General features: G+C 54.1%; 13 protein-coding genes and 1 long non-coding RNA gene across 35 annotated transcripts; 5 read left to right on the forward strand and 9 right to left on the reverse strand.

The window, feature by feature from the left end:
• The first annotated feature begins 26,654 nt into the window (after nucleotides 1-26,654).
• WNT4 (Wnt family member 4) lies at nucleotides 26,655-42,496 on the forward strand. Its single transcript, XM_087755773.1, has 5 exons — nucleotides 26,655-26,852; nucleotides 38,006-38,241; nucleotides 40,440-40,571; nucleotides 40,927-41,069; nucleotides 41,294-42,496. Exons 1-5 carry the CDS (start codon nucleotides 26,776-26,778, stop codon nucleotides 41,759-41,761), a joined length of 1,056 nt encoding a protein of 351 aa, XP_087611899.1. The 5' UTR covers nucleotides 26,655-26,775; the 3' UTR covers nucleotides 41,762-42,496.
• A 29,520-nt stretch (nucleotides 42,497-72,016) lies between these two features.
• Nucleotides 72,017-100,655, reverse strand: CDC42 (cell division cycle 42). Of its 3 annotated transcripts, none has more exons than XM_087755785.1 (6): nucleotides 100,530-100,655; nucleotides 86,831-86,972; nucleotides 81,948-82,020; nucleotides 79,691-79,800; nucleotides 79,388-79,585; nucleotides 72,017-73,504 (listed from the first exon to the last, which is right to left on the reverse strand). In XM_087755785.1, the coding sequence occupies exons 2-6, from the start codon at nucleotides 86,933-86,935 to the stop codon at nucleotides 73,415-73,417; spliced, it is 576 nt and encodes a 191-aa protein (XP_087611911.1). In that variant the 5' UTR covers nucleotides 86,936-86,972; nucleotides 100,530-100,655; the 3' UTR covers nucleotides 72,017-73,414. The 3 variants fall into 3 exon arrangements, with proteins under 3 accessions (XP_087611911.1, XP_087611912.1, XP_087611913.1); XM_087755786.1 differs by lacking the exon at nucleotides 100,530-100,655 and adding an exon at nucleotides 99,707-99,728; XM_087755787.1 differs by lacking the exon at nucleotides 72,017-73,504 and adding an exon at nucleotides 73,525-75,011.
• A 4,603-nt stretch (nucleotides 100,656-105,258) lies between these two features.
• On the reverse strand, nucleotides 105,259-108,855 carry CUNH1orf50 (chromosome unknown C1orf50 homolog). The gene is made up of 4 exons (XM_087755788.1): nucleotides 108,685-108,855; nucleotides 107,568-107,654; nucleotides 106,312-106,443; nucleotides 105,259-105,611 (listed from the first exon to the last, which is right to left on the reverse strand). Exons 1-4 carry the CDS (start codon nucleotides 108,820-108,822, stop codon nucleotides 105,429-105,431), a joined length of 540 nt encoding a protein of 179 aa, XP_087611914.1. The 5' UTR covers nucleotides 108,823-108,855; the 3' UTR covers nucleotides 105,259-105,428.
• A 156-nt stretch (nucleotides 108,856-109,011) lies between these two features.
• Nucleotides 109,012-116,916, forward strand: P3H1 (prolyl 3-hydroxylase 1). The gene is made up of 15 exons (XM_087755739.1): nucleotides 109,012-109,511; nucleotides 109,944-110,096; nucleotides 110,301-110,490; nucleotides 110,971-111,102; nucleotides 112,656-112,795; nucleotides 113,532-113,621; nucleotides 113,736-113,788; nucleotides 114,157-114,278; nucleotides 114,444-114,571; nucleotides 114,669-114,764; nucleotides 114,896-115,046; nucleotides 115,549-115,666; nucleotides 115,852-115,927; nucleotides 116,093-116,233; nucleotides 116,313-116,916. Exons 1-15 carry the CDS (start codon nucleotides 109,047-109,049, stop codon nucleotides 116,436-116,438), a joined length of 2,181 nt encoding a protein of 726 aa, XP_087611865.1. The 5' UTR covers nucleotides 109,012-109,046; the 3' UTR covers nucleotides 116,439-116,916.
• Nucleotides 116,917-119,185: 2,269 nt separating this feature from the next.
• CLDN19 (claudin 19) lies at nucleotides 119,186-123,504 on the forward strand. 2 transcript variants are annotated; one of them, XM_087755784.1, is made up of 5 exons: nucleotides 119,186-119,411; nucleotides 120,725-120,889; nucleotides 121,029-121,116; nucleotides 121,578-121,724; nucleotides 122,487-123,504. In XM_087755784.1, exons 1-5 carry the CDS (start codon nucleotides 119,189-119,191, stop codon nucleotides 122,515-122,517), a joined length of 654 nt encoding a protein of 217 aa, XP_087611910.1. In that variant the 5' UTR covers nucleotides 119,186-119,188; the 3' UTR covers nucleotides 122,518-123,504. The 2 variants fall into 2 exon arrangements, with proteins under 2 accessions (XP_087611910.1, XP_087611909.1); XM_087755783.1 differs by having other exon boundaries at nucleotides 123,114-123,504.
• A 123-nt stretch (nucleotides 123,505-123,627) lies between these two features.
• Nucleotides 123,628-127,944, reverse strand: LOC148055994 (uncharacterized). The gene is made up of 3 exons (XR_015704401.1): nucleotides 127,257-127,944; nucleotides 124,689-126,734; nucleotides 123,628-124,526 (listed from the first exon to the last, which is right to left on the reverse strand). It is a non-coding gene; the product is annotated as an uncharacterized LOC148055994 (long non-coding RNA).
• LOC104011256 (claudin-16) lies at nucleotides 127,945-131,994 on the forward strand. The gene is made up of 5 exons (XM_087755793.1): nucleotides 127,945-128,069; nucleotides 128,396-128,498; nucleotides 129,509-129,673; nucleotides 129,826-130,017; nucleotides 130,591-131,994. Exons 1-5 carry the CDS (start codon nucleotides 127,956-127,958, stop codon nucleotides 130,680-130,682), a joined length of 666 nt encoding a protein of 221 aa, XP_087611919.1. The 5' UTR covers nucleotides 127,945-127,955; the 3' UTR covers nucleotides 130,683-131,994.
• Nucleotides 131,995-132,756: 762 nt separating this feature from the next.
• On the reverse strand, nucleotides 132,757-142,958 carry YBX1 (Y-box binding protein 1). Of its 3 annotated transcripts, none has more exons than XM_087755765.1 (8): nucleotides 142,641-142,958; nucleotides 142,209-142,272; nucleotides 138,659-138,692; nucleotides 136,315-136,404; nucleotides 135,789-136,091; nucleotides 135,245-135,327; nucleotides 134,870-135,147; nucleotides 132,757-133,131 (listed from the first exon to the last, which is right to left on the reverse strand). In XM_087755765.1, the coding sequence occupies exons 1-7, from the start codon at nucleotides 142,795-142,797 to the stop codon at nucleotides 134,901-134,903; spliced, it is 978 nt and encodes a 325-aa protein (XP_087611891.1). In that variant the 5' UTR covers nucleotides 142,798-142,958; the 3' UTR covers nucleotides 132,757-133,131; nucleotides 134,870-134,900. The 3 variants fall into 3 exon arrangements, with proteins under 3 accessions (XP_087611891.1, XP_087611890.1, XP_087611892.1); XM_087755764.1 differs by having other exon boundaries at nucleotides 132,757-133,136; nucleotides 142,641-142,957; XM_087755766.1 differs by having other exon boundaries at nucleotides 132,757-133,136; nucleotides 134,870-135,135; nucleotides 142,641-142,955.
• A 4,218-nt stretch (nucleotides 142,959-147,176) lies between these two features.
• On the reverse strand, nucleotides 147,177-158,001 carry PPIH (peptidylprolyl isomerase H). 2 transcript variants are annotated; one of them, XM_087755789.1, is made up of 10 exons: nucleotides 157,847-157,999; nucleotides 157,160-157,224; nucleotides 156,517-156,540; nucleotides 155,958-156,002; nucleotides 155,484-155,526; nucleotides 152,809-152,901; nucleotides 151,202-151,289; nucleotides 150,380-150,420; nucleotides 149,005-149,093; nucleotides 147,177-147,366 (listed from the first exon to the last, which is right to left on the reverse strand). In XM_087755789.1, the coding sequence occupies exons 1-9, from the start codon at nucleotides 157,910-157,912 to the stop codon at nucleotides 149,025-149,027; spliced, it is 534 nt and encodes a 177-aa protein (XP_087611915.1). In that variant the 5' UTR covers nucleotides 157,913-157,999; the 3' UTR covers nucleotides 147,177-147,366; nucleotides 149,005-149,024. The 2 variants fall into 2 exon arrangements, with proteins under 2 accessions (XP_087611915.1, XP_087611916.1); XM_087755790.1 differs by lacking the exon at nucleotides 156,517-156,540 and having other exon boundaries at nucleotides 157,847-158,001.
• Nucleotides 158,002-163,500: 5,499 nt separating this feature from the next.
• Nucleotides 163,501-168,244, reverse strand: LOC148055995 (uncharacterized). The gene is made up of 11 exons (XM_087755545.1): nucleotides 167,830-168,244; nucleotides 167,457-167,518; nucleotides 166,746-166,902; nucleotides 166,229-166,485; nucleotides 166,042-166,127; nucleotides 165,439-165,497; nucleotides 164,949-165,066; nucleotides 164,613-164,748; nucleotides 164,217-164,434; nucleotides 163,895-164,020; nucleotides 163,501-163,537 (listed from the first exon to the last, which is right to left on the reverse strand). The coding sequence occupies exons 1-11, from the start codon at nucleotides 168,236-168,238 to the stop codon at nucleotides 163,501-163,503; spliced, it is 1,665 nt and encodes a 554-aa protein (XP_087611671.1). The 5' UTR covers nucleotides 168,239-168,244.
• Nucleotides 168,245-169,787: 1,543 nt separating this feature from the next.
• On the reverse strand, nucleotides 169,788-209,977 carry CCDC30 (coiled-coil domain containing 30). 9 transcript variants are annotated; one of them, XM_087755704.1, is made up of 26 exons: nucleotides 209,845-209,977; nucleotides 207,450-207,617; nucleotides 207,094-207,362; nucleotides 206,876-206,996; nucleotides 201,619-201,809; nucleotides 197,798-197,884; nucleotides 195,708-195,861; nucleotides 193,929-193,991; nucleotides 192,823-192,938; nucleotides 190,096-190,203; nucleotides 189,550-189,650; nucleotides 188,485-188,677; nucleotides 183,864-183,962; nucleotides 183,047-183,187; nucleotides 180,143-180,300; nucleotides 178,878-179,124; nucleotides 177,054-177,227; nucleotides 176,519-176,728; nucleotides 175,700-175,857; nucleotides 175,018-175,156; nucleotides 174,312-174,433; nucleotides 173,127-173,268; nucleotides 172,417-172,553; nucleotides 172,003-172,117; nucleotides 171,046-171,113; nucleotides 169,788-170,338 (listed from the first exon to the last, which is right to left on the reverse strand). In XM_087755704.1, exons 5-26 carry the CDS (start codon nucleotides 201,781-201,783, stop codon nucleotides 170,125-170,127), a joined length of 3,111 nt encoding a protein of 1,036 aa, XP_087611830.1. In that variant the 5' UTR covers nucleotides 201,784-201,809; nucleotides 206,876-206,996; nucleotides 207,094-207,362; nucleotides 207,450-207,617; nucleotides 209,845-209,977; the 3' UTR covers nucleotides 169,788-170,124. The 9 variants fall into 9 exon arrangements, with proteins under 9 accessions (XP_087611830.1, XP_087611831.1, XP_087611828.1 ...); XM_087755705.1 differs by having other exon boundaries at nucleotides 206,830-206,996; XM_087755702.1 differs by lacking the exon at nucleotides 207,094-207,362.
• Nucleotides 209,912-213,506, reverse strand: PPCS (phosphopantothenoylcysteine synthetase). 3 transcript variants are annotated; one of them, XR_015704381.1, is made up of 4 exons: nucleotides 213,009-213,506; nucleotides 211,875-211,978; nucleotides 210,344-210,739; nucleotides 209,912-210,041 (listed from the first exon to the last, which is right to left on the reverse strand). XR_015704381.1 is itself a non-coding variant. In XM_087755775.1 (3 exons), exons 1-3 carry the CDS (start codon nucleotides 213,487-213,489, stop codon nucleotides 210,416-210,418), a joined length of 909 nt encoding a protein of 302 aa, XP_087611901.1. In that variant the 5' UTR covers nucleotides 213,490-213,506; the 3' UTR covers nucleotides 210,083-210,415. The 3 variants fall into 3 exon arrangements, 1 of the variants encoding a protein (XP_087611901.1); XR_015704380.1 differs by having other exon boundaries at nucleotides 209,919-210,067; XM_087755775.1 differs by lacking the exon at nucleotides 209,912-210,041 and having other exon boundaries at nucleotides 210,083-210,739.
• Nucleotides 213,507-213,523: 17 nt separating this feature from the next.
• Nucleotides 213,524-228,196, forward strand: ZMYND12 (zinc finger MYND-type containing 12). 5 transcript variants are annotated; one of them, XR_015704377.1, is made up of 9 exons: nucleotides 213,524-213,655; nucleotides 215,332-215,473; nucleotides 220,001-220,172; nucleotides 221,157-221,326; nucleotides 223,224-223,346; nucleotides 224,902-225,022; nucleotides 225,989-226,134; nucleotides 227,264-227,561; nucleotides 227,968-228,196. XR_015704377.1 is itself a non-coding variant. In XM_009463473.2 (8 exons), the coding sequence occupies exons 1-8, from the start codon at nucleotides 213,576-213,578 to the stop codon at nucleotides 227,429-227,431; spliced, it is 1,122 nt and encodes a 373-aa protein (XP_009461748.2). In that variant the 5' UTR covers nucleotides 213,524-213,575; the 3' UTR covers nucleotides 227,432-227,565. The 5 variants fall into 5 exon arrangements, 2 of the variants coding, with proteins under 2 accessions (XP_009461748.2, XP_087611894.1); XM_009463473.2 differs by lacking the exon at nucleotides 227,968-228,196 and having other exon boundaries at nucleotides 227,264-227,565; XR_015704379.1 differs by lacking the exons at nucleotides 227,264-227,561; nucleotides 227,968-228,196 and having other exon boundaries at nucleotides 224,902-225,835; nucleotides 225,989-226,125.
• Nucleotides 228,197-230,160: 1,964 nt separating this feature from the next.
• SLC2A1 (solute carrier family 2 member 1) lies at nucleotides 230,161-241,810 on the reverse strand. Of its 2 annotated transcripts, XM_087755753.1 has the most exons (11): nucleotides 241,693-241,810; nucleotides 236,919-237,011; nucleotides 233,529-233,689; nucleotides 233,101-233,341; nucleotides 232,566-232,728; nucleotides 232,298-232,485; nucleotides 232,072-232,176; nucleotides 231,873-231,974; nucleotides 231,421-231,624; nucleotides 231,000-231,191; nucleotides 230,161-230,512 (listed from the first exon to the last, which is right to left on the reverse strand). In XM_087755753.1, the coding sequence occupies exons 1-11, from the start codon at nucleotides 241,708-241,710 to the stop codon at nucleotides 230,495-230,497; spliced, it is 1,485 nt and encodes a 494-aa protein (XP_087611879.1). In that variant the 5' UTR covers nucleotides 241,711-241,810; the 3' UTR covers nucleotides 230,161-230,494. The 2 variants fall into 2 exon arrangements, with proteins under 2 accessions (XP_087611879.1, XP_087611880.1); XM_087755754.1 differs by having other exon boundaries at nucleotides 230,161-231,191.
• Between the last annotated feature and the right edge of the window lie 8,618 nt (nucleotides 241,811-250,428).

Raw genomic sequence — 250,428 nt, forward strand, 5'->3', positions numbered from 1 at the left:
GCCCTCAGCTCCACCCGAAAGGGAAAAAAAGCCAAAGCAATTTGTTAATGTGACCAGCACCACTCCTGCCCCGGGCAGGAGGGGTCCTCTCCTGGCACAGGCTGTTCTGTACCCAGCACCCTCCTGAAGCCAGCGCAGTCCCTGGCACCCATGGGTGCTTTGGGACCAGCCCCTGCCCCTCATAGAGGTGAGCCCACAAGCAGGGACATGGCAGAGGTGCCCCAGTCATCCTGACCCCTTCCTTGGGGCCGGCCACCATCCCACCAGCACAGCACAGCAGGTCTGGAGACCCACAACTTCACGTGGCCCTGACCCAGGCCTGTAAACCCTCTATCTTGATCCCACGGGTACACCAACGCCAGGTCTTGGTGTCAGAAATTTCCAAAAATCTAATTTCATCTTAAAAAAAATTTTAAAATAGTGTCGCTTGCCATTGTGCAGTAACAACCCGAGTCTCCTCCTGGCTTGTGCCTGATCCGAGGGTCCTTATGCCAGAATAAGGGAGAGGATCCCAGCGCTGGGGAAAGCTCTCCTGCATGAAGCAAGCAGGGATGCCGAGTCCTGGCATTACATGGAGACTCAGCACAGCCAGCATGAACACGGATCATCTGCCCAGGTGCTGCCATCCTTCCCCTCTGCATTAACCCTTGACATCCCCGCCAACGTATTTCAGTTCCCATTAGGGCTTTTCCCACTTGCCCCGAGAGTGAAATGAACCAAAACTTGCCCCTTCGTCATGGCTCTGAGGAGAATTTAATTCCAAGGTTCAAAGCTTCCTCATCCCTTCCCAGATAAAAGGGTGATCAGCAAAAGGGGATGAGCTGGTTAATAAAAGCCAAAGAAGAAAGCAGGACAGAAGGGCTGCGCCTATAGAGCACAACCCAGCAGGAGAGAAGTAGCTTTTCTCCGCACAAGCCTTTCCCCAGTTAATAATTACAAGCAAGGCCCGCCAGTTCCAACCCGCTGCTCTGCAAGAAAAGGCAATTAATTTAAGACTAATAGGATTTTAAAATCAAAACAATCCCAAGCGGGTTTGTATGGTGGGCTGTGAATGCGCCGGAGAGCCAGCCAGCAGCAGGCGGGATGGAGGCTGGATTTGGCAGAGCGGCTGGAGGAATTAAGGGTGAGGAGATGAAATCTCGTCTCCTGCAGCCGCTGGGCTGGTGATGGCAGCTCCTCATTCACCGGGCAGCTCAGCGGGGGGCTCTCCTCAATGGGAGGACAGCGAGGAGGCGTTTCATTGAGCTCACACCAGTGGCAGCAGCTGGACACAAAGAGGAGCCGCTAGCCCATGCCGAGCCCAGACCACCTCTGGTGCTGGGGCCAAAGGACCCCACAGCCCATCCCCGCCAGAGACAGCCCTGTGTTGGCCCAGGAACCACAACCATCCCCTGAGAGAAGCTCTCTTCTGAGGTGTAAGCATGCCCCAGCCACCCTCCTTCTGTCCTGGCATGGAGACCTGGGGTCCTGGGAAGGTCAAGGTGGGCCTGGGGCTCACCTACAGCTCAGCCTGCAATGGCAGAGATGCTCTCAGCCCCTGCAGGCACCTCATGGCTGGGTTTCCACCTCCCATCCCAGATGGGCTGGTAGAAAATTTCCTCCCAGTCCCTGGAGGTCTCTCCAGCAGCACCCAGCCAGGCTGAGCTCAGAAAAAGGGAGCAATGCCAGCCCATGTCCTAGGAGAGGGCTGGGAGGGCAGGGGCAGGGGACTCATCTGTCATGGGAGTTGCATGGTGATGGCGGGGAAGGGACGGGCACAGGGGCCCTGCCCTCATCCCCTCCTTGGCAGCCAGAGCTCTGCCGACTCACCAGCATCTGCTGGGAGATGCTGGAGCAGGAATCCATGTGGAGCCACCCAGCACCAGAAATGTATGCAGAAACAAGAGAACAAGGGAAATAATAAAGTGCTCTGCTATGGGCTGTGCTGACAGGGATCTGCAGCCTTGCTGACCAGAGCTGTGAATGGGGCTTGAGCCCACAGTTCCTCCCTCTTTGCACTGCAACCCTGCAAGGTCTGGGATTTACCATTGCTGCAAAGAAAGGCTCCTCTAAGACTGACTCAAACAGCCTCTCCTGAAGTATTTTAGCATGAAGGCGTCTCTTCATTTCACTCCAGAGCACGTGGAGATGTGGGCTCAGACTCACAAGGGGGCTTAGATGTCACAACACACCCAAATACCCTTGTGAATTTGGGTTTTGGCAGCTGGTGTCACCGGAGCAATTCCCTGCTGTGTCTGCAGGGACCCCAGGGACACAGGGATAATCCCATGCATCTTCGGTGCCATCAGCCATCATGGGAGCATCTGCCTCTCACAGTGCATGTTCAAGGCAGGAAAAGGGAGGTTACATTTAGGAACACACAGCTCTTCCATGGGTGCGTGAAGAACATTTTATGAAGGTCCCCATGCAAGTCAAAGGGATTGGTGTTAAGCCCTCCCAAGATCCCAGGGAGTTCAGCCTGGTAAATAAGGACTGTTGGTGTCTGCGCAGTGCCCTGCACCAACCCCAGTCCCTCTGGGCTACGGAGAACCACTCGCATTGAACCGCAGCAACCCTGTCCCCCACCAGGTCCCCGAGGAAGCGCTGTCCAGACTAGGGGCTGAGGTCATGTCTCGCACACCGTATCCATCTCCAAGGCAAGACAGATGGAAAAGATGGCCCTCGGCCAGGCATGGGAAACGTTCAAGAGGGTAATGAAGAAGAGCTTCCCAACACCAGACTGTTCCTCCAACAAACTTTCCGCACCCAGAGGCACCAAGCCTGTTCCTAACCTGGGTCACGCAGTGCATTCCTCCTGGCCTTATTTTGAGAGATCATTTTTACCAAATTTCCCACTTTCTTTAGCAAAACAAACCCCAAACACAAACCTGAGGGACAACTCCAGCCTCAGCTATGAGAGTTGGCAGACTTGTGAAGCACTCAACACTGAGTCTTTCATTGTGGGAAACACGGAGCAACCTACATGCAATGGGTGGAGTTTCACCAGGCAAACAGGAGGAACTTATGGACCTGGCCACAAGCTGGGGGAAAGCTCCCATGAAATGTCTTTGTCACTAGCCACAGGAAGGACATGGCCTATGGTGCTGCCCTCATGGGCCAAGGATCTGCATGAAGCAGGGAGGTGGTCCCACATAGACATCCACGTCCCACAAGAATGAGACGAAAAGCCAGGGAGGTTCATCCAGTTGCTACCATCAAAGGAGTTCCAGCTGGACACACTTAGCAGGGAGATATAGGGATAAAGAAGAGCGAGACCCCAAACACACAAGACTGATTATGGAGGGAGGAAGATGAAGGTGGGCTGATACTTTGCCCTACTGCAAAACGTTACTTGTCCTTGCAAAGCTGATAAAGGAAGCTGTCAAAAAAGTAGGACAGCAGATGAAGAGACACAGTGGAGGGGGAAATGGAGGGAGATGCCAGAGGCCTGAGGAAACAGTCATTGCCAAGGCTCCCCAAAATCTTGCTGCATCCTCTCATCTGAAAGCACCAGTGGGAGGAGGAAAATCCAGTGGCTTGCAAGATGGCCAAGAAGTCCAAGAAAAAGTGGCCACATGGTTCTAGCACAGAGAAGAAGGAAAAGAAAATCTGTCTTTGCTGCAGGTTTTGGTGAGGAGGGCGTAGAGCACCATTCTACTAATCCGACATCAATAGCCAGACAAGCAACCTCTGGTTTGGTTGGATGTCGATGGGACAACAACCAGCTGCTTCTCCTCCACAAGAGGAGTGAAGCTTTGTCCCGGCTGGACATCATGGTGAGAGAGACAGCGCCCAAAGTCAAGGGTCCTGCTCTGCTCAAAGCACAGTGTGCAGAGGGTAGGGATCCCATACAAGTCTGGGACTAGATGTGAAGGAAGCCTGGGGAAAACACAGATGCAACGTTTCTTGGAGCAGGAGGAGGACCTCACATCCCTGGTGCAGAGACAGGCCAAAGTGTTATTAGAAAGCATCACCCAGCAGAGAACAGCCGCCCTGTGGAGCAGGAGTGCTTTCTAGCTATGGCTTATGCCACGGTAGGGAAAACTAAAAGCTAGCAAGAAAGGCAGAAAGAAAACACACGGTTGTTCTAAGAGCAAAAGCAGCAAGAGGCTCATGGCTGGTGGAGGAGAAGCCTGTCGGGACATGACGCAGAGCTCTGCCGCTGACATGGGGTCAACCCAGCTGAGAAGAAGCCCATTCTCCTGGGTCAATAACGTCGATTGGGTTTGGGATGCTCAGAGGACCAGTGACAAATGCTGGCCACCAGCCATTCAAATAAACAGTAGGCAGCCAGTTGGCCAGTGGCCACTCAAATAACCAGCCCCAAGCTAAAAAAATACAGTAAGCTAGTAAATTTAGTAACCTAAAGAGAAACATTCCTCTACCAACCAGCATGCAAATAAGCCAGAAGGGGATATAGAGCTGACACAGTCCCCTGTTCGGCTTTTGATATTCGATGGCCCTTATCCAACTGGCTGCCAGTTGGTTATTTGCATTGGAACAGGAAACAAATTTTTCTCCTATTTATACTGCTTACCTCAGGAATAAACTAATTACTGTTATAAAATCCCATTCCCACAGTGTCCAGCACACATCTGTAACCCCTGGAAGGGACAAATACGCAGAACTTGCCAGCTGGACTGTCCCATCAAAAACGGCCAAATCCCAACTTGCCTTTCGCTGGCTCTCCCCACTGGATGATGAAGCAAAGCCGTCGCTGCAAATACCCCACTGCATCAGCTGTTTACCTTGCTTGTAAACAGATCGCTGCTACAAAAAGCTGTTCCAAAACTGCCCAGTGCACGGCAAGAAGCCTGGGGATGGGGAAGAGGAGCAGGGAGCAATCTGCTGGTGTTTCGGTTCCTGCGGCCAAGGACAGGGCCAGCTGGTTGCTCCAAGTGTCCAAGCTGTGGAGCGGCTGGGATGAAGATGGTCCGGCCATGCCGAGGCCCAGACATGCCACTAGATGGAGTTCGACAGCGAGACAGCGCTGCGTCCCTGTCCAGCTGCAGAGATGGTCTCCAGTGAAGATGGTCTCTGGCTGCACTGGGAGAAGGGGATTTCCGAGGTCCAGCACTGGCAAAGGACTCCAAGCCCCACTACGGTGGAAACCATCCCATGCAAGTGTCATGCCATGTGCTCTTGGCAGAGACCCTGTGGTGCCCGATGCCTTTCCTAGTGTGGAAATCCCACCCAGTACCTTCCCACCAGCTCAAACACAAGAGGAAGCTCCAACACCAACCACTGCCCCATGTGCATGAAGGGACCCAACAGCCATGGCCGTGCCCAGAAGCCCTAGTCAGGATGGGCCGAGCAATGCCCAGCAGTGCAGCAAGAGACCAGGCTTCCAAGGACACTGTGGTCTGGCCAACTCTCAGCACACATTTTGCAGGATTTGCTGTTTCCTTCAAGACCCAGCTGCTGGAGTCAGGGGATTAGTAAAGAAACGCTGCATTCTTCCTCTTTATCCCCATCTGTAAAGCTTTCTTGTAGCATGCCGCTTGCAGATGGCACCTAAGGAGCATGCAGAGTGTATGCTTTGCTTTCATCTCATTTTTAAAGCAAGACTTGTGACTTGCCAGGTCCAGACCCATGAACACTTTGCAAGCGCGTGCTTTCCTCACTGCAAACTCCCTGCTGCCTTTGGCTCCCTCCCAACAGGGACTCTGCTCTGCCTGGCAGAGGGAAGATGCTCTGTGGTTCCCCCGTGCCAGACCCCAGCTCACCTGAGCCAGCAGAGCCCCGATCTTCATGAGGTGCCATGCCGTGGCATCCCCTCTGCAGGGCCCTTGTGGGCTCCACATGGCTCTCTGGATTTGGAGGCAGGGAAGAAGTGATGGGTGATACCCAGTCCCCTGGCTGAGCTGCCTGCAGGTTCAGGCAGATGTGGCCACGTACACCAGACACAGGTTGAAGAGTCACTCCGCAGGGCTGGGAACTGGCGTAACAAAGTGCAAGTGGCAGGGAGGCAGTCTCACAAGGGATCCTTAGCTTACCTGGGGTGCACCTCATCTGGCATTCTTCATGCAAGCTTGTGAAACCAGGCTACAGGAACAGACTAGCAGAGACGAGGTGAGAAGATGAGGAGGAAGGTGGACTGGGGGACAAGGAACACAGCGCTAGCTCGATACTGCATCCAGAGGCTTGTCTGCTGGGATGTGGATGGAGCAACAAAGATAGTCCTGCTCTGGGCTCGCCTGGTTACTGACAGCTGGCGATTTCCTCACCTTTGGCATTTAAGTACTTCGGCATTCTTCGCCTGTGTGTGAGTTTGTCCGCAAGTGTGACCAGGCAGAAGCGTGCATGCATCTTTAAATACAGCAACATGGATGGGGGCAAGCATTAACCGAAATGTGCACGGCTGGAAATGACACAATGGTACATTTTTCTGTGAGGGCACAGTAGTCCCTTCACACGTTTAGAAACAGCTTTCTATTCATATGTTATGGAGATGCTAGGAGGAGCCACATCGGGAGAGATCACACCGTCATGCTGAGGAGCCTTTTCACATCAGAGTGAACACTTGCTGAAAGCATTCGACTTCTCTTTCCACTTCCAGGTGTGGGTGTGTGGGCTGTTTTCCATCCTCCCTCTCCCCTGGAGTGTTTGTCTGTCTGCTGTCTGCACATCCCACTCCCAAGTACATCTACCCTCCTGCTCCCATTGCCCAGAGCACCAGCAGAGGGAGAATCAGTGAAGCTCATCCAGTTTGGATGAAATACCAGTTATGACCCACACCAGTGAGCCTGGTCTGGATAAACCCCCAGCCCTCTAGGACTCTGTCATAACAGTCCACAGTCAGCCCAGGAAGGTGGCCTGGCACTGGTCCTTGCTGTGGACATCAGATCCAGGAGAAGGCTTGGGCAATGTATTTCTGAAGGTTCATTCCTGCATGTTGAGGCTTCACCTCAGGGGGTTCAGGACCCATGGAGGGTCCTGGAGAGCAGCTCTAAGTGTTAGGGGCCCGGGTGACAATAGAAGATGTTACATGGGTAAAGCTTATCACCCAGTCCTTGCTTGAGGTCCCATGAAGGTTGTTGCCTGCCAGAGCCCAGCCTCTACCCAGGGAGAGGCTCTAAAAGCAAGGTGCTGGAGGGGCTTGGAGTAAGTCCCCCACATTTCTCATCTGCATTTGGACTGGCCAGCTCCCAGGGAGAAACCAATATCTTCAACATCACTGGGGCTTGTGACAAGGGCTAGATGTGTCCCTAGCACCGGCCCAAGCCATCCCTGCATGGGACAGCTCAGGCAAAGAGCATCTCTGCTGGAGCAGAATCATTAACCCAGGAAAATAGCCATAGGACATTCAGAGGGCCATGCAGCCTTGCTGGCTGCCATCATCGGGCCACAATGCCTGTTTAGTCGCCAGGCATCCAGACGGATGTATTGAAATGAGCTATAAAGAGACCTAGGCAGAGAAATCCAGCCCAAACAGCTTGCTAAGCTGACAGGCAGGCCCCGGCAGAAAGCAAGGCTGACATGAGCTGAAGAGACTGTCCTGGTCTTCCTTGGAGCTGTTGGCATTGCAAGAAGCTGGGAAAAGAGAGCAGAGCTCAGGGCTGCGGAGCAGGACCACTCCTTGGCAATGGGAGAGAGAGCAAGCAACAGCAGCAGGAGGGGTGGGGTATTGGAGCAAGAGCAACCTGTGCTGGGCAAGGGAGGCAGGAGAGCAGGGACACATGGGATGGAGCCGGCTGAAGGTGGCCTGCAGGAAAAGATGGAGATTTGTCATCGCAGGTGAAAGCAGAGGGAGTGGGATAGGTGCATGCCTGGTCCCGCAGGAGGCAAGCGGTGGGTGAACATGGAGTCAGGATGGGTGATGGATCGGTGAGCTTCCTGGGTCCATTTCCCAGTGATGTGTTTTCCTGTCATCCCTCCTATCTCATGTCCACCATAATGTGCTTTCCTGTCATGAGCAGGGCTGAATGAGAAAGGTCCTTCCCATGACCCAGGGCATGGCTGAAAGGTCTCTGTCACGCAGAGCAGCCGTGCACCAGGTCAGAAGGGTCCCTGAGCTCTGACAGCAGCTTGGAAACTTTGTGCTGCAAGATTTGAGCTATTTCTGAGCTGGCAAGCCCAACCCAGCAGAATGCCAAATCCCCCTCCCCACCTGCAAATCCCAAATCCAGACACCTTCCCTGGGACCTGAGCAGAGACAGCCCCACGGCCTGGAGTCCACCCAAGACGGAGAAAGAACCTCTGAGGTTGGGGGGAAGCCAGTGGTGACCCCGGGGATGGTTCCACTGGGCTCCCTGTGCAGCACCACAGCCAGCTTCTTCATGCAACGTCTCTCCACAGTGACGGTCTCCTGAGAGGGCCCTGAGCATCTCCCAGGATAACTCAGGAGAGTCAGATGGACTCAGACTCAGAGCTCAAGGCCCTCTACAGTAGATGGTGTCTCAGACAATCCTAAACAAAGAGATAGAAAGCTGGAAAACTGAGAAGGGAATTTGCATTTAGAACACATCCCTTGTCAGGAGGGCCATGGAGGAGGTGTGCAAGAGCCTTTCCTCTCTCCTGCAGGAGGGACACCACGCTGAAGAGAAAGCAAAGCCTACAGATGTGGCAAAAGGCCTTTTTGGAAGGATGCTCCTGCGGGGAGCTGGCAGAGGTAGAAGACCCAAGTGGCTCACAGCAAGAGGGACGTGAAAAGGGGAATTGGTGTGACCAGGCCAGAAAGTGTTCAGAGGGACAGCTCAGTCCTGGGGACATCTGACAGCTCTGTGGAGTCAGCCCTGAACAAAGCAGAGTGGTTGGTGGAAAAGGGCACATTTCTCCTCTGCTTTGGCCATGGCAACATGCGTGGTGAACGGGGCTGGGAGTCCACACAAGGCCATCTAGAGCCTCATGATCACCTTGGACTTGCCATAGCTCACCAAAGACCCCGGACCTCCTGCTCTTTGTAGAGCACCTCTCTGCCCCTACTCTTGTGTCCCACAGCCATCACTGTGGTCTTGGAGATGGTGGTGTGTGACCTGATACCTCCCCACTCATGATCTCAGCCTCATGTCATACCTTCCCCATCCGCATGCTGGTGCAAGGCTGCTGCCACACAAGCGTGTGATCTTCACTTCAGGCTCAGCCTGCACCAGCAGCACCATCACCAGTCCCCCATTTCCAGCTCCTGTCATTTGCTTTATTGGCCAAGTGTCCGACGCCTCCTCACACATATCTGGAGGCAAGTCACCACCATGTGGAGCAGGCAGAGCCCAGGACAGAGAGGCACTCAGAGCGGATTAGATTTGAGATTGGGTTAATTGCGCCTTTCCATCATTTGTTTGGCTTGGGATAGGTCCAAAACATATGAATGAAATCCCCCCATGCACACTACGCTGCTGACAAGCGGATATTGCATCTGGTTTGAATATGGCAAGTGGCTGCAGAGGCAGAGACAGTGTGGAGCTGCTTGAAATACAACACACGCCTCCTCACGCTCCCGGCCCCCCTTGACCATGTGCCCTGCAGTTACGTTATGCTGCAAGACCCCACCCTGCATCCCCAAACATTTGCCACCACCTCCGCACGCCATCATCTCAGGCCCCCGTCACCCTGGCCCACGCCGCTGCCGGGTGGTTCATACCCCTGGCCAAAAGGCAGGAGCAGAAGATGGAGGAGGAGGAAGACAACCCCTCGGCCCAGCACTGGGTGATGTCTGTAGGGTGGGCTGTGATGGCCAGGATGGCTGTGGATGACACAGATGAAATTGAGACATTCCCTGGCATTGGGAGAGGGTGGGAGGGGAGATGCAAAGGGAAAAGAAAGTAGGGTGGATGCCAAAGGCTTATTTCTCTAACCCTCCCCAGAGCGCCCCGTCAGCCCATGAGCAGCGGTGTGTGATCACTGTGGGGGCTGCAGCATGTGGGACATGAAAGGACTGGCGGCCGAGCTGTCCCCAGGGTGCTGAGGCTGGCTCAGGAGGAGGTGGAGCTGATGCCAGGAGAATTTCAGTGCAGGAGAGTAACCTTTGGTCTAACATCACTGGCTACAGGGTGCAAGGGGAAGGGGGCAGCCTCTGAGGCAGTGGCACCCACAGCGCCGGAGAGCACAGGATGCCCTTGTTCCCCCTGTATTCACACCCTGATCTGCAGCTAGCGCAGGTCAGGGACTTTGCAGGGGCTCCAGTGAAGCAAGAGAGATCCACCAGGGCTTTGCAACGTTGCATGAAGATGTGCGAGCCTGCAAGAGCTGCTTGCATAGAGCCCCTTGGATCATGCTGCCATGCAGCTGCTGGAGGTGCAGGGAAGGATGCTCCGTGAAGGGGCACCCCGACAGAGGGAAGCACATGCTAGAGAAGATACAGGCTGGGAAAACACTTTTCCCAGGGTGAACGTACCCAGGAAATAAAAAGGGGTCTGGTGTTGAGGCACAACATTGGGATTTGGCAAAATAGGTTTTACTCACAGACAACACAAAAGTTCATGAATAAACTGAAAGCAAGCCCAAACCGCAGTCCCCTCCCTGCAGTGCTTCCGCTTCTTGCTTTTCAGGAGGAAGATGGGAAAACATTGGCCTACATGGAGGTGCACCTCATACCTTCTCATTTCAGTCTGTCTCACACAGGGAAACGTGCCCCCGAGGTGCGGCGGTCACTTTGTTGGTCACTGCCGCAGCACCGTGCCCAGAGGACAAGGGTAGAAGCAGGGTCCAGGCATGGAGATGATGGATGTGCACTGGTTTCCCGCCTGGGCATTGCTGCTGGCACATGCCCCCTGGTCCATCCCTGCCCCAAAGCTTAGCTGCCTCCTCTCACCTCCCCTCACCATGAGCAGCTGCAGAAGTGGGAGATGGGGCAGCCAGGAGCTTTTCACCGTGGTTGCATGTGGTCCCTGGCCACTGCCTGGAGGGCAAAGGGATTCCCCTGCTGCCACCAGCGCCCAGTCGTAGGTTCGCTCCAGCTCCCGCCGTGGCACAGAGGAATGCTGATATCCATGCCGGGAAAGCCACGTAGGACCAGCCCTTCCTCCTCCTTGCAGGACAGCTGAGCCCTGATTTGCACAGGTGTTGAGCACCCTCCGTCCCCAGCAGCCCTCAGGGCTGTCACGATCACTCAGCACCTCCCAGGATCTGGCCTTTTTTCCCCTGTTCTTTTATGAAGACATTATTTTACGGCTTGTTAATTTGTACTTTTTCGAGCTTTTAACAGGGAGCAGGGGCCAAGTCCCCAGGCAGCCCATTGGCCGTGAGAAATCCCATTTGGTATCATATAAATTATTGCAGATATTACTAATATTGCGTCTATTGTGTAAATACTGACTAAATGTTTGAAAAACACAAATAAATACGAGCTGAGCTGATGGCTGGAGCAGCTGCCTATGAGCCATTCTGGGCCCCCGGGGGAAAGAATCCACATTTTAAACTAATGTGTAAATATGTAACCTGCCTCCATCCCCCGCCAGATCGGCGTGAGCAGTCCTTGGAAGCAGCCCAGTCCCTCAGCTGCACAGCTATGATTTAAGAACAGCTATAAATACATCTCATCCGCCGGGCAACTGCGCAAACAAGGGCTCACCTGGCAGTAAGGGGTCACCAAAAAGTCTCCCACCTGAGACCACTGCGCGTGGAGAGGCACGTGTTGGTGGGAAGTGCTCAGGGCTGCCCAGTCCTCAAAGCCTCCCTTGGGCCCAGCCTAGCAGACCTCAGTGCTGCATGTTGCAGCCAGGTATGATCTGATGGACCACTGTCAACTGATGGGCCACCAGGAGCGATGATACTGCCTCCAAGCCAAGCAAGCTTCCCTTGTTGGGGCTCCTCGCTTGTAAGCTCTTTTCCCCATTCCCCATTGTTGCAAAAAAGTCACAGAGTCCTCTAGTATCCCGGTCCCTCAGCGCCATCCAAAGCTCCTGAGCAACATGCCCCTTGCCAGAGGGCAGAAGGACCAGCCAAGGATCGTGTCCCTGCATCCCACTGCCTCCCAGCCTCAGATGCTGGAAGTTTCCAGCCCCTCCTTGCAAGTCCCCAGTTCCTCCCCATCACTCAGGGCTGGCTCTGAATGGCATGAGGAACCCCCTTAATCTCTTCCCCACCCAAACCAGGGGTACTGCAAATTGTCCTCTTGGCACAGCAGATGGAGTGGTGAACCACAGGCTGCAGACAAGGGAGAGGAGACAGCCTGTATCCCTGGGCTTTGCCTTTGTTGGATGTGGAATGATGCTGGGTTTTTTCCCAGCCTTTTATTTTGTGACCTTCCCAATCTTTTCAATTAAGTTTAACCCATGGCCACTACGCAGTTGGGTACAAACACTTCTGGGTTTGCCCAGAGCCGCAGAGCTCCTGCAGAGGGTGAGAACTGCTGGGTTGGCTACAAGCAACGCCGTGGGGTGGATTTGCTCCTCAGCTGATGGACAACAGCACAGCAAAGGTGGTGCCAGGCTGTGTAATGGGTCCTATCACCCAGGACTGCAGAGGGAGGTGCCAGCAGCCGCAGGGCCCCCAGCACCCTGCCAGCAGGCGGGTAGTGCAGGCAGGGAGGGAGAGGAGAAGCCAGGCCAGGAAGATGTGAGTCAGGGCAATAAGGTCATTGCAGTGGAAGCCGCTCAAGACACTTCTGGGCGGATGTCTGTCCCCTGGGGCAAAACATGGGATTTAATGCCATTTCTCTTGAGAAAGGTGAAGATCATGGTATGGGTTCCCGTTTCCAAAGCTGCAGGTATTTTTCAGGCATGGGGTGCCAGCTCTGATCTTGGCTCCAGATGACAAAGACTAAACCCACATGATCTCCATGGGACCAAATGCTGCAGGGAAACTTTCCCCAACTTGTTCTGCCTCCTACCACCTCTCTGGGACAGCCAGAGAGATGTTTCCCCACTGATTTTCTTAGCTTCTCCCACGTCCTGGGGATCAGGCCAGTGCAGCATCTGCTTGTGAGCTTGGACCCTCCCAGGGACCACCATGGCCACAGACTCCTCCAAAACCCAGTCTGGCGCCTCCAAGCCAATGCAGCTGGTGTAGGTGCCCAGGTGCCCAGGCTTGGCTCAAAAGGAGCAAATCCCTCTCCCAGAACTACCCTTTTGGCTCTTACATGCCACATCTCTGAGCCCTTGTATAGGTCCAAGCATGGGTCCTTGGCCAAATGCACCGAAGGGAGCCAAGCAGGGTGAGGGCCCAGGGGCAGGACAGTGCAGGACTGGGTTATGCATCAGGGCTCAGCTCTTCCCCTGTAACTACAGATTAAAATAATAAACTCAGAGAGATCCAGTGTTTGGCAGGGCCTATGAAGAACCGATGTTTGACTGGCCCTCAGCTCACAGGCACACCCAAATAAATAGCATTGTTTATAAGGACTGAAAATTAAAAATTAAGGGCTGTGATTTTCAAAGCTCCCTGAGGAGCCCTGACATTGAACTCCCATAAAAATTAATGGCAAGAAATCCCGTCCCTACATTTCTCTGGAGTGATAAAAAGAGCTATTCATTGTGCAATCAATTGCAGAAATTCATAATAATTTTTACTAAAGAAATCCACTGCTATGGAGCGTTTCAGTTAGCAATAAATCTAATAAATAAAGTACCTACCATTTGAGTAGAAGAAATTACTGTAAGATTCAGCAAATCAGCTAACAGAATGCAAAGTAATTCCACTTCTTATTATCTGCTGGGAATTGCAAGCCACCAATTGAAATTCATTTACTCTAGTTTGAATTTTAAGTCATTTTTGCCTTCAGATGAAAAGCAAAACTTCTGTGGCTGATTGGAAAGCATTTGAGGAAAATGTGGGGGGTCGTGTGGTTTTTGACAAAATCATGAGCTGTCAATCAAACCGCATTGACCGCTGCTTCTTGTAACAGCCTCAGTTTTGTCCAGAGAAAAACATAACCAGGAGAGATTTTGATGCGGAGACTTTGGCCTTCCCTAGACATTTCTGCTGAGTTTCTGCATATTTGCATGCACCTGTGGGTACCGGGATCCTCTGCCATCCCCCCTCACTTGCGGAGAATTGTTCAATTTGGTATCAGGCACCCTCGTCACCCTTTTGTGTGGTCTGCTCAGGATGAGATAGATGGTGCACGGGACTAGATACGCCACATGAAATGCCACCGCTGGAGACATGCTGTGGAGTCAGTTGATCCAAACAAACACACACAAACACACACGTGCAAGTCCCATGTCCATCCAGACCACCCGTGTCCATACTGCAGGCGTACAATGGGAGGTCACCAAAGCCACACGTGCCCCACTGACACTCACAAGCAACCGGGAGGGACACTCCTCCTCATCCCATCCTTGGAGATCACCCGTGCTAAACAAGCATGTGAAATGCACCCAGAGCATCAAACGCCATGGTTGGACCCTACATCCCTTTCTGAACACCATGGTCCTCTCTCCACAGCATGTCTAGAGCTGGGCATTGCATTCTGGCTCTGCTCGGGAGATGGACCCTGCAGCCACGCAAACAGCTACCTCACTTCCAGATGAAGAGAAGATCAGCAGCATCATTCATGCCCAGGTACAATCCTTTTTTGGGTAATTTGATGCACAAAACTTTAGCTTTCAAAGTTGGGTGAAGAATTAAGCATTGATCCCATAATAATTTAGTAGGAATCATGTCCCATCCTTCTTTAGATTCCTCTGAAACCCTGCCCTACCTTCAGGTCTTTACATAGGTGTACATCCAAGCTCAAATTAGCTGTACCATCAGAAGTCACTACAGATGAGAGTCCCCAAGAAAAGGTCCATAAGGAAAGCGAAGCAGGAGGCTGCAGGTCACAATACCAGGCGCACACACAGCATGGTTATCCCAAATTAGTTACCTCTTTTTAAAGATATGCCACAGTAAAGGGAAAGATAAAGAGGAAAACTCTTGAAACTCTTCCTCTCATTTGAGTCATTTTTGGGTCTTCCCCACAGGTCACATCCCACCGTGCCATATGCCCGCTCCACACACTAAGCAGACACAATACAGGGTATCCCAGATTTGCAGACCTGGAAAATGCCAGCCAACCTCCGGAGTCATACCAATGACGAGCGGGAAGAGTGAAGAGCGAAGTCCGCCCCATCCCACACCACAGCCATTGGCTTCACCATCAACCAAAGGGACAGAGACTTTCACATGCACGTTGCCTTCCTGTGGCTGGGTATGAGCTGGCTGTAAACACCATGGGCAATCAAGGTCCAGAAGGTCTGAGACGGCAATGGCTCATGCTGGCCACCTGGTCACTGGGCCACCGAGTCTGCCCCACAGGTCCACGCTCGTGGCTGGTGGCCACGTCCCATTACACGTGGCTGTGTCCCCCTCTAGTGGCGTGTCCCAGCCAGCACGCTTCTGGCCACTGCGGTGAGCTGGACACGCTCACCCTTGGCGTGGTCACCACGAATTCACACCTCCATGACTCCTCAGTGGTCCTGTGCTGGGTGGAAGCATGGTCAGACCTGCGATGCACAAAGAGGACCTCCAAGAAAATGGCGAGCGCCAGCCTCCATCGGCCATGGCAGGACAAGGTTTTCCTGTAGGGAAAGGCTGGTCCATCAAGGCGAGCAGGACATTCCCAATCCACCAAACCTCTCCAGCAGCTGGACTAGGAAGGGCTAGAGGATGGCTTGGCCAAGCAGGACAATGTTACAGCCAGTCACAGGTAGCAGAGTTTGTAACAGCTCCCCTGCCTCATATGAAGGGGTTTGGGTTTTTTTTGAGAGGGCTGGCAGGATTAAGTGGAATTCACTTCTGGCAGCTGCTGCCTGCAGATGAAGAGATGAGTTACAGCCATCCAGGCTGCAAAGTTAGCAAGACACCTCCTTGCTACAACTAGGATGTAGCACTCTGCATCACTGTTAACTTGGACTTCCTTAGCAGTTCTGGTTTCGTGTTCCCCCATCCATAGTATCACCACAGGGCAGGATCAAAACTTGGTTCCTTGCTGCATTTATGGCTGAAGATTGTGTTTAATCCTGAAAAACACAGCAGGTCAGGCTCCCTGTTAGCTGCGTGTGCACCATGGGATGTAGCTGTTCTTGCTTTCCTAAACATTTAGTGTTTGTTTTGCTGGCTGATTCTCTTAAGCAACCGTAATTGTTTCACAGCTTCGTGTTTCCATATATCCTGGTGGAGTAAGCAGTGTAAACTGTCCTGGTTTGCTCAAGAGAGCAGAACCGTGTTGAATCAGCACGGCATTTCCTTCGGTGGGAGGACAGACCCCCTCTTGAGTTTGAAGCGGTGCTAAAGCAGGTGACCATAAGAGCTCTAAGAGACGATGGGACACCACGGGAACCTGCTGAGCACGCTGGGATTGGGCCAGGTCCTTAAAAGTGCATCTCACCAAAGTGTGTTTCAGTTTCTTTCTAAATTGGGTCCCCAAACAAGGCGCCCTTGTACACTTAGCAGCAGAATGTCCGCTGACAAGGATGCTGTGAGTGCTGCAGGCTCTGCTAGCGTTCACTGTGAGGCTCTTGCCATCATCTCCTGCACCTCTGGAGAGGAACTGCTTGCAAATCAGCACTCTCAATATTTTCTAATTTTCTTGAAAACTAGAAATTTCCCCAAACAAGAGAAATCAGTAATCAGAAAAATGAAGAAATGACAAAAAAAAAATGCACTTTGGGGAGGAAAAAATAAAAATGGAAACTTTTGAGTATTTTTCTGCTCATTTCAGCAGGCCTGAGTCCATGCACACTGGCCACTCTGTACTGCTCATCTCAGCTTGGTAGAAAGCCAGAGAGATGGTTAAACACCTTCCCTTTGGCTCTCCCTCGATACCAGATGTGCACCAAGGTATTTCCTGAATCATGCAACATTTTTGGGCTGTATGAAGTCTGTCACTTTGTACAGTGTTTCTAGGATGGAAGATGACCCATACATCAATGTCAGCGTTTACAACTGGGAGTCCTTTGAGACCCTTGAGTCACCCACGACTGCACTTATGAATTCTGGCATCTGTGACAGCAGCTCTGTGGGCCTGGGTAGCCTGACTTGCTGCTGTAATTTCCCCTTCAGAGACATCCAGGGAAAATGCCTCAAATCAGCAAGCGGGTCACAAATTTCATTTTTGAGTCCTTTGCACATGGGCTGCCAGGGATGAATTCATTTCACCCACTCACCCAAAAAAAAGTCCAGTCTTGAGAGCTTACATGGGCTTCTCTACAGCTTTGCCAAGCATTGCCCCAGGCTCTGCAAGAACAATCCGCTGGGGAGAGATGGGGTGGATGCCTGCTGGAGCGGCCAGCATTTCTCTATAGATTAAGAAGGGACCCTGGCTGATTATCTTACAGTTGACACCCGTTTTATGGGTGGTTACACTTAAGGAAGATGTGTTGAACCCTTTGTGGTGGACTGCCATGTGTGAGCTCCCCACAGTGTGCTGGGTGTCTGGCCTTTGTGGGATGGTACATCTGCAAAGGACCTGTCTAAGGACCTCAAAGGGGTCCAGCAGGCCAACGATGCCCTCCAGGCTCTCTGATGTTTCACTGTAGTGTGTTACACATCTCAGCATGGCATCCCCACACGAAACCTCAGCATCCCCAAGGCCTTCCTTCCCCCCATAGGTTCTGCTATTTCTCCCTCCCCAGGGGAGGAATAGGGGCCTGTGAGGGGAAGGAACCCGCCAGGGTCCAAGTCAGAGAACACTGAAGAAACCCTTGGGAGGAGGAACATGGCCAGCCTCTCAGCTTCAGTCTCCAGGTTATTTACTGCCTAGAGGGCCTTGACCTAGGACATTTCCCTTGATGCTGAGCATCTGCCTCAGAAAATATCTGTGTTAGGAAGCTCATATACCTATAACATCCCTCTTCCCTGAGGCACCGCTTACCCAGACACCCAGGGGTGGTGGGAAGCCCTGCATCCTCTGTCTGCACTGCTGGGTTTCTGTGCTGTGCCCTTCTGCTCCTGGCATCTCTTCCTCATCAGCTGTGACTCAATAGCCCCTCTGTTGGTGTGTTCCTGGTAGGTAGCCCCAGACCACTGCTCTTCTGTGTCTTCATCGCTAACGTCACCCCGGTAGGACTCCTGCATCTCAGCACTCAGTGGTCCACCCCGTGGCTGGACACTCTTGTGATGCTGGTAGCCCACAGTGCTCTTCGTGTGTTCAGGCCACAAAGACCAAGTGCTACCCCTTTGATGGGAGAGGATATCGGGTCTAGCAGCCCTAGAAACAGTTCTCAGCTCCTCCTCATCCCCCGCCAGCCATCCCTTCACTGGCCTTTGCCCAGAAGCCCCCCAGGAGTTACTCTGGAGGTGCTGCTCCCCTCATCAGGGAGACAAGACGTTGCTCCACTATCCATCACCACCAGGTTACTGAGTACAAGAAACACAGGTACATGGACAACACAATCTATCATTTTTAATCTCCTCTCCACTTGCTATTTAACCTTGTCCAAGGAGTCCTGGCTCCTTCCACCCGTCCATGGCTTGTCCCCCAAACATGTGGAGTTTCCCCTCTCTTTCCTCCAGCCGTTTCATTCTTTGCCACTAACCTGAGTGAGACTGTGACCATGCGCCTTTCCGATCCCATCTCCTCCCCAAATTTCCTGTGTCTGAGCCCCTCTGCATTTCCCCCCTTTCCCTGGCTCTGCAGTATTTACGACTTATCTCTTTGTTCTGCTCTGGAGAAATCCCAGTGCTGCAGACTCGGCTGGCCGGGCTCCCTAGGCTGCAGCCACCACATCGTCCCCAGGAGCTTTCCCATGAACAGGGGACAGGCGATGGATGCAGCACTGCCAGTGCGGGCCTGATTTCCCATCCCCTGACCCATGCAACATTTCCCTCACTTCAGGCTGAATTCATAGATCAAAATAGATATACATATGCATATTCATAGGTCAAACATGCAAGCACCCACAGCCATTGCTCACCTCACCAGTCCCATTCTTGGTGATTTCTGTTAAGAGGTTTTCCGGAGCACATCTGCCCCGTGACTCAGGAACCCCTCTAAATTCAATATGCGAAACAATTCACGTCTAACTGATTGACTGTCTCCCCTGTATCTCTTGGATCTGCACTTTTGAACCTCTGATCTGCAAATCCCTACTTATGCGGGGTCCACAGAAAGTAACTCATCAACCTGGAGTCTGTTATCAGTACAGTTAAGTTGCTTTAGAAGGGCTGCATTGCCACAGGAAAATTTTTCGGGCTCAGCAAACCGAAGCAGGTTGAAAACCACTGACCAGAGGTTTTGGGATGCTGGGGAATGTCTAAGACGATTCAGAGGCTCTGCACTTCTAGAGATGAAATTTTAATAAGAAACCATTGACTTTAGTTGGGATGAACACTGCTATATTGACAGGAGAAGGAAGTACCGACCAAGAAAAAAAAAATGAAGTCAATATTTGCCAGGTGGGATAATTAATCCTGATTTATGATCAATGCAAAACGCAGTGACTGCGTTGCTTTATACAGGCCATCAGGTAAACCAAGCCACTGTGTTTCCTTTATTTCAATTAGCTGCAAGTAATTTGCTGAGATATTCAGGGTAATGTGTAACCGAGATGTTCTGAGGGCTGTTCCCAGCCTACGGCTAAATAACCTGACACCTCTAAGTGATGTGGAACATTTTTAGCCTTTGCTGGAGGCGAAACCGAAAGTTAGACAGTGTGACCCTAATTCTTCCCCAGATTGCTGGGATGGTTTCTGCTGGGTCCCTGCCCCACAGCCGCGCAGCCTGGGTGGGAGCCAGGGGTAAGGCGGCTGGCCGAACATGCCGGGGGAGGTTGGGTGCAAGTGGGGGTCCTGTGCTACCGCTCCTCCCAGTCTTCACAACCAACCCAGGCAAAAGGCAGCTCATGTCGGCATGGAAAATTTGCCCCGTTGTCTCTGACCACAAAGTGACTTTTAGCAGACGGCAGATCAGCGGTCGCCTTCCTCCATGCGTGTTAGGCGGCTTTTTTGTCTGTTCTTCTGTACACCTCCGTAGAGCCATAAAACTCTGCCTTTCTTCCCTGCCACAGATGTTTCAAGCTCCACTGATTAGGTTTGCATTGTATGTAGCTAGCTATTAAAGCCAAGCATTTACGGTCCTTCCAGTTTTGCAGGATAATTTCAGAAGCAACAGCCCCAAAGAAGTCCTTTGCTGTAGTTGAATAACCTGATTTGCACAAATATTTTAGCAAAAATCTGGACTACTCTGATTTCTACGTGGCTTCCCTCCCTTCCTAAGAGTAATTGCGCCAAATCCTCCAAGACACAGGATAAACACAGTGGTTTCACTTTATTATAACAAAGTATAGATTTTTCACTGCTGCATCACCAGGTCTGTCGCTCGCCTGCGTCTCCAAAAGGTTTTGTTTTCATCATCTTACCACCATATTTACGTAGAAATGCGCTGGACAGCTGAGGGGATTTTACTGTCTCTTACATTTCCTGTTCTGTTGTTTAATTGGTCATTTCTGAAAAGAACATGACTTAAAATAAGAAGTTTCCTGCTACAAGAGAAAATTAAAGAGCCCCAGACAGCCCAACACTGCTGTGCGAGCTTCATTCCTGATGTGTTTCAGGAGAAACAAGGATTTGGATAGGGAATCGGATTCAATTATCGATTGCATTTTGGCAAAGCAGCGGACTCAAAGTTGGTCTGAGTGCAGAAACCTGTCCCTTGGTTATCTATCTCCCAAAGCCCAGCCCTGCATCTTCCTCCCAACCAGGAGACTGCGCTATCCATGCACCTTCCTCAGCCACCAGCATGAAGAAGCTGCAAAGCCACAGCCAATACCTTGCTCCATGTGCACCTGAGAGGCCCCATTAAGCAAAGGACCAGCTCTCCAGGAGATGCTGCTCATACCTCAGGTTCCTGTTTCCTCCACTCTGGGGATGCAGATTGTACATTAAGGCAATAGAAGAGATGGTTCAGCACAACCATTGGGACCTCCTGGAGATGGATGTGGAGGGGAAATGCTGTCCTCATTTAAAACATTCCCCACTCAGGGAAGGGGAAGACAGGTTGATGTCCTCCAAACATAGCCATGCTCTGCCGTAAGGCCGGTGTCTTGTCCTTTGTCTGATAGCCAAAGACAGAAAAAATGCTGTTCCTTACTGATAGGCCACATGGCCTTCAAAGGGCTTGGCCAAGGCAGCTCTGCAGCCTCTTTGCCGAAGAAAAGAGGGGGAATTCATGCATGGAGAAGGCAGACACCGTGGGCAAGATGCGGCAGGGGACTTTGGTCCTGGACTTCTCCACCGGCACAGACAAGCTCACTTGTCTCTTTCTGCCCTTGTCCCAGGAAGAAGCTTGGAGGCTCCTTCCAGGCTCTAGTGCGCAATTTTTCTTGCTGCCTGAGATTGAGCGGATTTTCTCCAGCAGCACTTTATTCACCATCAGTAGGCCCAATATCCCAATCAGCATCTCTCTTTTCCTTTATTTTCTTCTGTTCCTTCCCACCTCTGGGTTTGTAAAAGGCTGTGGCTGCATGATGAAGCAAAACAGGCCAGGGAATGGTCGCACAGAGGGTTAAATGGTATGGACCTGCTAGGGACCTTATAGCTAAGCCTAAAACAAAGCTGCCTCGTCTGCCCCATTCCTTGGGACAAGACCTCCCTTGAACTTTGCCTAGCCACTGCCTGGTGGGGTGCAAGTTGGCTGGGCCAAAGCCACACCAGCAAGAGCTTTAACAGGTTGGGTTGTGCCAGGAGAGAGCTGGAGCAAGACACGTCCCCACAACCTCCTTTAAAAACAGTCACACGTGGGAAGAGACATGCGGACATCACTTAAGGTGAGCACCTTGGCATTGATAACACCACCTGGTGTGGGAGTAGGTCTTATCTGCAACATGCTGAATGTGAAGACAACTCCACTGCAAGTCACCCATGGTCAGAAGCGTTCATCCCTGCTCAGTCCTTTCCTGGCCATCACCAGCCGGGAAGACCCTTTGCAACCCTGGTGGCCACCATCCCTCCTCCCACCCTGCTCAGCTGAGCGTGGCTCCCCCCCAGCTCCCGCGACGGGGGATGAAGTCTCCTGAATGCCTGGAGGTATAATTAAGCACTGAAGAGGAGTCAATCACGGTGTTATGCATCCGACCAGCCGGCAATCTTGTTTTCTGCCTGGGCAGGGTGAGCAGGGCAAAGGTTGCAGTAGCTGGCTGTCACTCCGTCACTGGCTCGCTGCACGTGCACCGCCGTTTATGACCACTTGTCCGGCACCTAGATCAAGATTTGTTTCAGCAGCGCTACGATCTGTTTGGTTTGGACGGCACCCGGGTGAGCGGTGAAGTCAGTTGTGGTATTTTAAACCCCGGAGCCTGGAATCGTGATACAATCTCCTTTGAAGATAGCACAAGCCAGGAGACAATTCATTCACAGTCCTGTACAACAGGATATATTTGGCTGGTCAAAAACTTGGCTCTTTCTGCAATGGTATGGTTTGAAAGCATTCACCATATTCAGAGATGCTCTTCAGCCGGAGCACCCACAAATTCACCATAGACACTCACTTTTCCCAGAGAAACTTTCCTGGTGTGTTCAGAGGCAACATCCAAAAGCAAAGACCTTAAATCCCAAGCCACTCCGCCTTTTTTTCGGTGCCGTGTTTGACAATAAACTCAGAGGAGTGAATTTTTCCAGCCTCGGCGCCGGATTTCAGGTGACGGCACGGCAGATTTGTTAGGCCTGAACGTCTGCGCCTGCGGTTTCTGAAGACTCGCACAAATAAATGCACATCCCCACGCAGGCATGCTGAAGTGCTCTGCAGTCCACACGGAGCTAAAGGCTTCCTGTGGCAGCTGAAAAAGGACCGTCTTGATTTTCTAGTGACCGTCACGTTGTGTTTAGTCGACCAGGTGAGCACGGGTTACAGCAACCACGCGCTTTCTGTTTATAATGCACTGGACACAGTTCTTTTGTCAGAGCAATTTTCATCTTTGCAAAGCTGCTTCTGTTTGTGAACTGCACTCCTGTACAGCACCTTCTCTGAGCAGTCATCAGCGCCGCTCTGAAATGTTTGGATAGTTTGAAATAAATTTCATCAGAAAAACCACAGGTTTCTATAAAGGAGTACAATTGTCCTGTGTTTTCTGGTACGGAGGCTCTCAGAACAGCTTCTCCTTTCTCCAGGACAGGATTAATACATGTACTGTTGCTAAGTGTCCGATATTTATGTTCCATTAAGTTCAAAACAGAATTTATTTCTATTCAGCATCAACCCCCGCAGCCTCAGATTCACCCCTGAGTTCTGCCTCCCTCTTTCTCGCAGCTCTTCTCCCCATCGCATGGCTGAGACCACCACCCAGATTGCAGACTACCCCACTTTCAATCCCATTTGGTAAGCCCTAGGGGCATCAGAAAGTCGAAAACCTGTAAAATATCTCCCACAACCTCTGTGACTAATAGCACTGGTCAGATCCAGGAATTGAGCAAGAGTGCTACCTGCCTGCACTTATTCTTCGGTGTAGTTGGATTTACATTGCTTAAATCCGGAGTCTGGCTACACCTTTGCACAGGCCTTTGCAAGCTCTGTGCTTTCATGCGGGTCTCAAAGTTGGAAACTCCCTTTCTGCTCCCACTGCTGGGACCTTTTCCTCGCCTGTCATATGGCGATGGTAATTTCTCTGCAGCTTTTGAATAGAGAAGCACCTGGGCAAGCCTACGAAACACTCCTCAGGTGCATTTTATTCCTCTTCCTGTCCGCTGAAATATTTACACATCAAAGGGAGCCTTCTTATCTAATGGGGTTTTGATGTTCATTAAAGCAACGCATGGGCAGTAATAAAAAGCGATGCCTTGCAGCGCTGGGGTCGTCGGCAGGATCTGAGCTCCAAGCCACACCGGGGGTGACAAGGGCTCTTCGCCCCCGGCTGCTGTCCTGAGAGGGTGGCAAAGGGGGGGCTCCGCTGTGCAGGATGCTCTGCGCCAACGCACAAGGCCGGGAGACCTGGTACCTCCTTAAATGCTCTCCTGGATCTGGGCCTTCCTCTCTTCCAAACCAGCTGTGCTTTGAAGTCTTTACAGCAACCTGGCATCTTCTGAATAAGAGGCCAGCTTGCAGAAAGCACCTAGTCTGCAGGTAACGACAGAGCAGTGTTTCATGGGCATCTTTGAAAAGGCCAAGGCACCCCCCTCTCCTGGTGAGTGCCCATTTCCATATTCCATCCGTTCACACTCATCGTCTCCTCCACCGCAGAGGCTGTAAAATAAACACCCCTCCTGCCCTGCCACGCTGTTATCTCCGCAGACAGCTCACGCTGCACTTCCCTTCGGGGTGACTCACTCCAGATGTGTCTGCATCTGCCTTCCCTCCGGCGTGGGGCTCGCACCCATCACCCTGTGGACACCCTGGTCCCAACGCAACCCGTGGATGTGATCCCACGCTCTGACTGCTGCAAACGGCCTAGCGTTCATGCCCTCTGCATATACCTCCCTTCCTGCTGGGTAGGTTGGGACGTTCCCCTCTGCTCTACCTGCTGTGCTGGAGACGGTGGCTTGAATGTGCTGCAGAGGCAGGTGGACATGCTCTGCAACTCCTCGCCCAGGCCAGGAGAGGCGTCAAGGCGGGCACGTTGCAGGCAGAAGGTGGGAAGTGAAAGGGAGGAGGGAGCAGACCCGGGGGAGCACCTCCAGGGGCGCTGGGGACAAGCAGCTGGCAACCTCTGCTGCTGCTAGCAGGATGAGGAGCAGAGCGACTGGGGATGTGCCTTCCCGAACACCTCCTTGGCCCACCTAACCTCCCCTTAACACAGGGCCAGCGAAACGAGCCTGCAGGCAGGGGCTGGGAGGGGGCACCATCGGGCGGAGGAGCATCTCACATCACCCGGAGCACACGGGGCGCGTAGGGAGGGCCCTGGGAAACCACACTGTGGCATCTCACAGAGGTCTTCCAGCTCACGTCAGGCACTCGCCGCACCATCCTGCCATCACAGCAACCCCGACACAGCGACCCCGACGCGAGCAGCGCCGCCAGCCCGGGCACCAGGAGCACCTCGGCCAGGGATGCTCCTCGGGCTGCAGGTGTCCGCACCGGCCAGGGTGCGCCCACGACCCATGCAGAAATCTGGGAGCATGCCCACCTCTCTGGCTTCTGTTGAACTCCGGTGTTTCTCCTTGGGGGGGGGGAATAACACATCTGAGGCCCAAAAATATGATCTGCCCATGGACCCACGTGGCTCTGGCCAGCCAGCCGCGGCCCTCTAACCTCTCATTCCCCTTAGCCTTTCAATTAGCTCTTGCCTTCCTGACGACTTCACTCAACACCCAGAGCGATTAGAAGCCAGAGGAAGGCCACGGCTTTGTCTCGAACGATGAGCCAGATTAATCAGCTCCAGTTGCACTGAATTACCCAGTCGGGGCTCACAGCAACAACCTCCGATTCACCGGCAAAGCAGCCAGCATCCCGCTTTCAGCCGGGATAATCAGCAAGGACGTGAAAGCCAGATGAATGACTAGGTGAGGGTGGGCTGCCGCCTGTCAGGAGCTGGAATATAAGTCAAAGCACTTTGAAATTAAATCCTCGCTTTGACAGGGAACTAATGCAGAGATTTTAAAGTAGGTGTAATACACTTAGACAGGCATGTGCGCAGCCCAGCGCAAGTTGCCATGCTTTGAATGAGTGGGTCCCGGCTACACTGAGAGCAGGAAAATGGAGTTGAAAAGACAAAGAGAATTTTGAATAGCTCCAAACCAGCTTGGCAAGATTTTAGAGATGGCAGCAAGAGGTTTTAGTAATGGACCTAACTAATAACATTGTCAGGAGGAGATTTGGTGCACGGTTGTTGGCCACCTGGGATCTTGGATTTCGTACCGAGCAGCCATCTCGCGTCGCTCCTGGCTTTAAATTAAGCCATTTGTGCCCACGTGGACCACTGGGGATAGATGGAGGCATGGTGGACGGGGGAGGAGACGGGGATCATCTCTTGGCCTCCAGGGTGGGCAAGCCGTGCTGCCAATAGCTCCTGGGATTCCAAGAGCTGACCTCTCTAGACAACTTCAGAGGTGGGTTTAAGCCTCGATACTTGGTCAAGCATCACCCTGCACATGCACAGCCCGGAGCCCATCACCAGGTCACCGTGGCTGGCTGCTCTCCACGGGGGCAGACCAAGAGCATTTGCAACCTCGTCCCTGCTGCCGGCTCTGGCCGCTATGCCCTCCTGATAGAACCCCCCCAGACCCCTCTCCTTGTTTGTGAATTATCAAATGCCAAAAGTCGGCCTTTACGGTGAAGCCTCAGAAACTGGGATTTGGGAAATCCCTCCCGATCCAGCGGGTGGTGGTTAACCGGGAACGCAGGCTCGGCGATGCCCGGGCTGCTCCCAGCAATACGGAGACCCGAGGCAGCGCCAGGCCCCATCCCGAGGGCTCTGCTCTTCCACAGCCACGCTTTTATTTTTAGGGAATTTTTTTAGGGAAATTACCCTAAAAGCATCAAATGCGAGAGGAAAAAACCCTCCTCGCCTCCTCCCGATGCTGCCTCCCGGGGGAGCGCACCCCGCCGCGCCCCGACCCCGCCGCACCCACCGCACCCACCCGGGGGGTCCCGGCGGCCGCGGCGGGGCGGAGGGGGGGCCCGCGGCGGGGCAGGGGGCTCCGCCAGAGCCCCCGGTGCCCTCCCCGCCGCCGTCCCGCCTCCGGGGGTGTCCCCGGCGGCGGGTCCCGCCCAGGTAGCGGCGGAGCTGGGGCGGCCCCCGGGGCTGCCCCCGCCCCCGGCCCGCCCCCGGCCCGCCGCTCCATCCCGGGATGGGCCGGCCGAGCTGACAGTCGGGCTCGGCGGCCGCCGCGGGCGCATCCACCGGGCAGCGCCCGCCGCCGCCGCCGCCGCCGCCTCCTGCCCGGCGCCCACCTGCGGCGGCGGCCGCGGCTGCCCCGGGCGGGCGCGGGGGGAGCTGCCGCTGGCTCCGGCTCCGGCTCCGGCTCCGGCTCCGGCTCCGCTCGCTCTCCCCCTGCCTGCCCTCCAGGATGAGCCCGGAGTATTTCCTGCGCTCCTTGCTGCTCATCATCCTCGCCACCTTCTCGGCCAACGCCAGCAACTGGCTGTGAGTAGCCGCGGGGCGAGGGGACCGGGGGCGACCGGGGAGGGGCCGCCGCCGCCGCCACTTGTTGATACCCGCCGGGGCGGCGGAGCAGGTGCCGCCGGGGGCGGCGACGTTGGGGCGCGACCCCCCGCAACGATGCTGCTCGGTAGCCGGCGGGGCATCGGGCTTCGGTCCCCATCGCGCCGGGCACCCGCTGGCCCTGCTGACCCCCAGACCGGTGGCGGCGGGGGTCGCAGCCTGCCTCCCCGGGCAGGTGGGCTGCGGGGGATGCCGACCCTCCCCGGCCGCTCGGGCGTCTCATCGAGGCGGTTTGGACCAGGGCTGGTTATCGAGCCCCCGTCCCCTTTTTGTCCTTAAGTTACGAACCTGGGCCACGCCGGCGGAGGACGGAGGTCAGGGCATGGGGTCAGAGCAGGGCCCGGGGCTTGGCGAGGTGCCGCGTGAGGGCCAGCGGTCCAGGGAAGGATTTGGCAGGGCTGGGGCGGCCGAGCGTGCCAGCCCCGGGGATTTGCGGCGGGCAGGGCTGCCCGCGCTGTGGACCCCCGTTCCCGGTGGGCAGATAGGTGGCGGGGGGCTGCTGCACGCCGCAGAGGAGCCCGGTGACACTGGGAACCCACTGAACAAACACTGAAATAATGTGTAAGGTAAACAGGGGCGGAAATCGTTCTGGAAAATTCCTGCGTGTTTGCCGAGGCGGTGGGACTGTCTTCTGGGGAGACCCCTCCCGGGGCAGAGGGAATGGAGCACGACAGCACTTTCCCACCTAACTTTGAACGAAGGCGCCAGTTCCTCCCCATTAATCTTCTCTGGTGGGAGATGGCGCTTCCCCTGCTCCCAGTGTCGCCGGCTGCCATGAGCTAATTAGCTCCCGGTGCACGCACCCAGCAGACCCACTCTCAGGCTGGGAACGCGAGCCACCTCCATCTCACCTCCCCGGCTCGCCACCGGCAAGGGCAGGTACGCTGTGGCCGGGTGCGGAGTCCCCGGGGCTGCCGGCATGAAAGATCCCGAGTGGCTTGTGCCTCTCCTGACACCTGTGCCCAGGTGGGCACGGTCCCACAAGCACATCCCCTGCGCGAGGCGTCCTCTCCGCGTCCGGATATGGCTCCCGTCTCTCCTGCCTTTAGATTTGGCTTGCTGGAGGCTGTGGGACGTGGGTGGGTTTTGGAGGATGCTCCCTACGCCCCGGGAAAGCGCCAGGTCAGCGGCATTCTCCAAGTGTCCTGCCCGTGGGAAAAGGTGCTCGCCCGTCGGTAGCTGCTGGGGATGCGTTAGCACTTAGTCCTCCTCCCCTCCTCCTTTGCCAGATGGAGCGACTTGCGTACCACGCGTCTCCGGCAAGCGGTGGGTGGATCATAGCAGCTATCAAGGTGGTCTTTTAAGCTGCCACGCTTCTGGTGAAGGTATATTGGGAACTGTGGGAGTGTTTTTCCTGCAGGGAGAAAGTCCTGCTGAGGAAGCCCTGGGGGATGATGTCAGGTCCCTGGAGAGGAGCAGCCTCGGCTGCCCCGGCACAGGCACGGGGAAGCACCTGGCAAAGGGGGAGTTCATGAGCGAGGTCGACAAGCCGCCCGGTGCGGATGCGCAGAGGTGGGACCCCGCACGCAGCCGGGATCGTATTTGGGAAGCCGAGGTGGAGGGGGGTTCGCTGCAACGGCCGGGGAGGGCTGCGTGCAGCCCTCCGTGCTGGCGAAGCAAGGGGTGGGCGCCGGGGCTCGGCCGCGGGAGAGCGGAGGGCTCGTTCCTGCCAACCGGGGAGGAAAAGCAGATGCATTTCAGTGCGTTTGAAAGGAAGGGGAGCAGGTTTTTTTGATGTTGCAAATGTATCGTGATAAAAGGATCGTCCCCCGCTCGGTGCTTTTTATTCTTTGCCTTTAGGATTAAGACAATTCCCATTGTTTATCTTCTCACATCAGAAACAAAGGCTGCCAGAGGCAATAAACAGAGTTAGAAGGATCCCAGGAGTTATCAGATATTCAAGGAATGAGTGTGCCTCGTACGTCTTCGCGAAGCCTCACGCGTGTGGGCTCCGGCGTGCTCTGCGTTATCGCGGAGCTGCCCGGGCGCTGCCAGCCCGCGCCCAGCACACCGGGGCCAGATCCAGCCTCGCCGGGCGCATACTTCTGCGCATAGGTGTGTGCGCTGGGTGGCAGCGCGCGGTGAAGTTTGCTTTTCCAGAAACCTGCTGGATTAGTGATTAAGCTCAGTTGTGACTTCTTTTTTTTTTTTTTTTCCCCCTAAAGCTTCTTTCGACCTGTCCAGACTCGCATTCCCCCAGCGCTTCGGAGAGACGCCGCTTGCAACACTTGAGCTGAAGGTTTTCTGTAAGCCTGGCTTTGTGGGGAAGGGCTCGTTTTGGCCATGCAAATGGTGTCCTCCGAGCCACCCCATCCCATAGAAAAGGGAGACGGTGTAGGTATCTCAGAGGGATCGCTCTGCTACAGCGACCGTTGAGCTGGAAGGGACTTTGCCAAATCTTTTCATTAAACAGACCAAGGTACTTTCTCTCTGGTTAGGAAGCAAACCTCAGGTGTGTTTTCTCAGTGTCTGAGTTTTGGGAGTCGCTGCTTGGCTTGCTGCCTATCCAGAAAACCTCTGTTCTCCAAAACTGAAGAGATGCTCTGTTCTTCCTTCTCGTGAAAGCCTCAAGTTTGCTCTTCCTCCTGCCTTTGGAGGCTCAGAGAGTTTTAAAGCTCTTCCTCCTGCCTCTTCAGGCACAGAACTGTAAAATTAAATAAAGGGCTGTAGCTAGTGCCTTTTAGATCTAGCTGGTTGTGCGCGGGAGGAGTCCAGGGACACCCTTTATACAGGGGAAACAGCCGAGTTACTTTCCAAAGCAACTCACATTTCACAGACTCGATTCAGCTCTTCAACCTGGCCATGCAGCAACGTGGTTGGATTTGGAAGCGTGTTCTCTCAATGGTCCAAAACCATCCCAGTGCTGGGAGTGTTTTGTAGAGGGTTTCAGCCAAACGAGCACCTCTCTGAAGCCAGCATGGGAGTGCAGGGCTCCGGTTTCAGTGGGAGGTAAGGGGCGAGCAGTCATTATTTATTTATTCATTTATTTATCTGTTTTGGAGGGAGGGAAGTCCACCTGAAGAGGTGAACTAGAAAATGTGCGAAGTGGCGCGTGGATGTGAGCATCCCCTAACTGCACGTGGCGTTGGGGCGGCTGGGATCTGTGGCTGTGTGGGTGGTTTGAATGATGAGAGTCAATTCCCATGCCCGGAAAGCATCGGATACAACAGGGCAGGGGTCCTTTATGGGTGAGACCCCTGGTTATCAGGCTATCTGGGAATCAGCCTCTCTCCATTTTCTTGCAGCCAAAACTGGCTTTGGAGGAGGCTCTCCGTGCGGACGCTGAATAGCCGGAGATGCGGTTATGCCATTGCAGAGCAGGGTGTGCCACCAGCAGCTCTGTCTACCCCCTATTTACAGGGGTTTAAAACTTCCGTCTGGGCTTGAGTCTTGGCTTAAAGGGCCAGGAGCACAGATGGGCTTTTAAACCCTTTAAAAAAAAAATGAATTTGAGCACTCAGGGAAAGCTTGAAGACCTTGCAAGTGTCCGAACAAGCCTGGCTAAGCAGCTGCCCTCTAATAGTAACCACTTTAAAGGGCTGGAGAGGGAGGGATAAAAGGAGTTTGGGTTTCTCTGGCCCCCTTTCATCTGAACATCACAAAGTGCTTTACAAATGCAGGGCCTGATTCTCCATGCTCACCCCTGCCAGCTTTGCAGTGGGGATGTTGCAAGAGCAGCCTGAACGCTCATTTTGTGCCAGTTTGGGTCATTGTGCAATGTAGAGGATTTGGGAAGAAGCATGCCTGGGTCCTACACTTGCATCCCTCTGGTTTCAAACCAGACTTGGTTTTTTTTTTTAAGGTGAATCTCCCCAGCTGTGGTAGGGGGGAGAGGCCACTTCGCTTTGAGCCTGGCTTGGTTGAATTTTGTACGAGATTCTTTGCATTGTCAGTGCGACCCTCCCATTTTTCCACCTGGTGAGGAACCGGTCCAGCATTTTCCCAGCAGATGCCATGCCGCCACGGCGCTGATTCAGCAGATGCAGCTAGCTCCGGGGCAGAGCTGCGCCCGCCGAGCCCCGCTCCCCTCCCTGCGCTCTTGTTTTTGGGTGCGAGGATGGCATCGAGAAGGTTCCCCGGTCACGTCTGGTCTGGCAGGCGGGATGGCGGATTGCACCGATTGGGTTGGATGGAGAACTTCCTTGCTTTGAGGGCCACTGCGGGGGTGGGTGAGTCGCTCTCCACTTTTGGGGTACCCAGAGCATCTTTGCATTGCTCTGGGAACCTGCCGGGTCTGTGAGGTTGGTGCGTGCAACCAGTGGCACCCATTCCCCAAGGGTGTGGGGAGGGAGAGCGAAACCAGCAGCCTCCAATGGAAATATTTTTTAATTTCTATTCATTCATTTATTTATAAGTCTTGCCGCTTTTGACAAAACCAGCTTATTTTAGCTCAGCAATGAAAACAGACTGGCTTTAAGGGTTGCATCCTGCAGAGGCAAGAGACCTCCGCCAATTTTGGCGCTGGACTTCCAACCAGCTTGGCTTGTCTCCGAGCTCTGGTCCTGCCTGGCGGGAAGGTTCAGGGCGGCGTGTGCCAGGGTGTAGGAGGGATCCGTGCTCTCGGGCTCCTCGGCGGTGATGGGCATTTTTGTCTTTTCCAAAGGATGCCTTAAATAAAGCTACTCCCCAGTCTTTAGTAGCAGGGCCTTATTCGAGGGAGGATGGACATGAGTGAGATAAAACCACCCTGCACCCCAGGTTGTGCAGAATTGGGTCAGCTCCAAATACCAGCAATAGCAAGAAGCAGATTTCTTTTTTGCAATGGTTTGCTCTGACTCCATGAGTCAGAACTGGACTTTTGCATTGAAGCAAAAAAATGTTTATGTTACTCTGCTGAGAGCTACTGTCCTCTCAATTAATTCATCCTTGCAGATGGAGAGAAATGAATTACAGCCATTTATTTGGGATTTCTTAAAATGATGAAATTGCTGAGCAATCCTGGAAGTTAACAGTTTCCAGGAGGTTCTTCCGTGTTTCCTTACAAGTGCAACGACGCTGGCTCTTACAATATTTGGTGATTTTTTTTCTTAAAGCTTGAAAGCCTTGCGAACCCACAAAAATCTCAGTCATCTAAGGCTGCTCGAATGACAAGCTCTGCTCTGGATACAAAGTGCAGGTAACCTTTGCTTGGCTCCAGCCCCAGGGTCTCTCCCCCCACGCCTGTGGGTGACCCCCGACAGCGTCCTCCAGGCGCTGCTGCCATGCAGCTGGGAAGGTGGCCTGCAGGATCTGGCTGGCTCAGCAGAACCGAAGCCAGTATTGTGCTTTCATGAAATTACTTGGGGGGAAAAAAATTAATTGAGTATCTTGGCCGATGGAGAGCAGCCTGGGGTCTCTCGCAAGTGGGGCGAGATCAAACTAATCCTGCAGAAGTCTCCTCTCACCACCTATTTGTAAATTCTGATCGAAACAAAAAGCTCATCAGATTCTCTCCAACCAGGTCTAGCCTGAAGCACTGCATGAGGGGAATTCCCGCAGAGCTCAGCCCGGTGGCCTGCACTTGCTTCCTCTTGCAACAAGGCATTGCTGGTGTGCTCAAGCCCAGGCGTAGCTTCTATTAACTTGCAAAGGAAGATGCAGTAAAAGATATTTCCTACACATCCAAAGCAGATTTCCAAAGTGGTTGCTGCTCTCAGGGTCTTCCCAGCTTCCACCCCGGTCTTCCCAGCTTCCACCCCGGTCTTCCCAGCTTCCACCCTGGTCTTCCCCATCACAAAGTGGAGATGTTGCCCCGGGATGCTCAGAAAGCCAAGCAGCGCTGGCTTGGGACCAGCAGCCGGGCCATCACACTGTCCCCAGAGACTTGTGATGGGGGAAGCAGGCCACCAGCAATGTTTGGTGCATGGGTAGATGGGTGTTTGCTAGGTGCAGATGGTGTTAGGTGCAGGGTCCAAGATGTGGGAGGACAGGATTTGAGCTGTAGGGTCACGTTTGAGCTCAGGCTCCTACAGCTGCACACTCAGGTCTGTAGGCAGGTAGTGGTGAGCATGGCAATGCCTCCTCCTGGGAGACCGTTTTGGCAATTGGAGGTGGAGATTAGGGTGTGAAAAGCATGGTTTCAGCCAAGAGATGAAATGTGCAGGAACTGTGGCAGGAAGGACTGAGCCAGAGAGCTGCTCTTCTTCCAGGGAAGAAACCAGACAGCCTCTCAGATGATGACTTTGTAAATCATGGTCTACACTTAGAAGGGATGGAAAGGTGGGATATCTAATCCCAGGAGGGGATGCCTGGTATCTGGGAGGGACATGTCCTGCTGCAGAGCCATCAGCTGGATGAGGGCAGTCCTGCAGGTTGCAGGTCTCCAGCAGATCCTGACAGGACCATGCCCAAGTTGGCAGACCTGCTGAACCATGCCAAGGCTGTGGGTGGTACCTACAAGCCTGGCCCTGTTGGCACAGGCTCCTTGCGGTGCCTGGTCAGTACCCTTCTCTGCATGCATCTGTCTGTCTATCTTTATGCACTTTTGGTTTTTCCGTCCCAAACAAGCCTTTTCTTCTTCCTCAGAAGAAACCTGTCTGCACAAGGCAGTCTCAACCCCAAGTACACCCCTGAGTCACTGGCTGACCATACGTCCAGCCACAAGAGGCACAGAGATGCGCTGCTGATCCGGGCTGACTTTGTTCCTCCACGAGCAGGGAGGGCGTTGGCAGAGGGTGACCCTCAGAGAGGAGCAGAGCTGGAGCATCTTTGCAATTTAAGACCTGAGCAAGCCTTTTGTGGCCTTGCCCAGGCAGGTATCCCAGGCAGGTTGAGTGTTTGCTGAACAGGGTGAAGCTTCTGAGCTCATCTGACTTCTCAGCATCTCTAAGTGACCTATCAGTGATGCCACTGGCCTGGGTCTGACTGTTACCATCTTCAGGAAAATATTCCCAAAATGAGACAATATGAAGAGTTCTCACACTTGAAACTCATTTGTTTAAATAAAAGAAACACCAGAGATTTCTGCTTTCTCCAAGACATCTGCTACATCTTCCCTGACCCGCCTCTGTTGAGAATTTGTCAATGACTCAAATTTCCACACCTTCCCACAGCAGGGAATCCCCTCCCCTCTCCTTCTGGCTGTATCTGCCAACCGCTGTGGCTCTTCCAATGTCGGCTTGTCATTCCACCGATTAGTCTTCCTCCTGAAATTATTATCGTCATTTTTATTTACGTAGGGCTTTCCCCCCTGCCCCACCTTTTCAAAGCTCCCTGGATTTGAGGTTTCCTTATTTGCCATCTTGCAGGGTGGATCAACTGCAGCTGCTTACATTATGGGGCTTCAATCTTGATCTATATATTGTGGATGGAAAAAAAGGAAGGGCCTTCCATCATTTTTGTGTTAAATCGATGACTTTTATTAAAAGGGAGTGACTCATCTGCATTTAAAGGCAGGAGAAAAGAAACATAAATGCCATGATGAAGCAAGAAGACAAAACTTGAACAAATGGCTTGGGCAGCAGCTCACCCCTTGAAACATTATTTATTTGCCCAGTCTTGAAAAAGGAAGAAAATACGCCATTATTGGGGTTTTTTTCCACAAGCAGGGCTGTTTGGAGGCTGCACGTGAGACTGAAGTCATAACCTAGAGCTCTGCACAGCTCTGCACAGCATTCGAGATGTGAACCAGGATGGAGATCTGCACCGAGACCTTGCAGAGGGCAGGAACTGTTGAGTTTGTGCCTGTCTCGCTGTGTGTGCAGGTAGACAAAGGCTTTGTCTGTGGTTTCTACCACCTCAGTCCAGGAAAATGAAGTTTGGAGCAAGTTCCTCCTTAAGGACCAGGCGAAGTGCTAGAGCCAGGTTTCCATGGTGACCGTGGGATGCTGCGGGTGGGTTTGGTGCCTTGCTTGTGCTCCACAGCCCTGAGAAACACTCTGTGAGTCGCGGGGTAGAAGTATCTTTGAGGTCTGGTGAAGGCAGAGCACGTTTCCCAGCTCTTATCTCGCCCTTCACCTGCCCCAGAGAGGGGAAAAGAGGCGAGATGTTCCTGTCCAGCGCCCCTGAACATGGTGGGGAGAGATGCCATGTGAAAGCCTCAAAGCTGAGGTCCTTCAGCAAAGGTCCTTCCCTACATCCTTGACTCAACCTCCGGATCCCTCCGGGACCAAGGAACAGGATGGGAGCCTCCCCCCACCAAGAAACGCACCTTGTTTGGAAAGGGGTGGGACGCATGGGATGTAGGAAACTGGTAGCAAGCTGGGAGTTTGATGGGGCCGTGGCATTTTAGGCCCAGTTGCCTCCATCCCCAAGGAGAGGCAGACACGCATGGGCTGAGGAGGGATGATGGCATACAGAGGATCTGTCACGGGGGAGAGAGGCCAGAGCACCATTCTGGATAACTTCATCTTATTTGCCTGCCTTGCAAAACAAATTACCAGACCTGTTCTTGGAGAGCTGTACCTATCTTTGAAGCATCCTTGGCCTTCGTTTTATCATCCCAAACAGCATTAAATGCTTGTTGGGGAGGCATCTTATCAGGCACATCTACTTGGAAAGGCTTGAAAGGCTCTTGTCACGCTTGTCTTGTGCGTGCTTTGAATTTATAGCTCCCCATTGCCTGGAGAAACCCACCAAGCTGGGAAATATATTAGAAAAGGAGATGATGCCCCCATCCTGAGCAGAGCTGATATTAATGTGGCTGTTACACCTGCGGCACAGCTCTCTCCTGCCAAGGTGCCTGCAGTCGGACGGGGCACTGACTCATCGGCAGGACCGGCCGTGCTGCTTTGCCGGAGCTGGTTCTCTGCTATGATAAATGCTGCTTAAGTTGCAGCAGGGGGGGAAAAACCAAATCAGCACAAGGGCTTAGTACTGGAGGCAGAATCTGGTTTTCTTGGCTTCCAGGCTCAAAGCTGATCAACCAACCCACGGTGTCTTGGGATGAATCCCACCACTCTGCCCCGTGTCAGCTTCCCCATGCCCACACTGAAGCCATGGCTGGACCTGTGAGGGGACAGAGCTGTCACAGTCACTCCGGGCTTGCTCGGCATCAAACATCCTCAAAGCTCCGGAGGATGGTTTGCTGCCTTCATCCTGGCTCAGACGAGAGCAGCAAGATGCTGGAACAGCAATTGTCACATTCCATGTCCAGGACCACAGCACGGGAACAAGGATGCTCGTTGCATGGTGTGGGGGCCAGCAGAAACGTGACAGCCCTGGGCTTGGCCACGGTGGCGTTTCCAAGCCAGCAGTGGGCATCAGGGAGCCACGCGGCCAGTCCTCTGCAAACAGGGCTGTGCCCTTGGAGGAGCAGAAGGCTTTGGGCAAAGATGCTTAGCTGGTATAAAGGCTAGAAAAGAACTTGGCTCTGAAAGCACGGCAGCCTGCCACTTCCCGCTGTCCGAGAGGCATTGCATCAAGTGATCTCCACGCACAAGGAAAGCTGAATGCTTTTGACGGCTCGCCATGCAGACTCCCCACGGACGCTGCAAGCCAAGTGGGCTTTCTCACCGTCTCCCACGGCCCCCCAGTTGTGAGCGTGAAACCAAGCTGGTGAATAATTCTGCTGATGCACAGAAGAGAAAATCCTGTTCTCTCCTCCTGGGGCAAACTGGCAGGGCTAATGGGAGGAAGAGGCTGTGACAACTTGATTTTGTGGCTGAAGTCAGCATATCTGCCTCCTGGGACACATGGGAACAGGCAGGGAGCAGGAGCCACTTTTGCACAGTCACTTCTCGGAGGCGAGCAGGGCTTCAAAGGAAAAATTCTTAGCAGGATGTCGCAACTTGGGAGGAGGAGGAAAAAAACAAGCAAACAAAAAAACCCACAAGCTCTGTAGGGCTGGGAAATGCAGAGTCAAGGAATGAGGCTTCCAAAAAGCCTCTGCTCGGTACTCGCATCTCTCGGTGCAGACGAGGTAGCAACGTGAGCTGACGCTGGCGATTCCTGAGGATGTTAAAGCTCGGTGCGGTCAGCGGGTGCAAGCGTGAGTTTTGCCTGTCCAGTGCAGGGATCTCCCTTCTCCACAGCAGGATGGGGCTCCACCCGTGGCAGCGTCACTTAAAGTGGGTGCCGGCAGCCACGGGAAGGAGGGAGGCTCAGGTAGGCGCGTGCCAGCACAGGTACAGACAGAAGAACTGGAATTACACAGCAGCCTGACCGAGCTGTGCGGGTCTGTTAAAACCCCTCTGGGATGCAGAGGCTGGGGCAGGAGGATGGACCTGGGAGATGGGCAAGCACGCACGTGTGCAGGGCGCGGTGGGTTGGGTTACTGGGATGTGCAGGATGGACCACCGTGCTCACGTGCTCAGTGGGGAGATGCCAAGAGCTTGCGGGGTGCTTGCCCCAAAAGGGTAAGATTCTTCTTCCTCCTAATGCTGTCACTTGAGAGCAGCTCTGTAACTCCTTCTGCTGAGGATGGGACGGTGGAAAGCAGAGCACATGGTCATCTCCACGCAGGGCCAGTCTTTTCCAGGTCAGCAAAGACCTCGTGGCCATGTTCACGAGCTGGGCTGGTGGAGGAGATGCCCAGCATGTGCCGGCTCCTGACTCTGTCCTCCCCACTTCAAGCCCTGCTCAAATCCCAAGTGGTGGGAAACCTGGCAGCTCCCAGAGCCCATCCTTGCCTGCTGGGGGCCGGGGGAGCTAAAAGCAGGCTCCAGGAGGGAAGTGGTTTGGAGGGTGATGTTTGTCCGTGATGAGCACACAGCCACGCTGCGGGAGCAGTGTGGCAGCTGGAGCTGGCAGCCGAGCGCCTGTCCTGCTTGTTTTGGCTGACTTCAGAGACCTCTGGCTTTTCCTAGTAGCACTTGGATGTGCCGGTACTCAGGAGACCTGACCGGGCACATTCAGACAACGCCGAAAATATCTTCCTTGCAGGCAATAGAGGCAAAGGGGAGCCAGCAGCTGGGCTCCCCAAGAGACAGGGGACCAGGCTGCAGAGGGATGGTTGTTTTGCTTGGGCTTGCTCTCTGCCAGCCAAAAACGCATCCTGTGGATTTAAGGTGACCCCAGATGGGCACCAGCTCTCAGCTACGGAGGGGAGGAGAGGCTAGGTCTCCTCGCTTTCTGCGGTGCACGGTGTCCCAGCTGAACGTGGATTCATGCTCCCCCAACCCTTGCCTCCTAACCAGTTGTGCTGGCTGTCACGGCAGGTACCTGGCGAAGCTGTCTTCAGTGGGAAGCATCTCCGAGGAGGAGACCTGCGAGAAGCTGAAGGGCTTGATCCAGCGCCAGGTGCAGATGTGCAAGAGGAACCTGGAGGTGATGGACTCGGTGCGGCGTGGAGCCCAGCTGGCCATCGAGGAGTGCCAGTACCAGTTCCGCAACCGCCGCTGGAACTGCTCCACGCTGGACACCCTGCCCGTCTTTGGCAAGGTGGTAACGCAAGGTGAGCCGAGAGGACATGTGCCTGGGGTGCTGCTGCGTGGGGAATGGCTACAGCAGCAGTCTGGTGGGCTGCAGGCAGGTTTTGCTTGCTTGCCCCTGAGCCAGCGGCTGGGGAGCATAGGGAACAGCCCAGCGTTGGATCTTGGGGAGGACAGGTCTTCCCTGGGCATTTCAGCAGGGCTCTTTTGACTGTATTAGGGGCAGCAAATCCAGACCCTTGCAGTTGCTGGGTGCTTCCTCTCCCAAACGTTTTTCACACCCAGCAGGTGCCCATCACATGGAGGCACCAGGCCAGGGCCTCCGGAGAGCCTGGACGTTTTACAAGGACATGCTAAGTTCGAGCAGGGATCTAAAGTCACCCTGCGGTCCAATCTCTGCCCCGCCAAGCTCGGGAGCTTCGCTCCGCAAAGCCGTGGCTGCAGCGGGATGCTGGATTCAGTCGGTCTCTTCTCCGGGCAGCCCTGAAGCGGTGACCACTGCCAGGCTGGCGCGCCGCTCACCAGCGGAGCCGTCTGCGGGTGAGACCTTGGGAGGACAGCCCTCTGCCGCCCGATGCGAGTAAAACACACGGTGGCTGGACCCTCTGAGGACAGCATCATCGCCCGCCGCCATCACCCAGCTGCCAGCCTTCAGCGGGGATTTATGGCCAGGGCAGCCCCCAGCCCCTCCGATCCCAGCGGTGCGCAGGCATCTCGGAGGCACGGGGGTGTGATCAAACCAAGCAAGGACCCAGAGCATCGGGGTGAGGAGGCGGAGGGGGAAGCCCCTCTGCAACTCCTGGAGACCACCGAAGCGGCCCTTGCCTCCCCTCGGGTGCCTCTGCCACCTCTGATGCACCGTCTCGCTTCCCATCCCAGGACCCATAGACCAAAGCCTCCCCCCCCCCAGCTCCTTGTTTGACTTTCCTCCCCTCAACGCAGGGGTGAAGATCTCTTCTTGTGAAGGTTCAGGGACTGGAAATACCAGAAATACCAGAAACTAAAAGTCGTCTCTTTTTAGGCAGCCACAGCACAAACCGACCAACACGATCCTACTATTAACCTCGATTAACTTGGAGGCGGTTCAGTCCCCGCACTGGCTGGGTCCTCCCCAGCCACTGCCGCCCGGGCCAGATTACAGCTGGGCCACCAAAGTCTGGGCTGCGACCACCAAAGTAGCTGCCCTCCGTCCGACCGGCGAGCTGGGGCGATGTCTGCTTGCAAGCCATGCCCCCCTCTACCCCTAGCATGGGACTACCCCAAATGCCAACCCTACTTGCTCGGAAACGAGGGGCTGTGTCCTCAACCAGCCTCGGAGGATGGTGGGGATTTGGGTGTTGCAAGGGCTGATCCCTGGCCACGCTGCCCTGTGTGTTTATGCCCAGGGCTGTCCCGTGACTTCCCAAACAAGCTCTTCCTAACTGTGGGACGCCGCAACGGTAGACGCAAGAGCTGGGAAGGGGCTGCACCCTGGGGGCCAGCGTCATTTTCCAAGGCACTTTGGGAGCAGAGTGGAGCGTTGCAGGGTAGTTTGGGAGGTGCTGGGAGCTACAGGACCCTGGGTGAGAGGATGGCAAGGATCTGCAGCTGCAGGAGATGTTCCTGGATGTGGAAAGCAGCCAGCTATTTTGGATGCAGGAGGGATTTCATGGCAGAGGTGTCCTGCAAGCACCAGGCAAGACAGTCTCTTCATATAAGCTCTGGAGGGCTCTCCCCACGTTGGCAATACAGCCTTTGCATCGCCCTCATTGCCAAGTTATAATTTGCCCATCGCATTCATGTTTTTAACCTTGTGGGGCAGTTCCCAGCTCCCTCGCTATTGCAAGACAGGGCTCTCACTGCAAACGACAGAGCTGCAAACAATCTCCCAGCGTCGAGGCGTCTCTGCTGAGACTGGCGCGGGCTTGGCACTAAGCAGGCAGCGTGCCTGGGAGTAGGGGGGATGAGTGTCCTGCCTGGGGTACCCCACCTTGGGAGGAAGAGACGGAGCAAAGGCCTTGACTTGATAGCTCGGCATAGCGTATTTTGTCGAGAACCAGTTTTCAGACCAGCTTTTCAAGGGGGTTTATGTGCAACACCAGTGTTAGGAGGGAAGAGGAGCAGAGACACAGTAACCACCCACCAAGGGTCTTTGGCCACCTGGCTGCATGCCTTCCAGAAAGCCCTCTCGCATGTCTCAGACTTGCTGCCACATTTCCCACCATCATTTGTGCTGTTGCAGGGACGCGGGAGGCAGCATTCGTCTATGCCATCTCTTCGGCAGGGGTGGCCTTCGCAGTGACCCGAGCCTGCAGCAGCGGCGAGCTGGACAAGTGTGGATGTGACCGCACGGTGCAGGGCGGCAGCCCACAGGGTGAGCATGCAGGGCCGGGGGCAATCGAGCGGGGATGCAAAAAGGCCAAGCATGGAAATGCACACTCCCTGGAGCCATCCAGAAAGGAGGTAAAAGAAAAAGCCTCCTGTTAGTCTACGTGAGTCCCTCAAAAAGGCATCTGGGAGCATCACCCATGGGACAGAGAAAGCATCTTGTCCATGTCCCCCCCCCAGGTCCACACTCCCCAGCTTCCCCAGTCCCCTTAGGCAGCCCAGCCCAGTGGGTAGTGAGACAGAAGAGGGGGCAGGTCAGCTGTATTTTAGCAAGAGTGGGGCTGGAGAGGACGAGCAAGGCAGGCTGGCTGTATCTGTCTCATCCGTGCTCTCTGCCTTAGGCTTCCAGTGGTCGGGCTGCTCCGATAACATCGCCTACGGCGTGGCCTTCTCGCAGTCCTTCGTCGACGTCCGTGAGAGGAGCAAAGGGGCTTCTTCCAACAGAGCGTTAATGAACCTCCACAACAACGAGGCAGGGAGGAAGGTAATGGTGAGGGGGAAACCCCGGCAGCCAGTGCGGCTCTGCAGCATCCCAGCTGGGGTCTGCAGCCGCTGCTGGAACCTGTTTGGCTTCATTTAATCCCATCAGCTCACGTGCATCAGCATCGCTTTCTGCACAACCCTTCCAGACCCCGCATGTCGCACCCTTCTTGCTGTGTCCATCCCGAGCTGACTGTCCCGTCTCGTTTCTTGTGTCCGTTCCTCCAGGCGATCCTGAACAACATGCGGGTGGAGTGCAAGTGTCACGGCGTCTCAGGCTCGTGTGAGTTCAAGACGTGCTGGAAAGCCATGCCCCCCTTCCGCAAAGTGGGCAACGTCCTGAAGGAGAAATTCGACGGTGCCACGGAGGTCGAGCAGAGCGAGATCGGGTCCACCAAAGTGCTGGTGCCCAAAAACTCCCAGTTCAAGCCGCACACGGATGAGGACCTTGTCTACCTGGACTCCAGCCCCGACTTCTGTGACCACGACCTCAAGAACGGGGTGCTGGGCACCAGCGGCCGGCAGTGCAACAAGACCTCCAAGGCTATCGATGGCTGCGAGCTGATGTGCTGCGGCCGCGGCTTTCATACGGACGAAGTGGAGGTTGTGGAAAGGTGCAGCTGCAAATTCCACTGGTGCTGCTCCGTCAAGTGCAAACCCTGCCATCGGGTGGTGGAAATCCATACGTGCCGGTGATGCACGGAGGGGAGCACCCATCCGTCCCCCTCTCTAACTGACCCTGCTTCTCCCTTGCCCCACGGCCAGGACTGGGGAAGTGACCCAGACGCTGCAGGGAGAGCACAGCTCTTTACAGAGACAGAGCCCCAGAAGAAAACAGATTTTAAAGAAAAAAAAATATTTAAAGTTTCAAAAAATTGATCATTGTTGGCTTTTTTTTATTTTGTTTTGTTTGCTTGCTTTATTTATTGCCGAAGCCAGAGCCCCTGGTGTCCTGTGCCAGCAGGGACGTGTCTGCTCTCGGCGGCTGGCTGGGGACCTGCGTGATGCCTGCTCTCATCGGATGAGCTCCTGCTGACTCTGGAGCATTGCAAACGGGAGGTGTTTAAGCCGAGGCTAGCATTAGGCACTCGGTATCTTCTCTCACAGTTATTTTTATTTGTTTAAGGCATGCGCTGAGCATCCCAGAGCACTGCTTGGCTTGGCTGAGCCTCGGGAGGGGATGGAGCGCAGCCAGCGCATGCAGCCCGGTGCACGACGGTGACGGGGTGGCACTGTCCCTGGGAGTTAAGCTCAACGCGGGGACAGCCCAGCCAGGGTGATCAGTAATGAGGGGGACGTGGGACACTGCTGCATCCCCTTGTTGTGGGATGCTCGATGGCCTCCTGGGCGTTGGATGGATTTTGGAGCAGCTCCAGTGGCCACTCTGATTTACAGAAGCTCCTCAGCAGCTGCCCAGGGCTGTTGGAGGACGCAATGTTCCCCCCACGCTCCCCTTCCCCTTGCAAGGCCCCTTCCCCCCTCGTTTCTCCAGCACCTTCTTTAACTGGAGACTGTGAAGAGGGTCCAGAGAGGCCATGGTACCCGCAATCCAGTGACTCTTAATGGAGCTGGGAGCTGATGGGAAGAAATCCCAGGGGATTTCTTTTCCTCTGTCCCATAACTGCCCCCACCTTGCTCACCAGCATCCCACAACCAGGCCTCCTCTTCTTCCTCCACATGCCTGCTCTCCACACCCAGTGAGGGCCCTGGGGACAGCCCCCATCTCCTGGGCTGCTGAGAAAAGCAAAAGGATAAAGTGGAGCAATTGCTGGGGGTGGGGAAAGATGCTGCTGGGGGGAAAGGCACTGCTCGTGCTCTGCCGCTACCCTCGGGCAGCAGGAGAGGAGGGCTGAGCCGGAGGGATGCTGCCATGTGTGCCCCGACCACCGGGATTTAGTGCAGCAGGGCCCCAGCTGCCCTGTCTTGCTCCCCGCGGGCTGGCCTGGAGCGATGCCATGAGGATAACGCGCTGTCCTACCCGCTCCGGCTTCCCTTCTGCCTGGGATCGGGTTAGTGCAGAGTCCTTGCTGCCGGGCTGCAGGACGAAATATTTGGAGAACTAATAAGCAGAGGGGCACTGCGAGGGGAGGTGGAAAGCGAACTGGTTCCTCTCTCCCTCACCCACTTGTCTGCGAGTCGAGAGGCAAAAAGAGAGTGGAGAAAAACCTCGAAATGGCACCTCGAGCCAACAGGAACATCTGCCCACAGTGCAGCGAGGAGCTGGCATGGGGTGGCATCGCCGAGCCCTCCGGTGCAAGCTGGGAGCTCTCTGCATGGTCCAGAAAAGCCCGGAGCTGAGACCATCACCCTCTGGGCTGGGGGGCGTCTTCGCAAACCTGCAGTCTTGTTTTTCTTCATTGCTTCATCTTCAGAGGGGAAAGGTTGGGGGAACGCGCAGACATACATTAAATCCCGTCTGTGCTGTGGCAGTGATGGGCTGGGGGAGAGTCTGTGGTCGCTGGAAAGCCTCCAGACACCATCCGGCTGGACGGCTGCTGACAACTGACTCGAAGCAGCGCAGGGCGAGGGAGCTTTGCATCGCGGCATCCCCCCGATACCCCCCGGCTGCCTCCCCCCTGCCTGCCCGGCCCCAGCTCCAAAAATCCTTCAGCAAAGGGTGCCAGGCGGCGGCGGGGCTGACACCAGGGGAGACCCCGAGGTGGAGCCACCATGGGTGGATCCACTTCAATGCAAACCAGAGATCTCCTCACCAGAGCAGTGCAGAGCAGGGATTGCCCCTCTCAACGGCTCGGTTGGCCAAGGGTGCAGTATTAAACCCTCAGGGGAGGAACAAAGCGTTGCCCCCCCAGCTCCATCTCTTTCACTGCAAGTTCTCAAGTACCTTGGAGGCTGTTCCTCCTCTTCCCAGCTCATGCAGAGAGGCCACAGACCTCAGGCCACTGGCCAAGGTTTCTGCTCGTTGTCCATCTAGGATGAAGGCCAAAGCTGAACAAGACAATCCAGATCAGTGTGGAGATAATCTCTGCACAAGGGATTTTTTCAAGCTGCGATGAAAGCTGAGCCCTGTAAATGTCACCCGGAGATACCCCAGCTCCGCAGCGCTCTGGCTCTTCTCACAACTGTAAATTTCAGCACCAGAGCGGGGAGGAAATGCCTTTTTTTCATATTTACTTTCTCTATTAAATAAGGATTTTGTGCTGAATGAGCCACGGGCTTTTCTTCTCCTAGCAATCAGGCTCCACTGGGCTGTGTAAAACCAGGACGTGCTGCAAACACCTGACAGTTGTTGGTCTCCTCCAGAGAGTCCTTGACCAGGAAGAGAGGTGCCCAGGTGAGGCCTCTTGACAGTGTAAAGGGGACACCAAGGACGTCCTTGTCCCTCCTCCTGCCTCCCCTCGGGAGATGCTGGTGTTTGGACCACAGGCTGCATCCCTGCTTTCCCATCGGTGGGAGGAGAGCTTGCTCACTAATCTTCTGCCTTAACCACTTGACACACCGCTGGCTTAAGAGGCCACTTATCTTAGATTTCAGTAAGTCTGCGACTTCCTCCTGTCGAGAGGGTGGTGATATTCATCTGCTAAAACAGTGCTCTCCTGCCTGCAGCCAAGGGGCCACAGCTGCTACGTGTGCTGCTGGAAACATCTCACCATGGTCTCGAGGTGCGTTTGAGCCGGGAGTGGGCAAGAACTGCCCGTAGATGCGGAGTCAGGGACCCGCCGCCTCTTGCCTTCATCCCTGTGCTGCAGGGTGCTGGATTTGGAGGGACTGCGGTGCCAGGCGCCCGGCACGCTCCAAGCTGCCCCCGGCCAGTGCATTTCACTTGTCCCTTGTCCTTCCACAAGCCGGGCGCACTCAGCTGCATCCTCTTCATGCCGTTCCCTATGGTCCAGAGCTGCCCGCTTCAGCACGGGCTGGTGCTGGGTCCGGCTGCACTGACACTCTGCCTTATCTCCTTTCTTTAGCTGTAGCTCTCCGGTTTTGTGCTCTCCAAGCTCACCTTTCCCCAGGGTTCATGGTAAAACCAAGGGCTTCTCTCACTTTGGCCTCCACGGGTTGCAGGGGTTGAGGGCTATTCTTTTAAGTTTAACTGTTGTTGCAGAAATAGGATGGTAGGATGGGAGCAAATGAGCCCCGAGCCTCCCAGAAACCCTTCCTTCACACGGCTTCTCTGGTGGATCCCACCCCACAACCTCCCAGCTCCATCCCTTCCCCTCCCCACTCCCGCTTCGGCCCCAGGTGAGGGACTGCCTCCATTCCCCCACACCACCTCCCAGCACGGCGGTGAAACGAAGACATGCATCACCCCTGTGCTGAAACAAGGTGCAAGGAGATGCCAGCTTCTCTGTGACCATGGATGGAGCAAGACATTCATGTCCTCCTCCTCCACCCGCTCAGCCCGTCCCTTACATCCCCCACGCATCTGAGGACATCCCGCTAAGCCCCTCCCCACCACCGCACCCCTCCACACGCTCGCCCCCGTGCCAGCCCCACAGGCTCAGCACTCGGCCCTCCTCCTCGGCCCTCTCGACACCCTCTCCCTGGTGAGCTCATCCCTCCTCCGAGGACTCGCAGGCCAACGTCTCCACCCAGCCTCTCCCGCTCGTAAACCTTCCTGGATGTCCCACTGCCAACTCGAGATCATCGTGGCAGAAACAGGACATCCCCTCCAAGTCCTCCCCACCCTGCTCCAGCGGATGGGTAACTCCATGATTTCTTCCCATTCTCCAAACTCCCAACTTCACCACCATCTTCTGCTCCTTCTTTTTTCTTCACCTTTTCTCCTGGAAAACCCACCCCATGTGTCACATACCTTCAGCCTCAGCTACTCCATGCTCTGGGCTTCACGTTTGCCAACTCTCCGCCCTCCGGTCTGAGCACGACACGGACATGGGCAGAGCTGGTATTTCTCTCCAGCTGTTTTGGCCACATCACCCTCGTGCCCTTTATTGGCCACAAACACTTTCATCACTCCCAACTATCTCATCCTCCCTCCCCGGGCATGCTCAGCCTCACCCGCCGCTCTCCTCGCAAAGCAATTATATCACCATGGATGACATTAATAACGTTCACACAGAGCACGAATTAGCACTCGCATCCTTTCCCCCCCTTACACCGTCAGCGAACGTAATAGCAGATCCTACTGCATATTCCTGCAGCAACAACCACAGTAATTTTCCTGTATCTATCTCCTGCCCTCCCTTTATCCACACGAATTTACCAGCTGGCTGTAGGGAAGGCGAGTGATGGAGACAGCAGGAAACAAGAGCCTGGGACTGGTGAGTAAGGATGCTTTAAGGATGGGATGGTGCCTCTCTGCATGGGCAGATGGCAGAAGTGGATGAGTCCTCCTTATAGCTGCCACGCCATGGGAATTGGAGATGATGGGCCTCACCTCGGTCTGGCATAAGAGCACCCATGCTGGGATGACCACTGCTCCCACCTACCTTGCTGAAGATGTCCGTGGTGTCTCGGCCGCCTGGGCACTGCCTCCATCAGCCCCAAAGCTGCGGCAGAAGGCCACGCTGAAGGACGCCCGGCAGAGCAGAGCCTTTGACAGCAGCGTGATCCCGTGACAGTGGGAGGGCGCCCAGCCAGCGCTCCTCAGAGAGGCCTCCCGACCCTGACTGCCAAAATCCCGCTTTAAGTACAGGAAAATAAATTGTGCAACCTGCCTTAGACCAGATCGTAACACCCCGTGCGGGTGGAGGGGGAGGAAGGGGCAGGAGCCAGGCTGAGGATCAGGCCCCACATCACAGCATTTAGGCTGGACCATGCTACCATCTGGTGCCTGAGCAGCACCTGCACCAGGCGCTCCCCTCCTCGTCTCTCACAGGTACGCCCGGGATGTTTCTGCAGCCACAGAGCCCCTCCTCAGGGTCCCAGAGATGTGGCCACACACAAGCCCCATCCCTGTGCCTGTGCTCGGACCTCAGGAGCCACAAGCTCCCCTAGGCTTGGCCTCCTGGCCTGGCGAGACATCCCTCCCCCCATCCCAGATCGGACCATTAATATCTCCTCGAGCGCAGGAGCAAGGCCTGTTGGTTGGGGGACTGCAAAGAGTCTCCGTACCACCGCAGATCCCCAACCTGCCCTGGGCAGTGCCTCAACGCCAGACGCTTGGTCCAAAGCAGCTAAATCATACATCAGGGGTCCTCTCCTTCCAGACCTCCAAAAGCACAAATTGCGAGCCTTAATTAGAATCAGCAGTGCCAAAAAGAAACCCACCCAAAAGCCCTGAGCGGCTGTTGAGCCCACTTGCTCCTCCGGCTCTGGTCTAGGACGGTTGTTACACCATCGCAGCTTTGCTCCTGTAACTGCGGCCAGGCGAAGCGGAGGCTAGACAGCACGGAAACGTCCCTGTGAGCTCCTCCACACCACACGTGAGAGCTATTAGAGCCAGGCATAGTAAGAAGAGGCTGGAAAATGCAACGTCCTGTTTCTTCAGATATCCCAGCCTCCCTGAGCTGGGTGGTAGCCAAACTCCGTCGATGAGAAGGTCTCACCACTGCCTCCAGCCCTTTCCAAAAGAAGACTGTGAAGAAGGCAACTCCCAGTTAGATAAACTCCCTTCACAAGTGACTACTGGTGTACAGACCAAGAACCAAAACCATGATGGCTGGTCACCTCTCTCACCTACCTTATCATCCCCAGGTGCCCAGAAGATGGTCTCATGCACTCTTTGCCAGAACAGGACCACTGCTTACCAAGCAGGAGCTCAGCAGAACTGTGACTTCTTCCCCACACCATAACCCAAGAAGCCACCAGCTTCTCCAGGTCCCATCTTTTGGCCTGCAAGATGATTTCAACTACATGTACGTACAAGCATTGCCTTGCTGGTCCAGAAACGAGATGCATGATCCGTTCCCACCAAATGTCAAGGAACTGTCAGAAGAATTGCCAAGGCCAGGAAAGGATGTAGGCCACCAAAAGTGCTACTGCATCTTCTCTCTTATCTACAGTTTCCACCAAAGAAACCCAGGAGACTCAGCACCTGACAACGCATGCAATTTACAGCCTCAAAACCTCAACTTTTCTGATGGAGAGCAAGTTGGTGTGTGGAGGTCTATCAGCGAATGGCTCTTGAACCCAAGAATTAGAAATTTAAAAGGGAGTTTTCAGGCTGCTTCTGAAAAAGACAGTTCAGGCACCCTGTTGTACTGCAAAAAGCTGCTTGCTGAGTTACTGCCCAGGAAGGAAATTGTGCAGAAAATTCAGTGTGGCAGGATTATAGATATCTTCAAACTTGAAACTTGGCTATAAAACAAGATGTCCAAGAAAGACCACAGAAATATAAAACATGTTCAGAGCAGTGCCGGGGGTCAAGGCACTGTGGTTTATATGCAGCTCAGTTGGAAGAGTGAAAAAATCTGGATTTGTGGAAAAAAAGGAACATCAATATCCATGTTGCCACAGAATTACCAGGGAGAACAGACCTTGCACAGACAAGCTATCTGAGGCCAACCACAGGGCGACTGTCAGCTTGCAGCCACTTCCAAGGACACCATGAAGACGTTCTGGAGTCTCTCCCTGCAGCAGGATATTCAACTTATTTTGCATGGTAACAACACTCTCCAGGCTCACAGGGGGCTGTACGAAATGCATCTCAGAAGGCTTCATGGTGCAGCTTTGTACTCTAGATCAAAGTCCTCTCTCTGGAAAGTCAGAGGCAGGTGAACTCGAGCACTTCATCTTTTGCTTCATTAGCAATGAGCCATGCTTCCTTCCACCTGGTTTGCTTTGTTTTGGAGCAGAAGGCAGGCGTGTTCCAAGTCCATCAGCAGACCTTGCTAGATCTCCAGTAATAAAGACAACTGGGTACCAGCATGGAAGAGGAGGTCTTGCACCTCCAGGGCTGCCTCTCGCATTCATGGAAGCCGGCGTGATGGTGCTGCGTCTTTGCTGTTTCATCAAAGCCAAGCAAAGAAAGACACCAGGTCTGGACAGAAAACAGGAGGAACAAGTAACCGCTGGGGCAAAAGAAGGAGGAAAACATACAACCCATGGCACCGCAGGAAGACGCATACTCTCCAGGGGACTGGGACCACAAGGGGAAGAGTGGGACAGACAGGACTCCCAGGATGCTATTAAGAAAAATGAACTTTGAGATGAACATGGGGAAAGGCAGAACAGCCGAAGCGAAACAGCAGCAGTGGAAGCCCTGCAGATAGCTCATTTGGGACTTGGCCTGGTGTAAGTGCTCTGCTTTCCGTGGCCAGCTGGAAAATCTGCAGCCGTTTCATTTCCACCAAGAAACCCGGAACATCTGGGAGGGCCTCAGAACTGAATTAGATGCAAAATAAATCAGTCCTTTGTGTCTTTTTTTCTCAATAAAGTCACTTTGCCATCTCAGTTTTCCACGTGCTGCAGCTAGGAAAAGTCAGGCTGATGAAGAAGCCCGCTGGGATGATGGTACACCTCGGAGTCCTTGCTCTGGGCTGCCTGCAGATTCGGGAAGCCAATGCATCAATTACACGCCGCTGTAGGGCTTTTTCCTTTTACCTTCTCTTGGTCAGAGAAGGTGGGCAGATATTTTTGTACCTGCAAACTACATGGAGGTTTGAACACAATCCTGGTCTCCTTGGTGAGTGTCAAAGGCACAGAAGCCCTGAGAAGAGAGGACAGTCAGCAATGGGAGGGGATTTCCCAATACCATGGCCGTGAGAGAGCTGCCAACATAAAGGCTTTAGCAGGTGAAGATGCTGCGGGTGACAACGTACCATCTAGAGGAGCAGAGGTCAGGACAAAGACGTGGCTGAGGAGGCAAATGGAGATTTTGGAGCTGAGGAGCCTGTCCAGGCAGGAGGCTCAGGGCAGAGGCAGTGGTGGAGGTGCTGCGACTTCCCCAAGGCCTCTCTGAGTTTCACAGCCAGCATGAGCTGGAAACCTCCCAGAGCCAGGCAAACAGCCCAGGAGAAGCTGAGCTCCGGGCTAGTAAGGATGGTGCCTGGAGAGGAGATGAAGCCGAGGTCGTAACAGGGGTTGGACCAGATGATCTTTGAAGGTCCCCTCCAACCCAAACCACTCTGTGAGTCTATGTGAGCCTGCAAAAGCCAGTTGTGTGGGCAGTGGGACAAATTTACCTGAAATCTTCCTGCATGGCTCTGCCACAGTTTTAAGAGGAGCTCTTTGGAGGTGCCCAAGCTTTCTTGGCAGAGCAGTTTCCCAGCTGCATCCCCTGCCTCTTCCCATGGTGCCAAGACCCACCTGCCCATGTGCTTCCCCATGAAGAAGACCCCCCAACGCTACGGAGGCAAGAGCAGAAGTAGACGCTTGGTTGGGTAGGTGGAGAGCTGCTGCTTCGTCGCTGCTGTAGAAAGCGCTCAGCCCATTGGAGATCTGGGGGGAATGCAATTCTGCTGCGGTGCTGAGCACCCGCAGCCCAGCACACCGGAGGAAGAAGGGAAGGATCCCAGCACTCGGTCGGGGATGCCGCTGGGCGTTTCGCAGGTCATCTGAGCCCAGCGGCCATTTCCAGGGATGTTCTCGGGCACAGTAACAGGCTCTGCCCACGTTTTTCCAGCCAAACCCAGCTCAGGAGGGGCTGTTCTGCACCCTGGTGTAGCAGAGGCCCTGAGCTTAATTCTGAAAGTACACTAAAAATCCCCTCTAATAAGCAAATTCACAATGGTCTTAATAATGCCAATCCCTTTTTTTCCTTTGGAGCAACCAATGGGGAAGCCACCTCAAGCTGTTTTTTCCCCATCCTATTTCTGTCTCCATCTCCCATTTCCTTCTATCCAATATTACCTTCCAAATTCCAGCTCTGATCCTTGGATAATTCAAACATATTGCATTGCTTTACAAACTGTGTTATTTTATCCCTTTCACCTGCCACTTTTGTTTTAGATAAACACTCATAACTCCCAACATATCACTTTAACTCTTTGACCGTCACTGGAAATTGAACCAGCCGGGACTTTCACAGGGGAAATTCCTTCCTCTCCTTTTCTTCTCTGTTTTGTGCATTAAAGCCAAGAAAAATGTCACCTGCCTTAGCACTGTCTTCAGATCATTTTACTTAAGCTCTACCTAATAATTTCACCAACTTCTGGGGTTATTGTATCTGTCCAGGCTGGACTCTTGGTGTAAAGCTGTCTTAATCACAGCTCCCTGTCGAGGGCTACTTATTTCCCGCCCCAACCATCACCTCCCAGGATGTGAAGACCCAGATTTAGATACAGGCATGCCCCCAGCAAAGCAGGGAGCTGACACATCTCACACCCATTTTCCATCCCAATGCAATGGGCACGGACGGCACCATGAGCAGGAGCTGAGCAAAATGCTCCCAAATGAGGAGCTCATGCTCCTTCCATATCACTGCCAGCACTCAAAGTCCAGCCCCGCCTCGTCCTTGCTGTTGGATCTAAGCTCAGAGTTGCTCCAGCATCACCTCTGGCACATCAGCAGCGTCCTGGCGAGCCAAAAACGAGCCGTGGTGGAGCTGGGGAACAACAAAAACATGGGGCAAAGGGAAAAAGCTGCAAGCTAGAAATCCTCTTTTCCCCTACAAAGAAAACTCAGGAGCACTTCACTCATCATTCTCACACCCCTCACCCAGGTTCAGCTCCTTGGGCCTGCCCTCCTCAGGACCCAGATCCACCTCCTGTAATCATGGGATCAGCTAAATCACCGTCCTTCAAAACGTCTGATCCCCTCAGTCTTCCCAACCTTAACCGCCTTAAAATCTGTTGTCCTTCCCCAAACTTTGTCCGTCAGGACACTGGACCAAAGAGGGTTTTGGTTGGAGTTTGCCAAGGCGGGGGTTTGGCAGGGAAGTCACCCACCTTGCCCGGAGTCCCTGCACAGGTCAGAGCCGACAGCAGCCGCTCAGCTGTGCTAAAAGGAGACCAGCATTGAACATCTCCCTCTTCACCCTGCACCAGCTGGACCCACACTGAGTCCTGCTGAAAATCCGACCCTGGCCAAGTGCTCCTCACTGCTGGGCCACCATGGCTGGCAGCCTGGTCCTCTGTCTCCCATGCGCCTCACCACCACCATGTCCTCGGTTTGGGTGTCATCCCAGTCCAGATGGGCTATGGGAACATGTCGCACATGGGGCACGTGAGGTGGTAATGGACAGAAGCTACTTGGAGCACAACTTTCTTGCTCCCACGTGAAAGCATCTCCTGGCATTCACCAGTGGATGCAGCACTTACTGTCACCTTCCTCCAGGGCCACCTTCACCATCCTTCAGACATCATTTGGGAGGAAAAGAGCCAAAACATGAGGGTCTTGGGGGGTCCCACACTGATGCAGACTGACCTCCTGGCCTCAGCGCTCCACCGCGGAGCCAGCACCCCCTTCCCACCAGCACCACTCCAAATCAGAACTCGGGAGCCACCAGTGGGACCAGATGGACTAAAGCTCTGACATGAGGGATAGCTGGGACACCTCACAGTTCAGGAGTGAACCCACAACCCTCTGAAAACTGCTGCTGGCTCCCTCACCAAAAGTCTCAAAAGGCTGCCGGGAGGTGCCTGGGTTAACAGGGCTGCTCCACAGAGACCCACCAGCTCAGCCAGGGGTCACAGCCGATCTGTGTCGCAACGTCTCTCTGAGTCATCCGCTTCCTCCCCTCACCGAAAATGGCCTCAAAGTTTGCACAGATGGTGCTTAATCCCCGTTTGGACAATGGGCGTTTGGGCTTTTAAAGGACAATTACTAAATGAAAGCGGGGGAGGGAGGGGAGGCAGCCAGGGGTGGGCGAGGGCACAGGCAGGACTGCAGGATGGAGGCCAGCAGCACAGCGAGGGATGCAGGCACGGGATGGGCACCCTGGGGTAGCCCACAGAGGCTCAAAGAAACAGTCAATGCTACATCTCAGAGGGATGAGGACCAGGGGACCACGTCCACACCAGAGACCTTAGCCTGCCTGGGGCTTTCTGTCCTTGACCTGGCCTAGAGCCCTCTCCCTGCACATCACCCTGGGGGTGCCATGGGTCAACAGCATGGTGATGGCTGCATGAAAGATGGTTGTGGGGTTGGTAGCCTCTTCCCAAGGCCAGGAGAGCATCTGCCAGCTCCTCCTCCTGCCCTGGATCCCACCCACCTCTGGGAAAGGACATCCCCTCCCACCACAGATGGACGGCTGATGCTGTGGTGAATTTGGCCTCCTCAAAGGGTAGCAATGCTGAATGATGCTGTGTCCGTCTTGCAAAGGGAAACGCTCAGCACCCTACGACGTGCAGCCAGGGCTCTGGTGCTGGCATGGCTGGAGGTCCCAGAGATGCTCTGTACAACATCCAGGGTGGTGCTTTCAAGGTCTCTCTTCTCCTGCCTGCGCTCAGCTGGACTCACACTGAGGTGGGGGAACCGGACCCCTCTGCACCACCGCTCCAGTCCCAGAGCTACGGCAGGACCAGGTACAGCGAAGGTTTAGGGATGGAGGGGGTCAGCCCATGCTTGCTTGCTCTGTACAACTGCCTGAAAGGAGGTTGTGGTGAGGTGGGGGTTGGTCTCTTCTCCCCAGTAACAAGCGATGGGACGAGAGGGAATGGCCTCAAGCTGCGCCAGGGGAGGTTTAGGTTGGATATTAGGAAAAACTTCTTCACTGAGAGGGTGGTCAAGCATTGGAACAGGTTGCCCAGGGCAGTGGTTGAGTCTCCATCCCTGGAGGTATTTAAAGAACGGATAGATACAGTGCTCGAGGACATGGTATAGATGGACTTGGCAGTGCTGGATTAACGGTTGGACTCGATGATCTTAAGGGTCTTTTCCAACCTTAACGATTCTATGATTCTATGATTCTAAGGGGGAAGCCCTTCTGCAGGGCAAAATCCTCCTTTCCGACCGCTCGTCCTTCTCAGCCACCAGTTCCACCAGTCGGAGCACTGGGGGATTTACAAACAAGCGTGAGAGCAAAGCTGGGCTGAGACAGGGCAGAGAGCCAGCAGGGCTCAGCACAGGGATTCAGGGCAGGGAAAGCCTCTTCCCTGCCAATTCCCCCCTCTCCGGCCCAGGAGAGATGACGTGGGGCAGGGAAAGGGGTTGCTCTTTCTCCACCAAAAGCAGAGCATCGCATCTCAGCCCCGGGGCTCCTGAGCGACTGGGTCACGGCTGAAAAACCTCTGCTCCCTGTGGGTTAAGTGGGGCTGATACAGCCAGGAGAAGGGAGATATCAAGGTCTCGAGAGCCCCGAGCGAAGTGGTACGGGGCCAGCTTTCCTCCCCGGCTGCACCCGCTGTCCCCATCACACGTCCACGTCCGTTTGACAGAGCTCCGCACTTCAGAAGCAATTAGCAGCCAAGTTGAACTAATTCCCCGCGTGGCAGGTCCAACACAAACAGCGCACGCTGGCCCGCGCCCCACACCTCCGCGCGCATTCACCTCTGTTTCGGAGGGCCAGGCTCTCTCTGCCAAGAGCAACACAAATAACCCGCTGCTTCTCCAGGTTAAGAGGCAGCCCTGGAGGGCTGGAGCTTGGTGGCCAGGGCCGTGCACGCTGCCGCCGGCTCCACAGCAGGCAGAAAAGCAGCCTCTGTTAACAGCTCGGGTCAGGACGGAGGCAGGCAACAAGGATTCGTGTATGCAGTGCTTGTCCCGGGGGGCCGGAGAGGCGTGAGGTCTGGGGGCGGGTGGCGAGGGAGTCCCGAGCCGGGGAGCGGGGGGCTTTCAGGGGCTGTCGGGGTGGAGGGGAGAAGGTACTTGCAAACAGCACCTGCGGGGTGTTTGTCAGCCCCGCAGAGGCTCCAGCAGCTGAAATAACAACTTGGGGAAGGCAGGGGGAAATAGTGCTGGGCCCCCTCACCCCAGCGCCGGTCCCTGCTGCTCGGCTCGGGCATTGCTTGGGATGCAGGCCGATGGGTCACCACGGGGATCGCCCGATCCCTTCTGCAGCCAGGGATGTTCCTGGGCTCGGTGACAGCCCCTGGCAGGGTTTTGGGACTCACCCAAGGGCTCCTGCTCCCGTTTGAACCTCACGATGCTGCAGCACAAGCAGGGTTGCCAGGCTTTTCTGAGGCGCGTCGTGATTTTGGGCGCAACAGGTTTGCAGAGTTAAAACCTCTCCAAGGAGAGAATGCAGAACACATCTTGTGACAACGAAAGGACCCAGGCTGCTCTCCAGGAGACAAACCCACGGACGGCTGAAGAGGGGAGGGGAGATGGCAGCAAATCCTCCCCCCTTGGCACGCCAGCTCTGCTTGGAGCCCTTTGGCACAGGGCACCACGCTGCCGCTGCCAGGCCAGGATGCCACCCACGCAACCCCGAGCAGGTCAGGGCTGCCCGCCTTGTGCAAGCACGCCGAGACAGCCCCAGGGCAGCAGCTGAGCACCCACCGGAGCCAGCACACAAGGAGACGTGTTGGGAGTGGTGCGGGAGAGCAGCCAGTGGGGTTACGGCAGCGCTGAGCACCACGTCTCGCCTGGGATCAGTGTGTACTGGGGATCCCAGGTGGCATCAGAGAGGCCGCGACCCCCGTGTGCCAGCTCCTCCTCAATGCTCACTGCTCCTGTGCCTGGGGACGTATTTCTCCCACCCATCATCCATGCCAGGACACGGCTGGGATCATGCTGGGAGCACCCACTAGAGGAGAGGAGAGGAGAGCTGCATCGCCAAGCATCAGCCCCAAATCCGCATCTCCCATGTGTGGCCAGGGACAAACCCCTGCCTCCGCAGGGTCCCTTCAGGTACCCTCGGACAGGCAGGGGCTTGGTTGCCCGTCCTGCCCGTACTCCCCCAGCCAGCTCCGTGACCCAGCAGAGGGGCAACCACGTCCCCCCTGCAGAAGTCGGGCTCACGCAGCCTGTCTAGACAGAGGGACCGACATCCCCAAGAGTCACAGTGTGCACACGAGATGCTCGGTCCTCTGCTGTGAGCAGAGGTCTGTCCAGCCCCTGTTGCAACGCAAGGCCGGAGATCCACCCCAGCAGAGCGATGCCTGGCTCGGGACACGTTCCCACACGCGCTGCAAAATCACAGTCGCTGCCCCAAGCAGGCGATGGAGAGGTCCCGGGGTCAAGCTATTAAGCCTCCTATCTGTTTAAACCCTTAAGCTGTCCTGTGATCTTGGCCAGGCAGTCCCGCGCTGGAGCCCATGGTGGGGAGGGAGAGGGGTGTTCAGCGAATGACGCCTCGTGCAAGCGCCCCAAGGAGCCAAGGATTGGGGGCTGCCAGGACTGGGGGGGAGTGGCAGGAGGCGGAGGCCTTGGGGGGCTGCCAGCGGGCTGGGAAGGCCCCGCGGCACAAAGCAGCCCCTTTTCCACCTCTGCCCAGCCCTTGGGCTCCTTTCCACCATGCCTGCGTGCGCCCAGCAGCTTCCAGCCCCCTGAATGCATCCGCAAAGCCACAGGACAGGAAAACGCGAGGGGGCCAGGGCAGAGGCTGGGGGATGGATGCACGTTTTGGGCTCGGTGGGAGAGCCAGCCAGCCGTACCTGGCAGGGCCAGGCTGTTCGTGGGCACTTGCCCCAGGCAGCAGGGCTTGGCCCGCTGCTCAGTGTCTCCTCAGTGTGCTCCACTGCTCCGGCGTACCCAGTGGCTGGGATCTGGCTGCTGCCACGTCCCCAGGGTCTCATCCTCAGCAGGGTGGGCAGGAGGAGGAAAGAAGCCATAAAATGTGATGCATGCCCTGAGACAGGCTATACGGATGCCACGCCAGTGCCGGCTCATTTCGGGAATGTTGTGGAGGAAGGAAAACTCCTAGGACATCTACCCACCAGATCTCCACTCTACCCACGCAAGGTCTTCAGGGACAAGTAAAGAGCCAGGGCGACAGAGGGACAAACCTCCAAAAGCCAGGAATGAACAGAGCCTGCCCAGTGAGCTCCAGGCCAGCCGGGTCTGACCCAGCCTGCTCTGCCACCGGCGGTGCCGCCAGCCAGACTTCTCCCCCAGCATCGCCAAACCTGCAGATAGGATGCACAAAGGGTATTGCCACCCACTGATGTCCCTTGAAACCAGGGGCCTGCTGCAACTGCTGCCTGGGCTCGGGGAAGCTGGGATAAACCAATGCTTCCATTTTGCCTTGGCTCCCCAGCTGCCAGCACCCCCCCAGAACCGAGGAGACCTTCCCAGCCAGCCCTTCCGAGATGCCAATACACAGGCATCCAGCCCCCACACAGCCAGGTCTCAGCCTCTGGTGTTGGCTGTGCTGTGGGCCTCTGGTCCTTCAAGCTCTGACAGCACCCGGAGTGACCAAAATGATCCATTCTGTTGCTGCAGCGACATCACGACAGATGTAAGTGCTCGTTCTGCCCGTGTCTGTGCCTTCCAACCAGCCTTCAGGAGGGAAGCAGGCAAGGAGCCAGAGCTGGCAAGCTAAGCCAGCAGGTTCAGGGGTTTTTTGGATGGGACAGTGTCAAGAGACTGACAGACCCAGCTGCATACCGGAGCCCTGGTTCCCTGAGCTGCTCCCAGGAATGAAAATAGTGACGCAGACCTTCCTAAACCAGCACCCCGGTCCCGAGACGTTCCCATGGGCCATCAGAGCCAGCAGAGGCTCCTCCAGTGTGGTTTGCTTTCACGTTCCCCCCTTACTCATCCTCATTCTCCAAGACTCCAGGTCCCAGCATCGGTCTTTGGATACAGACATCACCCAAGGAAAGCTGCAGGATTGCTTGGGTGCCCAGGAAGGAGTCTTGGTCCCCCCAGCTTTCTTGGGGTGCCTTGGGGGTAAGCCTTGGGAGAGAAGGGGTTGGCGATGAGCACACAGCACGTGGGGCCTGCCCTACAACTCCAGCCCCGACAGGACCCGCGGGGCGCACCGTGCTCCCTCCAGCCTGACATTTCCTAACTCTACCCAAGACAGTAATAAAACGCATCTGGCACAGATGGGGAATAATACGGCTGTAGCTCTCTGGCTTCGTTATCTGCACGTGATTAGATCTCCCTCCTTGAAGGCAAGAGGCAGGCCAGGAAGGGACTGGAACCCTGGCTTGGCTCACGACGCCTGCGCAGAGCAAGCCTGGAGCAAGTGCCGGGCTCCAGGGTTGGGCTGTGCCTCCTGCCAGGCAAGGCGAGGTGGGAGCCGGGCTCACCTGCACCTCCAACCAGCAATAGCTGCCCTGAGCACCGCCGCGTTGGCAAGGCAGCTCCACAAGCAGACGTGCAAGTCCTTCTGAAGATGGAAAGCTGGGGAAGGGCACCGCGCATCACCTCCGGCCACAGCAACGGCACCGCCGGGTGACTCAAAGTGACTTCAGAGACTGCCGTCACCTTGGGGCTCCCCAGGGCAGAGATGGATGTGCTCCATCCCCCTTCCCATCCCACCACTCCGAGGCAGTGCCCTGAGGCTCTGCGCTTTGGGAAGAGTGGCCAAAACCTGAGCTAACCCCCCCAGCACCCTGCCCCCATGGCAGGGATGTCCATCACCAGGTCCCCTGCTCCTTTGCAGGCTGACCCCCGCAGGGGACACGAGCAGCAGGTGAGTGAGCAACACTCATTTTGCAGTGCACTGTGCTAATTTTTAAACACCGCGAGAGCAAACTGAACCTTTTTCAGAGCTGGAGCCTACCACGTAAACTCAGTTATCTTTAGCAACCAAACCCGCAATCTCCCCCGAGAATGACATCAGGTCTGTTAGACCAGGACTATTGTTCTCAAACCCAAATTGCCATCGGTCGCAGGAGGGGCAAGGGGGCAGAGATGTGAGATGGTTGATTGTCTGGGTGGGTTTGTTAAAACCAGTTTGACAGATTAACCCACGCTGGAGCCAGGCTAGAGCCAAGCCCAAATGAAACTAGAAGGGAGCAGAGTAAGGGGCAGACGCTTAAAGCGAGCAAGGAATCAAAACCCAGGCGCTCTTCCTCCACGGAGGCGAAGGCAGCGGGGCAGGGCCCCTGCGCAGGGCTCCGAGGAGGGACCAGGGCGAAAAGCAGATGCCCGCAGCACCACGCTGAGGCTTTCCTGCATTCACAGCCAAGTTCAGCACTGAAGGGCAACGCAAGCTCTGCGTGCGCTCCACGCGTGCCCCACCAGCACTGTGGACACATCACCCGGCCCAGGCCCTTCCCCATTCCGCCCAGGGTTAGGAGTGCATCTGAACGCCCACCTGGGTCAGAGCAGGCAGCCCCAGGGCGAATCATCCCCCATCACGACTCCAGACAGGGCTCGGGAGCAGGACAGGCTTGATCAGGGCACGGGGTCAAAGCTCACATTTCCAAAAGCCCCCTCCAGCAACACAGTCCCATCTTCAAAAGCGATACTGCTTTCTAGGCAGGGCGGCTGAGCTCCGGCCAGACACCACAGCCAGATTTTTCAAAGATATTTCAGCCCCTCAAGATACAGATTTACAGTCTGGAGGGGTTTTGGGGGCACCTCAGTACCTGCATCCATCAAGCTCCTGAATGACTCGGGCATCTCCCGCTCTGCCTCAGAGGCAGCCACGGCCCCAGGTTCCCCGGGAAGCATTTGGAGCTGGTAGCAGCTCTTCCACGTCGCAGGAGACATGTCAGCCCAGCAGATTCAAGCTTCCTCGCCCTCGGGAGACAGAAGATGCTCCCACTGTTTCACTGAACCTCAAAAGTCCCAGCTCGCCAACCTGAGCGGCATCTTCCCTTCACTCAAGAACGTGGAAAGGTCCAGAAGCCAAAGCTGGGGAGAGGCATCAGCCCGGCAGCAGCGCCCTCACTGGGACAGGTTTGTCCCATCCACCTGAGCAATTTCTTTCACCAAAGAGACCAAACCACCCCAGGTTCACCAGGGCCGAGACACTGCTGAGAGCAGCACGGAAGGACATCTACGGAGAGGGACGGGGCGTCTGGGCAGCGTCGCAGCCGGTACAGGCTTCTACCAACCCCAGATCGGGGAACCCGAGAGAGGCTCAGCGCTTTCTGCCCGCTCTCCTGTCCCCATGCAGAAACCACCCCCTGGGGATGCAGCCTCAGGGCAAACAGGCGCTCGGGATGAGCTCGCTCCGGAGCCAGGGAGACGCAGGGAAACCCAGGCTGCTCAGCACAGCCCATCAGTGGAAACGCTAAACCCCCTCGCCTCTCTCCTCTTCCTCCTGAGCCTCTCCAAACCAGGGCCGGGTTCATCCGGAGGAAGCCAAAACCAACAGAGCCGAGGCTGCTCTCTGCAGTCCGGCAGCAGTCGGAGCCCAGCTGGACGCTGCTAATTCAGCCGCGCTCTGTTGATGGCGGAGCCCCGGCGCAGTTGTAAACAGCTCAGCAGTTTGTACACTCTCCAGTATTGATGTTATACAAAGGAGCTGGAAATGTAAATGATTGCGCTAGGCCTACAGCCGGTGGCTGCTGGTGCAGACGGCCTCCGGCAAAAGAAAAAAAAAAAGAAAGAAAGAAGAAAAAAATCTCTCCAGCCCACTCCTTGGCACTGCAAACAGGGCCTGACTCCGGCCAGGAGCGGAGGAGCAAAGCTTTTACGTGTTTGCCATCTAGTGGGCTTGGGAAAGCCTGCAGAGAGGTGCTGCCCTGCAGCACGAAGCCTCGCCAGGATGCGGGACGGGAACGAAAATCTCTGCCATTTGGCCAAGACAGGGCGGTTTGGTCACCGGTCAGCCCACTGCTGCTCCGCGATGGGGTCGAGGCGGGGGGGTGAGCCAGGACCTCGCAAAGCGTCCTGCTGATGAGACCCCAGCTCAGGAGGGAACACGTCATGGGACAGGACAGCATCCATCAGGGGCGAGGGGTCCATACCTGTGTGGGAAGAGCCTGAAAATCCACCCCGGAGAGCCAAGGTGGCCACATCTCAGGAAAGCAAGGATGCCGCCCGCATTACATCTGCTTCGCCTGTTCGCAAAAGAAGCTAAATACTTTTTTTAGGAATAATATTTTCATTTTTAAAATCAGCGGTTTCAAGGGAAAGGGGCTTAACATTTCCACCGTGCTCCCGGCCAACTCGGCTGCCAGCTCAATTCAAAACCATTCGGGCTGTATGGACCCACACAGGCCTGCTGCCCCACAGCTCACTGGAGCGTCTTTAGGATGGCAAAGAAAAGGGGACATAAAAAGAAAGAAAAACACATGATACTATGTAATGGCACTAACAAGTAAACTGTGTTAATTTTCACCCGAATAATAATTCCTAAGGAGGAAAAACAAAGTTTGTTCAGCTGTAGTTAAGGTTGAGCAAACATAACACTAATCACTTTTGCTTCGCCTCTTGGAAAAGGCTCTACGAGAGCGTCACATGTAAGAAAAAAAGGCAGCAGTACCAACTCTCAGCCCCTGGGAAAGCTCTGAAGAGCTGGAGCTGCTTCACCCCTGCTGAGAGAGGGGTTTAAAAGCCTCCCTGTAAGCTGGGGCAAGCTCGGGAGGCTGCGGCACCACCGGCCCAGCTTCGGCAGCACGTTTCCACCCTCCGAAAGGCTTCACCGATAGGTAACCCCGCGGGAATCGGCTGCTGGCACGCTGAGGACGAGAGGGAACGGCCTCAAGCTGCGCCAGGGCAGGTTTGGGTTGGGTATTGGGAAAAACTTCTTCCCCCAAAGGGCTGTCAGGCCCTGGCCCAGGCTGCCCAGGGCAGGGGCTGAGTCCCCATCCCTGGAGGGATTTAAAAGCCGGGGAGATGTGGTGCTTAGGGACATGGTTTAGTGGTGGCCTTGGCAGTGCTGGGTTAACAGTTGGACTCGATGACCTTAAGGGTCTTTTCCAACCTAAACGCTTCTATGATTCTATGAAAAGGGCTTGAGCAGATGGGATCTGCTGCCCGGCAGCGGCTCCTGACGCTACTTGCCGGCATCTCTCCATGCTGCTCCACAAACAGGACCCCGTCTGAGGAAGGGGGCCCGAGGAAGAGGCAGCTCAAAAGGACAGAAGGCAAAATGGGGACAGGGGGAAGACGAGAGAAGGAAGCCGCGGAGGGAGGGATAGATGGAAAGGGAGCAATTGCAGAGGCTATGAGACAGGTGGAGGGGGTTAGAGTTACAACAGAGAAGAGGAAGAGGGTCAGGGGATCCTGGGAAGACACGTGGGGAACCAAGACGTGGGAGAAGGCTGCCAGTGGGAGAAGGAGGCAGAGGGCAGTCAGCAGGAGCTTTCCCCTCCTCTCCTCCCGCCTCCCAGGGACAGCCCGGCGCACCGCAGGGCTCACTTGGGATTAACTGGAGCAGTGACAGCCCCTTTGGAAACACCAGGCTGGTCCTAAACTGCTCCTTTCAGGTCACCAAAGCAGCCCAGCAAGGAGCAGGCGATGAGCATCCTCAGAGGAGAAGAGGGAACCTCGTCCACCCCTACAAGCCCACGACTGACGCGGACAAAACACCCCTGTGGTTCATCCCCGCAGGATCCACCCGCATCAGAGGCCCGGCTCGCACGCCCTCCCCAGCCCCCGCTGCACCGAGTCCCCTCCGGCTTCGCTCTGGCGAGGGTGCCGCAGCCACCCCGCATGCGACAGGAGCGCGAGCGAGCAGGAACCCGGACAACCTGCATCCCAATGCTGGATTTGATCCCAGGGAAAGCTGCCGTGACTAGAGGCAGGGGACAGCACCATGGCTGAGGGACACCACGGCGCGGTGAGCTGCACGGGCCGTGACAACCCACGTGCCAAGCAGCAGGGAGAAATTCCAGTTTATTTCTTGCAGCCGACTCCTTGCACCCCCCATCTTGCACCCCCCATCTTGCACCCCCCATCTTGCACCCCCACTGCACGTAGGTGACAAATTACCATCTTTGTTATTCGAGCACATACCAAATCGGGGTGATCAGTATTTGTCGAATAAGGGAAGAAAAATATATTGCGCAAAACATTTCAAGGTTTATTTTAACAGGGCTTTAAACATCCGTCAGTGCCAGGTTCATAAGCACCTCTCGGGATGGTTGGCCCCAGTTTGCTGTAAGAGACTTATTTTTCTTTTTTTTTTTTTCCTTCCTTTTTCTTTAATTCAAAGGAAATAAAAAAGCCCGCTGCCTCCAGGGGCAGCAGTAAGGATGCCTATCCCATCAGGACAAACACGGTGCCAGGCAGTGCCTCACACACCGCTCGTGCTCCCCTTGCCTCCCCGCGAGCCCGACGCAGGCAGCGAAGGCTAAATCCCTGCCTGCACCTGGAAGGCAACGCTTTTCAATCCCCAAGCAACAGCAGGGCTGGCCATGCCTCCCCTGCAGCAGCAGGCAGGGCTCCCAAGAGGCGCCGGTTCGCACCGCAGAGCGGAGACCCGCACCAGCCTTGGCGGCTGCTGGTCTCCCGCCAGTGTCAGGGGCACTCACAGCACTCACGGAGCTTGGGTACCGACGGCAGATCCAGCGCGGGAGCCAGATTTATCCGCCCGAGGTAAACGCGCAGCTGGCCATCCTCAGAAGAGGTTGGTGGGCTCATTTTTTGCCCCCAAATCCAAAAGACCACCGCAAGTGCTCCCCAGTCCTGTAAAAACTGTGCCTACATCAAGCAATACCTGCCTGGTTTACCCCCCGAGCCCCGCTCCTGATGCGGAACACGAGTGAAGAAATGCAGCGTCATGGAAAAGGCTTTTTCTTGTGCTTCAGAGCCAGATCTTTGGGTGCTCGAAAGCTGCGATTGCTGCTACACGCTCTGGTGAGTTGGACTGAACGAAGGCAATGCAATACAGGACAAGCTTCAGAGCTACCCACGGGCAAATCCTGACAGCGAGCAAAGGCCGCGACGCCCCATCAGTTACACCCACGGTATCTCCGATTTACTCGACAGGAGCCACCGAGGGTCCAGTCCCACTTACACAGCGATGCCCCGTGCCTAGAGAGCTGAGCAGACCCCATCCTCCGCCAGGATCCGACCCAGGGCCAGGACAAATTCCTATTGAATCAATGCTCATTAGCTCACCCTGCACTGGCACAGGAGGCTCCAACTCCGCAGCAGGGCTGAGCGCCTCCCGGGATCTGCCACGACCCCCTCCCGCGTTGCCAAGTATTCCCAGCTGTCGGTGGCGACCTCGGCAGCCGCCTGCGCATCCCAACATTGCCACCACTCGGGATGAAGCCAGGGATGTTGCGCTCCAGGGCGGGCCAGCCGACGCCTCTCAAAACCAAATTTTGGATAAAAACAGAGAGCAGCGACCCCGCGACCGTGTCGCAGCCCCCCCTCCTGCCTGCCGGCCCTTCTGCCTCTTCCCACTTCTGCTTTTTGGAAAGCGGAGTGGCTTTTCCTCTGCAGCCGCGCTGCTCGGGCACGGCCACATCTCCCCATCAGCACAGGAGCGCACCGGAGGCCCAGCCCTCGCGTCTCCTCGCAGGAAACAAGCAACAGCCTCTTGGCTGCCGGGACGATGTCTCAGCAGTTTCTAAAAGCGGTGCCCGAGTCAGACGCTCCCCAGGAGAAAGGAAGAAGCCAGAGCATGTTTACAGGGCAAGCCTTTCCCATGCTGTTAGCTCCTACGGATATTCAAGCATCCCCTCTACACCCAGCAGAGCCCTGCACCTCCGCTGCACACATACAGCCCGCACAGGGCACGAAGGAAGGAGCTGACCGCGCCGGCAGGCCAGGGATCAGAGGGCTGGAAGGCTCCTCGAGGGCCAAAGGAGTCACTTACCTCGCTTGGAATCGGTTCTCAGCTCGTGCATGAAGGTGCTCATTGCGAGCTTCCAACCGCCACCTGATGCTTCTGGTTTTGCCCGCGTTAAAACTCTGTGCCCCCGGTTGCATTTAAAAGGAATTGCTTCCCACCCTACGCTGACCCTTGGATGTAAGGAAGGTACGCGGCCCAGAATGGGGACAGGCAGGTGAAAGACAGCAAACGACTCCGAAACCATCAAGGAGAGCACGCTGCCGAGAGCTCTGGGAAGCACGCTGCACTGCGCTGGCATCCCAGGTTCCCCTTGGGTACCAAATTATGAAAGGTGGGAGGGAGGAGATTTGGGAAACGTGCCCCAAACCAGGACTGGCGGCAGAGCGGGAGGGCAGGACTTTGTGAAGGCTCCCACCTGATGGGAAGGGGAAGAGAAACTCCTTCAAACCAGCAGAGCATCACGAAGGAGGGGGCAAGACACCTACCTGCTTCACTGCCGCCACAGCTCTTGGCAAGAGAAGCTCCCCACCGATCTGATGCACCCAAAGCATTCAGGAAAGGTCAAGAGCAGCGAGTTTCTCCTGGGTAAGCTCCCTCTAGCTGTAACCGTGTCATTGGGAGCACAGGGAGGTCACATCTACACGAGGAACAGCACCCTGGACTCTAGAGCCCATGCTAAATTCAAGGAAGACATATGCGGCACTCTGCTTACTGCCCATCTGTCTTTCCAGGGCTGTATGTCAGATAAAGTAACCGTTCCCCTCTGCGTGAACGTCAGAAATCCTCTCCCCTCCCCGCGCAATCACAGGTATGCTTTGGCGAGCATCATCACCCCAGAGTAAGAAGCGCTGATGTCCTCCCACACGTTGAGCGTTGGCAGGTCGTCGGTGTCCCGGACTTGTGCAGAAACCACTTTTATTCAGGAAAGAGAAGAGCTGGACTTTTCAGCAGCAACACTGGCAGAGATGTCAGCACGGTACCTGCAGATGTCCTACGTTTTTGTACAGCTCACCCGCTGTAACTGCTACCGGGGAAACATCAGCCCGTCGGACAACAGGCAGACAGATCTGGGGTCAGCCTGGCAGGAATAAGCCACACAAACCTGCACAGTGTTCATCCAGCTCCGACCAGTGACTGTACAGGCGGGACCAGTACACTCCTTGCACTGTGGGGTTTAGGCTTTTTGCTCGCACGCTTACCACTACCAACGAAGCTGGTGAAGGGTCTGGAGCACAAGGCTTATGAGGAGCGGCTGAGGGAGCTGGGGTTGTTTAGTTTGGAGAAAAGGAGGCTGAGAGGAGACCTTATTGCTCTCTACAGCTACCTGAAAGGAGGTTGTAGCGAGGTGGGGGTCGGTCTCTTCTCCCAAGTAACGAGTGATAGGACGAGAGGGAATGGCCTCAAGCTGCGCCAGGGCAGGTTTAGGTTGGATATTGGGAAAAACTTCTTCACCGAGAGGGTGGTCAAGCATTGGAACAGGTTGCCCAGGGCAGTGGTTGAGTCTCCATCCCTGGAGGTATTTAAAGAACGGATAGACGTGGTGCTCGAGGACATGGTATAGATGGACTTGGCAGTGCTGGGTTAACGGTTGGACTCGATGATCTTAAGGGTCTTTTCCAACCTTGACGATTCTATGATTCTATGATCTTTCACACGGGCACTTCCCTGGCCTGAGAGGTGCAGTGAGCAGAGGCACAGGAGTGAGCAGAGGCACACGCACTCCCTGTACGTGCAGGCAGTAACACCCGGCTGCGCTACACAACCCTCAGCAGGGTCCCGATTTCTTCAAAACCAAGGAAAAGCCGGAAATTCAAAACTAACAGAAGTATTTTCACACATACATAAAGTCTAGAAGTCAGGATCTTAGTAAATCTCTAGTTCAATTTTATGTTTATGTAGTTTATCCCAGCACAAACACTGATGGCAAGGGATTCAAGGTGATAGTAAACCTGTGCTTCGAAGCGCGAGCCCATGAAGAAGCTGCTGTAAGGCCTGTAGCCGGTGTTTTCCTGCTCCAGTACTCCACCACCTCACCCTGAAACATCCAGTCACCTCCCGTGCAGGTACCAAGCTGTGTGACCCTTACAGCTGATTCGTTTAGTCCCTCATCAGGCTTTCTTAGCAGCACACACACCGCCGGCACCGCTGCAGGCCATCCAGGAGGCCCCGAGGGCTGCTGGAGTCGAGCCCACCGCGTCCCACCCTGCCGGCTCCTGCTCCGAGCGCTGCTCGGCTCCAGAAGCTCCGGGGTGTGGTGCGGAGAGTGCTCAGTCCAATTCGCTGCAGAGGCTCTTACGAGTGGCTGACGTCAATAACGCAGGCTGATTTTTCATCTCAGTCCTTCTGTCCGAAACCACCAGAGGGCAGCTTGAAACATAACCATTTACGGGCTTGGCCACGTTAAATATTCCATTTCTGAGCAGCAAAACCTGCTTGCCCGGCTACCGCCCCACAATAACTAAAAAGACACCCCACCACACACTCCCTGCCCTTTAGATGGGCTTCAGGCGTGGCGAGATGAGTGCTAGTGGCTCAGGGAAGCCCTCTTCCCTCCTGCAAAGCAGTCCCAGAGGCCTCCCAGCACACACCGCAGCAGGTCTGCGTCCATTTGGTCCCTAGCAGCGATGCTTACCTTGACAATTCAGGCCCAAGAGCTCCTTGGGGTAAGGAAAAGACTTTGCTCATTTCCAGGGAGCACTGGATCAGGGGTGATCGGATGAATACACTGCCTTTGTAACGCTCGGCCTCCAACAAAGCTGAGAAGCAGGCAGAGGGCAGCAGCACGAGGCTGGGTCTAAAAAAATACAGAACCTATACCCGAGAGAGTCCTCAAAATCAGACAGGAGCCCTGCGGCGGCATCAGGAGTTTCGTTCCCCTGCCCTTCATCCAGGCTCCTCTGTCTGAGCTAAAGCCAATTTCTTTTTTACCCCAGCTTTTTATCCTGGTCCAAAGCCCATGACAGACGATCTCCTTATCTCACCTCACCATAGTGAGCAGGAGTTGGTCAGTTGATGCCAGCTTGCAAGGGAGGAGGGGAGGAGGTCCTGGACTTGCCAGCGTGCTTATGACGGGCAGCAGGATCTCCAGTTAAGATAACCTTGCTGCTGAGCCCAAGCCCGTGCCCTGCTGCCAGCTTCTTGCGCAACCTTGGACAAGTCATTTAGGGCAGGAGTTCACAGGAGAGCTCCAGCCAAGGACACTCCCTGCTCCTGGTTTCTTCTTTCCCAGGCTGGGTTTCAGGAACTGATTCAGCTCATGAAGGGGACAGATCATCACCGGGACTGAGATAACAAAACCAGCAGAAAGACATTGCCAGGAGCAGGGGCTGCTCCTTTAGCCAGCTACAACTAATTTATTCTTACTTTAACCACTTCAGGATTCTTCTTCACCATTTTTGAAGCAGCGCTTTCCTCTTTCATGCTTGATCTTCTCGATTTGTTTTACTACTCACGAGCAGGAAGGTCTCCGGGCACCCAAACGGTGACTTGCAGTCCTCAGACAGGAGACCAGGGGTTGAAGACCAACAACAGCGAGGAGTTATTTCCCAGAGGGAGCAGAGTACGTGCAGCCAGGGAAAGCAAAGCGGCGCGGCTCCCCAGCAGAGGACCCCAGAAGCACCCCACGTACAATAGCTGCACGGTGAGAGAGGGTGGTTCGTGTAAGTTAAGGCAACGGGAAGGCTGGGTCAGAGGTGCTGCTGACACAACAGCTCTCGCAAATCCCACTCCAAGTCTGTTTTTAAACGGAGGCAGCTGCTACCAGCTGCATAAGGAGACCTAGATGGTGGCCAAGTAACAGAGGACATTGCTGCCTCTTGGGAACACGCCAAAATCATCAGTCTGTTTTTAGCTGCGTCTACAGCAGCAAACGGCAGAGGCGGCAGGAGCAGATCTGCCAAGTGAAACCGTACCCAGCAGCAACACTGCGCGCTTTTCAGGGGCCCTGCGAACGAACTCTAGCCGGGTCCCGAAGACCCAAACTCCATTAGCTGCTGGAGGACAACATCCATTTAAATTTCACCTAGTACCAATCCAACTAGCACACTCCAAAAACACTCCGGGATGTTAAATAGAGCACACGGAGCACAGACAACTCGGAGATTTGCACATCGATCTGGCCTAACACGCTGAAGTAGCTGCACCTCGTCCAATCTCCCTTCTGGGAGCCCCTTAAGAAAGGGCGGGCGGGCAGACACAACCCAAGAAGAGGGAGTAAGCAATGAAGAGGACCATCCCAGGTCAGATGAGATAGCAGGCTGCTTGGAAAGCCTTGCAGGCAACGGGCAGCGTCTTCCCAGCGGTGTACCCCAGTTTGGGCAATGCCATGAAACAAACTGCTGAGGAGCCTGGGTGACTCAGCGGTGCTGGTAAAGATGCAGTTGCTCCAAAAACCTCTTCCCTGAGAGGTCTTATCAAATGTGCTCATCTTCCCTTACACGATACCCTACCCGTGTTTTAATAAGGGCCACACCTAGTTAAGTATAATGCACAGCGCTGACAGCAAGAACTAGCACACTACTGGGAAGGAGAGGGAGAAGAGGGGTAAAGAATATGGCTGAACTGGCTCCTGGGAAGGCTGCAGAGCTCAGCCTGCCTCGCTGATAAAAGCCATCTCCCAAAGGCTTAGGAAAAGACAACCCCAGCTGCGTGGGCTCTTCAGCAGCACCATTTCTTCCAAGGCATAACAGTTTCCCATTGCCCACCAGGGAAACAGGCAAGGGAGAGCAAGAAAAAGCTCACGTCTCCAACGCGTTCCTGATGGCACAGCACAGGGAAGCTTGGAGCGGGGAAAAATACAGCCACTAGCTTAACACAACCTTAGCAGCAGTCTGAGTTACAGCAGCCACGCAGAGACCATGCCTGCACCAGGAGCAGCAGGGTTAGTTAGATCAGCTTATACGCAGTGGGCAATTCCCACGTATTAACTAAATCAGCAAGGGAGGGAGGGAGCGTAAGGGTGTGCTTAAAGTTACCTGCTGCTCGGGAAAGCAACTGCTGCCCTGGAGCACCCTTCCCACCAGTAATCAACCCTGGAGTCCAACCTCTGGTTTTGGACTTCTCATCCAGGTATGTCCCTTACAAGAGAGGCGGGACTTTTCTCCACACTAACTACTTGCCTATTTAGCTGATAATCCTCAATTTCCATATTCCAACTCTGTTGACAACAGCACAGTGGAAAAACAAACTGATTCATGCTCTTTGTCACCACGGCATACAGCTGTTTACCCGCTACGGCTGAACTGGTCAGACTGTGTGCACGCTCCCACCTCCTCCCTAAGCCTCTGTATCAGATCTGGTTCTCCTACCTCCTCCCTCGCAGTCATTTTGGCATCAGCTCGACCACGAAAAACAGGCAGTAGAGTCCACCAGTTCAGCAGGAAAGTATCCTGCAAGATGGTGCATTTCCGCGCAGTTACTGAATGTACTCGTCTCCCCGCACAGCTTAATGGAGCTCATGTGAAGGGTGGTGCGGGAACAGGCAGCCGAGGCAGGGAAAGGGGACAATCGCTGCTTCAGAGACAACAAGCGGCTGCTAAAGATACCCAGAGCCACTTGTTCGGAGTAGCCAACAGAAGCAAGAGCTCCGCTCACTCGTTTTAAGCAAAACTGATTGAGTATTAGGAACTAGAGGTTCACATGAGAGCCAACCAAAAACCAGAAATCACTAACGTAGTCCTCGTGCAGGGTCAGTGGCTGTTTAATAGAAGAGTTACACGCATAACCGAAAGATTTCATTAAGAAATCGCTGTGCGTCCCAGCTATTAAAACAAGAAGCTGCTCTCCGGTTTCCATGCAAGCACTGGAGCAATTTGAATACGATTCTAAGGTGCCTGCCCATCAGAGGTTTTTGGCCCTTTACAAGAGCCACCATTAACACATGCCGGTTAAGCAGCCAGCCCAGACCTCACGTACCATTTGCGCCAGCGAGCTGCTTAGGCGTACCTCAAGAATCCTCGCAGGTGAGAAGGAAGACAGCACCGAGCTGCGGGTACATCTTCAGATAAGCGAGTCCTCTCTTGTAAAAGCAGGAACGTGAGGCAATCCCAGCTCATACCACACGCTAGCTTGCCACACGAGTATCAAGGGAAGTGCCGAGTATTCCCACCTCCCTCCAAGACCTTTGCTCTCAAACCTGCTAGCTGGAAACGGCACTCCCAGAAGGGGAAGGAAGCGGTGGTTTTGCCTGCTTTTGCCCATTTTGCACGCCTTCCCGGAGGAAGGGAGACAGTCACCAAGGTGCTCTTATGCCCACAGAACCTGCCAACACAGAGCACATCTCACACCCCCGGCCTGAGAGGGACCTCACTACTGAGCTCCAGAGAAGAAGGGCACGGTGTTCAACAGCCCGCAAGCTGAGCTGTTTGAGCTTGTTTTACCAGCTCCAGCATCTCGTCCTCTCTCTGGAGCGGGACAGCCGCGTACTAGCAGAGTCGGGGAGCTATCAGCCAGACTTCTGCAAAGCTCATGCAAGGCTGAGAGGAAGGAAGCAGCACCGCTCCTTGAAAAGGATGTTTTTCCATTATCCAGTGCCTCCAGAATTCCCTCCAGAGACAAGTTTAACCTCGTGGCACCAATTTAACAGAACGGACTTTATTGCTTAGCCAAACGGACCTGCGTGAAAGGACTGCCACAGGTCACTGCCAGAAAACGTATACAGAGGGACCAGATAGCTATAGGCAACCCCCACGTAAGGATGCATCCAGAACAGCAAAAGCTTGACAGGGTAACTACTTAAAGCAGAAGTCCTAAAGAGTTCTCCCTCCACTTCAGAGAGAGTCTCCTGCCTGATTTCACGCAGGCAATCCCTGGGGCACCAGTCAGTCTGCCGTAAGGACACGGAGCAGCCACCAATGCTCACCAAGCATCACAAGTACCAGCGGTGCTTCCACCTGGGAGCCAGGCCCACGAGCCAAGCTTCCCCGCAGAAGACAGCAATTAGAAACTGAACTGCAAAGTTTAACAGCAGCATTAATCACGAAGAAAAGCGGAAAGCACGCATTTTACACTAAGCTTTTGGATTACAGCACCCACAAGTCAGCTTCTTAAAATAAAAGTGACCTTTAATAGGGCTCTTTGGAAGGTGTTTTAATAATTAACACAAATTGTGCATCAGTGTAAGGCGCCACCATTTCTTTGCTGAATTAACAAAAAGGTGTAATAAATCCTGTGCATTTTTGGGAGGGAGATCTGTACGGTGTCACTTATTCCTTTAGGGCTTCTGCTATCTGCCCGTGAACAGGGAACAACAGGGAACTTCCAGAGAGACTGGCTTCTTGACAGAAGAGGTGCAAGAGCCCAATAAGCCCCAAAAGCCAACTTTTAATATTTGGGAACAGGCACAACGACGAGTATTCTCTTCGTTAAGAACCGCCGTGCCCTCTGTTCAGAGTTGGGTATGGCAGCAAAGACGCCGCATCAAAGATTAGAGCAATCGTGACAGCACTGAGGCCAGCAGCAGAGACGGGGGAAGGCATGAACCGACAGGATTAAGCATTAAGGAAAGACCCAAACTAACTTGCAAGGAGGAGAGCGGGGCTCGCAAGGGATAAAAGCCACATTTACAAGTCCTTCACACTCAAGAGAAAGGCAAGGGAAATAACTACCCTCAGGCAGGCTTGTCAAGATACCATGTTTAATACATCCAAAAAGAATGCATATACAAAGAACTTAGACATGAAAAAGCATTGGTTCCACACTAACGAGTCTACAAGAAATCGGAATTTTGGAAGATGGAGAAGATTCCCTACGTCTTAAAAAAAAATTTTGAATCTGCAAGCCAAAATATATTTTTGGTAAAATCCCTAGGACACTGCAGTCAGTCTACGTAAAGACCCTGCGCACAATCCCCAGCAGGCTGGAGCCCGTCCTCCAGGCTCACGATTACTTACGAGCAAAATGCAGAAAAAGGGGATTCCCTTAACTGGTCCCTATATGGTGCCACACTAAACACTAGAAACCCCTCCCTGCAGTTCCTTCCTCCCGCCACAGGTCTACCTTTCCACCCCTCCCTGCAGGATGCCAAGCCATCCAGTAAGAGATGCACCACCAGGGCCAGCTCTAAAACTCGTCTTAACATACACCAGGTCCTTTCTGAGTGTCCAAACAGCAGTGTACATGCTGGTCACTGTAAGCGTGTCTCTAATAATTAAGGATTGGCAGAAGATGGAGTTGTTAAAAACCAACTGAATCAGTTGGGCATGCTTTAAAAGGTGCAGTTATTTCTTCATCAAGTGACAAAAGCTCATGATGTCAAGGTTAAGAAAGAGACTGGCAAGCTAGTTTCAAGTCTGATGGTGCATCCAGAGAAAAAGGATTCTCCTATTCCTAAGGCTTCATAACTTAGAGGATGGGGTAGAAATTTATGACCTGCACAGTGGAAAGCCAGGGGAAGGGATACAAGGCAACTTCAGAGGAGATGCAGATACGTTTTCTACACTCCTCCTCAGAGGAGCACCAGCTTGGGACATTTTACTTTCCTGTATTTAACTTTCTTTTACCTTCTGTATTCTACTGTATTTTCCCTTCCTTTACTTTCCTTTAGTACTTTAGTACTGAAGTCTGCTCACGCCCAGGCTGCTGGCTGGCTGCAGAACAGCCCTAGAAGTTCTTGAAACCAGAAGCAAGTCTTGCCAGACTGGCATAAGGGACAAGGCTTCAGTAAAACAGCCTAGAATTAGTCTGTTACAGAAAAAGTCATCACAAGCATGCCTGGATTTTAAACAAAAAAAAAAATTAGAAACAGTGAACAAAATAAAAAACTAGTACTGATCAGTGTTTTCTGAGAATACATAATTACTCAAAATTAACTAGTTTAACTGAATTGAGGGGGCACTGGGGAATAAAGGCTAACATTCTCATCTCGCACAGGGATCGTGTGAGGGAGATGGGAGTGCAGGGCATTCGTCATTATTGCGAAAACAAATTTTAAAATTTGTATCTTTAGTTTGATTTAAACATTGCTTTTTAGTATGACATCAAACACCAGCTTTGCAGAAGGGGCTGTGAAGGGACGTTCATAGCAGCACACACCTGCGAGTCTTCTTCGGCTCCGGAGGCTCCAGGGCAGCCAATATCGCTTCGTCAAATACATTCTTTAGGCCTTTCTGAAAAGGGGCAAAGAGAGAAAGGGGCAGTCTCATTTTTGAGTTTTCACACAAACAAAACCACAGACAGCCAAGTGGCAGACAAATTCCTCTAACGACAGACCGAGGCTTGCCACCTACAACTCCCAGAGTCTCCTTTGCTCAGCTAGGCTCTGTCCAAGCCGTGTCGCTGTGGTCAGCGGTTCCTTCGCACAGCATCCGATTTTCTGAACAGGAACGCATATCCTTTGAGACCAGACCAGTATACTTCACAAGAAGCAAAAACACAGGTACCAAAGTCATCTCCTCAAGGCAATTTTTATGATTAGTTGGCTGCTCACACATTTCACATGCTAAGGACAAAGCAGAAAGTGCTGCATTCAAATGGAAGCGCTCGGTCTGGAGCACGCCGGGTAGCGCAGCGCAGACACCCGCGTGTCAGGGGAGAGAAGAGACAAGGCAAGCATGCAACGATAAATCGGTCCGGTACACGCTCTGGGCAGGCTTCACCCGACGGCTCGGAGCAGCCAGGCAGAGCCCAGAAGGTGTGCGTGGTACCAGCGAAGTCACGATGGGAGGAGTACGGAGCGGGGACTGTACGTGGCGTTAAGTGTTAAACTGAAGCCAGGAAGTGCAAATCGGAATAAAGCTTCATCAGTCATTTATACAAACAACTGCAATTTTTAATTTCAAAATTGAAAGACAAGCTACAATTGATGTTTTCTCCTTAAAACAATAAAAATCAGAAGCATGAGAGTAAGAAGCAGCTTTACATCTTACAGTAACAGGCTTTAAGGATCTATTATTGAAATGAAGAGGTCTACCATGTTAGTGAAAGCAAGAATTTTAACAGTTCATAAAGCAGTAGCAAGTACATTGATATTTCCTTCCCCCCAAGGACTGACAAATACTCCACTACAGCACAGACAGCCAAAGCAACAGCAACAGAAAAACATCTCACTGCACAAAGGAGAACCAGAAAACCCTTCACATTACAGCGTAACTTGCAGATCACCATTTCATGTACTTTTGTCATGCAAATACAGTTAACAAGAGTCACAAGTAGAAATTGAAAAAAAACACGCATTGTTTCTTCCAGTTGGATTCAGGAAGATCAAACATCATGTCTTAGTCTTTTGATCTTTCTTTAAATAATGATGTAACCAGATCCTTTCCCCAACAGCCTGAATTATAAAGCTACCCACATCTGGCAACCCAAGCAGCAGAGAGTTAAGCGAGTCCAGTTCATGTTCCACGGTCACAACGTTTTACTAAATATCTTAAGTATTGTTTTCAGTCCAAGAGCTAATACAGAGGTTGCTCTAAGATGGTAAGCAGACACAACAGCTTTCAATCAAGGTGGTTTTATTCATTTTTTTAACCAGGTTTCTACAGTAGTGGGACAGAGGAAGCAGCAGCAAGAGGGGAAGGAGAAAGTTTAGAATATACAGCACTTCCTTTTGGGCTGAGTTTCCGGAGGCTCGAGGGCAGCTAGGATAGCCTCATCAAACACATTCTTCAGACCTCTCTACAAGACAGAGGGGAGGAGAAAAAACAGCAGCCAGGTTAGCGGATTAGAGAGAAACAAGCAGATACAAAGAGCATTCAGGATAGACCGGGCTGAATTCACAGAGGCAGTAAAACAGATTTACTTTGCAAAAAAACAAAGTAGATCCCAGCAGGAAACCTCATTTCGATGACCCCAGAAGTCAGTGTCAGAGACAGACAGACAGACCATGTGATGGACCAAGTTCGACAGAACGAACACCCAGAAGGGCAGAGGCACAAACACAGCGGCAATCGGCAAGAGCACGGGGTGGGAGGGGCTCACAAAAGATGGTGGTTTCCACCTCACTGCTGAACACACACTTCGGGAGTTTACAGGGGAATAAACAGCAGAGCAGCCTGCCCCACCGCAGGGCTCCAGAAGGTCAGGTAAACCTCTGGTAGTCACCCACTGCGGCTAAGCAAGCGCCTGGACTTACTGGTCCCAAGTACCCCAGCGGCAGCTAGGCCGGAGCAAAGGCTCCGAACCACACCTCTGCTTTGTGAATTCAGCCCTGAATAACTGAAGATCTCCAGATGGCTGGGAAAACATCTGGGATCGAAGCAGGACCTCTCTGGTAAGCCATCGTCATCTTCAGACATCGCCTATCAGTCTTTTCAGAAGCGATGCAATACCTTACCAGTGCGGCTATTTTGACATTGAGAGCCAGCAGGGAAACGGTGCGTTTCAGTTATTCCGTTTAGTTACCAAAGCAAGTATAACCAACTCGAGTCACGGGAAGACAGAAACGGCGTTAGGAATTGGAATAACTGAGATCCAACCCCAGACGAGGCGTCACAGAGCTGCAGGGAGCCTGCGGGGATCGCACCGGAGCACGAAGCATGCGTTGCGTTTGCTGTAAGCGCGACAGGACGCTGCGGCGCGTTACCGCTCCCACACAACGCTGCCCAGCGGCACGCAACGCCAGAAGCGAAACCTGGCACGGTTTATGCTAACTGGACTCGCCTAAATCTACTGTCATGAGTGCAACCTTCATACATTCAGAAGAACTGCTTTGTCACAGCTAAAGGCAAACAGAAAAGCTTAAATTACTTCCTGTAAACACTTGTAGCCTTTGCAAAATTAAGATTTTTTTTCAATCATTCAAATGTAACGGGTTTCTCCCTCACAGGCTAGACAGGATATATGCCTTTTAGAAGGTCTTTAATCTTGTTTTACTGAAGCACATACATGGGAGATCTCTAAGGCAATTCCATCTGGAAGCATTTAAGTCCATCACGTTACATGCAATATTATACTTGAAAGAACAGAAGTTAAGGAAATTACCACGTACAGTCATTCTGTACATCCTCCCCAGCAACTTTTTTATTTAAAAATGAGTTGCAACCCAGGCTGACAGAAGAGCTAGAAACTTCAAATAAATAATGCTTATGTGAAGCCTGAGTACTAATTGGATTTTCTTTCTCTGCGACAATAAGGCTGTAGTATAAACTCAATTATGTACTGTTAGATAGATTAAGAACCCAGGCAGGGCAAGAGTCAAGAAAACATGCGTCCTTAATTCTCCTACTGGGGGACTCCTCTTTTGTTTGCCTATTGCACAGGAGAAATTAATTTGTTCAAGAGAACAGAATTTGGGATTTATTTTGAAGGACACAGCAAAAAATTAGGATAAGGGAAGAGGAGAAAAAAACAGGACAGGGACAAAACTGTTAGGAAAATGGGACTGGGGTTAAAAGCCCGGATGATAGGAGAGTAACCACATGAAGGGAGCTGCGTTCGACACCACTGGCACTCGAGGCTCCCGTTAAAGACACACGGCTCCTGCGCTCCTGGGGAACAGGCTGTGCTCAGGCTCCCCTTACCCCTCCGTTCACGGGCAGTTTAAGACACTTTATAAATCTGCCTGGGTCAAAACTGTCAACCCAACATCGGGGGGGAAAAAAGGAACTGAATTCAAAGTTCTCCCTTGTGTCAGGTACTAGCACTGAGCTTCAGGAAGTCTGCTCAGACATTTAACTCCTAAGTGTAACAGAAGCAGCAATCATTTCAGTTGTAATCTGTTTGTCAGTCGCCCTTTCCTAACAGCAAAGGGTTACGCGCTCTTTACAGCGGTACTGGGTGCTATTTTGCAGAGCAAGGTTGGAGACAGACACCTAAAGTGCCTTCATCACAAAAAGGGATTCCACAACCTGAGGAAAGGGGGGACAGACCTGACTCCTCGGTACGGCGGTCATCCAAACTCGGGGAAGAAAAGATATTCTGTCTCTACAGAAAAGACTCAAACTCTTACGACTCACCTAGTACTTTCAGAACACCGACTCTTCCACACAGACAAGCAAATTCTTCCTCCCATGGGGGAAAAAAAAAAAAGAAAGAAAACAACCCACACTCCGGCTCCATGATTTTATGATTACTTGCTAGTGTGTTGTCAAAGACATTTTTAAATTGGTTGGGAAGGAAAAAACCACCCTAGACTGCTGAGGTGAACTGCGTAGACAGAAGCCAAGGTAAAGAGAGATTGAACTACCCAGCTGAGTCTAGCTTCGGTTGAAACCAGCTACTACAACATTGCCTTGCAGGTAGGAAAACAACCCTCCTGGCTAGGAAAGCCAGACTGCTGTGTTTAGCAAGCTGCTGCCAGCTAGATCACCGCCGGGAACTTGAAACAACCCTTTGCAGATAATCTACATTTCTGTTTGGCAGCTGCTCCTGACAGACTGAGAAAGAGGTGTTTTGTGAGGGGAGTCAACAACAAATGAGGGAAGAAGAATAGAGCAGATGCAAACCGACTAGTCTTCCAGGTGAGAAAGCTTCTGAACCCTCCTCCCAGGTTATTCTTGATTCCTAAAACCATCAATGGGTATACAAGCACTAGTGCTCTGAAGAAATTCAGGCTGAGCTTCCAAGTGCATAAAGCTGTTCTCTGCAACAGATACAGTTTAGTCTATCTGGAAATAAAAAGAATGGACAAACACTGAAATTTTTAATCATATCAGCTCTTACTCTGGTAATTGTAAGTGCTTCCATGCGATATGAGCAGACTAAACAAGGCAAGTGTAAAGCTACAGAGGGAAGGGTCTCAGTGAGCAATACAGGACAAGAAGTCCTGGTATGTATTTAACCAGCTAGCAGGTTCTACGGCCTCGTTAGCAGCAGCATTCAGGATGTGCCAGACACCATCTAAAATGGTATTTGGGGACTGAAGGGATCTAAGAGAATTACAGCTTAAGCACAAATAACCCTCAGCTTGCACTCGGGCAGTAAGGAAGCGCAGCCAAGACCACCTTTTGATCAGGATCCCCAGGATGAACTGCAGCGGGCCTCGGCACAGCACCTCCGGTGCCAGAGTCCTGCACAACTCCATCAAAGGCCTCTTCCTTCTCAGCAAACGCTCAGGCAAAGCTTTGTTACAAAACAAGAGAGACTCAGGATCCCAAATGGAAGAGTCAACATGCAATCTGGGCAAAAGGTGCAAGACAAGCGGAACTTCAAGCTTCGTGAAGTTTAGCAATAAAGCTTTGTGCTCAAGATATTAGAGAGGAATGCGCAACAAATCTGAAAAGAGCGAGGGACTTGATACCGTGCACCCCTGGTGCCATGCACATCAGGGGACAAGTCCTTTACAGAGTAGCATTAAGGAAATTGTTAAAGAGTTGTAGTCAATTCTGCAAGAGTAGGCACGCAAGATTAAGCTCCCAGGGCATCCAAAGTCAAGGCAACACGCCAGCTAGCCAGCCGATGGCTCCCATCCCACCCCATCCTAGTATTCCTAACTTGAAGGGAAAGGATAATCAGGTTTCCTGGCCTCACATCAGCTATTTTAGTTGGCTTTAGACAAGTTCACAAGTTAGTTCACACAACATCACCACGTTTATGCCTTAAGAACTATTTCATTGGTATTTTCTGTTTCAACAGAACTTCCATCTTAAGGCAGACACAGGAAACAGCTCACCGCCGCTGCACAGAAAGAGAAAGCAGCTCTCAAGTACGAAGGCTTCTAGGCTTAGAAGTACCCCAGCTGACTTCTCTGAGAGGGTTTTTCTTTGCTTGCTCCCATCAGCAGTGAGCCGCAATTCTGTGTCCTGACCCACTTATTGTCCCTAAGACACCTTCTAAGTTTTCAATAGCTATTTTCCTCCAACACAAAAGCAAACACAGCAAGCACATCATCCTCCATCGCCCCTCTACACTATGCCTAATTTCCACAGGCTGATTTTCTTTCTACCACTGCCAAATCCTTGTACCTTGGAACAACAGGACAAAGAGAAAGCTCCTGTGTCACCAGCAGAAACAGAGCTCATCCCCTTGCACGTCCATATTGAGCTGGTTTTCCCTGTAACTGAAAAAAAGCATGGAGTACAAGCAAGCGAAAATGGTCAAAGACCAACCCTCACCTGCGTAAGTGCAGAGCATTCCACGTATTTGACAGCCTTCAGGTCCCGGGCCAGTTTTTCAGCCGTCTCTGGAGTTATGGGCTTCTGCTTGTTCTTGGCAAGTTTCTCAATTGTTGAGGGGTCATCTCTTAGATCAATTTGGGTCCCAACAAGCAGGAAAGGAGTCTTTGGACAGTGGTGAGTAATTTCAGGTACCCACTAAAGACAGAGAAGACAATATTTGTTACTAACCACCTAAGATAACTCCTCAGATGTTTCTGAAATCACTGCAGCAGCTCCCTTTTTAGGCAGAGCTTGACCAACCTTTTCTTTCACATTTTCAAATGACGAAGGAGACACCACTGAAAAACAGACCAGAAATACATCTGTCTGTGGATAGCTGAGGGGTCGTAATCTATCATAGTCTTCCTGACCTAGAAGAGGAGAAAATTAACACAGTATTAAACCCAGACACTGAAATACTGCCCCTTAAAGGTGGTTAGAATGCGTATTCCAGCACGATAGCATTATCGTGATTAATCCTAACGCTTCAGCAAATGCACGTGCCCTGAACCCAAACATTCAAAGATCATCATTTTCAAATACAGAATTCATTCAGTTGCCATGTAACCACGAGCTGCTTACAGTCACAGGAGAGCTGGGAAGTCTGATAGGGGTACGCTCTAATAAATTTTTAGATTGAACACCCTCAGACTTCCCTCACTTATAATGAAAAGCCGCAGAACATGGATCTGGTTCTAGTGAGGTCTTCTGCACCTAGTCCATTCATTAGAAGTATCATGCCATCAAATTTCATTACCCTGCAAAACCCCCGCAGATTGGAGGGAAAAAAAAAAAAGGCAGTTTTGTTCACTAGAACAATTCGATAGCAATCTGTTTTTAGAAAACAAACCTGACACAAGCCTGGCACTACCGGTCCCTTCCAACCTGAACCATTCGACGGTTCTATGCTTCCTATGACATCTCAGTAGAGCAAGATCTACAGTTTGAGGACGGAGGTCTTGTTACAACTATCATGCTTAGCTGGCCACAGAGGAGCTAAGCACTGACCAAAATACCTTGTTGCGATTAAGAGACTACTCCAAAAAGCTTTGTCTTCATAGCACAAGTTCAAAACAAAGACTTTTTTTTAATTTGACAGCTAGTAATAGGAGTTTTATCCATTGTTAAGTTCTGTAACTTGTGCTGGCTACTGTTTAGCAAAAAGCAGGTGACCTTTAAAGAACAAAAGGCTCCCACTTCAGAAAGGAAACCCTTTATATTCACAAGTGCGTCGAGTCACCTACACACACTAAAGCCACTCGGTAAGCTTCCACAATTACCAGATGGGTTTCTGCGCTCACGTTGATCGACAGCACACCGATACACGTATCTACACACACACACACCAGTTTCCACAGGCCTGGACCCAGAGGACCTCAGCAGGAAAACGGGCAGAGAAGGACGTAACGCAGCTTTTACCCTTGCAGGTACCGGAATGCTGTAGTTGAGCCATCCAAGTACTTGTCCCTACAGCAGCCTACGCAACACGTGTCAGGAAGGAGCCTCTCCTCTCTCCTTACCCATGAGCTTGCAATAACTGACGCACAAATCACATTTGGGAGAAGAATGTGAAGAGCTAATTGAAGTTATAGTGTTTACTTGGAAGCGTAAGATCATTTCATTAATCAAATAAGACACCAATAATGCATCTGTAAGAATACAGCTGCAAACAGTCAGATTAAAGTTCTATCAAGACAATTTTAGGTAACAGCTTATCAACTAAGCTCTCTGGAAGGACTCTCCTGAGGGAGAGTTTACAATACCAGATGCTGCCGTACCGCTTCGGTGTTATTACGGGCTGGGGACCAGGTAACTAGCAGTTGTACCAGTTTCTACCCTTTCTTGCTAAATTTTCACACGTGCAAAGCCATGTGCGCGGCTGTTTAACCACTGTACATTTCTCCAGCCAGAAACTGAGATACACTCTAATAACCATAAACAAAGAAGCGTGCAGATTTATTTTTAATTTTTAAAAAAAGCACACAGTGAGAGGGCTTCTGAAACTCCACACATCCTGAGTTCATCCATGTTAAGAAGGCAGAGACACGCCACATGCACATCTAAGATGTTCTGATGTTAGTCATTCTGTCTTGGCATTTGGTCAAAAAAAATGGGCTGTTTACTAAACAAAAACCACATACAATCCACATATTTTATTCCACACAACTGTCTCCTTTAATTTTGTTTAAAAACATATAAACCCCTTATGTATCGCCTAGATTAGAGGTGAAAGTTTGAAACTTGTCACCTGGTGTCACAAAATAAAACAGCTCTAAAAGAAGTGGAAGGTTTTCTTGGTTTGGGTTTTGGGGTTGGTTTGGGTTTTGTTGTTTTGTGGTTTGTTTTTTTTTTTTAATAAACTCAATTTAGCAACTCCCCAAAGGCCAGGAAAGAAGAATCAAGAAAAATTTTTCCCTTTCATAAAAAAAAAAAAAGAACCAACTGTATGTCTTCATGTTCAACATCACCTCAACTAAATCTTGGGCAGTTACAAGGAGACAAGCACTCGATTTCTCACCTGCAGTATCAAAGAGGCCTAGGGTGTAAGGCTCTCCTCCAATCATCACCGTGACAGCATAGTTATCAAAAACCTGGTAAGAAAAGAGAAACATTTAAGCGGATGTGAATAAGCCATCTTTCAAACCATCATCCTACTCACCTTGACAGACAGCCTCCGATTTGCACAAGTCATCTGCACAGGATAACAGAAGCCATTAAGCTGACAATGCTGTTACCATGAAGGCTGTTAACAGGACAATTTAATTTGGAACAGGGATGCAAGAGCTGTTTGCATGAGGTATCTAAAGCACAGGCACACTAGGTGCACCACTGCATATAACAGGGCAAAAGCCACTGAACGAAACACCTGCACCAGCTCTTGCCTGTAATTGCAGAGGTTTCCCACACCACCACAGAAATTTCAACCTTCGCACCTGGTCTGACACAGTAAAGGCAGAGCCGATAAACGTCAGCCCTGCTCTTCAGGGCACAGAGCTACGGGCTGCTTCTCACAGGACCCGAGTCCCCTGAAGTTCATCTTTCCGAGCATCTAGGGAATCCAACACAGAGCCCACCTTTTCAACAGGAATTTCTCCTCCATCTTTGGAGGAAGCAATATAGTTGGTCAAAACCAGTCTGTGTCAAATTCGCTCTCAATCTGAATGGAGAATCTAGCTCCAGAAGACCAAGTCATACTGTCTCTCTACAGCATCTGGCACAGCCGTCCTGTCCTCAAGGGCAGGCCTGCTACACGGGGTAGCTAACGCTACCAAAAATACTTCCCCGCTAACTTGTTGACAACACAACTGAGCACGAGGACCTACCCAAAGCCTTCTCCTTCAACATCCACATACTCAGCATTAAGGAGTATACTGCCCGAGGTCAGTATCCTTAATTTCAATAACTTTTACCTTCAGAACTGCAATAGACAGTATTTTAGAATTTTACCTTTGGCAAAAAATCCTTCCCGCTGTAAAAGAACCCAGCCTGTCCCTGCATACTGCGCTGCAAGGTGATTGAGAGACAGTCGAGATCTCCGAGTAAGACTAGAGAAGCTCTGCTTCAACACAAACCTGAAGTCTGAGCAGCTCCCGCAGCTGAAGTAAACCCCAACATTGAAGAGGCCAGCAATCATCTCAAAAGCTTTTCATGGAAGCGAGGAGGGAGGGACGTGGAGAAAGAAGCAGTCACATGCATCTATTAACACAGCTTTAGTAAGAGCTTAGGTCCTTGAAAAAAATCCCACCAAAAACTGAGCTAAGACCAGCGAGACAGCACTTCAAAGCTGACCTTCCAAGAGTTCAGGTCTGTCCCCCTTCCAAGTGACAGTCCTGGTTAAAGCAATACCCGACACCCCACTAATTTTTTCAACTTGTCACAACTCACAGCATCTGAGAAAGCCGCTACGGCCACAGCACGCTGCATATCCCCAGGAACATCAGCTAGGAGCAGCAGCCCACCTCTCACGCTATTTTGGATTAGCACTCAAGATTTTAAAGTACCGCAGGAGATTTCAACATTCATCTCCATTACCTGCGGCCCAATCCTTTACACATTGCACTGAGTTTGCCTTACTGGACACCCCAGAAAGCATCCAGCTACAAATAGGATCTTCAGGCTGGAGAAGGGTGGAAGGCATTTCACAGGGCGTATCAATACGCAGCGACTACAACTTCAAGACTCCAGAGGGCCGGTCAGCATGAGAGCTCATCTGTTGCTAGGTACAGAACGAGAAACCGGCATGCTCTGCGTTGAAGGTCAGCGCGTTTGCTCTTTCAGATGTCAGAAGACGGCAGCTTAATCCTCCAAAGACATCCCCTCATTTTTGCCCAGAGAACAGCAAGTCAATAATACTACTTGTAGCTGCCCGTGAGGAGGATTAGCAGGCATCTTCCCTCACATTTTGTTTGTTTGGTGGGTTTTTTTATTTGTTTAAGCTCCCTATCTGCAAAATGGGATTTTTATTTTTTTTTTTTCGTACAGCCACTATTGAAGAGGTCTGGGGTCCAGCCCTCAGGAGGCCAGGGTTACAAGGCTAGCCTTCAGGCGAACCTGGCAACTACAGCCTCATAGCGTAATCCATGGACAGTTTCACCCTCAGTTGTGCCAAACGGGCTAAAAACCAGAGCAACAGTTAGCCCAACAAGAAGTTTTGATTCCTGCCAGTGCCAGACAGCCCACTACAGCAGGTGGCACGAGCTTTCATGTTAGAGGACTCGCACCTGACCCGCCAGCACCTTTCCACGGACCTGCCCCTCGCTGCCTTTTTTGAGAATGGCAATGACATCAAAAACATGCAGGTGACAAACCATGTGCGGCACCAGCACGAAACCCATCTCCCGCTGAGAAATATCCTCAAAAAAGAGAGAGAGCTGCAAAACACAGAGCCAAGCGAAAGAAACTCATCCATCAGCCGGAACTGGTGCATTCTCCATTGATGGTCTGGCCGCAGTGCTGCACGGCACAGCTACGCGGGGCAAAGGCTGGTTTACAGCAGCCGCTCCAGCGCCTACGCACGCAGAGCAGCTCGCTTTGAAGCCAGACTGTTACTGATTTGCTAAAGCACCCCTGCCTTCTGCTAACTGCTTTGTGCCCCGAATCCCTGGCCACCCTCGAGGAAGAAGGCTGCCACCTTCCTCTCAAGAGAGACTCGGCAGTAGCTGTTGCAACTGGATCCCCGGTGCTTGTCAGTACGCTGGCCCTGAGCTACCACCAGTATTTACCAGCTTCTCAAAATCAGAAATTTATCTCCAGGTTCTTTTCCTGCTTAAACATTTTTGTTAAGCAGTTTGAGTCCTGCCCACTTCACCCTAGGGTCCTGATTCAGCCACAAGCGTTCTGGGGATATTAAGGCTTGTCGACTCTCAGACAGCTTGCTTTCATTTTGGGAACAATGCTATCTGTTGTATCTCTTTGCTTGTTTATTACCAGAAGCGTGAGCCAGAATATCAGAGGTTCCTTACCAGTTTCCAGAGTTTGAAATACACCTCTAGGCCATACAGAGAGTGAGGAATAGGCCTGTGATATCCCCAGAACAGCGAGTTCCTCAAGCCATGAAGCTGAGGTAAATACTATTCCAGAAACATGGGACAGGTTTAAAAGGCACTAAAAATGCACCTTAGCACACCTTGACCACACTTTACTGGTAAGTAACGTCGTTTCTTTGAGGAGCTTTTCCATATTGCTTGTTAGCAGGGATTTGTAGACAGTACTACCATCTGCAGGACAGCAGACAAACTCACAAGGTTTCAAAATACACATTTTTAAGATTTAACATTTTTCATCATAATTAAGGGTCACTTCACTAAGGCTAAGCATAGAAACACTCACTGCCTGAACTCATGACCACTTTCATTTTGTCCGGTCCATAAGGAATAGCTTAAATAGGGCAAGCAGACTTCCCCAGGTTCAGCACGGGATGTGGCTGTCCGAGAAGCATCACACCAGGGTACTCGGTACCACTCTCAAAAACTTGAGAATGGCAAAACGCAGTTTCAAACACAACTTCTTCTCTACCAGTCCTTAACGAGAGGATCTCCGTGAGGCTGAACGTGGGTCTCCATGCCTACAGCACAGCCCTCGGGTTCGTAACAGTGGCTACTGCATCCAACCTGAGCACTCTCGGCTTTGGGAGTCCTTTCATCTTTAGTTCCAGATCTACAACTAAACACAAACATTTTTGTTCTGTGGAAGTCTGTCCTATTCCTAACAAGCCTCTAACGTTGAAGATCTTTGGATAGTGTACAAAGCCAATACCTCAAAAAAAGGCAACGAAGTTCACTGCGACTTCTTTTCCACAAAGAGAGGACATCTTTATAAAGAAGTAATTATTCTGCCAGAGCTAGCAGGCAGGAGCTACCCGGCATCTCAGAGGAGCTATCTGTTCTTTTAAGCTGCTTCACAGTAACAGAAAGGATCATTGACCCTTTCACCAACAGGCATTCAACCGCCTTGCGATGCATTTCCAGCCCCAAACTTGTTTGAGGCATCTGGATAAACTCTTCAATTTGTGTAGGTGTAGGAGATGGCCTTTTCAGGTCCGTAACAGAGAAAACTAATAAGAAGAGCATCCAGATGTCAAAGCCTCTTGCGGCAACCTCACTAAAAAAAATGAACCACCAGCGTCAGCACGCTGATCCTACATATGCAATATTAACAAGCAAAGCACTTTTGTATTAGAAAGGTAATGCACATGTTCCTTGTGGGCAAACTGCTCCCAACTTGATCTTTAGATAAGCCAAGCGATTCAGTATCTCAGAAAACTGAGCCTGCAAGACTCAAAAAGCTTACTCAGCAATAGTCAAGGACGATGCACAAAGTTGACAAGTGTTTGGAATTACAAATTAATGAGACTGGGCAGTCTAGATCCAAACATGACCCCGGCTAAGCATGTGAGAAATAACTAGCCACGCTCCATAGTTCACTGCATGACCTCCGGATCTTTCAGAGTTGCAAAGCAAAAATGAGCATCAGAATGCGTTAACTGCAGTCACCGACTATTCCAGCAACATAAAACTAACGACAAAAACTACTTTCCCTGAAAATGAAGATGTGGCAAGAACTGAGAGCGCAAGCTGGAGAGCAGGTGCTCCTGCTGCTTGCTCTCCACTTAGCAGCCCTAACAACTGCAAATAATCTTGTTCACAGAATCCAGCTGGTGGCCAGCAACGAACAGAGCTGACCAGATACAGGAGAGGCATCCCAGCACTACCAGGTAACGCGAAAGATGGGCAGCAGCGGTGCACCAAACGCACTGATCATTACTTTTCCATGACATATTAGTCAGTCTCCAACAGGAAAGCAGGCTATAAGAACAAGTATTAAGGCGTGCATGCCACAAAGGTTAGTTAGGAAGGAAGCCCACCATGCCCAAAGAACAAGCGGAGCCATTCTCTCACTTACCGTTGGTACGTATTCCGATGGGAATTTATTTGTTGTGTAAGAAATTAAGAGACAGGTTTTACCAACAGCACCATCACCTACGACTACGCACTTGATCGTCTGCATAGCTGAATTCTACTAGAATATCAGCTCCAGTGAGAACCTAGAAGGGAAATAAAAAAGATACACATATTTAGATGTCTCTCATTTTCACGAGATAGCGGTACCTGTCATTGACGAGCTTCGACTGGAGGCCAAACCACCAACAGCACGTATGGGATCTGAAAGTGAGACACTCCTAGATGAGTTGGTAGATCCATTCTCTCCGTCACACACCAGGATAGGAAGCTGCTTATTTTCATAAATGCAAACACCTCCTGCCTACAGCTAGACCCCTCCCACTGCATACAACTGCCAAACACCACCTAAGACTACCTTAGCCATCGTCACTTTTCTACATTGGGAAGAACAACTAGGTAAATTCAGCGTGATTTTTTTTTTTCCTAGTTACCTAGAAGTGAGGAAGAAAGGACTTGAGGCCTTCCCAGACTGTTTTGAATGCAAGGGAGCATCCAGCCTTACATGCACGGAAAGCTGGAAGTGTAAGCTTGGGTCTCGATAGCTGCTAAGTCACACACATGCCTCCCAAGGGATCTTCCCTCTGGAGAACACTTCAGTAAAAAAATCCCAGCGGGAAACGGCAGTATGAGCTTTGAAACTAGTTTATGGGATAAAAATAAGCAGGTACAGACAGAAGTAAACATGACTAATTCCTCCTCCCACTGCCTTTTTTGCGTTTTTGGGTTTTTTTGAAAGCCTAAGTACAGTTCTACAATCTTTTGGTTAAAGTTGCTACTTAATCCTTTATCCCCACTTTGAAGTGGCTAACAGCACGGAGCGGCTCAGCAGGGCATCTGGTTCCCAAGGGATCCTATTATTCTCCAGACATTTCAAAATCATGATGCACCCAGCTACTTCAACACTGACCCAGCACAGACTTTAGCACATGAACTAAATCAATATCTGCCATCAATACCTCCTCCAAACATTATTTAGCTACCTCTGGTGCCAGACACAGCTGCCCTTCATTAATATGTTACTTCAATTAGAAAAGTTCCAGGCCTCTGGCCACGCACTCCCATACAGGTGGGAAATCCTGACCCCAGCAAGCCTCCCACTGACTTTCCACATTTCCATGTTACTGGAAGTACTTTTATTTACAGCAGCAGAGACTTGCAAACTGAGTTACCCCCTGCCAGGGTGTGGGGGGAGAGGACAAGAAGAGACATCCATTGCAGCAAATTCACCCTCAGGGAGGTGGCAACGCTTTAGCCCAGCAAGGATGTTGCCGTGGCTCTCAGTTCTGGGTAACTGCATTAAAAAAATCAAATTGATCCCTACTGAACTATGCGCTTGGGCACGTCCTGGGATTTCACTTCTCAGAGTGATCTGGAAGAAATACAAAGCAATGCCAGGTTTTTGAGCGCTCTGGTCAGAGCTAGCAACATGATTTGATAGCGCATAACATCACCCCGCTTGCAAGGAAAGGTAATTGCTGGCGACTCAAACCAAACCTTATACCGCCAGCTTTTCTTCAGATGCTGCAGGGCTGCTCCAAGATTTAGACAGAGCCATCACCTTCATAATGAACATCCTCAAAAGCTCCTAAAAACAGTACTTGTAGGGGAACATCAATCACCACCGTTCCCACAAGCCTGGGAGAGATCCACAAGCAGCCAGTCTCAGGAAAGGGCAGCTTTCTCAGAGCAGGACATCAGCCAGCATCTGGTACGTCACGCACTCGCAACACTGCTATATCTATACATCTGCTTTCAGCATATACAGAGACAAAGGATTTGCGTAGGCATCAGGCGTTATCGCCAGGCCTCTACTTGGTGCCGTATTTCAATATCAAAATAATAGAATCTGTTGATTTATGCAGATCTCCGTTTCACCCCGGAGGATCAGCAGTATGCACAGCGAAGCCATATCAACGGGCCCTTCATTAACACCACAAAAAGCTCTGAAATTTGGCCCTGAAGCAAACACACATTTACTCAGAAGGACAAAGCAATCATTTCCATTTCGAAAGACATTTTCTGTGATCGGGTCAGCTCAACTGTCTCTATCTAAGTAATATTAGTCAATATTGCCTCAACCGCTAAGGTGCTCACGTGGTTCTGCCTTGCCACGCTGGTGGCACTGATCACAGAGAAAAAGTCACATTTTAGAATAAAAAAAAGTCACCAGAAAGAAAGCAGGCAATGGAACAGAGCAGCTCAGTCCCAAATTACAAAAGGCTACGTGCTCAAAACAAAGGTGGAAAGGCCTGAGTGACTTGGTAAGTAGATTTTAAACAGAAAACGCATCCAAACAGGTTCAAGCACACTCCAACTAAAACCAGCCTAAGTTACCAGAGCACGCCTCGCTAGCTTGCCAGCCTTATCCACGCAATAAGGCACCATCGTCTGCCTTCTGTTTTGGGATTTACGCAAACGCAGCCGCTCGCCTCTCTCGCTGCGCAGCACGGGCAGCAGCCTGCGTGAATTCCTGTCGGAGTTCATAAATGAAGTACAAAACAACGCTCCACGCTGGCTTTCCCAGCCACTTCTTGTGGGCTTTTTCAATTTCAACCGGAATCCATCACACTGCCCACCCAGACTCAGGAAACCTCTGCTCCGGCTGTCCTTGCTCACCCCAAGGGCTATCGCAAGAGGACGAGCCCATCCACCTCCAGCTTAACGGCACTGCGCGGCCACCCCTGCAGAGAAACCTTATCTGGCTTTCCACCCTGCCCTCCCCCAGCAGACACCTCCTCCGCCATTCTGTATTCCTCCCCTCCCTTCCTGCTCCCATTATTTGTATTTCCTTGTTTATCCATGATTTGCAGGTTACACATCACCTGCCTCAAGACCGCCTTTCCAGAACCTGGAAAGCACACTAGAGCAAACATCCAGACTCTGAAGCACTTCACACGGGCGTTGTAGCACACCAATCCATGATTAACTATCAGTCTTAAAATTCCGTATATGCACTCGTACAAGAAAAGCTCACATAAGCCTTTGCAAAAAAACAAACAAAAGAAAGGATGCGTTTAATGTTACTCTTTAAAACTCATTACTCCAGAGAGCATCAAGCAAGCAACAAAATGAACCCACAGTACCAGAAAACATATCAGATCACGCGAGTATACCGCGACCCTCCGCTGCCTTCCCGTCCTCAGGCACAGTCCCCGCACGGGCTCTGGGAGGGACGCTGCCGTGCGCTGGCAAGGGCTCAGGCCAAAGACTCCAGCTACGGCAAAGCGCGAGCTGCACACACGCCTTGCACGCGGGCTGCGTTACTCCTGCAACAGTCAGTTCTGACTCCGGCCGTGAACGATCAGCTCTATCTACAGGGTTACTCTTGTACGGTAGGGAACACCAGCAGTTCAAATTAAGAGGATTTCCCACAAAAGCACTGCTCACTCCCACCCTGCACCTTGCATTCACAGGGTTGGTATGGTCCGCATCACCCGTTCAAACATCTACCGCCCTACAGCGGGCGTGAGCGGGAGGCAAAGGCCCAGCGCCCAAACCCCACGCCGCCTTTGCCCACCAGGTACCCGACGATCCTTCAGGCTTTCTGGCAGTGGGAACAAAACAGAGCGCAAATAACCCGAGGCCTCGCTCCGGAGCGTAAAGCAGAACCTGAACCGCACAACAGGGAAACGCCTGAGAGGGGTGGTTGTCTTCTTTTTTTTCTTTCTAAAGGAAGAAGTTAACAAAATTTACCATGAAAAACATTGAACCGGCCCACTAGAAGTTCTCTGTGCACCAAGCCACTACCACGTCTCTCGCACAGCTGTTTAACTGACCCCCCCACCCCATCAGACACATCAGGATTACATCTTTAAAGGAACAAAACGCATTCGAGCACATCTTTAGGTAAAGGGATCCCCTCACCTTTTTTTTTTAATGGATATATAACTTTACCATTAAATGCTAAAATAAGATAGCCTAAGTTTTAAACAGATTTAGTCTTAAGCATAGGCCTCCCAAGTCTTACCAGGGGGAAAGCGGAGTTGTTGAATGCATTATTTTACTTGGATTAGTAGCCTTTCTAGATTGGCTGGATGAGCTACGTTGTTTTCCACTTCTAAGAGGTCCACAGACAGCTGAAAACAAGTTCATTTTTAGGGAGCTTAGATGCAGTATCCTGGGACCTACTCTTCCATGGGGAAAGCTGTAAAGACGCATACATCATTGACCTGTGGTTTAAAAGTGATTTAGCCCAATCTGAGATAACGACTAGAAAATAACTCATCCCCAGAGCGCAACGCCAAGGGAGGGAGAAACAAAGAAGCTACAAGGGGTTTGGGCTTGTTCCCCCTCCAAAGTAGCCTAATAAAAGGAAGTCTACATACACAACACCCAGCAGGACTAGAAAACACTCTGAGTAGTTTTAGATCTCTGAGGGAATTGAAACAGAGTGGAAAGCGCTGAAGTCACCCCAGTTTGAGTGCAGTGAGTAGATTCTGAGCCGTGTAATCATGAGCCATCGGCCAAGCCCAGAGAGGAGAGCTGATAAAGACTGGGAATGTAATGCAAGTCAGTATGACTTCGTTCTGTCCAACAAGATCTAAAGACTTAAAAAAAAACCCAACACTGAATTGATTTAATTTCTCAAACCTCCCTGTATTGTAATCAAAGACTTCAGTGCTTCAGTAAAGGACATGTTAACTGATCATACCGCTAACACGTTTTGGATTTTAACCTGTTCAGCATGTGATCACACCAGCGGGACTTCACAGAACTCAACGGTATCCTGGAAAACTGGGGCCTAGCATCCTGGAGACTCTGGATTACAAAGGCTTGGAAACTTTGTCAAATTCATCAGATGGTCCCATTCCAGAATAGGCCCGTTTTACAGAATTTTGCTCTAAAGCTCAGTTACACTTTTATGCAAGACAGCTGATCTGCGTTTTGGATTAATCCCAAAAAGCGGTTACCGAGAGATGCAGGTGTTGCAACGAAGAGTTAACCGAGGGCTCCAGCGGGATGCTGTAGGCAATCCTTCCCAGCGCAAAGGAAAATCTGAAATTTCACACTTTCTCCCCACAGGCCTGCACACACACCAGAAGACACTGACAGATCACAAAAGGCTGAAGAAACCCATGCTACCTATGGCAGGTTCCCGTCTGCTAAGCACAAGTTGCAAGAAATGCTGTCCCAAACGCAGCCTGACACCGAGGGCCACAACCCCTCCTGCTCAAGCCTGATTTTCCCATTTTAATGGCAAGCCCATGAAGCGTGGTGTTACTATGGGAGCTCCTTAGTTTTAAAAACCGCTTGTAAGGCAGAGTAGTCGCAATATATTCTAGCAGCAGTATGAACTACTGTGAAGAATTAACTGAAATTTTGTGGGTCTTTGTACACAATCAGTGTTCCCTCCAAAACCAAGAGGTGAGAATCTGAATGATCTTGCCTTCACTCTTGCCGTACAAGTAATTTGATGCAGAAACCACAAGCCTTCAAGCTTGCTAAGATTCCTTTTATTTTTAAGCTACTGAATTCTGTTTTCAGGTTAAAACGTGTACATTCTCCTAGCCAAAGGAAACCGAGCTGTCAAATCTGTCTACACATCCTGCGCCGGCTTCCTGCCGAGCCCCGGCAGCACCACGGCTTCCTCTTTCAGGCGGGACTGAAACTGCTGCCATTTCATCACAGGTACCGGCCGAACGCAGCTCGCCGCGAGCAACTGCCGGCTGGTGACCAAGAACCATTTCGTGATCCTCTTTAGTACACACCATTAACTCACGAGATGAAGCTTAACCAGTCCGTCACAGCTTCCAGATCTTGTTTGAGAGCCTGCTCCACATTGCGAGAAAACAAACTGAGCCGTTTCTGAAAACTGAGAATAAGACCATTCCCCCCACACACACACAATGTCATTTTTCAGTAAACAGGTTATTAACTCCTGTGGGGTCAAAGCACTCAGCAGTCCACAATGAAAGGAACAATATTCTTCACCGGATTTTACTCCTAATCTCTGTTAACCACTGTTACCCTTCCACACTACTTTCATTCATATCTTATAAAGAAGTAAATAAAGTATTTGTATTTGATAATTTGTTCCCAGATTAATCACATCCATTTCAAGGCACCCTTGCCCTACCATTCCAAGGTCCTTGCCCTCTGCCACCTCCTCTATCCCTACTACAAACTAACACTTTTGCTTTTCAAAGTGACAAGTCTCCCAAATCAGGGGCACCAAAGAGATAATCAGCTACTACGATCCAAGCAACCGGGCTTTCCCCACCAGCGTTACGTGGAGAAGGTCCTGATCTCATGCCTGTATTACAAACCTGGCGCAGCAAACGCTTCATCACAAAGATCACCGCGTACAACGCACCAGTTCTCTGCACAGATCAGAAACCACCAGTGAACACCGCACGAGTTCAGCTGTCAACCGTAGAGTTAAAAGACCTTGGACCTCTTGGTACACTGATATTGTCACAAACCTGCGATGCAAAACACCAACAGAAGCTGCTCTCCGATTAAGAGCTGAACTCCAGAAAGACTAACTGGCACAGAAGGCAAAACTGGTTTCAAGAGCAGTATTGGCGTGGCCAGCGTTCTCCTCTGCAGGCGTACAGCAGCCATTTACAGAAGTTACCCAAACCTTCCAGCCCAGAGCCCACCTTTCGGCTTGCTAGGAATCATCTCATTGACAGAGATCTCACCCCAGAACTAAACACATCTGCCACTTCTATGCTAGTAATGTGGTAAATGAAATTTAAAAGAATCTATTATGCTCTAAATCACCTGGTGCCCAAGATGACCTGCTCGCCTTCCCCACAGCCCAGACCGCTGCAGGCACACAAGCTCTATACAGAAATGCATTTGCTCCCAAAGGTTCCAAGTTGAGCTTAAGCCTGGGTATTTAATTTCTTAAACAGAGCTTAGAAAGGCTGTCCAACTACAAGCCAGCACAGGAGTTGCACTCCCTTAGAACAAGGCAAATCATGAAGTCCAAGGCAAAACCTGCAAAAAGCAGAAAGGACAGGCTGAAGAAATATCTGGTATCGCATCAGTTCAGGATCTTGAAAAAGATATCCTTCTTTTTAAGCATTGTTTGGGTTTTTTGTAACTGCCACTAACAAGTCAGACAATCCTTTAAATCCTGTCTCAGAATTTGCACTCCACAAGGGAGAACTATCTCCAAAAAACAGCGTTGCTATTTGGTTCATATGGAAGGTGTCTAATTATGAGACGTAAGGCCAAAAAAGCTCAGTTGCGCTACAAGTTGGTGTCAAGACGAGCACAAGAACTCGGGTAAAGATCCAGATCGGCAGCCGGCGGGTCTCAGTCTGAAGCTGAAGAGACTCACGGCAGCAGAGCGCGCTGGCGGGCTCCCTCTCGCACGCACCCACAGTCCCAACCTGGTGTTGGATGCAAGAATGGGAAACGTTTAGGCAGGCCCACAAAAGCAAACCGTACGAAGAGACACGGGATCACCATCACCGACGTGATGCCGTCACTGGCACCATGACAGATCTAACTGAGCTGATGTTGTTCTTGAAACCCACAAGATTTGCTATCATTACGGGAATCCCTGTTCCAAGATAAGCATGTGTCTGGGATCTTGGAGCATCCCTAAGTCTGCCACTTGACAGAGCCTGTGTATCCCAGCACCTCCGTGGTTTTGAAGCACCCGTTTCTGGACAAGGCACTACAGATTACCACGGAATAAATAAGAGATCTCTTCTCAAAATGCAACTGCCTGAGATCAACTGATATTTTCTACACTTAATGCAACTTTCTGTTTCTAATTATGTAAGAATTGACAACTACTTTGCATATCTTCACAAAAGATGTGCCAACAAACTCAAGTTGTGCCAGGGAAGGCTTAGACTGGAAAAAAACCTGAAAAACTTCTTCCCCAAAGGGCTGTCAGGCCCTGGCCCAGGCTGCCCAGGGCAGGGGCTGAGTCCCCATCCCTGGGGGGATTTAAAAGCCGGGGAGACGTGGTGCTTTGGGACATGGCTTAGTGGTGGCCTTGGCAGTGCTGGGTTAACGTTGGACTCGATGATCTGAAGGGTCTTTTCCAACCTGAACGATGCTATGATTCTATAAAGCAGAGACATACACAAGATAGGAAGTGAAGACAGCTGGGTGGGGGAATTTTAAAAGCCCGAACCTAAACTACCAACACGTTTCAAGTTCTGTAACTTCAAAAAAAGAAGGGGAAAGCCATGACATTCCGTTTTAGCCCTAAGTTCAAAACAAGCAAGCTGCCCATGCAGCCTGGCCAGACAGAGAGCACGGCTCGGTGGGCTCTTTGCTACCACACCAGTTACACTGCGGTGCAGCCATGCCTCCACCTGCCCCAGCACTGGCATCGCTGGTCGATCCCACTTCACGGCTCAAAACAACTACCTCAACTTTATCACAAACTCAACAGAAAAAAGCAAAAGCGTCAACTTCTCTGTTATCACTTTGGTTAAAGTTACACTGTCAAAAGCAGCCGTCAGCACCGGGAAAACCTGCCCCAGATTAAACACTGGGAAGTATGTGGGCTTACATTAAGTCCTTTTCTGCCAAAGGCATTTTAATCTTACATTATTACTCTTCACTTTCATACACTACAGGAAGCTGTTTTACTCTGCCGTGTAACAAAATCCTGTTCAGTATTTTAATACCACATTAAAAAAATCTGTCTTTATTAGCTTAGTCTCATACTGTTACTATTTAAAAAGAGGAGCCGTACCTATACTCCTCTTTGCACATACTACCAAATCATGGCACACACTAGCCTCGACGTTTCTCTCCCCACACCCATGGCCAACTACATTTACCAGCGGTAAAACAGACGCTGGCAGAAGTTCCTCTATTTTGAGGCACATTTTTGCATAATGGGAAGCACCCTGCATGCACATCAGTTGCAACAGATCGCTCCTCATTCCTGTTACGCTCAGGGACGGGGCAGTTGCGGGTGCTCCGGGGCAGTCGCGGGTGCTCCGGGGGCACAGCCTGAAGGGTGCCTTGAGGAAGCAGCGTGTTCGGGGCGGGGGGATAGCTCAGGCCGAGTAGCAACGTCCTGTCTGAGGACTAACGAAATGAAGCTTTGTTAATAAACAGTCCCAAAGAGACTCTTCCCAGCCACTGCGCTACCTTGGTGTTTCTACTAAAACTAACGAAGTAGCTGGAAAGCTCGCCAACAGCAGGACTGAAGCGGGAGAGGTGGCCCTGCGCTCGCCTAACCGGAGGAGGGAACCGCCCTCCCTGGCACGGCAGCAAAGCCACCCGCAGCGCCGGGGCCGCGGGACCGAGAGCCTGTTGGGCAACCGGCAGCTTCTCAGCAGTAGGTAAATGCAGAAGACGCTCAAGAAGAAGTAACAGCCCCCACACCAGGACATGGAAGAAGAGGCTCCTTCTGAGAAGAACTAAGCCTGTGCTCAGCAACACTTCACAAGCCCTAAAAAAAATATCACTAAACCCCAATTAACTGCTCAAACGCACGAAGGTGAACCACAACCAGAGCGTGCCTGCTGTCAAACCCAAGCCCAGTACGCAGCCCTCCCACAAGAAGCCCTTTTGCATTCAGCTGTTTACCAACCACAGCTGGCCCAACGCAAACAGCTACACCAGTTGATGAAGTGGCAGATGCCTTCTTTCCTTACATCCAAAGCTGCAGGAGCATTTTTGTCATTTTTTTCCCCCCAAAACAGAACACTCATCATTGGCCAAAAACACAGCACAGCATCTTTCAACTTGAGAAGAGCTGAGCAATTCAAAACAGCTTGTTACAAACCAAGACAATTCTGGCAGCCTTCGCTCTTGCTGCGAGTCTGGCACCACAGGCGACAGCGATCCTCTCCCGTTGCACCCGGCAGTCCCGCTCCACCACGCAGCCTGCGGTTTGCTCTAACGCTGTGTTAGCTTGGTAAAAACCTTCACCCTGCCGCAGTTTGGTCTACGCTTAGAAAACACGCGCTGATACCACGCAATCTGACCACGGGCACAGAAGCCTTAGTACAGATGAGGGCGGTATCTGCACCCACCTCCAGACAGAAAGGCTCCCAGGAAGCCCCTGCGTTGCTTTATTTAAAAAGGTTTTGTTTTGCTTTTTCCCGAGACAGGGGAACAGCGCGTGGAACAACTCTCGTGCTAGGAACTGCGCCGTGACGTTCAAAAGTATTGGGGTGAATTAGCAGCACAAGAGCTTAAAACAGAACAACGGGTTTTAACAGCTTTTGCAAAACTCTTTGTTTTCTCTTTATAAAATGTTACTTGTTTAGAAAAGTCAATGCATCTCAAGAAAAGGACAGCTGCTTTACTGATGAGAAAACAGGCCAAACAGCATTCTGAAGTTTTAAAACTCTTTAAAACAGAAGTCACTATCTGAAACTCAAAGGAAAGACTACAAAGATCAATTACATGGCAGCAATGTTGAAACTCTGCTTCTCATATTCACTATTTTCAGTTTACTGCACAGCCAGGAGTGGATAAACAAACCCAGTTCTTCACCCAACAACAATCTAAAGGAACCACCACCAGAAGCTGGGAATGCCTTGGCTTAATGCCATTTTTGTCACTTATCTCGGGCATTTACCTGCACGCCACCCTGCAGACGCAGGAGGGGCTGCAAGAGGCAGCTCACCACTGCGTGGGGATGGCCACACGTACGCAGGGAGGGTAACTTTGTGCCAGGCTTTAGCCCCGGGAGATACTCCGGCAAAAGGGTTTTACCTGCCATTTCCAGGGGTAATCCCTTCTGGTGGACACCCTTAGCTAGCATGGTGTAAGCTATTTGAAACAGGGCTTGAAGAAGTCGCCTAGTTAAATGATGACAGGCTGCAGAAGCGTAAAGATACTTTAAATTTCTTTAAAACTTCAGCATAAAAGCTTATCTAGTCAAGACGCTGTTTTTATTTGTCATATATTAAATACTGAAAATAGGGGGGTGTTCACCTGCGTTTGGCATAAGGGGGGGGAGAGGAGCCAAGGCAGAAGTCTACAATACGCCAAGTGGTTAAAGGGAGCTTCTTGCTACCTGGAGTACCAGACACCAATTTCACTTCCATTTAACTTGACAGCACCTTCATCTTCTACCAAAAAAAGGCTTTGTTCTTTCCTCGGGAACGAAGCCTCGAGAGCGGGGATAACTTCATCCCCCTACAATTCCTCCTTACAGGCTATTACTCTAGAAGCTCCGATCATTGAAATTCATATGATGGAGCCTAATGACAGCGTGAAAGCTCGGCTGACCACAGAAGGCAGGCGGAGGAAAGAGAGGGCCAAAATACACAAGCCCATAGGTGACTTACAAGCTGTGAGCACTCACATTAGCGTAAAACAGATTACACACACCTCAACGGCAATGATGCATATTAATTTATTGTACAAGTTCTCAGGAGCCAGAAGCAGAGTTGGAACCCAGCTACATCAATATGCTGTGCTAACTTTGAAGCTTGTAGGGTAACAGATAGCTGTTGAAGAGATTTTAATTAAGATGTCCGGCTGTCTATGCTCATAAGACTTGGAAATTTATTCTAGTACTACAGCTGCGTTTTAACCAGAGAGAACCTTTACATCAGGACTAGCGGTCAACTTTGTGCTGCATCGGCCTTTCATGTGCTTTACAGGAAAGCAAGAAAAGCACCGTTGCACACTCATCAGGGAAATCCCTAGGAGTTTCAGATGGGCTCCCTTTCTGTTTACTATTCTTCTTGTCGTAGAAGATCTACAGTTTCCATTTTAGATACTCCAGACACTCTAGGACTTCCAGAACACTTCTATTTAACAGTGAAAACACAATAAACTTCCCCAAACGGGCCATCAGTTTCAGGCAAACAAATACCCCCAGAGCAGGCTACAGAATGAACTAAGAGCATCAGTTGCAAGTCATGAATAACCAAGTTCAAAGTATGCAAATCTAACGATTAAAAGTTCTGCCTACAACACGTTACCAAACTGCAAACAAACATGTTTTATCTTGCATCGCAGTAATTTTATTCCCTGCCAAGACTTAAAAACCCTTTTCCTCATTGCTACTGAAGCATACAAGTGAACAGCTTAAACACAGAATCGTTTCTACAATTAGCAATATACCGATTTGAGTCTTACGTGCGTCCATAAGACCTGTTTCAAATATACGTTTGCCTATACTGCCTTCCCCATAATCCTTCACTAACAAGAACGAACAGTTTACAAAGCAGAACAGCGGATTCTCCACGTATAGCTAGCCGAATACAAAGGCTTTCTATCTAAAGTTGGTTTTGCATAAGACCCTTCTGCTAACTGAAAGAGAGAAGCTTTAAGTGCTTTACTGTGTTATTCCAATTAGCAATACAAGAAGCTTGATCCAGGTTTTAAATACCCTTCCAAAAAAGAAAAAAAAAAAGGACGTTTGGGGCACTCTGATTTAACACTCTGAATAAAGACAGCTAGCACCTCCTTTCCTAGGAGAGAAGCAGCACAGATGAACAGGAGACAAAGACAACCACAGATGGCCAGACCGAACTCCTCCTGACTACACACTTGTCATCTAACATGGCCTCCTCGTTAAGGCCTCATCTTCCCCGTGCTTTTGCCAAAAGCGGGTAGCAGAGCCGCTCTGGCCCCACTGGTTGCAGTACCCACACAGACAGGGCAACAGGAATTCTGACCATTTTGCAATTCTTCATTAAGCACAGGTTTCACAACGCCGGTTGTTACGCTCACAGCTACCTGGCTACACCGGCGTCTCCCGCTGCTGCCACCAGCTCCGAGTTCCACCCGCTGAGAGGAAAAAACACTAAGTCCAGATCGCTAAAAACAAGCCTTTACAACACAGCGAGGTGACACGCTGCTGCAGTATATACACCTTGATGAGGCTTTAAAGGAGGAAAGAGAAACGCGTGTCAACACCGACCCTCGAAGCAGCACTGGCTCCTACCCGAGCCAAAACCAGCCACGTCGCTGGCACTGGGTAACGACGGCTTCGGGACGGTCTTCGAGGAAGCCAACGACCTCGCACCTAGGGAGGCAAAAGACAAGCGGCACCTCCCAGCTCCTCCTCGGGTAGGAGCTGACTTTCCGCAGCGCGCACAGCTCGAGCTGAGCCTTTCGCAGCGCCCGCAGCCCGCTGCGGCTCTCGGCTACCGCGGCGCCCGGGCGCTGCTCGCCCGCAAGCAGCCAGGGCGCCCGGCCCGCAGCCCCGCAAGGCCCAGCTGAGCCCCGGGGCTTCTCCCCCCCGGCCCCCAGCGCAGCCAAGCCCCACCGCGGAGGAGGAAGCCGCCGCCAGGGCAGGGCGGCCCCCGCGGGGAGCGAGGCCCGGGCCCCCGCCACGGCCGATGCACCCAGCCCCGGAGCGGGAACGCTTCCTGCCGCCGCTCCCGACCGCCGAGGGTCCGGCCCCCGCCCGCCGCGCCAGGAAGCGGGGGAGGGGAGGAGGCGGCGGCGGCGGCCCGGCACCGCCGCCCCCGGCGGACCCGACCCCGCGAAGGCCGAGCCCCCCAAAACGGGCACCGGGGGGCTCCGCGCACACACACCCCCCCCCCCGCGGCGCTGCGAAGGGCCGCCCCCCTCCCCCGCCGGCGGCTGCCCGGGGAGGCCCCGCGCACACCGCGGGCCCCGGGAGGGCGGCTCCCGCGGGGCGGCGGGGCGGCGGCGGGCCGGAGGACGGGGAAACGGGGGCGGTGGGGTCGCGGCGGGGGTCGCGGCGGTACCGTGCCCGCCCCGGCGCGGCCGCTCACCTCAGAGTCTCCGCCGGGCGTTGGCAGCTCGCTGCGGGGTCTCCGCGGCTCCGGCACAGGGGCACGCTGCCGCTGACGTCACCACGCAGCGGGCGCCGGGAGGGGCGGTGGCGGCGGCGAGGGGCGGGGCCGGAGGGGCGGGGCGTGCCGCCGAGCAGCGCCCCCTGCCGGCCGCGCCGCGCCCCACCGCGGCCGCGCGCCACCGCCCGGGGGCCGGCCCGCACCGGGGAGCGCGACCGCCCGCAGCAGCCCCCGCGCCGAGCGCGCGCCGCCCCGCAGGCACCCCCTGCGCCGCCCCGCAGGCTCCCGGGGCTGCGGGACCCCCCGCCCTGCACCTGCACCGCATGCACCCCGGGGGTTGTGGGACCCCCCACCCTGCACTTGCACCGCATGCACCCCGGGGCTGCGGGACCCCCCGCCCCGCACCACCCTGCATGCGCCCCGGGGCTGCAGGAGCACATGGAGGGCGCAAAGTCTCCCCTGCAGGGTGCACGTGCACCCCTCCATCACCCCAAATTCCCTCGATTTCTTTCTTCCCCCCCCCCCCCGGAGCTGAAGCTGAAACAAAAAGGGGCGAAGAACCCCAGCTCCTCTTGCTGGGAGACGACTCCTGGCTGGGCGACGGCCCTGCAGCGCAGTGGGCGCTCGCGGGCCGTGATAACCAAATCCCCCTAAGCCCCCCAAATAAAATAAAAACTACCCTTCGGGAACAAGAGCACAAGAAGAAAATCTCTGAAATTTGAAAAGTAGGAGCCAAAATCCAGCCTGAAACAGAAAACTCCTTTAGAGTTAATTTGATTTTTAAAAGCCAGGAAGACCTGCCGGTCTTGTAGCACGGCTCAAGAAGGTGACGTGGAAGCAGCAGAAAGCCTGTGGCTGAAAATCCCTGTTGTGGGCAGCTGAAAACCATCTGAAAAGGCTGAAAAAAAAAAAATGCTCTATATCATTTTTAATTTTGCCTGCGGTGCCTGGCCCTGCTTTGGTGCCTCCTGCAATTTTAGCCCATCCAGGAGATGTTTTCCCTCGCTCAGTTATCGTTCGTGACATCGAGCCATTCGTGAACCCGTCTCTCAGGAGCAGAAGAAGACGAGAAGGCTCCCGGCAGCCCTAAGACTCAGCAAACGTCGGCTCTGCGGAGCATCCAGCAGAGGATCGGACGGTAAGAGCATCTTTCTACCGGCCCTTTTAAACGAGCCCTGGTTTATCTGCACGGCCGAAGCTGGAGCAAAAACCGCTCTGCCCCACGGTGATGGTGTCACCTGTGTCTTCTCCTGCAAAGGCTGTCCATCCCTGGGGATTTCAGAGCGAGCCGTTGCCTCCAGACCAGCTTCACTGCTGCCCTGAGTGCTCACAAAAGGGAGAGGCATATTTTCAAAATTAATTTTAAAGATGAAACCGTGAATGGAAACGAAGTCTTGCAGGAGATGGCTGAGTTTTAACCTTTTTCTCCGGGAAATGCATTATTTACTGCAGCTGGAACTGCAGCCTCTGGTTCTGCCTCCTTCGCTCCTTACCGACCCGGTTGTTCCTCTAAGCAAAGCAGAGGGCACACGCTCGCCTAAATGAAAGGCTTGAAAAACACGTCGGAGCGAGATGTGGGCCATACCTCATCTGCGGACAACCTCTGCCCTCCGGCACCGCGTCCCGCTGACTCTTCCCAGCTGATTTTTGGATTAAATTCCCTGCCTCGTCAAGCCAAAAAACCATCAAGACAACAGCTCGGTAGAGGCCGAGCTGCGCAGATGAGATCACGAGCCTCGAGGGACTCGGGGAATCCTCCACCGAGCACCATCTCCTCGGTTCTCCAGAAACTCCTCCTCGCTGCGAGCGTTGCAGCAGGCTCCAGCTCATCTTTCTGCCTCCTGCTCCATCCTTGCCCATTTTCCACGGGACGGGTTGCTCGGCTCTGCAGCAGCACCTTCCAGTGTCTCTGACGTTGCCTCGGTTCTTTGGGTTTAATTAGATCAAAAACCAGCCAAGATGGCAACACTGGGTGAGCCGTTTCGGGGGAATCAGCCGGCATTTGGGGGGAATGGCTCCCCCTCTCCCGCATCACCTCCCTGCTCCGCAGCAGGACCGTTCGGCAGCCACATCCCCGCTTCCCGCAGCGCGGCGAGCACCGAGCGTGAGCCCACCATCTCCATCTCTTGCCTCTTGATACCTTCCGTGTATTTTCCTACGCAGCTACGTCCAGAGCGGTTTTGCTGTTTTGGGGCAAATCCAAGAAAAAGACTTGCCAGCGCAAGAGGAACTGCGGGACGCCGGGGAGCTACGGGGTACGGAGGGCCGGGGGCGTCTGCTGGAGATGCAGGAAAGCACGCGCGGGATCCCACGCCTGAAATCACAAGCTACAGAGGTCTACGGGCATCACCCCGATCCCCTCGCACATGTCATCGTACTGATGTTAATGACGGGAAACAGAGATAAAACTGGGGCAGGAATCCCCTCTTCCCAGAGGAACATAAATCAACCCATGTGAAGATCTCTGCTCTTGCTGTAATTAGCGCCATGGCGAAGCCCATGCAGTAATTAACTTCCCCCCTTCCAAGTTAAGATTTAATAACATGCAGTAAAATAAGACCTGGGGCGATGAAACAAGCAGGGAAAAAACCCATCAAATTAGTCACTTGTGACTCGATAAGGAATTAATTATACCTTGGTCTAATAATAATAATAATAATAATACGTTGCTTCTCATCTGCCCTTGTGCTCCAAGTGAGGGAGGGTGAGCTGGGAAAAGGCGCTGGAAATGTCCCGCATCGACTCCGAGGAGCGGGTTTCTGCCAACCAGAGGGTCAGCCACACTGGGACGGGGATGAGCCGCTGCACCTGGCAGAGCTGGGAGAAGAAAATCTAGGACAAAAAAAATTCCTGGGCTGCCAGAGAGCTGCCTCAGACCTCCCATCCTAGCAGGGAACTGCTCTTCCCACAGGGAACCGGTGCTGCCAGCAGCCCCGAGCATCCCTCAGGGCAACTCCCAGGGTGTGCCGGAGCGGGGGGACCAGAAGAGAGGGAGACCGGAGGCTGGAGGAGAGGCTGTGCCCTGCCGAAGGGGGAATAAACTGCAGCGATGGCAAGGCCCGGGGACGGTGCCGGTCCCCGAGGGTCTCCTGGGGATGCAAAGAGCTCCTCCCTCCCCTTGGCAGAGTCACTGCAGCACCTAACCTGAAGCAGCAGGTTCAGACATCGAGATGGAGAGGCAAGAGTCGAGGGTGACCTGGGAGAACACCCCTCCCAGCTGCAGGCGAGGGCCAGGAGGAGCAGGACACTGGGAACTTGGTGTAAGACCAACAAATCAATGCTAGAAAGGGAACAAGGAAGTTTAGAGGAGTGAAAGAGATTATTTTGAGAGAGTACGCATGAATCGACCCAAGCCTGATGCAGACTTAGCCCCGAATTGAGTCGGGCATCACCCAGCAGAGCTGAAGGCAGCGGTGTCTTCCTCGGCAGTGGTTAAGGAGAGATGGGGCAACGCTTGGGAAGGTCACCCGGAGCTGAGTGACCGCCTGGAACAAGCGAACCCCCAGGAAGGTGAGCAATCGCTGCACCCAAGGCCATGCCATGGGGAACAGAGGACACCAGTTTTCCATCACCACCTCAGAAGTGAGTAGAGCCCAACTGCAAATGTGGGTGGAGATGGTGCTTCTTGGTGGAGCCCGACCACAAGTGCACTTGCTCCACCAAGAAGCACCTCTCCACCCTTGGTGGGCCCAGACCCCAGGGTCACAATTCCCCTTCCACAAGCGGTCCCCAACCTTCACACCTCGCCAGCGGAGGAGGAGGAGGCTAAGGCCAAGTGTGCACGTGCAACGCCTTGCATCACTACCTTGTCGCCTAGGGGAGGTGAACAAGTCACAGGAGGATCCGACCAGATCTGACGTTACACGCCGGGATCCAACCTGGGCATCCCCTTCTCCATCTGTACATTCCCATCTCGGCTCCTCGCAGAGCAGGCGAGCTCCTGGAGGAGCCCTGTGCGGCTGGGCAGAGGGAGGACATCTCCTCAGCAGCTCTGATCTTTGTTTCGCCCCACCAGTTCTTGGTGGAAAAAGAGGCTGGAGATGTCCTACCAGCCCCACGTGCCACCCAGTCTCCCCGGTAAAACCAAAGGGATGTTTGCCATGCAGACAGGACACCGGGCCTGTCTCGGAGGCACGTTTGAGACCAAGATTGATTTATTTTATTGTCTCCGCTGCTCCGGCACAGAGGCATTCAGTGTGCCTGCACGTTCCTGTCTCACCCCGGCAGCTCAACCACTCGAAGGCAAGGGGCACACACGAGGACTGTGAAACACCCACCTTTTGAAGAGCACCTGACGCCTGCATGGCACTTTTGAGGACGCTCTTCCCAGAGAAGAGAGCTCCGGATCTCCCTGTGTGACAGACGCAGGGGTTTGGGCCAGCTGGGACAGAGACCAACAGACTCAGGTCACAACAGACCTTTCTGTGCGGGGTTTCAACCGCTCTTCCCAGGCCACAGAGCTTCCTGAATATCGGCGTTTTAACGAGGGGCAAAATCCAGCCCTGAACTCCTTACCTGCCGCAGGTCGTCACAGTGAGGTACGCCAGAGCCGGACAGGTAGGACATATTTTATAGCATTATCACATCTGCCCCAAGCATTTTTGCTTTTTGCCCCAAGCCCTCTTGGAATTGACTCCACCTGATATCATCTGCCTCTCGCTACAGCTTGGCATCAGTCAAAGAAATAAATTACTCAATTACTAGAAAATCCAGTAAGACTGAATGCAGAATTAGTCTCGTTAAAGCACAGAGAAAGTACCGGTGGCATCAGCATTTTTGTTTCTTGGTCTCTTTCCTCGCTCTGCCTTTGGCAGCGCGCAGGCACTGCGTGTCCTCACACAGGGTCTCTGCGCAGGGGCTCCCGCGTGGTCACTTGTGTCACTTGGTGAGGCCCTGGAAGTTGGGCTCCGTACACGGGGGCAGCGCTGCCTGCCGGCTCAGCAGCTTATCCAGGATGTTTATTTCAGCATCTCGTCTCTCAATGTCCTCAAACGGAGTCCAGGACATGTCGTGCTGGAGTTTATAGGCACCGAGAAATTCGTGGGGACTGGTCCCCCATTCCTGAAAAGAGAGATTCACGTCGCTGCTCATTTCCCCTTGGAGCTGGGCTGGGCTGTCCCTCAGCCCAACCTCTGCCCATCCCGGATAGCCCTACCACCTTTGGAGCAGTCCCAACGACGTGACCAACCCATTTTCTAACCTAAGAATAGGCTCAACTACTCTAAGACCAGGTCAAGCTACAGCACTGCTGACGCAGGGAGGCTTGAGGACAGAAGATCTCCCCGACCTGCACAGAGCACCTCTGCATGCTCGGTGCTTTGCTCTGAAGCCTTCACCCTGCACCTAAGAAAAGAGGTGGCCTGGGAGGAAGATACCTCCAAGAGCACCCCTACCAACCTGCAGACAAACTCACTCCCTGGACTGAAGCCCCTGAGAAGACCGTGCCGCCAGACAGCCACACTGGACAGGGAAGGCCCAGGGCATCTTTGCAGTTCTTTGCTTCCAGAGAAAGAACTGCAGGGACCAAAAGGCAGAATTCAGGTCCACGCACCAAAGGTCTTCTTGCCCGCCATCCACCAAGAGCTAAGAGAACTTCATAAGATGGCTCTTACACCAGCAGACCAAGGACAAACGCCAACTGAGGAGGAGCCAACAAATGCCGCCACAAAGTTGGTGCTTTGGTCTGAGGTCCAGAAGTGCCCAAGCATCAGAAATGTGTTTTTTTTCCCTCCCTGCTTCCTCAGGGGCTGTTACCACCCACCTTGGGAGACAGGATGGAGAAGTATCGCTGGCCACTCTCCCGCCTGTACATGTAGTAAATGTTTCCTGGCTTCTTCACGAGGTTGCAGGCCACGTGGTGCAGATCAGCATCTCTATTAGCTTCATCCAAGACCTAAAAAAACAAATTTAAAATTTCCACACTTGAAATAAAATGACAGCACGCTATTGCCTCTCAGCCAGAGCCCGAGATACATCACTTGACACACCACCCGCGAGGCCTCATCCTCCCTGGCACGTGTCTGGCTTCACGCGGCACATCTTTACTTGTCCCAGGAAGGAGAGGCTTTCCAAAGGGATAAAGTTTTCTCCAAGTTTCCCCTGTCAGCTGGACCTCAGAGCTCCTGCACCCCTCCACGGAGGTGCAGATACCTCCAAGCATCAAGGACCTCTTCACCACAGCCCCAGGTTCACCTCTGTGCCTGACCCCACCACATGCTGGACTCGGTCCTCGTCTCTGTACACAGCTGCCGGACCCTGGGGGCTTCCCTGCTGCGGTCCCCAAGGGAAGGGACAGCAAACAAAGGGGCTGTTGTCTCCCCAGCTCCACCAGCTGACTGCTGCACAGCTCCAGCTCCACCAGTTAACGATTATATGACGTAGTGGCCTTGATGGCAGTGGGCCAGTCGCAGTGACTGGCAGATCCTTTCCCACTCCGGCTCTGAGATTTCACCCCCAAGGGTGAAGTCTGAATTGAATTGGACAGCCCAGCCCCGCTGGGCTTGCTGCCGGAGCCACCCGCTCCAGCAAATGAGCTGGGACGAGCTGGAAAGCCAAGCCCATCGTCAGGTAACAGCTCATCTTCTCCCAAGGGCTCAGATCCAGCCAGGGCCACGTCGTCACCCCGCTGCGCCGAGTCCTCCCGGGAGCACAGCACACACGCTACGGTGACAGGAGTCACCTGTCCCCAAACCAGAGTCATCTCTCTGTCCTTCCTGACACCTGAGCTGCTTTTGACTAGCCGCCCTCGCTCCTCCGCCTTAACAGACGGCCTCCCTGCTGTGCAGAGGACTCAGAGGGAAAGCACCAAAACCAACCCTCCCCCATCCCCAGCTGATACCAGACAATAAACCCTCCTTATCTTCCCACTGAAATCTTCTCTACTTGGCTCCTGGCCACGATTCACATCCAGGCCGCAGCTCATCCCAAAGGTCTGGCAGTTAAGAGGGACGCTCATCTCCCTCCCCTCGCAAGCACAAGGCAACGACCCTTCCACCCAGCTCGCGGACACGGCCTCACCTTCCAAGCCTGCTCCTGCAAGTACCGGATCTGCTCGGCGATGACGGTCAATTTATTGCAGGCGTTCGCTCGGATGAAGTCGTCCGCCTGCAAACAAGAAGGAAGTTTGGTCGGGACGGGGAAGAGCTGCGGCCCTTCGGACCTTGCCATGCTGGGCGCGCGCTGGAGAAGCGGCAGTCGTGGCCTCACTCGAGGCTTTACCGGGGCCGTGGGTGGTGCAGGAGCTGCCCTGGCACCCCTGGGCGGGGGGGGTGACAGCTGTGGAGCAGGGACCAGGCGCTGGGGGGTGCCTGGACACGCTGGGTGGCAGTGGAAGGGAGCAGTAGGACACACTGGGAGGCACTGGGGTGGACTGAGAGGTAGTGGGATGCACTGGGAGGAGGCAGTAGGACTTACAGGGAAGCATTTAGGTGGACTGAGAAGCTCTGGGGGAGATATTGGACTAGGACAGAGTAGTGGAAGGCAGTAGGATGTACTAGGAGTCACTGGGGGGATAGTAGAACGTATCGGGAGGCACTGGCATAGGCTGAGAGGCACTGGGATGGACTGGGAGGGGCAGTAGGAGGTATCAGGAGGAACTGGGGTGGACTGAGAGGCACTGGGATGGACTGGGAGTCACTGAAGGGGAAAGAAGACATATCAGGAGGTGCTGGGATGGACTGGGGGAGCGGGCGGTAGGATGCACCTGGACACACTGGGGTGGACTAAAGGCAGTGGGACATACTGGGAGGCAGCAGGGCATACTGGGATGGACTGGGAGCTTAGTGGGATGTTCTGGGAATCACCGGGGGGCAGCAAGACACAGCGGGAGGCACTGAGGTGCAACGGGAGGTACTGGAGGCATAAATAGTGCGGCTCACTGGGAAACACAGGAAGGTACTGGGGGGCACTGGGGCATACTGGGAGGGCACAGTGGGATATGGTGGGCGGGACCACAGGGCACGCCGGCAGGCCGCCGGGGACACCGGTGAGCAGCAGGACGTGCTGGGAGGCACCAGGGCCGCCGCCGGCTGAGGAGGCCCTGGAGACGGCCGGGAGGGAGCGGGACACCGGGCACCCGCGCGGCCCCGGGCCCGGCCCTGCCTCCGCGGTGCCGCCGCCGGCGCCCTGCCCTCACCTGCTGCACCTGCCGGGCCAGGGCCACCAGGTCCCCGGGGTCCCCGACGCGGGCGGCGCGGCCAGCGCTGCCCTCCACCAGGGCCAGGCCCACGCCGCCACCGCCGCCACCGGGCTCCGCGCCGCCCTCCGCCGCCATGACCGGCCCGCCGCGCCACGCCCCTTCCGCCCAGCGAGGCGGAGCTTCCGCTGCAGGGCGGGGCTACAGCGCGGCGGCTGCGGGCGCTGATTGGTCGGCGGGTGTGAGGGGCGGGGCGGGCGTGAGGGGCGGGGCGGGCGGGGCGCGGGCGCTCCCGGTACCCGGTTCGGGGGCGGGGCGTCCGCCGGGGCGGGGCGGGGCGCGCGCGGCCCCGAGGCTCGGCCATGGCGCTGCCCGCGCTGCTGCTGCTGCCGCTGCTGCTGGTGCGGGCGGCGACCCCACCGGAGCCGGTACCGGTACCGGGGTCGGTACCGACAGACCCCCCGCTGCCGGCCCAGCCCCCGGACGCTCTGTTCGCCGCCGGCGCCGAGGCGTACGCTCGGGGCGACTGGCCCGCCGTGGTGTTGCAGATGGAGCGGGCGCTCCGGGCCCGGGCGGCCGTCCGTTCCCGGTTGGTGCGGTGCCGCCTGCGCTGCGCCAACGCCACGGCCGGACCGGCGGAGGGGGCCGAGCCCCAGCCCGACCCGGTGCTCCGCGACCTGCTCTTCTTCCGGGGGCTGCTGCGCCGTGCCGCCTGCCTGCGGGGCTGCGGGCCCGCCGCGCCCTCCCGGTACCGGCTGGGCGAGGAGCTGGACCGGGAGTTCAGCAAGCGCAGCCCCTACAACTACCTCCAGGTCGCCTATTTCAAGGTACGGGACCGGCGGCGGGACCGGGAGGGGGTCCGGGGGCGGCCCGGGAAGGGAAGGGGGCTGTGCCGGTGCGGGGGGGATGCCCGGAGGGATCCCGCGACCGAGGCGGGGGATGGTGGGACGGGGCCGGGAGAAGCGGGCGGGGGCGATCCCGGGGCGGGGGGGGGTCCCGGGGCCCGGGAGGGTCCGGCTGCCCGCCCCGGCGGGGTGGGGGGTGCCGGCCGGCGGCCCCGGGCCCTGCCCGTCCCTCCGCGGCCCCCCCCCCCCGCCGCCGTGCCACGTCGGAGCTCGCGGGAGCCGCCCCCGTCACCGCCCTCCTCCCGGCTGCGGGACCCCCGGCCTCCGCCGGGCCCCGGGGTCCCCTCCGCACCCCACCGGGGGTCCGCACCGTGGGGCGGGCGCTGCCTCACCCCCCCACCCCATCCCTCCCAGATGAACCGGCCGGCGCAGGCGGCGGCGGCGGCACACACCTTCTTCATGGCCAACCCCGGGCACCAGGAGATGAGGCAGAACCTGGAGTACTACCAAGCCATGGCCGGCGTCCGCGAGGACGACTTCACCGACCTGGAGGCCAAACCCCACCTGGTGAGGACCCCCCCCCCTCCCCCCAAACACCCGTCCACTGCTGGACCTGCGGAGGTCACACCGCGGCTGTTGGCTCGGCAAGCCCATGAGATGCCACCTTGGTGCTGTGAGGTCCATCCCGTGGGGACAAGGCGCCCCGGGTGCTCCGTCACAGGGAGCGGGGCATTGAGCACCCCCCCTCCATCATTTCTCATCCCTCCGCAGAACGAGTTTCGGCTGGGCGTCCGGTTTTACACGGAGGAGCAGCCGGCCGCCGCCATCCTGCACCTGGAGAAGGCGCTGGAGGAGTATTTTGTGGCGGACGCCGAGTGCCGCGCGCTCTGCGAGGGACCCTACGACTACGAGGGCTACAACTACCTGGAGTACAACGCGGACCTTTTCCAGGCCATCACAGGTGGGAGCTGCGCACGCTGCATCCCATCTCGGGAGTTGGGGACAATCCTGGGGGGTGGTGGTCCCCAAAGAGGTCCCCAAAGACCTGGGGGGTGGTGGGTCCCCATAAGACGCGAAACCTAGGATGGGGTTTGCCTAGGAGGAGTGTGGCCAGTAAGTGGCAGGAGGTGTTTGCCCAAGGTCAGCACTGGGGGTGATGCCCAGGGACCCCCCCAAATTCCAGAGGGATGCGGAGAACCAGGAGAGGGACCAGCAGAGGGTCACTAGGACACAAGGGGGGGGGCTGAGGGTGGTCACTGAGAGCAGCACAGCCCCACCACTGATCACGCAGAGGTGGGCGACCACCATCCTTGGGGGTTTCCACCACCAAAAAGCTGCCAACAGCCCTGCCGCCAGCAGGAGGTTGGAGTGGAGACCCCCAGGGTCCTGCCCCCGCCCCTTGGGCCACCACGTGCAGTGACACGGGGTTTTTCTCCACCAGATCACTACATGCAGGTGCTAAGCTGCAAGCAGGGCTGCGTTACGGAGCTGGCCTCCCAGCCCGGCCGGGAGAAGCCCTTGGAGGATTTCCTGCCCTCGCACTTCAACTACCTGCAGTTTGCCTACTACAACAGTAAGCAGCTCATTGCCCCGTCCTCCGTTGGCCATCGGCGCTGGCTGTCGTGCTCTGCACGGGCCGTTCTTCATGGGCAGAACTCACAGACTCACAGAATGGTTTGGGCTGGGAAGGGACCTTCAAAAACCATCTAGTCCAACCCAAGATGCAGGGACATCTTGCACGAGATCAGGTTGCTCAAAGCCCCATCCAACCTGACCTTGAACTCCTCCAGTGATGAGGCATCTACGTCTTCTCTGGGCAACCTGTTCCAGCGTCTCACCACCCTCATCATAAAAAAGTTCCGCCTTGTGGCCAACCTAAACCTACCCTCTTTCAGTTTAAAACTGTTGCCCCTTGTCCTGTCACTCCAAGCTGTCTCCATCTTTCTTGTAAGCCCCCTTTACATATGGAAAGGCTACAAGAAGGTCTCCCCGCAGCCTTCTCGTCTCCAGGCTCAACAACCCCAACTCTCTCAGCCTGTCCTCGTAGCAGAGGTGTTCCAGCCCTTGGATCATTTTTGTGGCCTCCTCTGGACCTGTTCCAACAGCTCCATGTCCTTCCCGTGCTGAGGACCCCGGAGCTGGACTCAGGGCTCCAGGGGGGTCTCCCCAGAGCGGAGCAGAGGGGCAGGATCCCCCCCCTCGCCCCGCTGCCCACGCTGCGGGGGATGCCGCCCAGGATGCGGTTGGCTTGCTGGGCTGCAAGCCCACGTTGCCGGCTCACGTCCAATGTTTTGTCCATCAGTATCTGCAAGTCCTTCTCCGCAGGGCTGCTCTAAACCCATCCATTCCCCAGTCTTTACTGATACTGGTGCAGGACCTTCCGCTTGACCTTGCTGATCTTCATGAGCTTCACGCAGCGCCGCTCCTCCGGCCTGAAATGTGCCACGGGAGAGCTGGGTCTTGCTGCGCCTGGTTGCAAGCACCCTCCACGTCACTTTGGATGCTCGATTCCCAGGCAGCTTCGCTTTCCAAGTGAAATAACAGCCTGGAGAAGCACTTGGTTTTTTCTCCTGCCAGCTCTCCACCTCTGGCTCCAGACCCCAGAGGCACCCTCCCCCTCCAGAACAGTTAGTTATAACCCAGGCAAATATACCCAATTTTATTTTATTTTTTTCTTCACCTCCTTAGAAAAATCTAAACTGTTTCTGTGCAAATTTCTCCAAAAGGAGGAAAAAAAAACCCAATGACGTCCAAGAAGATTGAAAGGCTGCAATCCTGTGCATGAAAGTGGGTCAGGGTGCTTAAGTGGCTGAAAATTGCAGGTTAGCCTGGAAATGGTTGGGTCTTGCTGCCTGGAAATAGGCTTCAAGATGTTTTCCAAGTGAGAAAACTACCCAAGCAGTGGCCCTGCTTTCTGGTGAGATGATTTCTGGAGGCAGGAGAGCGCCTCGGACTCTGAATTTTGCCTTTGTGGCAGCGGTTGTCTTTGCGCCGGGGTATCTGCCCTGCTTGGGAGACCCTTTGGAGAACAACGAGAGCTTTCTCTCTTGTTTCTCCTCCATATCCGTGCTTGCTCTGTCTCTGATGCTCTTGGACGTGCCGTAACAGCCCCGTTTCTCTTTGCAGATGGGAATTATGAAAAAGCCATTGAATGCGCCAAAACCTATTTGCTCTTCTTCCCCAACGATGAGGTGATGAACCAGAATTTGGCCTATTACACCGCCGTCCTGGGGGAAAACCTGGCAGGACCCATCCAGCCCCGAGAGGTGAGTGACCGGCCGGAATGAGCCGTTGCAGGGACATCTCCTCCCCTCCTTGGGGACCTTTGCAGAGGTTTTGGGGTCTGCTCTGGATGGATCTGCTCTGGTCCAGCCCCCCTTCCGTGGCAAGGTGGAGAGGAATGGATGGATGCAAGACCCAACAAGCTGGAAAATAGCTGAGGGACTGAAAAACGGCACTGAAAATATCTTTGGCCAAGCGAAGGCTTGATGGCTTGCACCAATGGACCAGCTCTTGTGGGAGAGGTCTGCGAGAGGCAGACGGACAGACTTTATAGGAGGATCTGAGCCCACCTCTGCTACAGAATTCCACAACCGAAATGAAATTGCTTAAAAAGGAGAAGATTTGTCTTCAAAATAGCTGTATCTGGATGCTCGGGTGCTGCCTGGGAGGTGGTAGGCCGGGATGGAGGTCTCTGCCCCATCTCAGGTGGAGCAGGGAAGGGAATCTGCTTGTAAGGAGCTTCCTGAAGGAGAGACGTGCCTGTGCCTCCGTCTCCCCCATCCTCTTCCCAGGGCTCATCCACATGGGACAGGGAAGTTCATGCAGGATGGGGAAAGCTACTTGCTTCCCAGCTGCCAGAGGGACTGGGAAACGGGCGCTGCGGGTCTGGAGCAAGGACCACGGGAATGATGTAAACCCAGCACCCTCCTGCCCTTGCTCGGGGTCTTCCCAGAGCCCTCGTGCCATGCCCTCACCCCATCCCTCTGCCCCTTGCCACAGGAGATCCAGGCATACCGCCAGCGAAGCCTGATGGAGAAGGAGCTGCTCTTCTTTAGCTACGATGTCTTCGGCATCCCCTTCGTGGACCCGGTGAGTGATGCTGGACCAGGCTGGACGCAGTGGCCAGATGGGAAGGGGATGAGGGGTCTGCGTCCCAGCCAGATCCTCGTCCAGCTCCTGATGTTGTTGTTCTTCTGGCTGCAGGACACTTGGACTCCCGAAGAGGTGATACCAAAAAGGCTGCGAGAGAAACAAAAGTGAGTGCTCTCCCAAGCTGATGGCCAAGCCTACCCAACGGGGGGACCGACAGGACGTACCCCTCTTCTTCCGCGGGGTTTGGGCCAAAGGCATGGCCATGGAGCTGCTGCCAGGGAGGTTTTTTGGTGTTGGGGCTGGAAGAGGCTGCTGGAGGGCAGAACTTTGCTCCCCATTGGCCCTTGAGGTGAGGGGGATGGGTAGGTCATCCCGAGCAGCTCAGGGTGAGGGATGCATTGAGATGACTCTCTCCAGCCTTGGGCTTTGTCACTGGCCCCTGGAGACACCTTGTCCTGCCCTTGTCCTGGTGCCCCTCGTTCCTGACACGGGGGTAGTGGGGCAGTGGAGCTGATGGCTGCTGTGTGCCCAGGGTGGAGCGGGAGACGGCGGCACGCATCTCGGAGGAGATCGGTAACCTCATGAAGGAGATCGAGACGCTGGTGGAGGAGAAGGCCAAGGAGTCTGCCGATATGAGCAAGTTCATCCGAGAAGGTGCGGAGGGCCGGGAGAGGAGGTGGGATGGGGACCTCCGTGTCCCCTGCTGCCAGTTCGTGGTCCCTCCACATGGGTGGTGGCAGGACCACAGCTTCCCCCAGCACTGCCCCCAGGGTTGGTGGCACCCATCCCTGTGTCCTCCCGATCCCATTTGCACCACAGGTGGCCCCTTGGTGTATGAAGGAGCCAGTGTCACCATGAACTCCAAGACACTGAACGGCTCCCAGCGCGTTGTGGTGGACGGGGTCCTTTCCGCCGAGGAGTGCCGCGAGCTGCAGAGACTCACCAACGTGAGCGCGGGGACGGGAGGAGCGGGCAGGGATGGGGCTGAAGGGTCCCCTCCTGTGGCTCAGAAGTCAGACCAGTAATGCCAGTTGGGTTTTGCAGGCAGCTGCCTCAGCCGGGGATGGCTATCGTGGGAAGACATCTCCTCACACCCCCAGCGAGACCTTCTACGGCGTGACTGTCCTCAAGGCCCTGAAGGTTAGGGTGGCGGCGGGGAGGGGGGAGAAAGAGGCTGTGGAGACCAGGGAGGGGGGGTTTGAATGCAGGCAGCTGCCCACGCTTGCCCAACCTGCCTGGGGCTGAGCCTGTGTCCTGTCCGTCCCCCGCAGCTGGGCCAGGAGGGCAAGGTGCCCCTGCAGAGCGCCTACCTCTACTACAATGTGACGGAGAAGGTGCGGCACATGATGGAGTCCTACTTCCGCCTGGAGGTCCCGCTCCACTTCTCCTACTCCCACCTGGTGTGCCGCACAGCCATCGATGGTGAGCATCGGAGGAGCACAACCTGAGGAGAAGCAAGTCTCCTTCAGCCCCTTGGCCTCTCTGGGTCCCCTCCAACAGCTGGGGTGGTCTGGTCATGGACCTTTCCTTGGAGACCACCTTGCTGCTCCCTAACCTGCTCCTTTTCCCAAAAGGAAGGTGTGGGGAGCTTGTCCCTAAGCCCGATTTGGGAAGATGAGCAGCTCTGTTGGTTGCCTCCAGCGGGGCGGGTGGCTTCATGCCATACAGGATTTCAGCACTCGGAGGTATTTGGGATCGGGTGCTGGGAGAGACTGTGTGTGGAGGGCCATGGAGACACCACGGGATAAGTCAATGGAGGCTTGTGCCACCCGAACGGCCTCTCGTGGTCCATGCTCCAGCGAGTGGAAAGGCTTTAGACTACAGGTGACTTTCTTGTCACCTCCAAGCATGTGGCACTTGGGGACAGACCCCAGTCCTGCAGGGGCAAAGGGGTCCTGACGTGCCAGGTCTTGTTCCACCCTAGAGAAGCAAGAAGGCCGGAGTGACAACAGCCACGAGGTGCACGTGGACAACTGCATCCTCAATGCGGAGGCCCTGGTGTGCGTGAAGGAACCTCCAGCCTACACCTTCCGGGATTACAGGTACCAGTGGTGTCCATCGGCCAGAGCTTCCCCACCGGAGGGCACCATGGCTTGGTGGGAGGGCAACCCAACCTGGGCTCTCCTGCCTCTGGTTCCTGCCATGATGTTGGGGAGGGCTCCTGGTCACTGGAGCTGTGGCCTGGGGTGATGGTCACCCCCCTCTGCTTGTCCCCTGCTTCCTTTAGTGCCATCCTCTACCTCAACGGGGACTTTGAAGGAGGAGCTTTCTACTTCACCGAGCTGGATGCCAAGACCGAGACCGTAAGTAGCTCGGCTCCTTGAGGATCCACGTGCAGCACCAAACCCAGCTCCTGCCTGCTCCCCCATCCCCTGTGCCACCGCAAGGGATGCACTTGGGTTGGGGGGGACCAACTCTCCTCCTCACCCACTGGCCGCATCCTGACTGGGGCCCCCCCTCCATTGCAGGCGGAGGTTCAGCCGCAGTGTGGCCGCGCCGTGGGCTTCTCCTCCGGCTCGGAGAACCCCCACGGGGTGAAAGCCGTGACCAAGGGCCAACGCTGCGCCATCGCTCTCTGGTTCACCCTGGACCCTCGGCACAGCGAGCGGGTAAGCTCCCTCCCCGGCAGCGGCTGGGTTTTTTTGGGGGGACGATGGCCGTGCTTATCCCCGTGGGTCTGCCCCACAGGAGCGCGTGCAGGCGGACGACCTGGTGAAGATGCTTTTCGGCACGGAAGAGGGGGATTTGCTGCGGGAGACGGAGCTGGAGCAGGAACCGCCGGCTGCCGTCACGGTGGGGAAGGACGAGCTGTGAAATCCCATGGGGACCAGGACGTCCCCGCCGGGACCAGCGACACCAGCATTGCAGCTTCAGGCTGCTCAGCCGTGGGGCTGCCGACGGGACCCCCCTCTGCCCCCAGCCCACGCGGGATGGGGAATTGGGGGATGCCCCGCACCATGCCTGCGGCATCCAGCCCCCCCTGCGGAGCTGACCTGGGGGTATCACGGAGACTCTGGGGGGCGGGGGGGTGACATGAGGGACAAGGGAGGGATGCTCTTTTGGGGGTGAGGACCCGGTGCCACGGTAGCAGCCATGTGCCTTGCCGCTCGGCTGAACCTGTGGCTATTTAAGTGCCTTCTGCAGGAAATGGGTAAATAAAGGTGGTTTTTTTTCTAAGCTGCCGCTTCCTCAGCCGGGGCTGGAGGCTGCTGTCCTGTCCCCCTCCCTCCTTGGCTGTCACTCGGTATTGGCACGCATCCTTCCCTCCTTGCAAACATTTACCCAAGGGTTTTGCAGCCATGCAACCCCAGGAAGGTGTTTTTTGGGGACAAGGGGGACTTTCTGAGGAGGCAGCAGGGCCCATGGGTGCTGGGACCCCCCTCCATTAGCCCCGCAGCATTCCCTGGACCCGGCTCCTGCAGCGTGGGAAGGGACCCACGATTTCAGGGAGGAGGGAACCGTCCTTGAACAAGAAGGACATTGAGCACCGGGGCACCCCCCAACAGGGCATCAAATTGTTCCCGTGGGTGTCTGGCCCCGGCCATTACCATAACCATCTGGGGAATGTGAGTAAATAAATCCTGCCCCACGCCGCCGGAGCTGGGCACCCCCATAATATTTAGAGAGGGCGTAGGGCAGGTCCTGCTCAGCATCGGGGTGGCAGAGGGGGGTCCTGGGGGACGGTTTCTCCAGGATGACTGGACGGTCCTGCTGGTGGTTGCCCACCATCCCGGTGTCCGACCCCGGCCGCCCGAGCGCGTGAACAGACTGCTAATGAGGCTGGGGCGGTTAACGATTGCCAGGTCCTGGGGCTGCCACTCGCTTGGTGTCACCGGGGCGGTGGCACATGTCCCCCCCACCCCCCGTGTCCCACTCCTGTGGGGGGGACGCCGCCATCAATGGCGGCTCTTGTTGGCGCGGCGGTGGCATGCCCGCCTTGCCCCCACGGAGAGGCGAGGGTCAGGCCTGGCGGCGTGGGGGGCACGACCCCCTTCCCTGCTTCCCTGCCGCGTTCCCGGAGCCACCCCCGGGGCCTCTGCGGCTGGAGGGGGGTCCTGGCCCCTGGCAGGAGCGCGGGGGGCCATGGGTGGGCTGGGGGCTCACCCCCCCCAGCCCCCCCTCCCTTGGGGACCCCCATTTTCCCATCTCCCTCCACTGTTGCTTGGGGGGGTCCCCATCTCCCTCAAGACCCAAATCTCCCCCCTAGGACCCAAATCTCCCCCCCAAGACCTAGTTCTTCCCCCCAGGACCCAGATCTCCACCCCGACCCAAATCTTCCCCCCAGATCCTAAATCTCCCCCGAGGCCCCAAATCTCCCCCTGCTCAGACCCAAATTCACCCCCCTCAGGCCCCAAATCCCCCTCCCAGGATCCCAATTTTCCCTCCCCAGCCCCAAATCCCCCCCCCCCCCCCGATTCGCAATTTTCCCTCCCCGTACCCAAATCTCCCCCCAGCCCCAAATTCTGCACCCCCCAGGACCCATCCCCCCCCGGGCCCCAAATCCCCCACCAGCCCCAATTCCCCCCATCCCAATTTTCCCTCCCCACACCCAAATCCCCCCCAGCCCCAAATCCTCCCCCCAGGATCCCAATTTTCCCTCCCCAGCCCCAAATCCCCCCCCCCCCAGGATCCCAGTTTTCCCTCCCAGGACCCAAATCCCCCCCCAGCCCCCAATTCCGCACCCCCCAGGACCCAAATCCCCCCCAGCCCCAAATCCTCCCCCCAGGATCCCAATTTTCCCTCCCCAGCCCCAAATCCCCCCCCCCCCCCAGGATCCCAGTTTTCCCTCCCAGGACCCAAATCCCCCCCAGCCCCCAATTCCGCACCCCCCAGGACCCAAATCCCCCCCAGCCCCAAATCCTCCCCCCAGGATCCCAATTTTCCCTCCCCAGCCCCAAATCCCCCCCCCCCCCCAGGATCCCAGTTTTCCCTCCCAGGACCCAAATCCCCCCCCCCAGCCCCCAATTCCGCACCCCCCAGGACCCAAATCCCCCCCAGCCCCAAATCCTCCCCCAGGATCCCAATTTTCCCTCCCCAGCCCCAAATCCCCCCCCCCCCCCAGGATCCCAGTTTTCCCTCCCAGGACCCAAATCCCCCCCCAGCCCCCAATTCCGCACCCCCAGGACCCAAATCCCCCCAGCCCCAAATCCTCCCCCCAGGATCCCAATTTTCCCTCCCCAGCCCCAAATCCCCCCAGGATCCCAGTTTTCCCTCCCAGGACCCAAATCCCCCCCCAGCCCCCAATTCCAGGACCCAAATCCAGCCCCAAATCCTCCCCCAGGAGCCCCAAATCCCCCCCCCCCAGGATCCCAGTCCCAGGACCCAAATCCCTCCCCGGATCCATCCCCCCCCCAGGATCCCTCCCCCCCAGCCCCAAATCCCTCCCCTCCATCCCCCCCCCGATCCCTCCACGTCCCCCTCAGCCCCCTCCCCGCCCCCCCGCCATCTCCCCAGGGGCGGGGGCGCGGGGCGGGGCCGGGGGCGGCGTGGGCGTGGCGCGGGCGTGGCGGCGGCGGCGGGCGGCGGCGGGGGAGCGCGGCGCGGCCGGGCGGGAGGCGAGGGCGATGGGCGGCGGGGCGCGGGAGCTGGCCGGGTACCTGGCGGCGCTGGGCGGCTGGGTGGCGGCGCTGGCGGCGGCCGTGCTGCCGCAGTGGAGGCAGAGCTCGTACGCCGGGGACGCCATCATCACGGCCGTGGGGCTCCACGAGGGGCTGTGGATGAGCTGCGCGGCCCAGAGCACCGGGCAGGTCCAGTGCCGCCTCCACGACTCGCTCCTCTCCCTCGACGGTGGGTACGGGGGGGTCCCGTGGGACAGAGACCCCGCTCCGGGGCTCTGAGCGCCCCGTGCGTCTGAGCTGCCCTTGCCCTGCTGCAGGTCTGAGCCCCGTTGTGGGTTTGACCCCCCCCCCCCAGCATTGGTCTGAGCCCCTCTTATGGGTTTGGCCCTTCCCCCATACGGGTCTGAGCCCCTCCTATGGGTTTGACCCTTCCCCCATATGGGTCTGAACCCCTCTTATGGATTTTACCCCCCCCATATGGATCTGAGCCACTCCTATGGGTTTGGCCCCCTCCCCAATATCGGTCTGAGCCCCTCTTACAGGTTTGAGCCCCCCCCCATTGGTCTGAACCCCTCTGTGGGTTTGCCCCCCCTCATATGGATCTGAGCCCCTCTGTGGGTTAACCCCCCCTCATGGGTCTGAACCCCTCTTACGGGTTTGAGCCCCCCCATACGGGTCTGAGCCCCTCTTATGGGTTTGACCCCCCCCCCCCATATGGGTCTGAGCCCCTCTTATGGGTTTGGCCCCCCCATATGGATCTGAGCCCCTCTGTGGGTTAACCCCCCCCATGGGTCTGAGCCCCTCTGTGGGTTTGCCCCCCCCCCAACAGGTCCGTACCCCCTCCACGTCCGAGTGCCCCCGCAGGCCTGGGCTCCCCTGGCCCCTCCGGTGGCCTGGGTCCTCAGCAGGTCTGAGCCCCTCTTGAACAGCGCCTCCGCCATGGGCCTGCGCCCCCCAATGTGCCTGAGCCCCCCTCAGAAGGGTCTCAGCCCCCTTTACCCCTCCACTGCTCTGAGCCGCGATGTGGGGCCAAGCCTCCCCCCTCCGCCCCGTGGGCCTGAGCCCCTCTTGGCCCCCAACTCCCCCCTGGGTCTGAGCCCCTCTTGGCCCCGTGGGTCTGAGCCCCTTTGCGTGTCCGAGACCCCTCCCCGGCCCCAGGGGCTGGAGCTCCAGGGTGGGCATCACGTTTGGGGCCTGACGGTGCCCCACGGGGACATCGCAACCCCCGGGGCTGGGCATCACCCTTGTGGCATTTGGGAACTGTGGTGCTGCTGCGGGCAAGGTGTTGCCCAGCCCAGGGAACCATGGGGAGGATGAGTGCGGCGGGGAGGAAGGTCAGGGAAGGCACTGGGAGCCGTGCCCTGAGTTGAGCTGAGGTCTCCCCGCCAGCCGTGCGGGGAAGGGGTGACACGGGAACCACGCAGCGAGGACAGGGTTAAGGACAGGTTCATCCCCAGCGTGGGACAGGGTGACCTTGCTTTGGGAGAGGCTGAAAGCACAAGCTGCTGAGCGGCTTTTCTTCCCCCTCCCCGCCGCCTGCAGTTCACATCCAGACCTCCCGGGCTCTCATGGTGATTTCTCTCCTCCTGGGCTTCTTCGGCATCATTGTGAGCGTGGTGGGCATGAAATGCACCAAAGTTGGCGAAGAGGATCCCGTCACCAAGAGCCGCATCGCTGTTGCCGGTGGCATCCTCTTCATCCTCTCTGGTAAGGCGGCTCCAGCCCTTGCACCTCTCTGATGTAGGCGACGTCAAACGCCTTTTAAAAGCTGTTTGGTGGAAGAAAGGGCAAGGAGCTGGTTTGGTGATGGACCCCGTGTTGCTGATGTTCAGTGGTTGACCTCCAGGTCTGTGCACGTTGGCGGCCGTGTCCTTGTACGCAGCGCAGGTGACCTACGAGTTCTTCAGAGAGAGCACCGTCCCCATCAACGCCAGGTGAGAGCCCAGCTCGGGGGATGCTCCTTATCTGAATCCCAGCTTGTCCCTGCGCTTCCCATGGGATCTTCCCTTGCCGGTTTGGGCGATGCACGGGGTCACGGGCAGATGTGCCGCACGGGGTGGGACCTGTGCCACCCCACAGCTGCCACGTTGCCGATGTCCCCGATGCTAAGCTTTAGCCGGTGCCACCGCTGACTTTGCGCTGGGACAGAGTCGGAGCGCTCACGCGGAGTTTCAGCCCAAGGGAGGATTGAAGCACGGGGAAACCTGGTAGCTGGATCCGGCCAGCGTGAAAGATGGGGATGGCCAGAGAGGAGAAGAACCAACATCTGCCCTGACGTCGCCCGTAGCCTCGTCAGGCCTTCGAGCATCCTTGTGTCCATGGGGTCCTCATCGCAGTTTGCACCTCTGCCTTTTCTGCCCCCCTCCCTGATGCTCCCCTTTCTCTCTCACCGCAGGTACGAATTCGGCTCGGCTCTCTTCATCGGCTGGGGGGCCGCCAGCCTCACCGTGCTGGGGGGCTCCCTCCTGTGCTGCTCCTGCCCCGCCAAGGAGCGGCGAGGACAGCAGTACTACCGGCAGTCGCAGCCTTCGACGGCTCGGGAGTACGTCTGATCCCTAACCCTGCCCTCCTGCCGCCCAGCGCCTCCCTCCCCTCCCAAAACCAGGCAAGACCCCGGCGCTCCCAGCCCGCGTGCTCCTGGATGCCCCATGAGACCGTTCTCCTCCTCATCTTCCAGGTTTCAGCGCCGTTTGCAGCGCCAGCCTCTAAAACAGGGTTTTTTTGGGGCCGTGGCTCCCGTATCCGTCGTTGCCAGGCTCCCCCCAGCCAGGCACCCCGCGGGGTGGCCGGGACTGTGGGTGGCTGGACCGCGTCCGTCCGATGCCGGGCCCGCGGGGGTGTGCCGCACAGAAGCGCCTTGTGCTGCCACCAGCCCCCTGCACCCTGCGGCCCTGTTTTGGGGAGCAAGCAGGGAGCGAAGCCGGCGCGTGGTTTTCCCGGGATGAAGCTACTGCCTACCTCCCTCAGACCCAGCCCAAGCCGGGGCTCGAGCATCCCTGCGCCCCGCTTTCGGCAGCGGGACGCTTTCTCGAGGCAAGCCCCCCGCCTCATGGCTACCCAAAAGCAACATTTTTTTATATTATCATTAATTCGTGATTCGAGCAGATGAGGAATTAGCAAGCACCCGGTTGTTGGCGCTCCAGCTGAGCTCTGCCAGCTCAAATCTGCCCTGGGCTTATTTCTCACCAGGCACAAGTATGTGGCCTTGTTAAGCAGAAGAATAAATGGCGTTGGGCAAATTAAAGCAGGCAAAAAGGGGGCTTTGAACACAAAGCAGCGGTTTGTTTTTATTTTTGGTGCCCAGTGCAGCTATTTCGGGATGGACAGACCCGTGAATTTTGATGCCTCCCCACCGGGTCCAAATCCTTCTTGCCCCGACGGGAGCCCCTGGAGCGGGCGGTGAAGTCTTCAAACGCTGGCGTGCTAATCGCCTCCACCTCCTCGTGCCTCGGCGCCACCGCTACTAACTGCTGGGCAAGCGCCCTAGCTCCGGTCTCATCCGTAAATCCCCCCAAACCCCCCCGACCTCCATCCATCCGTCCACGTCGCGTGTGCTATGCCAGCTAACCTGCAGGAAAAACCGGTGGAAATGATCCAAAGAGCTTGATTATATATTTTTTTATTCTTCTCCTTCTTTTTTAATCCCAATTAGCTGAAATAGCTGATTTTTTTTAAATTTCATTTCCCTCTCTCGTATTTCATTTTCCTCTCTCTTATTTTATTTCCCTCTATTTTATTTCATTTCCCTCTATTTTATTGTATTTTGCTCTATTTGATTTTATTTTACTCTACTTTGATTTTATGCCCGTGCGCTGCTTTGGGCCCTGCTCTGTGCCGGAGGGGAAGCGATGCGATTTCAGCCCGGGGGGGGGGGGGGATTTTTCTCTCTTGCGCGCGGGACTAACGGGCCTCTTTCTCTTTTAAATTGCAGACCCCCTGTAAAAATGTCTTCTTCACCCATCAGGGGAGAGCAGTGCTTATAGCCTGGCTTCACCCATCAGGGGCTTGGTTGGCTGAACCCATGGGGTTCCCCTCCAAAAATACACCCCAAAAGCTACTGCAGTGAGGATTGAAAAGGAAACGCGTGCTTTTAAAGGAAAAAAAATCAATCAAAAAGGCGTTTTTTGGTTTTTTTTTTATCAAGAGAGCAGCGTTGTGTAGAAGAATGTTTTTATTCTTTTAATATAAAATTGCATTCACTTTTCTATGGGATGCGTGGCCGTGGGAATGGGACGGGTTGGGATTTTTAAATGCATTTTTTTGCTGATTGTTTGTACTAAAAAATTGTGACTCAGTGGTATTAAAATATTTCCGATCACGGGCATCTTTCTCAAATCATCTCTTTGTTCTCCTCGCTTCCAAATCTGGGCCAGTCCCGTGCAAGCGCCTCCTTTGCTGGGTCGAAGCAACTTCTGCAGCATGGGCCGAGCAGGAGGTTCTCCCCCGTGCCGAACGGGTTTTGCCCTCCTGGGCAAGTGCTAGCCAAATATCTCGAGTTTGTTGCCATGTGTCGCTCTCGAAGGAGGGGATGCGGCCTTAAAAATTGCTTCGTTTAAGGCTAAGCCCGTGGAAAAGCCTGGCTGCCCCACGCAGCAGGGTTGCACCCGTGCTTGCAGCCACCGCTCGCTCCCTCCGCAGGGCTCTTCCCAAGGCTGCGATGCCACCAGCCCCCTCCTCTTATTGCCCCTCTGATGGACCCGCAAAGCTGGGCTCGCCCTTATGTTCTCCCATTTTCCATGAATTCAGAGCTGGCTTGTGCTCAATTGGGCGCTTTGCTCATTTAAGCTGAATTTTTGCTTTCCCCAGGGAGGGGCTGGACCCCCCCCCGTGATGCTGTGCCTGGTTTTCCTCGGGGGATGAGGCTTTCCATTCAGGTTTTTGCACAGCCAGGGGCTTATCTCAGCATCCTCAGCCTGCCCGTGGCGCCTGGTCCACCAACACCCCCCATCCCACCTCCGACAGCAGGGATTCGGGGGCCTCGGTGGCTCCCGTGACATCTCCGCGGGTCACCCGAGGGCTCCCCGGGGATGGGCGCCGGGCTGGAAGCACATCGGAGATGGGGGGGGGGGGTTGGAAAAATAGCTGAGTGGCGATAACATGTTCGGGGGTATAAAGGCCCCCACTGTCCTCCGGACAATCCCTCGTGTGTTTTGCACAGGGCAAAGCGGGATAAAATAGAGGAACGGGACGCCGGGCTCGCTGCAATACGCGGGATCTGCCTCCGTCCACACCGAATCCAGGCGAAAACATGGGGTTTCTCCCCCCAAAACACTTCTTTAATAAATAATAAATGAGGAACAATATTTATGTTTCTGGTCACACCTCTTGCTTGCATCCAAAAACCCTGCGAAATAATATACGTATTTAAATAAGCAGAAATGAGGGAAAAGGGAAAATGCCCCCCCCCCCCCCCCCCGATGCCAAGCTCACAGCAAATCGCACCAAATTGCCATGGCATTGAAACCCCACGTGAATAAGAGAGTAGGGGGGGGAGGGGAAAAATCACCTTTTTTTCTTTAAAAGAAAAAAATATTACAATAATTTTAAACTCCATTTCAGTGCCCCTCGTTATACTGAGCACGAAGATGCTTCTGCGGCAGCGCTGCCCTTGGCCGGGGCCCGCCGCCGGTCCGCACGCAGAGGGGCTTTTCTCACGCCTCTGAGCGCGGTTTTATTTGACGGTGGTTTGAAACTGGGTTTATTTGATGGTGGGTTTATTCATTTTTATTCATTTTTATTTGTTGGCCTGCCCCGCCGGCGTCTGCAGAGACTTCTCCCCCTCCATGAGATGCTCCCATCACAGAAAACAGCTTTCTCTCTCTTTTTTTCCTTCCAGCCGCAGCGGGTTTATGCTGCGCAACGTGGGCTAAAACACAAAGATTTGGGTCTCCTGTCAGCACCGTTTTTTTTTAACAGATGGGTTTTACAAACCTGGTGGGACACGGGATCTCGTTTTCGCCTTCATTAACCAGGGAAATGATCTTAATTATCCAACTACTGACAGATCTGCCCCTCCGCCCGCATCTTTTCAAGCCCCCCCGAAAGGTTTCAGTTGAGAATTGGCAAGGCAGATTGATATACAATAAACTGTTTAGATGAAGAGAAAATAAAAAATAAACCTATTTGATCGGTGTCGTCGGGGCATGCAGCCGTAGTTTTGCATTGCTTGGGGTCACACCAGAATTTCACGTCACGGATGTCCGAGTGCCGTAAATTCCTGAGCTGTAAATGTTGGGAAAGGCAGGCACCCAAACCCTCCTGGATGTTTTCAGTCCTAATGCCCAAACGTTGGCCCTGCCGTGTGCCGAAATCCCAGAAAAACAGGATAACCCAAAGTAAAGCCACAGCCATCGCAGACGTCAAGCACCCGGGTGCCTCTGCGGGGCTGAAGCGCGAGGCTTTGCGTCGCCAAAATCCCCACAGCTGGGTGCCGCAGAGGATTATCCAAAGGGATAAAAAAAACCAAACCCCAACCCTCAACAAACCTAAAAACCCCAGCGCATCTCTCAAACACAACCCGTGAAATGGAGACGCGGCTGCGTTTTCCGTGGGTCCGGGAGAGGAGGGTGCGGCGATGCCGGAGCGCCGCGGGGCACGGCTGATCCCAGGGATGCTCGGAGGAGGCCACCCCACGACGCTTTGCGAGGAAGCCTGTGCAAAAGCGATTTTTTTTCCGACTAGTAGGGGATCAGGGTCCAAACCTGCGGTTTTTAGGGCAGCTCCGAGTGCCAGGCGGCTGGGGTGCCGCTTCCCAGGGTCACAAAAACCTCCTCGGGGGCTGACCAGGCGCGTTATCTGAGCCAGAACCGCCGCAGCGGTCATCGCTTGCGTTCCACTTAACGGGAAAATAAAAAAAGGGTCTTAGTTATTGGCTGCGTGCCTGGCCAAAGGGTTTTAATGGTCCTTCTCGCAGTTCAGCTTCTTTCTCCGGCCACCTCCACCCCTCTGCCTCTCTTGCACCGGTCCTGGGGACCCAACATATCTTAGGCCACTCACTCCGAGGCAGTAATTAAAAGGTCTAATTAAAAAACGTGGGATATTCGCCCAGGACACAGAGTCCCCCACCTAGGGAGTGTTCCCAGCGCGTTCCCACAGGTTTCCCCACGTGATATTTTTTGGGGGGAGGCTCCATTCCCAACCTACCACTGTTTGAACCGCAGGGATGCCCATCACGCCTCGGAGCACAAAGCCCATCTGACGTGCCTTGGAAAAAACATAAATAGCCCAGCGCGGGCTCCGGCAGGCGTTGCATTTCTCCGACTCCATCGGGGGGGCAGGATCAAATCCCACCGGTACCTGAAAGCCTTCAAGCCCACGTCCCCAGCCCCGGTCATCGGCGACAAAGAGCTTTTGCCATCGTCCCACCCCAGCAAGGATGAGCCTGCGGTGAAGGTAACGCTCTCCCCCGAGCTCCTTTTCATTGCTAACAGGGTTCGGAGCTGGGTTTTGCCGGGGTTAAGGATTTCTTTCTTTTCTTTTTTGTTTTTTTTCTTGCCCATATAACTCAAATGGCTGAACGGATTTTCTTCAAAGGCTCCGAAACAGCCAGGGTCTAGTGGTAAAAAAATAAGGTTATGGAGAGTTTGCGCTGAAGGGAGCCGGGGAAATTAAAAAAAACTTTGTAACTTGGGGTCTAGGAGGCTGCCTGTTAAAAACAGAGACGCTGAGAGCGAAGCGGACGGAAAGGCTCAAGGAGCCGGGGTGAGCGGCACCTCTGCTCCCAGCCACGTCCCAAGAGGGGATGGGGTGGGAGCCCATGCCTACAGGGTGTGGGATCCGCGACCCTCCTCCCCCTCTGCCCACGGGGGAGCCTGGGCCAGGGCGGGCAGCATCTGGCTGAAGGCCACCAACTCTGCCATGGGGAAGAGTCATCGCCCTACGATAACTAACCCGTGCGGCTCAGAGACCCCGCCGATCTCTTTAATTAACCCACTCATGGGAACGCCTCTGCCCAAAGGGCTGCCGCAGTCGTTGCAACTTCAGGCACTAAAATATTTAGCACCTTGAGTTGCAAAACGCAGCAAAGAGGGACTCAGGGCCAGGCTGTGGAGATAGGATGGCCTCTGCTCCATACCTTGGGCACAGCTCCTTCTCTGCAAAGTCCTCAGTCTCTGGCAAGGATGGAAAACAGATGGTCCCATCCCCTCTGGTCTTTGGAAAGCCTCGGCAGCACCCAAGGGCACCCACATCAAGCCCCAGCAGCCTTCATCCACCTCCATAATGGGAGATGCTTTCTTTGGGCTTGTCGCTTGAGGTTAGGACATCTCCATGGGACGCTCATCTGTGCTCCAGCCTGGGTGTTACAACATTTCATTGCTTTTTCTTCAAAAAAAGAAGCAAGAAAAGGCAGGTGCTCTTCCCACCGAGTCACAGGGATGCGGGGATGGGGGCACCAAGAAAACCTCCGGAGCCACATGCTCAGATCACAAGCTCTGACCACAGTAGTTGTAGTAGACTACTAATGGTTGGCAACTTCAGATGGTCTATTTGGATGAGAGGACACCTAGAGAGCAACCCCACATGGGTATGTCGCCACTGCAAAATTAATGTATCTCTGAAGGCCCTGTCTGCATGCAAACCTGGTGGCCCAACCTCAGCTGAGGGTATTGGAGCATTTTGGCAGCACTGAGGACCATGAGGTGGGCCCCAGATGACTCACAGGGACCCAGAGGACACCCTGGCCTAGGTGGCACTTTGTCCCTGGTGGATCAGGTGCCTGGGAAGTGGCCAGAGCAGAGCTGACGGACGTCTCTGTGCCCTTGCAGGCAACCCCATGAGCGCAGCCTTGCAGATGACGGCCTTCGTCCTTGCTCTTCTCTCAACGCTCTTCCTGCTCCTTGCCACGTGCACCGACTGCTGGATGGTGAACGCTGATGACAGCTTGGAGGTGAGCAGAGCAACCATCTTCCAGGTTAGCAGCTGGGAGCAAGGTGGGTACCTTGACATCCATGGGGTTGCGCCATGTCTCCACGGGCTTGGAAAGGGGCCATGGTGGGACAAACCCACTGCTTTCTGCGTGAGTTTGGAGGATTAGAGAGAGAGAAACGCTGGAGCAGGAGGAGGCAGAGCGCAAGGTATGGGTAGGGAGTCACCGGGACGTGTCCAGCTGCGGTGCTGAGAGCCCGAAGATCTGCCTTGCTGGGCTGGGCCATCCCTGGGGAGCTGGGGTGCTTTTTGGTGCTTCTTGCTGGAGTGTCTTTCTCCCGCTTGCAGGTCAGTCACAAATGCCGGGGGCTTTGGAGGGAGTGTGTCACCAACATGCAGGATGGGGTCAGGACCTGCGACCAGTATGACTCCATTTTGGCGGACCACCCAGGTAAGCTGGCGTGGCCTGGAGGCATTTTTTAAGTTCACAGCTAAGGGTTTTCCCTCTTCCCTTTTCGAGAAGATGATCCGCTTTGCAAAGGGCTGATCCTCGTCAGTCAGCAATGCAGGCCCAGGGCTTCTCTTGGTCTCCTGCCCCATCAACGTGGCCTGGATGGCAACCCATGGGCCAGCCAGATCTGCCATGGGGCCACCAAGCTGGAGAGAGGCCACGAAGCCGTGCCACCTCACAACGAAGGGGTTTTGGCACAGGTGCAGCTCCTACCCCGCGTTCCATGGTGGGATCTGCAGCCCCACTGCTGTTGCGTGCAGGGGTGAGGACCATTCCCGCTGGGCAAGCGTCCGCAGCTCAGGGAGTCATCTCGTGGCATGGAGACTTCTCCTGGCCTGCACAGGGCGCATCAGGCCCTGCACAGAAGAACCCTCGTATAGGGTGTTGACACAGGAGAACACAGGTTCGGGAAGCGAAGGGAACAAGAAGTCAGCATGGACTAAGTCGGGCCGTTGTGCTGCTCTGGGGAAAAAGCCGTAGGGAGAAGTCCCATCACACGCGGCTGGTGACGTGAACCGTGCCAGCTCTCATATTTTTCACTGGTATGTTGACATTTGCTGTTCAAAACCCCAGCTACACAACTTGGAGAAGAAAAACCCCACAGTCAGGACAGCAGCATCTTCTGTCCAAGCCTGTGCAAGAAGGTCTTGAGTAGGTGACCACGTCCCAGGTGCTGGGATACACCATAAGCTGTTTGGTTCCTTGAGCTGGTCTAATAACGGGCTTATTAAGTCCTGTTGCAAGGTTTCAGATGATTTCATTTCAGCCTGATGAGCACCTTGCACGCGGCAGGCATGGGGTCGGTGGGTGCCAATGTAGGTGTCTCCTACGGACTGGTGAGCTGGATGGCTCTAGCAGGGACACAGGCAGCAATCGGGAGTGGGGAGACCAGTTCCTCTGACCGTTCCTCAGTCCCCTCTCCGGTTTTTTTGTTTTCCTTCCCTGCCCAGTGAAGATCGTGGTGACCCGGACCCTGCTGATCACAGCGGACCTCCTGGCTGGCCTGGCTTTGGCTACGTTGCTCCTTGGGCTCGACTGTGTCAAGTTCCTCAAGGAGGAGCCTCGCGGCAAACTGAAGATGTGCTACGGGGCCGGTGTCATCCTCGGCCTCGGGAGTGCGTGGCTGGGAGAGCTCAGGGGGCAGATGGACCCTGTGGCCCATGGGAAGCTGGGGAGATGCTGGGAGCTGGGGGCACCCCCCCCAGGGGGGTTTGGTGAGCATGGGGGTGTTGTATGGCTCGCTCTTACCCGGCCCCGTTCCTCCTAGGCATCCTGGGTCTTGTGGGCTCCGTGTGGTACGCGGTGGACGTCTACGTGGAGAGAGCCATGCTGGTGTCGCACAATATATTCCTGGGAGTCCACTACGACTTCGGGTGGTCGTGCTGGCTGGGGATGGCCGGCTCGACGGGCTGCTTCATGGCATCCGTCCTGCTGACCTGCTGCCTCCACGCCTGCGCAGGTCGGTCTGCCCTGCCCCCCCCATCCCACCGTACGCAGCTTTGCGCCCTGCAGGGACGTACGCGGGGCCACGGACCAGCTCAGGGGGCGCGGGCACTTCTTGCAGGGTCCAGCCGAAGCAAGGGGAAGCCCTTGGCAGCCAAGGCTGCGCCTCGGCCGGGGAGGCCGGGTCACGCCAGGCAGGACGGGGCTGCGTGGGGACCCCATGAGGGCACGGCGGGGGTGCAGAAATGCTCCATCCGCATCTGGGGGACCTCGAGGTCCTGGTGAAGGTGTGTCGACGTCTACCCAAAGCAGTGGCCGGGCTGGAGCTGTATCACTGTGACCAGCCAAAGCCTCAGCCGGTGGCCGCAAGGACGCGCCGGTGGCAATCTGGCCGTGCCACCGTCAGGGACGCGGGGCAGGCCACGTCTCGCCAGGCGTCCCCTCCAGCCCTTACGCCCCTCGGGTGGAAGCCGACCCCACAGCGTCGGCTGTTGGGGTTCATTTCTCCTGCCGTGTCCCCATGCTGTGGCCCCCCCCGAGCCCCCCTGCCGCTGCCGGCCGTGACACAACCCCAACTCTTTCCTGGCAGAGCCCAGCGGCCGCTGGCAACCCCAGAGGCTTCCCCAGCCCCGGGGCCAAACGGCCACCAGCCAGATGTACGCCATGGACTCCCGCGTGTGACGGGCAGCAGCACCTCCCGCACCTGGCCCCGCTGCGGGGTGCTCTCCCCCCCCAGCCTGACCCCATTAAAGCACCGTCGCCTATACTGGGACATCTCCGCGATTGCTTTAAGGCTCTGATCGCAGGGTCTGCGCGAGCTGTAGCTTCAGCGGCTGCAAAAAAGCAAGGGTGCTGCAGAAGTCCCCCACAGAGGAGGCTTTTTCCCCCCCGTTTCCAGCCAGGTTTCGCAAAACCAAACCCCAGGAACGCGTTGCTTTAGGACAAGAGGTCACCGAGGCCCCTGGGAAGCTGTTGGGACACTGAGGGCAAAGGAGCCGCTCCGACATCGCCCAGCTGCTGCTTTGGAGGAATTTAGGAATTTGCCTTTTCTGCGCGGAGCAAGACTGACTCCGCGTGGCTGGTGGCCCCGGTCACTCCGTGCCGGCCTGCTGGAAACCGCCCCTGCGCTCAGACGTGTGGCAGCACACGGTTTGCATTTAAAAACCGGGTAAAGCTTGCAGCCTGGAGCATTTCTCGTTATCAGCGGAGGAGCGCGGTGGCCGTACGTCTCGGGCACAAGGCGCCGAGTCAGTTTGCAGCCTAACGGAGGTGCTCTGCCTGCAAAGTTGGGGTTTTAAGTCCACAGGAAAAGGGAATTCTGTTTTCCCAGTGAATTATTATCCTTCTTCACTTGCAAACCATTATGAAAACAAACCAGAACCCAAACCCGCCACGCCCCCCGCCGCAGTCGCCGACGGCTTAGTCCTTGCCCTGATCCCTCGCCCCAAGGCTGGCGCAGAGAAACCACGGCAGCGCAGGGAAGCTGGGCAGAAACCTCCCTGGCAGGGGCTTCGCCACCCCGAAAGGCAGCAGCCCGAGCCCCCGGGCCCGCGCAGACGTTGCCGCAGGGCTGCAGCCGGTCCCTGCGGCGGGAAGGCGCAGAGGAGACTGGCAGCAGGGCTTTGGTAGCCTGGGCAGGCTGCAAAACACCCACCCCCAAGCCGCCCCTCCCCGGGGAAGATGGGGACGTCATTTCTCATCTCACACGAAGCCGAAAGGCAGCAAACCTCTCGCTGGATCGCAGCTGCCGCTTTGGGTGCTACGGGGAAACCGCCGCCGGCCAGCTGCTGCGTCCTGCGGCACGGGAGCAAGCGCGTCGGTCGTTAGCACGGGTTAAAGCAACGCCCCAGGGACCTGAAAAATGGAAGAAATCCGGTCACTAAAGCTGGGCGGCGGAAATAAAGAGCGTGACTGAAGGCGCACGGCTCACAGCCGACGCATCGGACGAGGGGCAGAAGCGCGTTCGGAGGTATTTAGAGAGAGCAAGACCTAAATGCGCGGGGCTGTTAATGGCTGGCGCTTGAGCACAATGTAAAAAAAAAAAAATTAAAGTTAAAAAGAGCAAGCGCGGAGCCCATCAGTGCATAGAAAGGAAAGCTGTCAAGAGCTGCCATCACACAACCGGATAGGCACGTTCCTCACTGGTAATTTATGCCCGGTGCTATTAGAGCACAGCACCGCGAGCGGCGGGGCGGCCGAGCGAGCAGTGGCCGGGGGAAGAACCGGCTCTCAGCCACCCCGGCGGCGGCCCCGGCTCTCAGCCACCCCCAGAGCCGGTTTCACCCCCGGGTGACAGGGGACTGCGGCACCGTGGGGAGGCCGGGAGCCTCCCAGCACCTGCGCGGGCTTCCAGGCAGCCTCCCGCTGCTCCGAGCGGGACACGGAGCCGGGCAGGACGTTAAGCCGAGCCTGGGCAGGCGCCAGGCTGCTGGTGGAGGCTCTGGCCTTCAGACCCAGGCGGGAACCTGCCTTTTCCCTGGTTTTCCCTCGATTCCCCTTCCCGCACACCAGCGGGACACCAGCCACCCTTCCCACCGAGCGCCTCCCCTCTTCGCCCCCCGAGAGCCTTTCCACCCTGTTGCCGTAGGGCTCAACGACTTCAATTTTCTTTTTTACTTTAATTTTTTTTTGCATTTTACCCCAACAGCCTGTATGCTGAAGGAATAAAGTAGTATTTTTTTCCCAAACCTTATACCAACGCTTCACTTAAAACCCTTCATACAAACGTGGGTTTAGAACGACGAAGCACACAAGGTAATTCTTTAAGACCTTTATTAACAGATGCTTGCAGTTTGACTTGAAAAAATCAGGTGTATTATTTCATACAAATTAAAAATGAGGTTCTTAAAAATCTCAACTTGACCAGATATGAAACAATTTAAAAACCTTTAAAGGTATATTGAGAAAAAACAGGCTTTTAAAAAACGTGTTTATCGTTTCCAAAAGGAGACTTCTTCAGGTAAAAATAATAAAAATCCCATGCTGCATAGATAATGCAGATAGTTCTGTAATCTGGTCAACAGCAAAAAGCAAGCACTTAAGGTCTTCAGTTCCAATTCTTTTGTTCATTTCTTATTGCTGGAATTTCATTTTCTTTTCTTCTTCATTTCTTAAGTCTTTTCTTTGATGACTAAACTGAAAAAGAGAACAGAAAGGACCATCAGGCAGGTGTCCGAGGGGGTTTTGTCTAACGAGACTCACCCGCAACGCACAAGCTCTCACCGAGCTCACCTCCACACACCTCCACACACCGACACCGCCCTCACCAGCTGCAGCTCTTCAACCAGCCCGCGACGCTCCCGCCATCAGCCCGCTCTCAGCAGCCAAAACCGCCATCTTCCACCCAAACCGAACGCAAAGGACTGCGGAAAGACGCGACGCTGAATTTAAACGCAAAGGAATCCCGCCTCCACCTCTCCCCGCACCGGCCTCCTGGGGAGAGCCGCCGACCTGGGGCTCCGCACTGCGGGACCGGGCCTGGAAGCGGAGCTGGGAACTCCGAGCCAGCCCCTGGGAAGGCACGCAGACAACCCGAGATCTTCAGGAGACGGCTGAGGAGCAGGTTTCTACCTGTGCCCAGCAGAGACAGCGCAGCATCAGCAAGCCACTGCCCAGACCACAGAAACCACAATTTATTTTCTCCGACGCTGCCGACAGACAGAAAGAGCAACCAAGGGCCATCCTGGGGTTTCGCTGAAGCCCACGAGGAAGAACTCATCCAGTTAACCATTAAGATGGACGCCAGGATAAGAGGTTCACATCAAGCGCACGGAAAACCCAGCCGCGAGGCTTGAAGAGGCATCGGGTAGCCCTGCACGACAAACCCAGCAGCGCCCAGCCCTTGAGGACCCAGCTCTCGGAGCTGGGAGGCCCGCGGCTGCCGGTGACGCCACGCTACTCCCCACGCCCAGCTCCGCGCTCCCTGGTCATCCCGTTAACGTGACCACTCGTTACCGCTCCCACCAGAGCCTAAATCCATCTTTCCACCTGCCTGCCCTCCAGGCAACGAGCGAGGCGCAAAGGGAGCGGGGTACGAACGCTGGCGAGAGGAAGAACAGCCAAGGCAGGTGCCAGGCAAAGCCCAGCAAGTAGAAAGCGACCCGGCAATGAAAATACTCCCAAATTAGCAAACTGTCCTTCAGAAGACAGCACCAAGCAAGTGCCAAGTCACAGCCAGCCTACCTTGCAGCGAAAGCAAGGTTTTAACATCAGCCTTTACGCAATCCTGCCAAGCGGCAACCGCACCAGCGCTGCAGTACCTCAGCCGCGGGCGCCCTGGATGCTCCAGAAAAAGGACCGGACCATCTCTACCAGTTGTTCCAGCACTTTTTTGTTTAGATAAAAAGCTGCTACTGAGACACTCCTGCCAATTCCGCATCAGCTTTCTAGAAATTCATGCCTAGAGGTCTTAATGCCATTCACTTCCCCTCTGGGACCGAGGGGTAAAAGCTCGGACGCTTACAGAGCTGAGTAAGTCCCAGTGCCCCTTTCTCCCAGCTCCTTTCTCGCCACTCCGCCAGCACCGCCAGAATCGCTGTACCGGGGTGGGCGAAGGCTGCCCCAGGCCTGACCTGCTCCTAAGCACAGCCCAGATTTTGAGATCAACAGTGATTTTAAGGCAGTGACTCCATCAATGAAAATTCAAGCCTGGTAACTGAGTCCTCCCAGTTAATCAGCATTTGTACAGCAAAGTCCCCCAGTTTGGTTTTGCAGACGACAGCGAGCACGCTCACAAGCGCGGCCAGTTTGGTTACAACACGCATGAGCAAGACTAGTCCAAATCTTTTAAGGCAAAAAAAACAAAGGAAAGCATCAAAAGCAACAAGTCGGTCATCAAATCGTATCCTCAAGAACCTCCGGACACGCACCCGGATGATGGTAGAGATGGTAAGCCGGTATTTACTCAGCCCCGCCCTGCTCGGCCTCGGGAGCGGACGTGTTCTCAGCTGGTGGTTCGGCTGTCTTCGTCTCTTTGCCATCTTGTGGTTTAGGGTTCTCTGGGCGTCTGCGTCGGTAGTTGAAGTTACGACGGTACCGACGTTGAGGTGGCTGCTGACTTTGGGTTTCATCCCCTTGGTTCTCTTTATCTTCTTCGTTCCCATCCTCTCTAGGCTGTCTTTGACGAGGAGGACCCCTGAAAGTCAAGCTAGGCTTTAACAATGCAGCATCTGACCATCGCCATGTTCTGTCTCTGTTGCTAAAAGGCAAAGTTTAAAAAAAAAAAAAGTCCGTCTGCAGCATACCTGCGAAATCGTGGTCTATAACCTCGATACATGTTCTGCCTGACTGGTCTGCCTTGTTCTCCTGCACCCTGGTTGTCAGCACCCTGGAAGACATCAGGTAACAAATCATCTTAGCCACAGGCAGAAGCCTGTAACACCACGAGCGGGCAAGCCGTGAGGAAGACGGCTGTAAGGGGGCTGTCAGGTCAAGCCCGAGGCGTACGACGAGGCGGGCAGAGGTCCTAGGGCACGCGAGTACGCACCATTAGAATTTCCGTTTCTTCCAGTTAATCGTATAGGAAGTTACCACAAATTCAAATTTGTGTTTCTTCCAGTTGATCGTGCGGGAAGTTACCACAAATTCAAACACATTCTTGTTTTTTTTAAAAGCTGTAACATTAAGACCTTCTTCAGCTCATCAACATCTTGCTCCAACGCTTCATCCTACCGCCAAACCTTACCAAAATCACCTTGAGTATCTACGAAAGCGGCAAAAAGCTGCGTCCCATCACCCTGCTCCAAAACAATCAAGCCAGTTTAGCCCCACACGTTAAGCAAACGTTACCTCCACTATCTCTCCCTGCACGGGAGGGTTGGAATATTGTGGTCGACGCCCGTAGGGCCTACGCATATAGTAAGGTGGGTACCGCCGCCTGCGATAGGGACGGCGTTGCTGGGCTTGACCTTCTGGTATGTTCTCTGCTCCTTCGTTCTTTTCCCCACTCTCACTATTCTGGTAGTTCTGCTGGTAGTTGCGTGGAGGACCCCTACGACGTGGATATCGTCTGTAATGGTTACGGTCTGCTGCGTATTTACTGCCTTGCACTGGAACGCCGCCAGGACCTGTAACATTAGCTGCCTCCGCACCCTAAAGAGCAGGGACAGCGTTAGGTAGGTAAACACTCAGCATCGAATCAGTTATAGCGTAATATAATTCAGTACTTAGCAACGATTTACATCCACGTTGTAAAGCAATGAAAAACCATTCATCTCCTTGGATGTCATCAGGCATCGACTCAAACCACAGGCCACACCAAAGCCTGCAGACCAAGTTTTCCGTGCGTACGCTAACACCCGAGAGGTGAGTTTACCTTTTCTCCCTCAACCACATCAAACTCCACGGTCTCTCCATCTCCTACGCTGCGGAGGTACTTCCTGGGGTTATTCTTCTTTATGGCAGTCTAACAACATAACATCGCAAAATTACATTTACAGGCACAGCATGAGAATACTACTTAGCATATCTGAAGACTTTTTTTTTTTAAAACAGTAAGTAATTTGAGTATTTAATATCTTAGCAGGAAGACCTGTACTCCTAAAAAAAGCAATTAACACTGTGCAAATCCAGGAAGCCATAGAATTTACCCATATTACTATAGTTCTGGCCTATCTGAAATGTGTAACAGCTGACTAGAAACACCTGTCAACGTGCCGCTCGCTAGCTGAAAAAGCGGTCTGAAAACAAACAAACCCCCCCACAATACACACTGGCCATAGCACGCCTAACCAGAGTTCAGCTTTAAACCCCCCCGGAGCAGTTACACTTTCCTCTGAAGCAGATACACCAGTATATAAGCCTTTCCAGTCATACACTCAGATTCCCAGCCCTCTACCACTTTCCCACACCACCGCAGCGTGCAGTAGCCTACCTACAAATGAGGCCGTCCCACGCTACGTAAACACATCCATGGCCAGAAATCACGAGATTTCTTTCTCTAGGCTTCCAATACCATCGCTTCAGCTGCGGTATTTATCAATCAATCACAAATCTGCTCCAGCCGGGTATTATGCACCAAGGATTAGCCCTTCCAAGGTGTCAGCACCAGGCAAGCCTTTGCATCGCTATCTGCGTGTTAAATGACATTACTAGAAAACACTGAATTTTCCATCCTATTCAGCAGCGGATTAAATTTCTGACAGCTGAGTTAATGCTCAATACGCACCACTCAGGCACATTGTTTATCAAACACTAACTGAACAGTTATACAAATGTAACAACTTTACAAAAAATATCAGCAACAGAATTTGACTAGATTGTTTTCCCTAAATGGAACAAAATCTATGGAAAAACATGCCCACAAGTCTCAGCCTATAAAGCAGTGGCTTCAGGGAAAGACAGGGAACCTTCTTACAACAGTAGCTGAGCGTAACAGCTCTTCACGAGACCCAAGCTTGATAACGGGGATGGGAAAAAGCATACGCAGCTATAACTCCTAACCCAAGCTGATTTCTTTCAGATTAGACCTCTCAAACTGTTTTGTCATGAAAATTATTACATTAAAACAAATCACTGCCAAAACTGTGCTTTTAGAAACACAGACAGGAGTTACATGACAAGTCCTGAAATCCGACTCATAAGTCAAGGTCACTTACAGGTTCCCCTACTTGCAAATCGAGTACTGAAGGCTGAAAGCTTCCCGTCAGGGTAAATATTCCTGCCTCGGTACACCGAAATGCAGTGGAGTCGCTTGGCCTTTCTCCACTGCCCATTACAGAACAACCTCTTCCAAACAAACGCCTCTACATTTTAACAGCAGGTAATTCAGACATAGCACAAGCAAGAAGCTGAGAGATGGCAAATCGAACTCGAGTCGAAACGCTTGCCAGGGGTTACTTTTTCCTCCCTTTGTTGACAACATCAGCAGTATATCCCTAACTCGAAACAAAAGAGCAATCCATGGGCTCCTAAATGCCAGAAGTAAGCCATGCTCCACTAAGAACTCTTTGTGGGCTGCTTGACAACAAGAGATCCTAAGACAGGGTAAAAACACAGAGCTGATCACAGAGACTTACGAGTCAGATGCAAAGGACTAAACTAAGGCCAACCCGCTCCATGAAATAAACCGCAGGTGTGGTGTGCAGTCTGACTCCGATCTAGTTTCCAGACATTTACACGCTCCCCAGAAATAATATTTAAGTGTACCTATCTGTTTAATTGAAAAAGTATCGATTAAAATGTTTTCAGGCTTTCACTGAAAGCCTGGAGCCTTAAATTCCATAAAAGTTTTGCCTAAAAAAAATAATCTTCACTGGCACTTCATCCCTATTCCAGCCCAATTAATTTCACTCCCTGCTGCAAGCTTTTCATTTAACCTTATTTCCCTGTGCTAACTCACAACTACACAAATCCACAGGGTGACTGAACTGGACTTCAAACAGTTACCCCCGAGTCAACAGAGCAGACTTGCAGACAGCGCAGTTTTCATCATCGTACAGCATCAGCCCGCTCGACCCCACGTATCTCCTGTCCTCACGATGGATGCAGGTGGATACGCAAAACCCCCGAGCACACGCAGGCTGTGCTTGCAATCCGATAGTGAGCAACAGTTGTTTGTGTTCAAGTAACACGTCTTGGAAAACGTGAGGCTCTTGCACAACTTCAACCCTAGTTCCATAGGTCAGGCATAGCAAGTTTCGGTTTCAGGGAAGTCTTACCTGATGGACAAACACATCTTCCTTGGTGTCATTCCTGCAAGACAACGGGAAATGGAAATTCATGTATGAAACGCACACTAAATTAGCCCAGTTTATGAATTCAGTTGTTTGGGGAGGGGATCAAACAGGGAACTGTCAAGACAACCAGCTATCAGCATCAGCCTCGCTCCTCAACCTGCTCCCAACCAGTCCCCTACTAGCTCACTGCCTGAAGCGAAGAGATCGTCAGGTAGCCTACGCAAGGGTCAGGGCACGGGCTGAAGCCCAGTGAGTCGCATGTGAAGGCCTCCTCTCTCCCCCCTGCACACCCCTCTATCCTTCACATCCCACCGATGGAGATGCTGGAGGAAAGAACACCGGACAGCAAGCAGTCGCTTCTGACAGGGGCTGTGTGGGAGATGGGCTATCGCAATCCTTGAAAGAAGCTACGATATCGCCACTCGAGCCTTGCCTGATCTCCCCGGAGTTCCCTCCTCCCAGCCTCCTTCATTTAAGGAGTAACAACACTAGTGGACCACTAGCAGGAGGGTTATTCAAGTTGCATTTGTCAGCAGAGAGGACAGAGCTTGGGTTTCTCCCCCCACAAGAAACAGAAAACAGCTCAAGTCTGTACCCACAAGAACCCGAAAGCACCCTTCAGCGTGAGCACAATACAGTTTCCACCAGTACCACGCTGAGTGAGGCTGGACAACCGCACCACCAGCTGAAGTCAGAAGAGTTTCTCTCCTGCCATGAAGAGGCAGAGCCCGAACAGCCGCCGCGCTGGTTTGGGCGCTGTACGTGCCGTTTCCACCACCCGTAACAAACTTAGAGCCATACACCCAAGCATCGTACCCACTGAACCTCGCTGCAGTGTTAGTTTCATTACTCTGTGGAATGGTTTGAATCAATAGCAAAGCGGCTTTTAATTCCTAGAATGACTGGTTAAAGACATCACAAAGCGTGCTCAGAACTGGAGAGCTGACAGTTATCGGTAACAGAATAAAGATTTTTTTTTTTTTTTTTTTTTTTAAGATAAAGCCAAGTGTTCCTCACCACCGGCTTTAAAACACGAGGATAACAATGAAGACTTTTTCAAAAACTCAATCCGAGCTATGGCTCTTCTGCCAGACAGCACCAGTAAAAATAAGTCACCTTGTTTCCTCATGGAACTGATGCCTACAAGCCTCAAAGGCTCCTGCAAAAAGGTAGTCAAAAGGCAAACAAAGCCGAGCCAGCCTGATCATCACGAGGCAGCGTAGCTCCGAGGCCCCACGATGCAGCATCCAGAAGCCCTTGCAAAGCCTGAGCCTGAATACTTTCTTCTCTGCAATCTAAGATCTCTTACCAGAGGCTCCAAGAGCTGAAAACCTTCAGAAGAGCCCGGTAACAGGTTTTCAGTTAAAAAAAAAAGAAAAAGCTTAGCCCATTCCTTCACCCTCAACTGAAAACCGGTGGTAGGAAGTGCTTCACCATCTATGCTCTGCAAGCGTGGATGCTCTACGCGCTGGTGCAAGTTTGATGTTGGACAACCATACCAGATGCTTGTTTGCAAAGGCTGTTTGAAAATGCAATTTCCATTTGAGAGGACACAGGAGCTTTAGATCAACGAATGCCTCAGTTACACAGATACAGCTCAAGGCATATCCATGGTTAGTTAAAAAAAAAAGAAATCTCCTGGTCCATTTTGAAGCCCAGTGCCTGCCATGTGATTCCTGACGGTGGTTTCCAGCAAGCCTGCTGCCGCCTGGACGGAGTCAGAGTAACCGCCATCACTTTCTCAAAGAAAACTTGAAATGGTACGAGAGCAACCCCCATCCCGAAGGCCTAACAACCCTTTAGCTTATCTTTGCGCTAAACGCTTCTCCCCTCAACACCACCTTTAACACCCAAAATTTAAAAAAAAAAAAAAAGGAATCAGACAAGCACAGATGAAGAAAACGCCACTGCTAAGCTGAGGAGAGCACTAAATAGAAGCCAGCTCCAATTATGGTAAGAGGACCAAGTCAGTGGCCTGCACATCCATTTATTACTTTGACAACTGTGAGAAACAACTGACAGATACTCCGAATTCAAGCTAGCGTTTCAGAACAGAAATGCACTTTTAACGTTAAAAAACCACAGAAAATACTGGAAGTTAACGTGCACCTATACCAAAGCTAAATTTTAGTTCCAAAGCTAATTTTAGCTGCAAGCGGACCCGGCTGAAGCAAAGACAAGCAAGGGCAGGAGCTCCCGCAAAGTTTCCCTTGCAGCAAGCCAGAGAGATTCCAGAGTTGAGGAAATGTCCTCCAGTTCGGTTCCCATGCTGCGGCTCTAATCTCTTGATAACACGAGATCACGCTGGGTTTCTCATTAAAAATGGCAACCTCAGGGATTAAACAGCTGCCAAATTAATGACTGGGGAAGCCATTCGGATGTCTTAACTAGCTGCTGCCGCTTCCTTGCTTGACTCACATCACCGAGCCTTTCCACTACTGAGGGAAACAGGAAAAAAGCCTTCCCTAGAGGTAGAGTTTGTGGCCTGCGATTTTATACGCGTTTACGAAAGCCAGAGACACTGAAGCTTACAGCACCGAGGACCAGACGACATTTAACATTAAAATCTGCAAGAAGAATGCAAACTGGGCAGACTCGGAGTCAAGTTTGTAAAGCTGCAGACACAAAACCAATTAAGGAGCTTGGCAGACACTTAAGATTGGGTCATAAGGTAACAGACAATTAAAAAAAAAGCAGTATTTAAAACAAACCTAAATAAAAGGCCCAATAAAAGCACCAGTATCTACACTCGCTTCCCTGAAGAGGGGTTCCCAAGCCTTCTGCCAAATTCTGCAGCAGCGGTTGAGGCAGTAGGTGTGCAAGGGGGAACAGCTCTTCGAAACAGGGCCTCTGCAGCACAGCGCCCGGAGGCCTCCAGAACCGGCGGGTACAACTGTTTCCCATTTTTCCAGAACTGGTTTCAGAGCAATTCCAGGACTCCTCCACTACTGGATAGCTTCACCGATATGCCCGTTTTAAGTATTTACACAACTCTCTAAGTGTTCAAATTTTTCTTTAAAATCGACGACTGTCATAAAAAGAATCCTCTAGGCACTTGTTTCTTGAGAGCCCTTTACACACTCCGGTCTCGCGATGTGAAAGAAACCTGGATTTTGCTCATTTCCCCTACGTTTAGGGTTTCCTCAAGAGAGCGTGCTTTTAACTACCAAGCGCTCAAAGCAATTTTTGCTCGCATCGATGCGACTGAACTTCACGCAGGAGTTTAAACGAATACTCTGTGCGTGCTAAGAGCCAGCAGACTTTTATACCCTTAAGAGCAAAAAAAAAAAAACAAAAAAAAAAAACCCCCACAAAACCCCAAACCACCGTAAATAACAGAATCGCCACGGAAGAAATTACCGCCATGAGAATACCTTCACTGAGAGCAAGGCCATAAAAAGCCAACCCAACAAACCCCACGGGGCAGGGGGTGCTGGGGTGGGGGTGGGAGGCCCCTGCCCGGGGTGGCGGGGGGACAGGGGCTGCCAGCCCCCCCGAGGCGCGCACCCCCCCCCCCCCCCGCGCCCCTCACCTGTTGATGAAGCCGTAACCGTTCCTCACGTTGAACCATTTCACTGTTCCCAAAACCTTCGTTGCTGCGGGGAAAGGGGGGGGGGGGGGGGGGGGGGAGAGAAAGCGGCAGCGGCGTCAGGGCGGCACGTGGCGGGGCGGGGCACACAAAGGCCCCGCGTGGCGGACATTTTGAGCCGCCCCGCCCCCACCCGCCGACACGCGGGGCCCGGCGGCGCGCGCGGGAGGAGGAGGAAGAGGAGGAGGAGGAGGAGGAAGAGGGCGCCCAACGGCCGCCGCGGGCGCGCGCGCCGTGAGGAGGCGGCGGCGGCGGCGCGCGCCGCCCCTCAGCGAAGGGGAGCTCGCGCCGCCCCTCAGCGATGGCGGGGGGGGAGGGGGCTCGCGCCGCCGCCGGGGCCTCCCAACCGCCGCGGACCCCCCCCCCCCCCCTCACCGATGACCTTCTTGTCCCCGCCGGCGGGAGGCGCCGCCGAGGCCAGGCCGCTGCCCCCGTTCCCGGTCCCGCCGTTAGGTTTAGAGTCGGCGGGAGCGGCGGGGGCCGCCGCGGGGACGGGGGCGGCGGGCGGTTGGGTCTCGGCCTCGCTGCTCATGGCGGCGGCTTGTTCGGTGCGGACGGTGGTGGTGACTGGCTGTTTGCGCCGCCTCCCGCGGTGTGATGGTGACTGAGGCCGGCCGTGGGGGGGCTGCTCCCTGCTCCGGGCTCGCTGAGCTCCGCTCTCCGCTCCCGATACCGATCGAACTGGCCACAATGGCGGCCCGCACCGGCTAGCCACCCCGCGCGCCCCGCCCGCGCGCGACGCTATTCGCCGCTCCGCCCGTCCGTTAGGCGGCCAGCGCATCTATTGGCTCTTCCCCTCATAGCCACCGCCCCTCCCGGAACGCCTATTGGCGGCGGCGCCTGCCTTTCCTCAGGAGCGCGCGCCCATTGGCTGCCTCGGCCGCGGCTGCCAGGCTCGCTTTTCTTACCGGCCTACCCGGAGTCCCCGCCCCCGCGCCCTGATTGGCCGCTGCCGCCGCGGCTCCCGCCCCTAACGGGCCCGACCGGGGAAGTGCGGGCGACCATGTGGCGGCGGCGGCGCCGTCCCCTCCCGCCCCGGCTCAGCCGCCGCCCCAGCCCCGCCGTTACCGGCACCCGGCCCAGCGGACGCGCTGCCGGCGCTTCCCCTCGCTTTAAAAAGACGGGGCCGAGCGGTGGAGCCGCCGCCGGCCCCGTTACAAGGGCTGGGGGCGGCCCCGGTTAGGTAAAACACTCATCAGAAGGAAGGAGCCCGGGAGCGTTAATTAACGGTGGGGAATGAGGGATCCGGAGACGTGGCGGAGCTGCTGAAAACGTCTCATTACGGGCAATTAACGCGTTGTCATCAGCCCCCGGAGGAACGGCGGCGGGGCCGCGCCGGCGGGCGACGAATTGGCCCAAGTGCCGCGGCTGGCGCTTGAAGTGGGGTGGGGGACCCGGCCTAACCCCCCAGGGAGCGGGCAGCCCGGCCTAACGCCCCTCCAAGGGAGCGGGCAGCCCGGCCTGACCCCCTGCAAGGGAGCGGGCAGCCCGGCCTGACCCCTCCAAGGGAGCGGGCAGCTTGATCTAAGGCCCCCAGGCAGCCGGGCCTAACGCCCCACCTCAGAGGCCCCGAGCCCTGTGCCAGGCCTCCTGGTGAGGAAGGGAAAGGGTCTGGCCTTCCCCTACAGAAGCCCGGGACCCGGCTGAGGCGCTCCCCCAGCCCCTGCGCGCCAGAGATGTGCGGCACGGCTGTGGCTCTGGTTCCTCCCCAGGGAGCTCCTTTGACTGCACCTGCCTGGGTAGCTCCTCAAGATAAATGCCTCCTAATTGAGCCATTTGAGAGCGAGGCTGTCGCCCTGGGTCAGAGGTCTCTGAAAAGGCTTGTCTTTAATTAGCCTCTCCCTAAGCATCCCATCCTTCCTTCCCAGTGGAGCTTCTCTGCCAGAGGGATGAGGAGAGACTGGGGGGGGCAGCTTCCCCTTACCCTGAGCCCTCCTCCCCTTACCCCGAGCCCTTCTCCCCTTACCCCGAGCCCTCCTCCCCTTACCCCGAGCCCTCCTCCCCTTACCCCGAGCCCTCCTCCCCTTACCCCGAGCCCTCCTCCCCTTACCCCGAGCCCTTCTCCCCTTACCCCGAGCCCTCCTCCCCTTACCCCGAGCCCTTCTCCCCTTACCCCGAGCCCTCCTCCCCTTACCCCGAGCCCTCCTCCCCTTACCCTGAGCCCTCCTCCCCTTACCCCGAGCCCTTCTCCCCATCCCGGCAGTCAGGAAAGCATCGCTGCTGGGTTCTTCACCTCGGTGGAGCCCTTCTCTAACGACCACCTTTCACCTCCTCTTTGCCTCCATTCCCTATGTCTTCACCTCACAGCCGCTCAGAGAGCTCCAAGATCTCTGCTGGATTCCTCAGAGGGAAGGTCCAGGGGAAACCCAGCATTCCTGTCCGCCAAGTCATTTTCCTTGGGCACTTGAAAAAATGTGGTTGTTGGCTGCAGATTCCCAGCCCTGCCCTTGGCAATGTCATTCCTCCCACGTAAGAGGAGGGAAAGGTCACCAGCAACCACCAAGAAGGTCTCTGGGAGCTGACCCATCGCTCCACCATCTTTGCAACCAACATGTACCCCCTTGGGATCAGCCCTTCCAGCATCCCGCACAAATCACTCCGGATTTCCCCATCCCAGCGTGAAGAAGAGATGCCAGTTCCCCACATTACGCCACGGCCAGGCGAGGGGCTCAGGCGGCGCCAAGCTCAACCCAGCACAACAACCAGTGTGGGTTTATGGACATAGGTCTTGTCAAGCTACCTTGGTGACTTTTCCACGAGATCTCCAACTCAGCCAAAGAAGGAAAGAGCTTTAAAACAATAATATAATCCTGCAAGGGATCTGCATCAGAATTCTGACCTTAATGAAGAAATTAGAATGGTATCAAAATTGGATGTTGCTCAGTAAATCAATTGAAAAATAAAATATAATGGCAAATAGGGAATCCAGCATGCGAGACCCTAGAGGGAGAAAACTTCAAATCTCAGTGATGAAGGCTGTGAGGAAGACGTAGTGTGAAGATATTGTTAGCTGCTGAGTGGCCCACATTTTCTTCTGTAAGCTAACAATATCTTCTGGGGGGCAACGCTGTAGGGCCCAGAGGCTCATCTGATCCTCAGGTGAATAAAGAGGCAATCAGAAACGCTGTCTTCAGTTGCAGCATCCACAGCTGGAGGAAGACGCTGGAGCTCAGAGAGAGAAGATCCATCATCTGCTCTACAGCACGAGATTCCAGGACTTGCTACATACAACATAACTGAAGGGGGGCTTCATCATCGGGGAATTAAGCCCAAAAACGTGGTCTTTGAGAAACCTTTCAGCCAGCAGATAAGGAACAGCAAGATACATAAGCTGGAAAGCTGGAACTCTGCACATCCAGCATCAAAGAGAAACATAACGGGATATAATTAGCCATTGGAACAACTTTCAAAGAGGTTGTAATGGATTTGCCGCTGTTAATTAATTTGGGGAAGCTCTGTGACCCCTGCTATGCGGGAAGTGAGACTGAGAAAGTGCTGCTGAGCGGACCCAGAAATAAGCTGCTTTCCCTGGTGAAAAAGTACAGTGAGTTTGGGTACCTGCAGGCAGGACTGCAAGCCTCAGCACCGCAGCTGGCAGGCAGAGCTCCCTCGAGCCACCTGGAACCAAGCTCCTGCCTAAAGCCCAGAGGCAAGGGCCATCTGGACACGTTTCCTGAGCAGGACCGGCAGCTGAGTTTCTCTTTTTTGGTCACTTCTATCTCACAGCTGTCACCTGAGTCTGGTTTCCTCCTCCCTGTTGGGAATTTTCAACCCTCATCTTACAGGAAAGAACCCTCTGCAAAGTCTTTTTGGGCCTGGAGAGGAAAGGGATGGTGCGCTTCGTCTTTCTTTCATCAGCTGATGTTCTGCAGGTACAAGAAGATGAGATGCTTCGGGCTGCAGAGAAGTGAGCACGAGTGTCCTCAGCAACTGTGCAGTCCCAGGAACGGAGATCTGGAAATTCTGACAGCCAGAGTCTGCTTCAAGGACTTCAAACAGCCACGAGATAGAAGGGCACGCCAAAGCACGCCTGCGGGTCTGCCCTCCGGTACGTCGGCGCTTGCTCTCCAGTGCTGGATGACGCAAAGACTGCACCTCCCAGGACAGCCCCGCACCACTCTCCTGCTGCCCAAGGAGCGATGGGATGTATCCGGATGGGACGAGGCGCCTGCACAGAACAGACTTTGGCCCAACTCCTCAAGTTGAATCGGCTGGATGAGAAAACTCGCGCTGTAGCCCAGCCCCCAGGAGGGCTGCTTTCTTGTCCCTCGGCGGGTAGGTGAGCTTGCAACCCAATTCTGGGAGAAGAAAGTCAGTTTCTCCACCAACCTGCAGCCTCAGCTGTGCTCTTTGTAACCATGCAGGACAAGGAGCCCCGATTTCGACTCCTACAGCATAATCGTTCTCTGCTTTCCAGCCCAAAGCCTTGCTCTAACACCCTTGTGGCACGCAGGTGAATTCCCCTAACACCCATGGCATGTAACAGCCTGAGGGCCTAGCGCCGCGACGTGCCAGGGGAGCTTTTACAAACGACGCTCATTTCCAACACAACTCACCTCAGAGCCCAGCAAACTCATGGTGATGGCAGGCTGTGCCATACCAATTTCTTGTCCTTCAATAAGGCTGCACGTAGAAAGGTTCCGGAGATTCCTAAGATGCCAAAAACCTCGCTGCCGGGCAGCCTTATTTACCTGCTGAGTAAAGGAGCTGGTGGGGCACAGCACTGCCACGCTCCTTTCACCCCTTCTTTCCCATTTTGCAAATGCCCAGCAGCAATGCCCCTCAACACCACGCACAGTCAATGTCCCCTACCGAACCAGCTAGGGATAACCCGCGTCGCTGGAGATGCTATAGCCCTTCTCACCTGAAGAATCTGTTCCCAAGCACGTTAACTGATGTGCGCTGCACACGTATTTAACAAAATTCTTTATTTACATTTCAAAATGTAAAAAAAAAAAAAAAAAGATGCCAATTATTAAATAATTTCAGAAGAACGTCAAGAGCGCAGATCTGGCCTGCGAAGGACTGGTGCAGTGGGGGGAACTGGCTGGAGTTGGAACTGCACGGGACCAGCACAGGCCTAACCACCGGTGAAGGAGCACTGAAACGAAGAAGAAACAGGTCTGAAACGTCCGACAGCCATTCCCAACTCATCCTACAACAGCAGGACTGCGCAGCAACACTGGATGCCGCTACGGGGATATTCAAGCGAGTGCTGGTTGCTGCATGCACTAGCTCACGTCAAACCCGAGCTAGAGAAGCCAGAAGTCCTCCTGGGTCTCCATGCCAGGCATCTGCATCTACCTCTGAACTTAAAACCAACAGCGCCTGTTTCTCCGGGCTGATTTTAAAGCATCTCGACAAGTAGCGGATTTAGCTGTCTGAAGCTGGGCGAGACGAATGCCGTTCCTGTCTACAGGCAGCTGAGAGGGAGCAGGGTGCAGAAAGGCAGTTGCTAAGACCTGGCTGGGACGTAAGCAAGGTGGCACCAGCCTCGTACCTAGAAATGAAAAGCTTCCAGGCTCAAGTTGGATGTTGGCCAGAGATCACGCACTCCAAATTGAAATGATCAACACGTCCGGGCCTGAGGACAACCCTAAAGAGGCCCGGACCCATCAGCACAGCTCTGTCCATCTGCAAGAAGGCCTGTTAGCAAGGTTGTCCCTATCTTCAAAAGCCTATAAACGCCACCAGAAGTACCAGGGAAACGAAAGAATGATTACATTCCCTGGTGTCGCTTCATCAAACAGGAGGAGCTCCCAAGAGTCTGAAGCGCTGCAGATCTGAAAGACTTTATTATTGAAGCAGGGCCGCGTCTTCGTGGGCAATTCCAGATGTCTTTGGAAATCACTTAATGGAAGGTCAAAAATTGTGGGGATTTGCTTTTGTCAGTGCCTGCCTGCCTGCTGAAATTTGAAAAATCAGCAACCAAAAGGCTAATACAGCAGATTTTTGACAAGCTGCAGCCTGACACATTGAAATCTAGACAGATTTGTTTAAATGCTTGTGTTTTTTACGGTGAAGTGGGCGGACAAAAGGAAACAGAACACTGTACGTTAGCCTGAGCTCTGTCTTGAGCCTACTGGTTCAACCACGAAGCCTGAATAATAGTAGATGTTGGAAACAGCTCCCTTCAGATGAGGACAGTGGTATTTTTTCCGAGTTAAGGTAAGACTATGCAACATGATAATTCCTCGGCCCTTCAGTGGTGGCAGTCCTATGGCTGCACTGAGCAAGGAGGCTCAAGTCCTCTCTTTCTCCTCTTCTTTCCTTGATCCCTGCCTGCCCCACACATGGATGCTCCGCTTTCTGTAGCAATCGGAGCGGTCATCAACCTGCAGGTCAAAGTGAAGCCTCCCACCCCCCCAGACCGTCTGGGTAATACCAGCTGGATTCCTGCTGCAGTTCCCTTTCATCCACCGGTTTCTAAAGCCGAGGCTTCAAGGCAGCCCAACCCCATCCGAGGCACAGCTCCCACAACCCCATCTTCCCCTTGACCGCAGCCGCAAAATCTTATCCCTCTAGCGCTGCCTTTGGTGTCTGCGTAGCTCGGAGGGAAGCCAGTTCAGGGAGTTGAGCTGGCAAAAACCTAACGCTGTTAGAGAGGCATTTTCTGGTGTTTCACTGAGCTGAGTCAGCTCTCTGCAGACTCGAATGTGAAAATAAGTCAAGAGAAAAGTAAGGAGCAGAGCAGCCCACAGTTCAATTGCACTGGGTGCCCGTGAAGACTGAGACTTACCACACTTGTGTTTCGTTGCTTCACATCTCTCCACACTGAGAGATCACAACTGGCAGCTTGGGTTTGTTATTTGGACCCGTAGGCACGTTCTGGGGACAAACAAATACGTAACGTTAAACCTCACAGAAGCACAGCAAATCCAGTGAGCGACAGGGACTTGAAGACTGGCTAAGAGCTGTCTGTGCACCATCAGGAACAGGGAAATCTAGACACAGCTCTGCGTAACACAGAGGCACCGTCATGCGTTTTGGCAACGAACCTGGCCCTAAGGCGGTGAACTCTCTCTGTGCGCAGAGGTTTGGGATACAGACCAGACCCTGATCCTTTGAATGGGAGGGAAGGAACAGAGCAAAGACGGGAGAGCTCCTCATGAGATACAGCAGGCATCCTGTCCCTTGAGGCTGCTCTGGCTTAAATCTTTCAAGTTACTAATTACAGCTGCGACATGCAAAGCAAACTTGTGTTTGTACAGAAGGGGAATCCAAATAAGAAACAGTCACAAAGCAACCCTCGTTCTGAACCTCTCGTTCTGCTGGACTCGGCTGCTCTTTCATGAGTCTCTTGCTTGTTTCCTTTCATTTAGTGATGGCACAACGCAGGCACACCACAACCCTTCCATCGGTGCTTTTGGGGAAGAGGGCTGGCAACACATGGATTGTATTATGCTGTACAGTTCCTTGCGTGCGACCTTTTCTCAATGCCTAACGGTTGTCAGCTCTGTTTGCACCCCACTTCTTGGATTCACTGACGGCAGAGGCCCTTGTGCACACGATCCCATGCGTGTGCCATGAAGTTAGCGTCTGCTGTCTTGAAGAACTCACTGCTATTTGTTAAATCTACTCATCATCCTGCCGTGACACCCAGTCACAACGTTGGCAGCAACCACCACCCCGAGCGTATTTATCTTCAGCTTCTGGAAGCCCATCAGAAGATTAGTTTAATTTTTCTTATTAAACATGCTGATCACGGATCAGCAGAACTGATGATTTAGCATCCACTGAATAATCCCAGGCAATGGCACAGAAGTGATCTGCTTTACGCTCTTGTCTGAGTTGCTGATGGAACAGCTTTTCAATTCAGCTTCCCGAACAAATGCAAAGCGTTGCAAATAAAGCCACAAGAACACAATCCCCGCTCAAAGACTAACCAGCAACCACGGGACCATAGCGTTTCTAAAGTCAATCTACATGAGCCTTTGCCTCAACAGATTTCCTGCTATTTTATAATGATGACAACCGATAATACCAGTTATCAGCACTGGTATTCCCCGGTATCCTGTAAACAGATAGCGGGAGAGAACAGAACAACCCTTGTTAATCTTCTACGTGACTTTTCAATGTGGACATTCACAGAAAAATAGGTGAATTCAACTTACTTCGATTTTTCTCATGACCAACAGCCCGTCGACAATTTTACCTAGAATGAGAAAAGGTATCCATTTCAATATGGCCAGTTTTCACCTTTGCTCCCCGCCCCTCGTCACAGGTACGCGTGTTTTTGTTCCTCCTGAAAAGTCCTGTGCAGTGTATAGCTATTGGGCACTTCAGGGTTCGTCACTGATCTCTAAACTGATGAAGGAAACACTCCCTCTTAAAACATCTTCCACATTCAGAACAGATTAAGTGCATTTTCCCATGTGTAGAAATCTAGGGTTTGAGACCTACTGCCACCAGCTGTGCTAAAACACAGCACGAACTACCTCTCTATCAACACAACCTTTGTAACGATGCAAAAACGGCAATGAACGATATCAGTGTTACTTAAGAACTGGAGGAAGTACTAAGTAGGACACCAGTTTAAAGGCTGGCCTTGAAATCCTACAGCTCAAGTGGCAGTAGCTGAAAAGTCAGCGGATGTGGTTTCACAGAATCACTATCTAAAGCTGAAAGCTCAGTCCTCCCTGACAGCGGAGAAGAAAGGTATCCCTTCGCTCATCTGCCTGTCCCTTCTGCACCGGCACGAGGATTTATGTAGTAACGTGGTACACCGATCAAGGAACCGATCTGGATTAAAGCTAACCTGGGAAAAAAAATGTTTCATTTCAACACTGATCCATCTCAGTATCTGGCTTCACAGACACCTCCGCTAGCACAAGCAAGGGGGGGAAGAAGAAGCGGTCCACGGCTGTTGATTTTAGCAGCTGCGCCACAGGAGCGTCCGTGAGCTGGTACGCCAGGCCTCCGCTGCAGGTACTCACCAAACACAACGTGTTTTCCATCCAACCAGTCACATTTGGAGCACGTAATGAAAAACTGGCAGCCGTTGGTACTCGGACCACTGTTTGCCTGGGGGTTGAGAATGGCAAAATATGAAAAGTATACCAATTAGGAGTTGCCAAAACTGAAGGCAGAGGCATCTCACATAGGAAAGAGCTGTTGCTCTAGACCTAGCCTAGCTTATTTTTAGCTTATTGCTACAAAAACCAAAGGAAGCAAGATACTCATCTGCAGGAGAGCGGCCTGTGCTGGGACATGGCACGCCAGCAAGTCTGGTGGTGCCAGCGCGCGCAAGAGCCCCGCCACCAACTTTTTATTATACTTCTGCGAAGGCATGTTCAGCACAAGACTGTGCTGAAATCCGGGCTCTAGAGCATGCTCCTGAAAAAAGGCTAAATTTTTTGACAATGAGTACTTACTGCTGCCGTATTGTCCTGGGGAAAACTGAAAGCCAGGAACCAGGGCAGAAAAAAAGAAGCTGATTTCTGCTACTTGGAAAGTTTCCTCAGAATAAAAAAAAAACAAACAGGTGTCTGTTCTGATGATCAGGATGAGAAAGGTAACAATCATATTGGCACAGGGTTCACAGGAAGGGTGTCACGCAGATGTGAAATTTAATTCGCACACGAGCATTTGCGCTCTGCTAAGAAAACTTCCCTGCAACACTGAAGTCCATTTCAATTTTTCAAAGCTCTTTTGACAACCAGGAGGTACCGAAGCATGTTTCTGTGCTGACAAGTGAACTGGGCAAATTTTGCAGCTGCAGGACTGCACAGGACACAGTCACATTGGATCTTTTACTTACTGCTAGCCACCTTCGAAGGATCCAGCTGGGATGGACCATGGTTTGGCCCAGCAGAATGACTCCAGAGCCATGCCGCTTTAACACGAAGCTGGTAATACCAGCGTGGGATCCCTTCTCCCACACTACAGTACGCTGGTTGCTTAGCTGTGTCATGACACCTCTTTTTGGGCCACGTTTTGAACTGGATGAACAACTAATCCAAACGGTAAATGCCCAAAGCAAGTGGTTTTAAGGGCAGGGCAGCTGAAAGAGCTGGGGAAGAAGCAGTTCTGGATAGGAACACACCGAAGCACTGGCTCCACTTGCTTTCTATTGCAAAAGTCAGTGTATTGTTCCTACCAGACAACATGCAATGGTTGCAGTTTTTCCCACAGTGTTGAACAGGAAGCGTATGTTATAAAAGATACCATGGTAACGCTGCTATGGCTTTGAAACTCCCAAATCTCTTTGTTTCATCCTTGCTGAGGTCAGTGTTTGATAACAGTATCAGGGAAGAAAAAACGCCACCACTTGCCACTGTAGGAAAACCCTAAGAATCAAGCTGTTCTGAAAGCTGATGAAAGCCTGCCCCAGCACTGGGACAGGTAAAAAAGAAAGGATGCTGCAGGATCGGGACTGTTGTGTTACTCAACACATTAACCCATGAGTAGCCTTCTGACTAGTAGTTACGAAGCAGGTCTTTCAGACCTCGTATCCAATGGTGAGATTTCTGTTGTCTGGCGAATAGTTTATACGCTTGGGAAAAGGGCACAGAGGAAGTAGCAAAAGTTTTTTTAGACTCACCATAGAGAGCAGCCCAGGAGCAGAGTGTTTCAGCTTGAAGTTTTCATCTGCAAAAGGACCCCTATATATACTGGCTACTCCAGTGCCATCTCCCTGCATGAGAGAGGTGTCCAGTCAGCCACAGCACTCAATTCAATTTAAAATTTAAATTTAAAATCCCCAAGCAAAAGGACAGGGTTAAACTCAGCCCAAAATGGATGTTGTACTGCCATTTACATACACCAGCAGTGAACACATTCAAGGTTTCATTTCTGAAGAGGAACAGAGACTGGTTTCTAACTATCCGGTACATCGTTTGCCATCCATACGTTGGCAGAACCCCCCCGAGACAGTAAGCATTAAGTACAAGCCTCCCAGAGTGAGACGAAGGCTATAGATCGCTTGGTATGGACCCACCTGGACTGGCAGGGAAAAGGGAGGGGACGTAGAAGTATGGGCTGGTGTGACAAGGAAAGCAGAAGTGGTTGTGTGGAAAAAGTCAGCAGATGGTACGCTTACTTATTTCACCTTATTTTCTGTGATTTTACTGGAAATAGGGAAGCGATGTCTCTGTTCATCAGGGACAGTTTCTAATTTTTGCTGTACTTTCTAGCAAGTCGAGACATCTTGTACTTGCTACAAGCCCTAGCACTCAGATCTCAAGACCCTTATAAATTAAAGCAGCATGGTACATAACAGCTGCGGACTGCAAGCTTTGACTGCTCACGGGTTTAAAACTTTGCAGAAGCCTGACGCACGGTTCACGTAAGACACGCCGCTTGTGCGACTGCTGAAAGGCCACTCTGCCCTTTGGTCCGGCGTTGCAGAGACACTCCTGGACGATGCCAAAAGGACCGGGCAAGGACCCTTCAGCAGAACAGCCCTCAAGATGCTGCAGTGGGGGACCCTTCAGGGAAAGCTGCAGAAGCAGCGCAAACAGGTACCCCTGGCAGGGGTCAGTTAAATTTCCTATTCCGACAGTAATTTCCCTTTCTGTGTTGGTTTTCCCCTTCTGTGTCGCTTCAGCCCCATTTCTTCTGCCTTACTGCAACCTGTCTCCCTTCATTGCCTTTCTACTTAACGTATACTTTCTTTATTAGGCCAAACTTAACAGGAAAATAAGATCCCAGTAATACACCGTGCACAGCTCCACACCTTTCGCTCTGCTTGCCTAGCCCTTGCTCCTTTTCCTCCTATTCTCTCTGGTTTTCTGAAACTGTCAGCTCTGAGACAGGAACACATACCCTGTCCTAGTGGTCAATGCCACCGTTCTTGCTCCCCAAGTGGCTCTGCCAGAAGTGTAATTTATAAATTACAAATATTGGTGCAAGCTGTAATGCTTGTTGAGCTCCAGTGGAAGCACTAAAGCCCACTGGGACATCTGAGCAGCATCACAATTAGCGACTGCCTAAAAACCTGGTGTGGCTGAGCCACCCGCTGTGCGGTCAGTTCTCTCAGTGACCTGCATACAACCAAGCTTTATGAATTTTGTATTGAAAAAGCTTTATCAACCCCCTCACAGTTTGAAACACTTCCAGAAATAAAATAATTTTCCTGGGTCCTAGGACGGTGAAGAGACCCAGCGGTCCTCCGGCCTTCCCCATACACTCTGCTTACCCCCACGTCAGAGCATGACCACCACTGCGGGCACAAAGGCTTCTATTTTGAGACAATTTAATAACAAAAAAGTTAGTTTTGATTTAAACTCTCTCTTGTGCTCGATGCTTGGTTCCGTACTTTGGGTCTCTCTCCACAAAGCTAGCAGAAATTCGCAGGGTGTCTTCTTTGGGGGGGACAGGAGAAGGGAGAAGGACAACAGGGTAAAAAAAAAAAATCTCTGCAAGTCTGAAAAGCCTCTAGCTGTACTGCCACGCTTTGTTCCGAGAGGAAGTATTTTGGGAAGGAGAAGGTATTTTCACTCAAGACTCCAGATCTGTTTTCAAGTACACTACAGTCTGTTGCAGTAAGATGGCAGCAATGCTAAGAGGAAACTTCCAGTTCCTACTGGGTACCTGTCCTGGTTTCAGCTCGGATAGAGTTAATTTTCTTCTTAGTAGCTGGTATAGTGCTGTGTTTTGGATTTAGTATGAGAATAATGTTGATAACACACTGATATTTTAGTTGTTGCTAAGTAGTGCTTACACCAGTCAAGGACTTTTCAGCTTCCCATGCTCTGCGTGGCGCACAAGAAGCTGGGAGGGGGCACGGCCAGGGGGGCTGACCCAGGCTGGCCCCAGGGCTATTCCACACCGTATGACGTCATGCTCAGTACATAACTGGGGCGAGTTGGCCGGGGGGGAAGGGATTGCTGCTCGGGAACAGGCTGGGCATCAGTCAGGGGGTGGTGAGCAATTGTGTCGTGTATCACTTGCTTTGTACATTATTATTGTATTATTATTATTATTATTATTATTACTACTACTACTACTATAATTCTATTTTATTTTACTTCAATTATTAAACTGTTCTTATCTCAACCCAGGAGTTGTCTGACTTTCACCCTTCCAATTCTCTCCCCCACCCCACTGGGGGGGAGTGAGTGAGCGGCTGGGTGGTTCATAGTTGCTGGCTGGGGTTAAACCACAACAGTACCTCAAAAGAGAGCCAACAGATCCCACAAATCGGCACGGACCCTTGGAAACAGTTGCATATTACACCGTGTAGGAAAAGCACCAAAGGAATATAGAAGTACATACGTTTACAAAGTCACCTCCTTGGATCATGAAATCCTTTATTACCCTGAAGAAGTAAAAGAATACTTAGTTCTCAGGAGACAAATGCCTCGAGAAGCTTAATATGTGGTAAAAAGGAGTTCTGCTTCGCAGCACAACAGAAGTTCTCGGGGTCTATGAATGCTACAGTCTAAAATCTACAACAAATACGAACTATGGGTTGCTATCGCGTAATTTGGGACCCATTGCTGTTCGACCAGGGAGAGCGATTAGGCGACAGATGCCAGAAAACGATCTCCGACCTGGCACAGCAGGAGCGGGGGGATCCCTCCCAGCGACCGCAGCGTACACAGCTGACAGCCCCCCCGAACCCACCCAAGGACGGTATCAGCCGTGACCTACAAATGCCTCCCAGACCGTAACGCCTTGAGGCAGGCCTCAAAACCACATCTAGCTCAGACTGCTAGTTAAGTGCCGAAACAAAAGCAGATGAATTACCTGTGGAAAGTGCTTCCTTTATAACCTATAGGGACACCATCTTTCCTGCAAGGAAATAAAAAGGAAAATCACTGCAACTGCAATATCCCAACACAAAACCCTGCCAGGAACTGAGAGTCCCCCAGGGCTGCCCTGTACGTTAGGAGCTGCCTTGGCAGACAACGAGGCAGCCCAGCTGCTGGGGCCCGGCCCTGAGCTGGTGCTGTCACGAGGCCAAGGGAAACCTCCAGTGGGCTCTGCCCGTGAAACAACACGGTTCCCTCCAACATCGATCCCATCATCCGGACGGGATGCCACTGCAAGGGGCAGCAGGAGCGGGTGGGATTTGCAGACAGGGCTTTTTAAAGCAACCTGAGCACGAACAAAGCCATGCCTAAAAGGGAAAGTCTGCCATCTCCGCGACTGACCGAGCCCGTCACAATTTCACCAGAGCAGATCTCTGTAACTCTTTCATTTTGCACTGGTATAGTAAGAAAAACTTCCAAGCGAGCCTTCTTCCCACTCACCCAGCCCTGTTTCTCTGAGGAGGCTACTTAAAACCACCCTATCACCCACTTACCTGAATTCACCCGTACAAAACTGCCTGGAAAACAAAAAAGAGCCGAGCGTGAGCCCCATTGGAACTCCGAGGACACAGAGGGCTGCATTCAGCAAACACGCGCTGACCGTTGGGCAGGACCTTCCTTACTGCACCGGGGATATCCCCCATGAAACGGGAACCAGCAGTAAGTCCTCCCCACTTCCATTTCAAAACAGAGGTCTGCACTTGGTGCAGTTGAGGAGGTCAGATATTTAACACCGAGGTTGTAAGAGACGGAACATGGACCAGGCACTGTGTTTCACAGAGAACAGGGTATATTCATTTCTCCCGTGCAAGTGGGATGTCCAGGTGGCACATCGTTCGGCCAGCAGCAGAGAACTCTACCATGACATTAAGGCACTGCCTTTTATAAACGCACTGAGCGTATCAGAAGCTCCACAGAGGGAGCAGAGCGGGACTGGAGTCCTTCACCTTCCAGCCAGATGGGCTCCCCTGAGGGATCGGGCTGCTGCATATCTCTCTGGGAACGGAGAGAGGAGCAAAGCAGCTGCAGCGGTTCTGGGGGGCAGGCAGTCGCTCTGCCACCAGAGACACTCCTGCACCGTAAAGCCTCGCAGCCCAGGTCCGGGCTGAGCCGCAGGGAACGCCGGCTGCTCCTTACCTGAAGTTCTCTGCCGTTTTGGGTACGACGTCGGCGAACAGCTCGATCTTCATGCGGCCGACCTCCTGGGGAGACGGTGGCCAGATCGGCCTTCGGGGCCCCGCTCCCGCGCGCCAGCCTCCCCACCTCAGCACCCGGGGAACTCCCACAGATTCAGCCTCCTGCTGCAACCCCCCATCCCTGCGAGCCCCCTCCTGAGGCACCCCTGCACCCCCCCCCGCAGCACTGCTGCAAACCTTCCCCATTGCACCCCTGTAACCCCGCAGCCCCCCGACGCCCCCCTGCAACTCCCTCCCGCTGCACCCCCGCAGTGAACCCCCGACCCCCCCGTGCACCCCCGCTTTGCACTCCTACCCCCCCAAAGAACCCCTGCAGCCCCGCACCCTGCACCCCCGCAAGCCCCCTCCCACAGCACCCCTGCAGCCCCCGGCCCTGCACCCCTGCAGCCCCGCACCCCTGCAAGCCCCCTCCCCGCTCCCTGGGGGCCCCGTTCCCGGTGCTCCCCTGCCAGCCCCCGCCCCGCTGCACCCCCACGACCCCCGCTGCTCCCCCGCAGGCCCCGGCCCGGCCCCAGCCTCCGCCGCGCAGCTCCCGAGCCGCGCAGCTCCCGAGCTCCGCCGGGGCCGGGGCCGGGGCCGGGGCCGGGGCCGGGGCCGGGGCCGGGGCGGCGGCAGCGCCCTCGCCCACCTGCCCGCCGATGGTGACATCGAAGAAGACGACGGGGTTGTTGGGGTTGGAAGCCAGCACCGCCATTGCGGTCGCCTCTCCCGGAAGCGGAAGTGGCAGCGGAAGCGCAGGCAGGGGCAGCAGGCAGCGGCAGGGGGCGGCAGGGGGCGGCAGCAGGCAGCAGCGGGCGGCAGCAGGCAGCAGCAGGCAGCAGCCGCAGGCAGCCCCGCCCCACGGCCGGCATTGCGGGGAGCCGGTGACCCGAGAGCATTTCGCCTCCGGACCCAGCCGTCCCTGGAGCCAGTCCTGCGGCAGTCGCTGAGCCGTGGCGCCAGAAGGGTGCCAGAGACGTGCCAGAGGCGTTCGGGGTGCTGCCCCGTCTTGGTTGCCCGGGGGTCCCTCCCAGGGCAGACAGAACTCCACCAGCTGCCCCAGCGTGGGTCCCTCCCGCGGGTGCAGTCCTTCAGGAGCAGACTGCTCCAGCGTGGGTCCCCTGCAGGGTCGCCAGTCCTGCCAGCAAACCTGCTCCAGCCTGGGCTCCTCTCCACAGGGCCACAGCTCCTGCCAGGAGCCGGCTCCGGCACAGGCTTCCCATGGGGTCACAGCCTCCTTCGGGCATCCCCCTGCTCCGGCGTGGGGTCCTCCACGGGCTGCAGGTGGATCTCTGCTCCACCACAGACCTCCATAGGCTGCAGGGCACAGCCTGCCTCACCGTGGTCTGCACCATGGGCTGCAGGGGAATCTCTGCTCTGGCCCCTGGAGCACCTCCTGCCCTCCTTCTGCACTGACCTGGGTGTCTGCAGGGTTGTTCCTCTCGCATGTTCCCACTTCTCTCTTCGGCTGCAGTTGCTGTTGTGCAGTTTCCCCCCCCACCCCCGTTCTTAAATACGTTATCCCAGAGGTGCTGCCACCGTCGCTGATGGGCTCGGCCTTGGCCAGCGGCAGGTCCATCTTGGAGCCGGTGGCATTGGCTCTATCAGAGGTAGGGCAAGCTTCTAGCAGCTTCTCACAGAAGCCACCCCGGTAGCCCCCCGCTACCAAAACCTTGCCACCCAAACCCAATGCACCCTTATGGACAGCTCCAAGCTTCCCAGAAGCAAAGCCCTTATTTCCAGGGCCGGGCTGCTGCCCTCCATCCATTGGTGTCGGCTCCGCCGGGGAAACCCCTGCCTGCTCCCTCCAGGATGGCTCCCTGCCACTGGGGCTTTCCTGGGAAGCTTGGCAGGGCCGTGCTTCAGCAGGGTTCAGGGCCTGATTTTCAAGCATGCCTCCTCCTTGATTTGAGCAGACATATTGCAGTGCAGAGGGTAGATATGAAATCTCCAATGGCCGGGTTGAGATTTGCATGGGCTCTGGCAAGCGGCACCTGAGCAGAAGGTCTTGACGTGCATCAAGGCGACCGTGAAAGTCATTGCGTGGGCCTTGACGGAAGGCAAGGACTTTGACTTTGTCTTCAAGAACTTCGGCATCCTGGTGTGTCGAGGAAGGAGAGTGGTCATGAGGTTCTTCGAAGAGCTGCTCCGAGACGTGGATAAGACAGGGGTCCTGGCTGATGCTTTTCTCCGTGTACGTTTGTCATGTTTTCAGTGCTCCCTCTAACTCCCTTGCAGCCGGATCAAAACCATGACCTTGGGCAGGTTTTCCACTGTACTCGTGGCTGGCGTGCCCTCCTGCTTCCAGAAAGCCATGCCTCAGGGACGAGCTTATTATCAGGAGTATCTGGAAAGGTGACGGATGGGACCAGAGTCACCAGAAAGGCACATCCAGGGGTCTGGAGATGCCCTGAAACACACAGCCTGTGAGAATGGGACACAGTGAAACATCAAGCTGTTTGGGGTGCCCCGAAAGGGACACCCAGGGGGCTGGGGCGGCCAAAGGCACAGCGAGGGGTCTGGGGAGGCACTGAAGCGCACAATGTGGAGCCTGGGCAATGCTGACACGCACACCGAGGGGTGTGGGAGGAGGCAAAAGGCACATCCAGGGGGCCGTAACAAACCGAAAATCACATCGAGAAGTGCTGTGCAGCCCGAAAGGCCCCGAGGGGTGCGGGGAGGCCCAGCAGGCACACCCAGGGCTCCAGGGCGCACCGAAAGGCATGCTCGGGGGGACTGGGCACACCAGAAGGCAAACCAAGGCGTAGGGGCTTTCCCATCGCTGTCCCGCAGCCGGCCGCAGCGCCCAGGCACGACTGTTCCCTCGGGGGCATCTGGGAGGCCCGGTCCCGGTCCTGGGCTGGGGTGAGGGTCCCTGGGGGCTCGCCCTGGGGCCGGGGATGTTTGGGGGAGGCGAAGGCTTGAAAGGCGTGCTTGCTTTCCGACAACCAAGCAGCTTTTCCCTGCGTTGAAATACAAACTGGAGGGATTAACAGCTATGAGCTCGATCCATACGTGTGATTGAGTTTCACAGAGATTTTATAATGAAGGCAAAGCCTCTGTCGTTGAACGTTTTAACGGGATGCTCAGAGCAGAGATGTGGAGGTATCGTGCAGCACACACCACTTTTTGCTAGGTTACTTGCTATCGAGTTCATGAAGAGCTGTAAGCAGAGCTTCCACAAGCCCTAGCAGAGCCAGGCCTGCAGATGTGAACGCTTCAAACTCATCGAGAGTTTAGAAAAGCGTATATGGCGGTGCTTTTAAAGACTCCGTGCCTCTGCTCAAAAAGGAGCCCATGTCAGGGTGTCTAGAATGAAAGGCAGATTTGGGAAAGGTTATGAAGAAATGTTCACAAACGAAATGTTCATAGTAGCTGAAATTGTGAGAAGAGGACAGATACTTGCGTACCGCTTAATGATCACGAAGCAACTGAGGGGCCGTTTTACACGGAAGAACTTCAAAAAGTGAACCCTGACAAAGACAGACTCTACAAAAGCGCCATCGTTGCTGCAAGAGGGAAAGGAAGAAAGAAACAGCTTGCTGGTGAAGTGACGTGGCTGGTAACAGAAATTTAACAGTTGGGCAGAAGCCACGCAAGTCCAGGCTTGGCAGTGGAGCAGGGGAGAAAAGAATCAGAGTCACAGAGTCATAGAATCGTTCAGGTTGGAAAAGACCCTTAAGGTCATCGAGTCCAACGTTAACCCAGCACTGCCAAGGCCACCACTAAGCCATGTCCCAAAGCACCACATCTCCCCGGCTTTTAAATCCCCCCAGGGACGGGGACTCAGCCCCTGCCCTGGGCAGCCTGGGCCAGGGCCTGACAGCCCTTTGGGGAAGAAGTTTTTCCCAATACCCAACCCAAACCTGCCCTGGCGCAGCTTGAGGCCGTTCCCTCTCATCCCATCGCTTGTTCCTGGGGAGAAGAGACCGACCCCCACCTCACTAAAATAGTTTGGGTTGGAAGGGACCTTTCAAGGCCATCCAGTCCAACCCCACTGCAATAAACAGAGACATCTTCAACCAGATCAGGTTGCTCAGAGCCCCGTCCAACCCTGGCCTTGAATGTTTCCAAGGATGGGGCATCCACAGCCTCTCTGGGCAACCCCTTCCAGTGTTTCACCACCCTCACTGCAGAAAATGTCTTCCTTCTATCTAGCCTAAATCTCCCCTCTTTTAGTTTAAAACCATTCCCCCTTGTCCTGTCCCTACAAGCCTTGGTAAAAAGCTGTCTCCATCTTTCTTATAAGCCTCCTTTAAGTATTGAAAGGCCACAGGGAGGTCTCCCTGGAGCCTCCTCTTCTCCAGGCTGAACAACCTTCTCTCTCCTTTCCTCACAGCAGAGGTGCTCCAGCCCTCTGACCATTTTTGTGGCCTCCTCTGGCCCCGCTCCAACAGCTCCATGTCCTTCCCGTGCTGGGGGCCCCAGAGCTGGACGCAGGGCTCCAGGGGGGTCTCCCCAGAGCGGAGCAGAGGGGCAGAATCCCCTCCCTCTCCCTGCTGGCCATGCTGTGGGTGAGGCAGCCTAGGAGACGGTTGGCTTTCTGGGCTGCAAGAGCACATTGCCGGCTCATGGCCAGCTTTTTGTCTACCAGTCCCCCCAAGTCCTTCTCGGCGGGGCTGCACTCAATCCCTTCATCCCCCAGCCTGTGCTGATACCGGGGATTGCCCCGACCCAGGTGCAGGACCTTGCACTTGGCCTTGTTGAACCTCATGACGTTGACACAGGCCCACCTCTCCAGCCTGTCCAGGTCCCTCTGGATGCCATCCCATCCCTCAGGCGTGTCGACTGCACCGCTCAGCTTGGTGTCATCTGCAAACGTGCTGAGGGTGCACTCGATCCCCCTGTCTGTGTCGTTGATGAAGATATTGAACAGCACTGGCCCCAGTATGGACCCCTGAGGGACACCACTCGTCACTCATCTCCATCCAGACATTGACCTGTTGACCACTGCCCTCTGGATGCGACCATCCAGCCTTATCCACCAAATCCACATCCTTCCAATTCAGAGAGAAGGATGTTGTGGGGAACCATGCCAAAGGCCTTACAGAAGTCCAGAGAGGTGACATCCGTAGCTCTTCCCTCGTCCACTGATGCAGTCACTCCATCATGGAAGGCCACTGGGTTGGTCAGGGAGGACTTGCCCTTGGTGAAGCCGTGCTGGCTGTCTGGAATCACCTCCCTGTCCTCCGTGTGCCTTAGCATAGCTTCTAGGAGGATCTGTGCCATGATCTTCCCAGGCACAGAGGTGAGGCTGACAGGTCGGGAGTTCCCAGCGTCCTCCTTTCGACCCTTTTTGAAAATGGGTGCAATATTTCCCTTTTTCCAGTCCCCAGGGAACTCCACTTGACCGCCATTACGCATTCACATAACCAGCCTGGAGAGCACTGGCCAGTTATTTTCCTGGCAGACCAGAACGGCATGGAGTTCTTTGACAAAGGAAACCCGTGTGAGCGTGACTCTCTGTGATCCCAGGCCCCGGGTGTGCCTTTTGGGGCACCCCAGGCCCCGGGTGTGCCTTTCAGGGCCCCCCAGTGCCATCTGTGTGCACCCCACCAGTGCCCGGATCCTTCGCCTTCCCCTGACGGCACCCAGAAAGCCTCGGTTCCCCTCAGAGGCACCGCCGTGCCCTTCCTTACCTCTGGCAGCACTCAGAGCCCCTCCATTCCCCACGGTCTCCGTTCACGGCTCCTCTATGACCCTGGCTGCAGGCTCTCAGCCTCCCTTTCCCCTAGGTTCATGTGCACGTCCCCTTCAGTCCCGTCCGCGGCATTCAGGTGCCCACCCTTCCCCTCCTGGGAAGCTCAGAGTCCCTTCTTTCCCTCCACCCACGCTTAGATGTTCTCCTCAATTCCCATCCCTGTGAGCTCCGATGCCCTCCCTCCACCTTGCTGGGCACTGCCCTCCCCTCCTCTCCCCTTCTTGCACGCCCGCATCTCCTCTCTTCCCGTCTGAGCTACTCAGCTCCCACACTGGGCAAGACTGGGCCGAGCTGCCTCTGCACGGTCAGTCCGAGGGGTGCTGGGGATGGGCAGCACTGTGCGGGCAGGTTGCTTTTGCGCAAGAATGGGCCAGCACACGGCATCGTTAACAGCCCATCCTTGCCAAAGCCCTGCCAGTGAACGTCCTTGCAGGCACCGGCTGGTGACCACAGCCGGGAGCAGGCCCCCGGGTGTCTTTATTTGGCATCTCCAGGAGGAATACGGTGTATGGAAAGGCCCCATGCAGCTAAGGGCTCTGCTGCTGCAGAGGAGGCAGCGCTGTGCTCGTGTCCCACGCGCTGCCGTAATGGCCTCGTGCTTTTTATCGGGGCTCTCGGAGCTCCATCTTCTTCGCCAAGCTAAAGGAGAAACCAAAAGGTGTTCAGCTGGATGTCCAGAGAAGAGGGCAGAGACCTCCTGCCCACCAGCTCTGGTCTTGGAGGCTTTCTGTGGTCTCCAAGACAAGCCCTGCCCTGCAGACCCAGGCCCATCAGCCGAGAGCTGGCAGAAGAGAGGCCAAACCCCGGAGGAAGCCACCCCTGTCCCCATCCGCCCCTCTTCTGCCCGCGGACATCTCCCTGGGGCTGGAAGGCAGCTGTGACTCAGGGGCACAGCCTCAGGACCCCGCTGCTCTCCTGCCAGCCAGCTGCCAGGAACACACAGTCCTTCCCGCGTGCTGCAGTGGGAGAATGCCTCCTGTACCTGGAGCTATTTACCACTGGAACAGCTTCTGGGCCATTGCCCGCAGCCTGTTGAGCTCTACAGTCCTCCTCCACTCCTCCTGGCGGGCTCTGTATGGCTCCAGGTTTATGAGCACCTGCCTTGCTCGTGGCGACCGGAGGCTGCAACGGCAGGGACGAATTCCCTCTCGCGCCCTGCCCCGGCCCCTGTGCCCAGGCTGGGGCTGCCAAGACACCGGGCATCGGGGCTAACCCCGGGTACGCCCGTGTCAGGAGAAATCGGGTCCCTGACCCCGCAGATCAACGGTCTCTGCTGCTTGACTCTCCCCGGCCTTGCCGGGAGCGGCTGCGCACTTACTCAGGCTGTGGCGTCCCCAGCCAAGGGGCCGGTGTCTTCCCCTTCTCTGCCCAGGGATGGCAGCGAGACATCTCCTCCCCATCTCTCTTGCCCCAGGAGATGGCTTCCTCCCGTCCTGCCTGTGCTTTGGCCCTCTCCTGCCTGGTGCTTTTGAGCGAGGGGAAGCGCAGGGACAAGTCAGGCCAACGCACTTGGGGTATTTGGGACTGCCGCCTCGCCTGGGTGGGAAGAAGAGGAACACTTGGGCCCAGCTCTCAAGGGGCAAGACAGAAAGGAAGAGCCAGAAGGAGTGATGGGATGAACACGTCCGCAGGGTAGGAGGGTGTCTGTGAGGACACCCTCTCCACAGAGTCATGCTTTCCTACACGTGACATTACGTCCACCTGTAACACGTACCACCGCTGCTCCCATCTCACTGTCCAGATCAGGGAGCCTGTCTTCAGGACAGTCCGTCGCTTCGACCTCCCGGCGGACCTCCCGGCGGACCTCCTGGCGTTTCTCTGCACGGCTCCCCTCGACTGGCGGCAGCACGCTGCAAACACACCGCACGAGGAGCTTGCATGAGAGCAGCAGGAGCCTGTTCTTCAGCTGCTGCTCACCGACCGACCCCGCGCAGGCAGCACAAGGCAGCGCTGCACGAGAGCTATGCCTGGGCTAAGAACCACCCTCAAGTCAAAACCAGGACGAGACAGCCATGAGCTGTGCCGCTCAGGTGTGGCTGCAGAGTCTCACCTCACAGTAGCCTCTGCCGTCCCCGCTTTTGTCCTCTTTTCTCCCGTGAGACCAAGGCCACTCGTCCGGACGGGAGAAAGGCGCCCTCGGGAGAGCAGGCGCTTGCCAGGAGGAGCCGCTGGAAGCACAAAACCGGGAAGCTCTTCACAGCTGCACCTCTGGGACGCTTCCCGTAAGACAGACACGCCATCTGGGCACGCCGGCGCTGCTAGTGCCGGGCCCGGGCTCCTCAGCCCTTGGAGTCAGGCTTCCTAGGACGGGCTCGGCCCTTTCCGACTACCACTGTTTCCCAGCCCTCCCTTTACAGGGCCACGCTGCTCCCTGAGCAGATCCTGCCCCATCGTTTCCTTGCTTGGGTCCCCATTTGGAAAAGGGGGTGAGCTGGGACGTGCTGGTCGCTTTGGAGAACCTCTCCCATTGGGGAGGTGGAGTCGTATGTGAGGAACACGCTCTCGCGACGCTACGTGACATCGTTGTGCTCTTACGGTACCTTGTCGGGCAGCCTTTTCAGGCAGTTCTTTTTCAGACACCTTATTTTTGTAGACAAACCTGCAAATAAGAAGGTGCGAGTGGTTTCAATAAGGGGCAACATAGTCCCCTGCAGCCCCCACTACAAAGCTGCTCGAGAGCTGAGCCGCTGTCAAGTCTCCGGTTTTGCAAAGCAGAAGATAGAACGAGGTGGCCATGGATATTAGGAAACGAGCGTCACCACCCTCCGTTTGAAAATGATGACATCTTGGGCTTGGTTTGTGTGGGTTTTTCTCTATCTCATTCTCACCCAAAGGAAAGGGAAGGACCAGAGGAAGCTTTATGGAAAATGGCCCCTCGCTGCCTCTCCACGCCCCACGCAGGTGGGAAGGTAAAGCAGGCCCTCTTCCCTGGGGCTCCGCCTGACGACACCCCGCTTCCCAAAGGAGAAGTGACCGTGGACTTCATGGAGAAGCGCTCCTTGGGCACAGGTACTCCGCACCAGCTTCAGGAGGAGACCAGCCCCAGTAACTTGGTCCTTGGCACCTCTGGGTGGTCGGCCCAAAGAGGGGCCGAGAAGCTGCTTGCTTGGTCGGTCCAGGGCAACAGGAGCAACCATACTCACTGTGGGAACACGAAGATCCCCCCAGGAGGCATCTGGAAAACCGCTGTTTCCGTGTGGGCTATGACCAAGGGCCTCAGGCTTGATTTCTGCAAGAAGGACAGAGACGGGGGATTGAACGTGCCCAAGGTCATGGCTCTGACTCGCTGCAAAGGACTTGGAGGGAGCACTGAAAACATGACAAACTCACTTGGAGGAAAGCATCAGCCAGGACCCCGCTCTTATCCACGTCTCGGAGCAGCTCTTCGAAGAACCTCATGACCACTCTCCTCCCTCGGCACACCAGGATGCCGAAGTTCTTGAAGACAAAGTCAAAGTCCTTGCCTTCCGTCAAGGCCCACGCAATGACTTTCATGGTCGCCTCCACGCACTTCCAGACCTTCTTCTCAGGGATGTGGAGGCGGAAGGCGGCCTCGGCGTAGATCAGCTTTGCAACTTCCAGTTCCTCTGTGAAGAAACCACCCGGTGACCAAGTCACTTGATCAGCCTTCAGCAGACTCACATCACCCTTCAGCCCATCAATGACCCATCAAGAGCCCACCAACCCTCCTCCCACCCCACCGACTCCCCATTCAGCAGCAAGCGGCCTGCCTTTGGGGGCCAGCGCCCCGTCCCCACACAGGCTGCGGTCTCCGTCAAGAAGGAGATGGAGGGAAACCCCAGCTGTGACTCAAGGGGGAAGCACAGGTCTGAAGGTCTCTTCTTACCAGGCTGTAGTCTGGTCTCATAGCGGAGCTTGTTCCACACCAGAACTGGCTTGTCCAGGTGGAACACGGGTCTCTGGACCTTCAAACTCGCCTTCTTCTTACTATGGAAGTCCTCTTCCCTGAGGTACACAGTGGCCATGCCCATTAGCCTGACAGTCTGCAAAGAAAGAAACAGAAGTTGGAATTGGATGGTGGAAGAGCGTGAAGACTTGGCTGGGCACACTAAGGCTTCACTGTTGGCCTGTCCACCCCTGTGGTCCCCAGGGACAAGGTGGGGCCCGTTGGAAAGCTTTGGAGAAGAGCCTTGCCCTCCAGATTGTTCCCTGCTCCCTCCTCATCACCCTCCCACCCTCTTCCCGGGGCGTGCAAGGTGAAGGACAAGCAGGACACACCACCTGGAGCTTGAGAAGGTCCGAGGAGGGACAAGCCCTGGGAAAAGCCCCGAACACTGCCCCAGGCTCTCTGCCTGGCCATTGCACCCTGCCCGCAGGGCTAGGGAAGACTCCAAAGAAGAAAGCCCGCGTTCTTTGTCTACAGCAGGGCTTGGCTTTGTCTCTCCGTTCACGCAGAAGGTGCTCTCTGGCAAAGCTGTCCACTGCGGTGTCCTTCTGGGGCATTTTTCCTGCTTTCTAAGTTGGGGGGAGGAATGAAGGGCAGGGAGAGGGGTCAGGACACATCGGGGCTGAGGGAGGACGAGGAAAGCAGCCCCACCTTGTTCAGCAGCAGCTCTTGGCGACAGCACTCCGACACGCTGTCCCAAATGTTTGCAATCTCTGGGGAAGAAGAGGAAGATGGGTCATGCTTGAAGTGACGAAGCTCACCACCTTGCCAAGCCAGCAGATGCAGGCATCATCCTACACCACCGCCGCCTCCCCCTGAAATCACCCACGCAGGAACTGGCCCGCAGGGCTGAGTTCTGACTGTGTCCCCAGGAGAAGACCTCCTGTGCTGGGGACAGAGGTCTGCGCTTGAAATACAGACACGAGAAGGCTTTGCACAAGAACGTCCTCCCATCCACGACGGGAAGGTGTCTCCGAGTTCACAGCGATGCGTCGTGAGCACGGGGCCTTCTGGCAGCACTTACCCTCCTTTGTGAAATCCGCCAGGTGTGGAGACAGCGCATGGAGGAAGGCAGAGGAGAACCACTCCATGGCCGCAGCTCCTCTTGGCCCAGCTCCTTCACTCCTCTCCACCTCACCAAACAGCCCCGGCGCTACGGCACCGCCTGCCCCCGCCTTCTCCTCCCGGCTGCAAAGAGCAGAGCGGTGGCGAGAGCAGCCCCCACGCCTGGGCTCGTCCCTGACTCGCAGGGCAATGTGGGTTGGGGTGCCGTGGGGAGAGATAAGGCGTGCCGGTGAGGCGGGGTGTCCCATTGTGACCACGGCCCGTGTCACAGGCGGGCTGCAGGTGACCACGGCCCGTGTCACGGGGGGCTGCAGGGATCGCCTCCATCCAGGCTTCACCCTACCAGGGGAAGGGGCTGCACCGGGCATTTTGGGGAGCCGTCTCCATCCACCCACTGCCCGCTCCGCAGGGAGACCCAAAGAGTCGCGGACGAGCACCGTTGACCCTCACCGGAGCAGACACAAACACGGTGCCTCTCTTGCCAGAGAAACAAGATTAGACTTGAAGGATAAAAAAAAGTTGAAAATAAAAAAACCCTCAAAGATAATTTAAGTTTCAGGAGTCCTCGCCCCCAGGTAGCCCAGGCCGAGAACATCAGATGCAGGGGACCACGTGCTTTTGGAAGAGATTGCTCAAAATTGTTTTGAGATGGGTATGAAAAGTGGCCTGAGCAGAGAGCAAGACGACAAATTCCAAGCAAGGATCTTTAACGCTGGGTTTCGGCACGGCTACAAAAGAGCATGGCGGATTGGAAAAAAAATTTTGTTTGGAAGGGCAGTTGCAGCCAAGGAGGCTTTGACTAAACCTCAACTGATGTGTGCTCAGATCCTCTTCATTCTCCTCAGAGATCCTCTGTTCCCTCCCTTGGGAGGAGAGAACTGCTCTCTTCCCACTGGGGACCGCTCTTACCCCCGCCGTGGCCCTCTGCGCCGGTTCAGGTCCCCTCTGTCCCCCTCCAGGCACGCTCAGATGCCCTCCAGGCTGATTCATTAGTTTTGAGGACCTCTCCCCTTCCTCCAAGCACTGAGATTTCCTTGGTTCACTGTGCAAACTGTGATTCCTCTTCACCCCACGTCCTGCTGAGTATGCAGAGACCTCTTCCATCCCCGCTCATGTGCATTCAGACCCCCTCTTCCCCACGGCTCACGCTCTGATCCTTTCTGCTTCCCTCTTGGCCTACACAGATCCCCTCGCACCCCTGTTCTGCATGATCTGATTCCTTCTACCCGCCCCAAGCATCCCCACAGACCCTCCATCGCTCTTGGTAAGCGCTCAAGATCGACCCTCTTTCCTCCTCCTGGCCATGGAGGGACTGGAGCGTGGCCAGAGCAGGGCAGCGAGGCTGGGGCAGGGGCTGGAGCCCAAGGCTGGGGAGGAGCGGCTGGGGGAGCTGGGGGGGCTCAGCCTGGAGAAGAGGAGGCTGAGGGGAGCCCTCATCGCTCTCTGCAACGGCCTGAAAGGAGGCTGGAGCCGGGGGGGGTCGGTCTCTGCTCCCCAGGAACAAGCGATGGGACGAGAGGGAACGGCCTCAAGCTGCGCCAGGGCAGGTTTGGGTTGGGTATTGGGAAAAACTTCTTCCCCCAAAGGGCTGTCAGGCCCTGGCACAGGCTGCCCAGGGCAGGGGCTGAGTCCCCATCCCTGGGGGGATTTAAAAGCCGGGGAGATGTGGTGCTGAGGGACATGGGTTAGTGGTGGCCTTGGCAGTGCTGGGTTAACGTTGGACTCGATGATCTGAAGGGTCTTTTCCAACCTTAACAATTCTGTGATTCTATGTTCAGATCCCCTCCTTCCTGCTCCACGCATGCTCCTATTCCCTTTCCCTCGTCCCCTCCATCTCCCTTCATGTGCACAGACCGAGGGGGACGGAGAAAAGCAGGCACATGGCAGGGAGCGGTCGGGATCAGAGAGCACGGAAGGGAACTTTTCCGAGTTTTATTTACAAAGCTTGTAGTTTTTGACTGGCCAAGGAATTAGGGTTCAGGGGAAGATACGCTTCACCCCACCCCTCTTCCACTTTACTGAGTTTATCTACAAATTCCAGCCTCCGGGTGGATCTGGGATCACACACACACATTTACAGTTGGGTAAGTTGGGAAAAAAAAAAAAGCTGTTGAATAATTTAGTTGAAATATATCACAGAAATCACCAGGTCCGTCCATTTGGCAATTCTCCCCCTGCAGTCCTTGTCATCCCACAGCAACAGGAGCCCAAAACCTTGCAGTCCAGCTGATATTTTACAAACGTCTTTCCCCGTTTAGAAGTTCTCGGAGCTGATGCTCTGACTCTCCTCCTGCAGCTGGGAGGCTGTGGTGTCTCCAGGCGAAGCTACGTTTAAGTACCCGATCTCAGAAGGTTGAGAGGGGGATAAGCAAAAGGATGAGTCTTGGCTTTCAGCTTCTCCTTCAGGCTTCGTGTCTTGCGCGGCCTTCAGGGTGCTGAGAGAGTCTGGCGGTTCTCGTGGTGGGAAGCTGAAAAGAAAATTTCCTCTCTTCAGTCATTCTGCAAACTATCTGACCCTCTGCCACCGGCACAACGCTCCTCCCAACGTCTCCGCGAGGCAGTGCAGGGCTACGGTCAATGCCTGTCACTTGGACGAAGGCTCCCATAGTCTTCCTCCAGTCAAGCAGCTGACAGCCCCCACCTTACCCAGAACCTGCTCTGACTTGCGACGGACTGTCCGTCACCCTCCACAGCACCCGAAGGCTGTAAGCAAGCCCGCCGCCCTGGGTCTCCAGCGAGCAGAGAGCAGAGTTGCAGGGTCTCTCCGCTTCCCCCTCGCCCGTTTTGGCAGGGATCGCGGTGGCGATCGCGGTGGTGAAACAGCTCAAGCCCCCTCCTGCCCCACAGCCTGGGACGCGGGGGACGCAGCTCCGGCAGCAGCGGTCCTCTGAGCCTCATCGCCTCTTGTGCAAAGACGCTCCTCCAAAAGCACTGCGCACCGAGCTGATTTCTAAATCCCACAGAGTTCCCCGACATATTTTGAAAATTTTACTTCTCCATCCCGCTAGTTTCATAGACTCTTTTTAATACCATTTTCCCTACAATTTGACACAAAACAAACAAACAAAAAGACCCTCGGAGGTGAAAGCACAGGGTGGAGCAGCCAAAACGCTGACCTTCTCCCTCACTACATGCAGAGAGGCATTCCCTGCCTCCTCCTTTTACCCCACGGTACCTGGCACGGGGAGATGGCAACACCTTACTCTGTAGTTGGCGTTCGGAGAAGTTAACGCTCTTCGAGTCCTGGAAGGAGGAACAGAGACTTTCAAAGGAGGAGGTGCAGGTCAGACCCTGAATTTCAACATACAGTTTTGGTCTGCCAAGTGCCCCCAGCTCCACGGACAGTTCTCCCCAAGACCTCCAGCCGCACAGAGGAACTAATCATAGATTTGTCCTTTGGGTCTGAATTTAAACTAAAAAAAAACCCCTACCTAGCACAGGTGAAACAAAGAGAAAGAAATAAAACACTGTGGGACACAAAACCAGCACTTTCATCCTTAACAGCTCACTTCCAACCAAACCGGGTTCCCTCCAAATTTCAACGTGTAGCAATAAACTTCCAAATCCACCTGTTTTATTTGAAGACTTGTGGAAACGCAATCTTTCACTTCCCTGGATTTTTCTCCCTTTCTCCCCCCAAAGCTCTTCATTAACTTGGTCAATCTGAACCCGAGTTTTTAGGAGAGGCATGTCGTCATTCGGTTCAATGCGGTCGATGCTATCGGTCAGCTTGGTCTGAGGTTTTTTGGCTTACAGGAGTAACATTCCCAACCACGCTGCTCTGGGTTATTTCTCCTAATTTTAGAGCTAACTTTAAAACTAAGGTCTTTTAACAACTCTAAATGGGCAAAAGAGCCAAAGTGAGATTTCTGTCCTTGGGAACACAGATCTCACCGCACAGCAGCTCGGGGATGGAGCGGTGCGGCAAGCGTATTGAGCTTGCAGCTCCCCGCAAAGTCCCTCCTCGCCGACAAAGCTGCTGCAGCCTGCCGTGCGTTTGGTGCCCCTTTCCGTCCCCGCCGAAGGATCGACTCAGCTCTTCTCCGGCACCCTCAGCTGCAGCTACAAACACCAGCCCTCACTCGCAGGAGACATCAGCTCCTGCAACCTGTGTGCTGAGACCGAGTCTCACCTCCGTGTTGGGAGCGTGGATGCTCCTCGGAGCACGCTGCGGGGCGGGCACGTGGCCGGAGAGCTGGAGTTTGCTCTCGTGCAGCCGCACGTTCTCCTCGTCCGGGATCTTCACTCTGAGCACGTCACACATACAAGGCACAAGTTATTTTCCTTCCGGCCATGCTACGTTTTCAAAGGGGTGTTTTCTTTTGCAACCTCAGACCCTTTGGCCTCCGCAGCCTTCAGCTGTATGCCGAGGGCTTTGCTGGGGAAGGGGGCTCATTACATCCCACAGCAATGAAAAGCCGCAGCACTAGTGACTGGGGTACAGTTCGGGCTTTCCTCGGGATTTCTTAAGAGAAATAGGCATAAAACTGGAGAAGTGCTGGGAAGAGGCAGGCTCCCGGGGGCATGGACATCGTTAAGTGCCTACCTGCTCTGCAGGGTGGCAATCGTAGAGCGGTTGCTCCAAGGGGTCTCCTCTTGGTCAGTTATCTTCTGGAGGAGCCGTCTTCTTTCCTGGAGTAATTTCTCATTCTCGGCAGCGATCTGTGCAATCAGCACCTTCCCCTGAGCAGCGGCGCAGAAGGAAATAACCAGCGGTTACGCTTCGCTCTTCTCTGTCCTCTGTGAGCCTTAGAGCACTTCGCCAAAGGGGTCACCACCAAGCGTGGTCACTCCTAGAAGCGATATGCTGTTTGATGTAACGTACCCCAAAAAGCGTCTTTTGAGTGACTTCCAGCAGTAATACTTCTGAGGCAAAAGAGCTCAGGGAGTTTCTGGATGGGATTTGAGGACACGGGTTCCCCCCAAGGACAAACTTGAGCCAGGAATTTCCTTTTGGCTTTTTGGTGCTACAAGGACGGGCTGGAGCCCTTGGCACTGCCAGCTGTTTCCCAGGGCAGCGCCAGTCCTGCGCACGGAGCAGGAGCAGCCCATCAGGCAGAGCTCCCCGTGCTCCAACCGCCTGGCTGTTTAGCACTGCAATCCCATTGCCTGCAAACCAGCTCTTCCTAAACCTCTTTTCCCTTTTTTTTTTTCCTAACTGCATTTCTTTTTGGAAGAAGGGATGCTCCCGCAGCCACGCTGTAGCCTGCTCCCCTGCCTTCCCTCGCGCGAGGAGCCCTTGGTGTCTTCTCTCACCTTTTCCACTTGGAGCTTTGACTCGCTGAGCTCGTTTTCAAGCTGCTTAATTCTGCTGTCCCTTTGTTTCACCTCGTGGATAAAGGTCTCTTTGGCTCTGCGGATCTTGTCTTTGTGGCGGAGCTGCATTTCATTATATTTCCTGAGGAGGCAGAGAGACGAACATCAAGCTGTGAAATGCTTTTGCGTTCTGGGTCAAGAGCAAGGCAGGAGATGTCCTGTATTTATTCAGGCTCTTCAAAGCCTGAACTGGGAGCCTCAGCCACCTACCCAGCTCCTTTTGGGTTGGTTTTTTTGTTGCAAAGGTTATATTGTTAAGTGTCAACCAAATGGAAATTGCTTGAGGGAAAGGGACCCAAAGCATTCCTAAAACTGATTCCCAGTTTTCCAAATCCTTGTGCTCACCCCTCTCAGCTCTTCATAGCAAACAGGGTTATAAAGTCACCAAAACTGGAAGTAACAGGGAAAGGGTAAATGGGAGCAAGCTGTTTATTTGTGTGGGGATACGGGTGGTTAAGGGAATTACTTGTGTATGGGGGGAAAAAGGCAGACAAAGAAAAATCCTAAACAGCGAGGGTCAGGCAAACAGGTTGCAGAAAGAGCTACTTCAGAGGGCACTTCTTAGAGCTGCGACGCTGGGGCTAAATATTTGTGTCTACCGAGACTTGTGATCCTTGCTCTTCCCCTCAAACTTGTCCCATTTAGGCAGTGCTCTTGTTTATTTTCATCCAATTGGGATAGAAGGGAAAATTATCCCAAAAAAAAGAGAAAGCTCTACCATGTAAGGGACATTTGCCCACGTTTGCTCAAAACTCGTGACAAAAAAAGCTACTGGGCTTCAAACGAGAACAAAAGGACTCTGGGGAGAAACGAGCGGGTCCACGGAGCATCTCTGCCAACGCCAGACCCTAAACAGCAGCACCCACAGCCCTCCCTAGGCACCCACTCGTTTTCTGCACCGCCTTCAGCTGCCAGGGAGAACGCGACAGCAGGCATGCGATGCGTAACGTAACCGCACGCCGGGGCGTCGGGTTAAGGCAGATCTCTCCAGGCTAAATGCCTTGAGCAGGAGAGACAAGAAAGGCTCCAGAACAGTCAAATCCAGCATCACTGCCAGGCACGTAAACAGCAATTTCTGGGTAGGTTTTTTTGTGCCTACGTATCCGCTGCTGCTCCCGCCATTACCTGACATACAGGTCCTTCTGGTTCAGGAGACGGACTCCTTCCTCGTAAAGGGCTTTGTTTTCCTCCTTCAGCAGTGAAAGTTGCTCTGCAAGCTTCTGGTTCTCCTTCTGACACTGGAGGTGCTGGAAAACATCTATTTTTTATTTGTGTGTGTGTGTCCTCAGCTGTAGGGGCCCTTCTGCCTCCTTTCAGTCTGGTCTCCAAAGCTTCTCTGTCATAAATCCTAGTGGTTCCCACTACAGATAACATCCATCCATTCTGCCCCCCAAAGCCACTGCCTCCTCCCCTTAAAGAAGGGGGAGTGTGGATTTCTGTGCTGCGGGGGGGGCCGTAGGCTTCAACACGGCAGAGAGAGGTAACGCATCCTCCCAGACAGCGGACTCTGCCGAAATTTTCCTGCAAAAAGCTCCACGCTCTGCAAGAAAAGGGGAAGAAGCCATCAAGTTCTCCTTCTGTGCCCTCAGAGCGGCATCCCCAGGAAGCCTACACAAGATGGGATGGTGTTTTTCCTCCAGCTCCTGTTTAAATCAGTGGGATCTGCAAGGGCTCAGCACCTGGCTGGGTCTGACCCCATTTCAGCAGTTCCCAGGTAGATTTCACACTGGGATGGCCCCATCTCCCCCGAGAGCTCGGCGGTCTGCTTTGGAGTCAGCCACCAGCACGGCATCCCCTCGGGTGCCGAGGACCCCTCCGTGCTGCAGCTCACCTCACGGGAGTCAGTTTTCCTCTCATCTTCTAGGACGTGCAGAGCCTTGGCCTGCAGCTCCACGTGCATCTTGGCCAGCGACGCCTCCGTCTCCCGCGACTGCAGCCGCAGCTCCTCCACCTGCTGCTCCAGGAGCTTCCTAAAAGCACGGTGGGGTGACGGTGAGACACCGACGTGGAGGCCAGCCCCTGATGCACCACCGTGAAGTCAAGGCTGGCTGTGATCTAAAAACAACATCACCCTGCTCTGCACCTGCCCCGGGCAACGCTGGGGGTAGAAAGAAATCAGTGCATCCTGGTTGTCCCCATGTCCCAGTGGCACGTGAAAGGGGGCATGATGCATCTGCAATCATCAATCCCAGCTGCACAAGAAAGGAGACTGCTGGCATCTAGAGGGTAAACCAAATTGCTGGGCTGGCAGGAGGGGCCACACGCCTTCTGAGGCAGCTGAAGTCTCCAAAAATCTTTTAAATCTCATAAAGAGGGGATCCTGCGGAGTTCTGCCAGGGACACTGGCAGATCAAAAGGAGAAATAGGAAGCGAAACCAGTGGTACAGTGACTGTGAGCCCACCAAGGGCCAGGAACAGAGCTGCAGGAGATCGCTGGCAGGCTGGCACAGCAGCGTTCGCTGGCACGCACCTGCCCTCCGCACGCAGAACGGCTCTTACCCAGCTCTGGGTACCTTTTCAGCTGCTCCTCGTGAAGTTCTTGCTGCACACGAGCTTCATTTTCTCGGGCCTCCTTCAGTTCCTCCTCCAGGAGTTTCTTGTCTGAAACACGGGCCTCTGCCAGCAGGAGCTGGTGTTGGGAATCTTTTAGCTTTTGCTGGAGTTTTGACATCTTGGATTAAAATTGGACACGGATTAAACTTCCTGAATTCATAGGCCAATATCTAAGGGATTCAGATCCCTTTGATCCCACAGTATGCAAGTCACGGGAATGAAAGATTTGCTTGCTTCTACTCAAAAGTACTTCTGCATGTCTTTGTGTCAAAGTCCATTAAAAGTAAAGCCTTTCCAACAGCTACCAGATTTTGGATCAGATACTATGACATTAGCAACAATCCTTTTTGCACCTAATTTGATCTTGCACTTCAAAACCAAATCCAACGATTAGAGCAGGAACATGGCAGAACCGATGCCACGGAAAACACAAGCTTTTGCAATTTACCCGACAGCAAACAGCAGCAAAGCTCCTTGGCAAGAACGGGAGCTGGGCTCCCTGCGCCTGCCAGCCCTACCACCACAGTATTCTCGGAGATATTGAGCTTTAGAGACGGGAGCTGAGCCATCAGATTTGGCTCCTGTTGTCTTGATTATGCTCCCACTAACAGCAGACATTTTTCCTAAAATATTCAGCCAAGTGCTCTCAGAATGGACTAGCAAAATGGACTTCAGGGAACTGATTCATGAGGCGCTAGTTCTTCTTTTTTCTGAACTACAGCCGTGCGAAACTGCTACAAACACACCTCCTGTTCACTTAGCTCACGCTGACTAGTTACCTTTTTTTGTGCTTCGCATACTTTGGATTTCTCCTGTGCAAGTTTCTCTTGCAGACTGCTCTGCAGTTTATCAGCCTGGGAGCACTTCAAGAGCTCTTGTTCGAGTTCTTTGACCTTCTGCTGGCTTTTTTCCCACTGTGCTGAGAGAGAGGAGCATGTTTCAGTTGTGTCCGAGAGTTTTGCCCGGGCTTGCTTCAGCTCAGCTTTGACCTGAGTTTCAAAAGAAGAAGAAATCAAGTTTGCACTTCAACGTATATCATCTGAAATGGCTTGATTAGGAAAGGGGCAACAGGATTACCAGAGAGTGAACAAGAATAAAGAAGAAATACAGGGAGCAAGTACAGCACACGCAAAGTTTTATCTGGAGGCAGTGCAATTTCCATGGAGCTGAGACAGAGCGTGCTTGAGAGCCCCAGGTACCGTGCGGTCAAATGTAAATGAGGTCCAGTCTGTTGAAACCAGCACCTCAGACCCCTCATAGCTTGTAAAATGACGTGATGCTGTCTTCAAACAGTTCTCCCTGCTCTGTTCCTACCTTGGTGCATTCCTGTTGGAGCAAGAGGTTTTGCTTTTGTAAGTCGACGTTCTTCTCCCTTTCGTATCTCAGCTCCCTCTCGGCCGAGCTGCACAAGTTCTGAACGCGACGCAGGTCCTGCCGCAATTGCCGCATTTTTTCCTCCTGCTGCTGGAATCTCTCGTCAGACAGACTCTGCAGAAACAGTAAAACAACAAAGGTTACGTGGAAGTTAACTTCAAGGAAAGATGACGACTGGTAATTAAGAAAGGTAGAAGTATCCCAGTAGGATTTAAGGGCATTTAAGTAGGAAGATGGGTAAAGCCGGGCAAGCGTTTCTTCTGCCCCCACGCTATGTCCTGCTCCCTGCCCTGTCCATCCCCTTGGAGAAGCTCGCACAACTCCTGAGGCCGAGGGAAAAGATGCAATAACCTGGATGAGGGAACAAATCCCGGTTAAAACTAACCTGTCAAACAGAAGCACCACCACCCAGGTTACTCTTAACTCTCGTGCCAGAGTCTCACTAAGGCAACTATGCAGGAGCGGCACATCCAGCCGCAGCTCCCAGAGGCAGCAGGACCAGAGCGAGTCCGGGCAGCGGTACGGGAACAGACACGCTGGCACAATGCAACAGCAGCCTGGACACCGTGAGGTGGTCGCTGACGGTCTGTGATGGCTTTCAGAAGATAACGGAGCTCTTTGGTTCACCCATCTTCTTCCAAGTGCCTTGTACACAGCCCAGAAATTCTTCCCGTGTTTGGTGTACCAAAACCCTGCTTCCCCGCATCACTTTCAGCCATCTGTCGATCTGCATTCCCGCTTTGTGTCTTCACCCTCTGGTCTTGGGACCAGATGAAATCCACTGAAGATCGAGCTTCACTTCTCAGATAAATCCCCAGATAAATTCCCAAGCTGGGAAGTCTTGCTCCGGCACTGTGGGATCTGGCAATGTCATTTGCCCTTGAGATCACTTAGGTTTTGTGGGGTTTTTCCCCACCTGCTTCTATCAGGATCCTTTTCAGCATCCCCTCTACACCTTGTATCTTGCTTCGGTCTGCTCTGGCTGTACAGACGTGCTGCTTCTTGGTATCAGCATGACTCTGATCCTCTCCTTTCCACTCCCACTCCTGCCTACAGGCCACCCTGTCCTCTCTTCTCTTCCAAACTCTTGCATATAATCCTTAGGCCTTCTCAGAGTCCCTGTCCTGGGTACCTTCATCATTTCTTCCCCTCTTGGCAGGGCTAGCTGCTCTTCCCCTTCTTTTTTTATATCGCACGGTAAGAAAGGTGAACAAATTGCATTTAAAACACAGCTAAACCTAGAGACAAATAGGGGTCTTGCCTATTGGAGAGCAGTACCTGAGACACGGGCACAGGGCCGCAGCAAAACCCAGCTGCTCGTGAGGATGAGTTCAAGCACGGGAGTGCGAGAGCAGAAAATGCCAAGGAGGAGCAGGGAAGAGGAACAGCTTCTGCCTACAGCAAGAGCAAGACCGTTCTGGGAATAGCAAGCCAGCTCTATTGCTCACGCTCCAAAAAGCAGCTGAGGAAGAGCTCCAAAAGGTTTAAAACATCATCTAAGGACTGTATAACTTCTTTCTTTCACGTGTACTAAGGGGGCCATTCAGTTTATCCAAGTTCCCACCACATCCAAAAACATAATGGAAGGAAATGATGACATTCCTAATTTCCAAACATTTTCCCCAAGCAAATCAGTCAGCCTCTCATCTCCCCCAGCATGCTAACACTACAACGCTGCAAGGACCGCTTCTGGTACACTTTAATTAGGTTTTGCCACTAAATTAGTGAACAAAAGTAGGGTGCAGATGGCAAAGCTGCCCATACCTGTTTAAAGCTCCCATCTAAACCGCCTGCAGAGCTCTGCGACACGAGAAACCTGTTCTCTCTATGCGCCATGCCTCGATTCATCCTCCAAGCCTCTTCAAGCGTGCTGTCGCCCTGCTCCCGCGTAGTCAGGATATCTTGTTTCAGCTGGGCAACTTCTTCCAGTAACAACCGTTTTTCTTCATTGCTCTCTTTTAGCTGCTTTTCTAGCTCCTCCCTCTTCTTGTTGCTTTCTAGCAATTCAGAACTTGAAGGAGAAATAGTAAAGGAGAGAGATAACTATACATATCGAAGGGAAACCACCCCCGGAAGCAGAAAAACTTGGGATACGGGAGTCCAGTGAAATGCTCAAGTGTCTCGGGAGGCTCCAAAGGGGATTTAATCCTGGGTCTGGCAGTTCTGGGCAAGGGTCAGTCTCCCCTGGACAGCGGCCCGCAAAAAAATGTGTGTCAGCTCTCAGTTCATGAGCAGGTGAACTGCTGGCGAAGGAAACGCTCGCGGGGGGCCACGCGAGCTGCTCTGCGCCCACAAGCGGCACAGAAGCACTCACACCATGCCTCGCTGGATGGAAGTGCAGGCTCAGGTCTCCCGATCAAGCTGTCTCACTTATCTCAATCCAAACTTTATGTCCCTATAAGCTAACCCACCTCTTTCGGTTTTACTTTATCTCAGTACCTAGTTATCCAGGTAACTGAGCTGACTGTAACTATACTGGATTTAATCCGAGCTTTTGCTTACTAATGAAAGCCTGAGCATGGATGCTCCAACTCCAAATTTGAATTGCTCTGCTGAAAAGGGGAGTCAGGGCACCTGTAAGAGCTTTATTTACAGCCCCAACGCCTGCCGACACCCGCCCTGCAAGGACAACCAAAATCCACAGCAGGGGGTGTATCATCGGCTGCTGGCAGCAGTGAGCCCCAAGGAGCCCCAGCCCACGATGGCAGCTTTTGGGGACCGCGTTGGTCCAAACACCACCTCGCTCCAAGAGAAGAAGCCTCCTCCCTAAGGACAGCTCTCATTTATGCCGTTCAGAATCTGCAACAGCTGCAGAAATAAAAAAGTTTACTCCTGACTGACCATGGTGTCACTAAGGGAAATGCTTATTCACCAAAATCTCTACAGAGGGATGATTACCTGATAAAGGAGACACAAAGCTGCTGTGCCCATTTTTGCCAGAAGCAGCACTATGGGGATTTTTAAAAGACTAAAAAATGAGTCAGCAAAGATAAGGAGCAGAAAGTACCACAGGCCTTGTTAAGGTTTACCAGAGCAGTTCTTGTTCATCCCTCAAGTTTTTGATCTGTTCTTCCAAAAATACTACTTTAGCCATCTGTTCTTCATACATCCTTTCGTCTGTACATAGATCTTCATCTTTCTGCTCGAGTTTGTTAATCTGTTCGCTTTCCTGTAGGATTTCAGAGACCTGTAAGGTCAGAAAACACCACGACTTTGATTTTCTTTGGTCTCGTGGAAACCTTCTCAGCAGTATAAGGCAATCTAGGGACTTCATCAAGGCATGGCGTGTGATTCCGTAGCTAAATTATTGGAGTTCTTCACCCTCGAAGACACACGTGCAAGTCCTTTTTCCTCCATGGGAAGTAGCTGTGTGTAAACTATCATCAAATCACATTTCTTTCTTTGATTTCATCCTTCTGCTGCCCATCTATAGTTCTCAGGGCTTTATATCTTGTCCCATATTTCTTTACAAAACTAGCAATTCTTGGAAAAACGGGAAGAGCACGAGTTACCTATTTAGCTGTCTCACACAGAGCGCATCCTCCATCCAACTCACCCCAAACCAACTTTCTACGGATGGCTGCTCTCCACTTTCAACGTCACCTAATGCCTTAACACCAGGCAACGGCAGACCCAAAACCTGAGACCTGAAGAGAAGATGCCAAGAAAATAAAAGGGGCAAGAAGGGGAGGCACGAGGAGTGCATGAGGACACAGGAACTCCCAGACTGGATCGGAACCAGAATCTGCCCAGTCTAATATCCCCTGCTGAGCAGCAGTGAAACCAAATCCTTCAAAGAAAAATGCTATTAAGTCCACTAAATGCTAGCAATGACTTTGATTCCTAAAGCTTTTTAATCAATAGCCCTTCCTGAGTGTATGCTAGCACTAATATTTCAATTCCAGGTCTTCTTACCTACACCAAGATGAATTTATTTATATTTGAGCGATATACACTAACAGTTTCTGCCTGCCTCAGACACCAGAACAACGGGGATTTCTTTACATTTCTCACCTCCGTATCTAACAAAGCATCATCTTTTTGTAGCTTCTCATGGGATACATTAATGAGATCCCTGCTTGCTGATGTCTTTGGAGACCTGGGAAGTTCTTACAACGGTTTGTAAACTCTGATTTTGAGTCAGGCAACCCCTGGTGAGGAACCAACAGGATGTAATACACCCCTAACTACAAGCTCAGAAAAAGCTTTCTCCTCTCAAATGTCCAAAAACCTCTTAAAAGCAAGGAGGGAGTTCCAAACAAACGCAAAGAGCTCTCTGCATAGCATCACTTCCAATATCCAATTTACTCGCCCGTTCTATGTGTTGGACGTCCTGACAAACACAACACTGAACAACCTCAAATCGTGAACCCGATGATTTCATGCCAAGCTAACTTTCCAGCACTCAGTTGGTAAATGATTCGTCCCAACACAGCCACTCTAGCAAAAGGGAACGAACCCATTTGTGAAGTCAGGCATCCCACCAAACACATGCAAAGTTCTCTGTTTTAAGGACCGTTACGGCCGTCCAGTCTAAAGCAGGTCGTTGGATTTCGTCTCGTGATCCCTTTGATGGAAAAATAGTCCTCTCCTTAGGCAAAACCACCGGCCAACTGGTGGCTGAATTACAACCAAACATACAGGGATGTATGATTTTGATTAAAAGGTCCCTGGATCGCGAGTAGATGGAATTATCGGGATACAAAGGTTAAAGAGTGACTCTTCCCGTTTTCCCCATCATCCTCCAAATCAGACAATTCCTTTTCCTATGCGTATCCATAGACTGACCTAGCCCCTTCCTAAACCGCTCTTTGGCAAGGCTTGGTCTGCATCCCGAGCTTTTGCAAGGTGAATTTGTTGCCTAACAGCACTACAAAAGTCCTGTCCTCTAGATGCCACTGTTCCTCCAGTAAGACTCTCGTGTATGTGCCGTTGCGTCAACAGTTCGGGACTTTCATTGGTTTTCACTTACGTTCAAGGAAGCGATGGGGTTTAAGGTCTCTCAGAGTGCTACAAATGGGGTTTGTAATAGATGTAAACCCCGCCTTTGCCAGTCCCCCTCAGGTCCCCCTTGTCTGCCTGATCCAGGCCACAGATCTGCAGCTCTCCTAAGTTTTTAGCCTAATTTTCAGCCCCTATCCTGCCTATGTCTGCACCAGCCCTTTTGCAGTTTTGCTGGCATCACACGCTCTCTCTCCTCTGTGGCCCAACTGGAAGACGAGAGCACCAGCAACTCTCCCAGCAGAGAGAAACCTGCCAGAAGTCTACCTAGCCGTTAAATCGCTTCAAGGAAAGCGTACCGAGGTCCTGAGGGCACGTAACAAAAGGCGGCGCCGGGATGCCAGCAAGCTGCTCATGTAGACTTCTCTGACTCTTAGGTGTTCTGACTTCTTATCGTGCCGTGTTCTGGTTAAGAAAGATACTATTAACATTAAAGGGGACCCATGTTAAACAGATTCAGAATTAGCCAGTTGATGGACCTCAGAAAAGCAATCGCTGCTAACGGGTAACCATGATGTTGCTCTGCAGGGAGGTCTTGGCTCAAATCTACAAGTACCCTGCCATGTTGTGACACGGAGAGATGAAGGCTCATGATCACGAGCCTTATGGACACAAATAACTCTGCAATAAATACCTCAGTCCGAAACCTTCCACTCTGTCCTCTAGAGAAGGGGGCTTTGGCTACAAACTTGGAATTACTGTTTTGTTATTACAGTCACTGAAAGGAAAAATAAATCCTGGAGTCAGAGACAGCTCCGTTAAAGCAGATGGATTTAAAATCACCTACCAAAGAAGCTTTGAAACTGGCCGGACTAGAGAAATGCATCAAGAGAAGCCAAGCAACACACTTGGGGGGCAACTGGGGACGTTTTATGGAGTCACAAAAGGCAGCTGCCTCCTGCAGGGAGTCCCGCTGTAGGAGCTATACGTACCTGGCTGCCCAATACCTGCTTCTCAGCCTTCAGATCTTCTCGTAACAGTTCAAGCTCAGATGCAAGTTGCTTTCTCCGTTCTCTCCGCTCTCCCAGCTGACTTCCCAACTTTTCTATCGTTTCCTGACAGCTTTCCAGCATCTGGAACAAGCAAAATTAAGAGTCACTTCTACAGCATCATTTATTCTAGCAAAAGAGAAACAAATTGCAGAAAACATGTCTTCCAGAAAACAAGGATAGGAAAAACAGTTCTCAAAAGTTGCCAGCAGGATTCCTGCACCTTATAGCCAGGGCTGGCTGGGCATCTCTGAAGGCCTGGAGCCTCCACCTGACCCAAGACACCTTGGGAGGGTCTGCTCCCGCATGTAATGAGCTCTGTCTGGCTTATACACCTGGCAGATCCACTTGTCTGGCTGGCAAGTAACAAACCGACAGCAAAGTCAGCCCAAAACCAGCTGGGAAACAGCCTTGTACACATACCTACGTGCCACGGAGGTTCCACTAAACCCTAAGCAAGAGTCAGGCACCTTTGCATGTGTAAACCCTTCGCTCTCACCAGGGAGCCAACAAGCTCCGCAGTGCTGAAGGCAAGACAATCTCACAAGAGAGATGAGTTATCAGGGAGATAACATTGGCATGTTAGCTGCTTTCCTCCAAAAGCATGAGCGGGTGGCCTACAAGTTCTTGCATGAGCGGGTCTTGCATGAGCGGGTGGCCTACAAGTTCTCAGAAGATGGTGGCAAAGAGCATTCACAGGAGGCGCTCATTTAGTACATTTCGAAACAAAACAATTTCTCTCCCAAGGCAAACCTCTTACCTCTTGCATCTCTTGTGCTCCAGACGATGCCTGCTCTTCCCCACTCATCTCAGTTTTGTTCTTCTGCACTTCGAGTAACTCTGTTTCTAAACTTGTGATCTTAACATAGACAAACCGCAAGTTAAAACCAAACCAGTACTCACCACTAGTACTAAATGCACAACTACCACTACATTGCTCCTTCTGCTGCTGTTAGAGAATAAGCCCCATGTTTGGAAACGAGGAGGAGGAGGGGACGTGGACAGCCGCCAGCGTGGGCTAGCTCCAGCTCACGTCTTTCATCCCATTGCTTCAAAGGGTGAAGGAACCATCCAAGGCCAAGTCCAAAAATGAAAGAACCCTGCTCCACAAAAGGAGAGAAACGACCCAGGCATATGGTGAAAATTCAAGGCCTCCACAGCTTGTGGGCCTTCTACGTGCTGCTCTCCCACCACGGAGGACCCCACGAGACCCTGATTTATATCACGGGCCATCCTCCTTTCCCATGCTCTTGCAGCGCTCGCTCCCCTACAGCTGGTCTCATCCAAGCAGACGTTGGACCCAGTCCACCAGGACTTGTCCTGGTCCCTCCACCACCCAAAGGAGGTTGTAACTCCCTCCTGCAAGGCTCCGAGGACGCCAGACTTGAGCCAGCAAAACGCTGACCTCTGTACTTCTCCTGGCAGAAAAGAGGTTGGACAAGCACTCCCTCCGCATTTGCACCATTCCCCCCGAGGCATCTAGCCTTGGGAGGGATCTCGTGGGAATGATTATCGGTCCTGCAGTTTTAAAGGGCTTAAAGGAGACAGGAGCAGTCCAGCTTCTCCTCCCAATTACGGTTCCTGCAGACACTTTTTCAAAATCTAAGTCTTGGCACTCACAACCCCTCTGCTCCGCTGCCAGCCGGCATGGCGTTCAGCAGCCTTTCCTTTCAGCTCCTTACGCTCAGAAGAAAGTTTGTGCTGGTTTTCTTATTTCTAAACCACCACGCTGGCCTTCCCACTGCCCGAGCTGGGCTTTCACCGAACGAGGCGGCAGAGCAAGTGGTGACACTGGAAGGAGATGAAGTCCAGCTGCAGATGCCGTCCAGCCTCATCTGTACCCGGCACACCCCATACCCATCCAAGCAACACCCGTCGCCCCACTCATACAGATGAGTGCACGGTGAAGCACGTAAGATGCCTTATGCCTTTCTCACACTCCTTTCTTTGCACTTATTCAGAGATCATCTTTCATTCCTTTCCAATGGGAAGCGAAAGCCAAAGAAGTGCCAAGTCTCTGCCAATCCCAGTCCATTTAAAGCGATTACAAAGCAGCATGTCAAAGCCCGGGAGCTTTGCTTTCACTGGCAGCCTTCAGGCACAAGATGGCTCTCTTGAAGCTCCCAGCAGCGAATGATCTCTAACAGAGGAAAGCTGCTGTGATACTGTTCTTTAAGACAGATGCCGTTACCCAGGCTGGGTGTTCAAAGGACATGAGTGGGGTGAAACACCCAGGCCTCTTACAGGAGAGCTAGAGGGCAATAAACCCCCCTCCTCTTGCACGACTAGATGATAGTTTGGGGTTCAGCAGGACATTAGAGCTGTGGAAGGGATCTTGAAAGCACAATAAACCTCCACTTCCCACCCCCCAGCCAACCTTTGGTCATGAAGTTGATACCCAGCTATGCGTTTCTATCATTTTGCTTATTTTTCCTCCAAGCTGCTAACTTTTAAGCATTTAAGTTGCACACTTAAGTCCCATGCCAACGGCAGAACAATACTCACATTGTATCCTGGTGTCCTCGTTCTGAGTCAGTGGCCTAATCAGCCCAGACTTTTGTAGGCATGCCAAAATAGAAAAGCCTTCCAAGTCGGTCTCACATGGGGCAGGCTGGCAAACACCCAGCAGCTCCAGGCTCCAGCGCACCTGCCTTCGCGCGGTCCTTCCCTCGTTACCTCCAAGGCACCCAGAAGAAGCCCCTCGGAGACGAAGGGTGCAGCTCTGCACCCCTCCATCTGAGCAGACGCTGGATTTAACTGAGGTTTAACCCACCTCCTCTTCCATCCCGCAGTCTGCTCGTCTCTCCTCCGCTGCCCTGCGTGCCTCTTTTCTGTCTCTTTTTCAGCTACGGTGGCTGCCAAGTTCATGCCAGCCAAAATGCCTTGCATCTCCTTGGCTACTCGGTGCTTCCCGCCGTTCCCGCGTTCCCCAAAGCGGCGTTCCCAGGGATCTGTTTAACAACGCACTGAGCAAAGAAGGGATTTCTCCAAACTGAAAATGCATTTTGTTTGATTTGTGGAGGGTTGCGTTTATCCTACTTCAGCGAGAAAGTGGGAAACATTTCAGTGTGTGCTGAACAAACCCTGATTTAAACAAAAGCACAGTCATGGTGGGCAGACCGTTTGCCATTCCCATCAGAGAGCCTGCCCTTGGCTCCTCAGCTACAGCCTTAGAAACATGATGTCTGCTGGCATCCTTCATTAAGATATTTGAACATGCCTTCAGTCTGTTTCACTGTATTTAAAGACTTCTTCCTCACTGCCAGAGGCTACAAGTAATTCGTCTTTTCTTCCTTTGAACAATTCATCTTGGAGATGTGTGGCTGCTTCAGCATTCACATGGGATATGCCTTCACACCTGGACTATCTCCCACATCACATTTTAACACAACCACGAGCGTAGGGACATGGCCGAGCACCGCTCACTCCTGGTTGAAAACCTGTGCGTGCCCTTCCTTCTCACCTCAGAAAACCAAGGTCCTCTACGGGCCGGTCCTGCCGCCTGGCAATCCAGGACCACGACCGCTACAGAGAGCATCTCTTAATCACGGACAGAGGGGAGAGGGCAACTCAGCCCAAGGAAGGAAGAGCTTCTGGCCAGGCAGCAGGGCTTCAGCCAGAGGAAAAGACGTCCTCAGCCAGCCTTTTGGGGGAAAAGCCCACCTACCGACCTAGCAAGACCAACTTCTGGCCTCCTCTGTTCTCTCTGGCTGTAAATTCTTCAGCTGCCCTGTCTATAAGGGATCACACACCCTGGTAGTGATGCTGTGCAAATGCTGCAAACAGTATTTGTCCCTGGGGGCAAGCAGTCACAAACCAGTCGGTAAGCGCGGGCGCTCCTCACGGAGCTACCTCCAGAGGGATGGAGAGAGAGTCCCTCCAGCAAATCGAGGCTAAAGACCACTCTGACAAAGGCAGCATCAGGCTGAGAAGCTTCAGCAATAACTTAATCCTTGCTCAAAAGGAGAAGGCTCTGCAGGTGTTGCAAGGAGACCTCTAATGTTGCCATGGTTCTGGTAAACCAGATAATCAACAGGGTGCTTCACCTCTGCAGTTTCCCAGAGGCTCCCTGACTGTCACATGCAGATGAGTGGAAATAACGAAGACTTTCTATCAACCTCCTAAAGTCAAAGGATGATCTCAATAGTCTTGTCCTATTAACAGGAAAAGATCCAGATTGCCCCGGGTTGAGGGTGCCCGAATCGCGTAGGGCACAGGAGAGAGAGACTGGTGAGATCACACCTCGATCAAGATTGAGCCGAGCTTCTCCAGATGTATCAGCTTAGCACAGCTCTTGGAAAACCTGTGTCCAGCCATGCCTGCCCCGTTCAACAGCAGATGCTGCAGCAAGAGACAGCAGGTGACGAGAGAAACTCACTGTCCCCTCAGATTTGTTATTTTCAGCAGGGATGTGCCCAGGCACTGCAGGTCCTGGCCCCCCGCACCCAGAAGCACCTTGGTGTTTGCCACACGGGCTGACAGGTCTCCAAGATGCTGTGCCTGGGGAAAAGCCAAAAGTGCAATCTTTTGTCATCAGCAGGCTTAACTGGTGACCTTTCCTGGGATCAAGGAGCATCAGTGTCCCACACTGGCCATTTTCATCTGTCGGACAGGCCTGGAGAGGGGTTAGGGATTCAAGTCAAAGCCTGGACTTCTGTCATGGGTGCCAGGTTAAGGGACAACTCATGGGCTTCAGGAAAACCTCTTGCCTCTCTTCTGAGCCTCAAGAGGACTTAGGGCTTCCTGGAACTTGCTCTTCACCAGGAACTGCAGGCAGAAGAAACGACTGTCCAAACTGGAAAAGCAGTCCCTGCAGGAGACAGACGCTGAAGTCCGTCAGGAGCTCTGATGCCATCTAGGAGAGCCTCTCAGGGGAAATAAGAGCTTCTAAGCTACAAGAGGTTCAGAAGAAATAGCTCCAGAGGAAAAAAGACGCGACTTAAAATTTGAAACAAAAAGGCTTTGCTTCAGCTCAGCCAAGAAACTGAAGGGTGCACAGCCCACACGGACAGAAAGGCTGGATGGGAAAGGAGCGCGGCCTGATCTCACGCCTGTGGGCGCAGGAGGTACGTTAGCTAGTTCACTCTGCTTGCCCAGGCACCAAGGAGGGGGGACAGGAGCTGGAAAAGACGATGCTGCTGTGACACTGGGGGAATCGGCACCTCCAAACAAGCACCATTTACTCACTGCTGGAACTTTTTCCTTCTTTTCCCCTCTTTTCTGAAACCGGCGGATTTTGCTAGTCACATTTCTTGTCAAACTAAACAAAGCAGCATGCAGGTTTAGGTCAAACATCATTTTATTTTACTAATCAACATGTAGAGAGAAAAGCAGCTAGAATTAAACAAAACCGACCCAGATTTCTTCCATTCCTTACTTACTTTCCGGTGAAGTCCCTCCACCTCACTCTCAAACTGTTCCTTCTCCTGCTTGGTTTGGATCTGCGTCTCTCCCAGAATTGATTCCAGCTCTTCATTGCGCTCAACCAAACCCTCGTGCTCCTGCTCCAGTTTTTGCAGCTTGTGAAGGAGCTGTGAATTCCTGCCCTCGATGTTTTCAATCACCTCTCGGCACCTACGCACCAAAGACCAACATCACCGAGGCTAGAACTGCTATGTAAACACACTGACCCACATCCAAACCGCTTATCGCTGGCGAGGAAGACCCAATGCGTTTTTCACTATGGGATATTTCTGTCCTGCTGATTTCGAGTCTCGCATCCAGCATGACCTGTGCCTGCTCTTATTTAGGTGGCGACGCATGGGAATTATTGGTGATGGGCTCTACACACGAGTCATGATGAAGGTCTGGGGAGAGAACTGGTCAGGCACGAGGATGCTAACAGCGGAGAGGCAATGGCAAATTCAAGTGCTTGAGGCAGAGGAACAGGCTTGGGCATTTGAGGGGGGGTGGGGGGAGGAAAAATAAAAGAGAAAGAGATGGGATGAAACCCCCTTTCCTCCTTGAACCTGCCAGAAGAGGTGCAGCAGCAGCTTCCTGAGCAGGCCACAGCAGAATGAAGCTTTGACTTCCCTTAAAAATCCCAGTCTACATATTTAAGTCTGAAAGCCAAGTTGTCTTGGTACACTCCTGGACAGGAACCAAATCCAGAGAAATCTTCCCAGCAGCAAAACAATTTTGAAAAGAACACTCTTGTCTGCAGAGAGCCACAAAAGCCCAACCCTATTCTTTTAGAAAAGCAACAAACTGGAGAAAGCACCAGCAAACAGCCCGCCTGCTTGATGCCAAGGGCTCCAGACCCACTCAGGCCTGCATTACCTCCAAACTTTCCGGTTTGGGAGCAGAGGAACAAAGCTGGTACCAAAGAGTATTCTAAAGAACCCAATACTTAAACGCACTCTGCAAGACAGAATACCAGCAACCAGAGCACCAGATAAGCCACAGTGAAAACACAAAAGATGAAGAAGGATTTTTACATTGCTCACCTTTTATGAAGTGTTTCACTACTCTGATATCTGTCGTCTTGATCTGAGCCAGCTTTGCCTGAAATGTGGTCTCCTTCAGCCCTCCCTTCGTCCTCTGTGGCCTGTGACCGAAGAGAAAATGACGAGTTAGCACATAATTAAGACTGAAATCTTAGCACACCGTGATTCCAAAGCTACCCGAGTCTCCCATAAACAAACAAGACAACCAGAAAACATAAGCTACATCTACTACTCCATCTGCATTAGATAACCCACCAGCCATAGGAGAGAAAAAAACCCCCAAGACCCATAACAATATGAAGGCACTAGTGGGTATTAGCTTACGCCAACAGACATGCTCTATGCAGGAGTGTATTTGTCCTGCCCAGCATAAATCCTCTGTCACACTGCACAGGATGCACTCACACGTGCGCAGAAAGGAGAACGCAAGCGTTTCTGCACGGCAAGCCGCGCGTCTTCGTTTACGGCACGGGGCTGAAACGCGGAAGGGGGCCTGTTTGCTCCATTTGCTTTCTAGAACGGCAGACAAAAAGCCCTTGAAAATACCTGCAGCGAGGACGCTGCAACTTCGTCAGCCTCGGTTGGCGCAGGCAATGGAAGTACTTGCTTCTCGCTCTTCTGATACTCACAGATCTCCTCTTTGAGCTGTTCAACCTTCAAAAGGAAAACATTTGCTTTTATTTTTGGTGAACGTTCATCTTGCTGTCTTAGAGAATTAAGATTCCCTTCAAATTTGCTGTAGATAAACTGCAGATTTATTAATATTAACCACTCAGCTTGAAGGATTGGTTGAGATCATGTGGCTGCTCCAACTGGGTGGCCTCAGACTATTCAGAGAGGTAAAGAACAGTAAAAGGGGCAACGCCGCGCTGCGTTCAAGGGCAAGCGATTTTTCTTCATTTATTTCAATTACTGATCATGCACATGCGGTACATTCCCTTTTACTGAATGGGATGGAGTGCAGAGAGGCAGACAGATGACGACCGCTGTTTCTGAGGACACCTTGCAGGCTTTGCTGTTATCGACAGGATCCATATAATATTATTCTTAGCAGGTAACTGTTCACGTCGCACAGTCACGTACTCACACACTCACTCTTGGCTACGGGTTGGAGGAATAGGTGGGAGGCCAACCCCAGCCTGGGAAGCGCAGGGTCACGCCGCGGTGGCTTCTGGATGGGCGTTCCTCAAGTCCTCACCTTCATCAGATGCAGATATAATCCTGTACGCTAAGTGTGCCCAGCAGCACACGCGGATGCCACCTCAGCCTCACGCAGTCGATGCCAGGGACCTTGGCACAGGTTCAGCGGACCGCTGGTGTCCCAGGTTTATCGTTTTTTGCAGATTTAACCGCACTGCTAGTCTCCGGAGCTATCAGCCGCTGCAGAGCTCTCCCACACCACCTCCTCAGCGTTTCCTTTCTTCGGCCTCGTGCTGTGCCTCCATCCACACCCACAGGCACCTGCAGAGCCCACTCACACGGACTCACTCACGCCACACAGACGCCAGCTCCCGCGCGGTTAAGGCTCGCTACTCCGAGCGGTGAAGCACACCGCAGGGCCGAGGTCCGTGTCCCACAGACACCAAACCAGAGCCGGGTGGCCAGCCTGCTCCTCACCCGGCTGTCCATCGCTCACAGGCGGAAAAAAAGGACTTTAGGATGCAGAACTCCTGTGGCTCGTAATAAAGTACGCTTTCAGCATCTACAAATGAAAAATCGTGGGTTTCTAACTTCTATGCCGACAGTTAAACCTCATTCCTAAGGAATAAAGGTAATTTGCATTTAGCTTAACAACAGGGTTGGATGGAAGTGATCTCAGTCTGGCCACATTGTTTTTTTCTGTACAGAGAAAACAATACCTTACATGTATCTGTATATTTTTTGTGTAGATGTATTTTTTTTAATATATATTAAAATATATATACACACGCACACACACGTGTGTACATAGTGACTGAAAGAAGCACTGTCCTAAAGCAAAGAAAACGTTATTTGGAATAAAAAAAAAAATGTAAGCTGAGGAATATGAACTAAATAATATTTTTTTTGCAGACCCACAAACAGACTGTCCTGTAAATACAGGGTTTGAGATTACAGATATGCTTAGACTCCACGCTAAGGAAGAACCAGCAACTTTTTTAAACGCAAGTAACAGAACTACATACTAAAATTTTTAAATCCTCTAATGTGAATAAATTACGTTCAAGAGAGTAAGTCTTCGATATTACAGTAAAGAGACGGGCATGGTATTCTCAGAGATACTTATATTAATTTAAAAATACTGGTTTTAATCCAAGAGACTCACAAGACAGCTGCTGAGCTACCTGTGCTGAGGGGGCATAAGTAATGACAGACTGCGGGCAACCAATTACAGGCTGCTGAAGGACTGATATAAAGAGTTTGAGAGTTAAGAACAGAACCAGAATTTGTGCCAAATGACACATTTTAATGGGAAACAGATTGCTATATTAATTCACTATTGGCAATCTCAGTAAGGAACTATCTTGTTGATAAAGATGATTGCATTTCAAGAATCCTACATTTATTACGTCAAACATTAAACGAATAGCAATGGCATTCACTTAAGAAAGGCCACACAAAATGGAAAGCAGTAAGTTTATCTTCTACTGACCAAATCAACATAGCCACATTAAAAAGTCAAGGAGGCTGAGAGGCATCAAAACATGAGCATAAACTTAAAATTGTTTAAAAAATAGCTAGTATTGGGCTTTAAACTTACTCGCTGTCTTTAATAACAGTCCCCAGGAAAAGGTAGAAAAGTTGCTTACTCTATTTACCCACTTGATCCGGCGCAAACATGGGCCGGTAACAGAAAGCATCGAGCTGATCCTGTACACCGGGCACAGGAGAACACGGATTTCAGGGCTCGACACTGCAAGCCCTAAAACACGCGCTCAGTTTGAGCGCGCGCAGCCCCCTCGGTGTCGGTGAAGTATCGAACTCCTCCTGCACTGAAGGGTGCTGTGAGAGACGATTTTTTTTTTCAGGGCTTCAGTAACAGCAGCTGCTTTGAAACACTCTTTGGTTATTTATTCTGCCCGTTTCCCAAAGTTTATTACTCCACGAGCCATGAAACAGCAGAACCGCAGCTCTAGAAAGACTGCCTATAGAAAAGAGAGGGGAAATAGAGAGGCAGGGCAGGTTAAGGAGTAGGGACGAATGTCAGGAGCCAGCCCAGGAGCGTCGGCTACGCAGAGGCTCGTCGGTGCCCCGGCAGATGAGGAGATCCGGCAGCAGGAGATGGGTACTCACCAGATCGAGGAACGCTTTTCTTTCCAAGTCGAGCGTTTGGACCCGTGCTCGCAGCGCCAGAATTTCCTTGTCCAGTCTGCTGTTGTGCTCCATGGCCTTCTGGAGCTCAGTCCTGTCTGTACAGAACAGAACAAACTGGTCACCCACACCGGTTCGGACCTTGACCAAGCTCAGAGAGGGGCTCTGACATAAATAAAGTTTCTGAAATCGCGTTGCCCTTATGCAGAGGTGTACGTGTGCGACAGCGCAGAGGGGAGTTCCCCTACATACGAGCGAGTAAGAACTCACATAGTAGAGGTTTACGTTTCTGGAGATCCAGGTTCAACAGCAGTGCTATGTTTGTTACAGGGGCACAGCAATCTCTCCCTAGTTATTCCAGGGATTCGGTTTACCTCTAGATCATGGAAAATGCCTCACCTCAGATATTTAGACATAGGTTTCACAAACAACTCGGGTAAGCTTTGAAAAACCCAAACAGCCCTATTTCTTATTTTCATCATAAAATTAATAATTTGCTGCAAGCAGAAACACAATCACAGTTAACGTATCAGCGTTGTGCTAGCACTAATATCTATTAAACGGCCAGTACAGTAAAAATTACAGCTGTATACCAACCCTTCGAGCCTGAATCAATAAACATATGCAGCCATCACACCAATTAATGCAGACTGTCTAGTATTTCAAGTGCAAGAAATAGGAAAAGATGTTTGTACTAGGAGCACACTGACAGAAATGTGTCCACGTATACACCGGTATCCTAATCCTAAGCAAAACTAGCGAGAAGACAGTTTTCCTTACGGAAAAGGTGAACAAAGATTTTTCCCTTTTCAGTTTAATGCTGGGCACAGGAAATTTCAGCTGAAATTTGACTGTTATTCGGGCAAAAATAAAAACATGCCTTCTTTCTTCGTCCCAATCTGGCAAAAAAACCCCAAACCCCTGTTTCAAACAAGGATTTCAATATTGGATTTTCAGTTTTGGATTTAAAATAAAAGGCAAGGAACACCTTCTACCAAAGTGTTCATTTTGCTGAAAAGCCTGCTTACCCCTACAGAAAGCCTCGATAAAATTCTGGATCTTCTCTGCTTGCAAGTAGCCTGACTTACCACTCTCTCTCCATCCTTCCTCCGGGCTCTCGGGTGCTTGCAGGGCTGACCGCAAGGCTGATCCTACAAGGATAACGAAGAGAGAGTTTTGCTGCAGCAGTCCGTTTGTATGCTTCAAAACTCAGCAACATTTTTAATGCACTTTGTTAAATACAGAGTTGAAGGAAAACTGAACAGAAAAATGAAAGCGGCAGATGGCTAGGCACACAATTTAAAATCTCTAATCACCAAAGACCCAATAACTGGGCTGCAAACTGGCCAGGAGCAATTTCGTATTTTCTCTTCCATGCAAGCAAGCAGCTGGAAGTTATCGTTGACCCAAAATACACTGTTTAAGTGGAGTTCTACTAAAGATCAGAGATTTCGTTTTACGTTTTTATTAGAAAATCAATTCATTTATAGAACAGTTGGCTCTGAAGCTCATCGGGAGGAGAAGGCATGCAGATATACATCATCGGGGAAGCCGCTAAGATGTTATAACACTAATTTTGCACACTAATACTCGCGGCATAATAAACCACACAGACATAACAAGCATTAAACCCTTACTCACAGTTTGGAAAGCCTTATATTCATTTGATACTTAAGGAGATTATAAAACACCGATTTCCCCACGCAGGCTACCATCCACTGAGAGGAGTCGCACGCTGCAGCCCGTCCGTGATCTGGAGAAGCAGTACTGTTTGCAGGCTGCAACACCGCGCTCGCTCCGTCCCCAGGGACGCACGGGTATTAATCGATACACAAAGCAGATACCCGCAGAGTGCTCATTGCCCTGCCTTTGATTAAAAGCCTGTAAATGATGGGTTTGGAGGCCGGCTAGAAGGTTTAGCTAGGCCTGAGTGCTGTGCGTGAGCCGCGAGGTCAGCGTCAGGACCTGTGATTTGCACATAAACCCTACCCAGATGGTACCGGTCTCCCTAAGTGAATCAGTCTCTGCAAAGGCACATGGGGCAGGAACACGTTATCGCATTTTGCTGTTGTCCACTGAAATTCTGCATCACAGATTTGGGGACGACGTAAGTAACCCAGAGAAAAAGCATCCAGAAAACAGTGTTTTGCTCAGGAAATCTCCTGTAGGAGGTAGCAGCGAAGCACCTGGCTTTAGGGACCACTCCAATAGGAGCTTTATCAAGTAGTTTGATTTCCCTCTAGAAAACTTTCTTTTTACAGTCAATATTTAAAAAAAAAAAAAAAAAGTAATACTTAAGGGCTGGTCAACAACAGTTATTTCAATAAGGAGGATAAGCAAATATTAGCAGTGATAAGAATCTAACCAGTCACTTCAAGACTGCTGATAAGCTCCGGCTGGGAGCACTTGTTAATGGCTCCTAAGGAGGCAGCACCCCAAACACAGCACCTGAAGAACCCAGAGATGAGTGGTCCGGCTGTGCTAACACTGTGCACGTGGTATTTTACCTCTGTTTCTGGACCAAGTCATCATTTCCCCTCCATCCCCTCCTAGGGCACGAATTTCTCCCTGTATGAGCCAGGGAGAGGAAGGCAGTCAAGACTCTGCTGCCGTCATCATGGATCCGATAACCCCATGTCTCAGCTTTCCCCACTCAGAATGAACTGATTTGTGACTGTTAACGACTGCATTCAGATCCCCTAGGTACCAGGCTAACATCTGACGCTGATTTTTCCGCATTACAAGCAGAGAGGACACAGGACAGCCTGCCTCCAGCTCCCCCGGGTGAGAAGTCCAAGGCTTACACTGACCAGGGGTGGGCTAAGTGCAGGCCAGTAATTAGGAGTGGCCACAAGAGAAGTGCTGACCTATTTTGCTCTGCTCCTTTCGTTGTGCATCCAGCTCGTCTGTCAACCTCCGGATCTCCTCCTGGGCCATCATCAGCCTCTGCGTGGCCTCATCCAGATCTCGTTCAACTCTTGCACGTGACGCTTGCTCCCTCTCCAGCTCTTCCCTGTAGGACTGAATCACAAGGGCTAACACTCCAACGGAAACGAGATAACCCTCCCGCTGATGGGACCGAGGCAGGTCCTTCCTCCGCACTACTCCTGACCCACCAGAACAAGGTGGGAACACAAACAGAGGGCAGGTGAGCTCGGGGAAGCCACTGCAGAGACAGCCACGCAGTGGATAACCCTCTTCACCACGGACACGTGCAAAACCACAGGTGTTGAACAGCATGGGGCGGCTGTTTCCCTACACAAGGCTCTGTTTTTCCCTCCCTGAGACAATGCCGTTAATTATGACGCATTTTCAAACACATAATATATGAGGTTTTCCAAGCAGAGGGCTCCACCACACCCCGTGAGAGTTTGCTCCAAGGACAAAATGTCCAGCATCCAGCTGGATCAACACCTAATGCAGCGGGCGAGCAACTGGCTGACGGGTCGGGCTCCCAGGGTTATAGGAAATGGGGTGACATCGGGCTGGCGACCAGTCACTAGCGGGGTTCCGCAGGGATCCATGGTGGGGCCAGTGCTCTTCAATATCTTCCTAAAGGACTTGGGCGCAGGACTTGGAGGTTTGTTATCGAAGTTTGCTGATGACACACAACTGGGAGGAGCCGCTGACGCTCTCGAGGGCAGAGAGGCCCTGCAGAGAGATCTGGACAAATGAGAGAGCTGGGCAATCGCCAACCGTATGAAGTTTAACAAGGGCAAGTGCCGGATTTTGCACCTGGGACATGGCAACCCTGGATGTACGTACAGCCTGGGGAAGGAGAGGCTGGAGAGCAGCCCCGCGGAGAGGGATCGGGGGGTTCTGGTTGACAGCAAGTTGAACACGAGCCAACAGTGTGCCCTGGCAGCCAGGAGGGCCAGCCGTGTCCTGGGGTGCATCAAGCGCTGCATTGCCAGCTGGGCGAGGGAGGGGATGGTCCCGCTCTGCTCTGCACTTGAGTGCTGCGTGCAGCTCTGGGCCGCACAGTACAAAAAGGATACGAAGCTACTAGAGAGGGTCCAGAGGAGAGCCACGGAGGTGGTGAAGGGTTTAGAGGGGAAGCTGTACGAGGAGCGGCTGAAGTCACTTGGTCTGTTCAGCCTGGAGAAGAGGAGACTGAGGGGAGACCTCATCGCGGTCTACAGCTTCCTCACGAGGGGGAGAGGAGGGGCAGGCGCTGATCTCTTCTCCCTGATGGCCAATGCTAGAACCCGAGGGAACGGCGGGAAGCTATGCCAGGGGAGGGTTAGGTTGGACATTAGGAAAAGGTTCTTCACCCAGAGGGTGGTGGAGCACTGGGACAGGCTCCCCCGGGAGGCAGTCATGGCGCCAAGCCTGACAACATTCAAGAAGCATTTGGACAACGCCCTCAGACACAGGGTGTGAATTTTGGGGTTGTCCTGTGCAGGGACAGGAGTTGGACTCGATGATCCTTGTGGGTCCCTTCCTACTCAGGACATTCTATGATTCTATGAATTCTGCATGTTTGTGGTCCCATGGCCGTTGTGAGAGCTAGCCCCAAGCCAGGCTGCACTGCTAACCTCCTCTTCCAGTCTGCACTTGCTCCTGGAGTGCAGGAGCCAGAGACTGCACCCACCGACCTATGATTCTGCAGAAAAGTCACTTCAGCTGATATAAAAGGAGCTATTTCTCACCCCCTCAACTTTGGTCCACTCATCTCCAATGACATTTCTTTGTGACTACCATTAAAGGCACGTGAGCACTTACAAGCCAGCCCTGACCCAAAGCTGGCGAGATGTTAGCCCTAGCTCTCAGCAGAAGCAATTAACTCGTGTAGCACCAGGCTGATGTGGTTGCACAGCCTGAAGTTCAGAGCTCACTCGCATCCTATCAGCTAAAAAACAATAAAAAACCTCACGGCACACTTAAGAACAGACCCACTGCTTGAAATCTCAACTATGTGCCATGTCATCAGCAGGAAAACATGCAAATGTGTTACCTTATGCGTTGTCTCTCCAGTAAGCTGCGTGGATTCATGTTGTTGGAGTTCATCTTCTAAGATCTGATGAATGTGATCAAACTCATCCTTGCACAGAAAGAGATGTAATAAATCACCACCACCAGAAAGCACGCTGCCACGTATCCCTCGACACCAGTGTGTAGGATTTTCAGCTTCGACATACTTTGATGAGAAGGGGGTTTGTAATCATACGTTATATTTGAAGAGAACGTTTCAACCAGAGTTACCCCAAATACTTGTGAAAATCCCTCAGTTGTCTCAGCTAGTACTGGGAAATCTGCAGGTTCACTACTTCTTTTTTTTTAAACCTGTGATCTCCTTGGCATCTTCCTTTTGGAGCCTGTGGGCTCAGCTTTGCCCACAGAACTATATGGGTGCTGAGTACACTTGACTCACTTTATGGGAGTAACACTGGGTTACTTCCCCATGGCCTCTTCTTTTGAACCACTTATCGGGTCAACAGATTCCTGCTCCCCTGCAGCCTGCACCCATGAACCGGCACCGAGGATCTGCTAACGCTCAGGAGGCTGGTTGTCATCAATATTTTACACCTTGGCCCTAGAGAGGAGAGCATGCTTGTACGTGCCATGCTTTCTACCAGAGCTCAGAAAGCATTTCCCCACGTATATACTAGAGATGACCACGCAAAGACGCATGTTTGTACCCCGGCTTTTTGCATTAGCGAGGACGTGTCAAAAAAATCAATTATGCTTGAGCAGTCTAGCTAAAAGCTGCATTCATTTCTGTAACAGACAGGAACTTATCTGGACCTCCAGTCTCAGAGCGAAACAAGTACGTAACAGATCATTTGAGAATAAGAAAGGCTACACGTTCCAGTAAACACAGTAACAAGAGTAATTAACCTATTAACCTGTAACACTGCTGTGACTCTAGTGATTCGGTAAAACAAGTGTGATGCTACCCCAAACAATGGAGGGCTTAATCAACAGTTTCTAGTTCACAAGCATGGACAGCAATGACATCATCTGGGGAGAAAAAACAGCCCGCTTCAGAGAAACTGTTTTCCTGGAAAGTGTGTCTTTCACCTGGTTTTAAAAACACAGGAAGAAAGGTGCCCAGTATAAGAACTGCAGAGAAGTCGCCTTTGGTTTGCAATGAGGAGCGTTAAGCTTATAATGTGTTTTGCTCATGCAAGAATACATGTTCCTTTGATAAGCCTCACTCCTCTAAACAGCTGCATGAAAAGTGGGTAAAAGTCAGGTAGTTACAGGCCTGCCTGCCTACCAGGGGACTCTGGCACCACACACCAGGAGGGATTCAAGTAAACTCCACGTTGTTCTTCACGCGGACAGCCTATATTATCTCCACGTCCAAGCCTTTGCCTTGGCTCTGTCCTTCACCCAGCCCAGCTGCAACAACACTCTCTCCATCTTTATCCAGCGTTCAAGAGCAGATTGTTACCGAACCACGTTCGTTACGGGATCGTTAGAAAGAACGGTCCTGAGAGGGGACTGCTAGAAGTCAGCTGCATCCTCAGCAGGACGAGCTCCACGCAAGGAGGTTCGGACTCCACATCAGACTTGCAGGCATCTGCATCCTTCGTTTGCCCTGGCCCTACTCCCCTTGCCCAGCCGTGGCACTGAAGGAAGAGCAAAGCCGATCACACCTGGCGATGCTCGGTAGCAGACGTGGTTAACTGGCATTTCTTTGGAAGGTTACAGCTCTGCTTCCCCTTTTTAACTACAGGGGAGTTTCTATTACACTGCTTCGTAGGAAAACACGCAGCAAACGTTTGTATCGAGCGGCAGGCATTCACGGGTAGATTATCCAGGATTTGCAGAGAGGCGTTTTCTATCCGAGAGTGGGAGCCAGCGCATCAGGGAAGTTTCTCTGCCTCACTGCAAACAGATTCTTTGATTGAGGTGGGTATTTACACCTGAAGGTGTTACTGTAGCACGGATGAATCCCGAATGACATCCAACCCTACAACAGTTAGGCCTGCTAGGACTCTCCAGCCAGAAGGGGATGCTCTTGAGGTCAGTAAAATGCCAAGTGGCACAGAAAAGGCAGATAAAAAGGCAATTGTTCACCGCCTCTTAATAGAAGAGCTGGAGAGCATCCAACGAAGCCAGGAGATGGCAGGCTGAAACAAAGGACCTTCACGTGACAGTAACTGAACTGTGAAAGTCCTTGTTACAAGACGTTGAGGATGTAAGAAAACTGCACGGGTTTCACAAGCAACCAAATTCATGGAAGAAAAAAATTAATCAAGGACTACCAGACACAACGATAGCACCTCTGGTTCAGACACTGCGTGCCACTGGAGGCAAGGGGAGCATTTCCGATGAACTGTCATGACATATTTGCCCTCCTATGACACTGCCTTCTGAGGTTTTGCATTTGGCTTCTGAGGTTTTGCATTTGGCTTCTGAGGTTTTGCATTTGGCTTCTGGTCAGACAGCACAACACAGCCAAAACCAAGCCGAGCCGTGCCGCAGGTATGCCGAGCCTCCCTTCTCCAGCAAGCTCGCCCAAAAAAGGCCAAGAAGCTTTTCAACTCCAAACCAGTTTTATCAGAATGAAAAACTAGAAACCTAAAACTGTAGAAAGTTCAAGGTAGCGACAGAAGATGAGACAGAAGCGAAACGGTCTGTCCACAAGTTTTCCACCTACTTGTGCCCCAGCAGGCAGCCCTTGCTTCCAGCCAAGTCCGACTTCGGAGGTCACCAAACCCTGCCGGTCCCCTCTGTCCCCAGGAGGGCTTCCCTGTGAATCCTGGCTGGCTGCTCGTTGCGGGGGCTGCAGCTCCTGGCCCTCTCATGTCCCCCTTGCAGCCTGGAGCCTTCTCCCCTAAGCTCGCCCAGGCAGGAGCAACCCCTCTCCCTCGAGAGGGGCAACCTGGCCTGGCCACTTCTGAAGTGCCAGGAGGAGATTGGGAAAAAGAAGAAAAACTTAATGCTCTGTAGTCACAAATACTGCAGGGCTAAACAGGCTCTAGACCCGGCCTAGCGCAGCAATTTTTATGCTCCTGTTCATCCAACAGCCATTGCTGTCAGAACTAAGTTATGGATGAGGCCAGCAAGCGCAGCAATGCGGGAGAAACAGCTACAAGAGCCAGCAGCTCCCGGGCTCCCGTTCTGCGAAAGGGCCATATTGAGGAGTAGGTAGAGATCGGTGGCCTTGGCGGGAGGGCGATCTCCCTAACGGAGATGATCAGTCACTAACGGTCTCTCCAACACGCAGTAGCTGCTGCTCCTCCACCATTTGTCAGCGTTCTTCTTCTCGACCTCAGAAGACAGCAAAAAATCAAGACGTGGGCGGTCCTCTCTGACCTGCCAGTCATCAAGTCATGCTGTGAAATTTATTTACTGAACTCAGTTTGGAAACAGAGATTTGTTTAACTTCCATCCTCTAGCTCAGCAGCTAGAAGACAAGGGAAGAGTTTTAACCTCACCTTATGTATAGGGAAGGGTTTTTTCTTAAATTAATGACTTGCAGGGGAACTCAGTCATCTGAAATTAAATACTGGATCATCAGGAAGTCTGGATTAGTAGAAAGTCATTATTACCCGATGAAGATCCTCAGACCAACTATATCACAAACTCTTCAACATTCGCTCTGCTAAAATTAATCCTATTCACTATCCCTATGCAAGACGTGGGAGCAAATAAAGTGTAAATACGCAAGTGTGAAAACTAATAAAGAAATCAACTTCAGCATTACGAATCCACAGCGTCCTCATAGATAGGAAAAATATTTTTTAGTTAAAAACGTATCTCAAAGACAACCTTTTCCCCGGCGCGCTTTCAGTCAGCCTGAGCAGCTAAAGCAGGAGGTACCTGAAGCTGTGGCGCACACAGCCTGTCGATGTAGCTGCGCGAATTCAACTTCTGATCTGCGATCTCCAGTTTCTCCAGCAGCGTCGTTCTTTCCACCAGTAAATAAGCAATCTGTTCGCTGGCATTACTGTGAGCTATTTCGGACAAGCCTTCCTGTTCCAGCATCTCCTCGACCTCCTTCAGCTGGGCTTCTGCAAGACAAGGCTTTCTGTGAGCAGAGGAACAAATGAAGCCCAATTCCTTCCAGATCTGCATCCTAGCTCCTCTGACCACTGCCCACCACAACAGCCCTGGAGCTCACCAACCAGCTCATAAAACATTCAGCCTCTTCTCCTGCTTCCCACCTCCCTTTCTGCCTCCTATCCCCTGTTCGTATCTCAGCCCTGTTCCCACTGTCCCAATGTTTCTGATCTGTCCCGACGTTTCTGCGCACATCCACCACCCTGCCTGCCAAGCAAGCGATAAGACCTGCTACATCTAGACGGAGTTCTCCTGCCTCGCTTTAAGTGGGAGAGTTATTACAACCATTTTCCTCTACCCAGCGGCTAAGTTTCACCTGACCCTTTTACCCCCTAATACAGGAAATTAAACAACAGATTAAAAAGGCGTTGAGAGAAACCAGACAGACAATCACACAAAGGTTGTCTTTGGAAGAAGAGACACAAAATACCGCATCACTTATATCAGCAGAACATCACTATTTTCCTAAGGACTGTCTGGTAGGGAGGCGGATCTGAATGTCTCGCGTTTCCCCATGCACGGCAGCACCCGGTGCATTGTGCGCAGCCCGTGGTGGAGACCAGGGTGTTGGATCCCATGTGATCTGGTAGGAAAGCACGGAGAGGAACCAACAAGGGCCTGAAGCAGTTGGAGAAACAGCACCCCGTGGGCACAAAGGGACTCGGGGTACTTCTTCAAACACGAGTTTAGAAATCACTCCCTGAACAGCATTCCTGACCCATTCCTCCAAAACCAGCTATAAACCCAGGCTAAGGACTGCTTCTGGTAACACAGACCTGTTGTTTGAAGGTCTCCTGTAGGATTAAAGGAGCAAAAAAGCCTTTTAGAATTACAGTGTCAATTCCTCACCGGTTATCCCAAAATTATAGCTAGGAAGACTCCGTACTGGGAAAAACTTCGCCCCCAAGGCAGATGACAACAACATTTGCAAGAGAAGCTGGTTTACGGCTAGGCACCATTGTGTTTGTGCAACAAACAGTTGTTAAAAAGAGCCCCTCGTTTGCATGGCTGGAAATTTATCTGCCAGGAGAATACAAGGAACCTTTGGTCTCCCGCCTGGTCTGGGCAGCAACGCCTGCACTGGATCCAGTAGCTTGTTAAGCTAAGGAAGGGTTTTCAAAACCTCCCTGTGCAATTTGTATTAAAAAGAAAACCAACAAACCCTGCTCCCAATTTCTAGCCCAAACCAGACTATAAAGGTTCCCAAGTGATGTAGGATGGGAACTGGGGAGGGTCGTGGGTTTTGTATGGAGGAAGGAGGGATATTCACACTCTTTCAGCGCTTAGGGAGCTAGAGTGAGACATCCGAAGTTAAGCAGAGCAAATATTCCTCATACTCTTACACAGGATACATACGCAGCTCTGGACAAGGCTGTTCCTCACTTCCATACACTGCATTTAACAGGGGACCCGGTGCAATCGCATCCTAAGGCTCCAATCAATCGCATGTTTCCACTCTGCATTTTGCAGCCGGCTCCGTCCGGCCCCGTGGATGGAAAACACCCTGCGGTTTCCCCGTTCGCCTTCCCCTGTGGTTACAAATTACAGCTTGTTCAATGAAGAGGTCAAACATGGCTGACTTGCAGCTTTCCTCTGCGAAGCAGAGCAAAATATTGTGTTTTACAGTTTAAAAATAGCTGGCCTCTTGCTCCATGTGCATTACAAAGAGCCCACAGCTCATGCTCAACTGAAAAAGTCCCCCTGCCTTCAACTTGCCTTGCAGTTTCCTCCCCGTTTTGCCAAATCCCATCTAAAATAAGCTGAAAGCTGCTCTGCTTTCTGGCCAAAAATGGGGTAACCATCTCCCTTTAGGACCAATGCTCTGAACCCATACGGTGGCTCCTCCACTGATCGTTTTACTTGCAAATACTTCCCCTACACCTAAACAGTACAGTTTGGGGTAACAAGACCTACAAATTTTCCACAGGCTGAAGAGGAAAAGGATTTGGGAGGATGAGGGGAGTCTGCCATACACAGCACAGATCACCTGCTTGTAAAAGCCCGCTAATTTCTTAGGAGTACCTCAAACGCCTTCCCTGCCACGTCCACCGTGTCCTATTTGAGAGGAGCAAACACTGTGCAAGCAACGTTACCCCACCGCACTGCTGTGCTCCCACCAGCACCCAGCTCCTCGCACCACCTCTGCGCTCGCTTCTTCGGAAGCCAGTTTTATATTTGCAGAGGTGTCTCACCCCAGGAAGCCTCTCAGAAATAAGCAGTTCTCCGGTATCCTCACGCCCACGACAGAAGCTGCGTCCTCTCGTCCATGCTGGGTACATTTAAGCAGTACAGCTGTTACAATAAACAAGCTCAGGCTATTTATTCTTTTTTGTTTCACTTTTTAAACAAATCAAGGCAAGCCCCCAACAGCGTTGTGTTTTACTGCCATTACATGTGTTTTTCAGAAAGGCTTTCGGTAACGCAGCGCATAAGTTATCGATCTGCCCTCCAAAAACAGCGAGGCGTATTCGACGAGAACCATCGGAAACGGATTACGAACTGCCTCGAGGAAAGGAAAAATTTCACTCTGGGCAGAGGTACCAAATGAGGTAAAGCTCGGATCGATAGCCCAACGTAAAACCAGCAGTGGCTGCTCTCTGCAGTAACCCTGCCAGCCCGTTCTAGGCAAGAAGTAAATGTGTAAGCAGAAACTTACTTTTTATCATCAGAAGCAGCTTTTAGCAGATCGAATTGCTCCCGGCAATCCTCGGACCAAGCAGAGCTGTTTGGCTGCTTTTGGAAGGGGGAGTGCACCCAGTGCCGAGAGCCCACCCACGCGATCTCCTGCATTCACCCAAGCCTTTGCCTCTTCCCTTCCCGATCTCTCGGCTCCCCACAGCTGGGACACCCAACTGTCCCTACAGGCAAGACCAGGACCGATCCTGCCCACTCGCACCTCGCCGTTCGCAGGTCAGGCCCCTCCTTAGCGCCACAGGCTTGAACCAGCCTCTGTCCTCGACTGCCCTTTCCCATCTGAACTCGTTACCATTTCACGCCTCCCAAAAGCTCCCTACCACCATCCTCTGTTCTCGCCTTGCCCGCATTTTTGTTCAACAACCCCGGGAGACCGGGGTCTGCCGTTCCACAAGGCCCTTCTCCAGCCCTGTTTCCAGCCTGATCTGCAGTACCGTCTTGTCCCTACTAAAGACAACCAGCTGCCCCTCAAAAACCAGAGGAGTAAGACCCAGAGGACAATCAGCTTCTAGTTCAGGACCTTCAGCCTGTCCTACAACTCACGGGGCTCAGGAGGCATCTCTGGGTTGGTTTGCACGAACTCTGATGACAAGCAGAGGCCCAGGGAACAGACACAGCGATGCAGCGTCGAACCCTGCAGCAGAGGTTACATTAGAGACCCGGAGCAGGCAAAGGCCTGACAGAAGTCTTTGAGGAAGCGCAGCGGCTAAAGCACAAGCCCATCCATCCGCTCCGCGCCAGAGATGGCCAGCGGGTTTTTTTTGTGAAGAGGCTGACCTGCGAAGCAAAAGGCCAGTCCCTCAAGAAAACAACCTACGAGCATCCCAAAACGCATCAGGGCTGGCATCCCTCGCTGCAGAAGACAGCCCGGTGGAAAGCATCCACTCCCCAGATCACTAAATTATCAACGCATATCACAGGACCGCAGCTAATGCCATCAGTAAGGTAATAACGAGTCTTAGAAACCAAAGCCTGACAGCGATTTCCCAAAGCAAACTCCTCCAGAAAGCTGCGCAGAAACACCGTATGGCACCGCCGAACCACAAACACCCCTCGGGGACGGCTTGCTTGCAATTAGCAACCCGCCAGGGTAACGGACACGGATCTCTGTTTCAATTCGAGTGTTAATCATTGCTCTACAGCCACAAGAATCCTCAAAAAAAAAAAAAAAATGGAAAAAGTCCAAAGGAGCAGAGCCACTCCAAGGAAATAAATGCAAAGCCAGCTTTTGGGACATTTTTGTCATTCGCCTGCCACCTCGTGGGGAAGATGAGAGAAGAATAAAGTTTGCGCCACAGCGATGCTCCGGAAGGCTCGTTAGTCATTTGAACCCTTGCGCGCCAGCATTTTCAACACAAAACGATGGCTTTACGTGCCCAGAGGAACCAGATTTTCAGGCAGTGCTTACGCACGCCCATCTTTGAGAAGTCTCTCCATCAGACGTGCTCCCTGAAACCCGCAGGCTGGCCAAAACCGAACAGAGACTCAAACCTGCCATCGATGGCCCAAAATTCCCCTATTTGCCTTCCCAGATAAAGCGTGCATCACAAGGGAACTGTTCAAGCTGTGCTATCACCCCCAATTTCACCGTAAGCCCAGGATAACGCACAGCACAAAAGGAGGAGTTAAGGACAAGGGTGTGCTATTGGCAGCACTCAAAGCACAACAGAAGGGTAGGGAGACTGAAGAAAATCAAGAACTAAAGCCAGCAAAATATATTTGCCCTTACTGGAAGCGATTCCAGGGCCTGAGAAGAAAGCAAATCATCTGAAGTGAACTCATTTGTTTTAAACAAAATGACTATGCTAAAATAAGCACACAGGACAAGTTTTGAATCACCATCACAAACATACCACTGTCCTTCAAAGCTGTTTTAAAAACCGTGGATTTTGTCTAAACCAAAGCCAATGGTAAATTCACTGACTGGAGTGGGAACACAGCTCGACACGCAGTTACCGGAGTCGCTGTCAAATAATCTAGAGTTGGAGAACAAACAGCACCATCAATTCTGTTCTTCAAACAGCCTCTGGAAGGTGCTTAGCGCAACAAGGGAGCCACGTGAAGGGAGAAACCGCCCGATTCACTGAATAAAGGCAGTAAAAGCAGACAAGAACCTCTACGTCAACTACAAACCAGTTCTGATATTCCATTAACGCTTCTGCCAACCGCCCAAACAAGCCACCACGCACGCGGGTCTAGCAGAACTCCCTGAGAAACGCTGCTCTGCTCTCAAAGAAGCTTTAAACCAGCCCTGCGGAAAGCCCCGTACACCACTACCTGTTAACGCATCTCCTTGGCCCCTGTTTCGGAGGGAAAGGATTACCCTGCTGCAGCTGCAGCCGCGTCAGCTCAAGCCTGAGCTGTTCGTTTTCTTTTTCATATTCGGTGGTGATAGCGTCCCGTTCCTCCGTCAGGTTACGGACGTGACCCACATAGCTTTCCACCTAGGAATAAAGAAAACATCGCTGTACCTGAGCGTGTTTACCAACGCCCGGCCAGCGAGTTGTTGGCACAAATAGCTCTCGGTCCCCTGATATTTACGGGATAACCTCAGACATTCGTAGGACGCTACTTCTTCATGCCTTTGTAAGATCTGGGGGTGTTAAAAACTTGACTGAAAGGTCTGGAAGGCGGGAAGGGATGGAGGCACGAGGGTGCTGGGATGCGGGGGACTCTCGACCCCGGCTCTGTGGGAGACGCTGGGCTCGCCGGGGGCTTTTCGGTGCCCCAGCGTGCGGGACCGGGCCGCACGCCCCTGCGCTCCGGAGGGAAGCGGCTCTTGGCTGTGAACACCCACGAAGCTGCTGCTGCTGCAAAAGAGGGGGAAACGGGCGGTTTTGGGCCCAGACGGGTTAAAACCCGACGGGGTAACTCTGGCCCCTTCTCCCGGCCCTTACGTCTCTCATCTCCTCAGCCCGCCGCCGCTCCAGGTCGCCGAGCCGGGCCTCTGCGCGTCGCAGCAGCCTCCAGGCCAGGCCCAGCTGCTCCTCGGCCGGGGCGGCGGGGTCGGCGCCCTCCGCCTGCAGCCAGCGGCGGACGGTCTCTGCCGGTACCGGGGCCTCCGCCTGAGGGGGAACCGAGAGGAGCCGTGAGCGACGGGGCCCCGGGGACCGACCCGACCGACACCCCCCCCCCCCCGCCCGGGCACCCACCGGGGCGGCGGCGGCCGCCTCCATGCGGAGCGGGCCCGGCCCCGCCTCCCCGGCGCCATGGCAACGGGCGCCCCGCCCCTCGGGCCGCCCATAGGCCACGCCCCATGCCTAAGCCACGCCCTCGTCCCCTGGGCCACGCCCCCCCGCCGGCAGAGCAGCCCTGGGAGAACCCGCAGAATCAATCGCTTATTAACGACTGATTATTAATTATTAGAATGTCCCGCTCCCCGCCCCCAAACCAGCGGCATTCAGGGCTTCCTCATCTCCACCCACGCCTCCCTCAGGCCGGTGCTTCAAGTCCACCGCGCCGCCAAGGGATCCGCCGGAACGCTTCCGCGGGCTGCCAAAACGGCGCGGAAGAGGCTGAAGGGTTGGGTTTATTTTCTGATTTTCTTCTAACCCCTGGGCGAAGCTGCCGGAGATGAAGGGCTTCCCCCCAGGCAAAAGCAGCACGTACGTGAGGCTGCGACGGAGAAAGCGCAGGGCAGGGTGGGCTCCGTCCCGCGGCACCAACGGCGCCGCGCAAGATGGCGGAGGAAGGAAAAGCAGCGGGAGCTGCAGCGCACGGCGAGGACCTACGGCCGAGCGGAGCCTGGGATCCTCGGGAAGCCGCGTCCAGGTGGTCCTGGACCTGCCGGAGCCGCTTCCCGCCGACGGTACCGCAGCCGGCGTTGCCGAGAGGTGCCTGAACGCTGCCAGCGCGAGGCGTGGGTGGGGCGGGAGCTCTCCAGGTCTTCGTTCAACCTCCCGCTGGCAACAGGGCCGCGCAGGGAGGGCGGTGGCTTCGTCCGAGTTCGGAAAGTCTCCCCAACCTGGGCTTCGCCACCCTCCCGAAGGAGGAGGAGGAGCAGGCACCAGGCGGGGAAGCCCGCGGCCGCGTTCCCCACTCGAACGGCGCGGCCCCTTGAGCCTCCCGCGGGTCCGAGACAGGCGATGCCCGAGTTTTCTCCTCGAAAAGTCAAGATTATTTCTCTCCTTCACGATCACCTTCCAGAGAAAGGCCAGAATACTCCAAAGGCGGCGTTTGTCGCGCGTCTCCCGCCCCTTGTTCTAACGGTCCTGCGAGGGCGCGTTCAACTCGCACAAGTTTTTATATTCTCGTCTTTGCGGGCCCGCTCCTGCTTGTCAGCGCAGAACTCCAAATAAAGGCAGCGGAAACCCCTAAATCAGCAGGGCTCGGTGCTCACACGCGTTACGTACTGGAAGCTGAAGGCAGGCAGCTCTCGGAGCGCATACAACACGTGCGCGGGACATTCCCCCATCTTCTCCTTCCCCGTTTGCACCTCTCCGACAGGCACGTCCCACATCCACGGCCGGGCTCCGCTTCCGCTCCCCCTCCCCCTTCCGCAAATATCAGTCCCGGCCACACAGAAACTGTTCGTTCCTTCCCCTGACTCAGTTACCGGCTGGATCTCAGCACTCCGGACTAATCCGGACCGCTCCTCCCATCCCTAAACACATCCTCCCCGCACACCGTAACAGCCCGTTAGCATCCGGCGCTCCCTGCTGATCCGCTGAGCCCACCCTCACGCTCTTTTGCTCGCTCTTCTGGGTTTCTTCTCCTCATTTTATGAGCACGCCTAATTTTCAGGCCATCGGTGTCGTTACAAAAGCACCGTTGCCTTCGTGAATGCTCGGTGGTTTTAAAGAGAGCACAGTCTCGCCTCTGGAGAGGCGTCAAGGGTGAGAACTGCGTTCTTGCGCGTTACTGTCTTTTTTTTACAGACTTCCAGTGAATTTATTTCAAGGAAAGCATGTACACGGACACACAACGGACAGCGCTAGAGCTGCAGTTAAGGGTGTTTTTTACCACGGAACTGCACACTTTGCTTCTTGTAAGCATGAGGAATACACGCTTCGAAGTTGGTAAAGCTTTAGATTTAGAGAAAACCAGGAACGTCCCGGCTCGACCTGGCTCCCGTTTTCATTCCACCCAACCGGCCACGAGGCCGGTCTCCTCCCAAGGCCGATCGCTGCCACCCACCCGGCCTTCCCCTCCTCCAACCGCCTCTCCCCAAGCCACGCTCAGAGACCACTCGTGCTCCATGCCACGTCTCCCCTTGCCGTTATCCCCCTGTAACACCCCCCAAGGAAGGAAAACCTGTGTGAAACAGCTGCTTTAGGGACACCGCTACAGTACCTATTTTTTGAACGGTGTTTCTGAGCAGAGTTGTTGAAGCGTAGGTCCCCCGGATCTCCCGCGGAGCAAGAGATGCCCTCTCCAACGTTGTTACCTCCTTTCTCCATCACCCTTTGCCACGTTTGCTTCACCGTCCGCTTTCAATACCAGCCGATCGCCAGCTCTGGCGCTCCACTCCAGCCACAAAACCAGAACATCTTCCGTCCGACAATTCAAAAAGAAACTTCGAAGAGGCGGATTCAAGAAAATCTTTTATATACAGACATATACACCATTTCTCCACCTCCCGGTTCTCCCAGCCCACGGGACAGAAACAAAGCAAGACAGCCTTTCCTTCGTTAGACACTAGAACAAATATCATCCTTCGGAATGTTTTCACTTCAGTGTATTTTTCTTTTTGAAAGCAAGCAACAAGAACCATTACCAAGCTGTGGAAAAGTTACACGGTTTTGGACGGCAGCCTTTCCCACAGCGTTTCACTGAGGACTGTTTTATTTACCTGGGGTAGAGAATCGCTCCGGTTCCGCTGCCTCTCTAGCACAATTTCACTTCTTTCATTCAGAGCCGGTCCTCAGACTTTCTTCTCTATAAATGCGGTATGTTGGCCCTGAAGATAGCTCACTATCTTTTCCTCTATTTCCATGCCTTGCGCTATTTCCTCATCGGAAAGAGATAACGGAGTCTGTGAGTCTTTGGTGACAATAATAACGGAGGTTCTCCGCGACTCCAGGATATTCGCTACCACCACCTGGTGACGATATTTCTCCAGAGCCTGCCGTGATTTATCGATTAAGATCAAGGGATCCGTCTCCAGTTTAAAGGAAATAACAAATGCCTCTGGGGCCCATTCTTTGACGAGAGGAGACAGCATTTTTGGCACCATCTTCATTGTGATCTACATCGGGGAAAGACCACAGAGAAAAGTTTCAGTAAAAACATTACGATGCATTTTAATAAGAGATGGCGGGGGGGGGGACTAGGGAAATTCCAGCTCCATTTCACGTGACTTTTTACACTGGGAAGTTTTCCAAGGCAGTATTTGGTCAGATCTCACCAAACAAGGTTAAAATGTCATTGGCATGCACTGTAAAAGTAAATTAAATCATCAGTCTGGTATTAACAATAAGGAGGGTGTTCTTCAGCAGGCCCACAGTAACTGCATAAACATTTTGTTATTTAAGAGCTAAAACCCCATCCGGGAACGTAAACATAAGCAGAGGAAGATAAAAAAAAAGGAATTAAAACAGCAGAAGTCAGAGTTTTCAGCTCTCCAAACTCCAGGCACCTTGTCAAACCTTAATCCTTCTTCCTAGCAAATCTTGAAGGCACATGAAGCATAAACATGCCAAGGCATGGGGGGAAAAAAAAGTAGGAGCCTTTGTTCTCCAGCTTCTTAACCTCTGGGTCTGCGACTGGGAAGCGGGCAGGGCCTCATTTTACCTATGCTAAGGATAAAGAAATAAGCCCAGCAACTTGTTAAAAGCTAATTAAACTAAACAAATTTGGTGTCTGTTATATACAGAGCTCTAGCTCCACCTGCTCCCATAGCTGAAAGGGATCTGGGCATGAGACACGCTACACTTTTGGGCTGTTGGCAGCGTTAGAAAGACGGCAACACGAGCACTCCAGCAGCAACTACTCTTCCGCTCTCCGAGATCCACCATCTCCTCATCCATCCGAGATCCACCACCTCCTCATCCATCCGAGATCCACCACCTCCTCATCCATCCGAGATCCACCACCTCCTCATCCATCCGAGATCCACCATCTCCTCATCCATCCGAGATCCACCATCTCCTCATGCTGTAAGCACCTACAGCTTTAAAGGGATATTTCCGTGGGATTCTGCTCCCATGGAAACACATCCGCCCATTCCCAGAGAAAACGCACGCTTTTTTAGCCAGCGAGCCGTTGCTTCGCAGCCTTTCCCAGGTCATATCCACAGCCAGTCCCCAGGCAGCTGTGACACCGGCAGGGACAGTCAGGGTGGGAGGAGGGGAGGAGCGGGGCCATGCTCAGGGGTGCCTCACCTGCAAGGGCCCCTCCGAGGACTGGATCTTGTGCTCGGGCATCTCCGAGGCGGGGATGTAGAAATCCGACACGGCGGCTGCCAGGTAAAACATAACGCTGGAGCCTGCGAGAAACACAACTGCAGTCAGCCACCGCCACTGGCACATACGGAGCAGCCTGGCCCTCTCACCCCAGGGACCCCCAGGACAGACCAGAGCCGGTTGGGCCCCCCTCACACCAACTAGGGGAGCCCAGGGCCCCCCTCAGAGACCCCCCGTCACCTACCGGCACTGTCCTGCGCAGGGCAGCGCTGACCCCACGCACTGGGGTCCCCTCAGACACACTGTCACCCACCGGGGCCGCCTCACCCCCTCACGCCAAGCCCCCAGGAACGGCCCAGACCCTCATATGCTAGGGTGCTGGAGCCCCCACAGGCCCCCTTGTCCCCTCACGCCAGAGCTCCGCAGTACCCAGGCCACCTTGTCGCCTCATGCCAGAGCCCTGGGGCCACCTTGTCCCCTCACACCTGGGCCCCATGGTCCCTGGGGCCACCTTGTCCCCTCACACCTGGGTCCCAGGGCCACCTTGCCCTCTCACGCCAGAGCCCCAGGGCCACCTTGTCCTCTCATGCGAGAGCCCCATGGTCCCCAGGGCCACCTTGTCCCCTCACGCCTCGGCCCCACAGTCCCTGAGGCCACCTTGTCCCCTCAGGCCAGAGCCCCATGGTCCCCAAGGCCACCTTGTGCCCTCACACCAGAGACCCGGGGCCACCTTGTCCCCTCAGGCCAGAGCCACACGGTCCCTGGGGCCACCTTGTCCCCTCACACCTTGGCCCCAAGGCCACCTTGTCTCCTCATGCCTTGGCCCTATGGTCCCTGAGGCCACCTTGTCCTCTCACGCCTCGGCCCCGCAGTCCCTGAGGCCACCTTGTCCCCTCAGGCCAGAGCCCCATGGTCCCCAGGGCCACCTTGTCCCCTCACACCAGAGACCTGGGGCCACCTTGTCCCCTCAGACCAGAGCCACACGGTCCCTGGGGCCACCTTGTCTCCTCATGCCTCGGCCCTATGGTCCCTGAGGCCACCTTGTCCCCTCAGGCCAGAGCCACACGGCCCCCGGGGCCACCTCGTCCCCTCACGCCGTTCCCCTCCCCGTACCGAAGGGCGCCAGGGCGCGGGCGGCGGCTCGCAGCAGCGCCAGGTACTCGGTCAGCCCGGTGAACTCGATGGCCAGCAAGGCCCCCGCCTCGGTAGCCCGGCGGTAGTCGCGGAGGGCGGGCAGCAAGGCGGGAAGAGCGGCGGGATCGGCGGCCACGCCGGGCGGCGACCCGGGGGTGAGGCGGAGGGCGTCGAGCAGGGCGGGCCCGGGTGGCGGCAGCGCCCTGGCCCAGGGGAAGGCGGAGCGGGCCCGGTGGAGGAAGCAGACGCCGTAGCCGGCCCCCACCAGCCGCTCGGCCGAGGCGGCCCCGCGCCTGCCGCTGCTGAAGTTCTCCAGGAAGCGGACGGCGCGCGCCTCCAGCGGCACCTGCGTCCCCCCCGACGTCACCAGCGCCACGCGCCGCCCGCGCGCCGCCTGCCCCGCCGCCCAGGCCCGCACGCGCGCCTCGGCCGCCGCCTCGTCCGCGCCGGCCGCCGCCATGCCCGCCCCGCCCCGCCCCGCCCCTTCCGCCGGAAGTGGCTCCGCCCTCGCCGGAAGCGTCGCCTTGGTAACGCGGCGGCCGCTTCATGGAGGGGTCCCGCCGCTGCGAGGTGTGCGGGGCGGGCGGGCGGCTGCGCTGCGGCCGCTGCCGCCTCGCGTACTACTGGTGAGAGCCCCGCTGGCTGCGGGGGACGGGGCAGGGCCCGGGTGAGGCCCGGGGGGCAGGGACGAGGGTGAGGGCGCAGGGAGAAGGCCTGGGACGAGCCCCCCGAGGCAGGAGCAGCCCTGGGGCACAGGGGCAGGGTGAGAGGCGGGGACCAACCCCGGGATGAGGCTCAGGGCACGGGGAGGAGGCCCAGGGTGAGGCCTAGGAGGCAGGAACAGGCCCGGGACACGGCAAGAGGCAGGGACTAGCCCCGGGATGAGCCTCAGGGCACACAGAGAAGGCCCAGGACAAGGCTGAAGGCACGGGGAGGAGGCCCAGGGTGAGGCCCAGGAGGCAGGAACAGGCCCAGGGCAGGGCGAGAGGCAGGGACTAGCCCCGGGACACACAGAGAAGGCCCAGGACAAGGCTCAGGGCACAGGGAGAAGGCCTGGGACGAGGCCCCCGAGGCAGGAGCGGCCCTGGGGCACAGGGACAGGGTGAGAGGCAGGGACTAACCCCAGCACGAGCCTCAGGGCACAGGGAGGAGGCCCAGGGTGAGGCCCAGGAGGCAGGAACAGGCCCAGGGCAGGGCAAGAGGCAGGGACTAGCCCCAGGACACATAGAGAGGGCCCAGGACAAGGCTCAGGGCACCGGGAGAAGGCCTGGGACGAGGCCCAGGAGGCAGGAGCGGCCCTGGAGCACAGGGGCAGGGCGAGAAGCGAGGACTAACCCTGGGATGCAGCTCAGGGCACAGGGAGGAGGCCCAGGAGGCAGGAACAGGCCCAGGACAGGCCAAGAGGCAGGGACTAGCCCCAGGATGGGGCTCAGGGCACAGGGAGAAGGTCCAGGACACAGAGAGAAGGCCCAGGACAAGGCTCAGGGCACATGGAGAAGGCCCAGGATGAGGCCCAGGAGGCAGCGCCAGGCCTAGAAGACAGGGACAGGCCCAGGGCAAGGACTGAGAGACAGGGATGAAGCCTGGGATATGGTCTGGGACACAGGGACAGGGCAAGAGGCAGGGACTAGCCCCAGGATGAGACTCGGGACACGGGGACAAGCCCTGAGACAATGCTTAGGCCACAGGGATGAAGCCTGGGTGGCAGGGACAAGGCCTGGGACAAAGCCCAGGAGGCAGGGACGAGGCCCGGGATGGAGCCAGGGAGAGAGGGAGAAGGCCCAGGAGGAAGGCAGGCAGGCAGGGTAGCGGGAAGCGGAGCGGGCACGCTCAGCTGGAGCATTCCTCCTCGCTTCCAACGGTGCCCGCATCAAATAGAGAGCAGTGCAGTGAGCTTCCTGGCCGTTTACACAAATATCTTCACTTACACAGAGTCCTCGGTGAAGTCATATGTTAACTATACATTTCATTGGTTTCACAATGACTTGTTTGGCTTTGAGGCTTTTTTTTTTATGTACCGCAGTGTTGAAAGCCACACATTTGCTCAAACCAAACTGTATCGGGAGTTTTGTGAGTGATTTAAGTAAGGATTTATCGCACAGAATCGTGGTCGCCTGGCAGGACAGCACTGTGTTCCCGTTTGGGAATAGCAAGCATATATTATGTACTCTGAGCAGACTCGGGGCTGGTGGCTGTTGTGGGTAATTCTTGCGTTGAAAGTCCAGAAGGTACAACGGGCAGTAATCTTTCCTTCCACCCTTTCCAAGCAATCAAAAATGTCGTTCTTCCCTTATTTTGTTAGTGATGTACATCATCAAAAAGCTGACTGGGTTAGTATCCATGAGCGAATATGCCAGCTGCTGATTCCAATCCGTACGTCCGTCCCTTTTCTCCTTTCTGAAAAAGAAAGAAAACATGGCACGGAACAGCTGGTGAAGAGGCAGGTATGTACAAGAAAAACCAATACCACTTCAAAGTGCTGCCAGTGAAATTTGATTAGATCGCTTCTTCCTGTATTTTGATGTACGTAGCATTAGGAGGGCACCTCGTTGGTTGATCAGTATTTAGTTGCAGAGCTTTAATTTTTTTTTTTTTTAAACAAAACCTGTATAATAAGGGGGGTGGGAGCATCCCCTCTCCGATTCCACGAGCCTCTTGCCTTTTTCGCAGTCCTCAGCTTCCTCAGGCAGCGTCAGTCCTGGATCTCCTGCCCTGCCAGGTAGTTAGTCCATCTCCCCGCTTAGTTTGGGATCCAGCTGAGTTTTGCTCATCCTTCACTGATAAGAGGGATTCCCCTTTCTCCAAACAGGCGGGCGAAGAAATAAAGTCCCCTCCCTTTGTTTACTGGCCAATTTTAAATGCCCTTTCCTGCTAAGAACGGTCTTTTATCTCTGCTTTTTGGCCTCGTGGGCAGTGCAGATGTGCAGCTCCTTTCCAGCCCGAGTGGTTTTCAACTATTTTTTCTGTTTGTTTATAGGGTGGCAGGATCTGCTTTTCCACAATGTTGATAAAATAAAATAACCCACCCAAATACATCTGCTCCTTAAAATCTTGCCCGTAAAAATAAATTATCCTTCTATCGTTGCATAACTCCTAATCGCAGAATAATCGGACAACAGAACAGCTGAAAGTGAGCTGGTAACAATCGAACGGTGCCACTGAGAAGATTGTTAATCTTGTGGATTTTACATCGTGTATTATTTTTAAGGTATTTTCTGGGCCAGGTGCTAGTGCTTTGGCAACTGGCTCGTTGCTGCGACCTTTCTTGGGAGCATCCAGACAGAGAACGTCTAAAAGAGGTGGAACCTACGTAGACAAAAATGCTGCTTGGCGAAAGCTTGTGAGAAGCTTTAGGCAGCCGATTCCTGCAGGTTTTGTGGGAATTAGGCACTGACAACCCAGTTTGGTTTTGAAAATCCCATCTGCTTGAAAATCACAGGCAAGATTGGTGACCAAAGTCTGAAGAAAGCGTGTTAGAACAGCACGTCCCAGAAGCCTCGGGACATATGCAAAAGCTTCTTTGTTCCAGGTTACGTTGAAGTTGATCTTTTATGAAATCTCCAAAGAAGAGAAGTTAAAATTGGTCTTTTTGGGGGTGGGAGGTGGGTTTTTTGCATCCTTAGCTGCTTAAAGCTTTTCCAAGAAACTTTACCTACAGATTGAACGCTGATGTTGATTTTATAGCAACTAAAATTCTGCAATATACATTACAAAAGCCCACGTGACTGCCAGATGAAGGAAGTACTCCTTGATTAGCTGGAAGGTAATCATTCGGTTTTATTGGGTTCCAGGGGAAGAGAGCAGGAAGGCAGGGCTGGCGGAGAAGGGCGAGTCACCCCTCCGGATTGGAGTGCACACCTAGGTCAGCAGACAGCACCTGCAGACGTGCAGCTCGAGCCGAGGCTCGGAATGACTTCACAGGAAGAGCCATAGGGAGCAGACCCCGATTTTTTTCTTCCGAAGTAGAGATTTTTATAGAATCTTTAACAACCCTTATTACATTTGTTCTTTGACCTTTGTCTCCAGACTATTAAAACAGATTGCAGGAACGGCATGTGCGGGGACGCTTTGTCTTCCTTCTCTCCTAAGAAAGGAATGAAAAAGCGGAAACGTTTTGTTTGTTACCTGCTTGCTTTCGCAGCAAGCCTGCAGCTCCTAGCCCACAAACAAAGTCAGCCTTTACGTACAGCACGGTGTAGGGTAGACAACGGTGGGCCTAGACTGGCTGACAAGCGTTGGAAGAGCGGTGTGGAGAGGGTGAGATTATTTACTGCCCCGTCTTGGTGGCTTCATCATTTTCCTATTCAGAGAGCCAACAAAAATGCCTTAAAGGCGGCCTTTGGAGCTCAGGGAAAAGCTACATAGTCTCATGACCACCGGAGAAAAAACCTTCTGCTCAAAGCCAGCCCGTAGGTTTATTATTTTTTGAACATTTCTGCCCTACTTCACAAACTCCTGCACGGTGTTTGTTTAGAAAACACACAGCTCCAGCCTCTGCCAGGACGCAGGAGAGCTGCTGCACATCAAAATGCCCTGTGGCTTGAGGGAAGGTGCACGAAGCTGAGCGCCAGGAGGTGATGAGTTTCATACCTCGCCTCTACTCCAAAGCTTTGTTGATAGAAATCTGCTTTTGTCAACATAGCCGGGGGGCTGCCTGCAGACAATACCTCCAAACTGACAGAACTCCAAGTTTCTGTTTGTAGAATAGCCTCACCTGCCTGCGTGATGTCAGCTTACCGCAGCCCCCGGCTACGCGAAAAGATCCATGCCCCAGCCAGCTACAGCAGTCCTCCGGCACCGATGCTAGCCCCGCCGACTGCAGGTTTCAACTCAAACTGTCTGGAAGCCTGCCTTCCTCTTTAAATCGTCATTTCTTCAAGCGCACCATAGGTTTTAGTGGCTTCGAGTGAGTAAATGAACGTGGCACCGAACCCTAAGTGTGTTGCCAACCCCCTGCGCCCACCTGGAGCTGAGCTGGGGTCCTCGGCCGCCTCAAACCCCAACTGGGGGAAAACTGCGTGGGGGCATCTTCAGAGAAACCTCTGTAATTGCAACACACATGAAAAGAGCCCAAAGTGTGCGGGTCCGGGGGCGTGGGGCTACGCGCGAGATGAAAAACAGCGCGGGCCGAAGCTAACGATCCCCCCAAGGCTCGTAACTGCGCAGTCTTAAATATTCAGTGCTGCAGGGCTTCGGTTGTCTCCTGCCCTTTCTTCTCCTCCTGGGAGCCGTGCAAGAGTCTAACCCTTAGCTTGTCCTCACTGCAGATGTTTTAAGATAGCTTACGCCATGGGAGGCAGCGATGATCTTATTGACGAGGAGCGAAAAAAAGAACGATCCTGATCTCCAGCACCTCCCCAGATGAGAATCTGCTCGATACCCATGCACCAAAGCCGGTGCCGGTTGCAGCAGAGAACGAGTGGTGTGGACAGAAAAGGCAGCCTGATAAATAACAGCTTTTACTGCTCCTTGCCCTGAGCACGAGCTGACTTTCTCCTGGGCACCGCACGCTCCCCAGCACGGCTCGGTTTTGGTGCGTGCCTTTTTCACCCTCTCTGTGCTGGTAGCTCAGGGGGTAGAGAGGGGACGACCGCTGTGTTTTCTAGTTCTTGGCTCTCCCTGCTGCAGCAGGGTGCTATCACTCGGGTGTGTTCTTCGAAGCGCTCATTTATCCAGAAAGGATGAATCTTTATCTCAGCCAGGATCTCCAGGAAGCACTTGCAGGCTGTCCTTGAGATTCCCTATCCCTGAGCTGTTCCTTCACCCATGGCGTGACTCTCTCTGCCCCTCTCTAAGCACTTAAAGCTCAGCAAAATGCCAAAGCCTGGCCTCCAAAAGCACTGGCATTTGTTTTTTCTGCCCTCTGCTCAGCCACGGCTGTAAACCAGAAGGCAACAAAAAGGTAAAACGGTGTTTTCTGCCGGCGCACGCTGCACGGGCCTGCCCGTGCCTCCTAGCAAGAGAAGAGCGAGTGCCTTGCCGACTTACCACGGCAGCCCTGCTAGGCACACCAGCAACAAGATTTCTTTGCCGGCAGCTTTCCCGCTGCACCGCTTGTGTGAAAAGCCGACGCAGAAGCGTTGGGAGTTGGCAACAATTACACTGAAAGCAAAGAGAAATAGATAAATAAGCGTCCTGGCTCTTTTCCGCTGGCGTCCCTCAGCACGTTGTAAGGGCACAACAGCTATGGTTGCCGTAGAGCTCTTGGCAACGAACGGGCGTTCGAAGGGTTCGTGGAGCTGGTGAAGAGATCGGATGGGTGAAAAGACCAAAGGCGGTGCGGACTGCTAGAAGCAGCAAAAGGCAGGAAGCACCCGTACGGACGGGAAACATTATGGATTCTGACAACAAACAGAAACGCTGCGGAAGCTGATGACCGCCAAAGGCGGCTCGGGTGATGGATATACAGGAGTAGAAGTGCATGAGGGTGTTCTGATTTTGAGCGGCTTTTCGGACTCCACACCCAAAATACCAGGCCCCGAACGGGCCGGGGGAGGGAGGGAGGGAGGGAGGCAGCTGCGGCACCGCGCGAGGAGCTCTCTCCCGCAGCCGGAGGTGTGCCGCGCTGGCACCGGCTGGGCAAACCGCACGCTCCGCTGCCTGCTCTGAGTCACCGTTATTACTGTCAGCAAAACCCCGCCATAGCCCCTTTGTCTCATCTTTTCTATGGTCTTGTGATGATCATTTCTGTGCTTCACAGCTTTTATTGCCCTTTTTCTTAGGCGTAAAGGATTCTTCGTCTCATAAGACACCACACGACCTAAAAGGATGTCCAAAGCCGTTCCTGCGAGAAGCAGGAATGAAAGCCAGGCTCTAATATGAGAGCTTTAATTTCCATCCGTTAATTACAGACACAAAAAACATTACAATCACTCTTTTACAGTTCGCAGACTTGAGCGTAAAGAGACGTCATACGTTTTATTTCTCCTTGTCCTTTGCTCGCTCTGTCCCGTGACGATGTTTCCCTGCAGAAATACATCACGGAGCTCGCGTACGGCACAGCCCAGAAGTTTGTTTTGGATGGAAAGCATGAAGAAGCGATACCCGCAGCTTTGCACGCCCTGCGCTTCGGTACCGAAGTGTACGGCTCAAATTCTGTGCAATTGGTGCCCGCTTATCTCCTCTTGGCTGAGGCCTCCGCTGGTAAGTATTGTCTAAATAGTAACGCTGGCAAGGGCAAGACCTCCCGTGGGTCAGGTTTCTGGTTTCCTTTTCCCATTTATCAGGCAAGGACCAGCTCACAACATTGTGCCCTGCCTCTACCCTGCCCTGCCTCAAGGGCATTGCAGAGAGATTGGAGAAGTCACACCCCACCCCCCCTTTTCTGGGGGGGGTCCGGGGAAAAGAATCACTGCTGTGATGAGAGATCGATGAAAGCAAATGAAATGTTTTCTCCATCTCTACCGATTCCCACAAGAGAAGCAGCAGGAAAATCTGTTCTTTACCTGTGGGGCTTCGTCTGACTCTCAAAAGCATTAAATTCCCGAGAGTGGTTGGTCGCGCTCTTATCTCAGGGAACCAGCAAACATTTCTAAGGCCGTTGCATCCGCAGAATGCCTCCGTTCATTCACAAAAGTGCTCTCTGCCCGAAGCGGAGCTTTTTCTCATTGATTGTATGCTTTATAAAAAACGTCAAGTGAGGACTCTGCAGGTGGGGAACTCCTCGGCTGCAGACGTAAAGGACCGAGAAATCACAGTAAATCATTGCCGGTGCAGGAGGGCGCACAAGGCTCTGCTGGCAGAATTGAGCTGTCTCGAGGATTGTCGTAAATTGTGTGGCGAGAGAAGGGGGGAGAAAAAAAAAGCCCCGTGAGTAATTCTAGTGTGATAATGCATGAGTCATTAGTGGCTGCCTCTAGCTAACCTGTTTTGAACACGTGTTTCAGAGATATTGAATGCAAGATGCAGCTTCTGGCTGCTCTGGTAGCTCTTGACACTCAGCCTGGCTGTAAATCGGATTCTGACCACCCGCTCGCCTAAGGAGCGCTCCGGAGGGAAGCGGGGAATCCGCAAACTAGGTCTCCGTATCAAAGTACTGCCGAGGATTAATGGGCAGTATTCTCTAATTTTCTAAATTAAAAAAAAAAAAAAGCTATTTATCCTGCTTATTTCTACGTGTCGTTTCAGGTGTTGGCCATCTTCCGGAGGCATCTAGGTATCTCTCCCAAGCTCGGTGGATTGTCCTCAGCACCCCAGACTGCAGCGCTGCTGTTCGGTACAAATTGCATCGCGGTCTGGGGCTGTTCTGTGCCGCCGAAGGAAACTTTGAACAGGCTTTATATCACCTGGCGAATGACGTAAGCCAGCGCAAATACGGAAACGCTTCGATTTTACTTCCTTCTCTGATGCTTCCAGATCAATATGAAAACGCCAGCGGACAGATTTGTCATCCTGGTTTTAGGTGCCGAGAGGATACACGTTATGAACACCTGAGCTGTCTGGAGCTAAGGCACCTGTGTGTCCGTGTGTTCCCAAAGTTGTGTTTCACCAGTTTTCCTTATCCCCTTGAGGTGCCACAGACCTCGTCTGTACTGCATCTGCTTAGAAGTCTATCTGTCGACTTGGTCACGGTCCTGAGCTGAACAGACGTTCCTACCCCAAACCGGTCTAGGTGCCTTTTATCCAACAGATAGGTTACTTTATATATTGGCTGTCCTTTTCCTCAATACTTTTCCGTTAGGCGGCAGTTCACTATTTAACGACTGCCTTATTGAACTATTTAAATCATAGAATCATAGAATTGTTTAGGTTGGAAAAGACCCTTCAGATCATAGAGTCCAACGTTAACCCAGCACTGCCAAGGCCACCACCAAACCATGTCCCAAAGCACCACGTCCACCCGGCTTTTAAATCCCCCCAGGGATGGGGACTCAGCCCCTGCCCTGGGCAGCCTGGGCCAGGGCCTGACAGCCCTTTGGGGGAAGATGTTTTTCGTAATACCCAACCCAAACCTGCCCTGGCGCAGCTTGAGGCCGTTCCCTCTCGTCCCATCGCTTGTTCCTGGGGAGAAGAGACCGACCCCCCCGGCTCCAGCCTCCTTTCAGGCCGTTGCAGAGAGCGATGAGGGCTCCCCTCAGCCTCCTCTTCTCCAGGCTGAGCCCCCCCAGCTCCCCCAGCCGCTCCTCCCCAGCCTTGGGCTCCAGCCCCTGCCCCAGCCTCGCTGCCCTGCTCTGGCCACGCTCCAGCCCCTCCATGGCCGCCTTGGGGTGAGGGGCCCAGCGCCGAGCAGAGGACTCGAGGTGCAGCCTCCCCAGTGCCCAGCGCAGGGGCTGTCTGGTTCGACAGCGTTTTCCCCCATTCAATATTTTCGCCACGAGAGCAGTTTGTTGGGTTGGAAGTGGCTCCTGCCAGCTGTGTTCCTGAGGATGCTTTCCCTGTCATTTGATCCCCCAAAGGCAGATGAACTCCGCCACATCCTATTTATGTCCCGCGTAGCCTAAATTTATCCCGTGCAGAGTGATGTACCCCCGCTACTGTTGAATTTGATAGTAGCTTTGTGCGGGCGTAAATGATGACATACGGTTGGGGAGAATTAGATCCTTTCTGTTCTAATCTGCACAACCCTCTCTTCGCTTGGGCCGTAAACCTTTCGGGAGCAATTCCCCGCTGCGCCATTGTTTTTTTAGATACCCTGAATCCGGTGCCCGAAAGGGGGTCAGGTAATCATTTCTCACTATTAGCAAGTCGCCGGTCTACGTCAGAGCAGCCCTGCCTGAACTTTGGCTGCGTGTCTGCGATCTGCTGAGAGTCACACGCCAGCTCAGAATAGCTGGAATGCACCCCTGCCTCCCCGCTCCCCTGGCTCCGGCTGGGGCGCCGGGGGGAGAGAGCGGCGCCGCGGGCAGGGCCGGAGAGCTGAAAAGCGGCAGCGGGTCGTGCCTTCGGAGACGTGCGGCATCGCGCAGCGAGAGGAGGAGGTGTGGGAAAGCCACCCCGCGCTTCAAGGCGCTGCGATGAGGTTCCTCTGCCCCGGCGAGCAGGGGGCTTGGGGGTGTTGCGTTCCTTTGTGTAAAACCCAAAATACAGCTTTTTTCGTACCACGTTTCACAGTCATAATCCGGTATAACTAACGCTATGGTTACCCAGAAAAAACCTGAATGCTTGCAACATTGTTAACCCTTAATGAAATATTTCCCGGGTCTGATACAAACGTTAAACTTCTGCTTTTTTTTTTTTTTTTCATATCGCTTTCAGATTTACCTTGCTAGTTCTACGTTTGGACTAAAATCCCTTGAGGCCTCTGGAGGGTATTTCCACATGGCTAATGTTTTCTTTCGCCAGAACAAAACGGACGTAGCAAACTCACTCTATGCCGAGGTTGGTAAAACCGAAGGTCATCCTCTAGATACTTCTCCGTTTTTTATTGTGCTCTTTCCAGTGGTCGTCCTGTTTCTGGCTGCCTTTAATAGGATGGTGACCATATCAAGTGCCAGCGTTCCCTTTTAGGATCAATCTCAGAAATCCTTTTCGTACTTAAATATTTCTCTGAGGTAAAAGCAGGAGAGAGAAATTCTCTACTCGGTTAAAAACTGTTATTCAAGTTGTCTTCAATTTGGGCAGCCAAACCTTGTTAAAAAAAGGCTTTGCTACCAAATACCCGGCGCCGGAGGTCAGAGCGAGCCCCACGAGCAGGGAAGGCCGCCGAGGAGTTTCCGTAGCCAGGGAGGAATTGCTGAGCAGCGATGGGATACACACGAGCCGCGTAAAATTTACGCTGAGAAGCAACGAAAAGTCACGCTGGTACAAGATTGTCAGAACAGAACGAGCAAGCGAGGGAAGCAACAGTTATCTCTTCGCTCTAATAACTGAAAAAAAAGGAGCTTTCATTTGTTTAGCTTGATTTTCTGTGGAAATGAGGCTTTGGCAGCTGCACAACCTGCCTCCGTTCCCCTCGCAAACTTCAACCCAATTTGCTTTTGGTTAACAATCGGGTTAGATTTGTTTATAGAATCGTTCAGGTTGGAAACGACCCTTAAGATCATTGAGTCCAACGTTAACCCAGCACTGCCAAGGCCACCACTAAGCCATGTCCCAAAGCACCACGTCCACCCAGCTTTTAAATCCCCCCAGGGATGGGGACTCAGCCCCTGCCCTGGGCAGCCTGGGCCAGGGCCTGACAGCCCTTTGGGGAAGAAGTTTTTCCCAATACCCAACCCAAACCTGCCCTGGCGCAGCTTGAGGCCGTTCCCTCTCGTCCCATCGCTTGTTCCTGGGGAGCAGAGACCGACCCCCCCGGCTCCAGCCTCCTTTCAGGCCGTTGCAGAGAGCGATGAGGGCTCCCCTCAGCCTCCTCTTCTCCAGGCTGAGCCCCCCCAGCTCCCCCAGCCGCTCCTCCCCAGCCTTGGGCTCCAGCCCCTGCCCCAGCCTCGCTGCCCTGCTCTGGTCACGCTCCAGCCCCTCCATGGCCGCCTTGGGGTGAGGGGCCCAGCGCTGAGCACAGCATTCGAGGGGCGGCCTCACCAGTGCCCAGCACAGGGGGACGATCCCTGCCCTGCTCCTGCTGGCCACACTGTTCCTGATACAGGCCAGGATGCCATTGGCCCTCTTGGCCACCTGGGCACACTGCTGGCTCATGTTGAGGCAGCTGTCCACCAACACCCCCAGGCCCTTTTCCGCCAGGCAGCTCTCCATCAAGTTTGATGAAAATGAATAGTCCGATAGAGAAATGAGCTTCCGATAAGGCTGCCGCCGGGAGGAGAGCCGTCAGCTCTCTACGTGACGCATCCAGCTTGGCAGCAGCCAGCTCACCAACCCCCGGCGCTCCGGTTATTGTGGCAGGGACGGGCATTGCGGGACGCATTGTTTATAGAACAACTAGTTGCTAAATAGCATCTATTCATACAGGTGAAATAATTCATTTGCTTCCTGATAGGTAACCGACATCTGGCATGCCTTTCTCGTGAAGTCAGTTCAAGCGCAGGAGCAAATTCGCGAGTCACGACCGGAAACGTCTCCGTTCACCGAGGAGAAAGAAGTCGGCGAAGACCCCATGAGTAAGCAGCGCCGTCGCGCAGAACCGTGTGGAAGACGGGATTTGAAAGCATCCGTACCGGCCGCTGTTCGTGTTCACGGCCTTGGGGTTCGCGCGGCATTTCTGTATTTAATTTAATCGGCGTCGCAGGTGTTTCTGGTGTCGATGCTCAGTGGATTGTGCTGGATGAGACAAACGTGGCCGCTTTAGGAAGGAGGGCGCGCAGGTGGAAACGCAGCTTTGCCCTCTCTTTTACCTGCTCCTCTCCACAGCACCCTTGGCAGTGACTGTAACAGTGCAAGATTTTTGCCTTTCAGGATTCGATTCCACTTCAACCTTCTCATTTCTCCTTCGTCTCCATTTCATTGTGGGAAAGCGCCGTTTCGTCTCACTTAGGCAGGTCTACAGCTCCGTCTCCTGAAGCAGCAGGACGCGACGGAAGAGCGCGTACCAGTAATCGGCCGGGTTAACCCGGAGAACGCTCTCGGGAGAGAAGCTGGGGAGGCTCTGACTGGGACACAGAGGTGCATAAAGCCTTGGGAAACACGCTGGTGTGCGTGGTGCTGCCCTGCGCCCCGCTGCAGCCGGCCTTGCCTCCGGTCCTTCCCTCCCTTCTACCTTCCACGCTAACAAGAATATTGGCAGAGAAGAGAAACGTTTCCGCAAAGCCCTTTCCCTGGCGCTGTCTCCGTCCAGCAGCAACCCCTGCAAGAGGCGACACCCTCTTGGGTTCTGCCGGCAGTAGGAAAGTTGTTCTTTTCGTGCAGCTGTTATGACTCCACATCCTTACTAAAGGCTAATCAACACAATTAGCGACGAGATGAAAAGCTATCTGGTAATGGGTATGGAATTTGCATGGAGCTGGGATACCGCGTTGATGCTTGTAGTAGAAATGCTTTGATGTCTAGAAGAGATAATTGGACAGTTTTGAATATATTATCTTGCGTGCATCCAGCCATCCAACAAGATTCTTTCTTTCCCGCTGCAGCTGAGGCCCAGCAAGCAGAAGCGACCCGAGTGCTGAAGGCCGTGTTAGCTGTCAGAGAGCAGGCGCCAAAGCCCCAGCCCGGGGAGACGGCCCGCGTCCTGCACGCCCTTGCCATGCTTTATTACCTGGTGGGGGAGCTATCGAAGGTGAGTTTCCTCCGGGGAGAGGGTCCAGGAGGGCCGCCCAGCTCTGCTTCAGTGCTCGCCCCGCCTCGCGAAGCCATCGCCTGGCTCCTCTCCCACTCCCCGGCAGCCTTGCGGCGCTGGATGAGCGAGGACGAAGCTGCCTCGGTGGCTTGGCGCGAAGCCGGCTCGCGATCTGCACCCTGCCGAGGCTCCTAAAGCCCCCTGCGTCCCTGTGGGTCTCTGCCAGGCCATCCTCGGCGGATCCTGGCGTTATCCACATTTTCTGGGCTCCTCCTTCATCTGGGATACCCTGGCAGCGCAGCCGCCGCTCACAGGCTGCGTTTAGACACGAGGTCAGATGGCAGGCAGCGAGCAAGACGCGGGCCTTGCGCGCGTCTCTCCCCGAGCCGCCGCTCCCTATAATTGCTGCTGCGTTAATGGAGGTTCGCTCTGTTGGCCCCCGTAATTCATTTTTTGAATTTGCACCCCTGCATTTTATCGGCTGCAAATTTCAGAGGCGACCGCTGACTTCAGAGTGCCCAATGCTCTGCCTTAAACGTCGTTGATTTTGAGGAAGCGCTGAGCAGTAACCCTTGGAAATCAGGCCTCTCTGTTCGGGCTGAGCGCTCAGAAGCCCGCGTTTCTTCCGCCTATGTTTTGGAGGGTGAAAATACAGATTGGTCTCTTCGCTGTATCAGAGAAAGCCGTAACGACGTCAGGCAGCGTTTGGAAGAAACAAATTCAGATTAGAAGGCAGGCACGGCTTTGTAACTGTGAGAACGTTCTAACCCCTGGAAGAGCTACCGAGGGAAAGGAGGGATTTAGTTCGGACCGAGACGCTACAGCTGGGGTTTATTCCCGAAATAGCTTTGGGAACGCTCAGAGGAGCTGCTGGGATCGAGGCAACGATCTCCAGCGCAGGGGGCCGGGGGGACTCATCTCTGCGCCGCTGGATCCTCGGCGCGACACCCGCCGGCGGCTTTCCTCCCCCCGGTGCAGCGGCTTGCGCAGGGCACCCTCCGAGGCGAGCGGCCGGCGCCTGGACCTGCTCCAGCCCCGCCGGCGCGGTGAGCCTCTGCCGGCGTTTCCACCGCCCCTCCAGAAAAGCCGAATCCCTGACAATTCCCCTGCCTTTTCTCTGTCCTTCCAGGCTCGCGAGGCGGGGACGAAAGCCTTCGCCCTGGTGAAACAACTGCCCCAGCAAGAGGCTCCGGAAGCCATTGGTCACTTGTTAGAGTTGGTTGACTCCCGGCCGTCCCCCACGGAATCGAGGACCCTTTCCGCCAGCGCCAGGCCTTGGCCCGGGCTAGCTGTGTAACCGGGCTAGCTGTGTAACCGGGCTGCTGGCCGCAAAAGCGTTGCGAGCCGTAGGCCCTTCCTGCTGCTCGCATCTTTCCGGCTGCGTCCCTTTGTCTCGAGGTGTCGAAAATTAAACTTTTTGGCGTGAGGTAATTTTGCGCGTGCCCATCGACCTCTGGAGCCTGCTGGGGAGTGACAGCGCGAGGGTGGGAACCGAAAGCCCGACCAACACGCGACGCATAAATCATTAGAGAACGATTGGATGACGAATTACGCCTCGCGTGTTGGTTGTGCTTTTGTTATCTAATGATTTACGAAAAAGCAAACAGCCTCTTGCGTCCTCGCGCTCCGTCTCGGGGCGCCTGAGCTGTGTTTATTACCCGTTTCCTCAATTTGCCTTTCCGTTCGGCCAGGGTGAGACCAGGGAGGGACGCGGGGCCGGGCCCCGGCACGCGCCTCGCGGGGGGCGGCCGACGCCTGCGCCTCGGGACCTGGTTGGGCCCCGTCGGGTGCTGCCCCCCACCCCCCCCAAATCCACGGTCTCTCTTTTTGCAGCGGAATCTCGTAGCTCCGGGCACCGAGGGCCTCGCCTGTTCCGCTCGCGGAAGGACTCGCATCCCGGAGGGCCCACGGGCACGGCGCGAGGGCCGGGCAGCGGTCTTGAGGGACAGGCTCCCGAGGCCGGCTGGCTCCGATCGGCGCCTCCAGCCCCAAGGAGAGGTTTCCTCGCGGCCGAGCGCTCGCCAGCGCCTCGGCGTCCCGTTAACTCTGCCGCCGGCCTCGAGCGGAGGAAGGCCCCGGTGTCACCGCGGGCCGCGGAGAGCGGCCCCCCGCACGCTGCCGCCCCGCGGGGAGCAGAGAGAGGAGGGAGGGGCGGGGGGGACGCGCGACCCGCGGCGCGAAGGGCGGTGGGAGAGGGGCTAGAGGAGACCCCGGGAGCGCGGGTCCAGGCGCCGGCGCACGTGACGGCCTCGCGCAGCCGGGAAGGAGGTCGGGGAACCTCGCCCCGCTGGATGCAGGGCCTGGATGCAGCCGAGCGTGAAGCCGCCGATGAAGCCTCCTTTACTGCGGGAGGATTTCTGAGCGCGTTTAATCGCCTGGCTGGATCGGGAGGGAGTCGAGCGCGCTTTTAGCAATGCTTCGTCAAGCTGGGACCTGAGCGATTTGAAGGGAAAGGCTCCGCGGCGGGGGAGCGGCGCTGGCCGGGGCGCGCGAGGGGGAGACGCCGGCGGAGGCGCCCACCCGCACCAGCCACCGCGGGCCGGGGACCGTGGCGGGGGGACGGCGCCTCGGAGGATTTGGGTCACTGCGGCCGGGGATTTGGAGCCGTGGGCTCGATGGCGGCGGTAATCCCTCGGGACGCTCCGCAGCCGGGCTGAGCCTGCCGGAGGCGCCGGGCCGGTGGCTCGGTGTCGCTGCTCCTGGCCGCTCAACGCCGTAACCGACGGCGTGAAAATTAACTTTGCGTGGAGCCGAGCGGGAGCAAGGGCCGGGGACGGGAGCGTTGGCGCGGCGAGGAGGAGCCCTGCGCGCGTCAAGAGCGTTTTGGGGAGCTCGGAAAGGTTTTGCAAGAGTTATTCCCTACGCCGCCGCTGCAACAGCCGTTCCCAGCGCGTGCACCGCAGGGCCAAGGGCCGTTTCACGAAACAGGGGGAAAAAAAAAAGCCTGACGCGACCGAGATCAGCGTTTCTGTGCCCGAAAAGTGTTCAGACCTGCCGCGCTCGGCACAGCTTCAAGGGCAACCAAAATAAATGAAGAATTCTGCCAAGCAGCCGCCGCCGCCTCCCTGCCCTGCGCGGGTGCTCGCGGCGGGGCTCCGGCCCGAATCCTGGGTTTAGGAACGCCGCCGCGAGCCACGTCCCCAAAACCAGGGCTCCCAAGCGGTGCCAGGGCGGAGGCCGCGGGCAGCGACCGGCCCCGGCTCCCCCTGCCCCGGGGAGTTAAAACCGAGTCTGGCCAGAGCCGGCCCAAACGCTGGGGTTTAAGCCCGGAGGAGGCGGCGGCCGCGCCGCTCGGAGCTTCCCCATCCATCGCCGCACTCCGGAGCGAGGAGGGAAAAAAAATAATCCTTCCCGGGCCCCAAGCGGGATCTGCGAACCGAAGGCGCAGGGCGGGGGCGGCCGTGGTGCCACGCACGCGCTCCCGGATGGCGAGCGCACCCCGCGCCTGCCGCCGCGCACGGCTCTGGAGAGGTTTTAAAAAACGGCGGGCGCGGGGGCCGCGCAGCAGCGGAAGGGGTCGATCACGGGGTATTTTTATCTCTCTATTCCCCCCCCCACCCCACCCCTTTATTGTCTTTCAAGCGTGGGCAAGTGGCTTCATTTCCAAACCAGACAAATAAATTAAAAAAACCCCAAGATGATTATTTTAGCGGAGAACCTGCCTGGGGCTTGGGGAGCAGCGGCGGGGGGAGAGGGGAGGCGCGGGGCCAGGGCGTGGGGGTTTTTTTTCCAGTTTTGTCCGCGCAGGACAGTATTTCTCTCTTTTTTTGGTTGGTTTTTTTTTTTTTTTAATATACTCCAGGCGGAACTTCAGTGCAATCGATACAACTACGGTGCAGGGAGCGAACGATGCAAAAGTCGTCCTAACCACGTCGAAGCTGCTGCTCGGGCGCTGTAGACGCTCGGCTTCCGCGTCTGTACCTTTTCGTGTACGTCTTACAGCGTGACTACGCTCCGAGGCTATTTACAGTACTTGGCTTGTCAAATCGGAAACGCTATAACTTAAACCTCTACTATTAACAACAATTGAACAAAAATATATATAATATAAATATCTTCCAGTCTATACACAGAGCGGGAAAGGGGTGCATCCGCGTGGTGATGAGTTTTGGGGAGGCCGGGGGCGGCGGCGAGGAGGGGGCTGCAGGGCGCGGCTGCCGGTTCTTCACCGTCGGGCAAATATTGCCGAGATTAAACCAGGGGAAAATTAAAAAGACGCTTCCCCCTCCCGGCGGGAACTGGGGGGGAAGGAGAGGAGAGGCCGCGGGCGAGGGGACATTGACCTTTCCGAGCGCCCCGACCCCAGGGCGGGGAAATCCCCGTCCCGCCCCGCCGGGGGCTTGGAATCGCTGAGGCTGCGTTACAAAAGAACTCCTTTCTGTTTAAAAAAAAAAAAAAAAAAATCATTGGTTTAGGTTTAGTCAATTTACACGATTTTTCTACGATTAGAACGTTAAAAAAAAAAAAAAGTTTCCAGCTTTAAAAACTTCCGCTACGTGATTTTCTCGTTAAATAACCTATCGCGTCGGTAAAAACAGGGAGCCGCCCTCCCGCTGGCGCAGGCTGCGTGGTTGGTTTTTAAAACATCTCTGGGCTTTGAAATCCTGGACGCGAAACCAGCTAAAAAAAAAAAAAAAATCATTTCTAGCAGAAAAAAAAAAAAAAAATAATAATAATAATAATAATACAATAGGTCAGTCTGTCCTGGATAACCCCGCGGGAGGCGGGGAGGGGGCGTCCGCGCAGGGGCCGGGCCCCCGCTCCCTCCTTCCTGGTTTCTGTACAAAAGCAGTTTAAAAAAGAAAACCCAACGCGCTGGGGAGAGGAGGCGGGCGGGGCCGGGCGGGGCCGCGGGCGGGTTAGACCTGGGAGTCGGCGCCCAAGCTGTGAAACTCATCCGGGGTTTTGTCGCTCTGGCTGGCTCCCCCCTGCCGGAAACCCGAGGCGATCTCGTCGAAGGTCCGACCCTTCGTCTCCGGCACCTTGAAGTAGGTGAAGATGAAGAAGAGGACTAGCAGCACCGTGAAGATGATGAAGACGTAGGAGCCGCAGAGTTGCTGGGGAGGAAGAAAGAGGGGGTGAGGGCGTGGGCAGGGACTTGGCGGAACGGCGCCGGGCGGAAGGGATGGCCCCGTCCTGCTCCCTGCTCCTTCCCCGTCCCTCTTCCCACCAAAGCGGCTCCGGCCAGGCCGCGGGGCTCGCGGCGAGCGAGACGACCCAACCGGGGCCCGCTACGGCTCGGCACCCCCAACCGCCTCCCCACCGAGAGCGCCGGGCGGTGATTACCGCGATGTACTGGAAGCCCATGCCCACGATGAAGTTGGAAGTCCAGTTGGAGAGCCCGGCGACAGCGAAGGCGGCGGGCCGAGGGCCTTGGCTGAAGAGTTCTGCCACGATAAACCAGGGGATGGGGCCGGGGCCGATCTCGAAGAAGGCCACGAAGCCGAAGATGGCCACGATGCTGAGGTAGGACATCCAGGGCATTTGGTCCTAGGCCAAGGGAGAGAGAGGAGGTCGGCTCGGCGAAGGGGGATGAAGCGTTTGGCCACCCCGGGTGAGACTCAAGCAGGCGCGGTGCTGGCGGAGAAGTCACGAGGTTTCTCCGGGTCGGAGAGCGGATTTCTGGGATCTCAAGAGGGATCTGGGGACCGCTCAGGTGTCACCTCTAGCAGGACAAGTCCTTCCTCCTCTCCAACCAGAGCTCCTGGCCACCCGTCCCCTCAGCGCCCACCACTCACCAGCAGCGTCAGGGCGATGGTCATCAGCACGGCGCAGCCCGCCATCCCCGCCAGGCCGATGAGGTGCAGCGTCCTGCGTCCGGCTCGCTCCACCACGAAGAGCTGGGGGACGGAGGGGGGCGGCCATCAGCACGGCCCCGGCAAAGCCCCCTTCTTCCCTCCAGCTTCCCTGGGGAGAGCTCGGTGGGCCACGACTCACCGAAACGACCGTGAAAGCCGTATTCACCACGCCGGAGCCGATGGTGGCGTAGACGGGCTGCTCCACCCCCGACTTCTCAAAGATGCTGGTGGAGTAGTAGAAGACCTACAAAGCGCAGGGACGTCAGGTCAGCAAGCCACCACGGGACGCTGATTCGCAGCCAGCGCGACCCAAGTTTTGGGGGAAACGAGCTGAGCCCGCGGCACCCGGTCTCCCCAAAACTCACCGCGTTGATCCCTGAGAGCTGCTGGGACAGCTGCAGGATGATCGCGATGAGGATGGGCTGGCGATACATGGGGGAACGGAAGAGCTCCATGATGGTGACCTTCTTCTCCCTCATCATCTGCCGGCTCTCCTCCTTCATCTCCTGGAGGTCGCTGCTGACGTCCGTGGTGCCCCGCAGCTTCTTGAGGACTACGGGGAAGAGGCGGGGTCAGGAGCAGGCGAGGACCCTCCGGCGCGGCGGGACGAGCTCAGGGACGGGGGTCACTCACCGCTCTTGGCTTTGTTCTCCTCGTTGCGGTTGATGAGGAGGAAGCGGGGGCTCTCGGGGGCGAAGGGCAGGATGATGCACTGCAGCAGGGCGGGGACGAAGATGAAGCCCAGGAGCAGCGGCCAGAGCGAGTCGTTTCCCATGATCAAGTCCAAACCGAAGACCTGTGGACAAGAGGGGTTGAGCCACCCTTTCCCAGCTCGACGTGGGCCCAACTCTGCTGCTCGTGGGTGCGCTGCAGGCTCGGGCACCCATCGGAGGGCCGCGGACGGCTCCGTTGCTTCCAGGTGGCCAAGGGACATCACGTCACGATGCTGCCCGTCCCAAACCTTAAGATCTCCCAGCAGCCCCGCTCCTGCCGTGCCCCAGGTCCATCCCGCCAGCCCCAGCTCCGGACGGAGCACGTGGATCCGCAGCACGGGCAAGGCTCTGCTCTGCGCTGCTGCACTAAACCCCGTCTCTGCAGACCCCGATGAGCATCAGCACCGCAGACGGGGAACCCCCCCGCCCACCCAAGCCGGTTCTCCGGCACTTACTTGCGCGATGAGGATGCCCAAGACGATGCCAAGCTGGTGGAAGGTCCCCAGCGCGCCCCGCAGCGCGGTGGGCGACACCTCGCCCACGTACATGGGCACGAAACCGGTGGTGAGGCCGGAGTAGAGGCCGATGATGAAGCGGCCGAGGATGAGCATCTCGAAGGACAAAGCCATCTTGGAGAAGCCCATGAGGACGGCGGACAGGAAGGCGAGAACGTTGGACATCAGCATGGAGTTGCGCCTGGGGAGGGAAGGGAGGAGGGCGGTGAGGATGAGGGGGGTCAGAGAGGCTGAAGGGGCATCGGGAGAAGCCAAACGTCGGCTCGTGGCAGGAGGGAGGTGCCCAAAGCCACCCCCGTGGGATGCCGGGGCGGGGGGAGGCTGCACAACCCCCCTGGCGAGGCCCACCCACCACGCTCAGCGCTCACCGTCCGAAGCGATTGACGAAGAGCCCCACGGAGAAGGATCCGATCATGCCTCCGACGGAGAAGATGGCGACGGAGAGGGACCAGAGCGTGGTGAGGGTGGCAGGGCTGATGGGCTCCTCATATCGGTACAGCCAGGTACGGTTGTAGAAATCCTCAATCACCTGCAAAAGAGCGGGGAGGAACGAAGCCGCGGGTTAAAGCCATCCCCGTTTCGTCTGTGCCACCGGTGTTACGAGTTGCCCGGCCTCAGCCTCACCACCTACAGACCCTTGGCCGGTGAGCGCGGCTCACAAGACAATGCGTCACGGAGCCGGGAGCCGCCCAGCCGGTGGCTCGGCTCCAACCCAAGGGAGGAAACCTGCTGGGATGCGCGGGGGAAATGCAGCCGGACAGGTTCTGGTCTCACTCTGCCGAGAGAGAAGCTCGGCGTTGCCAAAATACCTCTTTCACCTCACCGGGCGGGCGCGGGGAGGTCACGCTCTTCCCCGGGGAGCGGGAGGAGGGGAGGGATGCCTCCATCGCCGGAGGAGAAGCAACACGGTGGGGGGAGATGGCAGAGATGGTGGAGGAAGGTGAGGAAGACAGCAGGGCCATGGGGGCAGCTGAGCGACTCCCATCCCTTGGACACTCTCTTGAATTTAATTTCTAGGGTTTTTTCTGCAATGCTTCCATAACGCAATGCTTCTGCAACGCTAACATCCAAGACAGGCGCTTGGCTTTAATTACCGTCTTCGCAGAACACCCTTTTCTATATATTTCAGATTTTTTTTTTTTTAATATATATTTTTAAAGCCAGCCCGCTGCCAAAAGCTTCCAGTAAGTTATCCAAGGGTCGCCCCTACCCAAAACAAAACAGCGAAGGGCTCGATAACACGCCCACCAACCCTGGCTGGAAGGAGCAGAGGTCTCGTGCAAGCAGGGGAAGCTGCCGCCGGACGTCAAGCGGCCCACAGGCCTCGCCGCTTCGAAGGCTTTCGCAGGCGCTCAGCTCCCGACGAAGCGTCGGCACAATACTGCTTCGTTTCCTAGTTTTCCCATCGCGTCAAGCCCAAACGAGAGCCCCCGGCAGGGGCAGCACAAGAAATACACCCCGGGCTTCGCTATAAACGTCCATAATGTAATTTTTCCTTAAAGTCGTTCCTTTCACAAAGCCCCTAAACCATTGGGATTTTAAGTGATTTTGTTTGCCTCCTGCTTCGCCTGGAGGTTTTGACGCTTTGGGGGCTTTTCCCCCTTTTTCTAACACAACAAATAATTGATATTATTATTATTTGGAGAACCCAGGACTGGCTCAGGCTCCCTGCGGGGGTAAGCAGGTCTCTGCACACACCCCACCAAACCTTGCCACGCTCCAAATTCCTCCCTACCTTCCTCAAAGCCTCCAGCTCTCCCTTGAAGCGGAAACAAATTAACGCAAGCGACAGCGGATGCCCCGGCGCTGGCTGAGGGGCGCTGGGCTGCGCTTTGGCTTAGCAAAAAAATAGCACCCAAATCCCCCCTTTCCTCCAGCAAAAAAGGCTGGCTGGAAAAACCCACCCTGTTGGGTCGTTGGGAGGAGAGCAGATGAACAATTACAAGTTTAAAGTGCGAAGCATGAAAAAAAAAAAAAACATTGCGTTTCCCAAAAGTTGGTTGGTTTTGGTTTTTTTTTCCCCCCCTCTCACCCTCATTTCATTTCAGCCGAGTGCTTTCTACCAGCCCTCACCCAGTTTCGGGGCGGCCCCTCCACACATCACGTCTGCAAACACCCCACAAACCCAAGGCGCCGGTTCGGCGGCGGGGAGGACTACATGACCGCAAAAGCGGCGCCCAGCCCTCCGCGCGAGAAAGGAGCCTTTCCGCGAAGAGCTGCGGCCAGCAAACGCCGCGGCCTTCGCATCGCTGAGGCCAGGGGAGCGATGCATCCTAGTCCTGCATCCCCACTCGCCGGGTGACTCCCCGGCCTGAGCCCCAAGGGGTTAACCCTAAAACGTAGGGAAACTGAGGCAGCACCCATCGCGGGGGGACCTCGCTTTGCTGGGGGGCTGTGGGAAGCGGAGCTCGGTCCCAAGGGAAGACCCCCAGCTCAGACGTGGTCCCTGCCCACGTCACCCGGAGCAGCATCGCCCTGGGTCGGGGGAGGATGGAGAAAAGTCCTTCGGCCGCAGGGAAACGGCGCGCGTCCTCGGGATGCGGGGGCCGAGCTCCGACGCGAGGCGGTAATTACAGAGTGCCTGCTCCCCGCGGTGCCGGAGCTCGGGAAAAAACCAGGGCGGATGCCAGAAAGCAGCTCCACAGCACGTTTCCAGGGATTTCCCAGCTCGCCGCTGTTTCAAACTCCGCTCCTGTTGCCCGTCTCCGGAGGAGGATGCTCCCCGCCGGCCGAGCACGAAGGTCGCTGGCGCAGATCGGTCCGGGGAAAGGCGAGCACGGGTCAGGATTTTTTAGCAGGGCGATGCTTTCGGCAGACAGATGCGTGCGCCGTGGGTGTGAGCACCGAGGGTGCTGGACGGGAGTCGCAGCCTCCAGCCGCGTGAAATCCCGCGGGGACAACTCACCGTGATTAAATACAGTTTAACGCAACACCTCGAATAAAGGCAATTCGCGGCTTTATCGCTCTTGCCGCACCGATGGGGGCCTGGGAAGTTTTTGCACGGGGTCTTCTCTCCCACAAGGAGTTTTTTTGGGGCTCGAGGCAAGATTTTGCAGCCCATTTGCTGGCAATGGGATTAATAATCTCACGGCGTGAATCCTGCCTTGGTGATTTTAATTATTTGGGATGGCTCGCTGGCTGTGACGACGCGCGGGGACAGGCTCTGCTCTCGCACAGCAGCAGCTGGCCCCCGGTTTGTCCTTCGACACCTCACCCCGGCAGCCGAGCGCCACGCGGGATTTCTGAGCTAACACTTCCCAGCCTTTAACACCTCAAAAAACCACGTAATTTAGGGCAAGTCAAGTTTTTCAAGGCTCCCACGCACCTACCAGTTGCTGGAGGGTCCTGCGCTGTGCTAGGGGAAGGAGCAAACCCCTCCTGCTCTCCATCCCAACCCCCTCTCCTCCGGGATGCAAAGCTCCCATCGGAGCGGTCCTTCCTCCCCTTCGAGATGACTCAAACCCCAATTGGCTCCCAGAGCTTCGCCGAAAGCCGAGGTTAAAAGTGACGCTGGTCCCACCCAGAGAGCATCCTGCATGCGTTCCTGGGATTTTTCCCGGCAAAAACGCTAAGCGAGGAAGAAACTAATTCTCCTGGGAAGGCGGGAGCTAAGTAACTCCCTCGCAAATCCCATTACAGGCAGTAAGCTGCCTAGCGGGATGTACTATTTTAGCCGGGCTGGCAGCGGATGCAGGTTTGTTTTCAGGCACAGGGGGGGTGGAATTTTACTACGGGGAGGTGGCTCGGCGCACACTCACCTTTTGCGGGGCGTTGATGACGCCGGTGTTGTAGCCGAATTGCAAGGAACCCAGCACTGCTCCTCCCACAGCGAGCATCAGGCGAGCTGTCATCTGCACGGAAAAGGGGGAAGGAAAACAAAAAAAGGGGGGTTAAACTTGGGGTGCTGGCTATGCCCCCCGCCATCGGAGAGGTCCCCCAGCACTTCTCCCCGGGGAGTAGCAAGAGGAGGGCTGCTCGTAAGGTTGGGAGCATGAATATGCAGGAGAGAAGCGAAAACTTGCTTTTAATGGCATCCACGTGGGCCAGGGGAAAAAAAAATAATTAAAAAAAAAAAAATACTGGGTTAGGCTTAAAAAAATACTGTTTGGGGATTCCAGGAATTTTTTGCCTCTGGACCGGGGCGGGAGGTTTTATCTGGGCTCGCGGGGTCCCCTCCGAGGGCTCCACGTGACACCCGGGCGGCACACAAGCACGAGATGCTTTTGGGGACGCCGCGGCGATGCCGCCGGCCAGCCAAGCATCATCCCGCCATCAGCGCAAGGATGACCTGGACAGCCGCCGTTAACGAATTTTTTGCATCGGAGCCTAATTAACAGTCGCTGAGCAAAATCCCGGCTATTTGGCAAACCCTTCGCCCGCCTCCTCTTCCTCCTGCTTAAGCCAGAGCGACAATCAGGGCCTTGTTTGGGATCGGGGTCAGGGCAGGCCAGCGCTCGGGCCACCTTCGTTAACAGCCCAATTATGCCAGGCAGGAGATTTTCCCGGCACTCAGCTCCAAGAACCAGGATCCGACATTCCCGGTTAATCAGCTTTGGGATGATCCATGTGAAATTTATAAGCCCCTTAATGTGGCGGGGGCGTGGGGGGGCTGGGTTCTCCCCGGTTTTCCCAGGTACCGGTGCATCACCCCAACCCTGGGATGCTACGCTGGCGTCGCAGATTAATATTCCCAAGGGATCGGTGCCAGTCAGACCCCACCTAAATGCAACCCCTAGATCAGAAGGGCTGACTGCAAAGCAAACACCAAAAAAAAAAAAAAAAAGGGATATTTTCTTATTTAAGAAGCATCTTTTTTTTTTTTTTAAATAAATAATATAAATAAAAAGTGCTGCTCCCTGACCTTGCCTCTCCGGCCAAGCCGCTTCCCCCCGCGTTAAAGTTTGCAGGGAAAAAGCAACAGGGAAAAAAGCCAGCCCCGTTAATGAAGCTCATTAATTAGGCTTGGCCCCAACACAACTAATCAGGGAGGTTCTGGCACTCGGGTTTTGTTCGGTGCTTCTGAATAAGCCCACCTCGAGAAGAAAACGCCTCGCTTGGGACGGCAAAACCAGCCGGCATCCCAGAAAAACAAGGGAAAAACCCCCAAAAAATCTGAAATCCTGACTCCGACCTCATCTATCCGCCCGCTGCTCCGCAAAACTGTGACAGGCAACACCAGGAATGCCAAAAGCAATCTGCGCTTGAATAAACGTTGTTAAAAAATGAGATTTTTCTGGTCTTTGGGTGGTTTGGGGGAATTTTTTGTTTTGTTTTGGAGTGTGTACAGAGTTTTGAGTGATCTTTCGTTGCTTTCTGGGGGCCATCCCTTGCTTTTTTGGGGTAGCAATTTTTTTTTACTTTGCATGGCTAAAGGCCGGCTCGCCCTCTCCAGCAAAGCCGACAGGTGATCCACCACGTAGGGCGAGCGCGCCGGTGAGTCACGGCAGCGCCGTGCCGCAGGGATGGGGATGCATCATGCCAGCGTGAACTTTGTTCCGACACCAGCCACTACCCCACAAAGAATTAAACAATAAAACGACTTTTGCAACTTTAACCTGCAGCAAAAAAAAAAAAAAAAAAAAGTAAAACTTATAATTTTAACCTCTAGCAAAAAAAAAAAACAAACCAAAACAACTTATATTTCTATCCAGCTCCGGCAGCTTGAGGAGGCGAAGGGATAGAGGCGGTAGGAAGGCTGCCGGCATTTTTGGAGGCTCTCCCCAGGCAGGGTCACCGTGAGTCAGCTCCTCCTGCTCGCTTCGGGCTTCCCAGCTCCAAACACACTGCCCGGCAGATCCGGGAGCCTTTCGGCTTTAACCTCGCCATTAAAGGAAAGGCTTAAGAGGGCGAGTTAAGGGGGAGGAAAAAAAAACCCAAAAGTTGATTTTTAAGGGTAGCCTTGCATGGGAAACTCCTGCGAAATCACGCACAGGGTTTGTTTTGCTTTTTTTAAAACTGCTTGCAGAAAACAGCAGCTTTATTTGGAGTTTAGGGGAAAAAAAAAAAAAAAAAACACAACAAACAACACACAGCATACTTCTTCCTTCTGTGCAATAAACTTATTTACAGCCTGGAGACACCCAACGCTCGTGGTTTTTTCCCTACTAACCTTATAGGAAGAAGAGCGCGGCGCTTATAATTTTAATAAATCCTTTCTTTTGTGTGGAAGCTGGGATGCTCGGAGGAGCTACCAACCCGCAGGGCGACAGCAGCCCCCCCAAGCCCCCAGCGGGCTGCGTTTGGCTTTACAACTCTCTCTTTCTTTTTTTTTTTACCCATTTGTTTTTTTTCCTCCAGTGTGGAAGGATTTCAGGGTGCTGCCTGCCTCACGGAACGAGGAAATGAATAATCCCTTTAAAAAATAAGAAGAATAAAGTGTCCCAGGAGGGAATTTCAGAAAAATCCACATTTAAAAAGGGCCCGTAAAAATTAGCGACGAGGCTTTAATGAGCATCTCGGAAGCTGATTGCAAGGGGTCCCGTCCTGGGATGGGTGCAGGGGGTTACTGAGGGGAGGGGTGCAGCCTTCCAGCATCTTGCACGCTTGTGCACGCTTGCCGGAGTGAGGATAACCGGATCCAGCCATTGCCCGGGATAACGCGGCTGCACGTTGGCTCCCAGCCCAGGAAAAACTTACGCACCCACCAAGGGCCGGGTAAAACCTGCTCCTAAAGCCACAGCATGTGCCACAGCGCCGGCGTTCACCGATGGGGGGGATTTGGCAGCCAAAGAGGGGGGACAACACCGGCACCACGGGATCGGCCGAAATTTTGGGGGGGGGGAGGGGGGATTATCGGCGTGGGAGAAAACCCGCGGCGAGGGGAAGCGGAGTCGGGGCGACGTCGTTTTAGTTTTTTATTTATTTGATTTCTTAAAGGTCAGCCGGGGACGGCGACACAAGCCCTCTGAGCATTGCAACCACAAGAGCGTCTGCAACAAGCCCAGGAGATGTTTTTGCATGCGAAGAGCTGGAGCAGCCCAGCTCCGTGGGCAGAAAAGCATGTCCCGCTTTAATAATATTAAATATTAAATTTAAGGGGCGGGGGTGAGCTCATCCCCCACCTCCCAGCACCCCTACTGCCGCCTGCTCCAATAAAACTCCCTTTCTCCCTTGCAAAATGCCCTCTCGATTTAAGCGTCACCCATCAGAACACAGCAAATTGTTCCTGCAATTAATTACCTTCAAAAAAAAAAAAAAAAATCATTTCTAACCTAAATTTATCTAACGAGGTAGTTATTGAGACGGAAAAGCAGAGGGAGCGCGTCCCTGGCTCCATTTCGGTAGCGGGGAGTTAAGCCCAGCCGGCAGCGCATCAGATTTCTTCGTTACGAGAGCAAATTTCTTTTTAATTCCTGCCCCCATCGACGCGCTGCCGGCCGTCACGTTCCCGGCTCCCAGCCCCAAACCCACACCTCGCCCCAAAAAAAACCAGCGCTGGGGTAGAGCCAGCTTTAAATACAATAATAAAAAAATATAATAGATATAAAAATATAAATTTTAATTAAAAAAAGCCTAGTATTCCCAATGCTCCAAAGCTTGGGGGAAAAATAAGGAGCTGCTCGCTGGGGAGAAAAATAAGAGGAGTTGTTCGTGTAGCATCTTTAATCGGAATAAAATTGTTGGTTTTGTTTTTAATTACACGTTGCCCGGCACTTTGCCCTGCTGTGGAGCAACTTTTTTATTTCCTTCCCTGGAAAAAAACCCTACATACTTGACTACATCCCAAAACACTCCCAGGAGGGGATCTTTTGGGGGGCAGCATCCCCAGGGGAGGCCGGGGTCTAACGTTAATGACCCCGCCGCAATTAACTCACCTTCCTCATTTAGGGCCCGGCGTCGCAGCGCTTTCACCCACCTTTATGATTATAAATCGATTTATTTGAGGCAGGTCGCGGCGCTGGGAGGACTGGGCTGCTGCGGGGCAGCCGAGGGAGTTCACGTTATTGAATAATCCAGGGGGTTGGGGGTAAAATGATGGGAATTGGGTCAAAAATGGTGCAAAGAGCTCAGGCTGCGACGCGGCCCAGCCGTACCCCAGCGGCCCCGGGGGGTCCCGGGGGTGCCCCCCCCCCCCAAAAAAAGGCGAACTCAGCACTTTTGGGGCCTCGCTGCCTTTTCCTCACCCCCAAAACGGGGCCAAAAGCGCCTTTTTGTTGGCTCTTCCCTTTGCATTTTCTCGCCTCAAAGCTGAGGGGGGGGGGGTTACCCCGAAACTCTTTCCCAGGTGCGCGGTGAAGCGCCGAGCCTGCGGGGGGGGGGGGGGGGGGGGGAGAGGAGCGTTTTGGGGTGTTTCGCCTTATTTTTGAGGTAATTTTTTTTAAAGAAAAGGCTTGTTTTGCGTGGCGGCGCCCACGAGCGAGCACCCACACGTGTCCGCGGCGCGGGCTGCGCGCGGCGGCTCGAGGAGGCCAAACGCAGCCCCGGTTCCCCCCCGCCGCCGCCTCAGACCCGCAGACGATCGCCGTTCCGCCGGTTGTGTAACGCGCGGGAAGGGGAGGGGGCCGGCGAGGCTCTCCCCCGCGGCGTGCTCACCTTGCTGCCGGTCTCCATGGCGGCCCCGGGGCGGCGGCGGGGCTGGCGGGAGCGGGGCCCGGGGCGGGAGCGGGACCGGGCCGGGGCCGGGGGGGGCGGCGGAGCGGCGCGCGGCGGAGCGGAGCGGTGGCGCGCGGCCGCGGCGGGGGCATTGAAGCGGCTTAAGAGAGCGGGCAAGCTGGTGGCGCGGGGCGGCGGCGCCCATTGGTGCGCGGGGCGGGGGGGCGGGGCGCGTGGCGGGGGGAGAGGGGGCGGGGCGAGGAGGGGCGGGGCGAGGAGGGGCGCGCGCGGAGGGGGCGGGGGAGGGCGCGCGCGCGTGCGGGTCTGCACGTGGGCGTTGGGGGCGGGGGGGCGCGCGTGAGTGAGCGTGCAAGCGTCTGCGCGTGAGTGTGCAAGCGCGGGTGTGCGCGTGTGTGTCTGCGGGTGTGAGCGTGCAAGTGCGCGCGCCTGTAAGTGCGCGTGTGCAAATGGGAGCGTGCACGTGGGAGCGTGCAAGCGTGTGTGCCGGTGCGTGTGTGTGTGTGCAAGTGCGAGTGTGCAAGCGTGAGCACGTCCGTACGTGTGTGTGCGCACACGTGAGTGTGCAGGGGCGTGTGCCTGTAAGTGCGCGTGTGCACGTGTGAGTGTGCAAGTGTGTGTGCCAGTACGTGTGTGAGTGCAGGTGTGAGTGTGCAGGTGCGCGCGCCTGTAAGTGCGCGTGTGCACACGTGAGTGTGCAAGTGTGAGTGTGTGATAGTGTGCACATCCATACGTGCGCGTGTGTGAGTGTGTGTGCGTCCGTGTGTGCATGCATGTGAGCGTGCAAGTGTGTGTGTCTGTACGTGTGAGTGTGCACATGAGTGTGCTTGTGTGAGTGCGCGTGTGCCCGTACCTGTGCATGTGTGAGCGTGCAAGTGCGTGTGCCTGTACGTGTGCAAATGTGAGTGCGCACATGTGAGTGTGCAAGTATGTGCACGTCTGTACGTGTGTGCACACGTGCGAGTGTGCAGGTGCCTGGGCCTGTTCGTGTGCATGTGCAAATGTGAGTGTATAAATGTGAGTGTGCAAGTGTGTGCAGGGCTGTACATGTGTGTGCACGTGTGAGTGTGTAAGTGTGCGTGCCTGTACGTGTGCGTGTGCCAATGTGAGTGTGCAAGTTGTGCAGGCCTGAATGTGTGCGTGTGCTTGTACGTGTGCACACGTGTGTGCATGTGTGTGTGCACCCTGCTTTGGGACAACACCTGTACGTGTGCGCGTGCAAGCCTGTATGTGTGTGCGCCTCTGTGTGTGCGTGTGAGCGTGCAAGTGCACGTGTATGTGCTTGTGTGTGTGCACAGGCGTGTGCAAGTGTGTGCGGGCACATGTGAGTGTGCACGTGTGGCTGTGCCTGTACACGTGTGTGCGCTTGTGCAAGGGCTTCGCTGCAAGCCCCTGCGAGTTGTGTGTGCGTGTGTGCACACGCGTGTGTCTGGGTACCTGTGTGCACACGCGTGCACGCACCTGGGTGTGTTTCCGTGCTGCGTGCGCCTGTGCATATGTGTGTGCGTGTAAATGCGTCCGTGCACCTGCGCACGCCCTTGGGGTGCGTGTGCATCGGTGCAGGCGAATGCAGCTGTGCACGCACACGCTGGCCCGTGCGTGTGCACGCGGCCGCCTGCACGCGCTCACTTACCCACGTGCACGTGCGCCCGCACGTGTGTGCACACGCGCGGCCGCGTGCATGCGAGAGCTTCCCTGCGAAGGCCCGGCGAGCACACGCGCGCGTGCAACAGCCCCTGCAAGGCCCCTGGTGCAGCCGGCTGTGCGGCACCCCCTTGCACCAACCCCCTTTGCAAAGCGCAGTCCTGGGGCTCCCGGCTCCGCCTGGCATCGCCACGGTGCAAAACCCTGCGGCCCGGTGCAAAACCCCGCAGCCGATGCAATACCCTGCGCCTGGCGCAATACCTTGGGCCTGGTGCAAAGGCCTGCACGCGGTGCAAAACCCTGTGCATGGTGCAAAACCCCGCGTGCGGTGCAATACCCTGCATGCTGTGCAAAACCCTGCACGCTGTGCAAAACCCCATGGCTGGTGCAATACCCCACACACGGTGCAAAGCCCCACACACGGTCCAATATCCCGCATGCAGTGCAAAACCCTGCACCCGGTGCAAAACTCCGTGGCCTATGCAATACCCCAGACCCAGAGCAAAACCCCACTCCTGGTGCAAAACGCCACAGCCGGTGCAATACCCTGCACCTGGTGCAAAAACCTGCACACGGTGCAAAATCCCATGGCCGGTGCAATACCCCAGTCATGGTGCAAAACCCTGCATGCGGTGCAATACCCCGCATGCAGTGCAAAACCCTGCAACTGGTGCAAAACCCCACGGCCAGTGTGGTGCCCTGCATGCAGTGCAAAACCCTGCAAGAGGTGCAAAACCCTGCACACGGTGCAATACCCTGCATGCAGTGCAAAACCCTGCACATGGTATAAAACCCTGCATGCAGTGTGATACTCAGCATGCAGTGCAAAACCCTGCACCTGGTGCAAAACCCCACGCCGGTGCAATGCCCCGCATGCAGTGCAAAACCCTGCAAGCGGTGCAAAACCCTGCACACGGTGCAATATCCCACATGTGGTGCAAAACCCTGCAAGCGGTGCAAAACCCTGCACGCGGTGCAAAACCCTGCAAGCAGTGCAAAACCCTGCACACGGTGCAATACCCTGCATGCAGTGCAAAACCTTGCACCCGCTGCAAAACCCCATGGCCTGTGCAATACCCCAGACCCAGAGCAAAACCCCGCTCCTGGTGCAAAACCCTGCACCCAATGCAACCCCCCGCAAGGCGCAGGGCTGTGTCGGAGCAAGCTGAGCAACCCCTCTCCCCCTTTTCCAGGGTGCAATGAACTTTTGGGGTGCACGGAGCTGCAAATCCCGAGGGAAAACCGGGCGGGCAGGGGTTTCTGGGGTGGATGTGCCGGCGTGCACGTCCGCCAGCTCCTCCCATCCCGGCGTCCCACCGCCAGGCCACAAAAGGTGATGCCGGGGGTCCCGCGCGGGGACGCGCCTGCAGCTCTTTGTCCACCCTCGGGCCCCAAAATCTCCCCTTTTCCCCTCGAAACTCTTTAAAAAAAATCATGAAAAATCATTAAAATCCTAAAAATCGTTCCGAAACATCAATTCCCCCCGTTATTTTTCTTCCAGTCCTCGGGTTTTTTTGCTGTAGCGAAAAAATGCAAAAAGAATGCAGAAAGAATGCAAAAAAAGAAAGCAAAAAAGGCAAAAAAATGAAAAAAAGGCAAAAAAAAAGGCAAAAGCAGAAATTGGGTAAAAATTCCGAAAAATCCAAGTCAACAATTCATTTCATTTTCCTAAAGCTGCAAAATTTTGCCCCAAATTTGGCCATTTCGGGCAAATCCTCGCCTCTAAACTCCGATAAATATAAATTTTAGCAATCCCAAGCCCCTTTTTACATTTTTTTTCCCTTTTTTTCCTCAACCCAAAGGGGAAACGGGGTTTTTTTTTGCTGATTTGGCATTTTTCAGATGGAAAAAAAAAAATATAAAGGGTGTCGGGCGGGAATGCTGACGGATGGGAAAAGGGCCGGAGGAGGGATAATCCCGGTCGGTGCGCCGCGCCGGAGGGGATTTAGGGGAGATTTTGTCGGTCCCGTTCCTTTGGAGGGGGAAAAAAAGGGTTAAAATCATATCCCGGGGGAATCGTGGGGCGGAATGAGGGGAAAAAAGGGGAATTTGGGATTTTTTTTAAGGGTGGAGGGGTTTTGCGGGGAGGCCGGAGGCCCCGGGGATGGGCTCGGCCTCCCCGGCCTCGCCCTCTTCCCCGCCGCCCGTTTGGGCGCTGACTCACGGGCGCGGCCCGCGCCCCCCGCCACGCGGCCGGCGGGATTTCTGCCGAAAACCCTAATTCCCGGCAGACGAGGAAATCCGGTCGCTTTTATATCCCTTCCTCGGCTGCGCCTCACGGCGGCGTCGAATGAGGTCGTTATCTCGCGGCCTCTCCCATCCCTACCCGTCCCCAGCCTTGGGGACACTGGGGACGCTGGGGACACGGGCGTCGCGGTGACGCGCGGCGTTTGGGGGGGGTATGGGGGGCAGCGGCTCCCATTTTTTCAGGCAAAGCCCAGCCTGGGCTGGGGTTTGGGTAATAAAATCGGCGTTATCGGACGGCGCAAGGGAGGGAATTTCGCTTTGCCGGGGCTTGATGCCGTCGGCGCCTCCGCGGCCAAAAATCCCGGGTTATCCCTAAAAAATGGAAGGGAAAACTTTCGCACCTGACCCCCGACGCCGAGCATCCTTGGGACGGAGTTAATCCGCTTCAGGGGGGGATTTATTTTAAGATTTCCAGCCTCCTCCGATGCGTTTGAGCCTGGAGGAGCTTTAAAATAAATCCCTGAGCCAAAGGGGCGGGGGTTTCCCTTTTAAAATCCAGGCAAAAATCCCCAAAAATGGGATTTCCAGAGACACCCCCGCCCAATTTGTCCCCATCCCTCAAAAAAAATCACGGAAAAAGAGCCCCGACGGAGCGTTGCCATCCCACGGCCGCTTGCACAACAGCCCCAAACAGCTGGAAGCAACATCTGGCCGGCGCCGCACCCCGGTGACCCCAGCGCCGCGCCGGCGTTCGGCGAACGGGGTCAAACCGGGGCGGTTTTGCCGCCGTGGGGCTCTGCAAAGGTGCGGGTTGCGCCGGGGTTGGGCCGGGAAGCGGCTGAAGCTGGAAAACATCGGCTCGGGTGACGAAATGGGGAGCGAAGTCCATCAGGAAATTTGGATTTGTAATAAAATTGGGGTTGGGTGACGCCGGCACGACCTTGCCCCGGGATTTCACCCCTAAAATACCATGGGTTGACTTTTCCATTGGGATTTGGTGATGTTCCCGGCAGGGTTTTCCGCTCCGTCCTTATCCAAGGAATGGTCCTGCCGCATCCCGGCACCGCCTGGGCCGGCTCGAGGGATGCGGCGAAGGATAGGTCCCGTCCCCCCGGGGCCGCCAACGCTCGGCAGCGTCCACCGGGCTGGGATCGAACAGCCGTCGCCTCTCGGGTTTCACTCTACCTTTAAACCAGGACTAGTTAAGCCCCTCTCCTTGTTAGGCCGGGATTAAAGTGCATTAAACCCAGTCCTGGGGTCAGAGCGAGACAGAGAGGTGCTCCGCATCCGAGAAAGCGAGAACGCTGAACCCAATAAAAGCAATTATTGTCATTTATCCCAATTAATAAGCAGCGAGATTCGTTTACAGTTTTCCAGGCTACGCAGCGACTTCCTAGTCCTAAACCGCGCTGGGTTTGGTGGCTTTTCACCCTTTAAAGATGGAAAAGATTGGGGAAAAAAGGGAATTTCTGATTTATCCATTAAACGGGGAAAATTATCCCCTAATCCCGGGTCTTGCAAAGGTAAATTTTGCCTTCCAGCCCTTATTTTGCATTTTTAGGGTAACCCGATGTGCCCGGCAAACGTGGGGAGAAAAGAGGCCGGGGCTAAAAATAACCGGGTGAGTCACGGCGCGGCGCTGGGAGGTGTCGCGGCGGCGGAGCCGGAGCTGAAAACCATGGGAAGGGGGGGGGGAAAAATCCATTTTCCCTTCGGCTTCGCACGTTCCTGCGAGCGGATTCCTCTTCCTCCTCCAAGCAGAAGGAAAAAGGGGGAGAGATGCAGATATACACACACATATATACACATGTATATACACAGATATACACACACGCACGTGTATACGTATAGAATCCGGCTTTTCCCTGCCCCTAAAAACTCTTTAGACTCCACAAATTGCCCTCACGCAGCCAAAACTGCGGAAAAAGGGGATTTTTTTCCCCTTTCCCCACAACATCGTGATGAAATAATTCCCCTTTGCCGGAGTTTTCTTCCCTTCAGGAGCTATTTATGGAGCGAAAGGAGAGCGGCTGGTAACGAGAATAATTAATCATTAATGATAATAAGCAGATAACGGCCGCTCCTGTGTCTTAATTTGCAGGGTTGTTCGGGTTTTTTTTAATTTTTGATTAATTCAGTTGATTTTTTCAGCCCATTCCCATGGTGCGGACGATGCTGGGGGGAATTTGGGGGGGTTGCAGGGGTTTTGGGGGGTCCAACCCTCAGGATTTTCTTCCCCTGGGGGAAAAAATGGGTGGAATCAGGACATTTTGGCCAGTTTACTGCCCCAAGGCCGGGCGGCCGGCGCGGCCCCAAGGCCACCAACCTTGGCTCAAGGTCGCCGCGATAGGGGATGCGCGAGCAAGAGTCACGATGGCGGCGCCCCGAAAACGGCCGCCGGCAAAACTCCCTGCACCCCATCACCCTGCAAAGAGCATCCTCCCCTCCCCGGCACCGCCAGCCCGGCGGGAATCCACCCCAAATTGCTCCGGATTTAGGAATTCTCCAGGTTTTGAGGGGGATTTTGCAGCGGCCGGATCCTGCCCGATGCCGAGCATCCCGCCGCGCCCGGAGAAATTGCGGGTTTGCTCCTGGAGCGACGGCTTTTGTCGCAGGCAGATTTCAGACTGCCCGTCCCGTGTTCCCTGCCAGGCTTGGCAAAGCCAAAAATGCTGATTTTTTTTCCCCCCAAAATAGCCCAATTTTCCTAATTTAAGGCATCCTGGCAGCCTGCAGGCTGGGTGAGGCGGGGCTGCCGCTGCGGAGGGAGCAGCGTCGGCATCCCCGAAACGGGCTTTCCGCGGCCAGTGACTTGCAGGGAGCCTGGAGGATGATTTTTGGGGTGATTTTCAGGGGTTTTGGGGACGGGAGAGTTGCATAAATGTGGGTTTAGAGGCTGGGAGCGTCGTCGCCATTGCGATATGAAATGCGAGGGTGGGCTGGGTGCTGCCGAGCATCTCTGGGGGGGACGCAGGGCGAGATGCTCCACGCGTCCCGCTTCAGAGGGAGAAGGAAGATCTACAGAGCTTTAGGGATGCTCCACGGGACGCCGTTCCCTTTTTAATTAATTCATTTCATTAATAATATTTTCCCCCCTCCACACAAGGCCGGAGCCGGGCGAGTTTTTCCCCCCGCGCGCCCACGGGGAGCGCGTCGGATGCTGGGCGCGGCGTTGGCATCCCAAGCTGTGAAACACCAGAAAAGGCGGGGGGAAAAAGCTCATCCCAGAGTTCAAAAATCCTCCTCTCTTGCATTAAAAATCCCTCCGGCTCCAGGCAAGCCGGGCTTTGCCCCCCCATCCCCTTACTGGACTGGGAAGTGCCCAGTTTCTGGACTGGGAATATGTCGGAGCAAGCTCTCATCGGCAATTACCGCCCCGCAGGAAGACAGATTAATCCCCATTACCTAATTAACTCGCCGAATAATAATTAGTCAGGTATTTCTTTGCTCTTCAGTCATAAAACCTCTTTTGCAGGGGCATGTTTTAAAGCCGGTCCCGTACATCAAACGCGTTTCTGCTCACTCAGAAGCAGAAAAGAATCATCACCCTCGCCCCAGGGCGGTGAGCGTCGCCCCGCTGCCCCGTGCCCTCCCGCTCCCCCAGCGGGGCTGGCGGTTTGGGGGTCATCGCCCTCCCAGGACGACGCAGTTGGATTTTGGGGGGGCCAGCATCCTCCCAGGACGATGCAATTTGACTTTTTGGGGGGTCATCATCCTCCCAGGACGATACAATTTGACTTTTTGGGGGTCATCACCCTCCCAGGACGATGCAATTTGACTTTTTGGGGGGCCAGCATCCTTCCAGGACAACGCAATTTGATTTTTGGGGGGTCATCATCCTCCCAGGACGATACAATTTGACTTTTTGGGGGTCATCACCCTCCCAGGACGATGCAATTTGATTTTGGGGGGTCATCATCCTTCCCAGATGATGCAATTTGACTTTTGGGGGGCCAGCATTCTCCCAGGATGATACAATTTGATTTTTTGGGGGTGCTCCCAGCATCTCTCCATCTCACAAAGACTCACCCGCCCTCTCAATAACCCCGTTCCCCAAACTCATGACTCAGCATCACCCAAAAATTCAGGAGGCGGATTGCAAAACTCATGACTTGACCCATTCCTTTCCAAGTCGGCGAAGAAGAAAAGCCACGCCGCCGGCTCGCCTCCAAAAAGAAAAAAACAACCCTCCCAAAAACCGTCTCCGTCAGCTTTGGGATTTATTCAAATTTTTATTTAGGGTTTATAAATGATGAAGAATAAAAAGGTTGGAGAGAAATTATCTGTATTATTATTAGCTGCGTCAGGTTGGGAGAGGTGAAGAGTCAGCAAATGCGTGCCCTGAGCTTTGATGGGCGAGATAAAGCAGAGCCTGCAATCCCTTTCTCATGGATTTGGGGATATTCTCCCTATTTTTGGGGGCGATGCAAAGCCGTTGGATAAAATCGGTGGCAAATAGCCCCCAAAAAAACCCCCCCTTTGGTTGATTTTCTTGCGGTGCTGGGTCCCGGCCCCTCGCTTCTCCCAATTAAAAGAATTAAAGAAAGGAAATTGGAAATGCGGCCCCCGCTGCACCTCGTCTGGAGTCATTAAAGGCCGAGGTTTTAATGAGCGGCTGGTTAAACACAAAAGCAGAAGGGAAGGGAATGTCTTCGCTCATTAGAAGAGAGCGGAGGCGGCGGAGTGGGGGGCTCGGACCCCCCAAAAATGCGGGGTGACGGGGAGGTTCTTGCTGCAGCCGCGGGGGCCGTTCGCCATGAAATCCCGAAATCTGAGGGGGTTTTCCCAGCTGGATTTGGCCAGAGGGGATGCCAAGGCTTTTTGCACCTTATCTGGGCAGTTTGCAAGGTTTAATGCTTCTAAATCCAATTCCGAGTCTCCGATGGA

The sequence above is a fragment of the Nipponia nippon genome, unplaced genomic scaffold (assembly GCF_047370975.1).
Source record: "Nipponia nippon isolate SJK-2023a ecotype South Korea unplaced genomic scaffold, ASM4737097v1 scaffold_19, whole genome shotgun sequence".
Taxonomy (NCBI): domain Eukaryota; kingdom Metazoa; phylum Chordata; class Aves; order Pelecaniformes; family Threskiornithidae; genus Nipponia; species Nipponia nippon.

Coding starts and splice junctions, on each gene's coding strand:
- CDC42 (XM_087755785.1), bottom strand. CDS start 86,935: ATGCAGACGATCAAGTGCGTAGTCGTAGGTGATGGTGCTGTTGGTAAA. Junction 79,801..81,947: donor AGGCCTCTTTGATACTGCAG/GTGAGAAATCGA, acceptor CTCCTCTTCTAG/GTCAGGAAGACTATGATAGA. Junction 79,586..79,690: donor TTGAAAATGTGAAAGAAAAG/GTTGGTCAAGCT, acceptor CTCTGTCTTTAG/TGGGTACCTGAAATTACTCA.
- CCDC30 (XM_087755700.1), bottom strand. CDS start 207,728: ATGGAGGCGGCCGCCGCCGCCCCG. Junction 176,729..177,053: donor TCCAACAGGAATGCACCAAG/GTAGGAACAGAG, acceptor TTTGAAACTCAG/GTCAAAGCTGAGCTGAAGCA. Junction 172,118..172,416: donor ATTGCCACCCTGCAGAGCAG/GTAGGCACTTAA, acceptor TGACGTGCTCAG/AGTGAAGATCCCGGACGAGG.
- YBX1 (XM_087755765.1), bottom strand. CDS start 142,797: ATGAGCAGCGAGGCCGAGACCCAACCGCCCGCCGCCCCCGTCCCCGCG. Junction 135,328..135,788: donor TGCAGGGAGAGATAGTGGAG/GTAACGTTTGCT, acceptor GATGTCTTCCAG/GGTGCTGACAACCAGGGTGC. Junction 135,148..135,244: donor TATAGACCACGATTTCGCAG/GTATGCTGCAGA, acceptor GTTAAAGCCTAG/CTTGACTTTCAGGGGTCCTC.
- CLDN19 (XM_087755783.1), top strand. CDS start 119,189: ATGGGCGGCGGGGCGCGGGAGCTGGCCGGGTACCTGGCGGCGCTGGGC. Junction 119,412..120,724: donor CTCGCTCCTCTCCCTCGACG/GTGGGTACGGGG, acceptor CGCCGCCTGCAG/TTCACATCCAGACCTCCCGG. Junction 120,890..121,028: donor CATCCTCTTCATCCTCTCTG/GTAAGGCGGCTC, acceptor GTTGACCTCCAG/GTCTGTGCACGTTGGCGGCC.
- SLC2A1 (XM_087755753.1), bottom strand. Junction 232,486..232,565: donor GGAGAACAAAGCCAAGAGCG/GTGAGTGACCCC, acceptor TCTTCCCCGTAG/TCCTCAAGAAGCTGCGGGGC. Junction 231,192..231,420: donor TGGGCTTCCAGTACATCGCG/GTAATCACCGCC, acceptor CTTCCTCCCCAG/CAACTCTGCGGCTCCTACGT.
- WNT4 (XM_087755773.1), top strand. CDS start 26,776: ATGAGCCCGGAGTATTTCCTGCGCTCCTTGCTGCTCATCATCCTCGCC. Junction 26,853..38,005: donor GCCAACGCCAGCAACTGGCT/GTGAGTAGCCGC, acceptor CTGTCACGGCAG/GTACCTGGCGAAGCTGTCTT. Junction 38,242..40,439: donor TGGCAAGGTGGTAACGCAAG/GTGAGCCGAGAG, acceptor GTGCTGTTGCAG/GGACGCGGGAGGCAGCATTC.
- P3H1 (XM_087755739.1), top strand. CDS start 109,047: ATGGCGCTGCCCGCGCTGCTGCTGCTGCCGCTGCTGCTGGTGCGGGCG. Junction 113,789..114,156: donor AGGCTGCGAGAGAAACAAAA/GTGAGTGCTCTC, acceptor CTGTGTGCCCAG/GGTGGAGCGGGAGACGGCGG. Junction 114,572..114,668: donor AGCTGCAGAGACTCACCAAC/GTGAGCGCGGGG, acceptor TGGGTTTTGCAG/GCAGCTGCCTCAGCCGGGGA.
- LOC104011256 (XM_087755793.1), top strand. CDS start 127,956: ATGAGCGCAGCCTTGCAGATGACGGCCTTCGTCCTTGCTCTTCTCTCA. Junction 128,070..128,395: donor ACGCTGATGACAGCTTGGAG/GTGAGCAGAGCA, acceptor TCCCGCTTGCAG/GTCAGTCACAAATGCCGGGG. Junction 130,018..130,590: donor CTGCCTCCACGCCTGCGCAG/GTCGGTCTGCCC, acceptor CTTTCCTGGCAG/AGCCCAGCGGCCGCTGGCAA.
- ZMYND12 (XM_087755768.1), top strand. CDS start 213,576: ATGGAGGGGTCCCGCCGCTGCGAGGTGTGCGGGGCGGGCGGGCGGCTG. Junction 221,327..223,223: donor TATATCACCTGGCGAATGAC/GTAAGCCAGCGC, acceptor TATCGCTTTCAG/ATTTACCTTGCTAGTTCTAC. Junction 223,347..224,901: donor CAAACTCACTCTATGCCGAG/GTTGGTAAAACC, acceptor GCTTCCTGATAG/GTAACCGACATCTGGCATGC.
- LOC148055995 (XM_087755545.1), bottom strand. CDS start 168,238: ATGCCCGGTGCAGCCCCTTCCCCTGGTAGGGTGAAGCCTGGATGGAGG. Junction 166,486..166,745: donor TGAGACCAGACTACAGCCTG/GTAAGAAGAGAC, acceptor GTTTCTTCACAG/AGGAACTGGAAGTTGCAAAG. Junction 164,435..164,612: donor GTGAGATGGGAGCAGCGGTG/GTACGTGTTACA, acceptor CTTCCCACCCAG/GCGAGGCGGCAGTCCCAAAT.
- PPCS (XM_087755775.1), bottom strand. CDS start 213,489: ATGGCGGCGGCCGGCGCGGACGAGGCGGCGGCCGAGGCGCGCGTGCGG. Junction 211,979..213,008: donor CCGCGCCCTGGCGCCCTTCG/GTACGGGGAGGG, acceptor TGTTTCTCGCAG/GCTCCAGCGTTATGTTTTAC. Junction 210,740..211,874: donor CCTCGGAGGGGCCCTTGCAG/GTGAGGCACCCC, acceptor TCCCCGATGTAG/ATCACAATGAAGATGGTGCC.
- PPIH (XM_087755789.1), bottom strand. CDS start 157,912: ATGGCGGTGCTGGCTTCCAACCCCAACAACCCCGTCGTCTTCTTCGAT. Junction 156,541..157,159: donor AAAACGGCAGAGAACTTCAG/GTAAGGAGCAGC, acceptor TTTGTTTTCCAG/GCAGTTTTGTACGGGTGAAT. Junction 155,527..155,957: donor AAAGGAAGCACTTTCCACAG/GTAATTCATCTG, acceptor TTACTTCTTCAG/GGTAATAAAGGATTTCATGA.
- CUNH1orf50 (XM_087755788.1), bottom strand. CDS start 108,822: ATGGCGGCGGAGGGCGGCGCGGAGCCCGGTGGCGGCGGTGGCGGCGTG. Junction 106,444..107,567: donor TGCAGGAGCAGGCTTGGAAG/GTGAGGCCGTGT, acceptor TTGTTTTTTTAG/GTCTTGGATGAAGCTAATAG. Junction 105,612..106,311: donor TCTCCATCCTGTCTCCCAAG/GTGGGTGGTAAC, acceptor CTCTCTTTTCAG/GAATGGGGGACCAGTCCCCA.